Below are 288,358 nucleotides of genomic sequence, written 5' to 3'. Positions count from 1 at the left end.
CTTGGGGCATTTTCCCTTCAGTTTTGTATTCATCAAGTGAAATGCATGCTCAATCGGATTCAGGTCAGGGGATTGACTTGGCCATTGCATAACATTCCACTTTTTAGCCTTAAAAAACTCTTTGGTTGCTTTTCAAGTATGCTTCGGGTCATTGTCCATCTGCACTGTGAAGCGCCGTCCAATGAGTTCTGAAGCATTTGACTGAATAGGCGCATATAATATTGCCCGAAACACTTCAGAATTCATTCTGCTGCTTTTGTCAGCAGTCATATCATCAATAAATACAAGGGAACTAGTTCCATTGGCAGCCATACATGCCTGCGCCATGACACTACCACCACCATGCTTCACTGATGAGGTGGTATGTTTTGGATAATGAGCAGTTCCTTTCCTTCTCCATACTCTTCTCTTCCCATCACTCTGGTACAAGTTGATCTTTGTCTCATCTGTCCATAGGATGTTGTCCCAGAACTGTAATGGCTTTTTTAGATGTTGTTTGGCAAACTCTAATCTGGTCTTCCTGTTTTTGAGGCTCACCAATGGTTTACATCTTGTATTGAACCCTCTATATTCACTCTTGTGAAGTCTTCTCTTGATTGTTGACTTTGACACATATACACCTACCTCCTGGGGAGTGTTCTTGATTTGGCCAACTGTTGTGAAGGGGTTTTTCTTCACCAGGAAAATAATTCTTCTGTCATCCACCACAGTTGTTTTCCGTGGACTTCCAGATCTTTTGGTGTTGCTGAGCTCTCCGATGCATTCGTTCTTTTTAAGAAAGTTCCAAACAGTTGATTTGGCCACACCTAATGTTTTTGCTATCTCTCTGATGGGTTTGTTTTGATTTTTCAGCCTAATGATACTTGCTTCACTGATAGTGACAGCTCTTTGGATCTCATATTGAGAGTCGACAGCAACTGATTCCAAATGCAAATGTCACACCTAGAATCAACTCCAGACCTTTTACCTGCTTAATTGATAATGAAAATAATGAGGGAATAGCCCACACCTGTCCATGAAATAGCTTTTGAGTTGACAGTCCCATTACTTTTGGCCCCTTAAAAAGTGGGAGGCACATATAGAAACCGTTGTAATTCCTACACCGTTCACCTGATTTGGATGTAATTACCCTCAAATTAAATCTGAAAGTCTGCAGTTAAAGCACATTTTGTTTGTTTCATTTCAAAGCCATTGTGGTGGTGAATACAGGCCAAAATATGAAAATTCTGTCAATGTCCCAATATTTATGCACCTGACTGTATATTGTATAACACAGGCATGACTTTCTAATGTGTGGTTACGCATCTGGTATTGTTGTTATTCCTATATCCGCTGCTGACACTAACCTCTTTTTTTTTCAGGAGAACACTAATTATGCCTAGCTACTTGTTTGACATGATAGGCAGAGTGCTCTTAATGCTGTAGGCTAATAGTAATATTATTTGGATGTGCTATATATATTTATATATGTCGTTGTCTTTATTGTATAGTGCTTTACTTTAATTGCCCATTGTCTGAGCACACTTTATGTGTTAGGTAGTTGTTTTTTGGTCGCACCCGCCCCCTTGTCTGTGTGGGTGAAGTGTGCTGCAGTGGAGTAACTAGGGGGGGTCGAGCAGGGCTCGTGCCCTGGGTGCCATTAGACATGGTCCAGGTCACTGGTCAGTGTAGTGCGGATTACTTAGTAACAAACACCACAGCCAGGTAGTACACTCGTACTACCTGGTGGCAGTGTGTTTGTTTTGGCAGCCAATGAGAGCCAGACAAACTCATTGACTGCTGTGCCCACTGTCAGAGCCAGACTGGAGCTCACTCATGAGCTCGATATTCAGGTTCCCGCAGTGGGTGATGGGAAAAACATCATCATGCCATGATGTCTCTCCCATAGTGCAGAGCGAGCCGGCCCAGGAGGATGGAGGACCATCAGGAGTCAGGATTAAGGTAAGTGTTTTTTGTGTGTGTGTCTTTGTCTGGCCCTGCTGGGGGGAGGAGGGGGGCACTGCATAGGAGGGGCTACTACTAGGGTCACTATATAAGGGGCCCTACTGGGGGTCAATGCATAAGGGGGACTACTACTGGAGGAATTATATAAGGGGCACTGAATAGGGGGGACCACTTCTGGGGGCACTGCATATGGGTGACTACCTTGGGGGCATTATATAAGGGGCACTGCATAGGGGGAACCACTACTGGGGACACTGCATAGGGAGAACTACTACTGGAGTGGAGGCACTATATAAGGGGCACTACTGGGACACAGAATAGGGGGGACCACTACTGGGGACACTTCATAGGGGGGACTGGCAGTACTACATAAGGGGCACTGCATAGGGAGGACTACTACTGGGGGCACTATATAAGGGACACTGCATGGGGTGGGACTCCTACTGGGGCACTGTATATGGGGCACTACTGGGAGCACTGTATAGAGGGGACCACTGCTGGGGACACTGTATAAGGAGCAATACTGGGAGCACTGCATAGGGGGGACCATTACTGGGGGCACTGCATACAGGTGACTACTACTGGGGCACTGTATAAGGGGCACTGCATAGGGGGGACCCCTACTGGGAGCACTGCATAAGGGGGACCACTACTGGGGGCACTGTATAAGGGGCTCTGCATAGGGGGGACCACTACAGGGGGTACTGTATAAGGGCACTACTGGGAGCACTGTATAGGGGGGGGACCATTACTGGGGGCACTGCATAGGGGGACCACTACTAGCGGCACTGTATAAGTGGTACTACTGGGGGCACTGTATATAGGTGCATTACTGGGGGCACTGTATAGGGGCACAGCTGCTGGGGACATTGCATAAGGGGCACTACTACTTGGACATTAAGGTGCATATGGATGGAAAGGAATGTTCCCAGAGTGACGAAAAACATTGGTGTCAAGTTGCCAGCCCCCATTATCCAGTGGCCACGCCCCTTGTGGCATGTGACCACACCCACTTTCTCGACGAGGCTCCATTTTTTAGTTTGCCCTGGGCTCCAAATACCCTAGTTATGCAACTGGTATTGGTCATGTGATCGGGAGATGATGTGAGCAATGGGAGTGGTGGCAGTAGCTTGCCTGCAGTGGATTGGTGTACCCACAATGAGGCTTGAACAGCATGGATGTAGGGGGGCATGGCTTAAACAGCATGCACTCCACCAGGACATGTGTTTGTTATACTGTGGTGATTGATTGCACCTGGTAAGCCATGCCTGTGTTGCTATTTATTCTGGGGTTTGTTTCATGCCTATTGTACTACTAGAGTTGGCTTTAGCTTCGTGATATACTTGAGCCTTGACAAAGGTCTGTAATATGACCGAAACGTCGGACTCTGGGCCTGATTCAGACCCAGTCGCTACGCTGCGAACGCTCGCTAGGAGCGATAATCGTAGGACACAGACTGGACGCTACTTTGAGTGACAGATAGCGCCGTTTGTGGGTGGTGAACCAAAACCCTATTTATATATTATTGTGAGTGATTTAACAATGGTGAGTGCTGAGTTTTCTGTTTTTATTTATTTAAGCAATGTGGTCACAAGTCACTTGCACCCCATGCCTGGGAATGGCGACTGCAGGTCTGCACCCCAAATCTAGGAGTGGCGAGTACAGTGGATTTCTGACTTTATATATATATATATATATATATATATTACATATACACAAGGGTTTTTCAATAAGTAAGGTAACAAGACCTCTTAGGTATGCAATGTTCTCTATTTCCTTCTACTTTCCCACCTGGCCAGGGCAGGTAGACCACTGCTTCCCCTCATGTCCATAAGACTGCACCTCTTATCAGTCATACTGTCCCAACATCAGTTGTAAGATGTCAGGGCTGACGGAAACATGGTCAAACTTTGATATACGTAATGTGATCAGATTCCTGTTTCTAATGTGCACATCAGCAGCTGAAATTCATCGCCAGCTTGTTGAGGTGTACGGTGATAACGTCATGTCAGGGAAACAGATTTGGGTTTGGTGCACTGCCTTTAAAAACAGGACATTCAAGATGAGCAGCGATCTGGCCGCCCATGCATGTCCACGTGCTGGATTGAAGGTCTGATTCAGGAGGACAGACGGATTCGAGGTAGTTTGTTCCCAGGCACATTTTATCTTGTCCAGAAGGGGCTCTCGGGAATTTAGGAGTAAAAGCTAAAAGCTATTGAGCAAGTAAAGATTACGAAAAGGGGAGGTGATAGCCTTCTGGATATTTAGGCTCAATATTCTAGCTGCGAATAGCCTTAATGACACAGAGTTCAATAACATTTGAGTTATCTGCCCCCCCCCTCTTGTCATTCATTTCCTTTTTCTTCCCCTCCCCCATTAGATTAAATATGGGTAGGTAGTTGACGTTTAGGCTATTTAGGTGATTTTTCATCTAGGTTACATTTTTCAATTACATTTGAGATATACAATGTCTTAGGTGAATGAGAGGGATGTAGTCAGGAAGCCGACGGTCTAAATACCGTCCGCCGGCTTCCCGACTGTCAAATCCCGGCAAGGTACTAATGACAGGCATTGAAAACCCGACGCCTGTCATTAGACCTACACCGGGAGCACGACACCCGGCATACCGAATGAAGGCTAGCCGAGGCACCGACAGCCGCGGGGGGGAGGGTTAGGTTTTAGGGCTCCCGGGGGGACTTAGGGTTAGGCATCCTCCCCGGGAGAGTTAGGTTAGGCTAGGGGAAGGGGGGTTAGGCCCCCCCCTTGGAGACTTAGGTTTAGGCTGCGGGGAAGGGGGGGTTAGATTTAGACACTTAGAGGGGGGTTAGGGACTAGGGGGGGAGGTTAGGGTTAGGCACCCCTAAAGGAGGGTTAGGGTAGGGAGTAGGGTTAGCAGCACTTACCTTAATTAGCGATCGGGATCTTCACCCCTGCCGGGCTTCCGCTGTCAGGATTTGAACCGCCTAGCCCCTGGGCACACTCTAGTACCATAGGAATACATTGGGCTCCATTCCTCATCGGATATATGGTAATTGATATATACTGTGTGATTTTGGTCATCATTTGTTTTATGGGTGTGATACATGTAGATTGCTATATTATAGGAATCAAGTAGTTTATTTTGCTTACTTAACATGATCAATAATCTAGTCTCCACTCTATGATCCATCCTTCTTGTATCGCTATAGAATAATACTGATAATTGGTCATTTTACCAATTTTTTAAGTTTATATGGTTGTAACAATATATTTGTGTGTGTGTGTGTGTGTGTGTATATAAGCAAGAAAGTGTGTGTTTGTGTCGGTCTGTGTGTCTGTTCTTTATGCACGGCCAAAGTTTTGGACCTAGCTCCACCAAATTTGGCTTGTGGGTGTAGTTTGACCAGGATTAAGTTTTTGTCTAGGTTTGAACCTTGTCAGGGCCACATACTGTCAAACAATCCCATAAAACCGGGACATTCTTAAAATTACACAGGTTCTGGGGCTGAGGGACTGGCTTCATACACACACAGTCACACTCTCATCTCTTCCAAAGTGCTGTTATATCTCCTTTCCAACAGCCGCATACATGTAATATGGAGTTAAGCTGAGTGCACACTTAGCAATATGTACCCAACCCGATGTCATGTCCAGTGGGGGTGCAGACATCGGTAAGCGCATACACACTTGCAGATGCTGGCAGCGACAGCGAGGGCCATGCTGCATTCAGCAGTATGGTCCTCGCTGACGATATCGCCTGTCGCACCTGCATGCAGGTCCAAAGGGCAATGTCGCTGACGACGTGTGGGAGCGTGCATCATCAGCGACATAGCGGGTACAACCTGGCCAATGTGCATGATGTGTCGTCTGGTATGCTGGATCGGGCGACATATCGTCTAATGTGTACACGGCTTTAGTCAGCCCTCTGTGTTTACATGATAAACTTTGACATTAAACAGTGTGAATTATTAGTATTTCACTCACCATCTCATCTTACAGCAGCTGCCCTGGGGGGTCTTAGCAGAGCAGCTTAGCACTCGATACATTCAGACTGTGGCAGACAGCATAATCAATCCGCAATCTTGGACGTGGAGGGGCCGACGACTACCTCAGTTTCCCAAAATGGAGGCATGTCACCGCCATTTTTACTTGTCAATGGGTTTTACTTTTCTGCGGTGGCCGGCTTGTGTGACCCCATGGTCACTCAGCCGGCAGATGATCTGATGCTGCATCCTTGGATTACAGCTATCGCAGCTGCTAACATGTTAGCTGCTGTGATAGCATATCTGCCTGAAGTTGAATCACCCCCTGTGTTCTGCAGGGATTTCTGAAACTCAAGTGATTTTGGAAATGTGTATTTTATGTATTAATACGATTTTACTATGTTTTTTTCATATATAAAGTATGCTGTAGTGTTATCACTAATGGTGTCCCTATTGTTGTATTGCAATTAAATAGGTTGCCTTAATATTAAAAAAAATGTATATACAGCCATGGCCAAAAGTTGAGAATAACACGTATTGGTTTTTACAGTTTGCTGCTTCAGTGTTTTTAGACCTTTTTGTCAGATGTTACTATGGTATACTGAAGTAAAATTACAAGCATTTCATACGTGTCAAAGGCTTTTATTGACAATGAATATTAAGTTTATGCAAAGAGTCAATACTTGCAGTGTTGACCCTTCTTTTTCAAAACCTCTGCAATTCACCCTGGCATGCTGTCAATCAACTTCTGGACCACACGACTGATGGCCGCCCATTCTTGTCTAATCATTGCTTGGAGTTTGACAGAATTTGTGGGTTTTTGTCTGTCCACCCACCTCTTGAGGATTGACAACAAGTTCTCAATGGGATTAAGGTCTGTGGAGTTGCCTGGCTATGGACCCAAAATTTTGATGTTTTGTTCCCCAAGCCACTTAGTTAGCACTTTTGCCTTATGGCAAGGTGCTCCATCATGCTGGAAAAGGCATTGTTCATTACCAAACTGATCTTGGATGGTTGGGAGAAGTTGCTCTTGAGAGGATGTTTTGGTACCATTCTTTATTCATGGCTGTGTTCTTAGGAAAAAATTGTGAGTGATCCCACTGCCTTGGCTGACAAGCAACCCCACACATGCATGGTCTCAGTATGCTTTACTGTTGGCATGCCAATTAGGGCGCTGGGGTAAGGATACTCCATAACACTGATTCCTACCAAGGAAGATGGAGAGCCATCCCAAGAGCGCTACAGTCAAACAGTGTCCACAGTAGAGATAACGGCTGAAAGGCTCCCACACCGCTAAAATCGTCAAGAATTTCATTCACCTCTGAATGCCTGATCAGCATGTCCTGCTTGCAAACTAATTCTTGCTTTTGTCTGAACATATTGCTGATATACTACTGTGTTAAGAGTGATTTACTCTACATCACAACATTGCTGGACCGAAAGTTATTAACCATTTAAACATATCTCCATCATTTCTATAAGATTTTTTGTGTATGCTTGTGTAGTCCTTATGTTTAAAAATTATAATTTTTCTGTATGTCTACATTGACATGTTATTTAGACAGCACTCCACCCATCTACATCCTTAGGGGAGAATGTACAAAGCAGCGGCTTCTGTAAACCACTGCTTCCCGCCGGGTTGCGGGTATATATTAAAAACGGCACCCGCAGTCAGTGTAAAGCCCGGGGTGCTTAACACTGACTCCGGGTGACCTTTAAAATACTCACTTGCAACCCACCGAGAAGCAGCGGATTACAGAAGCTGCTGCTTCATACATTCTTCCCTTAGTCTCTTACTCAATTTTGAGGGTCAGCTTTCTGTGGTTGCAAATGTCATTAACAGGTGACAATTATACTATGAACGAGATTAATAGTAATTTGTACCTTTAAAGAGATTGTTTTGGTACTTGTTAGAGTTTGTTATAGAGATGTGCAGGCTCGGATAGGTTCGAGTTTACACGCCGAATTCGGATTTTTCCCTCCAAAAAATAGGACTCAGAAAGAGGCAAATGATAATGTTTGTCCATGCAAGATGACGTTTTGCCTCTTTGAGTCCCGTTTTTTGGAGGGAAAAATCCAAACTCGGCGTGCAAACTCGAACCTATCCGAGCCTGCACATCCCTAGTTTGTTATATTGCTGACTATTTGAATCTCAATGGGTAATGTGCACAACATCGTTCATGAGCAACTTTGGTACAGGAGAAAGTGTTCATGCTGTGTGCCAAAGCAACTCAGAGAAGTTCACAAAACCAATAGGATGGGAATGTCCCTCGTGCACTGGATGTTGTACCATGAGGGAAGGAGTGTAGTTCCTGCTGCGTATTGTTACAAGCAATGAAACGTGGGTGCATCATGTGACACTGGACATGAAGAAAGCACCCATGACATGGAAACACGCATCATCCCCACCTTCAAAGAAATTCAAAACTACCCAATCAGCAAAGATGATCATGGTGACCATGTTTTAGGACCAAGGAGGGGCTCTAGACTGCACACCCTAATAGTAATAAAAGGTGCCATCATGCTGAGATTTCAAAGTGACATATACAAAAAACACAGTTGCAGATGCACTATGCGATTATTACTGTATACATATAAATTTATAATATAGAATTTCAGAGGTAGTTTGCATATCAATGGCCACTGATACGGGCCTGCCCACCAGCGTCAAGGTCACCTCATTGAGCAGGTCCCTAACACTCTGGGGTTCACATCTGGGATGCAGAGCACCCCAAAAGTCTTTACCTGAGCTGATATATATGTATACAGTAATGTATACAGTAATGATCGCATAGTGCATCTGCAACTCTGTTTTTTGTATGTGTCACTTTGAAATCTCAGCATGATGGCACCTTTCATTACTATTAGGGTGTGCAGTCTAGAGCCCCTCCTTATACCCCATATTGTGTATTTATACACACATCTGAAGCCTGAGATAGCTCCAGTCTAGATTTGCACCCCTCCCCCTCATATGTTTTTAAGCAGGGACCTAGCATTTGACTGCACAAGGCAACAGGCATAATTACAAGTAAGTCCTATTTATATTGTTAGTATCAGTTTATTTTGGGTGAGCGTTTGGGTGTGGGGCCCCCTGCGCTGTTTTGGCTGGACCTCTCCAGGGCATCACCATTTAATACATATAGTAACTTTGTATATCACCTTCATGTTTGTTTATTATTTATGTATTTTTTCACACACATTCTACCCTTATCATTATTATAACACTTGTTAATTACTTTACACACCTGATACTTTAACACTTCACTGTCACCCTTTTTTTCGTGTGATGCCCTGGGGAGGTCTTTGGCTGAGCTGACTTTTGGGGTGCTCTGCGTCCCAGATGTGAACCCCAGAGTGTTAGGGACCTGCTCAATGAGGTGACCTTGACGCTGGTGGGCAGGCCCGTATCAGTGGCCATTGATATGCAAACTACCTCTGAAATTCTATATTATAAATTTATATGTATACAGTAATGATCGCATAGTGCATCTGCAACTCTGTTTTGTGTATATGTTTTAGGACCACAAGGGTGTGCTTCTTGTTTATTTCCTCACCAAGGGAGATACTGTGCTATTGTGATACACTGAGTCGGCTACAGAAGGCAATTTGTCGAAAACGACCTGGGTTGCTGCGAACAGGCATCGTATTGCTGCATGATAACGCCAGGCCACACTCAGCCAACCACACGCGTGAGTTGTTATGGTGCTAAAATTGGGAACTGGAACATCCTCTTTACAGCCCTGTTCTGGCACCAAGTGATCTACATCTCTTTGGATCATTGACAAAGAACTTGGGTGGAAGGCAATTCGCAATCAACAATGAAGTTTAGAAAGCCGTCATGTCTTGGCTTCAGGCACTTGGCACTGATTTCTTCTATGCTGGGATAGATGCCTCAGTGTACCATTGGAACAAATGCTTGGACAGGTATGGTGGACTGTGTAGAAAAATAATTTGTACCAAGACCATACTATTGATTATACAGTCAGGTGCTTAAATATTGGGACATTGACAGAATTTTCATATTTTGGCCTCTATTCACCACCACAATGGCTTTGAAATGAAACAAACAAGATGTGCTTTAACTGCAGACTTTCAGATTTAATTTGAGGGGTAATTACATCCAAATCAGGTGAACGGTGTAGGAATTACAACGGTTTCTATATGTGCCTGCCACTTTTTAAGGAGCCAAAAGTAATGGGACTATCAACTCAAAAGCTATTTCATAGACAGGTGTGGGCCATTCCCTCATTATTTCAATATGAGATCCAAAGATCTGTCACTATCAGTGAAGCAAGCCATCATTAGGTTGAAAAATCAAAACAAACCCATCAGAGAGATAGCAAAAACATTAGGTGTGGCCAAATCAATTTAAAAAGAAAGAATGCACCGAAGAGCTCAGCAACACCAAAAGACCCGTAAGACCATGGAAAAACCATGGTGAACAGAAGAATAATTTCCCTGGTGAAGAAAAACCCCTTCACAACAGTTGGCCAAATCAAGAACACTCTCCAGGAGGTAGGTGTATATGTGTCAAAGTCAACAATCAAGAGAAGACTTCACAAGAGTGAATATAGAGGGTTCAATACAAGATGTAAACCATTGGTGAGCCGCAAAAACAGGAAGACCAGATTAGAGTTTGCCAAACAACATCTAAAAAAGCCATTACAGTTCTGGAACAACATCCTATGGACAGATGAGACTAAGATCAACTTGTACCAGAGTGATGGGAAGAGAAGAGTATGGAGAAGGAAAGGAACTGCTCATTATCCAAAACATACCACCTCTTCAGTGAAGCATGGTGGTGGTAGTGTCATGGCGTGGGCATGTATGGCTGCCAATGCAACTTGTTCCCTTGTATTTATTGATGGTGTGACTGCTGACAAAAGCAGCAGAATGAATTCTGAAGTGTTTCGGGCAATATTATATGCTCATATTCAGTCAAATGCTTCAGAACTCATTGGATGGCGCTTCACAGTGCAGATGGACAATGACCCGAAGCATACTGCTAAAGCAACCAAAGAGTTTTTTAAGGCTAAAAAGTGGAATGTTATGCAATGGCCAAGTCAATCCCCTGACCTGAATCAGATTGAGAATGAATTTCACTTGATAAAGACAAAACTGAAGGGAAAATGCCCCAAGAACAAGCAGGAACTGAAGACATTTGCAGTAGAGGCCTGGCAGAGCATCACCAGGGATGAAACCCAGCATCTGGTGATGCCTATGCGTTCCAGACTTCAGGCTGTAATTGCCTGCAAAGGATTTGCAACAAAGTATTAAAAAGTGAAAGTTAGATTTAGGATTGTTTAGTTTGTCCCATTACTTTTGGCCCCTTATAAAGTGGGAGGCACATATAGAAACCGTTGTAATTCCTACACCGTTCACCTGATTTGGATGTAATTACCCTCAAATTAAATCTGAAAGTCTGCAGTTAAAGCACATCTTGTTTGTTTCATTTCAAAGCCATTGTGGTGGTGAATAGAGGCCAAAATATGAAAATTCTGTAAATGTCCCAATATTTATGCACCTGACTGTGTGAGTTGAATAAATTTACGAAATGAGAGGTCTTAATTTATTTATTGAACCACTTGTGTGTGTATGTACATATATATATATATATATATATATATATATATATATATATATATATATATGAGAGATATTATCCTTCATTTATATGGCGCCACACAAGTTCTGTAGCATCTTAAAGTACATAAACAAATGAACACACAAGAAAAACAGTTATTAACAGTACAAACAATGCAGGACATGGATATGGTTTATAAACATTGCTGCATTACACAGAAATAAGCAGCAGGGCGTCAACAACCAAGTGTTAGGTGCCGTTTGGCAAGTAAGAAGTAAATTATAGTATAATGGGGGGCATCCACTAGACGATTTTATCCCTGTCCAACCTCTTAACGATTTCCCCTTGAAGTTTCCCTTGAAATATGATCTTCCACTCTGAACAATTTGCAAAGGATTTGCAAAAGATTTGCAAAGGATTTGCAAAAGATTTGCAAAAGATCTAACAATAAACTATGTTGTTTTAATCTGTGATTGAGAGCTTTCAGCTATAGTGGGCAGACAGTGGTTCATCGTTTGATCGTTCAGCATGAACGATGTGTAAACGATGTGTAAACGATGTGTAAACGATTTGTAAGCAATCAAGTGAAATTGACCTGCATGTTCAGTCGATGGAGGAGACGATCAAACGACCAGCGGGAGCGCGCATCGTACATCGTTAGAAACAATTACTGCACGATTTGCAAACAATGTTCGAACAATGTTTGAACGATTATCGAACGATTTTATCATTATCGTTCAATCGTTCAACTTTATCGTCTAGTGGATACCCCCCTTAAGTAAGGGAAGGAGAAGCACGTGAGGGAAGAGGGCTCTGCTCGTGAGAGCTTACATTATAAAGGGGAGAGGCAGACACACAAGGGTGACACATATGGGGCAGATAGTGAGGAAGGAGCATGGAGCAGTGGTTTAGGATGAGAGCAGGAAAGATTTGATACTGTATAATAAATATATATATATATATATATATATATATATATATATATAGCAGATGTGTTTCAAATGTGTTTCAAAATTACCCAATATGTCAAAATTAAGTTCAATGTTCATCTACCTCTATAACAAAAATTGCATTATATTTATATGTTATGTACATGAAAAAATGTATAAAATAAAGTTGTTGCACTTTCACTTTTGTCTGTTTCATTATAACATCTAAGTACATCCAGCTAAGAATGCAGCTTTTATGGGACTGTCCTGCCATACTAATAGTTAATACTTTTGGCCCAGCTGCAAGGTGCTATGCCATTCTCCCGTGAGTGGGTGCTTCTCACATGCTAGACATCCCCACAAAGAGGTGCAGCCATACCCAACATGCCCCCAGGGGAAGGGGGGTGGGAAGTTGCTTTACTGGGGGAGGGAGACTGAGGAGGGGAGAAAGGGGGAAAAGTAAGTGGAGGAGACTAGAAGGGGCGGAGAGGGGTGGAAAAAGTAGGTAAAGGATTTGCAGTGGCTCAAAACACTGGGATAAATACTAACCTTCATTATCAGTAAACAAGCTGTTTTGAGTGCCGCCATTATTATCCTTCACTAACTCACACATATATATATATATATACACACATACACATACACAGTATATGGATGTATGTATATACACACACGCACACGGTTTCACCTGAGATATTTACTGTTTACATTTCCATCTCACCTCTCCAGTAACACATTAATCCTTCACCTCTATAGTAATGCATCAATGTTTTAGTTAGGCATTAACCTCCCTCACCTCTGTAGTAAAACATTATCCTCGCTCACCTCTGTAGTAACACATTTCCCTCCCTCGCCAGTGTTATAAACCCATTCGACATTCCTCTCCCTCACCTGTGTAGAAATACTACAGGTGTGAGGGAGGGGTTGTAACATTACCCTCATTCCCACCTGTAGTAACTTACTCCCCTCCCTCACCCAGGGACGGATTAAAGGCAGGGCGACAGGAGCAGTCATCCCAGGCCCCCCCACACATTGGGGGCCCACACACACTGTCCCCGACCCCTGGCCGCATGCCCCAGATCAGGCATGGCAAAACAGTTGATCGAGATCTACTGGAAGCTCGCGGAGCTCCCGCCAGTAGATTGCGACCAACTTACTTAAGGTAACTGGGAACGCTGGCCTCTGAATCCCCTTCAGAGGCCAGCGTTCCCAGTGATGCAGTGCGCGGGTGATGTCAAGACGTCACCCATGAAGAGAGGAGCCTGCACGCCTCTACTGGATGCAGTTAGTTCCAGCAGGAAGCGGCAGCAGCAGCGATGGCGGTACTCGGGAGCAGTGATGGCGTGGAGCGAAGACAGGTACATTGTTTCACTGGGGTGTGAGCGGGAGCTAGTACTGGGGGCACAACTACAGAGGGCATTGAAGTAGGGGCACAACTACAGGGGGCATTGGAGAAGAGGCACAACTACTGGGGGCATCGGAGAGGGGGCACAACTACGTGGGGCATTTGACATCAGACAGGTAGCCCGATGTGTGTGCATGAGTGTGTGGATGTGTGTGTAATATACATATACACACACCTTTTATTGATAGGGACCCCACAGACCTTAATCTGGCCCTGTCCCTCACCCGTGTTGTAACACATTCCTTTCCCGTAGTGACATTTGATATTCCCCTCCCTCACCTGTGAAGTTCCATTTCTTCTTCAGGGTCCATAGGGATCCACAAGGATACCATAAGGATATTATGGTTGGAGACCAGGCACCAAACAGTTAAAGCTTCAGCTCCCAGGATGCCTTAGGTCCTCCTCCATATATACCCAGCCCCTAGCCATAGGACTTCAGTTGTTCGTTTGGTGCGGCAGGATCAAGATGCACCTTTGTAACAGGGGACTGCTCTGGCAGTCCTAAGCTTTTATTTTAAGTTTTATTTTATTTATTATGTTTGTGTCAGCTGTACTCAGCGCCTGTATTAAGACGCAGATAATGCGACTGCATCTACCTCCGCCGGGCAGCAACACCAGTAACTAGGCTGGTGACTGGGGACTGCAACCGGATGCACGAAGATATCAAGTAAGGCGATTCCTCACTTATGGGGAAACGCATGCTGCAGTCTTTGCTTCTGGTGTCAAAGACGCACCAGAAGCCGCTGCAGTCAGGGCCCAGGATTGTCCACATCCTCACTACACCACCGGGGCCATATCGTCTGAACCCGGAGATTGGCAGCAGACGCTTCTGCTACCATGAGGCCCGTGTATACGACTGGTTAACACAGCTTAGGGAAGGTAGGCGCTCCCCCAGTAGCTCCTCCCCTAACCCTGACGCAGTCCCTACGAAGGGTTTCGCACATCTGGGTTGCTCCACCTACTTTTGGACTCAGGATGGTTTCGCTCAGTCTCTCTGTATACCTCTCCCTTGGTTAAGGTATATAGGCCCTCATTCAGAGCCGTACGCTCTGAGCAGAGCGCACGCTCTGCATGAGGGCCGGGCTCCATTTTCATGGAGCGTCCTCCTGGACGCTCGTATAGCTGTGGGTCACCACCCACAGGCTATACGAACGTGCATTTTGATGGCTCGCGATGGTCGTGACCATCGCGACCATCGAATTTGCGAGCCGGAGCCTGCGGTTGAGGTTTTCAACCGCAAGCTCCGGAATGATTTTGGCTCTATCAGAGCCAAAATCACTCCCACTGACATCACTAGTGATGTCAGTGGGCCGGCTTCTGACGGGAGGCGTTCCCGTGGGAACGCCCCCGTCAGGGAGGCACGCCCCCGGCACGCCCACCAAAGGGGGCGTGCTGTCAATCAACATTGACAGCACGCCCCCTTTGATCGGACACAACGAGCGAAGGAAAGTCCTTCGCTCGTCGTGTCTGGCGCATGCGCACGACGGAGCTCCCTCCGTCGAGCGCATGCTCAGTGCAGACCATCGACCCACTTGCGAGCGGACAGCCGCTCGCGAGTGGGTCTGAATCAGGCCCATAGTGCTCTATATCCTACCATTCCTTTGTGTTTGTGTAGTTGATTTAGAGTCGATTGTAATTGTATTACATATGCATTGTATGTGACTGCTTGCTAGCTGCTATATTGAGACAGTTATAATTTACAGACAGAAATAAAGGACAATCACTGTTTTTCTCTCCATCCTCTTGGGGTGGAGGTCTTTCTCTGAGTACTTCACATTCATTTAGATTTTGTGAAGGCTGTCACATAACATTACAATTATTGCCTTTATTTTTAACATGTCAAAAGATAAAGGGATACAGGAGGGGGAGCCCTCTGTGCTGGTTTCATGTACGGCTTATTTATCCCCTAAGGACATTAAGGATGGTTTGTGTGTTGTCTGTTATAAAGAGCCACCTAACCAGTCCAGTTTACTAGTTCCTGGACAAGAACCTTCTTGTGTAGCCTCTTTGTCCCAGGTAATGAAGACGTTTGTGGATCGTATGCCTGCTCCCACTATTCCTCCTTGGATGGGGTGTCCACAGGATGCTATGTTTGCAACTCCTATGCATTTTTCCTGGAAGGATGTTGATGGCCATTCTAGTCAGAGTATGGCACCATCTAATGTTGATAGCAGACTGGTAGTTACCAAGACGTTATACAATCGGGAAACCGGCTGCCTTAATACCGGCAGCCATCTCCCCGACTGTCATAGTGAAAACGCCGGGCATCTATATCTAGACGCCTGTCATTTCCCCGACGCCAGGAGACAGGCGCCCGGCACCCCGATCGAAGATATGCTGGGCGCTGCGAGCGGACAGCCGCAGGGGGGGAGGTTTAGGTTTAGGGCACCCGGGGGGGACTTAGGGTTAGGCGCCCCCCAGGGGACTTAGGTTTAGGCAGCAGGGAAGGGGGGGGTTAGGCACTTGGGGGGGAGGTTAGGGTTAGGCTAGTTTATACTTACCTTAGGGACGATCGGGATTTCCAGCACTGTTGGGCTTCCGCTGCCGTGCACTGCTGATCTGTCGGGCTGCCGCTGCCGGGAATCGAACTGCCGGCCATGCGGCAGCCTGGATTCCATACCGATTCCACCAAGACGCCTAAGCGCAAGTTAGCTTATTATCAGATGCATCATCAGAGGATTCAGATGATGCGCAAGGTTCCTCTCCAGGGTCTAGCTCAGGGGAGGAGGACCATCCGTCCACAGTGGGTGTTCCTTCTTTGGTGAAGGCAGTTAAATCCTAGACATTCAGGATGATGAACCAGCTCATAGTAAGATGGCTCCAGTGTTTAATCACCACCGGATAGTCAAAACGGAGTTCCCTGTATCTGAAAAGCTCACTGAGCTTATGGATGAGGCATGGGGTAACCCTGACAAATGTTTTTATGTGAATAAGAGAATAACATCGTTGTATCCTTTCCCGGCTTCTGTATGTACTAAGCGTAAGGTACCCCCTACTGTGGATGCTCATCTGACACATTTCATCAGAAATGCTACATTGCCTATTCCATCAGCATCTTCCCTGAAGGATTCCACGGATAAAAAGATTGAAGCAGGTCTTAAAACGATTTTATCATCTGGAGCTGTTAATCGTCCAGCTATGACTGGAGCCTGGGTAGCCAAAGCGGTTGAAGAATGGATGGGAGCATTGGAAAATTCTCTACCAAATGCTACCAGAGAACAGATTATGTATATCTCCCATATACGGGAAGCAGGCTTCCTATCTGGGAGGAGCTGCTGTAGATGCTGGAATTTTAGCTTCTAAAGCATCAGCAGCTTTAACAATGGCACGCAGGGTATATCATACTGCCACACGTCAGTTTTCCAATATATTCCTTGGGTACCTGTATGGTTTATCACCCACAGTGCAACTTTCGTAGTGCGCCCACCATGGCTGCCTCACCTGGTACACTCGTGGATGGGATGAAAAATACATGGACCTGACTTATTTTGGGACCCTACTCCTAGCATCAGGATTTTGCAACCACCCATTTTGTGTAATCTCTTCTAGGCGTAACCTATTCCACCCAGGGTAATCCTACGTAGTGCGCCCAAGAAGGCAGCCTCATTTGGTACCTTTGTGGGTGGAATATATAACCCATGGAAGTTATTTCCCAAAAAGTCTGCACCAACCATGCAATATGCTTATTGTGTGCTCTAGGTTTCGGTCGATTTTAATTATCTCGGTGTGGTTTTCTATTTTTTTTGCAACACCAAATCCTTGTACAATGTACCATATTTTCTGATGTCTGTAAAGCGACTGAGTCCTATGGGAGAAAAGCGCTATATAAATAAAATTATTATTAGTATTATAATAAGATCCTGGAAAGCTGATACAGGATCAAAGGCGGGCCTGGAAGTTTTACCTTTCTATGGAAAAGTAGTTTTTAGAGCAGTGTTTGATAAATAGCTACTCTGCCATCTACGGTGACTATAAAGTCTAGGCAGGTTTCTTTTCGATCCTTCGGTTCTTAGGGACGAGCAAGGGAACAGCTTTCCTCTAAGATGTCTAGTTTTCACAATATATCAAGGCGACAAACTAAGAGGTCTGGCCCAACCAGACGTCCAGCTGCTAAGCTGGACAACAAGCCCTCTGCCTGATGGGGCAGGCCTCCTCCTGGGGAATCCCAGGGTGGGAGGTAGACTTCTTCAATTTGCGGATTGTTGGCGTCAAACAACAACAGATGCCTGGATCTGAGAAGTGGTCTCTCAGGAGGCATCCTCCCCAGCAGTGTCTTTGCACAGATCCACCATCAGAGGGATCCCAAGTTTCATATGGAAACTCTCTGGTCAATTATTTTGGCAATGGAGTCGGGGGATTACATAGTTTCCCTGGACATTCAGGATGCATATCTGCATGTTCCTATTATACCATCCCACCAGCAATTTTTACGGTTTACTGGCCTTCACCAACAGTACCAATTTCAGGATCTACCCTTTGGCCTATCTACGGCTCCCCGGGTATTTACCAAAATAATGGTAGTCATGATGGCCTATCTCAGGCATCAGGGAGTCAGAATTCTGCCATATCTGGATGACCTTCTGATAATAGCACAGACTCCGGTTGTTTTACAAAACCATCTTCAACTAACCATAGCCTGCTTACAAAAGCACATCTGGATCATCAATTGGAAGAAATAATCACTTTCTCTGACACATCAGATGGTACATCTGGGAGTTCTTCTGGATTCTCAGGCATGGTGTTTCTGCCAGAGGACAAGATTGTGGCCCTATCATTGCGAATACGCAAACTGTTTCGAGAGTGAAGGGTATCCATTCTGCTAGCAATGCAGGTTCCTGGAATCAATGGTATCTACCTTCGACATGGTGGAGTATGCTCAGTTCCATTCCAGGCCTCTGCAAAGATTGATTCTCTCCAAGTGGAACAGACAGTATCATCGAATAAAGTCCAAGAGGATCCTTCTTACTCCAGAGGTTCGTCACTCCCTCCTGTGGTGGCTGAGAAAGGATCATCTGTACAAAGGGCGCCTACTCTGGATTCCAAATTGGGTGCTGCTCACCACAGACGCCTGTCTTCTCGGATAAGGAGCAGTGACAGGTCATCACACCTTTCAGGGAAAATTGACAAATCAGGAAAGTCATCTGCCAATAAACATTCTGGAACTGCAAGCAGTATATACAAAGCAATTGTCATGGCACAGGACCTGCTCCAGGGTAAGCCAGTCCAGATCCTGTCTGACAATGCGACAACAGTGTCCTACCTCAATCATCAGGGAGGCACAAGAAGTTACGCAGCCATGAAAGAGGTGACAAGGGTTCTGATTTGGGGCAGAATTTCATCTTCCGGCCATCTCGGCAATATTCATACCGGGAGTACTCAATTGGGAAGCAGACTTCCTAAGTCACCAGGACATGCACACTGGAGAGTGGTCTCTCCATCTGGGAGTGGTTCAGTTCCTGGTAAACAAATGGGGTCTACCAGAAATAGATCTCATGGAGTCACGTCACAACCACAAGGTCCCCAGGTACGGATCCAAGTCTAAAGACCCATCAGCAACCTTCATGGATGCTCTGGCAGTAAGATGGACTTCAAGCTGGCATATCTATTTCCTCCAATCTCCCTCCTCCCAAGAGTTCTCAGGAAATGCAAGCAGGATGGTGGAACAGTAATACTGGTGGCTCCAGGTTGGCCCAGACGTAATTGGTTCACCGACATACAGAATCTATTAATAGACAGTCCATATCCTCTTCCTCTATGGCAGGATCTGCTAACGCAGGGCCCCTGCCGGCATCCAGACTTACCTCATCTGGCTTTGACGGCGTGACTCTTGAATCTTCCATCCTAAGAGTAAAAGGTTTTTCCAATTCTGTAATTCAAACAATGCTTAGGGCATGGAAGCCTGCCTCTGCCCGCATCTATTACAGAGTTTGGCATTCTTTTGGTCAATGGTGTTCCCACAGAAAGTATGATCCTAAGGTGTTTAGGATTTCCAGGATATTGGCTTTTCTCCAGGCAGGTTTAAACCATGGTTTCCGTCTAGCTACTTTGAGAGTGCAGGTTTCTACACTGTCAGTCTGGTTTAGAGGAAGATTGCCTCATTACCAGATGTTCGAATTTTTCCAAGGAGTTCTGCGAGTTCAGACTCCTTTTATTCCACCGGTAGCACCGTGGGATTTGTCTTGGTTCTTAAGGGACTACAAGCTCACCCATTTGAACCTCTAGACTCTAGATTTGAAGTGGTTGACAGCGAAGACACTTTCTTCTTGCTATCTCTTCTGCTCGCAGAGTCTATGATTTGGCAGTGCTTTCTTGTCACTCTCCATTCTTGATTTTTCACCAAGATAAAGCTGTTCTTCATACAAAGGAGGGTTACTTTCCTAAGGTAATGTCCCGTTTTCATATGAATTAAGAAATTGTAGTTCCAGCTTTTCAGGCTCCAGATCTTTGTGTAGGTGAAACCTCCCTGGATGTAGTTTGTGCTCTCTGTATCTATGTGGAGCGCAACAATGGCAGGCAGTACCCTTTGGTTAAGATCCTGGAAAGTTGATACAGGATCAAAGGCGGGCCTGGAAGTTTTACCTTTCTATGGAAAAGTACTTTTTGGAGCAGTGTTGGATAAAAAAGCTACTCTGCCATCTATGGTGACTATAAAGTCTAGGCAGGTTTCTTTTCGATCCTTCGCTTTTCAAGGACGAGCAAGGGAACAGTTTTCCTCTAAGACATCTAGTTTTCGCAATATAACAAAGCGACAAACTTTCTTCTTGCCATCTCTTCTGCTCGCAGAGTCTCTGACATGGCAGCGCTTTCCTGTCACTCTCAATTTTTGATTTTTCACCACGATAAAGCTTCATACAAAGGAGGGTTACCTTCCTAAGGTAGTGTCCCGTTTTCATACGAAGGAAGAAATTGTAGTTCCAGCTTTTCAGGCTCCAGGTCTTTCTGTAGGTGAAGCCTCCCTGGATGTAGTTCGTGCTCTCTGTATCTATGTGGAGTGCACAAACTGTTAGAAAATCAGATGCTCTTTTTGTATTATATGGTTTTCACAAACGAGGATGGCCAGCTAATAAGCCGACTCTGGCGAGATGGCTACGGTTCACTCTCTCTCAGGTGTACACACAGTCTGATCTCCCTCTCCCAAGCACGGTGACAGCACATTCTACTCAGTCTGTAGGGCCATCATGGGCATTTAGTCGTCGAGCCTCTGCTGAACAATTGTGTTTGAATACTGAACTGTGCTTCAGCCACAATGAGACAGACAGGCAGGACACTGCACAGGGGGAGGGAACATTTTCGTTCTTTTCACCCCCATAGGAGTCAAATTTAGAAAAATCACTTCTTAATGGGCACCTACTGTATGTAATGGAAAGAATATACTCTTTCCATGTTTCTAGGTCGGGATGTCACCGGTCAGAAAACAGACAGCGGCATCCTGACAGTCACAAACCCGACACTAGAAGGTCAGCTCCCCAAAACTAACCCTAACCCTCCCTCTCCGGTGCATAAACCTAACCCTCCCCCCTTAGTGCCTATAACTCTAAACCTAACCCTCCCCTAACCCCCGATACTTACTTTCGTGATGCCAGTGGTTGAGATACTGGAGCCGCGATCCTGAAGCTGTCGGGATTCCGGTGCTATCCCGCACGCCGGGAAGCTGACTACATTATAATATTAATATATATATATATATATATATATATATATATATATATATAAAGTCACTGAGGCCGGCACTCCATAATGACCAAAAATACTTGCCCAGGTGCCATCTGAGGTAGAGAAGACCTGTTGAATAAAAATGCAAAACAGCGGCACTCACGGGGCTGGATAAAGAAGAGTCAGGTACACAATAGGTGTATGTGATTCGACGTTTCAGGCGGTGAGGACTTTTATCAAGAACACAGAAAGGATACAAAGTACAAACCTTTATAGGACTGTGTAGATGTGATGAAGTGCTGCACGCGCCCATCTTGCCAGTCGCCGGATGAATGACGTCATCAGCGTGCGGCCGAACAGTCACAGTGCACGTGGTGACGTTCGGCGTGTGACGCAATGTACGATGACACTCACTTCCAGGTGTCAGCTGCAAGTCAATGGGCGGGATTATGTAAATGAGATCCATGGACACAAAGTATACCATCAATATAAGCTGGACAGTACTGTGATGAATATTATAGTGCATAGCAGTGAAGTGGGAGCATCCAACTAGGTGAACAGGATGCTAGACAAGTGAAACAAACATAAATATGGCTATGTGCATGTTATATACTGAAAACAAAATAATAAATAAATACATAATAATAAATAATACACTGCAATCATCAGACTATACTGGTTAAACAAGTAGGTCATGTGGCATATTATAGGGTAAGGTAATGCAAAACGCTAGCATCGCATAGACTAATGAACACGTGGGGTAGGGCATATGTTAGCGTGAACATGTCTATACACTGTATATAAAGTGAATAGAACATGAAAAAAATAACATACATAAGTTGTGCCCTCTATTGAGGACAAACTGAAAACGAATAAATAAACGTAATAAATGTAGATGTGGGAGCATTCATTACTAGCTCAACAGGACCAATCCGGAGTGATAGCCTAAGATGTGCTGCAGGCAAGACCACGTAAAGGGTATATAAGATCATAATGACAAAACCAGGTCAGAGGCGGAGAGAAATGGTGAAAGTCCAATATTATATTAGATTTACAAAATCTGATATTCCAAGGGAGTCACCCACCCTAGTACTAACCAGGCCAAACACTGATTAGCTTCCAAGATCGGACGAGATCGGGCTTATCCAGTGTGAGTATGTTAGTAAATCAAGAAAAGGAAGAATGAACCATAACCTCTCCAGCAGGAATCACCTAATGAATAGGTCATTGATCACTACCTCTTGGTGGTAACTTAAGCCAGAGACACGAGAGGCATACACCAGAAAGGAATGTATACATATCTCGACTTAAAAAAGAATAGGCACAAAGCACAAGATTATTAGGTGCTAACTAACGTGAAAAAGCACCAGGTAGGGAGACAACAAAATCACCATTACATCAAACAAGAGATAGAGATAGAAAGTGTCCTTAAGGCTAGATGGATAAACCAACGAATGATAAAGAGGTCAAGATAAAAAGTCTATTTTAGAGAAAACAAGCAAATGATAATGTCTCATTGAGACCCAAAGGTGCAACAGTATTCATATCGTGGATCCACCGTGCCTCTAGTTGTAATAAACGTTTGTCTCTGTCACCACCTCTTCTCATTGCCGGTACGTGATCAATTATCTTGTGCCTCAATGTAGCCAAAGGATGCTTGAGTTCTTTGAAGTGTCGTGCTACAGGCTGGTCATTGTCTTTCCCTTCAAATGCTTGTCTTATGGCGGTACGATGCTGTGCCATCCTTATCCTCATGTTGCAAGAAGTTTAACCTATGTAGGCCAAGCCACACGGACACCAGATGATATAAACAACAAACTTACTCATGCAGTTGAGAATATGTCTTATGGGAATGCGTTTCCCTGAATGTGGATGAACAACATCAGGACCAGTTTCCATGTATCCACATGTGGTACACCCTATACATTTGTAACATCCGGGCTTGCGAGTAATAAAATTAGTTCCTTTTGGCTTTTCAACAGTGGAGATGTCATTATGCACCAGCCATTCTTTTAGATTTTTACCTCTCCTGTAACCCATCATAATCCTCGAAGAGTATAGTGGTTTCAAATTAATGTCTGTGTTGATCACTGGCCAGAGTCTTTTGACCGTAGAGTTGATGGAATTGCTTGAGGAGTTGTACTGGGTAATAAACATAGTCGGTGGTTTAGAGAGGCTATTGGAAAAGTTATTGCGGTTGCCAACCTTGTTTGATTTAAGAGCCCTGAATTTAGCTTTGAGGAGTTCATTTTCATCATAACCACGGTTTAAGAATTTAATCATCATACTGTCCATTGCATCTTCCGCCATCTTAATGTCACTGGTAATCCGCTTGATGCGAAGAAATTGGGAATAGGGTAGACTCTTCTTCAAAGGTAGAGGGTGATGACTATCAGCATGCAAAAAAGTATTGCAGTCAGTGGGTTTGGTATATAAAGACGTAACGAATGCAGAACCAGACCAACTGATGTTCACATCCAAGTAGTGTACATTCTGTTGGCTGCATTCATATGTGAACTTTATATGATCATGCATTTGATTGATGTGATGCATTGCTGTTGAAAATTGTGCAGATGTCCCAGACCAAATAACAAAAATGTCATCAATGTATCTAGTGAAGTATACGAGATGTTTGTTAAATTCGGGGTAAAGTAAAAATATCAACTGTTCAACCTTGAACATATAGACATTAGCGAATGAAGGTGCTACGTGTGACCCCATAGCACATCCTTTCTTCTGTAAATAATAAGTGTCAAAGAAAAACTAGTGAGGATTTTTTCTAGAAGTGAAATGAACAAATCAATCTTGGGTCCACTGTACTCCTGTTTAGACTCAAGAAAAGTTTTCATATAGTCCAATCCCTGCGAGTGAGGTATACTAGTGTACAACGACACTACATCAATCGTGCAAAGAAAAAATTGTGTTGGTAAATTGTGCAAGTGTTGTAATTTGTCTATAAGGGAATTTGTGTCCTTAAGAAATGTAGGTTCGCTGAACATAAAAATCCAAGAATTTGGATACTACACTGTATAGTGAACCCCTTGCGGAAATGATTGGACGTCCTGGAGGTGATATTAGGGACTTATGAATTTTGGGTAAGGTATATATCAGGGGCACAATGGGTTTAGTAGTTTTGAGGTTCTTGACCATGTTAAGGTCAAGCCAATTGTTGGCAGCGGCCTGATCAAGTAAATCATCGAGTTCGGATTTGTAGAGACTGGTAGGGTCACTTTCTAATTTGGTATACACATGTAGATCAGAACGTTGTCTGTAGATCTCTTTTTTATAGGAAACGGTGTCCTGAAGGACAACTGCTCCCCCCTTATCCGCAGAACAAATTACAATGCTTTTATCATTACTTAGTGAATGTAAAGCAATGTATTCATCCTTAGTGAGATTATGATGTAATTTAGGTCTGGTTTTTGTTTCCAACTCAACATGGTGATCTACCAATCTAATAAAGCTTTTGATGGAAGCATTGAAAGATTGGAGTTCAATAGTAGATTTGCTCTCTACCGGACCTTTAGAATAAGTGGAAATGTCAGACTCTTTGGTAGCATAGAATTCTTTAAGCTTGAGATTACGGTGAAATTTCCACAAATCCTGTTTCCAAAGGAAATTGTTGAAATTACACGTAGGCACAAATGATAATCCTTTGTTTAAAAGACTCTATATATATATTTGATAAGTGAGAATAGAGAATTGTGTGTGTCTGTATGTCCTTTATGCTTCGTACCTAGCTCCACCAAATTTGGCATGGTGGTGTAGTTTGACCAAGATTAGGTTTTTGATTATGTTTCAGGTTAGTCAGAGCCAAGGAGGTCTACATGGTGCCCACCAAGTAGGACGTGGAGTTTCTGATTTGAAATTATGGTTTAAGTAAGTTCACTCAGGATGTCTTCCAGTGCCTAAAATTGCACTGATATGAAGTCACAGGTTGATATGTAATCCAGCTTTTGAGGCCGGGACTACAAGTGTTGTCATCTCACTTCCTAGTCAGGAGCGTATCTATAATAGGTGCAGGGTGTGCGGTGCACACGGGCCCAGGGGGAGCCCACACCGCACAACCAGCACCCATACTATGTAAAACTTACCACGCTGAGGTCCCACTTATGACTCCCAGCGCTGCTCAAACGCCGGAAAATGGGCACCGTGGCCATTTTTCCGGTGTTTTGCACGAGGTGAGGAAATCGCCAAGAAAATGGCGGCCGCACCATTTCCCCAGCGATCTATGCATGCGCAATAGACTCCAGGCACACACTAGTGCCCAGAGCCTATTGATTCTGTGGTGGCCAGCCAGCCACATAAGTCAGCTGCCGGCCGCCGGAGTGAGAGGAGGGGGCCCATGACAGGGGATGCACATGGGACCTCTCCTCTCTAAAGACAACCTTGTCCCTGGCTGTTCTAGTTCCCATTGTTGGTACCTCCACTCACTTGGTTAGTTCTTCTTCCACCACTTGACACTTGCCAGCGGTCGCTCCCTGTGGACCCCTGCTCTGTTTCGGTGGCTTGGACCTCCAGTGCTCAGACTCCACCCTCCATCGGTATCTGTCGTCTTCCCTGGCACTCCTGGAGATGCCAGCTGTTCCCAGAGACTCTCCCTGCACTGCAACCTCCTCCTCACCGGGAGCCAGGTGCTGCTTGGTGATATTAGTGTGCAACACCCAGCTCTCTGTCAATGAGGAGCTGCTGGCTTTTTGGTGTCACCCCCTAGGAAGGTGACACCTGGTTCTACAAATTGTTCATGAAAATAGCCTTAATGCATCTGCCCCTTAATTGCTCATTGCTGACACCCACCTGTCCTGGATTTTTCGTATCTCTCACTGGTCATTCCCTGTTATCTGAACCCATCAGCTATCATGGCAATACACAGATATTTCACAGTGTATGGGCACAATATCTGCCTTCCTTCCCTGTGAAGGAAACCTTTCCCCATTCCTCCTCTGTGAAGGAACAGGGAAAATGTTGGGCGGACAGCAGCGGCCAGACCAATTATCGAATCTATTGGACATGATGGACGATTCAGCATGTCCGACAGATCAATAATTACTGATCGGTCTCGGGAATACACAAATTATCGGCGTGATCAGATAATTATCGCCTGATTGGGTCAAAATTTGAATAGTGTATGCCCAGTATTACTTGGTGTAGCTTAATCTACCTGCGTTCCCCCTACCCAGTACTCAGTGTCTGACTGGGGCATGTAAGGCCCTCCAAGGAAGTGCAGTGGCAGAGGCTCGCTAAAGGGGTGTGGCCAGTCACTGGGTTGGTGTGGTCATCCACAGGGGCATGGCCATCCCACAAAGGACATGGAATAATATTATGCGGCCTCAGATACACAGGCACAGTACCATGTAAAATGCTGGTGTTTGTGTGCTTGAGACACACTGCACCAAACAATACACAAAAACTGAGATAAACACACAGCTGGTGAAAAACTTTTACCACAGTGACACTAGTAAGAGGCTTTGGGTAGTGGGTTTTATCTGTGTGGAATTTGTACATATATAGAAATAAACAATTCTAGTATTATACAATTGTCTTACAACTGAGATAGAGCAGATTACAGTAAAGAATGTACAAGTTTATGCTGAGTTGTAACTAGACAATTTATTGCCCTGTGCAAGAAACAGCACCCCCGCCTAGTCCCATTACCCCTGACACTATACCCTCCCCACCGTACTTACCTTCATCAAATACATCATCCACCTTCTAATATACTTCTTTTCCACTTGTACACACAAATACCACCCCTTACCCACTAAAATGGCCTTCACAAAACATCCCTTTACTTTACCTCCCCCCACCACACTTACCCCTCACTAAATACATCACCTAGGGGCCTATTCATCATTACTAAAAATTCGATGGAGGTAATTTAGGTTTAGAACTCGCATGGAGTTCTACCTAATTACCTGGGGAATTCATAATTCCTCCTCTCCATAATTATCTATTCCGAAAAGCTGTAATTTTTGCGATGACAGCTTTTCGGAAAATAGATACTTTTCCCTATCTACTCTAACTTACCGCAGCAGTAATCCATGCTGCGCATACGCTGTTACATCCGTAAAAGCATCGCATGCGTAGCACTGCTTACAGCTGTGGTAATTGTGTATCGCCCAACCCCCCCCTCCCCTCACATCCCTGTCCCCCACTTACCTGGTCACTGCAGCCACTTCCGGCTCCGGAGGGACCAGGGAGCGACAGAGCAAGCCGAGGAGGACCTGCCCAGCTGACAGCAGGTAAGTGTAACCCGCTGTATGCCACCTTAGAGTGGTGCATAGCAGGGCCGGCTCCAATGCGGCCCAACACCGAAAATAACGTGACGTTATTTGGAGGCGTGCCCGCATGGCACGCCTCCAAATGACATCAGGCTGGGAGGAGCCTCACTAGCTGGTCTTCCCCCAGCCCCTCTCCAGTCACTGAATGGATGCCACGCGGGATGTTGGGGAGGGGTGTGCCCTGTATGGGTGGCGCCCCTGTTCGATCACCCATAGAGCCGGCCCTGGTGTATAGTAACACCAAATTCCGAAAATACATAGTTTTCGGGATTTGCTGAATAGCATAATTTCCAGTTCCCCATACTAATGTATGGGGAGTGTGGAAATTAACGCAGGGGGACTTAACCATGAGATAACAGTGATAGCTCCTGTGTTGTGTCTTCATGAATACTAAAGAACGGTAATTAAGGAAAATGTCCTTAAAAACATTTTAGGGTTGATGAATATGCCCCCAAATCACTAATCCACTGATCTACCTCTCACATCTATAGTGTGCCTCTTGCTACTACACACAGGACTGGATTCAGCTTAGAACGCAATTGCATCTGCAAATTCTGACTGAATACAGCTGCTAATATACGCAGATGCAGCCACAACCTTATCTGTGTATATAGCCGCCCACTGCTGCCTTCTCTTCTGCGAGCAAACGCAGACCAGTGTACACATCGGCCACCATCGACCACTTACGGCTAGTCTGACCTGTCTCCAATTCTGCAAGCCTCTGCACACGCAGAGAGCTCTTGTGCTGTGGCAGTGATCGCACTGGCTAAGTTATGGATACCCCCATTAAACGGCGTCGAAAACGCTAATACACACCTGCACTTTTAAGACCACCCCCCTCACCTGCCCCAAACGCTTGCTAGCTGTCAATACTTTCTGCATGTTCACTAGCTTGCGAGTGCCATCGCAGTGCGATCACATGCATGCGCTATGCTGCATATGCGCAAAGGATAAAAATCGCTCGGCTGCGTTGATGTTTGCAATTGCGATCCAAGCTGAATTAGGCCCATAGACACTATACCTGCCCCACTAATATCCTTTTCACCCATCACTATTCCCTTGCTATTCATCCTACGGGCCCCAATAGCACTCGGTAAAGGTGTTATGACATCCGTTCCGTATTTAGCAAACAGTTGTCAGCTTAGCTTACCGCTGGTTATGATTGTGCAAGCAGTACAATCTATAGATGGCATTAACAGTACAGTCCCCATTGCAGGCAATGGGGACCCACCAGCCTTCCAGGCTTTGCAGTCACTGCTAGGTTGAAGCACTATGCGCATGCACAGATGGTCATTACGCATGAGCATTAATTAGCAACCCATTGATGGCAGTGATAGGCTGCATATTTGTAAGTGATGCTAAATTAAATATGCTGCCGGTATTTGGTTTTCTTAAATGGAGCCCTGAGACAGAGGGGATGAAGACTTGGAAGCGAGACAGAGGGTCAGGAAAGTGATGAGGAAATGGCAAGACAGCAGGAGAAGCTAGAGAACAGTATATAGAGACAAGGTAGGGGGACAGAAAGATTACGAGAAAAATGGGAACTACTGCCAAAGAGAATCAGACAGAGGGGAAGCAGAGAAAAATGGGGAGAGAAGGTGAAAAAAAAAATGGATTGGGAGGGCTAAAAGACAGGAGACACAGGAAGTACAGAGGAAAAAACCCAACTACTAGTATGTGTGATTTATATATGGAAATAGTGAGTGGACAAGACCTTATAAAAGAGAAAACTTACTCACTTGCACCATGGGAGAATCGTTGTGCCATTGGGGTGCAAGCCGTCATCGCCAAGGAGGCCATTGCAACGTCCATCCTTAGCTTACACCTAGGGGCGTGTCTGGATAGGCAGACAAGGCTGTTTCTAAGATAACTGCTGCGCTGTCCATTGGACACTCTGAAAAAAATATAGTGTTCCATTTAAGCACTTGCTAAAGAGGTTATGTACTCCATTCTATATTGAGCAAACAACGATAAGCTTACCTTACTGCTGTTTGTCACTGCATCGCCTTCTGCCAGCTATTGGGACCCAGCAAAAGCCTTTCCAGGTGCAGCAAAGTTTTCTAGTCACAGAGTAAGTGCAATGCGCTAGCACAGACAGCTGTCGCGCATGTACGTTACAGTCTGGCCTGTTGCTGGTAACGGTAGGCTGCCAGCAACACAGCAGAGGACTCTGATGAGTAATGTTTAACCTCCAGCAAAAAGTATTGGTATGAATTCCTACACTCCTACTAAACCACAAAGCATTACTATAAGCCCAACAAAACTTCAATATACCTCCCTCTATAAAATTAATGCACCCCCTCAAACAATAACAATACTCCCCACAAAAACAGATAAATACACACTCCTTACCCCTCCCCATATACTTACCTCACTGTGAAGAAGGCTCTCTTTTCCCAGCACACAGACTGTGTAGCAGCAGAGGAGAGACTCACAGACATAGGGCCATATTCAATTAGCCTCAAAAAGTGCCGTTTGGAGAAAAGTTTACTCTGATTTTCACTTTTCGCCTGCTTTCAACATATCTCCATATTCAATTCCCCAGAGTTTCCGTCTACGCGAAAACTCCATAGGCAAAAACAGGTGAAAAGTATCTCCAGCAAAAGGCAGGAGAAACTAAGGGCAAAATCAATATTTTGGGGCGCAAACGTGGGGCCTTGGGGCTCGATTCAGACCCGCTCGTGTATGCAAATCCGGCCAAACCACAGCAAGGCAGGCGATCGCACAGCAAGGCATTAGCACGCCCACTGTCTTACGTGTGATCGCTTTCTGTATGCAGAAACCCACCAGCCTGTCTTAAGACACCCACTTGCGCACGTCATCCCCAGGAAGTGTATGCAACCATTGGTACATCGGGTACCATCGGATGTGATCTCAACGCTTGAGGTAGACTATATCCTACTGCAAGCAGTTCAGTGTAAAAACCAGCTATGATGCTGCCTCTTAATTATGCAGGCCTCTGAAACGGCGTTAAGACGTTCAGGCACGCCTGCGTTTGCACCTCCACTCCCTCGTTTATAATGTCCAGTCCCTGTCATCACCCACAAACTGCTTCTCCTGTCACTCACTCGTGGGCTGTCTATGCGCGCGAGCGAACACTTCCCGATCACTCGCACTGGTTCGTGCACTGTGATGCATTCGCACTGTCAAAGCTGGATAATTGGCTGAGACAAGATCAGCTTAAAATTAGATCAAAACGACATCATCTTGTGAATGGCCGCAAGATACCATCTTGAAAATGAGATTTGCAAGATGCCATTTTAGCTAAACTCACACTTAAGTACATATGGCGATGCTATTAGCATCATGCGATCGCATATTTTACCATACCCCATACACACATTAATACACACAGTTGCGCTGTTAACATGTCGCACATTAGCGAATGCATAATATCCTGCATGTGAATGCTATTTATTAGCAGCTTCATGCATACGCATCTGCCCCAAGTTAACTAGCGTCTTTTCCCAAACCCCTAATACTTACACAATACACACTCACATAAAAGGTTCCATAGCTTCAAAGTGTAAGATTCAAGTTTTATTCATTTATTATTAATGCTGTGAAATAAAGGCTATTTGGTATCTAAGGTTTAATATGTGATAAGTAAACCGTGTTTGGTGTTGTACTGATCTAAACTTTCTCAACAACTTTCCGGTATCATCGGTGAGAAGATCGCAACATGCATTCTCAACTTATGGATTGCAGAGAGTTAAAACACTAAAATGTACTTTGTAAAATTAACAACTTAGATTTGCATGAGGCGGGAACACGGAGACAAAAAGCTGCTAGAGGCTGGTCTTTGTCCATTTGAATCGACCTGTTAAATGTCCTGTAACAGAAGCACCGTGATGGAGAACCAATGGGATCGCAACAAACCTCTCTATTGTATAGTCTATTTCTGTAAGGGTGTATGTATATGTATATATATATATATATATATGTGTGTTCTGACCCCAATCTGGAGTCTTCATGCTAATACTGTTGATGGAGGTTTCTTGTTGATGCCGGTAACTGGTCCCAGAGCGCGTGCGTATGTATAACTGTACCTTGGGTCTGTATAATTTCTTTGTGCTAAATTGTATTAAGATCACAGCATGTAACTATCTGTACTTTGCTTGAATAATAACCTTTGTGTGTTGAAAACACATTATCTCAAAGTCTGAAGGCATTAATTTACTGTATGACTGCATACGCAAATAGCGTCAATTTTAGAAGGTATAGATAGGTTTTAGAAGGTATAGGCAGGAGCGTATAGAGGTTTAAATTCAGTATCCTTAGCACAATGCGAAAATCGGACAGCTACGAGAGAACCCATCCTAGCGAGCGGGTCTGAATCAGGCCCACGATTCAGAATCCTTTGGACCCCCCCTTAATGACTAACGGGGCAAAAAATTTGCTTAATTCACCCCAGAAAGACATTTTTGGGGCGAAAATTAAAAATTGTTGGAACATGGAAAAAAAAAAAAAAAAAAGTGGGGGGCCTGGTAGTTTGGGACAGGAGTTTTTGGGATTGCATGAGACTGCAGCATGTGTATTTGAATTTTTTTTAATATTCATTTTAGAGACCTCAAAATATACTAGTACCCATTTGCAGGTACCACCACTTTGACCTATTTTGCCCAAAAAACATGGCTTTCTATAATTTTTCCACACATATGCAAATATGCATATAAAAGCCCTTTGCAACAAAATAAGTTCGCTAAATACATTTATTAGGGCTACTACTACTATTCTATATTGATTCCCAGGGACACTGAAGCTTTTTATGGGGTACAGACTGATTTCCCCAAAAGCATATGTCCTTTTCGCTAGTTTCACTTTGTAAAACATTCGCCTATATGAGTTTGTGTGTTTTGCAATTGAATAGGGCGAAAAGCGGGGGATGCGCATGGAGAAAACAGTGCATCAAAATAGGCGAATTCAGTCCGCTTTTCGCCAGGCAGCACTTTTTGCAGCTGATTGAATTCAGCCCATAGACAGACATACAAACGTACCTACTCTCCAAGTATATTGATACAGATTATGACACTTAGGGTGGGATTCAATTAGCCCCGTTAATTGAACGAGTGCTAATTAATAGTAGGCCCATATTCGATTAGCCCTACTTATCGAGGCATTCTTTTCGGGTCTCCTGAGACCCGAAAACAATCCCCGTTAACTGTGCAGTTATCGAGTATTAACTGGCAGTTAACGCACAGGTCCATGAACTTATCACAGATCCTGTGCGTTACCGCCCGATAAACCGTGTGAACGAATGTGATTAACAATGTTATCGGGCAAATGTAGGAAGCCATCTCTTATTATTACCAGCTGTAATTTATGACGGGTTATTGAATTGCCCCTTAGGTGGAAGTGAATGCGATTCTGAGGAAAAAAAAAAAAAGAACAGACTGTAGCATCCAGTGGAATAAACAAAAATTCTATGAAAAAAAATCAGCAAGGCAGACTCATTGTTAGCTAGACAGCTCAAAGCCAAGAGGGCTTTGTTGGCCAACCCAGGTATCAGATCTTATAGAAACCATGATCTATGAACTTAGATCAATAAATGCTACCATTCGGGGATATTATAACACCGGATATAATATGCATCTGGTCATACTTCTGTTATCTCTGCTAGTCAGCATTTATTTTGATGAAATGGGTGCTGCCTAAATTGAGTTGCACTCACCAGGCCCCGATGGCTTTCCGATGTATTATTATAAGACATTTTCCCAGAACTGACCCTGTGGCTGACGGTCATTTAATTACATCCTACATGGTGGATTCAGAGTAGACCAGGCAGGATTTATTCTTGTGCGTTAGGCGCTGAAGTATTCCAGATGCACTGTGAAACTTATCTTTCACCACAATAAGTTTTAAACCTCAGTCATCCTAGCACTTAATGCTGATAAGGCTTTTGATGGGCTCTCTGGCCTTTTATGTTTCAAACATTAAAAAAAAAAGAGGGTTCCAGGACATTTTTTTTAAAGCCATCCATGCCTTGTATCATTTTCAATCAGCAGTCATGGGGGGATGTAGTTGGCATCCCGGCATGTGGGATCCTTTTAATATATGCTTTATGTATTGAAGTTCTAGCAGCTAAAATCTGCGGCTGATTGGATATGGAGGTGGTCCAGGTGGGTTTGAGCCTCTACAAGGTCTCACTTTTTGCAGACAATTATCAAACCATTACCAACTCTTTGGTAGTCCTCCCTAATTTGTTTAGAATTTTGCACTCTTAAGGTTGTTTTTGGTTATAAAATTAATCATTCAAAATTAGACGCAATTGCCCTTCATCTCTCCAAAGAACTATAAAAGTTTGATGCTAAACTTTCAGTTACGTTAATTGGGAGTCCAAAACACTATGACCAGATTTTTAAAGCTTACTTCTCCCCGCTCTTGGCCTAAACAGATTCTTGGTACCTGCTTTGTAATAATTTTATCTGAAATGGTAAGACTACTTAATTGGAGCTGACTTGCTAAATCTTCAACCTCAGGGGCCTGGGGCTTCCTCTTTTTACAAAGTACTACCATGCAGTACTACAATATAGCCACTTCCTTTCTTGGAATGTTGCCCAGGGTTTTATATATGGGTGCATAATTAGGATGTATGGCCTTTTCACTCATCCCTCTACTGTGTCTCCTATTTAGCAGCTCCCACTATTGCCTATTGCAGTGTTTCCCAACTTCATTGCTCGAAAACCCTTAACAGTGCATGTTCTAAAGATGTAATCAGTATCACAAGTGAATTAATTAGCTCCACCTCTGGATCTGTTAAAATGTGTCAGCCAGTAATGATTACACATGTGCACTAACTAGGAGATCTGCAAAACATGCACTGTTAGGGCTATTTCACACACGCTGGTTTTCAAAGTTGGCAAAAATCCAGGCATTTTTATTCCTGTGGTTATTTTCCTTTCACACAAACGGTTTTGCGCCATGTGTGTGCTTTTTTTCCCCCCAATCTTTAACATTTAAACTGGGTTACAGTAGCCGTATATTTCAGTGGATATTCCCGGCTGTAACACGGCGACCATGCCGTGTCCGTGCAGTCTGAAAGGACTCATCTACTCGGGGGTGTCTTGAGAGGAGGGGGCCGTGTGCACTCCCCGTGCAGGACTCCCACCTCTCTCCCTGGTGGCCGGCAGCCGACTGACATGGCTGGCCAGCCACCGGAGCCTTAATAGTGAGTGCCCGTAGTCTATTGCGCATCGGCCATTTTCTGGTGTTCTGAGCAGCGCTGACACCCGACGCGGGACCATGGACGAGTTTAAAATAATATGGGTGCAGGGTGTGCGGTGTGGGGCCCCCCTGGACCCGGGGGCCCATGTGCCCCGCACACACTGCACCCATTATAGATACTCCACTGCATCTACTTACATACTGTATTAAAATTACTACACAGCAAAAAAAAAAAAAAAAAAAGACAGGTTTTTTGCCGGCCAGTGAAAACCGGCATGTGTGATATAGGCCTTAGAGGTCCCCGAGGACTGGAATTGGGAAACACTGCCATATGGGGTTTAGGCTAAGTATTCCCTCTACATGGGTCCTTGCTGGCATAACATGGATTTGGCACATTACTGATTATTTCTGATGTCTGCAAAAAGTATAACCTCTCTCAGACTTTTCAATTCTTGCAATTGAGGGGGTTCATAGTCTATACTAGGTCCTCTAAGCTTCGGCATCTCTTTCTCCCTTTGAAGTAAAATAAGAGTTATGGTATAACATACCTTTGTTAACTCTTTTTCTTTGAGGTCCATGGGGTCCACAGACATTACGTTGGGGTATGAATCCTGGTCACCAAACAGTTAACACAAACGAGCTCTCTGCTCCCAGGATGCACCGGGTTTCCTCCTCATATACCCCACCTCCTGCCTCAGGTAGCCAGTTCGTTACCAAGCTTAAGCAGGCAGAGACAAACAAAGGGTAAGAAAGACGAAACCCATAACTCATGAGTCCAGACTCTCAAGAGGAGAAACTACGGAAACCTCCCCCAGAACTACAGGTGCGTCTGGGTGGGTGTCCTGTGGACCCCATGGACCTCGAAGAAAGTGTTAACAAAAGGTATGTTATACCATAACTTATTTTCTTCTTCGGGGTCCATGGGGTCCACAGCCATTACGCTGGGGATATCCCAAAGCACTAAACCTACGGGCGGGGATGCTCCTGACTCTCGGAAGAGAGGAGAACCCTACGCCCGAAGGAGGCATCCTGAGAGGCAAAAGTGTCAAAGGCATAACAATTGACAAAGGTGTGGACGGAAGACCATGTGGCTGCCCTGCAGAAGTATTCAGCAGAGGCACCCCAGCAGGCCGCCCACGAATGCCCCACTGACCGTGTGGATGTACCTTTACTGAGTCTGGCACCACCAGACTAGTCTGACCTGAGGAATCGTCATATGAATCCATCTGACCAGCGTCCGCTTATCGGCTGGCCAGTCTTATGACTGTCATACAGTACAAAAAGGAACCTACTTCCTCATGCTGTTGGCGCGATCCACATAATTATGTAGTGCACGGCCAACATCCAAGGAAAGTCTCACCTACCGAGGCTTGTAGTCTGAAAGCTGGGACCACAATCTCACAATCTCTACATTCATATAGAACCAGAATACCACTCTTGGAAGGTATTCCACCCTAGTATGAAGTACTGCTCTCTCCCGATGACTTAGTAAAACGGGAAAGCGGGAAGAAAGTGCTGCTAGATCAGAGACGCTCCAGTCTGACGAGAAGCACATACTCGAGAAATCTAACCCCCTAGGGCCACATTTTCTCAGTTCACCCCAGAGAACATACAAAGTTTTAATAACTGCAGCCAGAAGTAAGTTTCTTATCCTCTAAACTACAGAACATCCTTTCTTCAAGGCAGAGGTCTGAAGAACCATGCCGTCCAAGATGGACGAGTCAGGTCTAGATGCAGGAAGGGATCCTGTATCAACAGGTCCGACCTTAGCCGAAGAGGCCACAGAGTGTCCATGGAGTGACTCTGCAGGTTGGCGAACCAGCGTCTGGGTCAAGCAGGGGCCATCAGTATTACTGTTGCATATTCCCATTAACCCTTAGGGGGAGGGATAGCGGGTGAAGCAAATACGCTAGTTTGAAATTCTACTCTACTGCCAGAGCATCCACAAACACTGTGCCCGTACCTGGGGACCCTGTGCTTGTGACTCAAAGCATGAGGTCTACCCATCCATCCACAAGGCTCTGAAATACCTGTGTATGAAGAGCCCACACTCTGGCGCGTATATCCTTCTGGCCTAGGAAGTTCACTTCCAAATTAAGGACTCCTGGTATGAACACAACGGATCTCGCTGGAAAATGACATTCTGCCCCCTGATGGATGAGGCAGTCTACTGCAGTGGTGTTGATAGATTGCACCTAGACCGGCCTGCCCCTTAGTATTTCCTGAGCTTGAAAAGCGCTCCTGAATACTGCCCTTAGTTCCAGGACGTTTTCCCTGGCCAGGCAAATAACAGCTCCTGACAGAGAAAGACTGCCCTGAAACCGGCTTCCAATCTCCTATCAGTGGAACATTTAAAGGCGAATGCCAATGGTACTGGAAAGGGATATAAGGCCTCAACCTTTCTGGTAATATGGATTTTCCTGCCCGGAGAAAACTCCCTACTATGGTCTCCCATCCAAGTACTAACTGGCCTCAATGCTGCCTAGCCATCAAGAACAATCTTGGGCATGTCCAGTATGGTCTGGCTGTAGTCAGATTTGGGAGGCTTTCCCAACTTTCTGGCATTAGAACACTGGAGCCTCTCCTTATACCGGCTCCACAAGCATCGCTTTGATCCCTCTGATCAGGGAGGAGACGTACTGTTGTAAGACTGTCTTCCTTTCTTGAGAGTGACTCCTGGGAGGAGACCCGTGCCTAGACACCAGATGATGTACCAGAATCTGAGGGATGGACGGAGCGTGAGACCGACCGCCTTCTGATTCTTTTGGCTGCACTAGCCTAGCTGCTTGCCATAACTGCTGGAAGGCTGCTAAGGACGAAGTCACCTTTTGATCCGAGTGAGCACACAAGTCCCTCCAGGACAGATGCCCAGGAAGCCTAAACATGGTAGGTTGCAGCTGCTGAAGATACCTTAATATCAGGGTTAGCGCAGGAGTCGCCAACCTGTCCACAACCTCCGCTATGATCTGGTAGATTTGACTACTGTGGCGACTCTTTAGAACAGTGACCACCACAACCCATTTATATTAAGTCCGGTGAGGTCACCCCCATCGCCTCTCAATGTGGCCTGGCCCGCGTAAGGGGCCAACGCCATCTGGTCTTTGGCTGCAAAGACCTAGCAGCCTGTAGTAATTGTTGAACGGCTACTAAAGATGATGCCTGCCTCAACCACTGCCTACAGCACCTGGTATTCCCAGGTGGTCTCCCATCAAAGCACCAACCAGGACCAACACGGCATAGCCTCCAAAGTCAGATGAGACTGGGCATGTCCAGTGTGGTATGGCTGTAGGTGAAATGTCCATTCATGATGGAAATAGAGGGCATAACCATAGGGGCTGCTGCTGCAGGTCACACATGCCACCAACTCAGGGGCCCCAGCCATCTGTCTTACCTTTTCATTGGACATACAAGGTTTATCTAATGTCTAGTATTAATGTGGCCATCATTTTACATCCAATGTACTCACGTATCTTTGTAGCAGGTTACATGAGAAACAGCAGTGATAGACTTATGCTGACAAAGCAGCATAATACAGCCAATTCCATAAGTCACATGTAATGCACATGATACATAATTATATATATACACACACACACATATATACATATACACACATACTCACTGTTCATACACACTAAGCTCTCTGGCCAACTACCAAACACCAGGTAGGACCTAGAGCTCTGTATGACCTGATCACCGGAGTGGAGGCATATATACATACATGCAACACAATTTTTAGTTAACTACAAACAGCCGACAAGGCTAAGTAGGACATCAAGCTCTGTATAACCTGGCCATCCACAGAGAGGCACCCAGGCAGATGAACCAAATCTCCTGAGAACATTTGCAAGTAACCTACTACAAGCGTCGGCTTACAGAAAACATACATGTGAAGCACTCTCTAACCCCTAACCACAGTTTAGGGGTTTCTGGAAAATAAAATTAACAGTAGCACATTCATGGCTAACTGACCAGTTTTGCAAAATCTACCTGTAGATTTGCATCAATCGGTACTAAATCCAAGCAACAAAAGTTGGTAGGATTCCAATGTTATGCACTTTCCTGGGAACAAGGTATACTCAGGGATAGCCAACTTACCCCCCCCCCAATCAGTACTGAACTCAGCTTAGTCTTCCTAATTAGGAGAGAGGGGGGGATGGGCAACCCAGCTCTACCAGTATATGTGAATTACAATATAGCCCATATAGCCTACAGCTGGGGCCAATGTAATGTGTTCATCTTCACACATAGTCTTTCAGAAACAAAGGCAGCATAACTCAGCAAAACTTAATGCATTTAAGCAGTCCGTTTGCCATAGGCTCTTAATCAAAAAGCACAGCAGCTTAATAGGATATTTGAGCCTGTTCAACCTGCCCTAAGCAAGGTATATTGGTCCATAATCTGGGAAAAGGAAACCCAAGGGAGTTCCTATCCAGAAGCTGGGAGGTTTGTATACTTAACACAGTAACCACATAATTCAGATAGTATGAAATCCTGTGGGGAAAACCCCCCCAGCACAGGGACCTTAGACGCCTGTCCTTCAGACTCTGAGACATAATAATGACAAGTTGTGAGTACACACATGATTTTGTTTCACCCTAATTACCCACACACCCGTAGGAGAGGGTTAAGGGAAAAGACAGTGATAATTTACAGGGAGCCACAGTTCTTTTTACATAAGAAACAGTATCCATAAAACAAATCACATGTCATACATAAACACTCTGCGAGTAATAGGCATATAAGCTCTCACTACCACAATCAGCCTGAGCTTAGGTAGGATAGAGCCCTGTGAAAACCTGAACCAGCAGTAGGAAAGGTATACAGGGAGACTGCCCAGTGTACTGAAGGAGCAGCATTCAGAGAGCAACTGACATACACTCTGGCTGCCCTATGGAGGCTGGGAGTGGCAACTCACCATCACTGCGCCAGAGGACTGAACTAGTGTGTGGATTGGGGAAGGGGCCGCCAGGGAAGCACACCTCCCCTATGCTGCTTGGACCACTTATCCCAGCGGTCTAATGTAGGAAACAAGCTGTATGCCTCCCGACCACAGCTTAACCTGTAGGAAAAAGGTTAAGGGGAAAGACAGTGATAGTTTACAGGAGTCACAGTTCTTTTTACATAAGAAACAGTATCCACAAAAACAACAATCACATGTCATGCATAAACACTCTGCGAGTCATATGCATATAAGCTCTCACTACCACAATCAGCCTAGGCTTAGGTAGGATAGAGCCCTGTAAAAACCTAGACCAGCAGTAGGCAAGGTATATAGGGAGACTGCCCAACGTCCTCTCTTGTAGTTGCAGCATTCAGAGAGCAACTGACATACACTCTGGTTGCCCTATTTGGAGGCTGGGAAGAGCAATCCACAATCAACTGTGCCAGAGGACTGAACTAGCGTGTGGATTGGGGGAGGGGCAGCCAGGGAAACGTACCTCCCCTATGCTGCTTGGACCTGCCCAGTAAACTGACCTGGCCGCCGCCACCACAAGCCCCGGTTGGTCAGGAACATCAAATCCCGGCAGTCTAGGCTAGGAGAACAAGCCAAATGCCTCCTGACTGCAGCGCGCCTCCGGCCAGTTTCACCACCAGAGGCCGGACCGCCACGTGGTCCCGGTGTCAGCGGCCGCCGCGACCACCTGCTTACCTGCCATCCCCTTGATCCGGTTGCGGTCCAGAAAGCCCCTGCCAAGGCAGCGGTGTGGCGCCGGAGGAGGTAGTTGCAGCGCGTGGCCGGTGCGCCTCCAATCAGGCGCGAGGCTGCTTCCAGGACAGCTCAGACCACCCGCTGATAGCAGTCCCACTGTCTATGTGGTGAACACACCAAACAGGAAGAACTGGCTACCTGAGGCAGGAGGTGGGGTATATGAGGAAACCCAGTGCATCCTGGGAGCAGAGAGCTCGTTTGTGTTAACTGTTTGGTGACCAGGATTCATACCCCAACGTAATGGCTGTGGACCCCATAGAAATTAATTTTTTTCTGCGGGTTGTAGCCCCTCTATATCCCTCCTCTGTCACTAAGTTATAGCCCCTACAGACCGCACCCAGAGTAGTTTGAACTAGCCTGGGAAGACTTGCACATATCGATTAATCAGGAGTGGTCGCTCTTTAGATAGCTAGTTACTACATTTTCCAGAAATACTTTGGGGGAAATATTTTCTAAATTACTTGAGATGGTATTTCGTTCCTTCCAAACTGCTCTAGATGTACCCTGGCTCTTTCAACTTATGTTGGAGACAATGTGGGCATGTTGTCTCCTACTTTCAGATTTGGTGGGAATGCCCCAAGGAAAAAGTTTTCAGCCATAGAAGCTGGAATGGGGGAGACAAGGGTGCAGTTCGCCCCACTCAACATTTGAGAGGTGCCAATTAAAGGCAGAACCCACTGTGTTCCTTCCCAAGTCTGACTCTGAAGTTCTCTGAACCTGCATTGCAGATGCCCAAGTGATCCCTTCCCCCTCTAAGACCCAGATTCACCTCCTATCATCTACTCCGTCTGTCAATGCCTTGTTGGTGGCCAAGTCCCCACCCTCCTCTTCCCTGTCTGACTATTCCCTCTTGTCCCTGTCTAAGACCCAGCCCCCTCACCTGAGTCTCGACCCCTTCTCCAGTCTATCTCGTGTTTAGACACTTTTCCTGTGCCTTGGAGCTCTGCAGGCAGGAACGAGACAGATGCTCCCCTTGAACAGGTAAGTGCCAGTAGTGGTGTAAAATGATTTAATGTTATCAAGGGAGGTAGTATACTTATGCAACGGGGTAGGTTTTTTTTTTTTTTTTGGAGGGGGGGGGGGGGGGGGGGGAGAAGGGTGTTGTATTTTTTAATACTGCCTGTGCTGGAGGTGGTGTATTAATGTATTAACGTGTTTGTGTGGGGGGTATGTGTGTATGAGGGGTTCATTCAAATTGTGCATTATCTGTGCATCATTTATGGTCTCTGCATTATCTGGCATTCACTGAAACTGTGGTCACTGCAATGCTCTCTGTATTATATGGTGTTCACTGCAATGCTCTCTGTATTATATGGTAATCACAACAATGTTACCTGTATTAAATGGTGGTTATTGCGATGTTCACTGCAATATGGCTGAACGCTCAGCTCTCCCCCATGCTGCTGCCTGTATGGTATATATACAGTGCATCCGGAAAGTATTCACAGTGCTTCCCTTTTTTCCACATTTTGTTATGTTACAGCCTTATTCCAAAATGGAAAAAATAAATTTTTGTCCTCAAAATTCTACACATAATACTTTTGCAAATTTAATAAAAAAAAACCAAAAACATAAGAAATCACATGTACATAAGTATTCACAGCCTTTGCCATGAAGCTCAAAATTGAGCTCAGGTGCATCCTGTTTCCACTGATTATCCTTGAGATGTTCCTACAGCTTAATTGGAGTCCACCTGTGGTAAATTCAGTTGATTGTACATGATTTTGAAAGGCATACACCATCTATATAAGGTCCCACACTCCACAGTGCATGTCAGAGCACAAACCATGCATGAAGTCCAATGAATTGTCTGTAGACCTCTGAGACAGGATTGTCTCGAGGCACAAATCTGGGTACAGAAAAATATCTGCTGCTTTGAAGGTTCCAATGAGCACAGTGGCCTCCATCCTCCGTAAATGTAATAAGTTCGGAACCACCAGGACTTTTCCTAGAGTTGGCCGGCCGTCTAAACTGAGCAATCGGGGGAGAAGGGCCCTAGTCAGGGAGGTAACCAAGAACCCGATGGTCACTATCAGAGCTACAGCATTTTGTTGTGGAGAGAGGAGAACCTTCCAGAAGGACAACCATCTCTGCAGCAATCCAACATTTAGGCCTTTATGGTAGAGTGGCCAGATGGAAGCCGCCTGGAGTTTGCCAAAATGCACCTGAAGGACGCTCAGACCATGAGAAACAAAATTCTCTGGTCTGATGAGACAAAGATTGAACTCTTTGCCGTGAATGCCAGGTGTTATGTCTGGAGGAAACCAGGCACCGCTCATCCCAAGGCCATTACCATCCCTACAGTGAAGCATGGTGGTGGCAGAATCATGTTGTGGGGATGTTTTTCAGCGGCAGGAACTGGGAGACTAGTCAGGATAGAGAGAAAGATGAATGCAGCAATGTACAGAGACATCCTGGATGAAAACCTGCTCCAGAGCGCTCTTGACCTCAGACTGGGTAGAGATGGTTCATCTTTCAGGAGGACAATGACCCTAAGCACACAGCCAAGATATCAAAGGAGTGGCTTCAGGACAACTCTGCGAATGTCATTGAGTGGCCCAGCCAGAGCCCAGACTTGAATCCAATTGAACATCACTGAAGAGATCTGAAAATGGCTGTGTACCGACGCTTCCCATCCAACCTGATGAAGCTTGAGAGGTGCTGCAAAGAGGAATGGGCGAAACTGCCCAAAGATAGGTGTGCCAAGCTTGTGGCATCATATTCAAAAAGACTTGAGGCTGTAATTGCTGCCAAAAGGTGCATCAACAAAGTATTGGCCGAAGGCTGTGAATACTTATGTACATGTGATTAGTTTTTTTTTTTATTAAATTTGCAAAAATCTCAAAAACAACTTTTTACATGTTGTCATTATGGGGTATGGTGTGTAGCATTTTGAGGACAAAAAATAATTTATTCCATTTTGGAATAAGGCTGTAACATAAAATGTAGAAAAAGTGAAGCGCTGTGAATACTTTCTGGATGCACTGTATTTGCCATGTTGACCCTTCTTTTTCAAGACCTCTGCAATTCACCCTGGCAATTGACTTCTGGGCCATATACTGACGGATGGCCACACAGTCTTGCCTATTCAAAGCTTGGTATTTGTCATAATTTGTGGGTTTTTGTTTGTCCACCTGCCTCTTGAGGATTGAGCACAAGTTCTCAATGGATTTAAGGTCTGGGGAGTTTCCTTGCCATGGACCCAAAATTTCGATGTGTTGTTCCCTGAGCCATAAGGCAAAAGTGATAATCATGCTGGAAAAGGCATCACCAAACTGTTCTTGCATGGTTGGGAGAAGTTTAGGTACCCATTCTTTATTCATGGCTGTGTTCTTAGGAAAAATTGTGAGCGAGCCCACTCCCTTGGCTGAGAAGCGAACACACACATGAATGGTCTCAGGGTGCTTTACTATTGGCATGAAATAGGTGGTAGCGCTCACCTTTCCTTCTCCAGGACAAGCATTTTGCCAGATGCCTCAAACAATCTGAAATGGGATTCAGAGAAAATAACTTTACCCCAGTCCTCAGCAGACAAATCCCTGTACCTTTTGCAGAATATCAGTCTGTCCCTGATGTTTTTCCTGGAGAGAAGTGGCTTCTTTGCTGCCCTTCTTGACACCAGGCCATCCTCCAAAAGTCTTTGCTTCACTGTGCGTGAAGATGCACTCACACCTACATGCTGCCATTCCTGAACAAGCTCTGCATTGGTGGTGCCCCGATCCCGCAGCTGAATCAAGCTTTAGGAGACAGTCCTGGCGCTTGCTGGACGTTCTTGGACGCCCTGAAGCCTTCTTCACAACTATTGAACCTCTCTCCTTGAAGTTCTTGATGATCTCATAAAATGGTTGATTTAGGTGCAATCTTACTAGCAGCAATATCCTTGCCTATGAAGCCCTTTTTGTGCAAAGCAATGACAGCATGAATTTCCTTGCAAGTAACCACGGTTAACAGAGGAAGAACAATGATTTCAAGCTCCACCCTCCTTTTAAAGCTTCCAGTCTGTTATTCTAACTCAATCCACATGACAAAGTGATCTCCAGCCTTGTCCTCGTCAACTCTCACCTGTGTTAATTAGAGAATCACTGACATGATGTCAGCTGGTAATTTTGTGGCAGGGCCAAAATGCAGTGGAAATGTTTTTGGGATTAAGTTCATTGTCATGGCAAAGAGGGACTTTGCAATTATTTGCAATTCATCTGATCACTCTTCGTAACATTCTGGAGTATATGCAAATTGCCATCATAAAAACTGAAGCAGCAGACTTTCTGAAAACCAATACTTGTCATTCTCAAAACTTTTGGCCATGGCTGTAGAGTGCAACCAAACAGTATGTGTCAGCCTTCACATTTATAAGTAAAAGTGAAGTATAGTAGACCCTGAATACACAGGTATGATAGTGTTATAGTGAGAGGAAAGGGAAAGGCATAGGCTGACAGATTCGAAAATCATAGACAGAGCTAGCAAGTCACATACTATGCAGAAAAACACTAACTGCAAAAGGGCACTACATTCAACTACTGATGCAATGTCTGGTAGGCTATAGTGCTACATAATCTGACTCCTGGGAGAGGTATACAGGGGGATCGGACCCAGCGTTTTCCAGAGAGTTGTGACTGAGCCTGCAGAAAATGGCCGCCGAAGACCTCTGAGGGGGCTGGGTCCGAGGAGAGCAGCTCAGAGCGTCCAGACCGAGGTGGAATGGCGCCTTGAGCTGGGGGAGGGGCTGCTGTAATAGGGAAAGCTGACCTCCCCTGGCTGATTTATGACCATCGGTGAATTCCTGCACCATATGTACCCTGGTGGTCTAGTGGATTACGCGGTCGAGGCTGGTGTTCACTCTCAGCACCTCCGGTCTGTTCCGAGACCAGATGTAAGACTGCCCAGCCGGAGGCTACCGCAAGCGGTACACCGCCTTACCTGGTGTTGCGGTGCACAGAGGGGTGATGAGTGGCAGCACAGACAGTCTGATACTGCGCATTCAGTAATAAAGATAACTAAAATTAGAAATCATAAAAATAAAGCTTTGGGCAGCCCACTGTTATAAAAGGTGATCTGAGCTCCTGCCAGACACCAAGCAAACTGATTTGCCTCAGGATCAGGGGCAGAGTTTAGGTGGGAGGGACCGTTGCATCCTGGTAGTTAAAAGCTTAACTGTTTGGTGTCCGGTCCTTATCCACCACCTACACCCCCCCCCCCCCATGGTATCCCTGTAGATCCCTAAGGACCCAGAAGAAAACTAGGTTAAAATACCCCAACTCTAATATGCCAAGATTGTGGGCCTGTTGAATAGACATAGAAACAAATCACAGACTATACACACACCTATAACAGAAAAATATGATAGACGTCTTATCCATGACTGCTATGCGGTGATTTACAGTATTACTTAAATTTTACCACCACAACAGTTTTGGATTGTAATCTTGAAGGAATTACATGATTAACGGACGATTGTCAGACTCTTTACTTCACACATGTAGTCATACCTGTGTAAGGTCTGGGACAGATCCAATAAAATAACAGGGACTTATTAATACAGTAAGAACAGCGTGTTGGAAGACGGGGAACAAAAGTTTTGACTAAATTCAGAGCCCATGATCCCAGTCATATACACACTTTCAAAGAACCACTCCCCCCTCCTCCAGGAGACCTATCGTCTCCTAGGTCAATTCTTTCACAACTAACTTATCGGAATTCATAGATTTCCTCTTACAGCCTTCAGTGTTATGGAATAGAGCACATGTAAGGGATACTAAAGATCTTTCAAATTTCCTCACAGCCATCCAATGGGAGGAGGGTCTCTTGTCTGGAATGTCATAGGCCATCACGTGCTGATGTAACCTCTTATATTGGTTGAACGTCCAGACCGTTAAAGGTATGCATAAGGTGAGCACCTGTAGAACATTATAAAGGGTCTGAAGACTCACGCCCTTTCCAGTTACTTAAAAAAACAAAATATTTAACTGTTCAGTACCGGGAATCAAAAAAGTATTAGTGGTGTGAAACTGGTTACGTGTAATTGGAGACAAAGATCTAAATAGTCAGTTAGCAAAACCAGATATTAAGTGTATATCTATGGCTGGAACCTTCAAACCTGGAAGCCTAAAACCTCGACTTGAGTTCAAATGGTTTATAGCACATGTAATGATACAAATATCTTTATTTATGGTAATGCTGCAGTTCATCACTGGGCTTGGTGTGTGAAAGCCTCCTATGGTTCTTCAGTTATGACGAGTGGTTTCCATGACAACCATAATAACATGCCGAACAATCTATCATGTTTACCAAGATAAGGGTCTGTACACTGGATGCATAGTCATTCTATTCTCAAAGAATAATCTGGAAGCAGGTGGCGGCTTTCTTGGTTGCCAAGCAACCAAATTTATCATTAAACTAGGTTGTTACACATCCATTTGGACATATGGTTTCCCATACTCCACCATTGCAGTCTAGGTTTTAAGGATGTCCATGCTTGAGTCCAGAAGGTTAAATCAAATTGACTAAGATATTAAGTCACCTGTGCTCAAGCATGGATATCCTTAAAACCTGGACTATATTGGTGGAGTTTGTAAAACTCTGGTGTACGGGATAAGTGAGTGTTCCTATGTATGGTTAGAGCATGTGCATATATAGCTGTCTCTGACCAGGAGATTCTATTATATGTACTCGCTATACCAATAGTACCTGGCGGCAGAGTTCATTTCAACACATTTATTGGGCTTGTGTGGCATTTTCATGTTAGGATTTTAGTTGTGGGATTGAAGTTAGGTTGTTAGTCAGTTCGATGTATAGTCAAACATTTAATAGATTCTGACCAGGAAGGCCCTTATTAAATACCGGAACAAGTTGTATGCACACCGATCTTCATTTGCCTTGAAAAAAAGAACCCTGGGCGGATCAAAACGAGTCGGTGGGGTGTGTAAAGGATTCAGCAATCCAGCAGAGACCTAAGCAACCAGGCTGGTCCTCCCTGTTTCAGTTTAAGAGCCATCATATGCCTAATCTTCTCATGAGCCGGTAACTGTTGAGTCTTACCTTTGTTGGGAATATGTACAGTGTTTGCACACTTGTTAGATTTCCTACATGTGCATTTTTATAAAGATTTTCTACACTACAGGGGGAATTCAATTAGCCACGGTAATTTACCACTTTCTAATTGATCCCCTGGAGCTATTCAATTAGCCCCAAAGGCAGCCTTTGCCCGATACATTTCCCCCCCCAATAAATAGGCTATTAATGGCTGAAGAGATCACGTTAGGTCCATGAACTTATCACAGAACCAATGTGTTAAGACCCGATTACACGTTAATTTAACGGGGTGTTCACAATGAGGTCTCGGGCAAAAAAGAGGCTCTAACTGAATAGCCCAAGGTGTTAAAGCCGAGGCTACCACCCTTTTTCACAAACGTTAAATTACTTGGTCTAATTGAATTCCCTCCTTAGTATTATTCTCTTCTCCATTTATAAGGCTCATAAGCATTTTATTCTGGTAAGGAGATTCATGAGGATAGAAAGAAAAGAGAAAGATCTTTCTTGGAAAAGCCCATATCATTGCTGTGTAAGTTTAATACCATAAGGCTAGGTGTTGGAGTTTATCATACCAAGGTGGAATATTTCCTTCACATTCATTTCCTTTATTGGAAGAATAAGAGTCTATCCGTTAAGCATTGTGCAAATTACTACACTATATGTACTAATTTTTTTGAGGGACATACTGTACTAGAGGAGAAGATACGAAGCATTTGACACGTTATCCAGGGATTTGTATCTATTGCTTCTGTTGTAGGGTTAGCATGCATTAGCGCCAGTTGGAAACAACCCAATTTGTTTATGCAGTAGTATTTTTTCTACAACCTACGCCCTTTCCAGTCACTTAAAAAAACAAAATATATATAACTGTTCAGTACCGGGAATCAAAAAAGTATTAGTGGTGTGAAACTGGTTACGGGTAATTGGAGACAAAGTAACCTATGGTGTTTGATATTTTTCTAGTTTTTAGAGTTCGTTTACCTACATTTTTAACAAAATAATAATATAAGCGGTTTTACATTAATATCTGTGCACCATTATTAGCTACCCTTTTCTCTTTTTTATGGTTTGTTGCATTTTAGACAGACAAGGCGGTTTCGTTTTATTTAACCCTTTCACACTTTAAAGAACAAAAAAAACCCAGCAGTCTCAGACATCAGTTGTGAATGGGCAGCATAGTCTAGTTTTCAATTCACACATTTGGACAAGTCGTAGCAGTTAAACAACCAGATATATCAACATTACTACACTGCACATATCAAAACAGGCTTGGGACCTCTATTGTTCTTATATATAAAGTAGGTGGATTTAATAAACACAAATCAAAATAAAATTGTATTACAGTTTTTAAAACTTGTTTTTTTTTTATTGAATCTCCCAAACTATGTAGTCTTATATCCTGCGTTCGCAGTGCAAGGACTGGAAGGCACTTAATTTACATTTTTTTGGTAACAAGCTACGCCTCCCACTATATCTAAAAATTATATCAATGAGAAATACAGAAATGAAACAAGATTAAGGCCTGCTACACATCAGAACAATGTGTAGCCTGCTGAATAGACGGGACCCTACGCCGGCAAGTGCATACACACTTGCATGATGCAGGGGGCGACAGCGTGATGTAGGATGTTATGCTGCATTCAGCAGCATAGTATCATACACAATATCTTCTGATTGACCGTGCAGCACAGACTAAGATATTGCATGTGACCACGGGAGCGTGCAAATCCGGCATACACACTTAACGATATGCTCGATTTGTAGTTCAGATTTGCCCAGAAACTACAAATGGGGCTGATATTGTGTAAGTGTGTATCCAGAGTTACAAAGATGTAATAGTGATCCTATTTCTAAGCAGCAAAATTAAATTAACAGATGGCAACTGTAAAATGTTCAGTCCTCCCACACAGCTAATGGTGATTTCAGTGTTTGTGTCTTTGGTGCAACTCAGAAGGCAAACTGGAAATTTAAATCATGTTTTATTTATACACAATTTCAGAAATTGTTAAGAAAACCAGGCCAATATTTTTTCACAGGATTTCTATACAGCCTTCACTAGATAACAAATAAAAACAGTTTAAAAAAAAAAAAAAAAAAAAACAACGAAAAAACATCTGTGGTGAACTTTTTTTTTTACTACCACTTTTCAAAATGTCAAAAGCAGCAATCTACAAAAAAATGAAGGTAAAACAGCATTGACAGAGGATGGGAAACATCTTACAAGGCAAGTATCAAAATAATTACTAACCAAGAAGGAATTTAAAGTGTTTCTTACAAACATTTTTTTTTAATCTAACGTCCTCCTAATGCAAGACAAAAAATAGACCAAATTCAATTCTATTATACAAACTGCCAAGCACCCATATTTATATATTTATTTATAATATGTATATATTTATATTATTTAAACCACTCTCTCAGTCAAAGAACAGTTGTAAAATGTTGCTTTAAGCAAGTTAAGGCCAGTAAAATAGCGTATTATACTCCCTCACCAGAACCATATTTGGAATGCAAAAATCTGTATAGCCATTAGTTTATGAAGGCTCAGCCCATGTGCTATTTAGTATTGGTTCCAACCCCCCCCACCCCAAAAAACTTAAACGAAGCCCAGTTTAAGTCTTGGGCAGGAGCAGCACTTTATGTTTTAGTGAAAAATTTTACTAATAGTAACAGAGATGGAACACAGCTGGAAAATGAACTGATTAGTTATGATGTAACATATCGCTAATAAAAAAATAAATATTAAGAGGATTTTCATTAAAATTGCTAATTCGGAAATAGGTTTGGGACCATGGTAAAATAAAATGAGAAATACATTTGGCAGAGGTGGACATTTCGGATTACATAATTTATACCCATGTTTTGGTGGGTTTAACACGTATAGTAAATAATTGGGGATGTAGTGCCATGGCCCTGCTACAAGGAGACAAAATGTTACATTTACTCCAGCCGTGAATGCTAACCCCGTTAATCTACACAACAGTGTAAACAAAAGGTTCCAGATTATAGAAACAGTAATGAGTTTAATATATAACGTAACTTACTGCTATACTATTACAGTATGGGAACCCATAACCTGCCCCAACAGTAACCTTTATCGTATAAAGGGCTGAGCATTTAGCTGCATTCAAAGTGATTAGCATAATTTCCAACTGTATCTAATTTCCAGGCACCTCCCCAAGTTTAAAAGTGTTGACCATAGAAATATTTGTCCTTGCTAATGTCCCATTTTTTTTTAAAATTAACCAACTGCAAAATTTTAAAGAAAATTATCATGTTTGAAATTCTCCTGATTTTTTTATGTGGACTTTATAAATACAGTAAAAACTAGCTTAAAATGAGTATATAAAATGCACAAAAGTGTGTTGTAATTATATTCAGTAAACTTGTGTAGACTGGGATTGTAGTGCCCCTAGGTCTGCAGAGAAAGAATCGCACCTTAACTGTTTATAAACAGCTCAGCAGCAAAATAGACCCTGGAAAGTAACTTTCAAAAAGTTGGCAACTATGGGTTTTGTACATACTCACTGTCCTGTAATCCTAGCTTGTTATGACTTTAGATTTTATAATTTACACCACCGATTTCTAGAGAGAGACTGTCCATGTTTGGCCCCTATACATGTACTACTGTGAGACGTTTTAGATGCATAAACATATTTAGATATATGTAAGTCTATTCACATATATATGTACCTATACACAAATGTAAAATACACACATTTACAATATATGCACATGTATGCATTATAGCTTAAATTATATATTTTAGAGAAATCAAGTATATTTTGGAAAACGCAAACTTCCTTTAAGGTAACAATTTCTGGTCATAGGTCACCATTTTAAATCTACCAACACTTCTGGGCCTAACAATAACTGTGCCTTAACCTGAGGCAAAACAGTTCCTACTGTTACAATCACAAAATTAGCTGCCATTTCGTTTTCTGGGGGAAAATAAACCCACAAAAAAATAAAAAAAAATATTGAAAGAAAAAAAAGTGGAGGAGAGTACAATTTCGTGAGCAGACCAAGAAGTCAGTCATCCTACTAGAAACACAACAAAATGTACTTTGGTTATATAGGTACAGAAGTCATCAATAAATTAAGCACATATTTAACTGACACAATGGATCCAGAGTCCCAGTGTGTACTGTTCAAAGAGCACCTCAACTTACAGCACCAGTTTACTGAGGCACAAACGTTTGCTTAGCACCAACTGAATATGCACCAGGGATAACAGAAAAACTGCCACGTCCCTCACGTGAATCCAAAAGCCATGTGCCACTTTGCTTTTTTTTTTTTTTTTTTTTTTAGTTGCTCATATGTTGAACTTTGTCCTCCAAAAGGAAAACCCACAATAATAAAATTTCTACAAAGGAATAAAAAATAAAATAAAAAATATTTTTTTTTAATATATATAAATAAAAAGTACATTAGTTTTTATTTTTCCCGGATTTTACTTTTGAGTTCTCATTCACAGTGGAATAATGGTGTGTGTGTGTGTGTGTGTGTGTGTCCTGGCGCAGAGATCAGTAACAGATGAAGTGATTTTAAGGTTTAACCAGTGGTAGCTACAAAAGGAAGGATTGAGGGAGAACACTGCTGCCCTCAAAATGTGAGAAGCACCTTTTTATGGAAGGTGGACAAAACAACAAAAACACAAGGAAAGAAAAAAGCAGTTCTGTCTTTGCATAGGTGAGTTCAATTGAGGTAGACTTTTAGATACCTGCAGACAAGAGAAACAAAAGTCAATATAAAAATCCTTTTCTTCTTGCAAAACATTACATTCCAGATATTACTGCATTTCTTTGCAGTATGGGATTACCTAGAACTCTTAGGTTTTCAGGATAAGGTTAGGCTTCTGTAATTTGGATCCACATGCCTACAATATATTTTAAAATAACTATTCTTTATCCACATTGACCTGCCATTCCTCGCCTTAATAAATGCATTAGCAGATATCTTCACAGTGAAGCCTTTTCCATGTATGTGTAGAATACATAATGCCAAACCAACATTTACTTTCTTTCTTGCCTTAATGTTATCTGAATAACAGGTTTCCAAGTAATAGTTTGCAAAATTGTATTAAGTTCTTAATGCCTTTTATTGATTTATACAGAAGGTAATCATTGATAAAATAATTAAGTTTCCAGTGTACAGTGCCTTGCAAAAGTATTCGCCCCCTTTGCATTTTTCATGTTTTCTTGCCTCACAACCTGGAATTAAAATGGATTGTCTGAAGGTGTGCATCATTTCATTCACAGAACATGCCTACAACTGTGAAGTTGTGGTATTTTATTTAATATCGTGAATCAAACAACATTTAGGACAACAGAAAATGTCAGCGTGCATAACTATTCACCCCCCTAAAGGCAGTACTTTGTCGAGCCACCTTTTGCGACAATTACAGCTGCAAGTCGCTTTGGATAAGTCACTATGAGCTTGCCCCTGGAATTTTTGCCCATTCCTCAAAGCAAAACTGCTTCAGCTCCCTCCTTCATGTTGGATGGTTTCCGCTTGTGAACAGCAATCCTCAAGTCTGACCACAGATTCTCAATTGGATTGAGATCTGGGGTTTGACTAGGCCATTCCAACACATTTAAATGTTTCCCCTTAAACCACTCGAGTGTTGCTTTAGCAGCATGCTTCGGGTCATTGTCCTGCTGGAAGGTGAACCTCCGTCCCAGTTTCAAATCACAGGCATACTGAAACAGGTTTTGCTCAAGAATATCCCTATATTTAGCACCATCCAGCTTTCCCTCGACTCAAATCAGTTTCCCAGTCCCTGCTGCTGAAAAACATCCCCACAGCATGATGCTGCCACCACCATGTTTCACTGTGGGGATGGTGTTCTTGTGGTGATGGGATGCGTTTGGTTTGCGCCAGACAGAGTTTTCCTTGGTGGCCGAAAAGTTAAATTTTAGTCTCATCTGACCAGAGCACCTTCCTCCATACATTTGGGGAGTCACCCACATGCCTTTTGGCAAACTCAAATCGTGTCTTCTTATTTTTATCACTAAGTAATGTTTTTTTCTGGCCACTCTTCCATAAAGCCCGGGTGCAGTAGAAATTACCGCCGGGCGCAGGGCCGGCGGTTCAAATCCCGACAGCGGCAGCCCGGCAAGGGTGAAAATCCCATTCGTCCCTAAGGTAAGTATCGCTAACCTAATTCCACCCCTAACCCTCCCTTAGGGGTGCCTAACCTCCCCAAGTCCCTCATCCCCCCTCTAAGTGCCTAAACCTAACCACCCCTTCCCCGCAGCCTAAACCTAAGTCTCCCGGGGGGTGCCTAACCCTAACCCCCCCTTCCCCTAGCCTAGACTTAACCCTCCCGGGGGGTGCCTAACCCTAAGTCCCCCCGGGAGCCCTAAACCTTACCCGCCCCCGTCCCGCGGCTGCCCGCGCCCGGCTTACCTTCACTCGGTATGCCGGGCGTCGGTCTTGCGGCGTCTGATTAATGACAGGCGTCAAGTTTTCGACGCCTGTCATTAGTACCACGTCGGGATAAGAAAGTCTGTAAGCTGGCAGTCGGCATTTAGACCGTCGGCTTCCAAACTACATCCCATAAAGCCCAGCTCTATGGAGTAGATGGCTTATTGTGGTCAGATGCACAGATACACCAGTCTCTGCTGTGGAACTCTGCAGCTCCTTCAGGGTTACCTTTCGTCTCTGTGCTGCCTCTCTGATTAATGCCGTCCTTGCCCGGTCTGTGATTTTTGATGGGCGGCCCTCTCTTGGCAGGTTTGTTGTGGTACCATGTTCTTTCCATTTGATGATGATGGATTTGATGGTGCTTTTTATAACCCAACCCAGAATTGTACTTCTCAATTTTGTCCCTGACTTGTTTGGAGAGCTCCTTGGTCTTCATGGTGTGATGCATCTTGCTTAGTGGTGTTGCAGCCTCTGGGGCCTTTCAAAAAAGGAGTGTTTATACTGACAGATCATGTGACACTTAGATTTCACACAGGTGGACTTCATTTCACTAATTATGTGACTTGTGAATGCAATTGGTTGCACCAGAACTTTTGAGGGGCTTCATAGCAAAGGGGGCGATTACATATGCACATGCCAATTTGCAGAATTTTAATTATAAAGATTTTTTTTATATATATTTTTCTCATTTCACTTCATGAATTAGACTACTTTGTGCAGATCATCACATAAAATTCAGATTAAAAAAAATAAATTACAGGTTGTAATGTAACAAAGAAGGAAAAAAGCCAAGGGATGGTGGTGGTGTGTGTGAATACTTTTGCAAGGCACTGTGTGTTATGGGTGGCTCGAACCCTGCCATATTAGAACCAGTGAACAGACCATGCGCACTACAGATGGATAAATTGAAACAAATGAACACAGCATCTTGCAGTAAGGTGGCCCATACACAGATTTTTTTTACACGATGTGCACGATTTAGAGCGAACGCAACGATCAATAGTGCATATAGTGTGTGGTTTGGCATACCGTACGACGGCGATGCGCGTCCCCGCCATCGTACATCAGCATCGTAGATCTTATGGAAAACCCATATGATCTGCGATCCATCATGCTGTTAAATAGGTAATCTTGTAAGATGCATCGTTTACCATTCACAGCAGCATGCGATGCATCGGGCTGAATTTGAAAACGAACCAGGTATCGTACGTTTTCAAATCGCCCCATGTAAGGATGAGAAGTGAGAGACAAATTAATTCTATGAGATTGATCAAATTACTCTTAGTTATCTACTGCCCTAATAGGCATTGATATTAGTTTGGCAGTGCTACCTTCCGACCCAATTATACATATAAAACACAAAAAGAAAGAGAAAGAAGCCATTCCAGTTCGGTGCATTTACTCTCAGATGAATATCAAAATATTTTAAAAGCACTTATTGCAGTGGTTCTCAAACTTAGTCCTTAGGACCCCACACAGGTCACGTTTTGCAGGTCACCCAGCAGGAGTACAGGTGTAGTCATTACTTACTAACACATTTTAAAACATCCACAGATGAAGCTAATTATTTAACTTGCGATTCTGTATTGAGGCCTAGAAAACATGCATTGTTTGGGGTCCTGAGGACAGAGTTTGAGAATGTGTGCCTTATTGGAATAGAATAGTATCAGATTAAGGGGCCTATTCATTAAACCTAAAAATTCTCTAGAGATAATTAGGTTTAGAACTCGCATGGAGTTCTACCTAATTACTGGAGGAAATCATCATTCCACCTCTCCATAACTATCTATTCCGAAAAGCTGTCATTTTTGCGATGACAGCTTTTCGGGAAATAGATACTTTTCCCTGCCTACTCTACCTTATCGCATCTGGAAACAGTGCTGCGCATGCGCTGTTACATCTGTAAAACCAGCGCATGCGCAGCACTGCCTACAGATGCGTTAAGTTTGTGTACCCCCCACCCCACCCCCCTTGGCTCACCCCCCCCCCCCCGACTTACCTGTCCGCGCAGCAGCCTCTGGCCTGCTGGTCTGTCATGTGGTTTCCCAGCAGACCACATGACAGATTAGAGAAAAAAAAAAAAACTTTTCTTTTTTTTTTTCTCAAAACTTTCTTGTGCTCTGCTGGGGAGCACACATGTCCGACCAGCCTCCGAAGCCTGAGGACGGAGCAGAGCGCCGGAGGGACTCATCGGGGGACCTGCACACGCGGATACAGGTAAGTCGATTCGGCTATTCGCCACCTCATAGTAACTGCATCAAATTTAGAAAATTCATAATTTTCGGAATTTGATGAATACCACAATTTCCACATCCACAAGTCTGTTCATGAATACCAAAATAACGTTATTTAAGGAAAATGTCCTTAAAAACGTTATTTTAGTGTTGATGAATAGACCCCATAATCTTACAACAAATTGAAGAATTACAATTGAAAATATAAGATTTGCAATATTTTATCAAACAAGCAAAATATTAAAATAGATATTAGGAAGGGGTTGGGTACGGGAAGAGCAATGATATTAAACATCTTAAAAAATTTACTAAATTCTACAACTGTGATGACAGAACAGCCATTATAATACACTTATACTTAGTTTCTTTTCACTTCCTAAGATCTATATTTTAATATTTTGCTTCGGTTTGTAAAATAGATATTACAAATCTGATATATTTGCATTTGTAATTATTTTATTTGTTGTAAGGTTATATCTGATAATGTTGTATTTTAAAGCATATACTTAGGTGCACTTATTAATGTAGGAGTATGTGCACCTAATTGAAATGACTCCTTCCTTCTTTGTGTTTACAGATGGATAAATATTACCAAGATCACATATGTTCAACAATTTCAGTCTATAGCACTGCATTATAGATCTAATTAGTGTAGAGATAACTGAAGCAAACATAACAATTTAGGTAATTTTGGTGCATGTTCGACAATACGAAACATAAAAGAAAAACATTCCGCAACCTCCAATACCATTTAACGAGCATATTTGTGAAAATGTGAAAATGTAGGAGTGACATCCTAAATGGGGTATCAAACTGCTACAGGCAATCACTAATCTCCCATTAAAATGAAAATTAAAATGGGACAGCTGAAGAGACTCTAAAAAGAACAGCATTGACTTAAGCTAGCTACATACTGTCAGATTTTTTTGATCAGGACGAGGAACAGGACGATTTTTCGAAAGACATTGAAAGCTTAATATCTGTGCTACACATTATACAATTTTTTCATAGAAGCTAGTGATTTTTCACTAAACCACACGGATTTTGCAGATGTCCAGCCACAAGGATGATGACAGTGACGGGAGAATATAGGAAATAAGGGCAGTTTGAAAATGCGTGCACACTGCTCGATAAAGGGAATTTGAGGCAGAGATTTTCGTACTTGGCTGATCGCATAATCGAAGAAATGAGTTTGTGGACTTTAACAGTGTTATCGGTGAGACACTGAAAAGATCGGTCATACACACTACACAATCAGGCCAATCACCTGATTATTCGCAAATCGGCCCAATAACTGTATAGTGTGTAAGTAGTTTTAAAGTAAAGAGTATTATGCAGGCAGTTTAATTGTGCTGTCGGAAAGGCAAGGACATCACAACATCATTAATTTTGCCTCATAGGGAGAGAATTTACAGATTACTGAATCGCCCCCTATGACTGAAATAACACTTAAGGAAATTTCGGTAAAAAATGGAGAGCTAATTGTCATTGTATTCTTGCATAAGACATTAGAAATCATGACATGGGATTGTAAAATCTCCTCTACGTGCACAGGATCAATTATCCAAAATGTATTATTTTCCATAATATGAAACAATGAGATAGATGTATGAACAATGAAAAGAATGGAGAAGTGTGCCAGTGGAGAAGTTGCCCATGGCAACCAATTAGCTTCTACCTTTCATTTTATACTTTATTTTGCACTTTATCATTTATACTTTATAAATGCAACATCAAAACCGATTGGTTGCCATGAGCAACTTCTCCACTGGCACACTTCTCCATTGGTTTTCTTTGCTTCATACATCTACCCCAATGTGCCTAAATATATACTAATATACCTTTAAAGATAATCATTATATTTCACCAATTGCCCAAGGCATTTGCCTCCTCATTAAAGAGAACCAGTCAGGTTTGTAAAAAACAACAAGGTAGTGCCTTGTGCACTGTAAACTAAAAACATGCTCTCTTCTTCAGGGAGAGATCATAATCAGTATCCACTAAATGTAAAAGCTGTATAGCAGCTTCAAAGCCAGAGTCTAGCTTCCTCTTACACCACAGCTCCCAGCTTCTGTATTAGAAACTCACATTGGAACAAGCATGCTTTCAGCATTACCGATGGCATACAGTGTGCTTTGATCTGTTATCTCCTGGTTAGTGAGAGCATATACAAAGAACCTTTTAAGCAGCTCTCCTCACAGTGACCGTTAATTGGTGATCATGTATGCAAAAAGGAGCAGCAAATATTTTTTTTTTTTACATTTCTTAAATTTTCTGGGTGACTAGTTCCCAAATACACCTGTAATATCTTAATGATTGGTTCTCCCAATGGAAGCATCGACAATCATGTAAACAGATTATGAAAAATAGTAAAAAAAATAAAATAATGAAAAGTCACGTGCCTTTTTCCATTCTTCTGTACTGTTACATTTTGGCTGTGTATACTGTACTGTGGTTATTGGGATTCAGGGGAGTCTGTGTTTACACCTTTGGGTGTAATGTGATGAGATAGTATGGCAAATAGCAGTTGTTTGGAGACTGTAGATGCCCTGGGTTACGCTGGAACTCTCTGAAGTAACATCACTGGCACTACACTATCGGATAGTTCAAACAAACTATCATTACATTCCAATATGATGAATTTTTTATAACACTCTTCAGCTATATGTAGCTAGCAGCTCTGTGGGGAGTTAGAGTTTGGACATGTTCTTTTAAAGAGCACAGTTTGCTTAAAGAGAGCAGGTAAACATTTTATAGCATCAACCACTTTGGGAGACAAGTATCAAGCCTTGGACAGAGATAATATGAGATATGGTAAGAACTTACCGTTGCTATCTCTATTTCTACGAAGTCCATAGGGTTCCACAGGATACCTTGGGGTATAGGTGTGACGTCAGTCGCAGGGCACCAAAGAGTTAAGCTTTCAGCCTCCCAGGATGCACTAGGTTCCCCTCCTATACCCCGCCCCCGAGCCAAGGCACCTCAGTTAGTTACCAAGCCATAGGCCGGAGGAGGAGAAGGAAGAGAGAGAACAAAGATCTGGACACATACAAGAATCACATTCTCACCAGAGGGAGACGGAAAACCGGTGACCAGAGCAAAGCCCATCTGCAGCACAGGTGCGACAGGGCGGGAGTCCTGTGGAACCCTATGGACTTCGTAGAAATAGAGATAACAAGGGTAAGTTCTTACCATATCTCATATTTTCTACTTCAGGGTCCATAGGGTATCCACAGGATACCTTGGGGATGTCCCAAAGCAGTATCCTTTAAGGGTGGGGACGCTCCTGTGCAGAAAGGAGAATCCGCCGCCCGAAGGAAGCATCCTGAGAGGCGAAGGTATCAAACCTGTAATACCTCACAAAGGTATGGACAGAGGACCACGTAGCAGCCTTGCAGATCTGGACTGCAGAGGCACCACGTCGAGCTGCCCACGAAGGACCCACAGACGTAGTGGAATGAGCCTTCAGAGAAGGAGGGACCGGTAGGCCTTCATGAAGATAAGCTTCAGAAATAGCCATACGGATCCAGGCTGCCAAAGTTTGCTTTGAAGCAGGCCAACCCTTTTTACGGAAGCCATAGAGGACAAACAAAGCGTCCGACTTCCTAAACGAAAAAGTGCGGTCAACATAAGTCCTTAAGGCCCGCACAACATCCAAAGAGGCCTCACCCACGGAAAGACCCGGTGAGTTAAAGGCCGGAACAACTATTTCCTCGTTAATATGAAACTGGGAAACAACTTTGGGAAGAAACTCGGGCCGAGTGCGGAGCACTGCCCTGTTCCCATAAAAAACCAAGAAAGGGGGTCTACAAGAAAGAGCCCCTAACTCAGAAACACGTCTGGCCGAAGCAATGGCCAGAAGGAAAACAGTCTTAGCTGTTAGCCATTTAAGATCCACTGAGCCCAGTGGTTCAAACGGCGGTCCTTGGAGAGCCCTCAGGACCACAGCCAAATCCCAAGGCGCCACAGGTGGAACAAAGGGCGGCTGAATGCGGACAACACCTTGCATAAAGGTGCACACATCCGGGATTGTAGCAATCCTACGGTGAAACCAGACAGACAGGGCCGAAACCTGTACCTTCAAAGAAGCAAGGCGAAGCCCATGATCTAGTCCCGCTTGCAGGAAGGCGAGAATCCGAGACAGACGAAACTCCCGCAGTGCATAACCTCTCGGTCGACACCACTGGAAGAACGTATGCCACACGCGATGGTATATCCTCGCGGAAGACGGTTTCCGAGCTCGCAACATGGTACGCACCACAGAGCTGGAAAACCTCCGGGACCTCAGCATGGCCGTCTCAACAGCCACGCCGTCAAAGACAGCCGAGTCAGGTCCGGGTGACGACAAGGACCCTGAGACAGGAGGTCCGGTCGTAGCGGCAACCGCAGAGGACTGTCCACGGACAGACCCTGAAGGTCTGAGAACCAGTGCCGTCTGGGCCACGCGGGAGCTATCAACAGGAGCGTCCCTCCTTCCTGTTTGAATTTCCGGATTACCCGTGGAAGAAGGGAGACCGGAGGGAACAGGTATGCGAACCGGAACGTCCACCGGACGGACAGAGCATCCACCAGAGACGCCCCTTCGTCTCTTGTGCGAGACCCGTACACCGGCAACTTGTTGTTGTGCCGGGACGCCATGAGGTCGATCTCTGGAAGACCCCATCTGTCCACCAGTAGTTGAAAAACGTCCGGGTGCAGGGACCATTCCCCCGGATGAACGTCCTGGCGACTTAGAAAGTCCGCCTCCCAATTGAGCACTCCCGGGATGAAGACCGCTGATATGGCCGGAAGATTGCGCTCTGCCCAAACCAGGATCCGGGACAACTCTACGAGAGCAGCCCGGCTTTGGGTTCCTCCTTGCCTGTTTATGTAGGCCACGGTGGTAGCGTTGTCCGACTGGACCTGTACCGGGTGACCCTGGAGAAACCGATGTGCCTGCTGGAGAGCATTGAAGACCGCACGGAGTTCCAAGATATTGATTGGAAGCTCCGCTTCTGTCGGCGTCCACCTGCCCTGGAACAGATGTGGACCCGAAACTGCTCCCCAGCCCCGAAGACTGGCGTCCGTTGTCAACAGGACCCAATTTGGAACCCAGAACGGACGTCCCTCGCTGAGGTGGGTCGTCTGTAACCACCAAGCAAGGGACAGGCGAACCTCCGGGGGGAACACAATCGTCTGGGACTTCAGAGACTGAGGCAGCCCGTTCCACTTTGACAGGATCAGGCGCTGCAGAGGTCTGGAGTGAAACTGGGCATATTCCACCATGTCGAACACCGACACCATGGAGCCCAGTAACCTCATCGCCGAGTGTAGAGACACCCGGCGGCTGTGCTGACAACTGCGCACCCTTGACTGTAAAGCAGAGATCTTTTCCTCCGTCACGAAGATCTTTTGCTGTCCCGAGTCCATTAAGGCTCCAAGATGCAGAATCCTCCGAGACGGGATTAGAGTGGACTTCTGCCAGTTGATTAGCCAGCCGTGCCGTTGCAGCAGTGTAATGGTCAGGTCCAAGTGGCGTAACAGGAGCTCTGGAGATCCCGCCACCAATAACAGGTCGTCCAAGTACGGCAACATGCGGACTCCCTGCAGCCGCAGAGAAGCCGCCATGACCGCCATCACCTTGGTGAAAACACGTGGTGCTGTCGCCAGGCCAAAAGGTAACGCCCGAAACTGGAAGTGGTCGCTGCGGATTGCAAACCTGAGGAACTGTTGATGGCGCAAAAGAATAGGGACATGCAGGTAAGCGTCCTGTATGTCCAATGACACCATGTAGTCCCCAGGTTCCAGCCCCAGAGTGATGGACCGTAGGGTCTCCATCCGAAACTTCGGTACCCGCAAAGACTTGTTGAGTGCTTTGAGGTTGAGAATCGGACGATACGACCCATTGGGATTCTGTACCCAAAAAAACAAGAGATATGGTAAGAACTTACCTTTGTTATCTCTGTTTCTACGAAGTCCATAGGGCCCACAGGGTTGACCTTGGGGTATAGGTTGGGAACCAAATCCGGGCACCACGCAGTTAAAGCTTTTAGCTCCCAGGATGCACTTGGGTCCACTCTCCCTATAACCCCGCCCCCCAGCCAGAGGCACCACAGTTTGTAAGTAGCCAAAGGCCGGAGGAGGAGAGAAAAAGAGAGAGAAAACTGGAACACTCTAGAACCATACTCACAGAAAAGGAGACGGGAAACCGGTGACCAGTAACACAGCCCATATGAAGCCAGGTGCGTCAGGGCGGGCGCCCTGTGGACCCTATGGACTTCGTAGAAACAGAGATAACAAAGGTAAGTTCTTACCATATCTCTTGTTTTCTACTTCAGGGTCCATAGGGGGTCCACAGGGTTGACCTTGGGGATGTCCCAAAGCAGTTCAACCAAGGGTGGGGACGCTCCTGTGCTGAGAGGAGAATCCGTCGCCAAAAAGGAAGCATCCTGAGAGGCAAAGGAAACCAATGCCTAGAACCTTAAAAAGGTATGGACAGAAGACCACGTGGACACCTAGTAAGGCAAAACAGCCGAGGCGCCACGACGAGCCGCCCACGAGGGTTACACGGCCAGAGAAAAAAAAAAAAACAAGCCTCAACGACAGAAATGCCTACCCATGGGTAGGCCCCTGAGGAAGACATACGAGGCCATACAGCCAACATTTCATTATAGGCCGGCCATCGTTTCCTGTTAAAACCAGAAACCGCAGACCACCAATAAGGAGTCCGATTACCACAATGGAACTTGAACGGATCACATAAAGCCAAAGAGGCCGGACCACAGTCCATGAGGCCACACCAGCCGAGAGGACTGGGAACTGAATGGCCATACCATAAGTTCCAGAATAATATGGAACCTAAAAACCACTTTAAGAAGAAACACAGGGCGAGAGCAACTCACACCCTGACATGATGCCCTCCAGAAGAGGGAGCCACATGAGAACGCTCCCAATTCAGACACTCTCCTGGTTGATTTAAACACCCTGAGAGAGAGAGAGAGAGAGAGAGAGAGAGAGAGAGCTTAAACAATAGACCATGTAATGGCTATCACAACCAGCGGTTCCATTGACTGTCCCCGGAGGGAACAAATAACCACTACTAACTCCCCAGGAGTCCCTAGGGAGGACAAGTGGAGGCATAATCCAGAAAACTCTCCAAAGGATGAACTGGATACCAGAGCGGAGCAATTCCATATCTTAACCATACCGACAGTGTAGAGATCCGCACTGTCAGGAAGGCCAGGCCAAGGGTGAAACCCAAGCCAGCCGGAAGGAATGCCAGAATATCTGAAAATCCTGGACACCGGAGGATCGTATCGACAGGTAACGATACCATAAGAATTATGTATGCCACAGTCCGTGGCAGATCCCAGCAAAGTCTGGCCTATCTGCTCTAAACATCTCAATGAAAACAGAGCCAGGGAAGCCCGAGGACCACAGTAGGGGCGCAGTTAAAGACAAGCGATCCAGATCCAGGGAAAAACAAGGACCCTGAGACAACAGGTCCAGATAGTGAAGCAGTAGGAACGGAGCATCGATGAGGAGACTCCGAAAATCTTAGTACCAGTGATGTCTGGGACGACCTGGAGCCCCCAGAAGGAAAGCCCCTCCGTCTCGAATTAAACTTCCGAAGACCTCGAGGAAGAAGGGAGACCGGAGGACACAGGTACACAAAGTGGAAGGATCACTTCACTGACAAAGTCACTGAAGGTAGCTTCAGTACTCCTAGAGCTGGACTGTAACACCGGTAATGTGTGATCGAGTCAGAAGGCCATGGGGATCAATCCCCTCAGGGAGGCCCCCTCTGCTCACCAGGAGTTGAAACCTCTCTTGGAGAAGAGACTAGTCCCCGGGATGCACGCCGTGACGGCTGAGGAAGCCCGCTTCCCAATGGAGAGCTCCGGGAATAAACACCGCAGAGTTGGCCAGGAGAAGACCCTTGGACTATGTCAGAATGGGTGACATTCCTGACACTGCCACCCAACTACCAGTGTTGCCTAGATGGAAGCCACTGTTGTGACACTGTCGGACTGAACCTATTCAGGTTTACCGTGACATATGGGTTAGGCCAGAGTGAAAGTCCAAGACAGCCTAAAGTATCAACAAGTTAAGTGGCAGGGCAGAAGCGACAGACGTCCAACTGCCCCGAAACGAATGCGGACCAGACACTGTCTTTAGCAAAGAACACCCTGGACGAGATGGCCATAGCCACCCGGACAGAGACCAACTCGCCTCCGGAGAAAGTATCATCGTTCGAACAGCGATCCGATGGAAAAAACTCGATCCATCTGGAGGGGAGTCAATTATGGCAAGGCCTGGAATGGAATGGAACTGAGCACATTCCACCCTACCAAAAGGTAGACACTCTGGTAGACCGCGCATCACAAAGAGTAATGACATATGTCGACTGCGTAGATATCCGCACACTCCAAGTTGAAGAGTGGAGATCTTGTCTTACGCCAGAAAAATTCTCAGATTCTGAGAATCCAGCAGTGCTCCCAGATGAAGAAAACCCTGTGAGGGATGCAGGGAGGACTTTTTCTCCGTTGACTAATTATCTGTGCCGAGAAGAAGCCACGGTTATCCTGACCTGGCGGTAAAGTACCTTGGTGATCCTGCTAAAAGCAGGAGACCGTCCAGAGAAAGGAGCATTCAGATACACTGAACAGGTGAACCGTCAGAAAATCCATAAAGCTGGTAAACCCCGGTGGAGTTGAGGACAGCCCCAAAAGGCAGAGCCCGAAACTTACAAGTGTTGCTGTGGCACAGCAAACCTGAACCCATGCTGATGAGAGGGCTCTGTATGTACCCGTAGGTACGTATCCTGAATACTCGGATATACCATAAAATCCCCAGGTTCCAAACATCGGATGATGGAGCATGGACGATTCCACCTGAGTCAAGGCACCGTTGGAATCTGATTCAGGGATTTGAGACAGAGTATAGGCAAAGGAGGACCAGTCGGTCACCGCCCCAGAAAGAAAGTAGAACAACCAGTCCCTCACTGAGATAGTGAGGTTGGCCGAAATAGCTCTGCTTACCACAAAGACTGTATAGCTTTCTGGGATTGTAAGGCCCTGATCAGGTCTGAAGAAGGGCCCGTGTAACAATGCCTGTGAGTAGGCTGCCTGAGCAATGAGAGGCCGTTGAGAATCAGTACCTCACTCTGGAAATTCCCCAGATGTAGACCTGTCCCGTCAGGCTGAGGGTATATCCTCAGGTGTAGAAACAGGGTCATCCGGAAGTCCAGGACTGCTCGGTACTGGATATGGTGGCCCCCATGGAGGCAGACAGCCTAGGAAAAAACAGGCCTTTAGGCTGACCCTGAGGACAAAAAGACTTAACAGAGTTAGTCCGAATGTAGTGGAAGTAGCTAAAGACGGTATCTCCCCATTAGTGATACTGCCAATGATGCAACGATCTTGTCAAGGTCAGGACCAAACAAGAACTTCCCCATGGAAGGAGTGTGCACCTCTGCTTTCCCATAACGCAGCCATAGGGTACTGCGGCGGATACGACGCCGCCGAAACCCTGAAAGTTAGAAGACTGGCATCCCATGAGGTAATCCCACATATGACCACTGCATATTTTATGTGAGTGGCAAAAGATATTTGAACCTCAGACGTGTTGGAGGGGAAAAACGTCACAAAAAAATCACCATGCGATGGCCATGGTAGGACGGGCAACAGGCCCTGAAAACGAGTACATTGATTTCAGGCAAAGTTACCACCTACGGATCCGTAAAATCCGTCCAGGCCGGGATGGGAGGCGTATTAATGCCTGTAACCGGATGATTAACATACAAATCCATCCCAGAAGGGGATTTCCATTACTTGTGAGGACCCTCAGGGAATGGGAAACAGGAGGCCCTTGTGACTCCTCGTATCTGGCGACAGCCAGACTCCCGCTATGAGATCCACCCTTGGGCAGAAAACGGGAGATGTATGATACAGGTGCAGGATCGACATTTTCTATATCCAGAATGAACCTGGCTACCAGCCCCAAAGCAGGTATAATAATACTTGAAATCGGCTCCCCCCATGTGAGAGGGAAAGAGCCGAATATACCATCCAGTTCACGGCAGAGCCACTGGTCAGTAACCACAGGGCGTATATCACGCCAATTAGTATTTCGTATAAAACGACATCCACCAGGGTGGCCGTTGTGATAATCCCTGCAAGGGGAATGACAGACCGATGTGGTATCGGAGGTAATTCATGTACTGTGAAAAACCCCGGCGGGGAGCGACAGTCTGTTGCACAGGGGTAAATTGCAAGAAATTGCGAGATACCCCGAGTTCAAAAGGGCAGTATGGTGAAGTAACTCCAAGCGAGTGACGACAATAGGGCCCGCCCGGCGATCCTCAAAGGAGAGGATCCTGAGAAACAAACCGCCCTTTAAGGGGGTCCTGCAAGGGGCCCCGCACCAGATGGTGCCGCATACATAAACCTTTCTGAGTTAAAATCCTCCACACTAATTCCTGCAGGCTATGACTTGCAGGATAGCAATAATGGGTGCAGTATCGTGTGCAATCTTCTGGTCAGATATATCTGACTATCTTGACGGAAATATTAAGCAGCGCCATACCGGTCCTGACTGACGCTAAGATTAGCTGCAGGGACCCATTATCAGCGTATGCAACTCACAGTTCCATCTAAAATATGGCAACGTTCAGCACGCAACAGTATGTGACAAACCTGACAGATATTAACAAATATATATATGTGAGGTCTCAGAACCACCCCAGGTACACCTGTATTAGGGCAGATAAAGAAAAGGGATAGATATACACTGACAGGTGAGAGAAAAAGCAGACAGTCAGCACTAGCATAAGTCACATACAATGCAGAAAAATATATATACATACATAAGCATGACATATAATATACTGCACAATGTCGCTACATTCAACTGCCCAGATTCAGTGTCTGGGAAGGCTATAGCGCTGTGTACACTCACCCAAAATGGCCAGGTACGCAGGGGGACTGGGCTCACTGACATCCTAAGAGTTCTGCAGCACCACAGAGAGAAAATGGCCACTGGAGACCTCAGAAGAAGCGTGGCCCGCGGAGGAAGCAGCTCAGCGACGCCAGACTATTATTGAAAGGCGCGCTGAGCTGAGGGGAGGAGCCGCTAGACAGGGAAGGCTTCCTCCCCTGGCTAGCAATTAACCCCCCGGGATGCCGGCTCCCGCTGCCGCTATAATCCCTGGTGGGCTGTGGACACGCGGGGTATGCCTCCATGGAGGGGGAGCCCGCAGCCACCGCTAGCGCCTCCGGTCTGTCCCCAAAGACCGGAGGCATAAGGCTGCATATTCACACGTGGATCACCGCAAGCGGTGACCACGCGACTTACCTGTCCCCGTCGATCCGGCAGCAGCCCAGGGATTCCTCCAGAGCCCGGCTAGTACAGACTCTGGGGTCCCGCTGCGATCCCCAGATCTGTACTGGCGTCGCAGCGCCGGCGGGGTGTAGGAGCGGCAGCTCAGACGTCCATTGGACAGTCTGATGCTGCCGCTCTGAAGAGTAGTAAAAAAAAAAAAATAATAAAATAAAACTCTTTTAAGCTTAGGGGCTGCTAAGCAGCCCCCCTGCAGTAACGGTGACCCAACTCCGGCCGGGCACCAACTTAAACTGAGGTGCCTCTGGCTGGGGGGCGGGGTTATAGGGAGAGTGGACCCAAGTGCATCCTGGGAGCTAAAAGCTTTAACTGCGTGGTGCCCGGATTTGGTTCCCAACCTATACCCCAAGGTCAACCCTGTGGACCCCCTATGGACCCTGAAGTAGAAAGATTTGAATAGAAACCCTGGCCCCTCTGGGAGAATGGAACAGGCACTATAACTCCAGCCTGGAGCATAGTGTGCAATACCTTCCGCAGCTCCGTAGCCTTGTTCCGGTCTGGTGGTAGACCCGTGGTGAAGAATCGAGCCGGGGGTCTGTGCCGGAAGGAGAGGGCGTACCCGTGAGAGACCACCTCCAGAACCCAAGTGTCTGTCGTAGTGACCGACCAACACTGGGCGAACTGCAGCAGACGGCCTCCCACCCTGGGATCCCCCAAAGGGAGGCCCGGACCGTCAGGCCGCAGGCTTGTCATCTGGCTTGGGGGCCGGACGTCTGGTACTCCATGCCTGCTTCCGGGGCTTGACCGATTTCCTAGGGCCAGCCTGACGAGGAAACGGCTGTGGTTTGGGCCTGCCCTGGGCCCTAGATGACCGAAAGGACGATGGTCCAGAACCAGAAGGAGCAGCGGCCGACGGGAGACAAGCCGTGCCGCCAGCGTGGCCACAATCTTATCCAGATCCGGACCGAAGAGAACTTCTCCGGTAAACGGCAACGCTTCCAGACCCTTCTTGGAATCTGCGTCCGCCTTCCAGGATCGCAGCCACAAGGTGCGACGAGCAGCTACCGCTGCTGAAGAAATTCTGGACACCAGAGTACTAATGTCTAGAGCCGCCTCGTTGATGTAGGTGGCCGAATCACGGAGATTGCCAATCAACTCCGCCTGTTCGGCCGGACAGTCGGAATCAAAAGAAGCCTCTAATGAATCCGCCCAGCGCTCCATCGCTCTGGCAACCCAGCAAATGGCCATAGCCGGCCGTGCTGCCCCCCCCGCAAGGGAATAAGCGGACTTCAGGCAGATTTCCACCTTGCGGTCCGTAGCATCCTTAAGGGAGGACATGGATGGCATCGGCAATGTGGCACTATGGACAAGACGGGTCACGTGAGAATCCACCTGTGGAGGGGATTCCCACTTACCAAAATAATTATCCGCGAACGGATAAGCCACCGCCAGGCGTCGCTGCAGCTGGTATTTTTTGCCAGGCTGTTTCCACGCCTCCTCTAAATGGTCCACCAACTGACCCGAAAGAGGAAAGACTGTGGCATCGCCCTTCACATCCTTGAAAAAGGAATACTTAGACTTAGCCGCTGGGGGAACTTCATCCTCAATCACCAAGGCTGTGCGGACCGCCCGAATAAGTCCAGGAATATATACTTTGGACTTAGCATCAGCGTCCTTAGTATGGAGAGGTTCCTGATCGTAAGGATCCAGAATCTCCCCATCATCAGACGTCCCTTCGTCATCCTCATAAGGAGCGGACAGACACGCCACCGGCCGTTTATGAGGCCGCATCACAGACTCCCCTTGCAACACGTCCGACAAGTGCTGTACAGAACTAGTCAGGGAGTTAACCCACGCTGGCTCCTGAGAAACCGGGAGCGGGGAAATAGGGAGACTGTGGGGTACCACCAATTGTCGTGGGAAACCCTGCATGGGTGACGACACCACCAACTGCTGGGACAAACCCATCGGAGTAAACGCGGGCTGCGGAGCTAACTGGCCCACTAAAGCTGTTAGCGCCTGAGCGAAACAAGCCCAGGGCGGCTCCTGTACCGGTGCTGTAACCGTAAGAGGCCGCGCCATGGACAAACACTGCCGGCAAAGGCCCTCCGCGCTACCCTCCCCCTCCGCTAACGGTACTTTACACGTGGTACACTGTAGCCGGAGGGGAAAATCACTTTCAGACATGATGGCACCACGTATGTGACCCCTCTCACCAATTATATATTAAATAGGCTAGAGACCACCCTGCAGCACCGCAAGGGCTTAGCAGAAAAAACAGGGACAGTAATAAAGCTGACAGTCTTGAGAAGAAAAGTTACAGGCAGCAGCGCTAGCACAGTCACATACAATGCAAAGAAAAACAATTCCTGCACTAACAGCGCTGATCACTCAACTACACAGACACAGGGCCTGGTAGGACACAGCGCTGCATACACAGACCTGACCACAGCGGAGGAGAAGTATGCAGGGGGACCCAGACCACGATGCTTCCAATGCAGGCTTCCAGCAGCGTTCACCATGCTTCTGAAAAGATGGCCGCCGAGGAGCAGAGAGAAGGCTGGCCTGGGGGAGGAGCGCTGACACAGGGCCAGTCAGCACAGTGCAGAGAGGGCTGTGTGCAGCGGGGGAGGCGCCGGCTGTGAGACAGGGAAGGCGCGCTCCCCTGGCATGCATTTAACTCCTGGGACGCCGCAGCGCTACCGCTCTGCTGCGGTCCGCTGTCCCAGGGGGTAGTGGAAGCGGAGGTTGGTCGCCTGGCTCCACGCTGCAGCCAGTCCCCAGGGAGCCCCCTGCCTGGGGACTTAGGACCATGTGATCAGCGGGGACCCACCGCGGGACCCCGCTGCTTACCTCTGTCCCCCTTGAATCCGGCCATGGTCCGGAACATCTGGGGTCACCGCTAGCTGTGACCCCAGATGCCCACCAGCATCCCCGGATCAGTACCGGCGTTCTGGTACCAGCGGGGTGTAGGGAAGACAGCATGGACGTCAGGACTGACTGTCCATGCTGTTCATCCAGATGTGCAGCCACAGCTACATGAAGAAAAAGCTTCAGGGGCTCTTCTAGCCCCCACTCCAACAAGTGCACCCGACTCCGGCCAGGCACCAAACTAAACTGAGGTGCCTTGGCTCGGGGGCGGGGTATAGGAGGGGGACCTAGTGCATCCTGGGAGGCTGAAAGCTTAACTCTTTGGTGCCCTGCGACTGACATCACACCTATACCCCAAGGTATCCTGTGGATACCCTATGGACCCTGAAGTAGAAAATGGAGTAGTGCCTAAAGCAGAGGTGGCCAAACCGGTCCTCAATGATCTCTAATAGTTCTTGTTTTTCAGACCACCTGCGGATCTGTAGGATGTGTCAGTAGGAATGAAAGCACCGCATCTCTTAAAATGTGATAGTAACTACCACACCTATCGACCAACTAGATGGTCTGCAATATGAACTGTTAGGGGACCTCGAGGACCAGGTTGGCCATTCCTGGCCTAAAGCAACCAATCAGCTTTTGTCATTTCAAATACGGAGCTAAATAAGATACATTTAGAAGCTGATCGAGAAGTTGCCCAAAGTAACCTCTCTCTCTCTCCAAGGCTTCATGCATCTCCCCCTTTAAGAGAATGCAGTCTATCGGTTTAATAGAAACTTTCATATAAACCAATTAAGCAACTGTCTATTTCAGTTTTTTCTAGGGGCCACAAAACTACTATAGTACAAATAACCTTTTCCTGAAAACCAAAGTAAAAAGTCTAATGGTGCATACACACGATCAGATTTTTCCTTCAGATATGAACGATAACGATTTAAAAATCGTTCAGTCGTTCATATCTGAAGGAAAATCGTTCATGCCTGAACGATGGACGATCAACGATGCGCGTTCCCGTTTGTCAGATAACGATATCTGACGGGTTTGCAGTCAGACTTGGACGATTCCATTCATTTTAATGTAGTCAAAAATCGTTCAAATCGTTCAAAACTTTGGTAAAATCGTTCAAATCGTTTAATCGTTCATCTGACAAATCTGACAAGTCTGACAAATCTGACCGTGTGTACGCTCCATAACTCTCACTTCATGTATTGCACAGAATAATTGGCAGATAATATTTTGAGCTGGGCAAAATGAATACATAAATGGTGGCAACATTAAAGCGAAGATAAGCATAGGGTTAACACAAACTTAAAATGTTTAATAAATGTAAATTTTTGTTCCATAAGAAACACCTTGTATAATTTACATTTGGAATGTAAACACATTATTGCAATTTTCATCTTGCAAATTAGTGCAGATTTACATAAGCAATCAGAACTTCTTTGTATTAACATACATTATTGCACAGTTGGGAGGAGTGGGTCACTCACCTCCTACTGTACCACCGGTCACTCCAGGAGCTGTGAAGCTGGTCATGCCATGGGAGTTAGCTAGGCGGCCGGCTGGCCCACTTACATGTATAGGCATTGAACTGAAGAGAGACTGCAGTACTGAATTGTTGGCCACTGAAGTGAGGCCACCCTGCAACGTTAGCTGGGAGTTGGCTGTCAGACTGCTCAAGAATTGGTGGTGTGTGTGGAGGGGGGTCGGGCCAGGCCCCTTCCCATTCAGTAGGACCCCCTTTCCCTGTGTCATAAATAAATTCGTCCCTGCTCGTCCCTCCACTTCCCTTTCCCGACTGCGGGGAGCTCTGGAGCGATCAACTCTTGAAGCAGGAACCCTTTCCTCTCTTTTTCCACCATCGGATGCAAACTTTTTACTCAGGAACAAGTTGCCCTCAGGTGCCTTTCCCATTTCTGCTCTTGTGTGATCGCCAAGATTGCTAGCTGACCCTGGGCTTGTACCCCCAGAACCTCGACGGACCCCATCACCAGATGGATAATGGATACTGTAGCGTGGAGGTGAAGCAGGGCTGTCAGGGGTGCGACTGGGTGCTGCATCAGAGATTGGGGAGAAGGTGGATTTCCATTTGCCTATACTCTCGCAAGAGGATTTTCTGCTGGGGTATGGTAGACCTAAAGTGGTGGAGGGGAAAGGAATTATCAATAATAGGGAGGATAAGGAAAATGATGTTCAGTAGTAGTTTGAAGGAGAAAGATAACCATTTATGAAAATGTTTGATAGAAGAATCCTTTGGGTACTTACCTCTCTCCCCTTCACTCCTCTGTGGGGAATCTTTGCTTTCGAAGCATAAGTTGGAACTTTTTCTTTCGGTCCTGTTTGAAGGAAGCAGAGGGGTAAAGAGTTTGTCTTGCCAAAAAGGACAAAATCCACAGATGAAATTTCTTTACTACAGAAAAATGAATATATCTATTTTGAGATAAACTGGTTTTTTTTTTTCTTAAACATGTATAAAAGCCTTATTCAAGTAACAGACCAAAAAAAGGTGAAGAGGATCTTAAAGAAGATTGAGGCTTTCCACACATTTAACGCATAGTGCCACATTCCAATACATACACCGGAACTTGCCCTGGTTGCCAATAATTAATGACTTATAAGGAAGTTTTGTCACCATTGGGGGAAATGTATAAAACCTTCTAAACAGTGGAGAAGAGGACAAGCGTTGACTATAAGAACGAAATCAGCTTCCACCTGTAATTTTAAAGCCAGATAGAAGCAGATTGGTTGATATTGTCAACTACTCCACTCCAAGTTGCTCAAGGTGATGTTAAAGTGAGCTGAAGTGCAAAGCAGAGCAGAAGTGCAACTGCAGATCGTATTGCAAATTTCAACCTGTGGTGTGCATAAACCACTCAATGCCTGCCAAGGCACATTATCGAGTTCATTGGTGTAATGAGCAGTCAAAGCAGCGGTGAAAACTGATACAGCCAGGCGAATCATCCCTCACCATGTTCTCGGCATACAGACAAGTACAAGACCAAAGAGAGAAGGTAAGAATAAAAACAAACTCACTCTACAGTAAGTAGAGTGCATGATGATGTGGGGTGCATTTTTCTGGCATGGTTACGGTACAGCCAACTCTTAGAAGGCAAGATAAATATTGACCACTGCACTAATGTTTACCTTCACCGCATTTTGCATAATTTCTTTCTAAATGGCAGAAATTCAGACATTTGTATGGTGATCTTTTTTAACAGTCTCAAAACTGGTTTGGGTGGAATATCATTGTAATCCAATAAAAAAAAAAACAAAGAGATATGGTAAGAACTTACCTTTGTTATCTCTGTTTCTACGAAGTCCATAGGGTCCACTGGGTTGACCTTGGGGTATAGCTGGATCTGGATCCAAGCAGTTAAAGCTTTAGCTGCTCCCAGGATGCACTTGGGTCCATCCTCCTCTATACCCTGCCCCCGAGCCACAGGCACCTCAGTTGGTAAGCAGCCCAGGCCGGTGGAGGAGACTAAACAGAGAGAAGGAAGACTGGAACACCATACTCACAGAAAAGGGAGACGGAAAACCGGTGACCAGCAACACAGCCCTTACGATGCCAGGTGCGTCAGGGCGGGCGCCCTGTGGACCCTATGGACTTCGTAGAAACAGAGAAGTTGACCTTGGGGATGCCCCAAAGCAGTTCAACTAAGGGCAGGGACGCTCCTGTGCAGAAAGGAGAATCCTGCGCCCAAAGGATGCATCCTGAGAGGCAAAAGGTGTCAAACGCATAAAACCTCAAAAACGTCTGAATGGAAGACCAAGTGGCTGCCTTGCACAGCAGAATAGCGGAGGCACCACGTCTAGAAGCCAAAGAAGGACCCACAGACCGAGTGGAATGAGCCTTAACAGAGGCTGGAACAGGTAAACGTTCCTGTACATAAGCCTCCCTAATAACAGAACAAAGCCAACGGGCTAAGGTTTGTTTGTTGGCAGGCCAACCCCTCTTATGAAAACCAAAGAGGACAAACAACGAATCAGACCGTCTAACAGAAGAGGTCCGATCAACAAATTCTTAGAGCACGGACAGCTTCCAACGAAGCCTCGCCAGCTGTAAGATCAGGGGACTGAAAAGCTGGCACCACCAGTTCCTGATTGATGTGGAACTTAGACACAACTTTAGGCAAGAACTCAGGACGAGTGCGAAGCACTGCTCTGTCCTGGTGAAAAATTAAGAAGGGGGGGACTACAGGAAAGTGCCCTCAACTCGGATACTCTCCTGGCCGAAGCAGTTGCCAGGAGAAACACAGTTTTCAGTGTTAACCACTAGAGGTCAACCGACTCAAGAGGTTCAAAAGGAGGTCCCTGCAGGACCCGAAGAAGCACCGCCAAGTCCCACGGAGCCACTGGAGGCACAAATGGAGGCTGGATTGTAAGAACACCCTGAAAAAAGGTATGAACGTCAGGCAGTGTAGCGATTCTACGTTGGAACCACACAGACAGCCGATACATGAACCTTCAGGGAAGCAAGATGTAAGCCCACGTCAAGACCTGACTGCAGAAATGCCAAAATCCTAGAAACCCTGAACACCTGAGGATCAAAGATTCTGGACTCACACCACTGAAAATAAGTGTGCCCCACACTATGGTAAATCCGTTCAGAGGCCGGTTTACGCGCCCTCAGCATGGTACCGATGACAGAGCTTGAAAAGCCCCGGGACCTTAAGACAGCTGTCTCAAGAGCCACGCCGTCAAAGACAGCCGACCGAGATCTTAGTAAAGGCAAGGCCCCTGAGACAGCAGATCCCGACGCTGAGGTAGAAGGAACGGAGCGTCGATGGACAAGCTCCTGAGATCGGAGTACCAAGGACATCTGGGCCACGCTGGAGCCACCAGCAGAAACGTGCCCCCGTCCTGTTTGATTTTTCTTAGTACCCGAGGGAGCAGGGAGATCGGAGGGAATAGATACGCTAGGTGAAATGTCCATTTCACAGACAGCGCGACCACCTGGCTTGCGCCTGCGTCCATTGTCCTTGAGCCGTACACGGGTAACTTGTAATTGTGACGAGAGGCCATCAGGTCCAACTCCGGCAGTCCGCCTCTGTCCACGAGAAGTTGAAACACCTCTGGGTGAAGCGACCATTCCCCGGGATGCACGTCGTGACAGCTGAGGAAGTCTGCCTCCCAATTGAGGACTCCCGGGATGAAGACTGCTGAGATCGCTGGAAGGTGGTGCTCCGCCCAAGCCAAAATCTGAGACACCTCTGACATCGCAGCTTGGCTGCGAGTTCCTCCCTGGTGATTGATGTACGCCACCGTGGTGGCGTTGTCGGATTGCACCTGCACTGCCCTTCCGTGAAGAGCGGTGCCTGACAGCAGAGCCCTGTACACGGCCCGCAGCTCCAGCATGTTTATGGGAAGAACTGCTTCCTCCGCAGACCAACGGCCCTGAAGAGACAACGAGCCGGTCACTGCCCCCCAACCCCGGAGACTGGCATCTGTTGTGAGCAGAACCCAGTCCGGGATCCAAAAGGGGCGACCCTCGATGAGATGAGCTGGCTGAAGCCACCAAGCTAGAGACTGGCGCACTTCCGAGGACAAGACCAGTGTCTGGGATCGGATCCAGTGAGGCAACCCGTTCCACTCCGATAGAATCTGCCCCTGCAGGGGCCTAGAATGGAACTGGGCAAATTCCACCATGTCGAATGCTGACACCATGGACCCTAGGACTCTCATGGCCGAGTGTACAGACAGCCTGGCACTGCTCAGGCAACTGTGTATCCGCAGTTGTAGGGAAGACACCTTGCCCGGAGTGAGGAAAATCCTTTGCTGACGAGAATCCAGCAGGGCTCCCAAATGAATCATCTGTTGTGATGGGATCAGAGAAGACTTCTTCCAATTTATCAAACACCCGTGTGCCTGAAGACAAGCAATGGTCAGGTGGAGATGTCAAAGAAGTACCTCCGGGGAGCCCGCCAGCAGAAGATCGTCCAGATACGGTAGCAGCCGTATGCCCTGGCCCCGAAGGTGGGCAGCCATAATTGCCATCACCTTGGTGAACACCCTCGGAGCCGTGGAAAGGCCAAAAGGCAACGCCCAAAACTGGTAGTGATGTTGCAGGATAGCAAACCTCAGATACCTCTGGTGTGCCGGTGCTATGGGCACATGAAGATAGGCGTCCTGGATATCCAGGGAGACCATGTAATCCCCGGGTTCCATCGCCAGAATGATAGAACGTAATGTTTCCATCCTGAACTTGGGAACCCTGAGGTATTTGGTTCAGAGACTTCAAATTCAGGATAGGGCGATGAGAACCATTGGGCTTCTGTACCAGAAACAGAGTAGAATAGTACCCCGTCACGCGTTGAGACTGCGGAACGGGAACAACGACCCCTGCTTGTAGCAAGGATTGTATAGCCACCTGAATCTGGGAAGCTTTGGTCTTGTCCAGAGAAGGACTCGTGCAAAAAAACTGGCGGGTCGACCTGACCCGAAAAGACAGGGCGTACCCCTGAGACTACTTCTCGAACCCAGGCATCCGTGGTGGTATTGTGCCAACACTGGGTGAATTGGAGAAGTCGGCCTCCCACTCTGAGGTCCCCCAGAGGGAGGCCCGTTCCATCAGGCCGCAGGTTTATCCTCCTGCTTGGAAGAAGGGCGCCGAGCACTCCAGGCTTGCTTCTTGGGTTTAGAGGCGGTCTTAGCCGCTGACTGTCTCGGGAAGGACTGACCTTTTGCCTTACCCTGAACCCGAAAGGAACGAAAAGCCGAGCTCCGAACCTTGGCAGGCGTTGCCGCTGAAGGGAGGAAAGCTGACTTGGATTTAGCCAGGGTATCCACTATTTTGTCCAAGTCCGGACCAAATAGTAATTCTCCATTGAAAGGTAAGGCCTCCAGGCCCTTCTTTGAATCGGAGTCCGCTCTCCAGGACCTCAGCCATAAGGATCGGCGGGCAGACACTGCTGCAGCTGATACTCGAGAAGTCAGCAAACTAGCATCCAAAGAGGCTTCTTCAATGTAGGAAGCAGCGCCCCTCATCTGTCCCAACAACGCCCTCTGGACATCCGGAGCGTCGTCCGGAAAGGTATCCTCCAATGCGTTGGCCCATCTCTCAATGGCCTTGGCCACCCAGGAGATGGCCATGTACGGTTGGCCCACTGCCCCTGAGAGGGAGTAAATGGACTTTAAGCAAGTCTCAACTTTCCTGTCCGTGGGATCCTTCAGCGAGGATATAGACGGTAATGGCAAAGTAGCGCTCCGTATTAAACGGGTGACGTGAGAATCCACCGCCGGTGGAGTTTCCCATTTTTTACAATGTGCCTCAGGAAAGGGGTAATTAGAAGCCAACCGCTTCTGAGGTAGGAATCTCTTACTGGGCGCCTGCCAAGCCACCGCCATATGATCTGTCAACTGATCAGACAGGGGAAACACCGCAGAAGCCAACTTTATTTTTCTTTAAACTAGGATACTTCGACTTAGGAGCTGGTGCTCGCACCGCCCTAACCAGTGCTCGCACATTAATGGACGACTTGGCATCCACTTCCTGGACCGATGTGTCCGAGTCAGTGTCATCAGGAACCTCCCCATCATCTGAGGACCCCTCTGAGTCCGATACATGTGCCGCCTGCGCCATTAGTGTGCGTTTTGACACCCTAGAAGGCATGTCAGTCTGCAACATTGACTGAAAAGCCGAAGACGCGGCCGCCAAATTTTGTACGGAGTTGGAAAGCACATCCACCCAGGGTGGAGGAGCCGTCACAGGGGCCTGGAAGGGCACCACAAACTGCTGCGTCACAGGGGAAGCCTGTATATACATAGGCAACCCCGCATAAGGACCAACAGACTGAGACCCGGGGGGGCTGCGCAATAATTGACGGACACCGGGGGAATGGGAGACGGCCGGCTAGGGCAACGCCTTAGTAGGAACCGCAGTCGGGACTGACAGACGGTCCACAATAGACACCAGCACCTGAGAAAACATTGCCCATGGTGGTTCCTGCGTTATAGGAGGTTTTGATTGGCCAGGAACCACCTGGCACCGTCTACACAGGCCATCCTGTGACAAATCCTCCCTATCCACTTCTGCAGAACAGCGTCCGCAGGAGACCAACACCGGAGCCACGGAGTGCTCAATCTTCTCGTCCGACATGACAAAATATATTATATAAATAAATATATCTGGCAACAGAGCTGAATCAAGCGCACTCACCAGTATGCTGAACAACAGCCCACAATATGGTACTGTGTAGCACACAACTGTATGTGACGGACCTCACAAACACGTGGTTTATATAGGTGAGGTCTGTAGAAACGCCCCTCCCCCACACACCTGCAGGGCTTGTAGGAGAAGTAAAGGGATAGGTATAAGCTGACAGTAAGTAGAAATAAGCACAGACAGGCAGCACTAACAAAAGTCACATACCATGCAGAGAAGATATACTCACTGCACCTTTCCACTACAATCAACCTCCCAGATTCAGTGTCTGGGAGGGCTATAGCGCTGTGTACACTGTCCTTGATAGGGGGAGAGGTACACAGGGGGACCGGTCCGCGTGCTCCCTGAGAGTATCTGAGCTGCCACAAGAAAAAGGCCCCCAGAGACCTCAGAGGAGGAGTGGCCGAGTAACGGCAGCTGAGCGACTATGTGCTGCCATGTGAAATCCCTGGTGGTCTAGTGGTCTCACGGGGTATACCTCCGCAGAGGGGGAGCCCACCACCACTGCTAGCAGCCCCCGGTCTGTCCCCTAGAACCGGGGGGGCAAAGGACTGCATTCCTATTAAGACCCGCGAGCCGCCGCTAAACGGCAACTCCGGCAGCAGTCCAGGGAGGTCCCCAGAGTCCGGCTAGTACGGACTCTGGCCTCCCGCCGCGATCCCCAGTGCAATACTGGCATCGCGGCGCCAGCAGGGAGTAAGAGCGGCAGCGTGGGCGTCTGTACAGACACTGAAGAGCTGCCTCTGAAGAGCCTCTGTTAAAAATAAAAACCCTAACAGGCTCTTTTTTTTTTTTTTTTTAAATAAAAAGCTTTTGGGGGCTGCTTCTGCAGCCTCCCAGCGCAGGGTAACCCGACTCAGCACCTACATTTTGTCCATTTAAATGCAGTCTGATTAACTATTATATTCTAAGAACTCATCAATACCTCAAGCTTATGGTATAAAGGTGGAGTTTTCTTTTTAACTTATGCCACAATTATTTGTTATGGTAATTTATTGAATCACATTCCACATCTAGTTAAGTAGGCATTACAGAGACAGGCTATAACCAGGCCACATAGCTGAATGGGTATGAAGTCCCGGCGGCTGAAGTCTCGATGCAGACAGCCTGAAGGGAGAAGATCCCGACAGGGCAGGAAAGTATCCTATCCCTACCGCTCTCTAACCCCCCCCCCCCCCCCCCCCACAACCCTCCCTTAGGGGTGCCTAACCCTAAACTCCCCCTAGTGCCTAACCCTAAACACCCCCCCCCATTACAACACCCTAACCCTATATTCCCTAAATCTAACCTAATAGCTCAGGACAAATAAGCTGGCCACATTTATGTTAATTTTTTAGCTAGTTTTTGTTAAACAAAGCATGTTCACATGTTCGACGGGTCATGATGGAAGTCACCCTCGTTCATGTCCAGGCAATAGTCATGTTTGTGGTCTTTGCCTCTTACTTGTTTGGTAGCACAGTGGTAAATACACAGAGTCAGGAATTTGCTTCTTAGTAAATTACACAGGTAGCTCATGGCCATTAATTTATCTAAAAATTATAACAGACTGGCTCCCTCAAATATAGCAATAGCTAAAAGTTAATTTTACATTTTCAGATGTGATACAGCTGTAAATGTGCACTGTGTTTTGTTACATGCATTGTTGTCACAGGATCTTATCATCATTGAGAAAGCTCTAAATGCTATGTGGTGGGACCTGGCGGCAAGAAACAATGATAGTACTGTAAAACAACTATGCAACATCTTGCAGCCAATGTGCTAGTATAGCATGCAGTGGGAAACAGGAGAGGTGTATACCCAAAGCTGAATAATTGTTAAAAAAACAAAACAGAAAATGAGCACCTCTCTGCAGGCTGTTATCCAATATTCACCTTGCATTGTGGATTTCGTCTTCAGATTCCATCTCGTCCTCTGTTGTAAGGGGCGAGTAATGAACTCCATTAGTTGAGGGAATGGGTTTCTCCTTTTTTAACACTGGGGGCAATTCATGATCTTGGTACGGAGCAGGGGAGCTTTTCATAGAGTTTTCTGGAGATGAGATAGCAGTGATTTCCAAAGGCTGGTTAATGTTATTAACCTGGAAAAGATAGAACAGTGCTTATTGATGTATGAATGATAGACCCTACATTACCACATCCATATTTTAACATGGCTTTAACTACATAGTTGATTTACATTTCTCTAGAATAATTCAGTGACACACACATTGTAAGGGGCACATTTAATAAGTGATGAGGCACGTGGCCTGTTCCAACAGGAAAGTAATTGGAACAATTCAATTACACACCTGATTTGAACCCACAGGAAGCCAAGAGGCAACAATTCATGCTTATTTCTGCTTACACTCCCCCTTAGGAGGTGCGAGCATTAGCATTAACTACAGCCTCAGGGCTGCTTGTGGGTCTTTTGATTGAATCCCACAACTCAACCCACAGCAAAATAATTAGGCCATTATAAGTATGTATAAGTCCAAATGACAAGGTATTACTGCCCTACATACATCTAAAATTGTTTAAGCCACAACATATCGAAAACAAAACTATAAAGCTTCCATAATTTTTCTTAATAGCAATGTACAGTAGACTTAAGTATCTAGTCCTTCCTAGTGAATTCAGCACATGAAGAAAGGTCTTTGCAACCAACACAATATATTTAATGTGTTTTCTCCATTATCAATTCACAGAAGCAAAAAACAGCAGTATGCCTGTAAATTATGACTGGAAAGTACAAGCACATTTTGAATATTCAAACACTCTAAAAATGTACTTGAATGAATAAACCAATAAATATGTAGTGGCACAGTAATCTAGGACAGGTGATTAGTTTCAATTTTAAAACATGTTTCATCACTGGATATATTATGGAAATATAACTTCCACAAACTGTTTACTTTATAACCCCCTCCCCCCCGCCACACACACCCCAAATATGAATATTTAACTGTGTATAATGAATGTATTCTAATATCATTTAGCCTTAGGGTTTTCCCTACCTTAACTAAAAAAAACACTAAACAAGGCTGTTCTAGTGCAGTGTATTTATCATGGGAGTGTGATTAGAAAGTCAGATATTCAAAATTAAAAACAAGAAAAAAAAAAAGTCAATTGACAGTTCTAGCTATATGTAAAGTTCCTGCATCAGAGCTGTAAACATAAAATCAACATTCTATATTCAAAGCAGAATTCAGTGTGTACATGCATATGCCCTAGAAATAGAAGGGGATACAAAGGAGAAAAACCTGTTCTACAAAGCTTTGCTCTGAAATGGTACATACACTATGGGGGGACTGACGAAAAGATGGGAGCAAATAAAAATCTCAAAAAAAGGCACTACTTTGCATAGGAACGATCCATGTTGTAATGTAAGGGGTACAAATGCATTTATTATGTTTGCATGCATGGAAAATATTGGGGGGTTTTGCATGTAGCAGTGTTTTATCTTACAGAGGTTCCCAAACAGTCCTCAAGGCTCCCCAACAGTTCAGGTCTAGAGATATCCATGGCTGAGCACACAGGTGACTTAATTAGTAGCTCAATTTGATTTAACCACTTGTGCTCAACCATGGATCTCTCTAGAATCTGAACCTGTTGGGGTTCCCGAGGGCCGCGTTTGGGAACCTCTGCCTTAAGCTGGCCACATACTAGACCAACTTACATCCAACCAGTTGATTGGTTGGAATTCAAATCTGGTAAGGTATGAAAGCAAATGACAATCAGCAATTTGCTCCAAACTCCGGAAAATGGACAAAAACTGTTGTTTGAACAAATTGTTTCGAACAAATATTTAACAAACTTGTCTGAACATCAATTTTCATCTGTTATCTGGTATTTACTCCCATACATTACCAGATTTTCATTCCAACCAGCCAACTAGTTGGATGGTTGGATGAAAGCTGGTGTAGTGTGTGGCCAGCTTTACACTGTAAATAAAAACTGAGCTATGACACATCCCTCTTAACTCTAAGGGGCATATGTATCAAAGCTTGATGTGAGAAAATTGTGAGATATATATCACCAATCAGCTCCTATCATTTTTTTTTTTTAAATGCAGCCTGCAAAATGTAAGAAGCTGATTGATTGGTCTTATAAATCTCACAAATTGATCTCACATCAAGCTTTGCTACAAATGCTCCTAAATATTTCTGCACATTTTAAATCTGACCCACATGGTTTTGCTGAACTGCTATTTTTGTCTTTGTATCAAACCCCGCATAAGCCCTTAATAGCATACTTACTTTGGGTTTTCAACATAATTTACTGAATAAAATAGTATTTCCTGGTGAAAAATCAAAAATGGGGAGCGACAAGAAAGCGTTTCCAAATTAGAGACTCTGTGTGCAGAAGAAATAGCAAGAAGAAAAAGGTAGAAGAAAAAGTGGCAACCATTTCAAATCTACAGGTTCAAATGGGGGAGCTTGTAGCCCTTTGAAGACAAATCTCATGGTGCTACCAGTGGGATACAAAGGAGGCTGAACTCAGAACCCCCCTAAAAAAAAAAAAAAAAAGATCTGGTAAAGAAGCAATCTTTCTCTGGAACCAGACTGACAGTGCAGAAACCTGCACTCTCAAAGTGGCCTGGTGGAAAAGGTCCAATCCAGCCTGGAGAAAAACTAGAACCCGGGAAACCCTAAACACCTTAGAGTCATATTTTCTGTGGGAAAACCATTGACTAAAAGAATCCCAAACTCTGTAATAGATGCTGGCAGAGGAAGGCTTTCGTGCCCTAAGCATCGTTTTAATCACAGAGCTGGAGAAACCTTTGGCTCTTAAAATGGAAGACTCAAGAGCCACACCGTCAAAGATAGGCGAGGTAATTACGGATGCAGGCAGGGACCCTGCGCTAACCGATCTGGCCATAGAGGAAGAGGATACGGACGGTCTATGGATAGATTCCGTATGTCGAACAAATGACGTCTGGGCCAAGCAGGAGCCACTAGTATTACTGTTCTGCATTCCTGCTTGAAAGAACCTTTGGGAGGAGGGAAATCGGAGGAAAGAGATACGCCAGCTTGAAGTCCCATCTTACTGCTAGTGCATCCATGAAGGCTGCTGAGGGATCCCTGGTCTTGGACCCGTAACTGGGAACCTTGTGGTTGTGATGCGATGCCATGAGGTCTATGTCTGGTAGACCCCATTTGTTCACCAAGAGTTTAAAAACCCCCGGGTGGAAAGACCACCCTCTGGCATGTATGTCCTGACAACTTAGGAAGTCCGCTTCCCAATTGAGGACTCACGGGATGAATATTGCCGAGATCGCTGTAAGATGACATTCTGCCAAAATCTGGTGGTTTATCGCTTCCCTCATGGCTGCATTACTTCACGTGCCTCCCTGAAGATTGAGATAGGCTACTGTGGTCGCGTTGTCGGACTGGCCTGCTCTGGAGCAGGTCCTGTGCCATGATGAGTGCTTTGTATACTGCTCAAAGCTCCAGAATGTTTATGGGCAGATGACTAACCCGATTTGTCCATCTTCCTTGAAAGGCGTGATGACCTGTTACTGCCAACCATCCGCGAAGACTGGCATCCATGGTGAGAACCACCCAATTTGGAATCCAGAATGGTCGACCCTTGTCCAGATGTCCTATTGTAGCCACAAGAGAAAGAGACGAACCTCTGGAGTGAGAATGTTTATTGGCAGATGACTTTCCTGATTTGTCAATTTTCCCTGAAAGGTGTGATGACCTGTCACTGCTCCCTATCCGAGAAGACAGCCGTCTGTGGTGAGCAGCAGAGTGGGCGCCCTTTGTACAGATGATCCTTTCTCAGCAACCACAGGAGGGAGTGACGAACCTCTGGATTAAGAAGGATCCTCTTGGACTTTAATGGATGATTCTGTCAGTTCCACTTTTAGAGAATCAATCTTTGCAGAGGCCTGGAATGGAACAGAGCATATCCCACCACGTCGAAGGTGGATACCATTGACCCCAAGACCTGCATCACTGACAGAATGGATACACTTCGCTTGTGTATTCGCAATGATAGGGCCACAATTTTGTCCTCTGGCAGAAATACCATTGTGCCAGAGAATCCAGAAGTGCCCCCAGATGTGCCATCTGCTGTGTTGGAGAAAGGATTTCTTCCAATTGATGATCCAGCCGTGCTACTGTAGGCAGGCAATGGTCAGTTGGAGATGGTGTTATAAACAGCTGGAGACTGTGCCAATATCAGAATCTCGTCCAGATATGGTAGTAATCTGATTTCCCGACGCCAGAGGTAGGCCGTCATAACCACCATTATTTTGGTAAAGACCCGTGGGGCCATTGATAGACCAAAGAGTAGTGCCTGAAATTGGTAATGTTGCAGGACAGCATACAGTAGAAATTGTTGGTGGGATGATGTAATAGGCACATGCATATACGCATCCAGAATGTCCAGGGAAACCATAAAATCCCCAGGCTCCATTGCCAAAATAATTGACCGAAGAGTTTCCATACAAAACTTGGGTACATGGATAAATTTGTTGAGGGTTTTCAGATTTAGAATAGGGCGAGGAGACCCATTCGGTTTCTGAACCAAAAATAGATTGGAAAAATAACCTCTTCCTTGTTCCAACACAGGAACAGAGTTTATTACCCCTGCCTGCAGCAGGAAGTAAATGGCTTCCTGAAGGGCCAAGGCCTTGACCGCATCTGATGGAGGATTTCTGCAAAAAAACTTCTGAGGATGCCTCTTGAAAATGAGGGCATACCCCTGAGAGACCATTTCTCAGACCCAGGCATCTTTTGTTGTTTGATGCCAGTACTCCACAAAATTAAGAAGTCGGCCCCCCACCCTGGGATCCCCCAGGAGGAAGCCCATCCCATCAGGCAGAGGGTTTGTCATCCAGCTTAGAAGCTGGACATCTGGCCGGCCCAGACCGCTAGTTTGTCGCCTTGTTGTCCTGCGAAAACTAGATGGCCTGGAAGACTGTTTCTTTGCTCGTCCCTGAGGACCGAAAAAAGAAACTGCCTAGACTTTAATGTAGCCGTAAATGGCAGACCTGCAGATTTTGAAGCTGCAGGTAGCTATTTATCTTATGTAACTCTGCTCCAAACAGTATATTCCCATAAAAAAGTAAGCATTCCAGAGCCAACTTTGACCCTGTATCTGCTTTCCAGGACATTCACCAAAAGGACCCTATGAGCCACCACTGAGGCTGCTGATGCTTTAGAAGCCAAGCGTCGCGCATCTATAGCAGCACCCCTCAAATAGGAGGCTGCTTCCTGTATGTGGGAGATATATGTGAGCGGTTTTCTGGTAGCATCTGGTAGAGAAATTTCCAATGCCCCCGTCCATTCTTCAACTGCTTTGGCTACCCAAGCCTCAGCCATAGCTAGACGAGTAAGCTCAAGATGATGAAAATATTGCCTAAAAACAGGTTTCAATTTTCCTATCTGTAGGATCTTTTAAAGAAGATGCTGACAGACTAGGCAACGTAGCATTCCTGACTAAGTGTGTCACATGAACATCCACAGTAGGAGGGATATCCCACTGAGTACATTCAGAAGCTGGAAAAGGATACAATGATTATCTTTTAGTAATATAAAAGAGTTTATCCGTGTTAGCCCATGCCACTTCCGTAAGTTCAGTGAGCTGCTCAGATTTAGGAAACTCAGCTTTTACCACCCCGAAGAAGCACCCTGCGCATCATCTGATGCATCTGAATTCATATGCTGAACAAACCGACCAAAAGATTACTTCCGTTTAGGCGCATTAGTGACTACCGGTCTACTCACAACAGCTGACTGACTTGAATGGGCATAAGCATCCATCCACGAAGGATGTATAGGAGGTGCAAACATAGCATGCTGTGGGTACCCCAATACAAGTAGGCAGCGTGGGAGTAGCCATACAATCCTCAAACAGCTTCATTACCTGAGACAAGGAGGAGATGGCTCCTGTACAGGGAATGGTATACTGGACTGGTGAGGTGGTTCTTTATAACAGACAGCACACAAACCATCCTTTATAAAGTCCTGAGGACAAGCCCGCCAAACAGGATTTACATGAAACCAGCACAGGAGCCTCCCCCACCTGAATCCCTTTACTTTTTGACATATCAATTATAAAAGGTAGTAATGCAATGTAATGTGACAGCCTTTGCAAATGACAATTAAATGTGAAGTATAAAGAAAAAAACCCCATACACCTGAACCATAGGGATGAGGAGAAAAACAGTGATAGTTATAACTGACAGTCAGAAATAAAAGGCAGAATCAACACAGCAGCTAGCACAAGTCACATACAATGCATATGCAATTTAGTTGCAATGGGCTCCAAATCAACTACTCACAACACAATGCTTGGTAGGATATGGAGAACTATATACCGTACCCATGGGAAAGGAATACAGGGAGACTGACCCAAAACCCTCTGAGACCAACAGCTACAGCAGCGCACAGACAGTGGACCGTGAGCGTCTTATTTACACGAGGCAGGTAGGAGGAGCGATCCAGTTGCGGGAAAACCTTTGAAAGAACTGCATCTGGGTTGGGGAAGGAGCTGCCAGGGGACAGCCTACCTCCCCCTAAGCTGCATCAATCAGCCAGGTATGCTGGCCTCATGGCAGCAGAAGCGTTTGCTACTGACCCACAGCGTCAGATAAGGCCCCGGTGGTCTAGTGAGGACGCAGACGCTCTGGGTCCTCACTGCAGTGGCTTCCGATGCGGCGCCAGAAGCAAACACTGCCGCTCGCGATTCCCTGTAAGCAAAGAATCGCCTTAACTGACATTTCCGTGCGTCCGGACCCAAGCATCACTGCTAGCAAGCTCTGCCGTGACCCGCCGGAGGTGTTCCGGCCCGTCAGAGGTAGACTGAGTCGCAGTGCACGCATCTTAATTCAGACGCTCAGCACTGCTAACTCAAAAACATACAAAATAAAATAAAACCTAAAATAAAAGCTCAGTGCGTCTGAATCCTGCAGCACCAAATGAACAACTGAATGCCTGTGGCCATAGGTGGGGTATATGTGGAGGACGACCAGAAGCTTCCGGGGAGCTGAAAGCTTTAATTGTTTGGTGCCTGGATCACTCCAACTACATTATCACCATGGTATCCCTGTGAAGAAGAAAAGTATAGGTAATTTGGGGAAATCTGTCTGTACCCCTTAAAGTAGGTAACGGACATAGGTAATCATTTTAGAAGTGTATTAGTGGTCCTAATAAAAGTATTTGGGGTTCGTAAAATTTAGTGAAATGGCTGTTTCAGGTATATTTGCATAAGTGTGGAAAATATAAAAATAAATTTTTTTGGACAAAACAAATGCTGCAGTTAAATTGGGACTACCTTAAAATGGATGCAAATACCCCAAATTTGAGGACTGACCCCAGTCCTCAAATTTTTAAACAAAAATATCGATTTTGGACAACTTTTCACCTACTCTGAGATGGTGAAAACAGTTTGCCAGTTTTTGTCTAGAGTTTTCGCATGTTCGGCAATAGGATTGCATGATAGGCATTTATGTGTTTGCACCAGCGATCAGTTTTCACGGTTAATTGAATCCGGCCCTAGGAGTACCTATGCAAACACTTTATACACAGAATTTCTAAATAATACGGCAGTGGTTCTCAAACTCGGTCCTCAGGACCCCACACAGGTCACGTTTTCCAGGTCACCCAGCAGCTGCACAGGTGTACTCATTACTCACTGACACATTTTAAAAGATCAACAGGCGGAACTAAATTATTCAACTTGTGATTCTGTGAGACCTGGAAAACATGCACTGTGAGGTCCTGGGGACCGACTTTGAGAACCTGTGTAATAAGGGATACAAAAAAAACAGTTAACACTTATTTTTACCTGTAGGAATCCTTGTAAGATTAGTATGGCACTCCTGGCCCGGAATGATCACAGACTCATCAGCGTGATTGACAACGTTTCAGTGCCATTTTAATAAAAAAGGCACTGAAACGTTGTCAATCACGCTGAGGAGTCTGATCATTCCGGGCCAGGAGCGCCGCATCAACTGGCGTCGTATATTATTTGTATTTATGCGGGCACCCGGTATATTGTTACCTTAAAGGGAGAGCCGGACCTCTGCTATATATACTGTACAATAAATATATATATATATATAGGTTTTAGTATAACCATGCATCTGGACCCTTATTTTGTATTAGAATTACATGGATACCTGGACATTTAGCAAATAATGCGCATGCTCCCTGCTTAAAAAAAAAAAAATAAATCCTAACCTGACTACAGTGTCACTGGCCAATTAACTTTATTGCAGACAATAGACATGAAAATAAGGAGATATTTTATTTAAGTTTTTAGAAGAGAACAGGATGTACCATGGAGCTGATGTTCAGTGGAGACCCTGAGGTATACCCGCTCAACCCAAGAGAAGATGAAAGGGATCTACGTTTGGGTGAAATCCCCAATGTGTGGCAGCCTGCAGAGGATCTTTTCCTGCGGTTTCCTCTTCTTCTACCATCTTGTCCTGGTCCACACTCCATACGAATAGTGGCAGTAAGTGGGCTATGTTTATTTGATGGTGACCTCCCCGAAGAGTTTCCACCTCCACTGGTTATAGTGAATATTATTCGCCTCTTGGCTTCTATTTCTGCATCGCTGGTGTCTATTTCCCCTTCTCCAGAAACTTTACTTGGATCTGCTAGTGCACGGGGACTGTTAGAATTGGGATAGTGAGCAGGCGAACGCTGCGATGATTGCTGGTGATGGGAAGGGGTGGAGCTCCGAGAGCCTCCAGAGTTGGAGAGAGTGCCTGAATTCGAAGAGTCGTCCATGCAGTCAGTCTCCGATCCATGGCTGTTCAAAACTGGTCCATTCAGAGAGGATGACCAGGTTGGATAAAAGAAACCTAAAATGAAACAAGGGGACACGAGTTGTTATTTTTAAACATATGAGATAACATCTACTAGAAAGTTTTCTAAGTGTGCAAGCACTTTTAGCAAGAAACTTTCAAAAATGTATACTGTAGGGCTTCTGCTCCTTCAATATGTACCCCATGAATTAGAAGACGTACTGTGTTGCCTACCGAAGGCAACAGCACGCGTTTACTAGATGGTCATTGGGTTTGAAATTGCCAATGCACAGTTTCCCATTAGTAATGAGACATGGCTGGCCCACTGCAAATCATTCCAGGAAATTTCAATGGGAACGCTTGAAAATAAAGAGCAACCAACTCCATAATAGACAGCCATTACCCATACACCCGGAAAGCATCCTAAAAAAGAAGAAAGCCATGAAGTATGTCCACAAAATTATCCTTTTTATGTAACCATTGGAGTTATGTGGTGTATCTGTGGAGTGCTAGATTCTAGGTCTGATACATGGACCATTTGGCAATTTCTTGACCGTTGAATATTTCTATTATGTATCTCTTTATATATGCGTGTCCATATACACCAATTCGCAAATAAAATTGGGCTATTTGGCACGCCACAGATTTTGCGTTTTGTACCAAATATAAGTCTTAGGGGCATATTTAATTTGCAGCGAAGAGTCCGTGCTGGACTTTTCGCTCCACATCGGAGGTTTTGACGGGGATAAAGTATCAGGTGCGTGCCCGCTTATTCCCGTATTCAATTAGGTATCAGCGCAAACGGGACTTGGCGGAAAGGCAAGTATCGAAAAAAATAGGGAATTTTCGGGAAATGCTCCTGGGATCCCCCTAAAGATGTCCAGACATGGGGGATCACTATGGGTACCCCCGATTTTGCCTGGAGAAGGTAATTCGTGTTTTTAAATAGCTGTGGCAGGTGCATAAACACGCCTGGAAGTAGGTGGTGAAAAATAGCACTTAGTTATCCCCCCCCCCCTAAAAAGCTATGCTCATCAAATTTGGGGTACATGACAATGGGTGCAAGCATATTTTTAATTCCCTAAAATGATTTTTAATAATTAAAAAATGCACCTGCCGCTACTACCCACATTCTATAAAACACCTGCCACATACATGGGGACCACTCAGGAATCAATTTAGTTTAAAGTTTGTCCCCCAATATTAACACAGAACGCTTTTAGGGCACTCTCCCAGGGGTGCAGGCTATTTTTTTTAAACCTGCTCCCCTAAACCCCAATTCTGCAATTTTTTTCGCCATGTAAAACATGGTGAAAAATTATCCCCGTTGTAATTGAATACGGGGATAATTGAAACATGCGAAAATGACATCGGCGATAAATCATCGCCGATCATGGCTCTTCGCAGCCAAATTGAAAACCCCCCTTGGTCGCATTACTAAGGTGACAAAAGTACAACATGAGTTGTGCAGCTGTGCAGTGTGAGGTCTAGGATGTAGACTACTTTGTTTTTTTTCACACAGACAATCCTACTGGTGTATTGTAAGATGTACTGGGTTATACACATGTAGTGTCTCACACTTTTACAAAAAAAACCCCAAAAAACAAAAGAAACTTTCAAACTTGATTGTGGATGGCACCTAAAGATGAGTCTAGCACCTTTCAAAACCCGCTGAGAGGTGTGTACACTACAATCATTTAGGAAGTACTATAAACTACAGGACTCACTAGTGCAATTTTATATGGCTACCCTTGTTTGTCCATTTGCCTTTAGTTTTATTTAGCAGCATATTTGGATGCATATTTTCATTTTATAGAATATACTTGATAAATGCTAGCTATAAGATATTTAGTTGCTATAGGCAAATGCTCCATTTTAGAAGGTTTGAAATATTTCCCCCAGTACTACTTTATACTTTTATATTTTGATTGGGATGCCCTTTTTTTATTTTTTATTTTTTTAATGGTTTGTAAGAGCAAAATAAGCCAATATTACATAAAAATTTCACTACGGAAAGTAACCAGAAATGACTGGGGGAAGGTGACGACAGTGACATGGTAAGGAGGAGTCTTACCTGAGGTAGCCAGCGGTTTTGAGACAGCAGCATAATTGAAGTTGTTAAAAGTAGCACCATATTGATTATCTGTGTTAGAGCTGTCCCTGCTATGACACCCGGGACTTGGGCTGTTTCTCTAGAAAGAGAATGGCAATAATACATAATGAGATGTACCAATGGAATACACAGACGTAAGATTAAAAACATATTACAGCACTTTCACTTGAGCAATAAAGTGTACACATTCAGTGGGCGCTTTATTAAGTTCACCTGTAAACCTGCTTTTTAATGACAACATATAATCATTCAATCATGTAGCAGCAATTCCATGCATAAAAGCCTGTAGACATGGTTAAAATGTTTATTTACTGTTCAGTCCAAACATCACAGTGGGGATGAAATGTGAGGTGTAATTGTTAAATAACCATGAATTGCATCAGTGGTATGAAAAACTGAAAACTCTGAATATACAGCATGTCAAACTGTGAAGTGGATGCACTATCTAAGCCAGTGTTGGCTAACCTTGACACTCCAGCTGTTATGGAACTACATAACCCAGCATGCACTGCTACAGTTTTGCTATTAGGGCATGCTAAAACTGTGGCAGGGCATGCTGGGATATATAGTTCCACAACAGCTGGAGTGTCAAGGTTAGCCAACACTGATCTAAGCAGACACCGGATTCTATTCGTGACAGCTAAGAAACTGGATACTGAAGCAACAGTGCCTCATTTTAGTCTAAAGCTGGGTACACATTTAATGTGTGTACCCAGCAATGTGACAACCGACCGCACCGCCAACATATCACGCGGCCGATACACATTACACGGTCCAGTGCCCAACACGTCGGCAACAGCCGTATCCCGCTGCAAGGGGTCGCCAGTCACATTGCCAGATTGACATGCACGTAGGGGCTCACCGGATGATGCGACTGACGGCCAAACGGGAGCGTGCTTGGTTGTTAGTAGTGTGTACACACTGGCCGATACGGACAATGTGTCGGCCCGGTCTGCTGGATTGGACGACATTTCGTCTACACATAGTCTAATATGTACCCAGCTTTAAGCTTAAGTGTAAATTGTTATATCAATTTACATGGGGAAGTGTTGTACATCCAAAACCTTATAATGCTAAAAATTTGCATTCAACTAAAAAGAAGGTACGAGGAATACCTGAACACTTCTATTTACCATCTCTGGAGGGTATGGGATTGAAATAGCGGAGGCTTCAGCAGCAATCCCAACTGTGGAAGCCAGACAGGAGGAGATCCCAACGTCAGCTGGTAAGTATCTTAACCCTCCCCTCCCGCCCCCCCTAACTCTAACCACCCCCCCTGGGTTGCCTAAACCTAACCCTCCCTTTAAGCACCCTAAACCTAACCCTCCCGGGGGAGTGCCTATTCCTGACCCCCCCCCCCCCATGCCCTAGCCTAACCCTCACCGGAGGGATGCCTATCCCCAAGTCCCCTGGGGGTGCCTAAACATAGCCACGGGGGGGAGGGCGGGGGGTTAACTCCTAAAACACCCTGGATTTACCTCATTCGGGAAGGCATCTGTCAGGATTCGGGCGTCGGGTTGTAGAAAGGCATCTGTATTTTGACGCCTATCTTATGTCCCATGTCAGGCTTGAACAGTCGGCATTTAGACCGGTGGCATCTCGTCCGGCAGTCTAATAACTACATCCCCTCTGGAGAACCTGAATACACATCTGCTTGTCCTGTACAGCCTGTTAAAAATGTTGGTGTAGGATGTCAACCAGGTAGGGCAAGAAGGGATGGGTATGAAATAACAGCAGTCGGGATGCCTGCTGTCAAAATGCCGACAGCGGCATCCAGATGCTCGGTATACTAACCATCCCCCCTTCTCCCCCTAACCCTCCCCACCACGCACCCTAACCCTCCCTGTTAGAGCCTAAACCTAACCGTCCTCCCATAGTGCCTAACCCCCCAGGGGTGCCTAACACTAACCTCCCCAAAAGCATAACACTAAACCCCCCCGTGTTGCCTAAACCTACCCCCCCCCCTTCCCTGCGCGCCGCTAACTAATGCGCACCGCTATACTTCCGATCGGGTCGGGGGCTGTCGGATTCAGTCGTCGGGATCTAAAATGGTCCCGGGTCGGGCTTCCGACACCGGGATCCTGTCGGTCAGCAACCTGACCATATCCCGGGCAAGAGGTATATAGTAAACAAGACATCTGTTCTATTCACTGCCCAAACATGAAAATGGGAAAACACTGTTTCCATTGACGATGCCGTGTACCTGGTGTATCTTATTGTAAATTTTGAAAATTTAATGACTTTCCAAATATAATACAGAGTTTGTGTATGCTGAAATCTGCTAGATCCAGTGGCTAACCCATTGTTCAGCGTAGTTTGCTTTGTTTAAAGAACATTCAAAAACCACAGGTGATCAACCACTGTAGTCTAGTATTTCAAATTATCCCAAATCTGTGTAGGTCTATTAAAGTACTGGGGGATTACAGACTACTATAAATCCTTGGCGATTGGTCGAGCTGAATCTAGTCCTGATTGGCCACCTTGCTTACATAAGCTTCTAAAGGTGCGTATCCACTACCCGAACTACTGGTGAATAACTCCACTAATCTAAATAATCTGCTCTATTACTGTAATATGCCTATACTTACACAATTCCAATGACCGAATGGTGGGGGCCAACACAAACAGCAATACAATTCCACTCCCCAGCCTCACTTGAAGTTAGTCACGTGGAACCCGCCACAAGCAAAGAATTGATGCGGCAGCTACAAGCAATGCTAATGCAAGCAGTCTTTTGCTCCGGCAGTGACTTCTCTACAAACTTGGGGTAACACTGACACTGCGCAGGTGACACTGTATGGTCGGCCTAGTACACCAGAAAGCAAGGCTAGTAACAGGTTGCAGACAGTAAGAGGAACTCTTAGACAAATCTGTAAAACTAACCCACTGATAGGCTGACAGATTAAACCATTTATTCCGTAGACTTTTGGTACAGCGGAGAATAAAGGTGGAAAGGGCTTGAAACTGAAAAAGTTAATATTTTGGAATAAGGCTGTAACATGACTAAATGTGGAAAAAGTGAAGCGCTGTGGATACTTTCCGGATGCACTGTATGTAACCAACATGAGAAACACATGATTTGGATTTAGAAAAAAAGATTTACCATAAACCTAAAATCCTTCTTGTTGACATTGAATGACACCATCTCTCAATAAGGTTTTCGAAAATGATGCCAAGTTGAGGAACCAGGTACAGATGTGTCCACATACATCTTACTTCCTTGGGCGTTAAACAGCCCTTCTAGTTGCGCCATACCGAGGCGTAACTCTGTAGCATGGAGCGTCTTTTCATGCAACTTTTTACCTCCAAATGCTTCTTATTCACACAGTGATGTGAATATGACACACAAGCAGCTTCTGTTGAATAAAATTATATGTGGCATGCCTATATTCTGTGTGCAACTGCGGGTTTATCTGCATGCGAAACGTTAGGTCACAGTCACTGACATTGTAATGTAGTATTTCACATGCAGATACACCCGCAGTTGCACACAGAACATAGGCATGCCACATATTTTAATCAGCAGAAGCTGCTTGTGTGTCATATTCACATCGCTGTGTGAATAAGATGCAATTGCACAGAGATACTCGGCGCTCGAGTCACCCGGCGCTCACACAATATGTTAAACGTGACTTGTAGTGCACGGAGGTAAGTTGTATGTGGACGCACATGTAGTACCTGCTGATGTAATGGTCAGAACAGTTGGGCTACGAACATAGATAATGGTGGAACATTTTGTTCTGCCAAGATCCTGATCTTTCCTTCTGGTTTCCTCCTTCGCAAAGAAGCTTCTATTGCAATCCTGACTGTTATTATATGCCACTGTGGCAATTTGTAGGACTAAATTCTTATGGGGTTTCTCCCGACAGAGAAGGGGATCCTGAACTAGAGCGTTTAGAACCTCTCAAATTCAACTACATAAAATCAGAAGCTTGGCTACCAAATTGAGAGTACTGAACTTGAAGCCAGCAGTGAGGGATGACAGTGCTAAGTCCTGGAAGCTGGCATCTGTTGCACCATTTGGCCAATCCAATATGTCAAAGCGAAGGACCTCTGTTGAGGTTTTGTGTTTTCAGCCAGAAACAGAGCAAATAACACATTTTTGGACATAAACACTGTTTTTTGGTCAAGCATATGTACTACTTGCCCAATTTTGAGAAGAGTTTGTTTTGAAACACTTGAATAGTGTAAACTACAGCTTCAAATGTGGAAATTATCTTTTTCTAAGAAATTAACAGACATCCAACAGAGACAAGCAGCAGCTAGTTCAAATAAAACTAGCAGCAAATTCAAAAGAAAGGTCCCTGCAGGATGGTAAGGGGGAGGAGCATACATGAAATTACTGACAGTGTCAAAATCCTAAAGGAAGCCAGGATCTCCAAAGGAGTAAAGTGAAAACTAACTAGCGAAAACCTAACAATAAACATTTGACAGAACAAACTAAAGTAAAAAAGTCACTTCCTGTGGTAGTCGCGTCCGCAGAAAGAATAGAACTTAATGAACGTATGGGCCAAGGACCACGTGGCTGCTTTACAGAGTTGTACCGCAGAGGCGTCAAGCCTAGCTACCCAAGAAGTGCCCAATACCCTGGTGGAATGTGCCCACGCGAAGCAGGGGCCTGGAGGGTCCACCATTGAATAGGCATGGCGGATAGTCAGTCAAAGTCACCTTGACCTAAGTCTGTTTAGTGGCCGGACAGCTCCATTTGCTGAAGTCATACAAGATGAAAAGCAAATCGGATTTCCGTAAGTCCCGGGTTCTGGCTACATAAATCTGGAGGGCCCGCACAATATCCAAGAAGGCCTGCTCTGGAAAAGCATTGGATACCTGGAAGGATGAAACTACAATTCCTGGTTGAGGTGCAACTGTGACACCACCATTGGAAGGCAACCTAGACGCGTCCGAAGGACGGCTTGGTCAGGATGGAAAAGAAAAGGAGTGTGCCAGGACTAAAAAGCTCAAATCTCCGGGCCGAAGCAATCGCAAGGAGGAAGAAAATCTTCCATGTAAGCCAGCAAAGGTCAACCTTATCCAAGAGTTCGTAAGGGGCAGACTGCAGAGTCCAAAAGTTCCACGGAGCCAACGGTGGAATAAAAAATGGCTGCATGTGGATAACCTCATGGTCTGCACATCAAGCAAAAGCGCCACCTTACACTAGAAATGGACAGAAAGAGCAGAAATAAGTACTTTAAGAAATGAAAGGCGAAAATACAAATCCAAAACAGTCTGAAGAAAGGACAGAACTCTAGATTGATGAAAGGACCTGTGGTTGAAGCCCCAAGCCCAATACCAATTGTAGTAAGTTTTCCAAACTCTGTGGTAGATCTTAGCTGAGGAAGGCTTCCTAGCATTAAGCATGTACCATGGATCACTGATGTGGAGAAACTCTTAGCTCGTTGGATGGAAGTCTAAATAACCACCCCGTCAAAGCTAGATGGGCCAGATTCGGATACAAGCACAGGCCTTGAGACAGAAGGTCCGGCCAGAGTGGGAGAGGCCACGGGGCTTCGATAGAGACTCAGGAGCTCGGTGTATCAAGCTTTGCGAAGCCAATCTGGAGCAATGAGGATCACGGTGCCACCTGATCCGTGGAATCATCGAAATTGGAGAAAAAATGTTGAGGAGCAGGAATGTCCACCAAACCCCAGATAGAGAAACCACTCACCGGCATGTACATCCTGTCTGCTGAGAAAGTCTGCCTCCTAATTCTGGACCACGGGAATGTGCACCGCCGAAAGAGCTCGGAGATAAGGCTCTGCCCAATGGAGGATAGGACTCCCCTTCTCTCATGGCATCTAGACTGCGGGTGCCGCCTTGGTGATTGATGTAGGCGCGTTGTCCGATTGAACCTTTTTTACAGGACTGTGACGGAGAAGCTCCTTTGCTTGACAAAGCTCTGTAGACCGCTGAGCTCCAGTATGTTGATTGGGACCAGCCATTGGCCCTGACGCGACCCTTTGCCTCACAGGGGGTTATTTCTGAAGGTAAATACTTCTCGTTTTTCTGCTACCAGCTAAACACTTTGGCTTTTGAAATGTCTGATGACCAGTTTCTGCCCCCCACACAAAGACTTGCATCGGTGGTGAGCAGTACCCAGTCCTGGATCTAAAAGGGGCGGCCTTTGTTCAGGTGGGACTGGTGGAGCCACCACAAGAAACAGTGACAGACATCTCGAGGGAGAACCATCTGTGTGTAGAGATGCAGGTTGGAATGGGTCCACCTGGCCAATACATCCATCCGCAGAAGAGTGAAACTTGGCATACACCACCATCTTGAAGGTGGAAACCATTATTCCCAGGACCTGCATGCATGAATGGTGAGACCCAATGCTGCCCAAGGGAGGCGCGAATCTTGGCCTGTATGGACTATCTTTTCTTTTGGCAGGAACAGCCGCTGAATACTGAAGTCTACTAACTCTCGTGGTGGATTTACTCCAATTGGTTATCCACCCATGGGACTGTAGAAGATAAACTGTGAGGCGGAGATGGACCTGACTAATCTCCAGTGATTTGGCCAAGAAGAGTAAACTGCCCAGATAAGGCAGTATCCGGACCCCCCCCCCCTGCATCTTAGATGTCCTGCCATTACTCTCGTGAAAACACGAGTCATTGTAGAAAGGCCAAAAGACATAGCGCGAAACTGGCAGTGTTCCTCCCTTACTGCAAACCTGATGTAACGCTTCTGATTGTCCAAGATAGGAGTAGCAAGCAGGCATCCGGGATATCCAAGGAGGCCACGAAATTCCCAGGTTCCAGAGCCAGTATTATGGAGTAAAGAGACTGCATAAGGAACACATTTGTGCAGAGACTTTAGGTTCAGTACAGGATGGAACGATCCGCCAAGCTTTTGTAACCAGAATAAGGTTAGTGTAAAAGTGAGACGGGGGAACCGAGGCTATAACCCAGGAAGCCAGAAGCAAGCAAATTAACTCAGAGATCCTGCCTTTCTTGTATCCACCAAAGGCCTGTGTAAAAAACAAACAAAAAAAAACAAACGTGCTGGAGGATGTTACCTGAAGGTAAGAGCTTAACCCTGGGATACCACTACTCTTACCCAGGCGTCCAAAGTTGTTGACATCCAGACCTCGGAGAAAAGCAGAAACCTGCCTCCCACGCTTGTCGGACAGCTTGTACTTTGGGTAGATCAGGCCTGTTTTCATCTGGACTTTGATCTTTTAGTGGAAGAGCCCTGGAACCTGGTGAAAGAATGACCCTTGACCTTTACTTTAGGATGAAAGGAGCGAAAATTAGAAGTGCGCAACCTAGGTGCTGCCACAGAAGGAAAAAAGGCTGTTTTAGATGACTCTACCATAGCCACTATCTAGTCCGATTCTAGACCGAACAGCACTTCGTCCGATAAGGGAAGAACTTCAAGAGCCTTCTTGGAATTCGCACGCCAGGTACAAAGCCAACGAGCTCTCCTGGCAGAGACTGCTGATGCGGAAACATTAGAAACAGTGAGGATGCCAGCGTAAATGGCTGCCTCACCAAGGTGCTTGTTTCCCCGACATGCTCAACCAGAGACAATAACAGACATATGATCACTGGTGTGGAGACAGTCCTCCACGGAGTTCGCACAGCATCACATGGCTTTAGCCACCCAACCGGACATAAAATGTGGAAATGTACTACAAAACGCTTGTAAGAATGAGCCCACGCCTCCGACTGCAGGTCTTCCAGCTGAGCAAAGGAAGGAAACTAGGCTGCAGTCTTCCTATTCGACTTAGAAGTCTGGTATTGTTGGGAATTCTCCGCAATAGGAGGAGGAGGTTTCCACGTCAGAAGATATGGAGACGTTGTCCATCAGAGTTGGGGATCACTTGCAGAAGGGGGCATAGAGCTGTCCTGTCGGGTGGTTCTGCACTTGGACGACTGTCCTTAGCCAGCATCTGTTGGAGAGAAGGAGACACCTGCGCTAGACCATGTACTGACTGAGAAGGACTGTACCCACGGTAGTTCTACGGCAGCTGACAGTGCGTCTCCCTGAGCAGGCAAAATATTTACCAACTGACCCACAACTATAGCAGAGGGAGGTGGCTTGGGGGTTGAAAGTTGGTTAGCCATCTGCAACATTAACTGCGAGAGGGTGGAAGTGTATGCCAGTTCCTAAGAGGAAGCAGTGGACTAAAAGGGACCTCCCGCTGCATACCTGTGAAACAACCGACTCATAAGCCATCATGACCCGGAGCTTGAGGAGAAAAAGCTTCAGTATAGTTGTTGCAGTTTGGCAGCGCAGCAGCACCCCCTTCCCTGGGTGCATTGTTCTTGGAATAAATCTTGAAGTGTTCCAGATACATCCCAACACACAGAAGTTGTTAATAAAACAGTGGTGTACAATTTTAAGGGGAGAGCACTGAATGTAAGAGCGCCACAAATAAATAATGTATATAGTAGTAATTGATTGTGAACACTAATAAACAAATGAGTATTCCCACTAACAGGCTAAACACAAATTACAGTAGAATAAATAAATATAAAGTATATTAGCCCACCACAGTAAACTTATACACTATTAAACAAAACGGGCACACAGAAGCATTCAATGCAATTATAGAAATAAATGGGCAATATAATGCAATATATACGGTATAATATAATGCAATATAATGCTCAACAAACGAGCCCCAATGGGGAGGAAGGAGCTAAATGTACAATCTGACTGAGGAATACAGGGAGACAGGAGACAGTCTCTCTCAGCTTCACCAAGGCAGGCACTGTGGAAAAACAAGAGATATGGTAAGAACTTACCTTTGTTATCTCTGTTTCTACGAAGTCCATAGGGTCCATAGGGTTGACCTTGGGGGTATAGCTGGATCTGGATCCACGCAGTTAAAGCTTTCACTGCTCCCAGGATGCACTTGGGTCTGTCCTCCTCTATATCCCGCCCCCAAGCCACAGGCACCTCAACTGGTAAGCAGCCAAGGCCGGAGGAGGAGACTAAACAGAGAGAAGGAAGACTGGAACACACAAGAAACCATACTCACAGAAATGGGAGACGGAAAACCGTGGTGACCAGCCACACAGCCCATTAGAAGCCAGGTGCGTCAGGGCGGGCGCCCTGTGGACCCTATGGACTTAGTAGAAACAAAGATAACAAAGGTAAGTTCTTACCATATCTCTTATCATCTACTTCAGGGTCCATAGGGGGTCCACAGGGTTGACCTTGGGGATGTCCCAAAGCAGTTCAACTAAGGGCAGGGACACTCCTGAGCAGAAAGGAGAATCCTGCGCCCGAAGGATGCATCCTGAGGGGCAAAGGTGTCAAACGCATAAAACCTCAAAAATCTCTGAATTGAAGACCAAGTGGCTGCCTTGCACAGCTTAACAGCGGAGGCACCACGTCTAGCAGCCCAAGAAGGACCAACAGACCGAGTGGAATGAGCCTTAACAGAGGCCGGAACAGGTAAACGTTCCTGTATATAAGCCTCCTTAATAACAGAACAAAGCCAACGGGCTAACTTTTGTTGGCAGGTCAACCCCTCTTATGAAAACCAAAGAGGACAAACAAGGAATCGGACTTCCTTACAGAAACAGTCCAATCAACAAACTCAGAGCACGGACAACGTCCAACGAAGCCTCACCAGCCGTAAGATCAGGAGATTGAAAAGCTGGTACCACAAGTTCCTGATTGATGTGGAACTTAGAGACTACTTTAGGCAAAAACTCAGGACGAGTACGCAGCACTGCCCTGTCCTGGTGAAAAATTATGAAGGGGGGACTACAGGAAAGTGCCCCCAACTCTGATACCCTCCTGGCTGAAGCAATAGCCAGGAGAAACACAGTTTTCAGTGTTAACCACTTGAGGTCAACGGACTCAAGAGGCTCAAAGGGAGGTCCCTGCAGGACCCGAAGAACCACCGCCAAGTCCCATAGAGCCACTGGAGGCACAAAGGGAGGCTGAATCCTAAGCACACCTTGGAAAAAGGTGTGAACATCAGGCAGGGTAGCGATCCGTCGTTGGAACCAAACAGAGAGCCGATACATGAACCTTCAGGGAAGCAAGATGTAAGCCCAGGTCAAGACCTGACTGTAGAAATGCCAAAATCCTAGAAACCCTGAACACCTGAGGATCAAAGTTTCTGGACTCACACCACTGAAAGTAAGTGTGCCACACTCTGTGGTAAATCCGTGCAGAGGCAGGCTTGCGTGCCCTCAGCATGGTACCGATGACAGAGGTTGAAAAACCCCGGGACCTTAAGACGGCTGTCTCAAGAGCCACGGCGTCAAAGACAGCCGACCCAGATCCGGGTAAAGGTAGGGCCCCTGAGACAGCAGGTCCCGACGCTGAGGCAGAAGGAATGGAACGTCTACAGACAAGCTTCTGAGATCGGAGTACCAAGGACGTCTGGGCCACGCTGGAGCCACCAGCAGAAACGAGCCCCCGTCCTGTTTGATTTTTCTGAGTACCCGAGGTAGCAGGGAGATCGGAGGGAACAGGTACGCTAGGTGAAACGTCCATTTCACCGACAGTGCGTCCACTAGGCTTGCGCCTGCATCTCTTGTCCTTGAGCTGTACACGGGCAACTTGCAGTTGTGACGGGAGGCCATCAGGTCCAACTCCGGCAGTCCCCATTTGTCCATGAGACGTTGAAACACCTCTGGGTGAAGCGACCATTCCCCGGGATGCACGTCGTGACAGCTGAGGAAGTCTGCCTCCCAGTTGAGGACTCCCGGAATGAAGACTGCAGAGATCGCCGGAAGGTGGCAATCCGCCCAAGCCAGGATCTGAGACACCTCTGACATCGCAGCTCGACTGCGAGTCCCTCCCTGGTGATTTATGTACGCTACCGTGGTAGCATTGTCCGATTGCACCTGAACTGCTCTTCCGTGAAGAACGGTGCCTGACGACAGTAGAGCACGGAACACCGCCCGCAGCTCTAGAACGTTTATGGGAAGGGCCCGCCGACCAACGGCCCTGAAGAGACAACGAGCCGGTCACTGCCCCCCAACCCCGGAGACTGGCATCTGTCGTAAGCAGAACCCAGTCCGGGATCCAAAAGGGGCGACCCAGGACGAGATGAGCTGACTGAAGCCACCACGCCAGCAACCAGCGCACTTCCGGGGACAAAACAAGCATATGGGATCGGATCCGGTGAGGTAACCCGTTCCACTCCGATAGAATCTGCCCCTGCAGGGGCCTGGAATGGAACTGGGCAAATTCCACCATGTCGAATGTCGACACCATGGACCCCAGGACTCTCATTGCTGAATGGACCGACACTCTGCCACTGCTCAGGCAACTGTGTATCCTCAGTTGTAGGGAGGACACCTTTTCCGGAGTAAAGAAAATCCTTTGTTGACAAGAAACCAGAAGTGCTCCCAGATGGACCATCCGTTGTGATGGGATCAGAGAGGACTTCTTCCAATTTATCAACCACCCGTGCGCCTGAAGACAAGCAATGGTCAGGTGGAGATGTCGAAGAAGCACCTCCGGGGAGCTTGCCAGCAGCAGAAGATCGTCCAGGTACGGCAACAGCCGTATACCCTGACCCCGAAGGTGGGCAGCCATAACTGCCATCACCTTGGTGAACACCCTCGGAGCCGTGGAAAGGCCGAAAGGCAACGCCCGAAACTGGTAGTGATGGTTCAGGATAGCAAACCTCAGATACCGCTGATGTGCCAGTGCTATGGGCACATGGAGATTGGCGTCCTGGATATCGAGGGAGACCATGTAATCCCCGGGTTCCAAATGATGGAACGTAACGTTTCCATCCTGAACTTGGGAACTCTGAGGTATTTGTTCATAGACTTCAAATTCAGGATAGGGCGATGAGAACCATTGGGTTTCTGCACCAGAAACAGAGTAGAATAGTACCCCCTCCCGCGCTGACTGCGGAACGGGAACAATGACCCCTGCTTGTAGCAAGGATTCTATAGCTACATGAATCTGGACCAGCTTTGGTCTTGTCCAGAGAAGGACTCGTACAGAAAAACTGGCGGGGCGGCCTGAACCGAAAAGACAGGGCGTACCCCTGAGAGACTACATCTCGAACCCAGGCATCCGTGGTGGTATTGTGCCAACACTGGGCGAATTGGAGAAGCCGGCCTCCCACTCTGGGGTCCCCCAGAGAGAGGCCCGTCCCATCAGGCAGCAGGTTTATCCTCCTGCTTGGAAGAAAGGCGCCGAGCACTCCATGCCTGCTTCTTGGGCTTGGGTGCGGCCTTGGACGCCGAATGTCTCGGGAAGGACTGACCCTTGGCCTTACCCTGAACCCGAAAGGACCGAAAGGCAGAGCTCCTCACTTTAGCCGGCGCAGAGGCCGAAGGGAGGAAAGCAGACTTAGACTTAGCCAAAGTATCCACTATTTTGTCCAAATCCGGACCAAATAGTAACTCTCCATTAAAAGTCAAGGCCTCCAGACCCTTTTTAGAGTCTGCATCAGCCCTCCAGGACCTCAGCCCACAGGGATCGCCGAGCAGACACCGCTGCTGCCGACACCCTAGAAGTGAGCAGGCTGGCATCCAAAGACGCTTCCCCGATATAGGAAGCTGCATCCCGCATCTGTCCCACTAACGCTCTCTGGATAACCAGAGCATCGTCAGCAAAGGTATCCTCCAAGGCATTGGCCCAGGCCTCAATGGCTTTAGCCACCCAGGAGATAGCCATGGAAGGGCGAGCCACCGCCCCGGAAAGAGAGTAAACAGACTTTAAACAAGTCTCCACCTTCCTGTCCGTGGGATCCTTCAAAGAGGAGATAGAAGGTAAAGGTAGCGTTGCGCTTTTGATCAAGCGGGTGACGTGGGAATCCACCGCTGGCGGAGTCTCCCATTTCCTGCAATGAGCTTCAGGAAAAGGATAATTGGACGCCAACCTCTTCTGTGGATGGAACCTCTTACTGGGTAATTGCCAGGCCGCCGCCATATGATCCGTTAATTGATCAGACAGGGGAAACACATTCGAAGTTACCTTGGCTTTTTTAAAATTAGGAAACTTCGACCTAGGAGCCGGGGCATCATCCTCTACATGTAGGATGGCCCGCACCGCCCTAACTAAGGCTGGAACATTAATGGAGGACTTAGCTTCCACCTCCTGCCCCATGGCATCAGAGTCCGAGTCCTCATGGATTTCTCCATCATCTGAGGACACTTCCGAGTCCGACAACTGCGCAGCTAGTGAACCCACAACAGGACGTTTGGACGCCCTTGGTGGCACATCACTTTGCAACATCGACTGAAACGCCAAAGATGAAGCCGCCAGACTCTGTACAGAGCTGGAGAGAACATCCACCCAAGGTGGATGAGCCGTCGGAGCAAAACTCTGCAAAGGCACCACAGACAGTCGCGTCACTGGAGGAGACTGCACATACACAGGCAGTCCCGAATAAGGACCCACAGTCTGGGCCCCGGGGGGAGACTGCAATATTTGCGGAATACCCGGGGAATGGGGGATGGTGGGCTGGGGTAATGCCCTAGAAGGGACCGCTGATGGGACCGATAACCGGTCCGCAGTAGACGCCAGCACCTGTGAAAACATCGCCCAAGGAGGGTCCGCTGACACAGGGGGGTTGGAGGGGCCCGGTACCAGCTGGCACCGCCCGCACAGACCATCCTGAGATAAGTCCTCCCCATCAACTCCAGCAGCACAGCGTCTGCAGGAAAATAGCACAGGAGCCACAGAGCGCTCAGTCTCCTCATCAGACATGATGCAGTAAATACACAAAAAATACGTATCACCAGAGGAATTACAGTCTTAACACCCTCGCACTCACCAGTATGTGACACAACAGCCCAGATATGGTACTGTGTAGCACACAACAGTATGTGACTGACCCCACAAATACGTGATTTATATAAGTGAGGGTATCAGAAAACGCCCTTCCCCCACACACCTGCCGGGCTGTAGGAGAAGGAAAGGGATAGGTATAAGCTTACAGTAATGGAGAATAAGTCACAGACAGGCAGCACTAGCAATAGTCACATACAATGCAGAAAAGTTAGTACTCACTGCACCTTCCGCTACAATCAACCGCCAAGATTCAGTGTCTGGGAGGGCTATAGCGCTGTGTACACTGTCCTTTAGCAGGGGAGGGGTACACAGGGGGACCGGTCCACTTGATACCGCCTGGGAGTCTGCGTTGCCTGCCAGAGAAGATGGCCGCCGGAGACCTCAGAGGAAGAGTGGCCGAGAGATAAGAGCAGCTCAGCGACGCCAGACTACTAGTTGAAAGGCGCGTTGAGCTGAGGGGAGGAGCCGCTAGACAGGGAAGGCTGCCTCCCCTGGCTAGCAATTAACCCCCGGGTTGCCAGTCCCGCTTCCAGCCTGTTACCCTGGTGGTCTAGCGGACACGCGGGGTATTCTTCTACTTAGAGGGGGAGCCCGCCGCCACTGCTAGCGCCTCCGGTCTGTCCCCAGAGACCGGAGGCTCCTGACTGCATTGAAGTATCCGCGGGCCGCCGCACATGGCGACCCGCGGCTTACCTGATCCCAGTCGCGTCCGGCAGCAGTCACAGGGAGTCCCCAGAGCCCGGCTAGTACAGACTCTGGGGTCCCGCCGCGATCCCCAGATGTGTACTGGCGTCGCGGCGCCAGCGGGGAGAAGGAGCGGCAGCGTGGACGTCCTAAAGGACAGTCTGATGCTGCCGCTCTAACAGTGTAAAAAAAGAAGAAAAATATTAAAAATTCTCTCTTTAAAATAAAGCTTAGGGGCTGCTCCAGCAGCCCCACTGCGACAGGGTGACCCGACTCCGGCCGGGCACCAACTACAACTGAGGTGCCTTTGGCTCGGGGGCGGGGTATAGAGGAGGACGGACCCAAGTGCATCCTGGGAGCAGTGAAAGCTTTAACTGCGTGGTGCCCGTGGATCCAGATCCAGCTATACCCCCAAGGTCAACCCTGTGGATCCCCTATGGACCCTAAAGTAGAAATGTCTGCCCAGCCTTGGTCCGTGGGAGGAGAAAGAGGAGAAGCCATGTTGGCTGGTAGCCTCAGATAGGGACGTGCCAAGGGGTGGGAGAGGAGCTAATGGGATAAGCTGTCCTCCCCCTTCTGGCAAACCCCAGGGAAATGTCCACTATTAATGCCGGCAGTCTGGATGCCTACTGTCACAGTACAGACAGCGGGGTGTTTAACGCTAACCCCGCTAACTGACCTAAACCCCTCCCCCCCCACCCGGGGCTAACACTATGGGCGCCCTGGCTTAACTTCGTTCAGGCACGCAGCCTCCTGGATTCCAGCGTCGGGATTAGGATAGGCTTCGGTATGTCGATACCTAACTTAACTCCCTTGTCGGGATTCCAGCGTCGGCATAGAGACCGGTGGCCACTCTTAACTACATCTCATTAATAGTGCCCCATTGCCAAGACCTGGGGTCTAGTAGGGGTGTGGAGACAACCTAGCCCGCACAGCCTGCGGAAACAGCCGTCATGAGTGCGGGGAGCAGGGAGCTGCCTTTCCTGATCCCCGGTGCGCCTTCTGCAGCTCCCTGGTGCGCTGAGGAGCAGGGCCAAGGACACTGACTCAGTTGCCAGCTCTTTGGTCACCGGCAGGGGAAATTTTTGAGTGGCGGTGGGAGCATCCAGGATGCTGTCCCGCCGCCCACTCTGTAAACAGTTAAAGAAAACAGGGGGACTTTAAAATTAAATCTATAGGTATTCTCTATGGAAAGTAAAAAGGGCTTCATCATGTGCACCACGACACAAGCACAGTTTTTTTGTGTGCTACTCACCCCATGCAATAGATGAAGCAAACTTATCAAGGAAACAAAATTATATTTTTTGTTAACAATTATAATGTTTTGCCCTGCCTTCAAGCAGTGGAGAAATATACACCCCAGTAATCAACACTAACATAAGGCAGTTCCAAGAAACAAAAATAAAATGCTGTCTAATTTATTAACCTCCTAGTTTCCTTAATGCATATTTATTACATTAAATTGGAAGTAGTAACTACATTTCTTGTAACAGGTTTGTCTATTATGAGCGTCCCACATCAAATTTACAGGAGCAGCATCTCAGTACTCCAGGCCAGCCCCCAGGCAGTTGCAAAAAACATCAAACGCTATGATGAAACTGGCTCTCATGAGCACCGCCCCAGGAAAGGAAGACCAAGAGTTACCTCTGCTGCAGAGGATAAGTTCATTAGAGTTACCAGCCTCAGAAACCGCTACTTAACAGAACCTCAGATTAGCAGCCACTCCTGAGGATGAACAACAAGAATAAGAGCATTGTTTGGGCCAAGAAACACAAGGAATGGACATTGTACTTTGGTCTGATTAGTCCAAATTTGAGATTTTTGGTTCCAACCACCGTGTCTTTGTGAGACGCATAGAAGGTGAGCAGATGGTTTCTGCATGAGTGGTTCCCACTGTGAAGCATGGAGGAGGTGGTGTGGGGGTGCTTTGCTGGTGACACTGTTGGCGATTTATTCAAAATTCAAGGCACACTTAACCAGCATGGCTACCACAGCATTCTGCAGCGCCATGCCATCCCATCTGGTTTGCGCTTACTGGTACCATCATTTGTTTTTCAACAAGACAATGACCCCAAACACACCTCCAGGCTATGTAAGGGCTACTTGACCAAGAAGGAAAGTGATGGAGTGCTGCGTCAGATGACATGGCCTCCACAATCACCCGACCTAAACCCAATTGAGCTGGTTTGGGTTGAGTTGGACAGCAGACTGAAGGAAAAGCAGCCAACAAGTGCTCAGCACCTCTGGGAACTCCTTGAAGACTATTGGAAAACCATATCGGGAGACTACCTCATGAAGCTGATTGAGAGAATGCCAAGAGTGTGCAAAGCTGTCATCCAAGCAAAAGGGGGCTACTCTGAGGAATCTAAAATATAAAACATTTTGATTTGTTTAACATGAGTTATGGTATAACATACCTTTGTTAACTCTTTCTTCGAGGTCCATAGGGTTCACAGAAAATATCTTGGGGTATGTGGTTGGAGTTATCCAGGCACCAAACAGTTAACAAGCTTCAGCTCCCAGGATACACTGGGTCCTCCTCCATATACACCCCGCCCCTGGCTACATGCAGTTTGTTATCAAGGCCAAGCAGGAGAAGGAAAAACAAGATGAGAAGGAAGGACCCTTGTACTCCAGAAACACACTCTCTAAGAGGAGGGAATCATAGAAAATACAACAGAAAAGATGACCCAATAACACCAGGTGTGTTAGGGTGGGTGCTCTGTGGACCCTATGGACCTACCTCGAAGCAAAAGTTAAGAGTTATGGTATAACATACTGTACCTTTGTTATTTTCTTCTTCAGTGTCCATAGGGTCCACAGGAAATACCCTGGGGATGTCCCAAAGCAGTTCCCTTTAAGGGTGGGGATGCTCCTGTGCTTCAGTTGAAAGGAGAATCATCTGCCCAAAGGCAGCATCCTGAGAAGCAAAGGTGTCAAATTTGACAAAAGGTGTGGATGGAAGACCACGTGGCTGCCTTGCATATTTGTTCAGCAGAGTCACCACGACGAACCGCCCAAGTTGGTACCACAGATATCGTAGAATGTGTGGTTACCGTGTTCGGAACAAGACCAGCTTGTGTGTGCGCTTGAGAAATCATACGTAACCATATGGCCAAAGACTGTTAGCAGGCCAGCCTCACTTATGACAGCCATACAACACAAATAAAGAATCTGACTTTCTAATGGAGTTGGTGTGATCTACATAGATACGTAGTGCACGGACAACATCCAGTGATGCTTCACCAGCCAAAAGGCCTGAAGCTTGTAACGCCGGAACCACAATTTTTTTATTCATATGACACCGGGATGCCACCTTAGGAAGGTAACCCGCCCTAGTACGAAGAACTGCTCTATCCTGATGAAATATTAAAAAAGGAGAGCAAAAAAAATCAGAGACCCTACAGGCAGAGGCGATAGCCAAAAGAAAAACGGTATACCACTTTAGGTCTACTAATTTCAGGGGTTCGAATGGAGTAGCCTGCAAAGCCCTGAGAACCAATGTCAAGTCCCACGGGGCTACCGAGGGCACAAAGGGAGGCTGAACCCTCAGAACACCCTGAAAAAATAATCTAACATCAGGCAATGGGGTAATCCTTCGCTGAAACCAAACTGAAGATGCAGAAGCCTGAACCCTCAGGGTGGCCAGACGGAGACCCCGCTCTAAACCAGCCTGAAGAAAATGCACCCTAACCATCTTAGGGTTACATTTCCTCAGTTCACACCACTGAAAATACGAGTGCCAAATTCTGCAATAAATGCGGGCAGAGGAAGGTTTCCGTGCCCTCAACATTGTCTGAATTACAGAATTGGGAAAACCTTTTGCCTTTAACACGGAGGACTCAAGAGCCATGCCGTCAAAGACAGACGAGGAAGATCTGGATACAGGCAAGACCCTGTATTAACAGGTCCGGCCTTAGAGGAAGAGGCCACGGAGTGTCTATGGAGAGACTCTGAAGGTCAGTGAATCAATGGCGTCTGGGCCAGGCAGGAGCTATCAGTATTACTGTGCTGCCTTCCTGCTTGACCTTCCTGATGACCCTTGAAAGAAGGGAAAACGGAGGAAACATATGCCAATCTGAAGTTCCACTTCACTGCCACATTGTCCACAAACTCGGCTTCAGAATCCCTGGTTCTGGAGCCGTACCTGGGAACCCTGTGGTTGTGAATTGAGGCCATGAGGTCTACCTCTGAAAGACCCCATTTGTCCATCAGGCTCTGAAATCCCTGTGGATGAAGAGTCCACTCTCCGGCGTGTATATCCTGCTGACTTAGGAAGTCCACTTCCAATTGAGGACTCCTGGTATGAACACCGCCGATATTGCCAGAAGGTGACATTCTGCCCAGACCAGAATGTATGACATTTCCATTATAGCAGCCTGGCTCCGCGTGCCTCCCTGATGGTTGAGGTAGGCTACTGCGGTGGCGTTGTCGGATTGTACCTGGACAGGCCTGCCCTTTAGTATTTCCTGAGCCTGAACCAGCGCTCTAAACACTGCCCTTAGTTCCAGTACATTTATGGACAGAAGGCTTTCCCATTTTCCTTGAAACGTTTGTCGACCTGTCACTGCGCCCCATCCCCGGAGGCTTGCATCGGTCATGAGGAGTACCCAATCTGGAATCCAGAATGGGCGACCCTTGTTGAGAAGGTACGTCTGCTACCATTATGACAGGAACAGTTGCGCTTCTGGCGAGAGACTGATCGTTTCTGCCTTTATTGAGTGGTACTCCCCGTTCACATGCGAGAAGATTAACCACTGCAATGGTCTGGAGTGGAACTGGGCATACTTCACCATGTCGAAGGTCGACACCATGGATCCCAGAACCCGCTTTGCTGCATGAACAAATACTGATCGACTGTGAATTAGCCTGCGTATCTGCAGCTGAAGGGCCGCAATCTGGTTTTCTGGCAGATATATCCTTTGTGCCAGAGAATCCAAGCGTGCCCCTAAATGCACCATCTGCTGAACTGGAAGAACCTGTCAGTCTGAGATGATGCTGCAACTCTTGTGACAACTGAGCCATTATCAGGAGATCGTCCAGGTATGGCAGGAACCTGACTCCCTGGCACCTGAGGCAGGCAGTCATTACTGCCATGATTTTGGTAAACACCCGAGTGGCCGTTGATAAACCAAAAGGCAGTGCCTGAAAGAGGAAATGCTCCTGCAGCACTGCAAATCGCAGGAACCTTTGGTGGGATGGTGTAATTGGTACATGCAGATATGCATTCTGAGTATCCAAGGATACCATGAAATCCCCTGGTTCAATTGCCAACACAAATGACCGCAGGGTTTCCATACGAAAACTGGGCACCCAGATAAATGTGTTGAGTCCCTTTAGGCTTAGAACAGGCCGGTGAGACCCATTTGGTTTTTGAATCAAGAAGAGGTTGGAATACTATCCCTTTCCTAGTTGATTCACTGGAACCGGGATTATTACCCCTGACACCAGCAGGGAGTGTATAGCCTGCTGGAGCGCCAAGGCTTTCGCAGAAGCCGCTGCCAGAGTTGTGCAAAAAAACCTTTGCGGGGGACGTAACCAGAAAGTATCTGTTGTCGCGAGATGCCAGGTGTCCGAAAACTGAAGAAGTCGGTCTCCTACCCTGGGATTCCCCATCAGGCCGTGGGTTTATCGTCTGACCTGGAAGCCAGATGTCTGTTTGGCCATGGTCTCTGGCAGTCTCATATACAAGGAGGCTGGGAGGGGCAACCCATACGCGGGAAACCTCGACTCTGGACCACCTTCTGGGTTGGGGGAGGGGCCGCCGGGGAGAGCGTACCTCCCCTCTGCTGTATTGATTCACCGGGCACACTGACATATACATGGCCGCCGCCATTAATCACCCCCGGCTGTCAAGATCCCTAATGTCCCGGTGGTCTAGTGAAGGAAGCAGTTCACCTGGCACCTTACTACAGCGTCCTCCAGCTGGTCTCCACAGCCAGAGACACGGACTGCCACGTGGTTCCCTGCCATCAGCGGCCGCGGGGAGCCACCTTACCTGCATCCCCAATGTCTCTGGCTGCGGTCCTGGGCTCAGCATTCCTCTGCTGACACCCACCGAAATCACCAGTTCCCTCACTGATGTTGCGGCGCCGGCGGGGGTAGACTGAGCAGCAGCACAGGCGTCCATCCGGATGCCTAGTGCTGCTTATTCATACAACAAACCAAAGAAAAATAAAAAAAAACTTGTTTGGGACTGCTGAAGCAGTCCACCTGTTCAGTAAGGTGCACTCCTGCGCACCAAACAAAAACTAAATGCCTGTAGCCAAGGGCGGGGTATATATGGAGGAGAAGGACCCAGTGCATCTTGGGAGCTGAAAGCTTGTAACTCCAACCACATATCCCAAGGTAATTCCCGTGGACCTATGAACCCCAAAGAAGAAAGTGTCAGCTCCACTCACTCAGTCTAATATATACCCAGTGTCTTGATCTCCAGTGTCCCCTGGTGGATGAAGGAGAAATATTTACAGTGTGTCGCTTTGGACATTCTAATGCCTCGATTGACTGCAGATTGTTTTAAACGAGATGTAGTTTGCTTGGTGACAATCAGTATGTGGACTATAGAATGCTGGCGCCAAGTTGTGACAGTCTGATTGTCGACAAGCCATATGTATAGCTTTTAAACGGATACCTATGAAATATGTTCATTCAATGGCTGTAACAATGACCTAGGTAGGTCAAATTGAATGCCTCCCATAACTTATTCAGTCCATTTTCTAAAGGCCTTAGTGACCCAAGCAATCTAAAATGGGTATGGTGGTCACTTTTTCAACACTGGACTGCTCCTCCTCTAAGAAACAAGAAATAACCCCTTAGCCAGCAAGTCATTGGGAAAGGTCTTTTTGAAGTTAATACAGGAGAGGAGCTTAAGCAGTGACTACCCTCGAGAAACCCCTGGCCATGTTACATGCATGTGTTGGGCCACTAATACTTTTCCCTCCATAGCCACATAGAGAGGAGGAATTTCTGCCACACTTCTCCGTAGAAGAGTCACCATTTTGAAAACAGACATTATAGAGGCCCTCCTTCACCATTTTATAGTTAGTGAGGAGATTTCATTCTGCTTCCCCAACTTCCCACAAAAAAGCCTGCCCCTGGAAGTGGCTCCTTTTCTCCTAATAGAGTTAATCTGAGCTGCAAAAGCAGTATAAAAATAGAAAAAGTAAAATAAAATACAACCTGGGTGCCCATTAAATTTTAGCCAAAACTCCTTGGGCACTTTGTTAAAACTGGATATCTGGTGAGAAGGGGTTGTAGAGAGGCAGAGCTTCACACTGTACACTTGGTACTCCCTAACTGCCCAGCTCCAGTGTGCCAGCTCAGTGAGGTAGCATAGTAGGGAGCAGTATGAACATCTTGCTAATTTAAAATGCCAAACTCCTCGTCTCATCTCTCCATACCCAAGATTATGTAGTGTCCACTGATATAGAAATGATTTACTTGGTTTCCACCGTTAAACTACTCACACAGCACCCCATTTTCTTTTTCCTCCACAGACTGTTTTAGGGCACCATGCATGAGCTTTTTATACAATTGAATGGGAAGTTCATGGGAAGTACTAAAGACAAAAGCTCACCTACAAAGTATGAGTTGAGTGAATAGATGAACGTATAATGGTCTCTGCAGTGTGTCTTGTGACCAGAGAGGGAAAGTAAATAATTGCTTTTTTATTTTCTATCAAACATCACCTAAAAGTAAAAATGTACTCTTAAAGCTAGGTGAAAGGCAGATAACTATATCCATTACTTGATCATAACTATACCTTCTCAACGCGGCTTGGCAGGACAACACTGGCCAAAGGGATACTGACTGGCAGCTTGTTAGGTTGGACTGTGCTCAGTGGGATACTAATAGGCAAACTGGTGATTGTTTCAGGATTAGCAGGAGAGCTTCGGTCTCTTAGCTGCAAAAGAAAATATATGCAGTAAAGATATAGAACAAAGTTGAATATGTCAAAATAATACATTAAACTACAGATCATCATAATTTTCATGACATATTGTAATAAGAGGCAGCACCCCACCTTGTCAGCTACTCTTTCAGTTGAAATCTGCCCAGCCTCAGGAGATGAAGGGTGTGAATCCCGAGGACTGAGCTGGATGCCATTCAAGATCCCAGGGCTCGTGGACATAAAGCTGTTCTCTTTAACCACCTCACTCCTAGAAAAAAAGCAATCCACCACACAGCCAAGTTATTCCCTGCAAATATAAGAACAATCTACAAAGATGCAGTTAGGACAACAGTAAAAACAATACACATTGAATTCACTTGTTCGCACCTATGATTGACTTCAGAGCTTCTGCAATTAGGTGCAGGATCTTGATTGAGGTGACGCCTCATCGCGATTTTGGCAGGTGAGTATCTGGTATAGTCTGGTTGAGAATGACAATTTCTCTCTCCCTTGTGTCGTGATGAATGCATTGTGGTATTTTGAAGACAGTCGGCATGCTCCAAATGGGAAGGTGTGCCCTCTTTAGAGCATGGTCTGCTTCCCCCAATGCGGCATGAGTTGTACAGTTCGTAGTGAGAAGCATGACCATTAATTGAGAGCTCTGGATTCAAGCCATTGCCGTTGGAAGATTGAGGGGGAGGCAAACGTGTATGTGATGCATCTGATGGGTAGCGAACACCAAAGCCACCCTTAGAGCGGCTGTTGCTTGGAGGTGGATCTTCTGACAAAGTTGAAGACTTCAGTTGAAGCAGCTCATGTTGCCTCTGGAACTTCTCCAGCTCTACAATGCTGATCTGGAAACAAAATTAACAAATGAGACCAAGAAGAGCTATTTAGATAACTACAGTACCATTGTGTATAGGGCAAAACTGTTTTTGAAATAAACATTTCCACCAGCTGTAAAATCAAGTGAGGGAGTTTTATTTAATGTATCAATTCCAGCTACACCATGGTATTCTATTTACATGACAGTACTATGTACAAGTATGCTAAATGATGGGGATAAGGGTGGCGTCCCTTAGTTACTCAAACTACAAAATGTTATACATAGTGGTTTGTCACCATGAAACACAGTGTGCGTGTCGATGCCCTGTATGTACATTTCTGTAGTGATGTGGCAGAAGAGCAGGGGTTTGTATGGTTGCTGTTAAGGATGAGAGCAGGTGTCGTGGCGAGGCATGAGAAAAAACAATTGGGAAGACAACAAAAAAAGTATAAAAAATTATTCTCATGTCCAGCTCTCCACACGACTAACAACTAAGTACCCTTTGCTCCACAGGGCATAACAGCGGTTTATAAATTGAAGCACTGCGTTAGGATCAGCAGGTAACTGCATTGTAGCTCAGACGCATCAAGCTCTATGCAGTTGCATTTAACCACTAGCAGCTCGATTCTGTATATTTGTGCACCTTATACGATTGCAGCCACATGCCCTTTTAAACACTCCACTCATCTGGTCTCATTCTGTGTGCTGACTGGCTCTAGATACTTTAAATAGCAGTCAAAACAGTTCAGCAATTCAGGCTTTTATTTCCATGCTCATTGTGCCTTCTGCTGTGCTTCTATTGTTACCTTTGCTTTTAACAACAACTCTCCAACTAAATGCCACATGGAGCAATATCTGCTTGTGATCCCAACTCTGCTTTTCCCGTTGCTTAGATTATCTACTTGTTGCATTCACCATGTTTTTCTTACAATGTTTCAGCTGTGACCATCATAGTGCTCTCCACTGCTGAACTGAGTTGCTGAATACCTTTGGTACCACACCCTGAATTCATCACATGGTGTCTCAGATGTGGCTCTATCATTACTGCACTATTGCTGAACTGAACCAGATAGTTACCTTTGGTGCAACATCCAACATTCGTTATTTAGTATAATGGAATGGTACTTGCAAGTTGCTACTCGCATTAGTGATTAAGTATTGGAGAAAACGTAGCGTTCCATGAGAGAATTGCTTAAGGTGAAAGCCCCACAAAGATCAGAAAGGAGTAGGAAACATTGCAGTAACCACACTACAGCTAACGACAAAATAAAATGTAAAAAGGAGAGTTATGGTAAAACTTACCCTAGTTAAAGGTCTTTCTTCGAAGTCCATAGGGTCCACAGGGAGATCTTGGGGTGTAGGTGGGACCTGGAGGACCGGACACCAACAGCAGAGCTTTTCAATCCCAGGATGCTCCAGTCCTTCCCCTATACCCCACCCACAGCCTGGGGCACTTCAGTTTTGTTAACAAGCCCAAGGCAGGAGTAGGACAGGAGAGAAGGAAGACTGGTACACTGAGGAATCACATTCTCACGCAGAGAAGGAAACAAGTGACCAAGAGGAGAAGCCCATAGAAGCCAGATGAGTCAGGGTGGGTGCCCTGTGGACCCTATGGACTTAGAGAGAGTTAACGAAGGTAAGTTTTACCATAACTGTCCTTTTCTTCTTCAGGGTCCATAGGGCTCCACAGGGAGACATTGGAGATGTCCCAAAGCAGTTCAAGGGCGGGAACGCTCCTGAGCTGATAGGAGAACCCTACGTCCGAAGGAGGCATCCTGAGAGTCAAATGTATCAAAGGCATAAAACCTAAGAAAGGTGTGGACAGAAGACCAGGTGGCCGCCATGCATAGCTGTTCAGCTGAGGCGTCATGCTGGGCTGCCCATGAGGGACCCACAGAGCAAGTAGAATGAGCAGAGACTGTAGTCGGCACAGGAAGCCCAGTCTGCGGGTAATCCTGTGAGATAGTCATGCAAAACCGTCTATCCAGAGTGTTTGTTAGCTGGCCATCCCTTCTTATGGAATCCATTAAGGACAAAGCGGGAGTCAGATTTCCTGATGGAAGTAGTACGGTCAAACAGAGATCTTTAGAGCACAGACCACATCGAAAGAGACCTCACCTGCCGAGAGGTCTGGTGAATTAAAGGCCGGAACCACAATTTCCTCATTCAGGTGGAAGGAAGCCTGGGCATGTTTGAAAAACAGTCCTGTCGAAATATTAAAGGGGGGGGGGGGGGGCGACTGGAAAGCACCCCTAAATCAGATACCCTACGGGCAGACGCTATGGCCACAAGAAAGTCTTCGCAGTGAGCCATTTGACATCCACGGATTCCAGGCGTTCGAATGGAGGCTCCTGAAGTGCTTTGAGCACCACTGACAAATCCCTTGGAGTCACAGGAGGGACAAAGGGAGGTTGTATACGTAGAACACCTTGCATGAAGGGGTGAACATACGGTATAGGAGCAATTATGTGCTGAAACCAGATAGACAAAAGCAGAGACCTGCACTTTGAGAGATGCTAGACGGATGCCTAGGTCTAGTCCAGCCTGAAGAAAGGCCCAAGAAACTTTAAAGACTTGAGGGACAGTTTCTTGGAGCACACCATTGGAAATATGTATGTCATTCTGCGGTAAATCCTGAGCATGGTCTGGACCACAGAGCTGGAGAAACCAAAAGCCATTAGAATGGATTTCTCAAGAGCCATGCCGTTAAAGACAGACAGACCCAGGTCCAGATGTAGACATGGACCCCAAGACAACAGGTCTATTGGTAGAGAAAGTTGAAGAGGAGCGTCTATGGAGAGCCTTTGAAGATCGGAGTACAAAGGACGTCTGGGCCAAGCCGCAGCCACTTACAGGACTGTGCCCCCCTCCTGTCTGAACTTCCGAAGCACTCGAGGAAGCAGGGATACTGGAGGGAAGACATATGCCAACTGGAAGTTCCATTTTACCGATAAGGTGTCTATGAAGGCTGCGTCTGGGTCCTTTGTACAGGTTCCATAAACTGGAAGTTTGTGGTTGTGTCTTGAGGCCATTATATCCACTCCTGGAAGAACCCAATTGTCCACCAGAAGCTGAAACACTTCTGGATGTAGAGAACATTCTCCTGCGTGCACTTCGTGACGGCCGAGGAAATCCGCTTCCCAATTGAGAATCCCCGGAATGAACACTGTGGAGATGGCTGGGAGATTGTGTTCGGCCCATGTGAGAATGCGGGAACACATCTGTCGTTGCTGATTGACTTCGGGTGCCCCCTTGATCGAGGTAGGCCACAGCCGTGGCGTCGGACTAATTGGACTGGCCTGTTTTTCAGAATGTTCTGAGCCAGAGTGAGAGCTCTGTAGATGGCTCGAAGTTCAAGGATATTGATTGGTAACACTGCCTCGACTGAGAACCATCGGCCCTGGAAAGAGAGCTGGCCGGTTACTGCACCCCACCATCGGAGGCTTACGTCCATGGTGAGGAGAGCCCAGTCCGGGATACAAAAGGGACAACCCTTGTTCAAATGGGAAGTCTGAAGCTACCAGGCTAAGGACAGGTGAACCTCTGGGGTAAGGCTTATCATCTGGGATCTGAGCAGATGGGGTAGCCCGTTCCATCTGGAGAGGATCAGGTGTTGAAGGTGGACACCTTTGATCCTGAAGCCTGCATTGCAGAGTTAAATTGACACTCTGCGATTGTGGAGATGTCTGTGTAGCCTGTGCTGCAGTGCCAAAATCTTGTCAGATGTTAGGAAAATTCTCTGAACTTGAGAGTCCAGGGGGGCTCCCAAATATACCATCCTTTGAGAGGATATCAGGGAAGACTTTTTCCAGTTGATGTGGTTTAATGCCAAACTTGGGTGAAATGAAGTAGTCGGCCTCCCACCCTGGCAGCCCCCAGGGAGAGGCCTGCCCCATCAGGCTGTAGGCTTGTCCTCAGACTTGGCAGGTGGACGTCTAGTAGCCCAGGTTTGTTTGGCCCTAGGCTTGCAGGCCTTGGCCGAGGTCTGTTGCTGTGGAAAGGACTAGCCCTTGACTTTGTCTTGAGGACAAAAGGACTGAAAGGATGACGTCCGCGACTTTGTATTATATGCAGAGGGCAGGAACGTTGTCTTGTTAGCCGCCAAAGTAATCACAATTTTATTTAATTCTGGACCAAATAGGATATCTCCTGCATAAGGCAAAGACATAAGAGACAGTTTTGATTCCGAACCTGCTTTCCAGGAACGTAGCCAAAGGAGATACGTTGGGCCACTACCGAAGTGACAGATATCCTGGAGGCCAGGAGAACTGTATCCACAGCAGCTTCACCTAAGTAGGAGGCTGCACCTCTAATGTGAGATATGCAGGACAGCTGTTCCTTCGAAGCATCAGGGGGAGAAGTCTCTTCTAGGACCCGTGCCCAACTATCAATGGCTTTTGCCACCAAGGCCACGCAGGCCATAGCCCTAGCAGGACGAGTAATAGCTCCTGTAAGAGTATATAGATTTATGACAAGCTTGTATACGTCTATCTGTAGTCTCCTTCAAGGTAGTTGCAGTATGAATGGGCAAGGTGGCATTTTTAACCAGAGTTGTTACATGAGAATCCACTGCTGGGGGAACTTCCCATTTCGTACAATCAGTAGCTAGAAGAGGGTAAAAGGAACTGAACAGTTTTGGAATTTGAAACCTTTTACCGGGCATATTCCAAGCTTCACTCATGTGATCAGCTAGCTGGTCAGAGTGAGAAGCCTATGGTAAAACCACCGTTTGTCGCTTAAAAATTGCATTTTTCCTTAGGAGGGGGTTCATTCTTTTCTATTTGTAGAATAGTTTTACAAGCTCTCACAAGAGCAGGTATATTTAGTTTAGAGGGTGGAGAGTGAGAGATCTGCGTCTTCTTCCTCCCCACATGAGATCTCACAATCAGATAACTGTGAGATTTGGAAAGATATAGTACGTTTAGTAGGTAAAGGTTTATCTTTTTGCAGCATTTGCTGAAAAACCGTAAAGGTATTAGCCAAACTCTGTACTGAAGTAGACAGTACATTACCCATGGGGGGGGGGCAAGGATTTTCGGGGAGTACCTGCTGTGGCCATCCCATAGGGGGGAGCTACCACGAGGACAGCTATTTGGTCCACAATCTTTCTCAGCACCTGAGAAAAGGCTGCTCAGGGTGGGTCCTGAGGAGGAGACACCGGGGCTGATGGGCCTGGGGCTGTGTTACAATACAGAGACCATCCTGAATGAGGTACTCTGTAGCTAAGCCTGCAGAACAGGACTTACAAGACACCAGAGTAGGAGGTTCAGCATCAGGCTGCTTGTTCTTTCCTCTGCCAGTCATAGCCACAAGAATAATAGAATACACAGTATGATACAGTGCAATGAACACCTTGCAGTATGTTTAATATGGCACAATTTAGTGTGCCACCGCGCTATATATGGCACAGTGTAGTGTGCAACCGCGCTTTATAGTATGCGATAGTCCTCACAGTTATATAGCAGATGTGCGGTACAAGGAACCCCCAAATACCTTAGTATGTCAGGGTATAGTAGAAAAATAAGGGACAGGTATAACTGACCGTATAGAAAGTAGAGATTAGCGCTAGTACAAGTCACATACAAACGCAGAAAAAAACATTACATGTCTGCAATGGGCACTAAAATAAACTACACAGACCACAGTGGCTGGTAGAATATAGCGCTGTATAACTTGGCCCGTGGGAGAGGTATACAGGGAGACTGAACCCACCGTTTCCCGGAGATCTGCTAGCCTAAAATGGCTGCCATGCATCTGAGGGGGCGGAGGTTGAGTGAGGAGCAGCTCAGGGAACACCAAGACCGCAGTAGAAAGGCGTCCTGAGCTGGGGGAGGGGCTGCAGGGAAAGCGCCTTATCCCCTGGCTGACGTTAACCACCGGGTTCCCCGGCCTTTAAAATATGCCTTTGCGCCAGTAACGTTATGCCCCAGTGGTCTAGTGGCGTTGTGGTGTCCGGGAAGCCTGCTAGCTCCCCTCGGAGCCCCGCCGGGAGTACCTAGCACAGGCTTAGTGTCACGGCGCCGCAGAGGGGTGATGGGACAATAGCAGACGTCCGGATGACAGTCTGGTGCTGCTCGCCAGTTTGTACAAAAAAAAAAAAGAAAAAGAAAGTAAATAAAAGCATAAAAGCAAAGCTTGGGCTGCTTAATACAGCTCACTGTTATAATGGTGGTCCAGCCCCTGCCAGACACCAACGTAACTGAAGTGCCCTCAGGCTGTGGGCGGGGTATAGGGGGAAGGACCGGAGCACACTGCTGGTGTCCAGTCTTCCAGGTCCCTCCTACAACCAATGTCTCCCTGTGAAGCCCTATGGACCCTGAAGAAAAAAAGATAATAAACGTTACAAAAATTTACTAATTACTTTCAATCCTATGTCTGTCTTTGTAAATAAGTTACAGAAAGGGGGTTGATTCACACCTGCAACTCCAAGCAGTGCTTCTGCTTCTCTGATATCTGGTTCTTCAATGCCAATTTTTCCTTTATCAGATTCTCCAGGGACAGTGTATTCCAGTCTAATTTCAATTCTTCGCAACGGGCCTTCAACTTACAGAGGACAAAGAAAGACAACCTTTACTGAACGTTTTAAATGGTCATGTGTTTCTCAGATATATTGTTCCAGTTTGGATTCTACTTATATAATTAGCTTATAACAGATCAGTTATTTTACTTACCAACTGCAAACTGCGGTTCCTCAGTTCACCATTTTCCTGCTCCAGTTGCCGGCTCTGTTCTTTCAGCTGTAGATTGTGAGCAGATATCTCCTTCTGGGCCTGGATGAGATCACTGTAAGTCAAGGCCTTGACACCCAACTGTGAGGTAAAAAAAAAAAAAAAAAGTATATCCAGTACAAAATAGATTAGTTATTTGAATTTAACAGTAAAAATGCATGCATAATTAAACTGCATAGGTTGCTGTTAAAGTTGAAAAAACAAACTTAAATATAGTATTGCCCAATAGGTGAATTTATTGATTTTTACTAATGCGCTCCTCCACGCTAGCTGGCCTAGGGGCTGCTATATGCAGATGTTGTACCAGGACTCTAGGCAATTCTGCAATAGACACTGAATCAATTGAACTAAGAAATGGGGAAAGTCTCATCACAAGCAGCTATCTCGTGATTGCAGCTTATGATTGCTCTTCTGTTCATATCCTCCAACTAAAAACTCTATTTCTAGCAAATGTAACAACTAATTTTTTCTTTATTGAACTGCCACTTTCAGGAAGACGTCCTATTTTAAGTATCAGTAGTAATGTTTTTAAATCATATAATTAATTTTTTTTTTAACTATCCAATACAAATAAAGTTCACCAAGACAAAATATTATCCTGCATTCTGCCGATATTCCATATTTCAAATGCAAAAAGATACCCTACTGCGCTTTATGTTATCAGTCACCAATTTGTAATTTCATACAAAATGTCCACAACATTTTTGACCCAGATAAAAATAACAGGTATGTATTTCAGTAAGCCACTTAATTCCTGTGTAGTGTATTTAATCATTATTGGTTCTTAATCAGATTCAAGTTGTGCGACTGCAAGTATTTGGAACCAGGTAGCACTTTATGGAACACTCAGGCCTGACATTTAAGTGATAACTGTAATGAGTCCGGTGACCTTACAGTAAGCGGAGACAGGATTGGCACATACCTCATCAAGCTTCTGCTGAAACAGTTTCTTGATCTCCTCCCTTTGAGCCTGGCAGTGAGTGAGAAGCTGCTGAGCAGCACCAAGAAGATGAGAATTTTTCTTCTAAACAAAATAAAAAACAGACTTGAATGAAAAAGGAGGTATACAAAGAATGTAGACAATTAACAAAAATTAATTGTATGAATATGGATTTTATACAGCTGGTCTTGTGGAATACAACAAAAGGCCTCATTATCCAACTTCTGCTGTAGAAGGTACAGTTTGGTATTACAAAGATAATTTGGCCACCAATAGGTGCTTTTCCAGTAACATTTAATGTCTTACACACGCACACAATAATGTGAGTGTGTATACATAATTAATGCAATAATTAATCCTCCTAGAAAGTACTACTGCATCATTAACGTGGCATCACTGACAGCACTGCATGATACAGTCACTAAACATTAGGCGGTTATATGAACAGAGGGATGAATGCAGTTACCTTTTCCTTCTCTAACAGATGCTGCAGTCCAGCTTTGTACCGAGGAGTCTTCATGTAAGACATAAGTTGAAGGTACTGCATTCTGAAGGAGTCTGTGACAGAAGAGTCAGTAAGGGGTAAGGGGTAGCATGTCACTTAACACCCTAGAGTTAAAGAGTGAATTGAACCAGTAACAACCTGCTCACAGTTTGAATACTCTTTACTTCCACAATAGCACCTTCCTACAAACAAGCTAATGCTGGAAATGTGACAGTATTGGATTTTATATTTTTACTTAAGTAATAGAACCAACAGTGGCTAATGCAGGGTACACACTGGCCGACATATATATAATATTCAATTTAACAGCCAATATATTATGCCCCCGTCAGCCAGTGTGTACAGACGTCGTTCACAGACATATTGCGTTGTCTGTGCAGCACAGCCGATGGCAGATATATCTGCTCATCGTGCTGCGTGTGTATGGGCAGTCAGCCATCCACCCATATACTTGCTGCACAGAACGCTGGGGAGGGGGTTGTGACGCGACCCCTGGCCAGCGGTACCACAGATGATGGTTGTTCAGTGTGTATGAACAACCATCATTTGCAGATATATCTGCAGATCAGGCAATATGCAGATATGTCAGGTGTGTTCCCACCTTAAGAGTTCACTGCAAAGATGAAAAGATTTGTTGGCAGCAAACAAAGGCCTAGGCAGAGCCCAAAATACACATTGAAATGGAGAACAAAGTGACAAGAAAAGAGCAAAAGATTCATTTGAAAAACTGGCAATTGTTATAATGGCTGCAAGATGTTAACATAACAGAAGAGATGGATATTTATGGGTTAGAACGGAAAGCTACACGCATATTACCGATAATTTTGAAGCAACGAGAGAGGGCTACTATGATTTGTTACTAGAAATGTTTGTCCTGGGACAAGACATTTCATCATTCAATTAGACAACTGACTTCTGTGGAATAACATAATATCCTATATACAGAATATGCAATGCAAAAATCACATGGCAAGCTACAGCTATGCTTTTATCTAATATGGTTTGTTCTCACCATTAATTGCCATTACAGCAGTGAAAACACAGACGCATGCCTACCACTCGAGCAACAGATGAGCAGGTGTATAAAAGTACCATTTACATCTGTTGCACACTGACACGTCTGTGGACACTGTACAAACAGTGGTCATTTTCTTTTCAGTAAAGTTTCCATTGCTTTGACCATTGCCAGAATACTGGCATTTGAACAGAATTTTACCTGAATTTCATCCGAGGGGGAAGGAAAATCAGAGAGGAAAGAAAGGGAATGAAATAGCAAGTGAGGAAAAGGAACAGAAAAGCAAAAGGAAGGAGAGGCAAAAGAAGAAATAAAACAGCAAGGGATGTTTAAAGAGGGGAACTAGCAACAATACAAATCAAAAGTGAGCGCTATAAATGCATGGACCAACCAAGAAGAAAAAGGAAAACAATGAAATGAAAAAGGTAGAAAGGAGAGTTAAAAGGACAAAAGCTTGCGAGTAAGAAATGTAATCATACAGACTAAGTAAAATGACTGGAGTGAAAAACATTCAAGAGATGAAAACTTGTAAAAGCAACTGTTCAAAGCAAAGAACAGCATGAAAAAACACTGTGGGTGTAATCAAAAAAGGAGAGTTATGGTAAAACTTACCTTTGTTAACTCTCTTTCTTTGAAGTCCATAGGGTCCACAGGGAGACAATAGGGTGTAGGTGGGACCTGGGGGAGCGGACACCAACAGTAAAGCTATTCAATTCCAGGATGCTCCAGTCCTTCCCCCTATACTCTGCCCACAACCTGAGAGCAACCCAGTTTTTTTTTTTTTTTTTTAACAAGTCCAAGGCAGGAGCAGGATAGGAGAGAAGGAAGACTGGTAAGCTGAAGAATCACACTCTCACACAGAGAAGGAAACAAGTGACCAAGAGAAGACACCCAAAGAAGCCAGGAGTGTTAGGGTGGGTGACCTGTGGACCATATGGACTTAGAGAGTTAATGAAGGTAAGTTTTACCATAACTTTTCTTCTTCAGGGTCCATAGGGCTCCACAGGAAGACAATGGGGATGTACCAAAGCAGTTGTTCAAGGGCAGGAACGCTCCTGAGCTGATAGGAGAACCCTACACCCGAAGGAAGTATCCTGAAAGGTAAATGAATCAAAGGAATAAAACCTAAGAAAGGTGTGGACAGAAGACCAGGTGGACGCCCTGCATAGCTGTTCAGCTGAGGCGCCATGCTGGGCTGCCCACGAGGGACCCACAGAGCGAGTAGAATTAATAGATAGCCAGCACAGGAAGGCCAGACTGCATGCAAGCCTGTTTGTTAGCTGGCCATCCCTTCTTGTGGAATCCAGAAAGGACGAAGAGGGAGTCCGATTTCTTGATGGAAGTAGTACGGTCCACGTAGATCTTCAGAGCACGGACCACATCCAAAGAGGCCTCACCTGCTGAGAGGTCTGGTGATTGAAAGGCCGGCACCACAATATCCTAATTTAGGTGGAAACGAGAGACCACCTTGGGAAGGAAAGCTCGGTTGTGTTCTAAGAACCGCCCTGTACCGATTATAGATTAAAAAGGGGGAGCGACATGAAAGCGCCCCCGCTAGAAGAAACAGTCTTCGCAGTGAGCCACTTGACATTCACTGATTCCAGGGGTACGAATGGAGGTTTCTGAAGTGTTTGGACAACCACTGTCAAATCACATGGAGCCACCAGAGGGACATAGGGAGGTTGTATACGTAGAACACCTTGCTGGAAGGTGTGAACATCTGGCATAGGTGCAAGTCTGCGCTGGAACCAGATGGACAAAGCAGAGATCTGCACTTTCAGAGATGCTAGGCGGAGGCCTAGATCCAAACAAGCTTGAAGAAAGTCAAGAATCCGAGACACCTTAAAAACTTGAGGGTCATTGTTTCTCGGAGCACACCACTGCAAATATGTATGCCATATTCTGTGATAAATCCTGGCTGAGGCTGGTTTATGTGCCCTGCGCATGGTCTGGACCAGAGAGCTGGAAAATCCTTTAGCCATTAGGAGGGATGTTTCAAGAGCCAAGCCGTTAAAGACAGACTGGCTAGGTCCGAATGTAGACATGGACCCTGAGACAACAGGTCTACTCATAGAGGAAGTTGAAGAGGAACGTCTATTGAGAGACTCTGAAGTTCGGAGTACCAATGGTGTCTGGCCAAGCCGAAGCCATCAACAGGACTGCGCCCCCTTCCTGCTTGAACTTCCAAATAGCTCGAGGAAGCAGGGATATTGGGGGAAAGAGGCAAGCCAAATGGAAGGTCCATTTCACTGACCATGCATCCACGAAGGCTGCGTTCGGGTCCCTTGTCCTGGTTCCATATACTGGAAGATTATTGTTGTGTCTTGAGGCCACATCCGGCAGACCCCATTTTTCCACCAGGAGTTGAAAGACTTCTGGATGTAGAGACCACTTTCCTGCATGCATGGTCTGAGGAAATCTGCTTCCCAATTGTGAACTCCCAGGATCAATACTGCGGTCCATGTGAGTATGTGGGACACTTGTGCCATTGCTGCCCGAATCAGAGTGCCTCCTTGGTGATTGAGGTAGGCCACTGCCATGGCGTTGTTGGACTGTACTTGTACTGGCCTGCCCTGAAGAATATCCTGTGCCAGAGTGAGAACTCTGCAGATGGCTCAAAGTTCCAAGACATTGATTGGTAACTCTGCCTCAACTGAGGTCCAGCGGCCCTGGAAAGAGTGCTGGCCGGTCACTGTGCCCCACCCTCGGAGGCTTGCGTCTGGGGTGGGGAGAGCCCAGTGCAGGAAACAGAAGGGGCGACCCTTGTCTAAATGGAATGTATGTGGCCACCAGGCTAGGGACAGGCGAACCTCCAGGGGGAGGCCCATCGTCTGGAATCGAAGTAGATGAGGTATCCCATGCCACCTGGATAGGATCAGGTGTTGTAATGGCCTGGAGTGAAACTGAGCAAACTTCACCATGTCGAAGGTGAGCACCATTGATCCCAATTTCTGCATTTGCAGCGTGAATTAACTCGGCGACTGCGGAGCAGTCTGGGCACTCAGTGTTGTATTAAGGAGATCTTGTTTGTTGTATCTAAACCAGAGTCTCCAAGAGGGCTCCTAAATGTACCATTCTTTGAGAAGGTGTCAGGGAACACTTTTTCCAGTTGATCAGCCACCCGTGCGTTTGTAGGAAGGTAATTGTTAGCAGATGGCGGTGAAGAATCTCTGGGGAGCTGGCCAAAAGCAAGAGGTTGTCTAAGTACGGGAGTAGTCTGATCCCTTAACGATGAAGGGAAGGCACCATAACTGCCATGATTTTGGTAAAGACCCGTGGGGCCGTTGAGAGGCCAAACAGTAGAGCCTGAAATTGGTAATGCTGCTGTAGGGTAGCAAACCGGTGGTATTGTTGATCAAAAGGTGCTATAAGTACATGTAGGTAGGCGTCCTGAATGTCGATAAAGACGTACGACCTGCGGGAACGCGCATCGTTCATCATTTAGGTAAAAAAAATGGACGATAAAGTGAACGACTGAACGATAAGGATATCGTTCAGTCGTCCACTTTAATCGCTCAGTGTGTACGCACCTAAAAAGGAACTTAAACGTTTTGGAATTTGAAACATTTTACCAGGCATATTCCATGCTTCGCTAATGTGATCAGATAGCTGGTCAGAGTGAGGGAACTCTAGTAAAACTACCTTTTGTTGTTTAAAAAGTGGTTATTTTTTTCTTCGGAGCGGGACCTTCCTCTTCTATTTGTAAAATGGATTGCACAGCTCTCACAAGAGGGTATATTTAATTTAGAGGGTGGGTCCTTATCTCCTGAGACGGAGTCAGAGTGAGAGAGATCTGCGTCTTCTGCCTCCCCAGATGATATATTGGAAATCAGATAACTGGGTAGACTGGGAAGATAACACAGCACGTTTAGTAGGTTTAGGTAAAGGATTTTCCTTTTGCAGCATTTGCTGAAAAACTGTAGAGGTATTAGTCAAACTCTGTACTGAGGTAGACAGCACGTCTACCCATGGGGGAGGCAAAGGATTTGTAGGGAGTACCTGTTGTGGCCATCCAAAAGGGGTGGTTACCACGGGGACTGCTAAGTGGTCTGCAATTTTTCTCAGCACCTGCAAAAAGGCAGCCCAGGGTGGGTCCTGAGGAGGAGACACCGGGACTGATGGGCCTGAGGCTGTGTAACAATTAAAACAAAGACCATCCTCAATTAGGTGCTGTGGGGGTAAGCCCGCTGAGCATGACTTACAAGATACCAGAGTAGGAGCAGCAGCATCAGTCTGCTGGTTTTTCTTTCCTCTGCCAGACATCACCACAAGAATAATAAAATACACAGTATGACACAGTGCAGTGAACACCCTGCAGTATGTGTAATATGGCACAGTGAAGTGTGCAACTGCGCTATATAGTGTTAGACAGCCCTCACAAATATATAAATGTGAGGTACAATGAACCCCCTATACTTTAGAATGTCAGGGTAAATTAGAATAAAGGGAAAGGTATAAGCTGACAGTATAGAAAGTAGAAATCAGCGTAAGCACAAGTCACACACGAAAAGCAGGGGGAAAAAAAAACCACTATGGAAGGTATTCAATTCGTTTTGCACCCGCAATGCTTTTTCGCATGCTGTACTTTTCGCCGCCATCGCGTATTTTAGCCGCGGAAACTTGTTGTGTGCGCCCCAGCTATTCGCCGTATTCAATTCCAAAAGACACAAAGACGCAAGCTGGAGGATGCAAACGAGGCGAAAAGTGCTGACAGAATTGGGGAAATTAGCCCGACACCCCCTAAAAGATGCACTAACATTGGGGATCAATGTACATGCCCCCGAATAGCCCTAATAAAGCTATTTGGTGTACTTAAGGTGTGTAAATTTCTTCTAATTAGCGTCTTTGCACAAGTGGTGAAGAATAGCATTAAGCAGTTTATTTTGGTGAAAGTAGTCCTGTCAAATTTGGGGTACTTGAAAATGGGTGCAAGCATAGTTTAAAGTCGCTAAAGTAAAATTTCTTAAAACGTAAAACACACCTGATATCCAAAAAACACCTCACCCATACTTGCAGACCCCCAAAAGTCTATTTCGCTAGTTTTTAAGTTTGTACTCCCACTTTGCAGTTTTTCACCCCATTTTTCAAAGTGATTTTTTGGGGTGTTCCTCTAATTTTTGAAGTTTTTTTTATGCAGTTATCCTTTGGGGGGCTCACCCAAGGGTGCAGAGTGGTTTTCTCACCTTTGCACCCCAAAAAAGCTATTCTACACTTCTTTTCTCCACCTAGAGGCAAATCTTTTTCGCCTATTACATTGCACTTTTGCATACGCGAAAAGCGGACAGAATTAAATACGGCGATACTTATCAGACAGACGAAGAGTCGCAATTGGCGAAACTTTTTCGCGGATCTCGGCTTTTCACTTCTAATTGAATACGGGCCTATATCTGCAAATGGCACTACAATCAACTACACAGCACACAGTGGCTTTTAGGATATAGCGCTGTATAACCTGGCCAGTGGGAGAGGTATACAGGGAGACTGGAACCAGCGTTCCCGGAGACCTGTAAAGCAGAAAATGTCTGCTGCTCGTCTGAGTGGGAGGAGGGTGATGGAGGAGCAGCTCAGGGAACACCAAGACCGCAGGGGAATGGCGCCCTGAGCTGGGGGAGGGGCTGCAAGGAGAGCACCTTCTCCCGTGCTGACGTTAACAGTCAGGTTCCCTGGCCTCTAAATATGCCTCTGCTCCAGTATATTAATTCCACGGTGGTCTAGTGGAGTCGTGGGCGCACCAGTCTCCATATCAGTGCCTCTGGTCCGTTTCCTGAGACCGGAGGCTAGACTGCGGGCCCCCTGGATTCCGGGCTGCAGTCTGCTAGCTAGTCCCCCTCAGAGCCCCGCCAGGGTGACCCAGCTCCTGCTGGACACAAACGAAACTCAGTTGCCCTCAGGCTGTGGGCGGGGTATAGGGGGAAGGACCGGAGCATCCTAGGATTGAAAAGCTTTGCTGTTAGTGTCCGGTCCTCCAGGTCCCACCTACACCCAATTGTCTCCCTGTGGACCCTGAAGAAGAAAGTAGAGGTTGACAAATATTCAAACACAGAAAGCATGCAACAACATAGAGACAAAAAAAGTAAGACAGAAAAGCAAAACAAACAAAAAAAAAATGAAGACGACATAATGGGCAGAGAGCCTTTGCTCCAGCCTGGGAAAAGGTGGCTAACTGCGTACACCCAAGAGGCCTGGCAACCGAAAGCAGCTGCAAAACAGTGAGGTGACTTAAGACTGAGGCCAGAACCTTCAGCGACGAGAACTGAAGCTAGAGAAAGGGCATTTAACAAATAGGTCAGACGTTATGCCCGTTTCTCAGATATACAAGTCTACTTCAGTAGTACAAATGTTGGTCACTCACTGATATCTCCCTATATTATGGAACTAGTTACCCTGATCATTTGAACATTTGTAAAAATGTGATTAGGTCACTGTATGATTACTGGAATCATCTCTATGGGTCAAACTCAAGTGTCTCTCCTGCAATAGATAACAGTCTTGTCACAAAACGTTACCCTTTTGTCAAGTAATCTTTCCAATAACGGTTTTTACATAGCTCATGATGTGCCATGGTTCTCTCCATTCATGGCAATTTTAGAGTATTTAAAAGGTAGAATAGAATAATTGCGCACTAGACAGTGTAAATGGACGGGATGGACTGCACTTATAGAGAAGAGTGTCTGGCCTTCTACAAGTAATCAAAGTAGACAGATAAATGCACTCTGTAACCCCTTTCTGTTTGTGCAAAATGGCGGTATGTATAACAAAGAAAATGATGATTTACGATAGTTACTTCAATGTCACACAGGTTGCATAAAAAGTGAAACAGGTGCAATGGTAATAAACAATGCTGTTTACTGGAAGCAGGTGTAATAATAATAAATGTTGTTGCTGACTAGGTAGATCCGTCAGAAACGGTTAGGTTTGATACTTATGGTGCATAAGGTGCAGGCTACACATGCAAGATTATGTGGAACCAGTTATGCCTGGTTGTAATTATTACGTCCAAAATAAGGATACGAAAAGTTGTGCTCAAGAGGTTTTTTTTCATTTTCTTTGTTATACATAATGCCATTCCGCACAAACAGAAGGGGTTACAGAGAGCATTTATCTGTCTACTCAATTTTAGAGTATGATCTAAATCCCACCCAACACAAGGACATCAGTTTCCATCTCAACTGCTCCTTAAACATGTAATCACTCTCCTCTCTGGAGCACAAAGCAGGAGATTTCCACTCTGACTCTCCCATGTAGGGTTCTTACCAAGCAGCTTCTGTAGGGCTGGGGGTGTGGGAGTAGACAAGAGCTGATTGGAAGGTTGACGCTGCACTTTCGGAGGTAGTTGAAAATAGGGGCTTTGAGGTGACTTGTATGTACCTATAAAAAAAGAAAATACATAAATGAAGATTTTATTCCCTCCTCTTAGATCCCTTTTATATTATTTCACAACAAGAAATTAGAATCTTTGTTACAGATACACCTATGAAGAGAATCAGTTAGCCAAGATCTGTATTAACCATATCTGAACCTTCACAAAATTGACAAAATCAGAAAAAATGTTTTATGAGTTAACACTTATGATGATCTAATTAAAAGATCTTTAAAATCTGGATATATAACAGTACTACCAAATTCGAGAGGCATCACAATGACATCAGTAAATGTGATAGAAGTAATTTGCTAGTATTAATTCTCATATGTATTAATAATGAGAGCTCTTTCATGGGGTTAAAAACGGAAAGGTTTTCAGTTTTACTATAAAATAAAAAACCTTGTTAAATTTATGCAAACAAGTTCTGAAATACCCTTCCTTGAGGCCTGCAATATCATCTAGTTGTCATTATTAAAGACATGAAAAGAGCCATTAGCAAAGGATTAGTGTACTATATATTGATGGTGCACTAATAAAGCAAGGTGTCATATGTTAGGAACCATATGAATGTGAATCATCAACATTTAAGTTCTCTCATGGAAAACGAAGCAAGGCCAGTCACTGTAACCCACGGGTATATTTAGGCATCTTGAAAATACTAAATAAATGGTATATGAAGATGCTAATGATGCTGCAGGAGTTCCTATCCGATCAACCCAGTATGTCAGTATTTCAGTACATAAACTAATGATCCAAGAATGGATCTAGAATGTGGAACGGGAATTAAGGTATTTACCATCAAGGATTAAGTTAGAGTTTGTCTTGAATTGGATGAGTAACAGAATCATAAAATAAAGTGGTGTTCTAGCACCATGTATGGTTGCTGTATGATATTTATAAAATGCATGATCTGTAGTTATATTAAAGCTGCAGTACTGTTTACTTCACAGGATTATCATGCAATCCTCTTGCAGAGACGCTATAATATTATGGATGAGATATTAGTAACTAGATGTTTCCAATGGATTAAGATAAGACTAATTAATTTGGCCTCTTGCATTTAGAGAGTATTTATCCTTTAACACTTCAACAACTTTAAATCACATTAAAAAAACACAATTACTAATTTTTAACATTAAAATCTTTTCTGATTCCACGGGGGACACTGAGAACTCTGGGGTATAGTGGTGAGTGTGCCTGGAACTTTAAATCGTCAATGATTTTTGATGGGCACCACCCCCTTCAATCCAAAACACAAGTGTCCAACAGACACAACAGAAAGTGTTATGGTGCATACACACGGTCAGACATGTCAGAAAAACGATCAATTGAACGATTTAAAGATTTTAGCAACTATTTTACAAACGATTTGAACGATTTCAGACTATTAAAATGAATGAAATCTACCAAATCTGACTGCAAACACATCAGATGTCATATCGTTATCTGACAATTGGGAACACGCATCGATCGTTACAGGCTCACATGTCAGATTTTCTGCCAGATATGAACTATTGAATGCACATTGCATCCAAAACTCACATCTAAAGAAGCAAAGGTGTCAAACCAACAGAATTTGGTAAAGGTATGCACGGAAGACTAGGTGGCCACCCTGAACAGCAGAAGCCCCATGGCGCAGCCCACGAGGCACCCACCAACTGAGTGGAAAGAGCAGAAACACTGCAAGAAACATGCTGGACTCCAGCTACATAAGCATATTGAATAACATCACAAACCCAACGAGAAACCGTACATCTTGAAAAGGACTAACCTCGCTTACGAGAATAAAAGGACAAACAAGTTGTCTGTCTTATGAAGTGCAAAAGTACGCTTAACGTAGGTCCGAAGTGCATGGACCACTTCCAACGACAGACGAGCCTCATCCTCAAGGAAAGAACACTTACAATTGCCGGACTTATATGGAACAGAGAAACCCTTTGGTAAGAAGGAAGGTCGTGACAAAGAACTGCCCTGTCATCGTGAAAAACAAGAAAAGGAGAACAAGACAAAGCAATAACTGCCAAGACCCTCCTAGCTGAGGCTCAGAATTTGGCCAAACTCCCTGGAATTGAAGAACCACAGACCGCAGTCCCAGAGACTGGCATCCATGGTCATCAGAATCCAGTCCCAAATGACAAGGGGGCAAACCACACTGAGATGTCTGGAATCCAGCCACAAGACGATGGACAAATGAGTGAGGGGAATTGATTGATGATCCAAGTCAGGTGGAGATGCGAGTCCTCCCATTTGGACAACAGACCCAACTGGAGCTCCCGGGATTGGAACCATCCAAACTGACCTGCTTCAAAGGAGGGCAGAAGTTTCACCAAGAGATGCAAGGAGATGTATGGAAATTACCATCTTCTGCAAACATCAGAGGAGTCCGTGTTTGTAAAGTCACAGTCATGCCCTGGGGCAGAAAGGAAAATCTGCTGTGATGGTAGAAGGTTGGATTTTTAAAATTGGTAATCCATCCATGCGAGATCAAGACCCGATGTGTCAGCCATTCATGGCACTGAAGAATCTCCAAAGAAAGGGGCCTTGATAAGAAGGTCTACAGAATACAGAACAATAGCGACACCCAGCGATTGGAGGTGTGCCACCATGACCACAATAATCTACATGAAGAACCAAAAAACTGTCAAGATGCTGAAGGGTAGAGCCTTGAACTAGTAATGAGCATCTCGAATTGCAAACTGCAGGAGGGACTGGTGAAACTCCAAAATGGAATGTGGAGTTAAGCATCCCCCTGATGGCCATGGACACCAGATACTCCCCTTCCTCCATCACGAGCTGAGAGACTATCTGGAACTTCTGAATATGTAAATGACCATTCAGGGACTTCAGATTGAGAATTGGTTTCACAGAGCCATCTGGCTTTGGGACCACAAAGATTTGAATAAAAACACCATTGCTGTTGGTCTGCTGGTACCGGGATTACTACAACTGCCGAGAGAAGAAACTGTAAAAGCAAGACGCTTTTGACGAGATGCCGGCAACCCTGTGGTGTAGAACATCTGAGGAGGAAGACCCAAAAAGTGTATCCTGTAACCCACAGAGTGGACATCTCTCTCCCAGGTATTGGAGGATGTCTGAAACCAGGCGTTTCAAGAACAAAGGAGAAAGGCACCCACCATAAAATCTCCTATGTGTGGGGACAAACAGTCATGTGGAAAGTTTTTCTGAAGGATGTGCCGCAGGTATGCGTGCAAAATAAAATTGATGGTCCAGAGATCTGCCACCCCTGGAAGTGGAGTACTGTCCTCTGGAACCACAAAAATGCGACTTACAGATGTGGTGAAAGGACCATAAGGAAGCCGTGGGTCATGAAAAAGGGACAAAAGGAGCTCTTCTGTAGCCAGGTGCGATGATCTTGTTCAATAATCAGTGGCAAACGCAGGAATCTGAAAGGGGGGTTTCCATACCAAAAAAGAATCTAGCCATAATAAATATATATATTTATATATATATATTTGGATGATGGACAGTCAATTCGGCATTACACACACACTGACACGACACACTAACAGACACTTGGACAGACACTCACAAGCACTACACACAGACACACGCACCAACACAGACACACTGACATACACACACCTCTTTCACACAAAAACATAAGCGCAGGCAAACAAGTACAATATCAGTTGTTAATGTACACCCCCACTGGCAGTAATCCCCCGCACTGGCAGAAACCCCCTGCCGGCAGCCCCTCCCCCACTGGGCACTCCCCACATAAGTTCACCTGCGGCTGAAGGTACAGGAGAAAGCGCCGGGAATAGTCACCCGGCGGCAACGCAGCTCAGCCTGGCCCTCTTGCAATGCCCCATCAGAACTTCCTGGGAGGAGCTGCGCGCTGCCGCAGCAGCTCCCCATACAGTCAGCCAGCTGAGCCAGCCCAGCTCCAGCCAGACTAAGAGCAGGCACAGTTGCCTGAAATCCGGCTGCTCCTTTTCATAAAAAAAATAAAAATGTGTAGCTGCTCGGCGATGGAGCGGCGGCTAGGGGGGGTTTCTAGGTACTCAGAAACCCCCCCGTGCGTGCGCGTATGATAATGGTCTGAAAAGGTCATCCCTCAGCACATGGCAAAGGCTCCAAGGATAGTTTAGATTCCACATAGGCCTGCCAAGACATTAACCAGAGTGCAGGGTGAGCCGCAGCTGCCGAAGCAGACACACAGGACCTGACCAAACCTGCATTTATCACACTCTCATGCAAATAAAAGGCAAATTCCTGGATATGCTCGACAAACGGAAGAAAGCCAGAATGCGGTGTACTAGATCAGAGTGCCTCTCCGAGTAGTTCCTCCCATTTTTCTACCACCTTGTTTACCCAAGTGGAAACCAAGAGGGCGAAAAGGCCCAGCTGCCATACGGAGGTTTTTCAAAGTGGACTCCAGCTTATGATCAGAAATATCCCAAAGAGAGGATGGCCTCTGTAACCGGAATTGGTCGCCTTTTTAGACATTCTAACAATGGAAGGGTCATCCAAGGCAGGCATTCCCATTTTGATATTTCTTCAACCAGGAACAGATGAGAGATACAGTGCATCTGGAAACTATTCACAGTGCTTCACTTTTTACACATTTTGTTATGTTAGAGCCTTATTCCAAAATGGAATAAATACATTTTTGTCCTTAACATTATGGGGTATTGTGTGTAGAATTTTAACGTGTAAAAAGGTTTTTTTTTTTATTTTTTTTTTAACTTTTGCATAAATGTACATAAGTATTCACAACCTTTGCCATGAACCTCAAAATTGAGCTCAGGTGCATCCTATTTCCACTGATCATCCTTGAGATATTCCTACAGCTTAATTGGAGACTACCTGTGGTAAATTCAGTTGTTTGGACATGAGTTTGAAAGGCATACACCTGTCTATATAAAGGTCCCACACTTGACCATGCTTGCTTTGTGCTCTGACATGCACTAAGTCCAAGGAATTGTCTTTAGACCTCCGAGACAGGATTGTCTCGAGGCACAAATCTGGGGAAGGGTGCAGAATAATATCTGCTGCTTTGAAGGTCCCAATGAGCAGTGGCCTCCATCATCCGTAAATGGAAGAAGTTCAAAACCACCAGGACTCTTCCTAGAGTTGGCCGGCCGTCTAAACTGCATGATCGTGGGAGAAGGGCCCTAATCAGAGAGGTGACCAAGAACCTGATGGTCACTCTGTCAGACCTACAGCATTCCTCTGTGGAGAGATGAGAACCTTCCAGAACAATCTCTGCAGTAATCAACCTAATAGGTTGTTGTGTATGGTAGAGTGGCCAGACGGAAGCCACTCCTTAGCAAAAAGCACATGGCAGCCCGCCTGGAGTTTGCCAAAATGCACCTGAAGAACTCTCAGACCGTGAGAAACAAAATTCTCTGGTCTGATGAGACAAAGATTGACCTCTTTGGCGTCAATGCCAGGCGTTATGTTTGGAGGAAACCAGGTACCGCTCATCACTAGGCCAATACCATCCCTACAGTGAAGCATGGTGGTGGCAACAGCATGCTGTGGGTATGTTTTCTCAGCGGCAGTAACTGGGAGACTAGTCAGGATAGAGGGAAAGATGAATGCAGCAATGTACAGAGACATCCTGGATGGAACCCTGCTCCAATCCGATTGAACATCTCTGGAGAGATCTGAAAATGGCTGTCCACCGCCGATTCCCATCCAACCTGATTGAGCTTGAGAGGTGCTGCAAAGAGGAATGGGCGAAACTGCCCAAAGATAGGTGTGCCAAGCTTGTGGCATCATATTCAAAAATACTTGAGGCTGTAATTGCTGCCAAAGGTGCATCAACAAAGTATTGAGCAAAGGCTGTGAAGTCTTATGTACATGTGATTTCTTATGCTGGCCACAGACATAGCGATGTGTTCACGATCCGACATTGTGCACGATTTCCCTTGAAAACTCTCCTTGGCAGCTCTACACACGATTTGACGTTTGCAGTGTCCAATCTTCAGACGATCTATCGTGCAGCCAGACACTTATCCAGTGCATTTGTATACCAGATTGGCAGATCTGCTCACGCGATGTGTGACCAGCGGGGGGGGACGCGCATCGCATCGTTATCATGAGTGGGGACTCACGATTTTCTCAAGATTTGGCCATATATTTTACACGATCTGTCGTTTCAATGTGTCGGAATCGGCCAGATCAGGTAACATATCACTGTGTGTGGTTTTTTTATTAAATTTGCAAAAATCTCTCACACTTTTTACACGTCGTCATTACGGATTATTGTGTGTAGAATTTTGAGGACAAAAATTAATTTATTCCATTTTGGACTAAGGCTGTAACATAAAATGTGGAAAAAGTGAAGTACTGTGAATACTTTCCGGATGCACTGTAGATACACAAGCCTAGATATCTGGAACTTGCGATCCAGATGGGACCATGCAGTGGATAGGATCTCTTCTAAATGTGGAGAGACAGGAAAGGTAACCAGTGGCTTAACTTCCTCTTGAAGAGAGATACCATTTGAGACACTCGAGTCTCCTGGTTCAGTGACCTGCAAAATTTCTCACAAGGCCTTACCCAAAGCCTCCACACCCTGGATGTCCAAAGAATCATCCTCTGTCACAGAGGAAAGACCCCCCCATTAGACGACTCTAATGCAGGGCTTGACAAATTTTTCTAAAACTTAGGAGCCAGGATGAAAGTGTAGGAGCCAGACCGCCCCCTTCCCCCCGGGAAGCATTACTGAGCACCTACGCCCCTGACAACCAACCCCCATGGCCACACCACTAACAGGGTTCCCCAGTAGTAACCCCCCCTCTGCAGCGCCCCCAGTAACAATTCCCCCCTCTGAAGTACCCCCAGTAGTAATTCCCCCCTCTGAAGTGCCCCCAGTAGTAATTCCCCCTCTGCAGTGCCCCCAGTAGTAATTCCCCCTCTGCAGTGCCCCCAGTAGTAATTCCCCCTCTGCAGTGCCCCCAGTAGTAATTCCCCCTCTGCAGTGCCCCCAGTAGTAATCCCCCCCTCTGCAGTGCCCCCAGTAGTAATTCCCCCTCTGCAGTGCCCCCAGTAGTAATTCCCCCTCTGCAGTGCCCCCAGTAGTAATTCCCCCTCTGCAGTGCCCCCAGTAGTAATTCCCCCTCTGCAGTGCCCCCAGTAGTAATTCCCCCTCTGCAGTGCCCCCAGTAGTAATTCCCCCTCTGCAGTGCCCCCAGTAGTAATTCCCCCTCTGCAGTGCCCCCAGTAGTAATTCCCCCTCTGCAGTGCCCCCAGTAGTAATTCCCCCTCTGCAGTGCCCCCAGTAGTAATTCCCCCTCTGCAGTGCCCCCAGTAGTAATTCCCCCTCTGCAGTGCCCCCAGTAGTAATTCCCCCTCTGCAGTGCCCCCAGTAGTAATTCCCCCTCTGCAGTGCCCCCAGTAGTAATTCCCCCTCTGCAGTGCCCCCAGTAGTAATTCCCCCTCTGCAGTGCCCCCAGTAGTAATTCCCCCTCTGCAGTGCCCCCAGTAGTAATTCCCCCTCTGCAGTGCCCCCAGTAGTAATTCCCCCTCTGCAGTGCCCCCAGTAGTAATTCCCCCTCTGCAGTGCCCCCAGTAGTAATTCCCCCTCTGCAGTGCCCCCAGTAGTAATTCCCCCTCTGCAGTGCCCCCAGTAGTAATTCCCCCTCTGCAGTGCCCCCAGTAGTAATTCCCCCTCTGCAGTGCCCCCAGTAGTAATTCCCCCTCTGCAGTGCCCCCAGTAGTAATTCCCCCTCTGCAGTGCCCCCAGTAGTAATTCCCCCTCTGCAGTGCCCCCAGTAGTGGTTCCCCCTCTGCAGTGCCCCCAGTAGTAATTCCCCCTCTGCAGTGCCCCCAGTAGTGGTTCCCTTATTTAGTGCCTCTTTAATCAGTGCCCCCAGAAGTGCCCCCCCATGCATTGCCCCCAGTGGTAGCCCGCCCTATGCAGTATCCTCAGTAGTAGACCCCACTATGCATTTCCCCTAGTAGTAGCCCCCTCATAGTGTCCCCAGTAGCGGCCACCCCCACCTATGCAGTGCCCCCACAGTAGCGGCCACCCCCTCCTATGCAGTGTCCCTACAGTTGCGGCCACCAACACCTATGCAGTGTCCCTACAGTAGCGGCCACCCCCACCTAGGTAGTGTCCCCTACAGTAGCGGCACCCCCACCTATGCAGTGTCCCTACAGTAGCGGCCATCCCCCCTATGCAGTGCCCCTTAAAACAAAATAAACGCATTTTACCTGATCCCCGCTCCTACCGACGACAGCCGCTGTCCTCTCCTCCTGGCCACTCTGCACTATGGGAGAGACGTCATGACGTGACGTCTCTCCCAACCTGCTGTGGGGTGAGTCGAAGGTGGAGCTCATGAGTGAGCTCCAGCCAGCTCACTCTGTGAACGACGCAGCAGCCAATGAGAGTCTGACAGACTCTCATCGGCTGCTATATCAAACATACTGCCGCCGCTGACGGCTGTATGTTTGTTACTCTGTAGTGTGAACCGCGCTCACGGTCTGCATTCAGGGCCCGGAGGATGCTGAAAACCTGGTCGCCAGGCAGCCAAATCTGGTCTACCTGGCCCCCGGATTTTGTTGAGCCTTGCTTTAAAGAAACATTGTCCACCTATAAGGAAGCCTCTGAATCGAAACCCTTCTAGGACTGAAATATACCTGTGAGCCTACACTTCTGTGAGCGGGGTGCCCCCTTATAGTACCTGGAAGAAGGGGCCAGAAGCTTTTCTAAGTATGAAGAAAATTTAATCAAACCTTGGAATGAATGAGCTAGACCCTGGGATCAAGGTAGTTCCTCAGAGTAAGCATCTGCAGAGACGGGAAGAGTACCATCTCCTGAAGCCTGTAAGGAGGAGGCACTCCCAGAATAACCGCAACAGACCCAGAAATGGTTAAATTCTGATGTCTGCTAGCAGCGATCAGTTGCGACAAATTAGATGTGTCAGCCAGAACTGCCACTCAGGATGACACATCAACTGGTGGAGATACTGTTGAAGGAGCCACAATGCCCTGAGACTCCATTTCGCATGAGGCGCAGATGACACCCCCCTTCAGAAACCGTATGATGAAATTTTGCTTTGCACTTAGCATAACCAAAAACCTTTTTTACAGCCCCACTCTTGTCCTGTAATTGTCCAGCAGAATCCCCCTCCCAAACATATTAATGAAAGGGAATGGTAAATGGACACAGCCAGCAAAATAGGCGCAGCCGCAGAGTCAGAGGACGCTGTGCTGAAGGTACTCAGTCACAGACCTGTCAAGTTGTGGGCAGACTCTTGTAGTTCATAGTTTGCATGCAGCAGCAGAAAGAAAGAAAAAAAAAAAGAAAAACAGGCAGCATCCTGAAAATAAAACAAAAACTGCTCCAGCGGGCACTTAAAAGCAAGGTCAGGTGGGGTAGAGAGGGGGAAGAGTCCAGCCAATCAGTGAAGATTTTAAGTGCCAGGCTCCACTTAACTTAATCTATACCCCAGAGATCCCAGTGTGCCCCAAATTGTGGGTGAAATCAGCCATGGAGGAATGTCCCTAATGGTTTTAAAACTGCACAAAGGATTTCATCCAACTTTAAACACTACAGTTTGCTTACCCTGAGGGCTTGACTGTGTTGGTGACTGAGGTGGAGGGCAATTCTGTGAATGTAGGATTTCCAGTGCAGTTGGGGATTTAGAGGGCTTGCGTTCACTAGCAGGTGGGATAAGTTTCTTGGGACGTCCCCGTTTCCGACCAGCCATTTTCCTGCCCTTCTTTCCGAGTTTTCTGCGCGCTTTGGCTGGTGAAGCCTTTTTCACAGAAGCTGGCTTCTCCTCCTCAGCACCAGAATCCTGAAACCGGTTACAAAATTTGTTTTAATAGAGCAGATGCTATGGTCCGATGAAGACCGGCTTGGCACTTCCATACAAATTTTCACACTTATTGTCCATCTCTCTTGAAAACGTACTTTTCACATTGAGAAGCACAATATATCTCATGCTTTTATCAATAGGCTCTTGATGTCCTCTATATAGAATTAAATTATACTTCTCTTTCAGAAAAGCTGGGTAACACTGGACCATGGAGATTGCAGGTTGCGGCTGGCGTAGGCACTTTAACAATACTGTAGCTTTAACACTAAGCTCTTTCTTCCTACAACCCCACAATGCCAATTGTCTTTAGGTGCCTAATGGAGTATTGCACATTTTGGATGGGCTGCTATGAAGCCTTTGTTGTAGGCAACTATTTGTTTTCTTTTGTAATTTTTCTGTGTTTTTTTTCCCCCCTAATTTAGGGTCTCTGCGCTGATGGCTGCGGGAGCAGTCAGCTCGCTGCTATGCAGTCGCGAGAGGGGGAGTGCGCTCAGCGGGATACCCCACATAGAGCACCGGTCTCAGTGAGAGACTACCTGGACCCGAGGGACAGAGTGCACCTTCACCCTTTTAGAGGGTGCAGAGTGGCATTATTGTCCTGGATGGCAATGCCATCTTGCTGGGTTTCCAGAGGGCAGCTACCTTGCTTGGAGTGCACACCTCACAGGCAGCTCCTGCATACCAAGTGCTTTCCCCTAATGAGCGAGGAGTAGCACTTATGACACAGAGTGAAGCACCAAAGCAGGGGAGGCAGAGCCTGGGATGCTAGCCTACCTTGGACTGTAGCAGCAGGAGTGCAGTACTGGCTGATGCGTAGGCTGCGATGACAAGACAGCTGCTGGACTCCTGTTCTCTCCTAGACCTGCAGGCTGGGATCCTTTGTAAGTGCAGTCCTCTTCCAAAGTCCTCTCCTTTGCAGCTGTGGGCCTCGCAGGAAGGCTAAGTATATTTTCTTTTTTATTGCTATATTGCCTTTACTGTGGAGAATGTGCAGTTGCCAGTGACCTGCGTTATTTACCGATGTAAGGGAATTTTTTTTATGCCTCCGACCACTATATCTCACGCGGCAAGTGGGCCTAAGACGGACTAAGCTAAACATTTCAAGGCGAAGACCTTTGCCATGATTGTTTTGCAGTTGTGCTACGTGTAATGTTAAATTGCTGTGTAGACAAATGGACTCTGGGGCGTCGTGCGTATAAAGTCAAACGAGGTCTAGTGTTGCGCAGGTGTCTGGGGCCACCACCTCTGCCTCTGGAGAGCTGGAGTGGGCGCAAGCTCTGGGTCGTCAACTTCTGACTTAGTGAACCTTGTGCCGTTCGTTGAAAGGATCAAGCTAGGGCAGCTGCGCATGTTTCCTTGTTGTGTGGTTCTGAGTCATCTGCTCTTGGCAGTACGACTCACCAATTGCAGTAGCCGTTGTGGGTTAGTGGTTGAGATGAATGCTCAACTCAGCTGTAACTTGGCGTTTGATTCCCATTACGGCCGGGGGGGCATTGACAATGCGAGTGTCTGATCCACCCTGGCTACATACCTTAGAGCGTACGGCGTTGGGGTTTAACAGGGTTTCCACTTATTTGGACCACTCTTTCTAGGATTCTACACTGCGGGAGGCACATGCAAGTTTTCCTCCTTCCAGAGCTCCATTAGGCATTTCAGATTAGGATGGTTGGCGGACTAGCAGTGACTGACTTTATCCCAGAGGGTAAGGCCTTTGAGTCTTCCTCACGTCATGGCTGCGGTGAGCCACTCTCTGGACTATTTAAATGCTGACTGCCAAGCAGAGGTTGTGGGTCCATTCAAGCATCGGTGCAAGAGGATTGCTACTTTTCCTTCTTCTACAGATCTATCCACTCTCATCGAGGAGGCAGATAAGCCGCTCTCCAATCCTCCCAATTTTGCTTGCCTTCATCCTCGGCCAGTGGTTCCAGTTTAAATTTGGGAATTGCCTCTCACCGTTGACACGCCAATGATGTATCTGGCTAAGCACATGGCTCTTCCTGTTCATTTTCATGGTCTCCGTGGACATTATCCGACTTTACTGGTATTGAGCCGGGGTGGCTCAAGCTTTGGAGACTTGGGCTGCTGAACTTGCCACGCAGCTTCACAGTGATTTGTCCAGGGATTCCCTATTGGACTTTGCAGAACACCTTCATGGTGCATCTGAAAATGTGTTTGAGGCCTTGCAACATGTTGGGTCTGCTCTTGGAGTGTGTATTAAAAAAAAAAAAAAATTGTACAGTTCCTTGGAATCTCTTACGTTTGGTGGTGGTGGCAGCGTTCAGTTTCGGCAGAACTGGATGCTATTATAGCCTGGGCTAGTGGTGGTCATTGTACCAGTGACTGCCCCAATATAGCGGGGACCATGCTCCACGCTTTTCGATCCTTCTTTCAATGGGGAGCATCCACTACAGGTCGGTCTGCCAGAGGCCGCTTCTTCCCCAGTAGGGGTTTCGGCACCTAGAGGCCACTTTTCTAGCGCCAACCAGCGCCCGGGCTCCGCAGAAGCCTAGTGCCTGATGGGGTCCGGTCTCAGGGCAGTTGCTCTAGTTCAGAGACCGTTGGATGGGGTTGTCTTTAGACACCTGGGTCCTGGGCATCATTTCCAGGGGTTACATCATTGACCCTCAGAGGTCCACCACCATAGCGGTTTCTCGCCACCGCTCCTCCTTGGGATGCAGAGAAGCTGGTGGTGTTGGACCAGGCTATATCATTTCTCTCCTCTTGGAGGCAGTCATTGCAACAGTTACACCTTGGGAATTGGGATTTTACTCCAAGTAGTTCCCAGTATGGAAGCAGACTGACTCCTTCCAGCCGTTCTTAAATCTTCCCGCTTTGACCACCAGGTTGTGGGAGGCTCATTTTCATCTGGAATCTCTCAGATCAGTGCCCCGCAGCATGTAGGCCAAATAATTATTCCCTATAGAAACTGGTCCCTGGATGTCAGTTCCAGGTCTTTCGGTTTATCGCCTCAGCTCTGCGTGTTTTCGCCAAGCTCATTGCGCACGGAAGGTATCCCGATCATACCTTAGACGATCTTTTCATGAAGCACTTAGATCGCATGGTTCAAGTGCTTCAGGATCACGGCTGGATCCTCAATTTCGAGAAGACTCGTCTACTACTCTCGTCAGCGCCTTCAGTTTCTAGGGGTGGTCTTCTACACATCTCTTTAGCAAGTTTTCTAGCCGGAGTCCAAGGCATGGACCTACGGTCCTTGGTCACAACAGTGCCGTGCCGTCAAATTGTTGTGCATGACGTTGTTGGGCACAATTGTCTCCACCTCCGAGAGCATTCAGTACACCATATTCCACTCGTGAGAATTCCAGTGGGAAATTCTCCAATCTTGGACAGGATACTCAGCGTCCGTATCCTCTCGGTTTCTCGTTCTGCTCTTCCAATAACCATGCATGAGCTCTGAGCAATCTTTCTGCCTTACTTGGGAGCTTAGTCTGCCCTGGTCGGCCAGCCAGTTTAGATTCAGTTGGACAATGCCATGGAGGTGGCATCTGTCACTCATGGGGAAACACAAAGCGCACCGCAGCACTGGCAGAGGCAGTCCGAATCCCTTCCAGGGCAGAGACTTGTTCCAACGCTCTTAACTGTGTTCATACTGGGAGGGGAAAATTGGACAGCGGACATCCTCAGCAGCACAGTTTCTGCCGGGAAAGTGGTCTCAATCCAGAGGTCTTCAGTTAGTTAGGAAGTGGGGCCTTGTACAGGTGGCTCTCATGGCCTCACGGCAAAACTGCAAAGTTCCCCCAGTTTGTGCAAGATCCAGGGACCCACTAGCTATCGCAGTGTATGCCGTGACTGTTCTGTGGGATGTTCATCTAGTAGCTCTCTTACCACAACTCCAATGTTGCCTCAACTACTCCAGCACATCAGAGATAAACGGATGTCGGTGATCCTGGTGGCTGTGGACTGACCTCGCATGTTATGGTACGTCGACAATCTCAAAATATTGGTAGGTCCCAGGTGGGGTCTTCCACTTCGACCAGACCTGCTGCAACGAGGTCTATTTCTACTTTGGCCTTCCTTCAAGGGGGTTTGGTGGCTGGGATAAATCTTCGTTCTTTGAAAATTCAAATTTCAGCCCTGGCTATTTTTTTTTTTAAGCAGCGGTGGTTAGCCATTTTTCTGGAAGTTGGAACCTTTTTGCAGGGCATGATGCGTATTCAACCACTGTTTCATCTGCTGGTAGCAGCGTGGGATCTTAATCTGGTCCTATCAGCTATCAAACGGCCTACACTTAAGCCGTTTGCTTCAGCAGAGCTTCACTTCGTAACAGGGAAGATGGTTTTCCTTATGGCTATTGCCGCAGCTCGGGGAGATTTGTCTTGCAAGCCGCCTTTTCTCATTTTCCATGACAATAGAGCTGACCTCCACATGGTTCCTACATTCCAGCCAAAAGTTATTTTGGCTTTCCACTTAAACCAGGAAATGTTTATTCCTTCTTCAGCAACTTCCTGGGACTGGGATGATTTTGCTCTGCTTGGTGTCGTCCGCGCTCTGCGGATTTACTTGGATAATACTTAATCTGTCTGCTGCTCAGACTCTCTTCTTGTTCTTTATGATACACACATACATGGCTGGCTTGCTACAAACCAAACCATCGAGCAGATCTAATGCACAGTCATCACTCAAGCTTATTCTAGTACAGGACGACCGGCACCGGACCGGTTGCCAGTGCATTCTACAGCGTGACACAAGAAATCGCGACACAAGGCTTCGGCTGAACAAGCCTGTTGTGTAGCTACCGGTTTCAGCTCCGGCAATGCCCACTTTTGGCGTACAGTTCTCCGGTCAGGAAGCCTGAGCATTCCCTCTCCTGGGGGCAGCTGTTGAACGTTTTATGGTCCAGTGTTCTCCAGCCTCGCTGAAAGAGAAGAGAGGATTTTAGGTCACTTACCATTAAATCCTTTTCTCTGAAGCAGGTTGTGGGACACTTCATTATCTCCCTCACGCCCAAGTCGTGTGGAGTTTATGTTCTTGATCATCTTTTCCCTACTGGTTCGTTTGTTTGTTCTTAAAGTTACTGTTACTCCTGTCCGGTCTCTTTTAAAGGCGTACTGGCATTGTGGGGTTCCAGGGGGGAGGAACTTGATGCTAAAGCTACAGCAGTGATATGCAGTCAGGTGAGGCTGTGCCTTTCCTGTCATACTTAAGTATACACCAGAGTTTTGACAATAAAAATGATAAGAAAAATTCTAAGGAAAATATTTTCAAACTTGTGTTATTCTAATCATTTTTATAGTCAACAATCTGGAGTAAAGAGCTTATGGTTGGTGAGAGACTGCCTCCCCCGTCTACCTTTTCCGCACATCCCTGATCAACACACCAAATTTTCAGCACTATATACAGCTGCACCTTTGTATGATGCCCACATAAACCCTCGGGTTCATATGTATCTGTCAATCTGGCTCTGGTAGTAGCCAGTGCCTTCCCAGCCATTTACATCACAGAGCTACAGTATAGTTTAAGTGACAACTCTAGCCCCAACCTGCGATCCCCATGGTCCAGTGTTCCCCAGTCTGCTTCAGAGAAAAGTATTCAATTGTAAGTGACCAAAAATCCTCTTTTATGCTTATAATTTGGAGTAAAGGATCTGGTTCAAATATATACAGGGTTGTCCTGGCAAATACTGTCGGCCATACCTTGGTCTCCTGAAGTTTTGTAGGGGTGGTGGTATTGCTCTTTACGTCCCGTTGTTGCTTCCTTCGTGTTGCTTCCTGCTCCTCCTAACAAATAGTTTTGCACTGTATTAAGCTTATTTTTATAATAAACTTAAATTTCATTACTGTTTAGAAATATATATTATTGGTTAAAAAGTATAAAACTTTTTATATAAAACTATAGGACTCCAGGGTATTTACAATATAAACACATTAAAACAAGTCATAATGAAGTTGGCAGTGCACTAGTTTGTAAATTATTATTATGGAATGACCCTAAGAGCCAGATTCAATTAGCAGCAAAAATTATTGCGTTAGGATAAGTGCTAGTGGCCTTGGCCTTATACTTCCGGAGCAATTCAATTAGGAGTATCAGCCATTTTTCCTTGCACAGTAAATCCACGACTAACGTGCATTAATCCATAAATTCCGGGATAAGTGGCCAGAGCTTCGGCGTTAAGTGCAGCCTGAGAGCTACAACAGAACAGCCCTGATCACTGCATTATCCCACCGTTAATTACAGAGGCTAAACCGGCCCTAACTGTTGCAAAGCGATAATACATCTTTAGGGTCCCAAACCATTAGTTAACCTCCAAAGTTGTACAATACTAAATTGTCTATATAACCAATAAGAAAATGAATGTAAACTAATGACAAACATGTTTTTGTTTTGTTTTTTCTCAGCTTTAAAACTTACCCTGAGTTTTGGATTTTTCAGACTGGAAAAATAATTTTCAAGCTGTAACAAAAAAGAACAAACACGTAACAAAGTTACAATGCATTCCCAATTAAAATGTTTTAACCCCTTCACTGCGGATGACGAGTGGGACTTGTCAAATGAAGAATGCATATACATATAAACTGTAGATGATGAGTTGCATATGGGCAAGAGGTCACTGCATATCCTGTTTTGTCCGAAATTTAACCTGTCCACACGGGCCACCCATATGTGAATAAAGAGGATGTGGTCCCTTAGTAACGTCTGGCGATAACCGGACTGTGAAGATCTACCAAGTCTTGGAGAGTGAAAGTGGATGGATGTAAAGTACCAACCAATCAGCTCCTGCAAAGCTTTTTCCTGTTCCAGGATGCTCCGGTCCTTCCCCCTATAGCCCGCCCAAAGCCTGAGGGCAATTTCCTTTTGTTAACAAGCCCAAGGCAGGAGCAGGATAGGAGAGAAGGAAGACTGGTACACTGAAGAATCACACACTCACACAGAAAAGGAAACAAGTGACCAAGAGAAGAAACCCATAGAAGCCAGGTGTGTCAGGGCGGGTGCCCTGTGGACTTCACAGAAAGAGTTAAGAGGAAAGTTATAACTCTCTTTTTCTTCTTCAGGGTCCATAGGGCTCCACAGGGAGACAATTGGGATGCCCCAAAGCAGTTGTTCAAGGGTGGGGACGCACCTGAGCGGAAAGGAGAACAGAGCACCCGAAAGAAGCATCCTGAGAGGCAAATGTATCAAAGCCATATAACCTAAGATGTTGACAGAAGACCACGTGGGCACCTTGCATAGTTCGGTAGACGCACCACAGCAGGCTGCCCACGAGGTACCCAAAGAGCGAGTAGAATGAGCAGATATTGTACCTCGCATAGGAAGGCCAGTCTGTGTGTAAGCCTGTGAAATAGTCATTCAAAGCCACCTGGCCATCGCTTCTTGTGGAATCCATATACGATGAAGAGGGAGTCCGATTTCCTGATGGAACTAGTACGGTCCACGTAGATCTTCAGAGCATGGACCACATCCAAAGAGGCCTCACCTGCCGAGAGGTCTGGTGATTGAAAGGCTGGAACAACAATTTCCTCATTGAGGTGGAAACTAGAAACCACCTTAGGAAGGAAGCCAGGGAGCATTCGAACAGCAGCCCTGTCCGGATGAAAGATTAGAAATGGGGAGTGCCCCTAAATCAGGCAGATGCTATAGCCAGAAGAAACAGTCTTCGCAGTGAGCCATTTGATATCTACTAAATCCAGGGGTTCGACTGGAGGTTCCTGAAGTGCGTGGAGAACCACTGACAAATCCCAAGGAGCCAAAAGGAAGGACAAAGGGAGGTTGTATACGTAGAACACCTTGCAGGAAGGTGTGAACATCCGGTAGAGGAGCAATTCTGCGCTGGAACCAGATGGACAGAGCAGAGATGTGCACTTTCAGAGAGGCTAGGCAGAGTCCGAGATCTATTCCAACTTGAAGAAAGGAAAGGATTCTAGAAACCCTATAAACCTTATGGTCATAGTTTCTAGCAGCACAACACTGGAAATATGTATGCCACACTCTGTGATAAATCCAGGCTGAGGCTGGATTACGTGCTTTGAGCATGGTCTGGACCACAGAGCTGGAAAACCCTTTAGAACTTAGGAGGAATGTCTCAAAAGCCAAGCCGTTAAAGACAGACGGCCCAGGTCCGGATGTAGACAGGGAGTCTGAGACAACAGGTCTGGTGGTAGAGGACGTTGGAGAGGAATGTCTATGGAGAGACTTTGAAGATCGGAGTACCATTGGCGCCTGGGCCAAGCTGAAGCTACCAACAGGACGGTGCCTCCTTTCTGCTTGAACTTCCAAAGAACTTGAGGCAGAAGGGAGACCGGAGGAAAAAAAAAAAAAAAAAAGGTATACCAAATGGAAGGTCCAACTTCACAGATAATGCGTCCACGAAGGCTGCGCCTGAGTCCCTTGTCCTGGCCCTGTACACTGGAAGCTTGTGGTTGTGTCGTGAGGCCATGAGGTCCACGTCTGGTAGACCCCATTTGGCCACCAGGAACTGAAAGACTTCTGGATTGAGAGACCACTCCCCTGCATGCACTTCGCGACAGCTGCGGAAATTCATCTCCCAATTGAGAATCCCCGGGATGAACACTACGGAGATGGCGTTCAGCCCATGTGATAATGCGAAACACTTATGCTAGTCCTTGGTGATTGAGGTAGGCCACTGACTAGGTGTTGTCAGACTGTACTTGTACAGGCTTACCCTGAAGAAAATCCTGAGCCAGAGTGAGGGCTTTGTAAATGGTTCGGAGTTCCATGACATTGACGTCTCGGCTGGAGTCTAGCGTCCTTGGAAAGAGTGCTGGCCGGTCACCGTGCCCCACCCGCGGAGGTTTGCGTCCATTGTGAGGCGTGCCCAGTCCGGGATTGAAAAAAGGGACGACCCTTGTTTAGGTGGGAAGTCTTTAGCCACGAGGATAGGGACAGGCAAACCTCCAGAGAGAGCCCATCATCTGGGTTCTGAGGAGATCAGATAGCCCGTTCCACCTGGAGAGGATCAGGTGTTGTAGGGGGCCAGGAGTAAAATTGAGCAAATTCCGCTACGTCGAAGGTGGACACCATGGTTCCCAAGGTCTGCAGTGCAGAGTGAATTGACAGTCGGCGACTGGAGTAATTTGCGCACTCTGTGCTTTAATACAGAGATTTTGTCTGCTGTCAGGATAATTCTCTGAGCCTGAGAGTCCAGGAAGGCTCTCAGAGGTACCATTCTTTGAGAAGGGGTCAGGGAAGACTTTTTTCAGTTAATCAGCCAACCGTGCGTTTGTAGAAAGCCAATAGTTACTTGTAGATGGCGTTGAAGAATTTCTGGGGAGCTTGCTAAGAGCAAGAGTTCGTCCAAGTATGGGAGCAGTCTGATGCCCTGAAGATGAATATAGGCTGCTATAACTGCCATGATCTTGGTAAAGACCAGAGGAGCAGTAGAAAGCCCAAAAGGCAGTGCTTGAAAATGTTGCTGTAGAACAGCAAACCGGACATACTGCTGATGACAAGGTGCTATAGGTACATGTAGGAAAGCGTCCTGAATGTCCAGAGACACCATAAAGTCCCCATGTTCCATAGCCAGAACAATAGAGCGTATGGTCTCCATACAAAACGTGGGCACCCTGATAAACTTGTTCAGAGATTTGAGGTTGAGGATAGGCTGATGAGACCCACTGGGCTTTTGAACTAAGAAAAGGGTATAATAAAAACCCTTCCCTCTCTATGATGAGGGGACCGGAATTATTACCCCCGAGAGCAGCAAGGACGGAATGGCCTTCTGGAAGAGCAGGGATTTACTTGGATCTGATGGAGGTCCTGTGAGAAAGAACAGCAGGGGGGGGCGGTCTCAGGAATGAGAGGGCGTATCCATGGGAGAGCACTTCTTTTTCCCAAGCGTCTGAGGTGGTCTGACGCCAAAACTGAGCGAACTGAAGAAGTCGGCCTCCGACCATGGGAGAGGCCCGCCCCGTCAGGCTGAAGGCTTGTCCTCAGATGTGGTAGGTGGATGTCTAGTAGTCCAGGCCTGTTTGGTCCTAGCCTTGGAGGCCTTAGTGCGGTATGCGTTTATAATGCTGGCGGTCACTATGCCAACCGCCGGCATCTCCACTAGAGAATCCCAGCGAGGGTTAATTAACCTACGCCGGGTGACCAGCGCCCGGCATCCCGATTGAAGGGTTAGGCACCTAGCCCCCAGCCCCCCCCCCCCCCCCCGGAGGTTAGGTTTAGGCTAGGGGGAGGGAGGGTTAGGCACCCCCCCGGAAGACTTAGGTTTAGATGGCGGTGAAAGGGGGGGTGTTAGGTTTAGGCACCCTAAAGGAGGGTTAGGGGTAGATTAGGTTAGATAATACTTACCTTAAGCACGATCGGGATTTCCTTCCACGTCGGGCTGACGCTGTAACATATGTATTCCCTTAGTGCAGTGGTTCTCAAACTCGGTCCTCAGGAGCCCACACAAGTCACGTTTTCCAGGTCGAGCAGCAGGTACAAAAGGTGCATTCATTTCTCACTGACATTTCTAATAGATCCACAGGAGCTAATTATCTCACTTGTAACTCTGGGATCCTGAGAACCTGTGCCTTAGTGGATGCCGACTGCCTTGGAAAGGACTGATCTTTAGATTTTCCTTGGGAACGAAAGACCGAAAGGATGACATTCGAGGCTTCATAGTAGATGCAGAGGGCAAGAACGCCTTCTTGGAAGCTGCCAAAGTAGTCACGTTTTTGTCCAATTCTGTGCCAAACAGGATCTCCCTAGAATAAGGCAGAGACTCCAAAGCTTTTTTAGAGTGCGAATCGGCTTTCCATGACTGAAGCCAAACAATACCGCGGGCTAACACAGAAGTAGCAGATGCCTTGGAAGCTAGGAGGAAAGTATCCAATGCCACCTCCCCTAAATAGGAGGCTGCATCTCTAATGTGATACATATAGGACAGCTGTTCCCTGGAAGTATGAGAGGGAAAAGTATCGTCTAGGACCTCTGCCCAACTCTCAATGGCTTTTGCCACCCAGGCCGTAGCCCTGGCAGGACGAGCAATAGCTCCTGTAAGAGTATATAGGCCCTCATTCAGAGCCACTCGATAGCGGCAGTACGCTCGTTCCGAGCGATGTTCGCACATCTGCGCATGCGTACGGATCGTTATACGCATGCGCGAACCAGTCAGTGCGGCCGAAATTCATGTGCTCGCAAAATAGCGAATGCCTGCTATTTTGAGTGACAGAATGAGGCGTATGTGGGTGGTAACAGGGGAAGGTGCTTGAAAATGGGGAGTGGAGATCCGAACGCAGGCGTGCTTAAAGGTCAAAACGGGCGTTTTATGGGTGTGCATAATTAATACAGCAGCATCATTGACCACGTCACTGGGTTATTTTCTAGCCAGAACTGCTCGCAAAATTGTGGTAGCAAAAACCAACCACAAGAATAGCGAGCAGTTCATACGCTGGTCGATGTACTCGATTAATCTAATAAATAGCGGACATGACGTATGGTGCGTGCGGCCAGGGGGCGTTTTTAACAAATAAACGAGCGTATGTTTTGCTCGCTCATTCAAACTTAGAGGTGGGAACAGACTGCAATTTGCGAACTGATCATTTGAATAGCCACCCCTTGTTTTTGAACGAACGACGGCAAATAGCGAACGGCTCTGAATCAGGCCCATAGACTTCAGTCAAGCTTCCACCCTTCTATCCGTAGTCTCCTTTGAGCCGATATGAATGCAGAGCACCACCTATACCAACACCCAGCAAGAATAAACCCGCAAAACCCCAGGATTGGGGAAATGTGCCTCATCACACCGTGCCAGCAACGTACCTGGATGTAACACAGAAGAAGGTTCGATACACCACGGTCAGTCTACATTTGAACTGCCAGAGGAAGCATCTCTTGAAGGTCACCCTTGTGCAACATCAACGTCACACGGTTAACCACTCCAGGCCATCCGTGTCCACGTCTCTGCTACACATCCACAAGTACCCAGGCACCAACCACGCATAACCAGGAAGACCACACAGGTAAGTGGGACGCCGACCCTAGCTCTGAAAAGTCCACAACACTAGGTGGAAATCAGACTCAGCTTAACCACGTATTGGACTCTCTGAATACCGGAATAGGACCATCCCGGGTACTGATAATACCCACTACCACCTTTGACTTTACGGCAAACGCTTGCCACACTAACATTGTTACTGGACATTGCCACATTGACTTGTTTTGCATTTCTTTTGTTTTGCTGTCCAAGATTGCCCCACTCATGTAATTTTGCACATTACAATATTTGTTCATACCAACCAACCCACATCTATGATTGCAGCAGTAAAACAAGAGATATGGTAAGAACTTACCTTTGTTATCTCTGTTTCTACGAAGTCCATAGGGTCCACAGGGTTGACCTTGGGGTATAGCTGGATCTGGATCCACGGGCACCACGCAGTTAAAGCTTTGCTGCTCCCAGGATGCACTTGGGTCCTTCCTCCTCTATACCCCGCCCCGGCCACAGGCACCTCAGTTGGTAAGCAGCTAAGGCCGGAGGAGGAGACTAAACAGAGAGAAGGAAGACTGGAACACACAAGAAACCATACTCACAGAAATGGGAGACGGAAAACCGGTGACCAGCCACACAGCCCATTTGAAGCCAGGTGCGTCAGGGCGGGCGCCCTGTGGACCCTATGGACTTCGTAGAAACAGAGATAACAAAGGTAAGTTCTTACCATATCTCTTGTTTTCTACTTCAGGGTCCATAGGGGGTCCACAGGGTTGACCTTGGGGATGTCCCAAAGCAGTTCAACTAAGGGCGGGGACGCTCCTGTGCTGAAAGGAGTACCCGGCGCCCAAAGGATGCATCCTGAGAGGCGAAGGTGTCAAACGCATAAAACCTCAAAAACGTCTGAATTGAAGACCAAGTAGCCGCCTTACACAGCTGAACAGCGGAGGCGCCACGTCTAGCAGCCCAAGAGGGACCCACAGAACGAGTGGAATGAGCCTTAACAGAGGCTGGCACAGGTAAACCCTCCTGCGCATAAGCCTCACAAATAACTGAACGAAGCCAACGGGCTAACGTTTGCTTGTTGGCAGGCCAACCCCTCTTGTGAAAACCGAAGAGGACAAACAAAGAATCCGACTTCCTAACCGAAGCAGTCCGGTCCACATAGATTCTAAGTGCCCGGACCACATCCAAGGAAGCCTCACCAGCAGAAAGATCAGGTGACTGAAAAGCTGGCACAACAAGTTCCTGATTAATGTGGAACTTTGAAACCACTTTGGGCAAAAACTCAGGACGCGTGCGGAGCACTGCCCTGTCCTGGTGAAAAATCAGAAAAGGAGGGCGACAGGAAAGCGCCCCCAATTCTGAAACCCTCCTGGCCGAAGCAACTGCCAGAAGAAAAATGGTCTTAAACGTCAGCCACTTGAGCTCCACCGACTCAAGTGGCTCAAAAGGAGGACCCTGCAAGACCCTCAGTACCACCGACAAGTCCCACGGAGCCACCGGAGGCACGAAGGGAGGCTGGATCCTGAGAACACCTTGGAAAAAGGTGTAAACATCTGGCAGTGTAGCAATCCGTCGCTGAAACCACACGGACAAAGCAGACACATGAACCTTCAGAGAGGCCAGGCGTAAGCCGAGGTCCAAACCCGATTGAAGAAATTCCAAGATTCTGGAAACCCGGAACACCTGCGGATCATAGTTTCTGGATTCACACCACTGAAAATAAGTGCGCCACACCCTGTGGTAAATCCGCGCGGAAGCAGGCTTGCGTGCCCTAAGCATGGTACCAATCACTGAACTGGAGAAACCCCTAGACCTCAAGACGGCTGTCTCAAGAGCCACGCCGTCAAAGACAGCCGACTCAGATCCGGGTAAAGGCAGGGCCCCTGAGACAACAGGTCCCGACGCTGAGGAAGAAGGTACGGAGCGTCGATGGAGAGGCACCTCAGATCGGAGTACCAAGGACGTCTGGGCCACGCCGGAGCCACCAGCACGAGCGTGCCGCCGTCCTGCTTGAATTTCCGCAGAACCCGAGGAAGTAAGGATATCGGAGGAAACAGATACGCCAGGTGAAACGTCCATTTCACCGACAGAGCGTCTACCAGACAGGCGCCTGCGTCTCTTGTCCTTGACCCGTAAACGGGCAACTTGTGATTGTGACGGGAGGCCATCAAGTCCAGCTCCGGCAGCCCCCACCTGTCCACGAGTAGCTGAAACACCTCTGGGTGAAGCGACCATTCCCCGGAATGCACATCGTGACGGCTGAGGAAGTCCGCCTCCCAATTGAGGACTCCGGGAATGAAGACTGCCGAGATCGCTGGAACGTGACACTCCGCCCAAGCAAGAATGCGAGACACCTCCGACATTGCTGCCCGACTGCGAGTTCCCCCTTGGTGGTTGATGTACGCCACCGTGGTGGCGTTGTCGGACTGCACCTGAACCGCCCTTCCGTGAAGAGCGGGGCCGGCCGACTGCAGGGCCCTGTACACAGCCCGCAGTTCCTGGATGTTGATGGGGAGAAGTGCTTCTTCCGCGGACCAACGACCCTGAAGCGATAATGAGCCGGTCACTGCCCCCCAACCCCGAAGACTGGCATCCGTCGTGAGCAGGACCCAGTCCGGGATCCAAAAGGGGCGCCCCTCGACCAGATGCACCGTCTGAAGCCACCAAGCCAAAGGCTGCCGAACCTCCGCGGACAACACCAGCATCTGAGAGCGGATCCGGTGAGGTAACCCGTTCCATTCCGATAGAATCAGTCCCTGCAGGGGCCGGGAATGGAACTGGGCAAATTCCACCATGTCGAATGTCGACACCATGGACCCCAGAACTCTCATAGCTGAATGGACCGACAGGCGGCAACTGCTCAGGCAACTGTGTATCCGCAGCTGCAGGGAGGAGACCTTCTCTGGAGTCAGGAAAATCCGCTGCTGACGAGAATCCAGCAGGGCTCCCAAATGAACCATCCGCTGTGATGGAATCAGGGAGGACTTCTTCCAGTTTATCAACCACCCGTGTGCTTGAAGACAAGCAATGGTCAGGTGGAGATGTCGAAGAAGCACCTCCGGGGAGCTCGCCAGCAGCAGAAGATCGTCCAGGTACGGCAACAGACGTAGACCCTGACCCCGAAGGTGGGCAGCCATAACCGCCATCACCTTGGTGAACACCCTCGGAGCCGTGGAAAGGCCAAAAGGCAACGCCCGAAATTGGTAGTGATGGTTCAGGATAGCAAACCTCAGATACCGCTGATGTGCCGGTGCTATGGGCACATGGAGATAGGCGTCCTGGATATCGAGGGAGACCATATAATCCCCGGGTTCCATCGCCAGAATGATGGAACGTAACGTTTCCATCCTGAACCTGGGAACTCTGAGGTATCTGTTCAGAGACTTCAAATTCAGGATAGGGCGATGAGAACCATTGGGTTTCTGTACCAGAAACAGAGTAGAATAGTACCCCGTCCCGCGCTGAGACTGCGGAACGGGAACAATGACCCCTGCTTGTAGCAAGGATTCTATAGCTACCTGAATCTGACCAGCTTTGATCTTGTCCAGAGAAGGGCTCGTACAGAAAAACTGGTGGGGCGGCCTGAACCGAAAAGACAGGGCGTACCCCTGAGAGACTACTTCTCGAACCCAGGCATCCGTGGTGGTATTGTGCCAACACTGGGTGAATTGGAGAAGTCGGCCTCCCACTCTGGGGTCCCCCAGAGAGAGGCCCGTCCCATCAGGCAGCAGGCTTATCCTCCTGCTTGGAAGAAGGGCGCCGAGCACTCCATGCCTGCTTCTTGGGCTTGGGTGCGGCCTTGGTCGCCGAATGTCTCGGGAAGGACTGGCCCTTGGCCTTACCCTGAACCCGAAAGGACCGAAAGGCAGAGCTCCTCACTTTAGCCGGCGCAGAGGCCGAAGGGAGAAAAGCCGACTTGGACTTAGCCAAAGTATCCACTATTCTGTCCAAATCCGGACCAAATAGTAAATCACCATTAAAAGGCAAGGCCTCCAGACCCTTTTTTGAATCTGCATCAGCCCTCCAGGACCTCAGCCACAGGGAGCGCCGAGCAGACACCGCTGCAGCCGACACCCTAGAAGTGAGCAGGCTGGCATCCAAAGACGCTTCCCCAATATAGGAAGCTGCATCCCGCATCTGTCCCACTAACGCTCTCTGGATATCCGGAGCCTCATCAGGAAAGGTATCCTCCAAGGCATTGGCCCATGCCTCAATGGCTTTAGCCACCCAGGAGATAGCCATGGACGGGCGAGCCACCGCCCCGGAAAGAGAATAAATGGACTTTAAACAAGTCTCCACCTTCCTGTCCGTGGGATCCTTCAAAGAGGAGATAGACGGCAATGGCAGCGTCGCGCTTTTGATCAAGCGGGTAACGTGGGAATCCACCGCCGGCGGAGTTTCCCATTTCCTGCAATGAGCTTCAGGAAAAGGATAGTTCGCCGCCAACCTCTTCTGTGGATGGAACCTCTTACTAGGTAATTGCCAGGCCGCCGCCATATGATCCGATAATTGATCAGACAGGGGGAACACAGTTGAGGTCACCTTGGCCTTTTTAAAATTAGGAAACTTCGACCTAGGAGCCGGCGCATCATCCTCAACATGTAGGATAGCCCGCACCGCCCTAACTAAGGCTGGAACATTAATGGAGGACTTAGCTTCCACCTCCTGCCCCATGACATCAGAGTCAGAGTCCTCATGGATTTCTCCATCATCTGAGGACACTTCCGAGTCCGACAACTGCGCAGCTAGTGAACTCACAACCGGACGTTTAGACACCCTTGGTGGCACATCACCTTGCAACATGGACTGAAACGCCGAGGATGAAGCCGCCAGACTCTGTACGGAGCTGGATAGAACATCCACCCAAGGCGGAGGAGTCGTCGGAGCAAAACTCTGCAAAGGCACTACAGACTGACGCGTCCCTGGGGAAGACTGCACATACACAGGCAGTCCCGAGTAAGGACCCACAGTCTGGGCCCCGGGGGAAGACCGCAACATTTGTGGAACCCTCGGGGAATGGGGGATGGTGGGCTGCGGTAACGCCCTAGAAGGGACCGCTGATGGGACCGATAACCGGTCCGCAATAGACGCCAGCACCTGTGAAAACATCGCCCAAGGAGGGTCCTGTGATACAGGGGGGTTGGAGGGGCCCGGTACCAGCTGGCACCGCCCGCACAGACCATCCGGAGATAAGTCCTCCCCATCAACTCCAGCAGCACAGCGTCTGCAGGAAAATAGCACAGGAGCCACAGAGCGCTCAGTCTCCTCATCAGACATGATACCGTAAATCACAAGAAACAGGTATCACCAGAGGAATTACGGTTTTAACACCCGCGCACTCACCAGTATGCGACACAACAGCCCAGATATGGTACTGTGTAGCACACAACCGTATGTGACTGACCCCACAAATACGTGTTTTATATAAGTGAGGGTCTCAGAAAAACGCCCTTCCCCCACACACCTGCCGGGCCGTAGGAGAAGGAAAGGGATAGTTATAAGCTGACAGCAAGGAGAATAAGTCACAGACAGGCAGCACTAGCAATAGTCACATACAATGCAGAAAAGTTAGTACTCACTGCACCTTCCGCTACAATCAACCGCCCAGATTCAGTGTCTGGGAGGGCTATAGCGCTGTGTACACTGTCCTTTAGCAGGGGAGAGGTACACAGGGGGACCGGTCCACTTGATACCGCCTGGGAGTCTGCGATGTGCCAGTAAAGATGGCCGCCGGAGACCTCAGAGGAGGAGTGGCCGAGAGATAAGAGCAGCTCAGCGACGCCAGACTCCTAGTTGAAAGGCGCGCTGAGCTGAGGGGAGGAGCCGCTAGACAGGGAAGGCTGCCTCCCCTGGCTAGCAATTAACCCCCGGGTTGCCGGTCCCGCTACCAGCCTGATACCCTGGTGGTCTAGCGGACACGCGGGGTATTCCTCAAGTGAGGGGGAGCCCGCCGCCGCTAGCGCCTCCGGTCTGTCCCCAGAGACCGGAGGCTCCTGACTGCATTGAAGTATCCGCGGGCCGCCGCACGCGGCGACCCGCGGCTTACCTGATCCCCGTCGCGTCCGGCAGCAGTCAAGGGAGTCCCCAGAGCCCGGCTAGTACAGGCTCTGGGGTCCCGCCGCGATCCCCAGAGCTGTACTGGCGTCACGGCGCCAGCGGGGAGAAGGAGCGGCAGCGTGGACGTCCTAAAGGACAGTCTGATGCTGCCGCTCTAACAGTGTAAAAAAAGTAGAAAAAAAATAAAAAATTTCTCTTTTAAAATAAAGCTTAGGGGCTGCTCCTGCAGCCCCACTGCGACAGGGTGACCCGACTCCGGCCGGGCACCAACTAAAACTGAGGTGCCTGTGGCCGGGGCGGGGTATAGAGGAGGACGGACCCAAGTGCATCCTGGGAGCAGCAAAGCTTTAACTGCGTGGTGCCCGTGGATCCAGATCCAGCTATACCCCAAGGTCAACCCTGTGGACCCCCTATGGACCCTGAAGTAGAAACAGAATATTGGTGCTTGTACAGAGAAATGTACCAGTCTATTGAGACCAGTAAACTATTATCTTGCAACATTTTTTGTGTCCATTCTTCTTTACACATCACCCAATCATTTGAAACACCACCACTTATGCTGGGCATACACGGTCAAATAAAATGTCTGTCAGACCGACAGACATTTTATCTGGCAGCCTGCCAGTCGCAGATGTCGCCGGCATACACTGAGATTTCTCAGTGTATCAGCCAGACATCCGCGCTCCGCCCCCGGGGGAGGAGACATTTCCCTGTTCCTGTTTAACCTGGCCTTTAGCAGAGGTATACAGGGAGACCGGACCCAGCATTCCTGGAGACCTGAAAGCAAAATTGGCTGCTGCGAGTCTCAGAGGGGAGGGTGAGGGCAAGATCGCAGTGGAATGGCGCCCTGTGCCAGGGGAGGGGCTGGAGGGAGATGGCCTTCTCCCCTGTGCGGACATCAAACACCGGTCCCTGGCCTTAATCTGTGCCCTGCGCCAGTATTTGTAATGCCCTGGTGGTCTAGTGGAGTTCTGGACGAACCGCTGTCCACATCAGTGCCTCCGGTCTGTCTCCTGAGACAAGACCCTGCTTGCGGGTCCCCGCAAGCGGGGATAGGCCTTACCTGTCCCTTTGAGCGAAAGACCCCCCCTTGTAGTCCCGCCGAGAGCTGGTGTGGAGGGGTGATGGAGCAGCAATGTAGATATCCAGAGAGCTGTCGGTAAAAATTTAGTAAATCATAAAAATAAAGCTTGGCCTGCTTAATAGCAGACCCACTGTTCTAACGGTGATCCAGCTCCTGCCAGACACCAACGAAACGGAGTTGCCCTCAGGTTGTGGGCAGGGTATAGGGGTAAGTACCAGAGCATCCTGGGACAGGAAAAAGCTTTGCTGTTGGTGTCCGGTCCTCCAAGTACTACCTACACCCCCATTGTCTCCCTGTGGAGCCCTATGGACCCTGAAGAAAAAAAAAAAAATTACAATAGTAATGAGTTTGTGTTTGAACTCATTACACTCCTCCTTAGCAGCAAAAAGGTTAAACAAAAAAAATATAATTCTACAGACTGTGTCTGGACTATCTTTCTTCCAGGAATTATGCTTTCCTTTGACATGGGAACATAGTGCAAGGAAACGCATTAAGTAAAGAATGGGAGTTAAGGTGAACACTTATTGGGGGAGGTGCTGCATGTGTGAGGTATGATAGAAGAAAATGTGGTGGATGAGAAGGCTACTCACTAAAGTCCGGTCTATTGTGTGCAGGTAATAAGAAACTGGCTTCCCAGTCCAGGAGACAGAGCCTTTGAGTGGTGACAGTTCAACAACTCTCATTATAGTGCCAATGTCTGTAAGAGAAAAACAACTAATTATAGATCAACAAGTTGGTCGCTTGAGAACAGTGTATGATCTACAATTTGTTACAAGTGACTAATAGTCAAGCACAACAGCAACCATGACCTCGTTGAGCAGGAATATTGCATATTTACACATAACACCAGTGAGGTGTACTCATTTTATTATGTGCATACTAATGCCAAATAGGTGTACTTTACTGCAGGTGTCAATAACGTCAGACATTTTACCTCCACTTTAGAACTACCGATAATAATAAAAAAAAATATCCACTACAATAAGAATAATATGAACAATAAGTTCATTTTGTGACAGGCTAAATGGACCACTTCCTCACTGAATCATGAAAATGGTCCACAGACAGATCATAAATAACACTGAAGGTGGGTACCCACTTGACAGACATCTGCAGATGGTCGTTCATACACACTTGTGCCCTCTGTACACTGACAGATACATTGGCCGATCAATTGATCGGCCAATGTATCTGCTGCCCGTCGGCCAGTGTGTACCCACGATATGTCGGTGAACGTCGGCGTTCACCGACATATCGCATTGGCTGTGCTGCACAGCCGATGGACAGATATCTCTGCAGACAAATCTGTCCATCGCCAGGTGTGTACGGGTGACCGCCCATACACACAGCAGCAGACCGCCTGTACACACACAGCGGCAGCAGAGAGGAGGGTGGTGGGACACGCCCCCAACCCGCCAGGTCCAGCCCCCCGGAACAGAGGGCACAAGCAGATGATGGCCGTTCAGTGTGTATGAACGACCATCATCTGCAGATCACTCGATCTGCAGATATATCTGTCAGGTGCGTACCCACCTTTAGACAGCCTAAAAGATTACCGTCCCCAAATCAATAATCACATGGGAATCATAGGTTAAGCCTGAATTCAAGATAAAAAGAATAGAAACTGGTCTAAAGTCCTGAAATAAAGTACACCTATTTAGCATTATGTTACTCCTATTGAATTGATGGAGGATCCTATTGTTTATAAGAACATGTAATTTCATATTATCTCTATTTGTGAGACCCCCTTGATACCTCACCTCTCCTGCCTTCTACTTATACCTGTAAACTATATTTCTAATTTCACAGTATTACTTTTAAGTGGATGAAAAATATATAATTATTGGTGCACAGAAAAACAAAAAATATTAACATTACTCACCACTCAGGTTTCTGCTGTTAATTCGGAAGTTAAGAGGTGCAAATGGTTTGGAGGATACAATTCTGCCACCTGAAGAAATGGTATGGAGTAGAAGAAAAATGAATAAGCTGGCACAGAAATGTGTTAAAGGAAGAGCTGTTAAGGGGCAAAATTACTATGCTGTTATAGCCAAAACTAAAAATATTCTAAAAATACTTATTTTAAAATTTCTAACCTCTCGGATGTTAACCCAACAGAAATACACTAACTGAAGATACAAATAAATTTAGAAATTCACAATCCATGGCTATTTAATTATAGTCTGCATAGAGTGGAGGGAACCAGACCAGTAGGAAAACAAAATGTTTTCTTTACTGGTGTGGGATAAGCCATGTTTTACTAATTAATGGGACATTTAAACTCTTATGTGGTCCCTTCTGCTCCCTCCCCCTCCCTTCAAAACAAATGTCTAATAAAAAAGTAAAGTACTTCTATCTGCAGTATAGAAGGGGAGTAGTGCAGATATGGACTTTTTTCGCACACAATATTAGATGATCTTATCTGGAAAAAAAAAACATGTAATGCTTGAGATGGACTGCTTGTTGCAGGCATTGTCAAACTATTTTCTTTCTGGACAATGTTCTTTCATACTGTTCGATTTATCTTTAGCTCTATTAGATACATCATATGGTAAATGCTCAGTGTGTTACTTTAGTATGATCCCATCGCTGTGGGACATAAAGCCATTTACAATAACAGCATTAAAAAACTTTGTAAAACAAGTGTGAAAAACAATTTTAAAATCTGTTAAACAGGTAAACCAAAACCATCAAAATAATGAGAACAAGAAACTGCAGTAATAAAAATTATTAGAACAGTGACAAGAACCATCAAGCCGATAACCGTCTCTGACAAATAAGTCTGTTCAAAGTTCTCGGCTTAATTATAAAGCAAAGACCATATCATGAAAACAAATGCAGTGTTCTATTGGATTGTCTCTATTAACTTATTTAAATGTTGATATAGCATGCATTGCTGCATAAGCTACACCCATATTCAGTGGATACTTGTGGTTATCAAGGTACACTAAATTGGAATATAAACATTTCTCAAAATGGGTTACTTGTCTGATGTATTTAACATTTTTTGCACTGTTGCATAACTCTACCACCTTCCAGTTATTCACACTTATCTGAATGTCCTGAGGTCTAAATTAGGCTGCTGAATGTGGAAGGAATTACTACTTTGTTTGAGTTAGGTACAGGATGCAGACTGTCGGGATCCCGGCGCCGGCATCCCAACAGGGTTAGGATACAGACACCTGTCTGTCGGTATCCTAACCCTCCTCCTCTCCCTACCTTAACCTTCCCCGAACTTTACCTCCCCCCTAGTGCCTAAACCGAACCTCCTCCTCCTCCTCCCTGCCCACTAAACCTAGCCAACCCCCATTAGTGCTTAACCCAGCTACATACCTTCGGGATTCCGGCAGTCGGGATGATGGCGCCGGAATTCTGACAGGTGTCGAGATTCCGGTGGAGTCATTCTGAATGCCGGTATCCCCACGGGCGGGATTATGACCACATCCCCTTTGTTTAGCATGTACACAAAGTTAAAGTTCAATCTGTTTGAAGTCTGACCTAGCAAAATAGTGGTTTCAGCAAATCATGCCACAAAAGCAGTAATATAGACACTGAACTAGGGTTCCAAACAAAAAATAAAGATATTTTAGAGACATAACCCATACAGGTAATGATTAACATATTTATCAATTAATGATTTCTAAACCATAAAAAAGGGGAAAAAAAATTGGTTGCATACAACATGATGAACATCTAAAACAGCTGCCCCACCCACGCTTGTTGACAAACACCAGAAATTAGAAAACAGAACTCCCAACTGCGAATTATGGTGGGTCAATACATTACCTTCCTTCATGTTGGCAAATCTCTCCTTTAGCTGGTGGTCGACCTCAGGACCAAAGGCAAAATTATTCACAAATATAACACTGCAAGATAATAGTAATGTTAATCCCGGAACTGCCACAATGTTTTTGCCACCCTTTTCCAACCTACAGCCCCCAGTCCCATTTTTAGGCTAGCAGAAAATAAATTAAAGCAATCACTTGGTACCAAGCTGTGGATTTTAAATCACACTGGCCCACTTGCCATGTTACCACAGAAAGTTAATCTAAAGACACTGTCATACTATAGAAGGGAGCATCAAGATTTAAATTCTGGTATAGATGTAGAATCTTTGTTTCATACTTCTATTCAATTATAGTGAAGTCTCCATAGCATAAAAACTACAATGATAACAGTTGATATTAATGTGTTTTCGGGATTGGAGTACAGTATATTCCAAGTTAAATGACAAAAGTTAATATAAACCTTGGTCTACTTTAACAGGTAACCTGAAAACGTTCCATATCTAAAGTGTCAAATGAACCAGAATTGCAAATCCCTAGTGTTGAGTAGAAGTTCTACTCCCTCCTCCTCAAACAGATACATTAATTTATCCATGAATACACAAAAAATAAAGCACATAAGAGCAGGTTCAGATGAGTAACTCCAAACCCTACAACACTTAGGGTTATGCATGGAAGGTAAAAGGGCAGAGGGGAAACACTAAATGGAGAACAGATGACGCACCTGGTGTTGGCAATTCTCTCCCTCCATTCCTCTGAGAGGAAGTCTCCGCGTTCCAGCTAAATTAAAAATAAAGAATAGTTTTTTTGGGAAAGAAAAATATATATTTTGACTAACAAAAACAAAAAGTTAGAAATAAAAGAAGCAGCAACCAGAGGTTATTTTTATAGAAGCTTTCTGCCCCAACAAGAACAGCAAGGCAACTCCTCTTCCACGCATAGCGACCCTGACTCTGCTGCTTACTATAACAAGTGGGCGCAGCATTCCTTCGCCAGGGTATGATAATGTGATGCTGGTTTCCCATGACACCAACAGCTGGCGCACGATGTAGGGGTGCGGCAGGAACAATAAAAAAAAAAAAAAAAATGGATGAGGCCTAAGTTTCTTTCTTGATTTTTGGGTACAGGTATGGGATTGCAGTACAGATACACAGACAGAACTGCCCACCTTGCATCCTAAGATCTGTTTATACAGCATCTGCATTGAAGCCTTTTATAAAATGGTGTAGAAATAGTTTTTGTATTTGATGACATTTAACTATAACACATTGGTTTATGCAAAATCTTTTTTCACAGTATTCAATTATGCGTTTCACATTCCTGCTAATATTGGGATGATTGATTGTACTGTTAATTTTATGTAAATGGCTCTCACTCGTCATGCAATTATGTTGAGGTATTGCTGTCACTTGGTGAGTTTGGTTTTTCTATTCTGTGTTTATGCAAAAATTTCTAAATACAATATAAAAGTAAATAAAAGAAACACATTGATGAGTGACATTATGTCGCTCATTCAGTGTTTTAGACATCCACTAACCACTGGCACTCTAGACAACAGCCTACGCTCACCAATGGCCCTGTTCAGACCCAGACAATTGGGTAGATACATAGACCTGTAACATTGCTGTCAATTCTTAGCTTTTCTACCATCAGCTTCAATTTATATTCAGCTGCTTAATCAACTGCTATGAAAAGTGTATGACTTCCTGAGTTTCTGCTGTTGGCGGCTGAAGGAGAAATGACCGCTAACAATGTCCCAGATGGTACTTAAAGCAGGTTCTGCTATTTCAGGGTAGGTTGGTTTAGTATAATATATGTAAGTGGATTTCTTTCAATTCAAATCTTTATTAAAAATCCACATTCAATAAAACGCTTTATAAATTACAAATTAAATTAAGACTTCACAAACTATAAAGCTGGGTACACACAGACAGACATTGGCCGATCAATTGATCGGCCAATGTATCTGCTGCCCGTCAGGCAGTGTGCACCCGTTATATGTCGGTGAACGTCGGCGTTCACAGACATATCTGTCCATCGGCAGGTGTGTATGGGCTGCCTGCAGACCGCCCGTACACACACACAGCTACAGCCGTCAGGAGGGGGGACGGGACACGCCCCCTGGTCGCCAGGACCTGCGGGCAGGCACAGATAATGGTTGTTCAATGTGTACAAACAACCATCATCTGCAGATATATCTGTATAGTGTGTACCCAACTTAAGATTTAAAAAAAATGGTAAAGGCCCCAGAGATTTGAATACAATGACTGAAAATTCCAATACCTTGAGCGCAGCAAGTCTAGTTTGCATAAAGCTTTGCCAAGTATTTTCTAATGCTCGATCATCAATTAACTCACAAAATGGCATTACATTATCACATGCTGTTTTATTGTGCTTTTAATAAAACAAAATTCATGACATGACACTTACTGTGTACTCTGCATGCTTCTTTCCATACCATTTTATCCATTTTCTGAACTCTGTATCCATGGTCTGCAAAGAAGAAAGCCAGCAAATGCCTCAGTGGAAAACAGCACCACAGTATTTCATTATTTTTGTAAAACTCAAAACCATAAAAAAATATTAATTCATTCTAAAACCAAACGTAGTTATATGCTGGCATTACTGGATACAAAGGGTTTGATGAATACAGATTCAATTTCACAATGGTGGTTTACCAGGGGCAGAGATGCCTTCAGGCAGTGTTATAGCATGAACAAGAAAGGGATTGCTGTGATGCTGGTGGAAGGTGTGCCCTCATCCCAGGTAATCCACTGGGGAAGGCAGAAGCAGCCCATAAGCAAAGCAGAAAGCGTCTGATGGCACCTCCTCGAGTAAAATTCACCCAATAGAAAACTGCATTCTGGGAGTACTAGGCGGCAAAGCACCAAACTGGAGCCGATCTCCAGCAGTGTCATATAAAGGAGGATAAAAAAAATAACACAAGAAGCAGTGATCTACCCTAGTTCCTTTACTAGCTACCACAAAGTAACAATACTCTTCATAAAGGATCCAGCACAAAGCCCATCATCAGCTCACTCCTGTGACCTCTAAATGGCATGCGTTCGGCATCCCGGTGGGCTGGATGCCAACGCTCCTATTACCGGTGTTGAAATCCCGATGACTGGTCAGAAGCCCGATGCAGTCACCCCAACCGCCGGGATACCAAAGGGAAGTATTGGGTTGTTAGGTTTTGGGTGCGGAATAAGGGTTAGGGGTCAGACACTAGGGAAGGCGATTAGGGTTAGGCACCAAAGAGGGGGGGTTAGGATAGGTAGAGGGTTAGCATGCCAACCAACAAGTGTCAGCATGTTGACCCTTTCAAGATGCCGGCGTCAAGATTCTAACAGCCTGGATCCCGAGAGCCGGTATCAACAACCATAGTCCCGATCTTAGAAGTGCTGCAGCAGTTACACTAAACACCAAGGAGAAAGATGTAGAGAGCTGCATATTGAAAACCCCTGGTTTAGGGGCACTGGCAGGGAGAAAGGAACTCTTTACCTCAGTGGCCTGGAAGATCATTTTACCCAGTTTCTGACTGAATAGGACCTCCCCAGAGTATGGAAGAGACAACCGGGATCAAACCAATTAAGTCACCCCTGCAGGTGGTGAGTTGCCATTGCAACAGCATGTACATGCAGGCATTGGAACGTTCCCTCGCCCTGGATTTGTGAATATTTGTTTGCAGCCCTATGGGGCTGATATAAAACAAAAAACAAAACAAAACAAAAAAAACTCTGAATCAGGCACTACCATAAGTGCAGCATAGAGCTGCACTTACACAAATGGGGTGGGGGGGGGTGTGACTCAAAGATATGCCCATCCTGCATAGAAACTCCAATTCTGGGTAGCCAGAGTGATACAAGTTATTTAAAAAAAAAAAAAAAAAACTGACAAAAAGCAATTGGCATATTTCAGAAAACAATTTAATAAGTAGTATACTTCAGTGTTTCTCAAAAGTACTCTTCAAGGTACCCTAACAGTCTAGTATTTAAAGGTTATCCATGCTTGAGCACAGCTGTTCGGTAAAAAAAAAAAAAAAAAAATAGTAATTATGTCAACTTGTTCTTGTTCATCAAATATGGGTGTTTCCATCATTATTCAAACTATTTCTATATAACTACACAACATACTATGTAAAAAAATATATATATAGGTTTTTCTCCGATTCTATAGGGAACACTGGAGTTACACTGTGGTATAGCCGAGTGATGAGTGGAGCCTGGCACTTTAAGAGTTCTTTAGAATAGAAGTTGGCACCTCCCCCTCAGTTAAGATTAACCAAGCCCCAGCTGAGACGGGGATCAGAGACAACAGGGGAAGAAAGACAGGGAGAAGGAGGAACAAACAGTAAAAACGGTCCAAGGACCAAACAGAAAACAAAAACAGCAAACACACAGCAGACAACCAACATGCAGCCGCAACATATTAAGGAACAAGGCAGGAAAGAACAGCGCTGGGTGGGCATCCATTGTCCCCTATGGAATCAGAGAAAGGGATTTATCAGTAAGTACCAAAATCCTGTTTTCTCCTTCATCCATTAGGAGATACTGGAGTCACACTGGTGACAAACCAAAGCTACATTCTCGGGTGGGGGAGTGCTGAGAAACCTGCAATACCCTGCGACCAAACCCTGCACCAGAGAGACTCAAATTAGTAAAACTGTACAAACTTAATGTACCATGACCCAAGTTGTTGCATGACAAAGAGTAGAATCCTCCCTGCGAGCAGCCCAAGAAGTACCAACAGAACTTGTGGAATGAGAAGACATAGGCTTACGTGGCCAGTCACAGCCAGCAATTAGTTCTGACGAATAGCCAAATGGATCCACTCGGCCAGGGACTGCTTGGAAGCAGGCCAACCCCATTTGGAGGTATCAGAGCACAAACCGGGAATCTGTCTTGCGCAGGGCCATCGTACGAGCCACATAGTTCCGGAGAGCCCGAACCACATCAAGAAATGGTTAAGAAGCATCGTCCACAGACAAAGGAACCACAATAGGCCACCGCCACCTTGAATGATGTGTAAGGCCAAGACCACTTTTGGCAAGAAGGACGGCTTTGTGAGAAGCTCAGCCCGATCATCGTGACAAATGAGGTATGGGGGGGGAGCAACAGGACAGTGCCCCAGGCTCCGACACCCTGTGCTGAAGCCAGCAGAACAGTCTTCCAGGACAAATATTTTAGGTCTACCTCTTCCGGGGGCTTATACACAGCTGCTTGGAGGAAGGTCAGCACTAGGTTGAGATCCCAAGGAAGAAGAGGACGCACAAAGGGTGTCTGAACCCAAAGTACGCCCTGAAGGAAAGTCTATAGATCTGGAAGCATAGCCAACTGATGCTTTAAAAAGATGGACCAAGCAGACACCTGCACTTTCAGTGATCCCAGATGGAGACCAGCATCCATACCCTTCAGAAAGAACAGAAAAAGGTAGGATAGCCGGAAAGTAGCATTCACACCAAGCAACATGAGGACTTCCAAATGCAATGATAGTGTGCCACTGACACGGGAACAAAAATAACAGGGATACCCTTGCGCCTCATGATCACAGCCTCAAAGACCACTCCGCTAAACGCAGACGCGGCAAGTCGTGGTACTAGAACGGATTCTGCTGAAGATCCTGCTTGAAACAGCAACTGGTCGTCCATGAGAAGCTGCAGAAGATCAGAGTACCACACCCGGCTAGGCCAATCTGGAGCCACCAGAATGACCGTGGTGGACTCGCGCTTGATGCATTTGAGCAGCTGCGGCAGAAGAGGAAAGCTAAGAAACCAGTAGACCAGATAATACTTGCATGGTACAGCCCGAGCGTCCACCACTTCCAGCTCAGGATCCAGTGTCCTTGAGCAATACCTCGGAAGCTGTTGATATCGCTGAGAGGCCATAAGGTCTGAGTCCTGACCCATAGCCGGACCAGCTGCTAGAACATCTCTGGATGTAGAGCCCATTCCGCCAGGGGAAGTCCTGGCGACTGAGATAGTCTGCCTATCAGAGTATGAACACGGAGGAGATGGCCAGGAATGTCTTTCCACCCAATGCAGGATGCAAAAGGACTCCCGCATGGCTACAAGACTGAGTTCCCCCTTGACAATTTATGTACGCCACGGCCGTACCCCTGGGGTAACAGTTGTCGGTCTCCTCCACCAACGTGTTTTGGACTTGGTCCTTTGTCAAGGTGTGTGTTATTTTGGAGGCATCATCTATTTGGTGGATCTTGTTTATTCAAGCAGTATACCGTACAGTGACCAGAGGATAAAAATACCTTTTCAAGGCTTTATTTTACCTGTTTAAGGCGAGCTCAGGTACAGAAGATCGGACTCTCTCACTGTGGGTATTGATTCACCTGTTACAATTTGGAGGGCTTTCAAACTGAATGTTTCCAATGCATGGCAATCCCCAAGTCTATATTATTTTCTCATGTTACTTAAGGTGTGGTGACCCTAGGTGGGAAACTTGTTGTTGGACTTAGAAACACAGGGTATATAACCATTGTAGAACAGCACTAGACTGGACTTTTTGAAGTTGACGATGCTGCCATGCTGGATGAAAACTTGATGCGTCAAGTTGACATGACTTAAAAGCGTCTCTGCCAATGGAGCCTTGAAGTCAAGGTAGTTCATATATAGCACAATGGATACCCCTAGAGACAGTACATAGACAACCATCACCGCCATCACCTTGTTAAACACTAGGGGCATCGGAATACAGGCAGAAGGGTACAGCCTGAAACTGGTAATGAGAGTCTTGGATGGCAAAATGGAGAAATGCCTGCTGTGGTTCCCAAATCGGAATGTGGAGGTAAGAATCCCTGATGTCCAAGGGCACTAAAAATTCCTCCAGACTAGCTATCACCAAATGCAGGGACTCCATCTTGAAGCAGTGAATCATCAAACAAACATTTAAGGATTTAAGATTCAAAATAGGCCGGACTAAACCGTTCGGCTTGGGAACCACAAACAGGTTGTAATAAAAGACCAGGGTGCTGATGCGCCAGTACCGGAACCTTGGTGACAAGAAGCTTGTCTATTGCCTGTAGCAACACCCTTTGCTTCTATATGGAAACCGAACTGGGGGAGAATGAAAAAAACACTTATTTCTTGGATACAAGATTGCTAAATCAAAAGTTAGAACAAGTCTGGAACCGGGGGCCAGCAGGTGGGACGGGAGCCAGTCATGATACTTTCTTTGCAGGCTTGGAGTCTGGATGACAGGTAGGGCTGACTACCTCTGGCCTGAACTCCTCTAACCACAGATGAGGCACCTCTGGAGGTGGCACGAGATCGGGATCAGGCATGAAAGGAACAAAAAGGACGGTCGCGAGAAGGACTGATGCGTCCTCACAGAGGAAGGAGGAAAGGGGATACTGTTGCCTCCCATGGCCAGCACAATAATTTTGTCCAGTTCCTGACCGAACAAGACATCACCAGAAAAGGGAGGTCTTCCAAGGCCCGTGTTGACTCAGCATCTGCCTGCCATGCACGAAGCCAGAGGGCATGGCGAGCGGCCACCGTTGAAGCAGAGATCGTCAAACATACTTATCCAGCATCTCCCAGGTAAATAGCTGACACTCTAATGTGCTCGGCTAGGGGGGGGGGGAGGCTTGGAGGGGGTGGGGGGTTATTAGGGTGGATCAGGTCAACTCGCAGATCATTAGACCAAGGGCCTTAGACTAATTTTTCCGCCTCTCAGTCTACCGCTTTGTTCACCCAAGTGCAGACTAAAGCTGCCCTCTGTGAAGTATCCCCCGGAACTGGAATCATCTTCTTGGAAAGATGGGATAAGACTGATCCACCAAAGGTGGTGTTTCCTACTTGTTTCTGTCTAAGAATGAAAACGTGTTAAGTGCAAGAAAACACCTGGACATCCAGAGATCCGGATGTTTTCAAGCCACCAATTGCTCCTCCAACTGAGGGTGAAGAGAAAAATTAACAGCAAGTTTCTTTTTCTTCCTAAACAGCGAGTACTTTTGAGATTCTACTGCATCAGACTCTGAGATCTTAGGCACCTGATGGACAGCCCTGATAGGGGACTCTATATCAGGTCCCCTACCTTGGGTGTCCCCTGTATCTAGCCCTGGGAAGAATAGACTTCTCCACATTCGAATTCTCCAGAACCTCACGTTTCTCCCCTTGCAAGGAGTTGTCTGCATTCAACTTGTCCTCAGACTAAAGAACTGCAGGGAGCAGTCACTTCTGGGACGGACATTTAGCAGAGCTATCTGAACTCCTGGAGGATGACTCCAAAATCCTCCCGAAGGATGAAAAGCCCTGCACCAAACCTTGGGCTGAGCATACTAACCCTTGGGCCCAAGCTGCCTCTGACATCTGGGAAGTAAGGGAACTTGCATTGGGGCTCAGATTCCCAGCAGCAGAAACCTGACGGGAAGTCGCTAATTGACAAGATAACTCTGACATGACTCCTGCTATGGTAGCCACCCAGGAAGGAGTAATTATTGGTGGAGGAGCCACAGCAGAGGGTGGACCCTCTGACTCAAAGAATCAAATATACCCCCCCATTCTGAGCAGGCATGGGAAAACTTCTTGCACCTAGAGCAGGAAAAACTGTGCGTGTGTAGCATTTCCCTTACCTGAAGTGGCTGCATTACCCTTTCCTGGCATTTTGAGTACACGGCTGAGGAGCAGCAGAACACACCAGAGCAGAACACCGCACTCCGAAAAAAAAGCACACAGAAGCTGCCTAATAGGGATACAGACAAACAAGGGGGGGGAAGAGAGGAGGGGGGGGGGGAAGAGAGGAGGGGGGGGGAGGAAGAGAGGAGGGGGGGGAGGAAGAGAGGAGGGGGGGGAGGAGGAAGAGAGGAGGGGGGGGAGGAAGAGAGGAGGGGGGGGGAGGAAGAGAGGAGGGGGGGGGAGGAGGAAGAGAGGAGGGGGGGGGAGGAGGAAGAGAGGAGGGGGGGGGGGAGGAGGAAGAGAGGAGGGGGGGGGAGGAAGAGAGGAGGGGGGGAGGAAGAGAGGAGGGGGGGGGGGAGAGAGAGGGGGAGACCCAGGGAACGACTCCCACACAATTAGAAGTGGCTCTGCAACTCGGGCACCCACACAATCCCCAGAGCAACTCATGGACCACTGGGAAGAGAATGATAGTTAACTGCAATACTGGCTTCAGAAGAGCTAGGAGCTGCAATGTGCCACACTGTGTGCTGCATAAGATGGCGGCAAGAGGCACGCCAAACAGGGGAGTAGACCTACCCAATGGGGAACTTCAAATCATTTGCAGCCATCTGAGCAGGGATGAGAGTTTGGCCGCGCTTACCGCCAAGCCCTGTCCCCAGCCTGATATCCACTGTCAATTAAAATGTATTGCACTAATCTAGGGACAGTGAGCCCCTGCACATTACTCTCGGACATGCTGTGTCCTTATTTGCCGCTCAGCGCTGACCTACAGGCTTGGGGGACCCAAGACTAATATCCACCCTCCTCTTGCTAATCAAGGGCGGTAGGTATACTCACCACTGCCTCCCCCTCCGGTGTGTGGGGGGCACCCAGGGTCAGTTGACCCTGTGGCCTGGGACCCAGACACTGGCTACAGTAAACCGTAGCGGGTCCCTCCGGCGGCTCTCACGTTGCAGGTAGACTGCATCAGCTTGCATTCTACCTGTGGACATCAGTTAAAGAGTAAAAAAAAATTAAAAATAAAAATGTAAGTACAACAGGCTGGAGACAGCCTGAAGAGCACCCAACACCCTTGGGCACTTAAACTAAACTGGGGCCAGTGGGGTGTAGAGGGGGACGAGCCAACTTCAATTCTAAAGAATTCTTAAAGTGCCAGGCTCCACTCATCTCCCGTCTACACACCTGTGTAACTCCAGTGTCCAGTAATGGATGAAGGAGAAACTAAAAATGTGAACACAAAGCTAGCAAACAAATGTCCAGTGAATAAACAATGTCAATTACCTTTAATAAAACAAAGGCAACAAATCTAAACTAACATTTAATTACGGATTTTAGTTTCTTTCTATGGCAAAACTGCATAATGCGTTTGAGCCCGTCACTTTATTTGTTAATGCAATTTCATATAACGCATAAATAAATCTAAATATTTTTTTTTTTTTCTTTTAATTATAGTCCTCAAATCATCTCATCTAAACTACAGGATTTCTCAGAAAACTCGTCACTTACTTCTGCATACTTGGCTGGGATATCTGCCTTCTCCACTCCATAATGATGTTTACACCCAGTAGCTGCAGCTACCTGCAGAACAACTTGCCCAACACCTGAGTGGAAACGGGAAAAAAAAAAATTAGACGACTAAAAACTCTAAGGCGGTTCTAAGATACTTCTCCCCTCAAGTAATATAGAAAGTTCATATTGTCAGTATATGGGCAAGAGGTATTTCGATATATCCACACCATTACCAGTTAGCAACATAAAACTACTAATAACCATTGTTATCTGCATCCCACCTTCAACTTTGACCCAATACAATCACAGTCTATTATATATTAAACATACAATATGGACTGGCTAACTCCTGCAGTAATAATTAAGGTACAATATTTATGAGGATAATGATAGTAAACAATATATAGCAGTACACTGTGCTGATTCCAACACATGAGTATATGCAAGTGTATAATAGTGAGTTCTTTTTATTATATCTATATACACAATACTTTCTATATTTTTACCTTATTTCGCTTATCTTATTTGTTGTGTTCAATTGACCTACTTAATACATAGTAAAAGTTATGTATTAATGATGAGAAACTAGGGATTCCGTATACAACACAGTGATCAATAGATGATCTATATAAGGCTCTTCTCCTTGTTTGTGATGTCTGTCTTTACAAAGGTGTGAGTTAGCACTCCCTTATCTCCATTACAGCTACAATTCCGTAAATATTTTAGACATTAAAGAGTAGAAATACCACATAACTGAAATAATAGTGTACAATATTCTGTCTACATAGCTAGAGAGAATTTATGTGCAGGACAAACCATACTACTTCTTTACTGTTTAGCTTGCTACATGTTTGATATAGAACACCAAGGTAATACATATGGCTGGTCATCTGTGTTATCTGCATATATAGGAGTGGGCATATCTAGTGTTACCATTAATGGTAAAGGATTTCAGATTTAGTATAAATAACCAGTTTTTGGTCAACTGGCTGATATTTATTATGGATTATTTTTTCAAATGACTGGATCTTTATGAGCAGTACAATAATCTCCATTTACAGACCGTTTAGTGGTTTCATGTGGGCTGTTCAAAAGTATGTATTAAATTTTGTTAGAGGTGTGTAAAGGTTATTTAACTAATTTGTCTATCAAAAATGTGTAAATTGTAAGGACAACACTACATTACAAGTTATGGTGTATACACAGTCAGATTTTACTTCAGATATAAACGATAACGATTTTAAAATTCGTTCATATCTGAAGGATAATCTGATATGTGTGCAATGATAAACGATGCGCGTTCCTGTTTGTCATAACGATATATGACATCTGATGTGTTTGCAGTCAGTTTTGGACGATTCCATTCATATTAATACAGTCAAAAATCGTTCAATCGTTTAATTGACATATCTGACCGTGTGTATGCACCATTACACATACTTGCTGATGCTTTCTGAATGAATCACTCACCACTTCCAAGGTCAACAAAAAAATCATCCTCTGTCATTTTGATTTCATCTATCATTTGGGCCACCAGATCAAAAGATGTCTCGCCATACACCTCAGGAGAAAAGGGCTCATAGTTATTAAGCTTTTCTGGATCAGTCACAGAGTGGTTGTAGACTTGCTGTAATATGTGGCGGAGGAGACCTGTGGATGGACGCGTGTTCAACTTCATGGGCTGAGTGGTGCCCTTCCACTGCCAAAACAAATTGATGACAAATGATGTGGCATGTCATCTTTATATGTATACATCTGAATGTCTGCAAGAAAATCATCTGGACTAAAACAGATACAAATAAACTATCGCCCTTGCTACTTTACCAAATGTACTTTCACTCTGTTCATAGCGATAAACATGATGTGTATGAGTAAAAAATAAAGCAGGTTCCTATATCTGCCCTGGATTGCACTACACTGGCTTATAGAAGTTGAACACATAAATTAATGCATTTAAAGTAGAATTCTCTAATTTATTCATACTTCAGTTGCGTACACATTAAACAATGTGTACCCAGAGATGTGACCGGTAAACTCCTCCTCCACCCCAGACCCCCCCCCCCCGCCCCATCGATGGGTCATCATTTCTGGTGGATCGTACATACAAGAAGTTACGGGGCCCGACATGTCAGCCCCTGGTACATCCCACTGCATGGGTTAGTCAGCTGCATAGTCAGGCTGAGCTGCATGTTGCGGCTGATGACCAAACGGGAGTGCAAAACCGCAGACATAGTGGGTACACACTATACTATTTGTCACTCCGATCTGTCGTAATCGGTCATATCGTCCGAGAAATCGTCTAATGTGTACCCAGCTTTAGGCCAGGAATAAACTACTGTGTTTCTATCTTTTAGAAAAGAGAAAAACTTCTGCTCAGAGATTACTAAACTGGGTTTGTAATTATCTGAAGACAACTAAAATTAGATGCCTTGCACTGGCAGACATTAGAAACACACCCAGGTGTAAACAGACACTGCTGGTAGGCACTAGCCTGTAAGGACATGTAAAGTACTAATCAATTTCTTGTTATTTTCATTGTCAGCACAAGATCAATGAAAACAAGCTAGATGTATGAAAACCACAGTAAAGTTAGCAGCAATACAATTACAACTAGTATTAGTTTTTTCAGTCTTATATTCCCCAAGAAAAGATGCAGCATGAAAAGGTAAGACATGGCTTGGAAAGAAAGTTTGTTTTCCTTTGCCTTTTCTTGCCATGCAATGATGCCTGAACCTGATCATGGCTCATTCCCCTTTTTCTCTGAGTAATAACATTTCCTGCAACCGTATTTTAAATAGCAACACAAATATTAACAAACGCGCTTCATAAATATAGCCTAATGTTGTGTTTTGGAATGTTAAGTATGGTAGTACTATAAAGTTCAAGATTATACAAAGAAAATAAGCAGCCTTAAAAATATTCTGATCAAGAAAAAGGGATTGTTGGTTACTTACCATTGAATCCTTTTCTCTGAATCAGGCTGGGGGACACTGGACCATGGGAATTGTCAGTTGGGGCTGGAGCAGGCACTTAATGACACTGTAGCTCTAATCCTAGCTCCTACCCCCTACAATCCCAGAAACGGTTTAGAACCACCAAACAGCCCAGTAGGGAAAAGACCGGTCAAGAAGCAAACACCTCGCACGACTGAGCGTGAGGGAGGAAAAGCAGTGTCCCCAAGCCTGATTCAGATTAAAGGATTCAACAGAGTAACCAAAAACCCCTTTTTCTCTTTCATCAAGGCTGGGGGACACTGGACCATGGTACGTTCAGAAGTCGCCCCCAGGGGAGGGCACGCTCAGGTTGCCTGACCGGAGAACTGTACGCCCAAAGTGAGTGCCGCCACAGGCAAAATAACCTGAAACGTAAATATGGGCAAACGTGCGGACTGGACCAGATTTCCACACAGCGGAACTGTGCTTCTGAAATCCCACGTCATGTTGCCCAAGAGTCCCCAGCCACCTTAGTTCCAGTTTGGTGACGGTCACCCAGTCCTGTAATTGGCTGAAAACTTACCAAGCTGATCCAACGTGTAAAAGCTTGCCGAGTAGCTGGCCAACCATGTTCCAACGCACCATAAGACCCCGCTGAGAACCAAAGAAAACACGTCCAAGGAAAACAGCAAAGCTTCGCCAACCAGCAGAGCCAGATGATCAGAGTCCACCAAAAGGAGGAAGTACCGGAAGGATAACGTCCAAAACCAGTGTTGGCTGGACTCGTAAATGTGTATGCAGAACCGCCCCTGGAAGAAAAGCAAATACTCAACTATTCCGAGGCAAGGCCATAGCCATAAGGTAAACCAGCTTCCAAGGAACGGACTGAAGCTTCCTTGAATGCAACAACTCCAACTGGAGCCTGTGTGAGAGTCCCAGGAGACTAGATTAAGAATCCACCACTTCACCTGCGGATGAAACGATGGCAAACCCGGTTTGGACCTTTGGAAGAAGGGTCAAATGCTGCTGGAAGGAAAATGACAGGGCTAAAACTGTAATGTCCTGAGACAAAGTGGTTAGTTGGCCTCCCAACCCTTCAGATGGAAGGCCCCAAAACGTGAGAGGCGAAACCTTGTAAACCTTGTTACACCACAAGAGGTAGAGTTTCCAAATCCCGGAAGTAAGCGTAGAACGGACCACCGGAGAGAAACACCTGCAGCGTCATCAGTCCCAGGTGTCCAGGAGCGAAAATCAACCGAGGAAGTCCCCCGGTAGAAAAGAGCCTAGGGTGGGCATTCAATTTGGAGCGTAAAGTCCGTGCTGGACTTATCGCTCCACATCGGAGGTTTTCCGGGGATAAAGTATCGGGTGCGTGCCCGCTTTATCCACGTATTCAATTAGGAATGTGCTAAAACGGGAGCCGACGGAAAAGTAAGTTTCGCAAAAAAAATAGATTTTTCGGGAAATGTCCCTAGGACCTGCCCTAAAGATGTCCAGACATGGGGGATCACTATGGGTACTCCTGTTTTAGCTGCCGAAGGGAAGTCTGGTTTTTAAATAGCCTGTGAAGAAGTGGTGAAGAACAGCACTTAGGTTTTTGTTTTTTTTTTTTTGCAAAAATATGCCCATCAAATTTAAGTCCCTGAAGTGCATTTTGAAAATTCAAAAAATGCATCTGCCATTACCACCCGCATTCTTTAAAACACCTGCCGCATACTTGGGAACCCTCCCCTGAATTTGGCTATTTAAAAACTTGTTCCCCATTATTTTTTTTACCCCAAAATTTTAATAATTTTGGGGTGTCCCTATTTTTTTTACTTATTTTGGCAGTTAGTTTTTAGGGGCTATTCCCAGGGGTGCAGGCTATTTTTTTTATAAAGCCTGGAACCCTAAACCCCATTTCTGCACTTTTTTTCGCCATGTAAAACATGGTGAAAACTTATCCCAGTTTCTTTTCAAAGACTGTTCACACTGGCAAAAAGTCTTTGACATTGAATACGGGGATAATTGAATTAGGCGAAACCAACTTTTCAAGGCCTAATTGAATATGGCCTTAGGTGTAGCGAGTCTGGACAAAATGAAAGACACTGCCCTGGGCCCCCTGATCTCGGGAGAAAATCATTGTATCATGACTAGCGCCACCAGCTTGGAGCCAGCAGGATTAACCTAACTCGGAAAACCTTAATGCCCCTGGAGACCTGGAGGAACAGTGTGGACAGCGGAAACAGATGCGCTGGATAAAAATTCCACAGAACAGTCAAGACAGTCACTTGCGGAAGCCAGCGTATACCTAGATCCCATCCAAACCTGTGGAGCTTTACAAATGTGCCAAGAGGCACAGTAGGGGGAGACAGAGAAACCACTGCCCTGGGAGAAACGTGGTTGTGCTTAGGAAGTTCACCATCCAAAGTCCCACTTCTGGCATGACCACTACTGAGAGACGGAACAAGAGGTTTCAGTCCCAGAAAAACTACAGTACCGCTGTTGGGTACGTTTGCCAGCAGGCTACAGTGCACATGTCCTTACCTGTCCGTTATTCGACTAACTGCGACCAGCCAGTGAGAACGGACAGGGCCCTTTAGAACGATGGCTTGGAGCTTGAGCCCATTGAACAGCAGAATCATTATGGACGGCGCCCCAAGGTCCCATAGCCGAAAATTAACATCACGGCACCTCAGCCGAGGAGACTCGTCGCAGTGGCCACAGTGAGTCCGTCCAGAAAAGCCAAGGAGCAGACCTGGAGAAGAATGGAAAACCCTCCACCAATGGAGAGTGACGGGTGCTGCTGTACCGAATGGGAACTGAGACGAGAGGGATGCCCTGCAACCCTGTCAAGATGGGAGAATTACACACTGGGACTCCCGTAAGTAGAACCTGGTGTACTGAAAGGTCTCTAGTTGGAAAGCAACTAGGTCAACAACCAAATGTTCAACATGGTCCGTAGACGAGGCATCGACCGCCCCATTGAGCCCAAGATCGGTAGGGTCCCAGCATTGTCTGTCGCAAGACACCACTGTAGAGAGGTGTCAAAGGTCGCCCCCAGAACTGAAGGTGCAGACACGGAAGCCAGGAAGGCTCACTAAGTCAGGATACAGCCCTTATCTGAAAGCACTTGAAACAAGCGACCGGAGAAGGTCCTTAACTCTGAAGTAGAAGTATTATACATTAGCAGAACTTCCGAAGAGGGCCAAACAGTGATATCTGCTGTGCACCTTTTGCACGGCAGCACCGACTGTTGTGTTGCAACCAGAGCCAGGGCTCCACCGAACAGTAGGGTCCAGAATAGACAAGGTACAGAGTCAAGTACCCACTGAGGAAGTAGGACGACCTGCCTCAAACAGACAACCGAAAACACACGTTCCCGACCTCTAGCGAGGAGGTCTTGGCCTGTATGCTGTGGATCTCGGATCGTAGAGAGTTAATGTAAACTGAACCACCCATCCTTTAATGCTCAAAGGCACGAAGAGAAAACAGTGGCTAGAATTAGCCAGTCGGCCTAAGAACCTGGATCACCAATCTGTTGCTGACCGGAAGCAACCGCCCTATCATGTGTAAGTGTAATGGTTAGAGAGCGAGAGACACTCCGTAAGGCTCTAGGCTTGTATGGAGCTTGTCCCTATAATGGAGAGTGTTACTAGAATTGTGCCTTCATAATTGAGTGTGCTACTAGACATTAACCCCTGCTGGGGAAGAAGCGTCTTGAGCCAGCCTGACTGTCCAAGGACTTCCAGGAGCGAAAATTTGGCACTGCGGACCCCACCCTTGGGGATGGCCACTGACAGAAATCCCTTACCAAACCATATATAGTGTAAGGAACAACCCGGCAAAGAACGCTAAGAGTAGAGCCAAAGGGCCCTTTAAGCCAAAGCAGCCGTAGCTGACATTTCGGAAGCTGCCTCTGTGCCATCTTGCTTGACTTTCCACACGCAGCTTGCATGTCCTGCTAATGTAGAAGGGAATCCCCATAACGAGATCGATAGTAGTGACCATAGCTCATGCCATCCCTGCAGGGCTCGCCAAGGCTAGATAACAACCTTAAAGCCTATCAAACCAGACCGGAGACCACTCTGCAAGGTCTAGCTAGCAGACCCCCACTGGATGCTGCGCCGCAGCCAGGAAGGAGTGTGTGTGTGTGTGTGTGTCGGTCTAAACGGCTACTACAGCAACCACTGTTGGAGGTTCTCTCTCTTGGGTACTCAATCCGCTGGAAGCAACTGGATAAGGGATGGAGCTTACTGAAACAGCTTTTCCTAAGCCTCCCTGATGAGACTGGAGACAGACCCAGAGCAACAGCATGGGAATCCATAAATAAAATCGCCAACAGAGTGGTGCGCAGCAGCAATGAGAAAGTGCAAGTCAGAGCATGGTCTTTCCTTGAGGAAACTGCCAATGGGTCCCCCCCACCTGCGCCTCGCACAGCAGAGGCTTCCCTCCAAATAGAGGAATGACACAAGTTGTTATGCTGCACACTGCAAACCCCAGAATCCTGCTGGGACATACCTTGACTGGGAACTTAACTATGAGGGAAACCCCAAACCTGACCTTGGTCTTCCAGTGAAGCACCACCAGCAGCACTAGGGCATACACTAACCTGCTGAGAGCCCCTGCCCATGCAGGTACCAACGTGGTGGACACAGCACCGCAGCTGCCTACGCCCGGTCCTATACATGCAAAGCCCCCCTGAGGGCGACTGCTCGTTCCCTCACATTACCTCATGCATGGGAGTAAACAACTGCAAAATATAGCAAAAGGCGAGGCCACAACGCCAACCATTACCCATACGATTCGTGAGGGTAGCGAAAAGATTCTCTTTAGTAGACATACTTAATCAGTTACTGACCAACGCTCTCAGTCACCATCTATGAGAACATAGAGGGGGTATCTAAACCTGTGGCGATACAGAGAAGGGGCGTTTTTGATATTAAACTGATAAGAACCAATACTACACTCCCAATTAACAGGTAGTAATTAAAACATGTTATACAGGCAGCTTAATACAGACAAAAGGGTACTTAACCATCCAGGGTACCCACATCGCTGCAGCAAGGGAGAGGAGTTGTGCAGAGCAGGCGAATGCAGCAGTCCCGGCAGATGCATGACTCTTCCAGGCCTCCCCTGCTGTCTCTGCTGACTATCGTTGCCGGAGGGGGAGGTTATCGCTGGAAGCTCCACCCCCTCCAATCTCCACTCTCCCGTTGCACTGAGTAGTTCCCCGTGTGAGGGGAAAACTCTGGTTAAGCTGATGGTTAGGACTAGACTATACAGCGCAGATGGACCTGTGACGTCACACCCACGTGACCCGGCCTGAAAGGAGGAGGGGCGGGGATGCTAACGGGAGACCAAAAGTGCCCTGCGCTTGCCACGCTTCGGGCACGGTGGCTCGCCACAATATTTATTCCCCCCTATGCCCTAGTGGATGGTAACGCAGGAGCGGTCCAGCCTCCTGCAGCGATCACGTGGTGGATACGTCACAGAGGTCCTTTCTCCAGCTAGGAAATAGCAGCAACCTTAAGCTGATCCGGGGAGTCTGTGGCATGTGCACTCCTCCTGCATATGTGTGAGGGGAGCCGCTGCCAACAGAAGCCCGGCAACGTGTAATGCGTAGAGGAGGCCGGCAGCTATAGGCTCCGCCCCCCTATACCCTGGCTGTACTGACAAGTGGTACTCCCCTGCCTGGGGAAAGCACTTGTACCACTCAAACTGAGCTGCCTGTGAGGTGCTCGCTTCCGTAATGGGGCCGCCCTCATCAGACCCGGCAAGATGGCGCCAACATCTGGGACAGCACTGCCGCCCTGCGCCCTCTAAAAGAGTGCGAGTGAACACTGTCCCCGAGACCGGAGTGCTCCACAGCTGCCGCAGCCGGTCGCACTCACTGTGCAAGCAGCGCACAGTACCTCAATTAGAAAGACAACAAAAAAAATATTACAAAATAAAATGATAAGCTACTTACAAGAGCTGCGTAGCAGCCCATCCAAACGTGCCCTACTCCTCAGGCACTTAAAGACGACTGGAATTGTGGGATTGCAGGGGGGAGGAGTTAGGATTAAAGCTACAGTGTCATTAAGTGCCTGCTCCAGCCCCGACCGACAATCCCCATGGTCCAGTGTCCCCCAGCCTTGATGACAGAGAAATCATACTTTAAAGCTTTAATGTAAATCATATGCTTAAGCAACAAACATTTTAGAAATCACCTGCAATAAACTTTAATCACTGCAGAGACACTGTCGCACATACAAATTAGGTGATTGCTATTGTCATCAAAACACACGCCACATTTTTATTGGAGGGTTTTACAAATGGGGCATTTTCTAATGATTCTGGAGCCCCCAACTTTATGTTCTGCCACACTTTTAAATAACCTGGTCCTTGACTTCACTTCCAAAACTATGCGACACTGCACCAATTTATTAAAAAAAAATTTAAAAAAAGACTGGATTACTCCAAACATTAATAGGTTAAGTAACTTCTGACAAAAAAAAAAAACCTAATGTGTGTGTTTATGTGGTAGGTAATATAGGGGGTGTTTCAATTGTTTAGCTCCCGTCTATGCTGCATGGGAGCTATTCAATTGTTAGCGTGACGAGCACTACTTAATATAAAAGGAAGAAAAAAGAAAAACATAAAAATTTACCAGGGTACACTCCTTAATATTCAGTTCTTGATTATATATGCAAATCATACTTGCCTATTCTCCTGGAACAGTTTACAAACAAAGCAAAAAGGTGAACTGCTTTACCAAGCTCATTTTATGAATGTAGTTGTATATTTTATTATAGTATAATAACATAGTACATGCTCTGTGTACACTGGGAAGGACAATACAAAACAGTGAAATGTCTTTGTTTGAAAACAGGCAGAGGTAAGCAGATGCTCTTTCCTTTCTTCCTGCCCGAGAAAAATCCACGAGGCCAAAAGGTCGAAGCAATATGGACAAAGGAGAATAATCTTACCAGCTGATGTATGCTGTCAATGGCTCGGTTATACTTCTCGCACAGCCGTTGCATGCTCTCAAAACTGAAATGAAGGCAGAGGAGGAGTGAGGAATAAACATACAGAAAGGGGTGGGGAAAACCGAACAGACAAAGGAGGGGAGAATAAATAACAATGCTCAGTAACACAGTGAAGCGTGTACGCTAAGTCATAATATACTGGTGCTGGAAATAAAAGGACAAAAGAAGATTAAAAATTAAAGTGTGAAAAAAAAAAAAAGAGGAAACAAAATAAAAAACGCAACAAACTACATGCAGGTGAAAGGCAATCAAATGTATGACTGAATTCTAAAAACACAGGTAAACATATGTATACTCCATAGATAAAACATATAGAGGGTGATTCAATTAACTATAAAGTTATATTGGATTATTACAGAAGAAACATTTTTCTCCCACTTCTATGGGACTCAAGCAAAAATAAGCAACGTTTTCTTGCCACAATAATAGCCATTTTTGGCGGAAACTTTTCGCTGATTACGTCATTTTCGCCTGTTTTGATTTTACTCCATATTCAGTTTGGAAGACTTTTCGCCTAGGCCTTCAGACAGTTCCCCAAAGGTAAACTGCATCAAATTTTTTTTAAAAACACACTTACCCCAAAAAATGACTGAATTTGGGGGCGTAAAAAAAAAAAATATATGTTGGGGTACAAAGTTAAAAACTAGCAAACTTGACTCTAGGGGGGGTCCCCAAGTATGCCCCAAGTGTTTTTTTTTTTTAATTGCAGGTGCTTGCGGCAGGTGGATGTTTCACGATTTTTTTCAACTTTACTTTAGCAACTTTTAAATATGCTGGCCCCCATTTTCAAGTACCCCAAATTTGCTGGGATAAGTTATTTTCAACAAAAAACACCCCTTCTAAATACTATTCTACACCACCGTAGGGAACCCCCATGTTAGGGTATCATTTGGGGGGTGTCAGGCTGATTTCCCCAAATCTGACAGTACTTTCCGCCTATTCAAGTTTCACCGGTCCCGTTTTCGGCTACTTTCAAATTGAATACGGCGATACGCGGGCAATACTTTTTCGCCTGCAAAACAGGCGAAGTAGGGGGAAAGTCCGGGGAGGCGAAAAATTATCGCGGGTCCGCTGTAAATGAATACGGGCCAAAGTATTAGTGCGAGAAGTTCCTACAGAACTTCACGGCTAACAGAATCTGCCCCAGAATGTGGGGTGTAGGGATGAGGGTTCCAATTAGTCACAGCAATAGCAGTTCAGAGTATAAAATAAATAGGATTTTACCATTTTGTATCATAGTCAATAAGTACATAATTTTCCATGGCCAGTTTCAGATCCGGAATTTCCTCACAAACCCACCTGGAAAAGTAAAGCAAAAAACAAATAAGATGACAGACTGAAATATAATTTGTAAATAAACTAATGGCAGCAAAAATTGACGACCAATGATTGGCACATATGCATTTTGTAGGCGCTTATTAACAAAAAGAATCTCTGCAGTAGAAATAACCACATGCTTATGTATTTAGCAAACTCATTTTAGATTATTATCAGTTACTTATATTGTGCAGCACATTCCGTTGCATTTTACCATTGAAACAAATAGTAATAAAACAAGATTGGGAACAATAGACAGAGGTAAAAGGCCCCTTCTCGAAAGTTTACAATGTATAGGGAAATAGGCATTTATACACAAGGATCCAGCCAGATTGCAGAGGTTCTAGGTGGGTTGTATGACCCAGTCATACAGAGGTTGTGAAAGTGAAGAAAAAATATGTAGGAGTTGTGTGTGGACTGTGTAGAGGGGATGTAATTGGATAGGACAGCTTATGCAGGTTATGAGGGTGGTTCTGGCAAGCTTGTCTGAAGAGGTGATTTTTCAGGGAACGCTTGAAGGTTTGGAGACTAGAGGAAAATCTTATTGTGCATTGGAAGACATTCTACAGAGTGGATGCAGCCCAAAAAGGTTGTGCAAGTGTGAATGGAAGTAAGTAATGACTGTGTATGCGACACTTAAATCTTGTGCAGAGCGGAAAGGTCGGGAGATATTTTGAGATAAGTGAAGAGATTTATGTTGATGTAGTTTGGTTAATAGCCTTGTTTGTAAGTAAAAGTATTGTATGTTGAATACGATAGAAGAAAGGTAACCAATAGAGGGACTGAGAGCGGTGCAGCGGGTGTGGTATAAGAGATAGACAACGTCTGGATAGACTCCAGATGTTAGACAGTCAATAGTTAGATAGGGATTGACACAGACAAAAGTCAGACACACTAAAGTTAGACACGTAAAAAGTTCGACAGGGTCAAAAGCTAGGACATGAAAATGATTGACACAAAAATGGACAATTTTTTTTTCTTCCTCCAGTTTTTTTTAGCCCTAATCTTCACCCTAACCCTCCCCTCAGTGCCTAACCCTAACCGTGGGGGTAAGTGCCTATCCCCAAGAAAAAAAAAAAAGGGTCAACCATTTTCATGTCGAACTTTTGACCCTGTCGACTTTTTGTACCTGTCAAATTTCTTACATGTCTAACTTTAGTATGTCTGACGTTTTTCCGTGTCGAACTTTTATCTTCGTCTAACTATTGACCGTCTAACGTCTGGTGTCTATCTACAGTCGGTGTCGCGAACGCGATGCAGCAGAAGATGAATGTTTAGCAAGGAAGAAAAGCCTCACAGCTGCATTATAAATGGATTGTACTGGTGAGTGTTTTGGGGAAGACCAGCAAGGAGACTATTGCAATAATCAATGCAGGATATAATTAGTGCATGAAAGAGTTTTTGCAGTGTCTTGTATAAGATATGGTTGTATTCTGGATAGGTTTTTCAGATGTAGGTAACATGACTTGGAGACCTATTGAAAGTGGGGTAAAAATGACTGCTCAGAGTCAAGAATTACACCTAGGCAGCGAGCTTGCGGGGTGGGTTTAGTGATAGAGATATCAGGTTGGTAACTACTATTTTCCGGTGGAAATAATTCTGTTTTGGAAATGTTATGTTTGAGGTGGCGAGATGACATCCAAGATGAAATGGCAGAGAGACATTCAGTAATGCAGACCAATACAGATGGTGACTAATCTGGGGAGGATCTGTAGATTTGAGCCTCATCCGCACACAGATGATACTGAAATCTGAAGGAGCTGATAAATTTGCCAAGTGATTGAGAAAAGCAGAGGACTTAAGACAGCCTTGCGGTACTCCAATTGATAGAGGAGGTGGATTCAGCGAAAGTTTAGATACTTCATCTTTATTTGTGGATCAAATGAAGTTAAAAGGAGCCAGAGTGTTCAGGGAAGCAATTCAGCAGGTTGCTGACTGAGGAAGTGCATACAATTTAATAAAAATAGCCAATTTAGAACATATACAATTAACAAAAACCATCTATAAATCAAGACCATCACTCAACTGCATTTAAAAAGGTAATGGATACCAAAAGGTATAGAAATATGGGGGAGGATATGGGGGCACAAGAGGACACCCCCCAAAACATTTCAAAGGCTCCAGGGAGCCTGGTGCAGTTGGCAGCACGGGACTGGGGCTCTGACAGCTGCTCCTCCTGCTCCTTTGTGCGTTCTGCAGCATCCATGTTCCAACGCCTGGGGAAGCCCCGAGCTCCCACACACTCAGAGCGGGAACAGAGCAGCAGCCTAGGCCCAATCAGAGGACAGCGTCAGCAATAATGACGGCTGGCTGCGCCAAAACAGATTGAGTGTCATTGTAGGCTGCTGTAACTGGAGGTGGCTTTGCGGGTGGATGTGGGACTGCATCACTACACTGACACAGCACAAAAGGTAAGTGTGGGGAGGAAGGGGGCATCGGAACAATTTTACTGCCCCCGCGACAAAACAAAATCGCTCCGGCACCCCTGATGGATACATAATTTTTTTTTAAATAAAGTCAATGGATTTTCACAAGGATAAAAATATATGAAAGATGTACACCATAAATACTACACTATGTGTTGATTATTATCAGCATTAAATATCTACTTTACAGTAGAAATACAGAACAAAATTATTAAAGTGAAAAATCAGTTGCAAATGGCGCACTGAAATGAATTAAAGAAAGCAGACTAAATGAATTGTTTATGTCTATAAAATCTGTTCATGTGAAAATGAACCTGGTACTGGTAGTTATTCTAATGATAGATGTGTTAAGCGGCCCATACACTGTGCGATTTGCATACAATGTGATACCGTATGCAATCGCCCTTGAAATCTCTCCGGCAGCTGAAGTGAACGGTGTTCAGCAAAAGCTGCACAATTTTCACCAATCGTACACAATCTAATGATTTGCATAATCATTAGATCGTGTACGATCTGACACAGATGCACACACGGACCAGAAGATCCGTGTTACTTGCATCTGTGTCAATGACACACAGCACGTACCGGTCCATGAGACCAGTCTGTTCTGTTGCAGTGAACAGAAAAAAAAAACCTGTTTGAAAGAAAAAAAAATAGGTGTGCATACATTCAGGGGACAAACGACGTAGGGGTACCCTGTACTTAAGCACAACCAGCACCGGGCTAGCCAGAACCAGCCCTGGTTGCCAAAACACGGGGAACAAACAACGTATTCTGCGCAACCAGCACTGGGCTCTAATCCGGTCCTGGTTCTGGAAATAGTGGAAAATAATTAGTAGTGTTCCCCTGTATTTACCAGGTCCGGACTTTTTCTAGCGGGGGGCTGAAGCCACAGCCAGGGTAGCCCTTTCACCGCCCAGTCACAGCATCAGCCCAGGCCGGGGGGTCCCTGGAAAGCTGGGGACCCCCCCCTCCAGGGCACACCAGGCCGATAGCCCGGGGCTACCACCAGCACCCCCTGGGCGGTGGGTGCCAGGTTGATTAGGTGGTGTAATGTAAATAAAGTATAGCAAACATTGTCTTTTGAAGTAGAACTGCAGGTCCCACCAAGCCTCCCCCGCATTATGGTACTTGGAGAACCACAAGTACCAGCATGCGGGGCATTAAGGGCCCGCTGGTACCTGTAAAGAAATGTTTAAAAAAAACACAATACTCACACACCGTGAAAATAAAGTTTTATTACATACATACTCACCTACATTATCTGGAGTGGTCCCCTTGTACCAATGGTCTTGGTAAAACAAGAAAACAAAATTACACGATCCACGCACTAGGTAACAACCAGGATGGTTGTTACCTCCCGAATGAAACGCTCAGATGTGGCTCTAGCCTTTGTAGAGCCATATCTGAGAGTTTTCTGGCTGAGAGAGGTTAGCCCTGGTCTCTCAGACAATGAATGGCACCCGTACGTGCTCTGTGTCATTGACACAGATGCAAGTAGCACGGATCTCCTGAAATACACAGCAGCACAGACGGGTCTCACTGACCCATCCGTGCTTTGTCAATCACACAGATGCATGTAGCACGGATCTCCCTGGTCCGTGCTAGATGCATCTCTATCGCGTAAGATGTGACAAATCGCATACGATGTGCGTCACAACGTAGACTATAGATAGTAATCTTACGGTTTTCCCGTAAGATCTACAATCCAACTAGACGACTGCGGTGACGCGCATCGGCATCGTAATGGTGCAGAAAACACATGATGTGCACGGTTAATCGTTACGATCGATATAAATCATCCACATCGTAAATAAAAAAGTAAATTTGCACCGTGTATGGCCGACTTTAGTCAGAGTTCATCCTAATCTAGCTTGGTTTCAGGGAATTTACCATATTTGCATATCAATGACAGCATTTACTTCCAGAATGTCAACCATTACATTGAAAATAACTAATACTGTAGACTTACTAGACATTGAACATGACCAAAACATTTTTCACCGTTATGCAGGCCAGGCACTGTGCAATTTTTTGCACGATATAGTCGATTCAGATCAATTGTATCGAATAATTCGTGTTTATACTGTGTGGTATTTGTACGATTACGATGCGCGTCCCCCTGGCACACCATTGTTTATACCACTGTGCCACCAATGTTTATCCCCCTGGCACACCATTGTTTAGATAGAACAGTCCCTCATTGGTCGAGATTAATGTACTCTGTTAAACTTTTTTTTTCAAATTAAAAACTGTGAAACATTAAAACTTGCAAACATTCCAACATTTAACATATATATTAAAGCAGTTTATGTTTTGTAATTCCACAGATATGATAAGCGCTAGGGAGCAGCAATATATTACAGGTTTTCTGGAATCGTATTGCTCCGATGAATGTCTATGGCGAGTGAAAAGTAAAGGCTATAGCAATAAATAAAAAAAAGAAGCAGCCATTGATGACATGGTGAATTTTAGCCTCAAATACCACGATGAGGAATGTCCCAAGTGGGTAAAGAATCGCATTCAAAACCTGTGGACGGTTTAGGTTAAGGAACAAGAATCACAGGCATCTTTTGCGGGTGCAGATGCTCTTTACACAAGTACTCTGTGGTATTCTGACCTTCTGAAGTTCATTAATGAACAAGAGCAGCGTACATCATCAACTACCCTCTTAGTAGACAGTGTCCGCTAGGAGCAGTGTGTGGAGAACCCCGGGAGAGAGCCACGGTCCTCTTTGGATGTTGTAAGTACATACATTGGTAATGGTTCATAAATCCACATTCTTTTGAAGGTCTTTAGCGAATACGGTCCTCCTGCCATGATACTGTCCCCAATCCATCAAAGTAGTCCAGGTATTGCTCCCTGACCTGTTTAGCCCACGCACTCGCTGTTGTCTCCCTTACTGTGGGTGTGGCAACAGAGGTTATTTCTACACCCGCGTGTGGTTGCTCCTGGTCGGCGATGGTCATCCCTATTGTCCGCTGTTGAATCAAACTTTTTACCTTAAGAAATTGTGCAGAACACAATAGGCCAAGACGACAAAATCTATTATGTCCGCACAAAGGTTAATAGCCGTTTGGAATATGTGGAACCGGCTACTCATAATCCCAAATGCATTTTCAACTATTCGCCGTGCCCTCGATAGGCGATAATTGAAAACGCGTTTCTCTTTTGTCAGTCCCCTCTGTCAATACAACTTCAATAAATGTACATGTAGAGCAAATGTCTAGTCTGCCACTACATAGATCAAGCCGTACTTCAAAACCGCTGTTGGCAAATTCAGATAGTTTGTGAAGAGTGTCATAAAATTCAGTTAGCTTAAAGGATCCGCCATCAGAAGCATGGCCATTTTTTCCCATATCGACAAAAATAAATTCATAATTGGCATTTACCACCATCAGCACTATAGTGTGAAACCCATATTTCCATTACCCTGCTGTGGGTAGGCGGGGTAATGGAAATATGTTTACCATCAATGGCTGCTTCGCAATTGGAGAAATTCCACCGGCGATCAAATTCCTCAGCAAATGTCTGCCAGTCCTCCACCGTTGTTGGAAACTAGAATAAAGGGAAAAAAAGATTTACACTTTACAGTATATAAACATTAATATTTTCTCGCTCTCTTTCTACAGTCTTACGCCTGACTTGGAGCGGACTATTAGCCCGCAATTAACTCAGCAAATTGAAAGCGGAGCTGAAGTTTGAGAGTCACCAAGAACAAGTAGAAGACAGCCACGCAGAAGCCAGCCAACCCGATCCACTGTTGCTGCACCTTGCAAAACCACCTGACCAGTTTGCCAACTTTGGAACCCATGTTGCTAGCTGTATAAGGGTTATGGATGAGGAACAGCAACTCCATGCCAAACGTATAATTTACGATGTGATTGTGCGTGGCAAATAAAAAAAAATTTGGCAGCACAACGAGGTTGACCAGTGAGCCTCTGCCCCCATCAACGGCCCATACATCCCATGAGTATACCGCATCCCATTCCTACCCACCACCAAGCTACCAGGCCACTGCGGTCAATCCCATCCCACCCCACTTACCTTACTCCCGAAACCATCAACCCCTCCACATCCTCCTCTTCTCAGGTTATGTACAGAGCCATGTCGGTGGAGGATGATGAGACGCCTCAATTTGTAAATTTTTTTAATTATATTAAAATTACAGTATCAACAAGTTCCCTCTCCCAATAGATACTGCATAGTATACGGTGCGGATGATGCAGATTGGACAGGGTCACTAAACACATGGCGCAAGGACAGATTGGGGAATGCTGGGGCCTCAATCTGCACTTGCTCCATGTGCTTCTTGGCCTGTTCAGTCAGTCATCTGATACACCGTATACCATGCAACTGGCTATTGGGCGACAAAAAACTGGTTGATATACTAGTTCTTTTAATACCATGTTGGTTATGGTAAAAAATAAAAAGCAGCCATGTTGGTATTGCTTAGAAGTTTAAACATTTTCCTTGTTATTTACAGCCATGTTGGTAGTTTCATTTAGCGAATGTGAAAAAAAAAAAAAATTTAGTGTTTTTACTCACCTTGAAATAGTCCCACTTCAGGACATGCACTATAGCTTTGCAGGTGTCCGGAATGATGAGTCCTAAAGCCTGGGCGGAAATGAGGGTCCCAAACTTCAGGTCTTCAAACGACCTCCCTGTAGCCAGGTACCTAACCATTGCAATGAGCATCTCTGCAGCCGGGATGGCCCTCCTCATACTGGTGTCCCGACTCTGGATATAGGGGGCTAAGATGCAACAAATCCTGGAAGGTGTAGTAACCCATACGCAGGTAGTTGCGATAATCTTCTGGGCTGTACTCCCTAATCTATATCAGCAGGGGCATATGCGAGCGAGTGTCCCTCCTCGTCAGCCATGACCTCATCCTTCTTCTCCTCTCCTCAGTTCCTTCACCTTTCAGCTTCAAATAGCCATAGTCACGGAGCAGAGTATGCACAGACAAAAGGGGGGCTGCCTTTTATACCCCCTAGATAATCCCTCCCCTATTGAGATTCCAGCAGATTCATCGTGAGGTTGTTTCCTGCAAACGATCCATCCTTAACGATTAGCAATCAGAAACGACGCATTTGTATCGTATGTACAACCTTACACCATGACAAATCGTATAGAGAATTTCAAGGGAAATCAAACACATCTGAACGTTGGGATATCGCACATGTATGGCCTGCTTTACTCTAGAATTTGTAGAATTTACAATCTTTGAGAAAAAAGGTTCTAAAGTGCTTTAATAAAACCCCCTAACTTCATCCAGTAATGCAGCTGTGCTATCAATTGGGTTGGGCCTCATGTAACATCCACCAATACACAAAATGCATTTTCAAAGCAGACCTGCTCGGGCTTGTGATCGTGCTGTCGTTTTAGCTTGAAAAGCAACTCATTCGAAACTTAGGATTTGGTTTATAGAGAGAAATACTTCAAATTCCTTCATGCAAATAACGTGGCAAAAAACTTTTGGTATATACCAACATCAAATTACTTAACATTTGATTTTTATAGCACTAACATATATACTATGAACTAAGGGCCTTATTCAGAAGCGATCGCAAATGCAACACAGATCGAGCGATTGTTTGCCATTGCGCATAAGCTGCACTGCGATCACGCACGCACAAAGGAATCCATCGCAGAGTGAGTGACAGGCCATGAACATTTGGGGGTGGTAACGGGGGAGTGGTCGGAGAAAAGCATGTGTGCCTGTATGTTTGAATGCATGAGCGTGCATAAATTACCTACTGCATAGCATACACAGCTTGAGTACTGATTGCGTGCGAGGAGACTTGCAGTTTCTACGGCTGTAGCAAAAGGAGGGGGATTTAACCCCCTATTGTACCTCAGCACACTGAATAATACCTGCAACAATATATGAAAACTATATGGTCATAGAAATTCAGAGATATTAGTTGCATGCATTTGCAAATACATGGGAGGCTGGTGACTCCCAGGTAAGCTGGCTCTCAATTTGGATGCATTTATGTATGTGCCTTTATCATGAGGCCTTATAATTGGTAAATTTAACATTTGGGGTGAGCGTTTGGGCGTAGGGCCCCCGGGACTGGTCTGGCTGGGCCTCCTCGGGGCATCACCACTTAATACACATAGTTGCTTTTCACATCACCTTTTGTTTGTTTATTATTCATGTATTTTTTCACATATATTTTAACCTCTCATTCCACACTTAATGATTACTCACACACAGCTATACTTTACACTGCACTGTCACTCTTTTTCCATTTTCGTGTGATGCCCTGGGCTGGACTTTTTTGGGGTGCACTGTGCCCCGGACGTGAACCCCTTAGTGTTAGGGACTGCTGGTAACAGAGAAGCCGTGACGTGGCCCAGCAGCCTCCCATGTATTTGCAATTGCATGCAACTAATATCTCTGAATTTCTATGACCATATAGTCTTCATATATTGTTGCAGGAATTATTCAGTGTGCTGAGGTACAATAGGGGGTTAAATCCCCCTCCTTTTGCTACTCAGTATGACCCCTCCCTTTCATGCACCTGATTAGTACTGCTAGATTGATTGAGCAGCTGCCATTTTTGTTAGTTTCTACGGCTGGTCAGACCCACTGTAAATGTGCGTGACAGGCTATTGCAAGTCTATGGTACCGATGTTTACGCAAAAGTGCGAGGTTGGACGGATGTGAGAAAGCAGCAGTGGGAGTCTATGCTGGCTGAGCTGTGGCAAGCATAAGCATATTGTCGCAGCTGCATTGCGTGCGATTTCGCAGCTGCGATCCGTACTGAATCAGGCCCTTAGAACTTTAGCCCTCCCTGTTGAGGGACATTTCCTTAAAAGGCCTGGAGTGCAAGTTTAAACTTATTGTTGAATGTACTGTGAAAGTTTGCCTCACCCAGCTATGACATATTGGAATTTGTGGTAGGTTGGAGGAGTAAGTGTAGGCTATTATACAAATCAGTGGTACCTACAATAAAAGGCATATATTGTAGGAGAAAGGAGATTTAATAAATGGTCAGATGGCTGGGAGAAAATGGACCATTCCTGACTGAAGTTTTACTGTTCAAATGTGGTTTAGAATCAGTTGGTGGTAAATAGTATTTTAGCTGCATGGCGCAAACTGAATCTTACCAACGCTCATTAGCAGTTATTCCCTCCTGTAAGCAACCATGGCAACCTATGCCTGTTGGCCATTTTGGATGTTTTTTGTTAATTTTTACAAAAAGTAATCTGCTTTGAAATTGTATACAGGTACAGAGATCTATTCGCAGGAGAGTACATACTACACTATATATTTTTTATATTTGGCGTTACATCATTTGGGGGATATCAATGATACCTAGAACTTTGTTTTATGATGTGTATATTTAATACTCCATTCTAGTCTGCAGATTTATATATTTAATATAAAATTACATTTGTTTATGTTTGATGCACGTGTAATTATTCTAGAATCATGTACACTGAACAGGCACAACTTCAGAGGTGACCGCTATATTGTATGATCTCTTATATGTAATATGTTGCAAACACTAAGGCCAGGTACACATCAGTACAAAAGATGCGATGGTTGTTCCAAATTCCCTTCATCCCAGAACGCACAATATAGTATACACACGCAATGCAATCTTCCGAACAACGGCACAATATATCATGTTGGAGCATTGTAATCCAATTACTCTTATCATGTACACACTATGTAATCATCGTGTAGATCAGTGGGAGTTCAAGTGAGGTCTTCAGAGGAAAGATTGGACCAATATATCTTGTGGACTACCGGTTGAGCTTACACACTTCATGATGTGCACCACCTCATTCGTGACCTCATTCCATATAAAGTGCAGCACATCCGATGTGAAGATGTGATGAACAACGCAAGTGACCTTGTAAATGAGCGTACACGCAATGTGAAAAATATGTTCCAATTTGCATCAAAACAACATTTCTTCCAATATATCGCCTAAAGTGTACCCAGCATAGGGGGGTATTTATCAAAGCATGGCGGTAGAGGGAGAGAGAAAAGAGCACTAACCAAAACGCTCCCGTCATTTTTCAAAACAGCCTGTAAAATGAGAGTTACAAGCGGCTTGGTTAGTGCTTTATCTCGCTCAATGCTTTGATAAAAACCCCTAAAGGGGGGAATTCAATTAGCCACGATAAGCTGCTTTTCCGAGAAAAAAAAGCTTATAGTGCAAATAATAAGAGTTATGGTAGACTTACCTTTGTGAACTCTCGAGGTTTATAGGGTCCACAGGGATACAATGGGCTATGTAGTTGGAGTAATCCATTGCACCAAATAGCTACAACTTTCAAGCTCCCAGCATGCACAGGATCTCCTCCCTATATACCCCGCCCCAGCCACAGGCATTCAGTTTGTAAACAAGACTAACAGCAAGAGACGGAAAGTGGTGAAGTAAAATGTACACAAGAAACACAAATCGAAGAGGGTATCAGTGACAAAAAAAGAAAGGGACAGATCCCAACTGAGGCCAGGCGCGTCAGGGTGGGTGCCCTGTGGATCCTATGAACCTCAAAGAAAAAAAAAGTTAACAAAAAAGTAAGGCTACCATAACTCTTATTTTCTTCTTCTGGTTTCATAGGGTCCACAGGGACACCATGGCGGTGTCCTAAAGCAGTTCCTTTATGGGTGGGGACGCTTCTGAGCAGGGAGGAGAATCCACCACCCAAAGGAAGCATCCTGGTAGGCAAAAGTATCAAATACATAGAATTTGATAAAAGTGTGGACCATAGACCAAGTCGCCGCCTTGCACAACTGTTCTGCTGAGGCACAATGTTTAAACACCTACGATGGTCCCATAGACTGAGTAGAATGTGCTGTCACAGTGTTCGGAACAGAGAGATCAGCCTGAGTATACACATGAGAAATAGTCATATGCAGCCACTGAGCCAGACTCTGCTTGTTAGCTGGCCAGCCTCGCTTATGAAAGCTAAATAAAAAATCTGATTTCCTGATGGAGTTAGTACTATCCACGTATATACGAAGAGCTTGAACCACATCCAGTGAAGGCCAGTAGACTGAAAGCCTGGGACTACAATTTCTTAATTCACATGAAAATAGGATACCACTTTTGGAAGATAATCGGAGGACAGCTCTATATTGCTCTATATTGGTGAAAAATCAAAAATGGAGAGCGACATGAAAGTGCTGCCAAATCAGAAACTCTGCGAGCTGAGGAGATAGAGTACAATAAGCATATTCGCTGACAACCATTTGAGGTTGAGGTCCAGTGTGTCCGAGGGTTCAAAGGGGGGAGCCTGCAGCGCCCTGAGAACCAAGGATAAATCCCACGGTTTATAAATGAATAGACAAGAAAAAATACACAGTGAAATCCTTCAGATAATGCACTTGTAGCTAATTAAATTGATATTCCTAAAAGAGCTCAGGGTAAACCAGAATAGACAGGATGATCAAGTTTGTCCTATCGACCTGGAAGAATACTCAAATTTAGCATATATGGAAAAACTGTTCCAAGGAGTTATATTGGTAAAAATGACAAAATGTTGTCTTCTCTTAGAAAAATAAAACAAAGTATCCAAAATTAGTCAAAACTAGCCTTGGCTAGTATTCCAATTTGTTTGGGTATAGATGGCAATGTATATAATGTTACAGCGGTCTCTGGACTTTTGTCCACCTTGAAAATATAGAAGTATACTCACAGATGGAAACTAGGTGAGTGTCCAAAAGTTCTATTAATCCAAGGCTGCCAGGAATAAAGTGTGGATAAGTCAGCTGCTTGCGGGAACCGATCCAAATAACTCACACTGTAAGCTGATCTCACTGGGGAGCTGCAAATTCGCAACCAGTGTTAGGAGCCGGTCAGCGTGCTGTAATGGTAGCTGCCTGTGCAAGTAAGAGCCGGGACCGGCAATGCCGCTGACGGCAGAAGTAGATGCCAGCTAATCGTCCCGCTGTGTGTAGACACCTCACTCTCAGTTAACCAGCACGGCATCCACATATGTATTTGAGCCGGGCTGAGTAAATAGGCAGCATCCACAGATGTATCCACGCTGGCAGGCTCCCGGATATAGATATTCAATCCAATATGCAGGCAAAGTAGTCAGAGCAAGTGTAGCACAGAGCAGCAGGATAACACCTGTGCCTTCAACGAGTTTCTCCGTATGACTACGGCTTTTTCAAGAAGCTGGTGCATCCAGATAATTGGTGGGACCTGGTGTTAAGGATAATTGTGATTCCTATTCCACGCTCAAAGAAAGTACTTTTGGATTTTTCAAATCAGTAAGAGGAAGTCAGATAGTGACAGCTAAATTCATGTTTAAAAGTTTTTAAGACATGTCCATCAAAAGCGGATCTATTCTACCATAAGTGCTTATCTGATTTGCAATATAACTTAATACATAGTGTGTATATAAAGGTTATTTTAAATACAAATATTACAGAAATATACTAATATTGAATTAAATGAAACCAAAAAAGAATTTAAAAAATAAAAATGTATATAAAAATAATAATAAATAGTAAATGGTAAGAAATACAAATTATATACAATACTAATAAATATATATATATATATATATATATATATACATATACACACAACCATATAATCAAATATGAAAAATATATTAAATGTAAAAACAAAAACATAATAAAAAAAAAAAAATATATATATATATATATATATATATATATTATATATATATATACATATATACACACACACACACATATATACATACACAGTATATACAGTCGGGTGCATAAATATTGGGACATTGACAGATTTTTCATATTTTGGCCTCTATTCACCACCACAATGGCTTTGAAATGAAACAAACAAGATGTGATTTAACTGCAGACTTTCAGATTTAATTTGAGGGTAATTACATCCAAATCAGGTGAACGGTGTAGGAATTACAACGGTTTCTATATGTGCCTCCCACTTTTTAAGGAGCCAAAAGTAATGGGACAAACTAAACAATCCTAAATCTAACTTTCACTTTTTAATACTTTGTTGCAAATCCTTTGCAGGCAATTACAGCCTGAAGTCTGAACGCATAGACATCACCAGACGCTGGGTTTCATCCCTGGTGATGCTCTGCCAGGCCTCTACTGCAAATGTCTTCAGTTCCTGCTTGTTCTTGGGGCATTTTCCCTTCAGTTTTGTCTTCATCAAGTGAAATGCATGCTCAATCGGATTCAGGTCAGGGGATTGACTTGGCCATTGCATAACATTCCACTTTTTAGCCTAAAAAAACTCTTTGGTTGCTTTTGCATTATGCTTCGGGTCATTGTCCATCTGCACTGTGAAGCGCCGTCCAATGAGTTCTGAAGCATTTGACTGAATATGAGCATATAATATTGCCCAAAACACTTCAGAATTCATTCTGCTGCTTTTGTCAGCAGTCACATCATCAATAAATACAAGGGAACCAGTTCCATTGACAGCCATACATGCCTACGCCATGACACTACCACCACCATGCTTCACTGATGAGGTGGTATGTTTTGGATCATGAGCAGTTCCTTTCCTTCTCCATACTATTCTCTTCCCATCACTCTGGTACAAGTTGATCTTTGTCTCATCTGTCCATAGGATGTTGTTCCAGAACTGTAATGGCTTTTTTAGATGTTGTTTGGCAAACTCTAATCTGGTCTTCCTGTTTTTGTGGCTCACCATTGGTTTACATCTTGTGGTGAACCCTCTATATTCACTCTTGTGACGTCTTCTCTTGATTGTTGACTTTGACATATACACACTTACCTCCTGGAGAGTGTTCTTGATTTGGCCAACTGTTGTGAAGGGGTTTTTCTTCACCAGGGAAATAATTCTTCTGTCATCCACCACAGTTGTTTTCCGTGGTCTTTCGGGTCTATTGGTGTTGCTGAGCTCTCCGATGCATTCTTTCTTTTTAAGAATGTTCCAAACAGTTGATTTGGCCACACCTATTGTTTTTGCTATCTCTCTGATGGGTTTGTTTTGATTTTTCAGCCTAATGATGGCTTGCTTCACTGATCGTGACAGCTCTTTGGATCTCATATTGAGAGTCGACAGCAACTGATTCCAAATGCAAATGTCACACCTAGAATCAACTCCAGACCTTTTACCTGCTTAATTGATAATGAAATAACGAGGGAATAGCCCACACCTGTCCATGAAATAGCTTTTGAGTTCATAGTCCCATTACTTTTGGCCCCTTAAAAAGTGGGAGGCACATATAAAAACCATTGCAATTCCTACACCGTTCACCTGATTTGGATGTAATTACCCTAAAATTAAATCTGAAAGTCTGCAGTTAAAGCACATCTTGTTTGTTAAATTTCAGACCCATTGTGGTGGTGAATAGAGGCCAAAATATGAAAATTCTGTCAATATCCCAATATTTATGCACCTGACTATGTGTATACAAATATACATAGATGTAAAAAATATATATACACAAATATAAATGGAAATATGTGAAACATACGCACACTATAACATTCTTACTCTCAATTGTAACACTTCTATCAATTCAAATACAGAAAATCTAAAATGCAGATTCACTGTTTATCGCTTGCTTTAAATAGATGGGGTGGAGACAGAAGGTTATTTTCTATGGGGTGAGTAATTCCAAAAGACGTTAATTAAACGTATTTCCCATTTGAGTAAAAAACATAATAATAATAATAATAATAATAATAATAATAATAATAATTAAATAATGATTAATAAAAACTTAAAGATATAAAAGATAGTATATAGAAAGTATATAAAAAGAGAAACAGAAACTTATCCTAAAGATAAAATGGCTGCAGTCTTAGTGGCAGTGATGTTCATGCATATATTAACAAACATATATAGTCATACATGTACAAATGTATATACATACTGTACATATACCCATATAAACATATCCAAATATGTAGGAGAGGCAAATACACACATGTATATGTAAACCCACACACGTTCCCACCATATGTACACAAAAGTGTATACAGGATCACATCAAATAAATTCCAGATCAATAGTTTCATTAAGACCCTGGAGTTTAAGGGTTTGTAGCTTCAGGATCCAAGCTGCCTCTTGTCTGCACAGGGCATTAAACCGATCTACATGTCGTTTCAATCTGTTCTACTGCAACCACTTTTAGATCTTTAGGATCCTTATTATGACACTCCAAAAAGTGGCGAGACACTATGATTAGTAACTCCTTTTAATAAATTTCTACTATGTTCTAAAAACCTAACTTTTAGGGGGCGCGTGGCTTTCCCTATATAGTGAAGTTTACAGGGACAGTATAAAAGATAGATAACATAGTTGGAATTACAGTTCATGTAAGAGGTAATCGTAAATTCCTTAGTGGTTTCAGTTGAATTTACAAGCCATTTTATTTGCTACATGAGTGCACGTAATGCATCTAGTTCTATTGCAACGATGGAACCCGCATACAATTATTTGTTAGTGTTTGTGTGTACATTTTACTTTTAGTTTGGTTCTTGAGAAAGCTAGGGGCAAGGACATTTTTTAGATTATTTGCCTTTTTAAAAATAATGTTAGGATTCGGTTCTAAATTACTTTTTAAAATTGGATCTGTGAAAAGCAGACCATAGTTCTTTTTCATAATGGCTTTGATCTTGGAAGCATTATATTTAGAAATAAAACAAACCAGGATCCCCATTTTTCTTTACCTGTTTGTTAGTTGTAGATATTGATGTTTCTTCCTTATGTTCTAATAGTTTAGATCTATCTAGTAGCCGTGTTTCCTCCAATGCTTGAGATAGAATTTCTATAGGATAATCCCCTTCGGTAAATGCATCTAATAATTCAGATGCCTGTTTCTCAAACACAACCTGTGAGGAGCAGTTCCTCCGTACACGGTATAGTTGGCTCTTGGGAACATTTTTTAGCCAACTTTTTTTAGGATTACTAGAAAAAGGTATAAATCCAAGAGTGTGTACAGGCTTTAAGTGGAAGAACATACAACTCCCTCTATCACGTCTAAAGAAATGTCTAAATAATCAATGTGTGGGGTTGTGTGTGCTCGTGAAGGACAATCGAAAATATTTGTGATTCAAAAATTCAATAAAGTTTGTCAAAGCCGGATGATTGGCTGAGACCAGATTTTAAAATTAATATCGAGCGACGCCATTTTAGGTTGCCTCTGACGACACCATTTACCGTCGTCAGCATGAAACCATGATGTGTGATGCTAACATGCTATTAGAATCGTGCGATCGCATTACCACTGCATACTGTTTAAAATCCTATCATACCCCATACGCACGGATACACAAATATATATATTTAAAGACTTCATATATTCAGTGAAAAGACTTGTCTTGTAGACATGTCTGTGACAAATAATCAAGAATACACAAAAATACTGTGAGTGTTTACTACAAATATATACACAGTATGTCTGTGGCAATTGAAATGTTGGATTTGTAAACAATTGCCAGACGTGTAGCTATTGTTAACAAACGTAGGCCTTGTATCCAATGCTGATGTATTTAAGTAGTTGTATTAGGAAAGCCTTTTGTTAAAATTATCAGAATGTTTGCCAAAGCTTGCTCCATCCATGAACAGGACAAAACCCCATTCTCTGTCATTCTTTTAGTTCAGACAGAAGTAAAATAAATAACCAGTTTGAGGATATGTATGTGAATATATACATATACGCACACTTAACCGATCACATGGGTATCCACAATGCATGCACACACATTATATATATTTGCATAGTTGCAATTAGAAATAGAAACACTGCGCACCTTTTCAGCTGCATGAAGACACACAACGCATACTTACATATATTCATAAAAATACATGCACTCATAAAAGGTTCCTGCACATTATGGATATATTAAAGTTATTAATGATGTAAAATGCATGTATTTAATATTTATGGTATACAACATGATAGATATGGCATGTTTGGTACTAAACTGACATACTGTTTATTTCCAGATATCTGAACCTATCAGAGAGGGACCCGCATCTTGCGTTCGATGGTTATGGAATATAGGAAATTATTGGTTAGAATGTATACACTGTAATGTAGTGTATCTATCCAATTTAAAACAATTAAAGAACGACAATGTAATCTGGAGAATTGGGACATACCCCCAGTGAACTGTCCTATGAACTACAGCATACTACAGACAGCAAGAACCAATGGAATTAGGTTTGTCTGTCTACACTGTTGTTATCATGATCTGTTAGGGTATAAAGCCTGTGTCCTGGTCCCAGTTAGTAGCCATTCTCTTGGATGACCACAGGCCCCTGGATTGATGTGTAACCGGGACCGGTGTGCTTGCGTAATGTAATTGACTATACCTTGTTTATGTATAACCTTTTGCGCTAATTGTATTTAGATCACAGCGTGTAACTAAATGCTTTTTATGTGAATATCATCTTTTTGTGCTTTGGAACCACACAAAGTCTGGAAAGCAATTATTTCTTGGGCGACTTAAAACGCTAAATAGCGACATTTAGGTATACAGATCATTAGGAATTCATAAGTTAGTAACTGAAGTGCTATCCCCATCCCAAATAAAGAACAGGGCGTCGATATAGCGTCCATAGAGGACCAGGTTCGCAGCAAAAGGGCCATTCCAAATAAGCTCCTCCTCCAAACAGCCCATGTAGATACCTTTATGTACACACTATGTATTAAGTTATATAGCAAATCAGATAAGCACTTATGGTAGAATACATCCGCTTCTGATGGACATGTCAAAAACTTTTAAACATGAATTTAGCAGACACCATCTGACTTCCTCTTACTGACTGATAAATCCAAAAAGACTTTCTTTGAACGTGGAATAGGAATCCCAATTATCCTTAACACCTGGTCCCACCAATTAAGAGTGAATTAATAGTGACCATTAGCCCTCTATCTGGATGCACCCGGCTTCTTGAAAAAGCCGTAGTCATACGGAGAAACGCATTGAAGGCACAGGTGTTATCCTGCTGCTCTGTGCTACACTTGCTCTGACTACTTTGCCTGCATATTGGATTGAATATCTATATCCGGGAGCCTGCCAGCGTGGAACCCCCTGCCTCCTTGGTTAGCAGGAGTATTAGCTGGCATCTACTTCTGCCATCAGCGGCATTATCGGTCCCGGCTCCTACTTGCACAGTCAGCTACCATAACAGCACGCTGACCGGCTCCTACACTGGTTGCGAGTCTGCAGCTCCCCAGTGAGATCAGCTTACAGCGTGAGTTATTTGGATCGGCTCCCGCAAGTCGCTGACTTATCCACACTTTATTCCTGGCAGCCTTGGATTAATTTGACTTTTGGACACTCACCTAGTTTCCATCTGTGAGTATACTTCTATATTTTCAAGGTGGACAAGAGTCCAGAGACCGCTATAACATTATATACATTGCCATCTATATCCAAACAAATTGGAATACTAGCCAAGGCTAGTCTGACTATTTTGTGATACTCTGTTTTATATTTATAAGAGAAGACAACATTTTTTTCATTTTTACCAGTATAACTCCTTGGAACAGTTTTTCCATATATGCTAATTTTGAGTATGCTTCCAGAACGATAGGACAAACTTGATCATCCTGTCTATTCTAGTTTACCCTGAGCACTTTTAGGAATATCAATTTAATTAGCTACAAGTGCATTATCTGAAGGATTTCACTGTGTATTTTATCTTGTCTATTAATTTGTATGTGTTTTCTATATTCATTTTTTATATCAATTATTCTCAAATCCCGGGAGCTATATACTATGTGAATGATATTTTATATGTAATAAAATAGATAAAAATACAAGATATTATAATTGTATTATGAGCGCCACTAAGCACTGCACATATTTTTTGTATCTTTTAATTGTGTGGAGATTGGCATTCTCCACGTGGTTTGTGCTGGTGGCAGCTAAAGATACCTGATTAACACCATCATCAGACATGTGTCACTTCTAGCGCGAGGTGATTTGCTCATAAATCCCACTGTGCCACCGGAGGGACATCAGGTGGTTGAAAATGGAGAACACCCTGCAAAAAAGTTTTAACATCTGGCAGGAGAGCGTTTCTGTGCTGGAACCAAACTGACAATGCAGAAACCTGAACTATCAAAGTAGCCAGGCAAAGGCCGAGGTCTAGTCCAGCCTGCAGAAAAGCTAGAACTCGGGAGACCCTAAAAACGTTAGGGTCATATTTTCTGTGGTAACACCAACGAAAAAATGAATGCCAAATCCTGTGATAGATGTGGGCCGAAGCAGACTTCCTTGCCCTAAGCATCCTCTGGATCAAGGAAGTAGAAAAACCTTTAGCCTTTAAGACTGAAGACTCACGAGCCATGCTGTCAAAGCCAGTCAAGGCAGATCCACATATACTTGCAAATCCAGCTGTAGAGGAAGTGGATTGTATGGATAGACATGTCAGATCGGTGAACCAATTTTTCCTGGGCCAGGCCGGAGCCATTACTATCATCCTGACGAATTTTCTGATGACCCTTAGGAGGAGGGAGTTTGGAGGAAACCGGTATGCCGACCTGAAGTCCCACCTCACTGCCCGAGCGTCCACGAAGGCGGCTGAGGAGTCCCTTGTTCTGGACCCATACCTGGGGACCTTGTGCTTGTGACGTGATGCCATGAGGTCTACGTCCGGTAGCCCCCACTTGTCCACCAGGAGCTGAAAGCCATCCGGATGAAGAGCCCATTCTCCGGCGTGTATATCCCGATGACTTAGAAAGTCCGCTTCCCAGTTGAGAATTCCAGGGATGAATAGTGCCACGATTGCTGGAAGATGGCATTCTGCCCATACCAGAATGTTCGCCACTTCTCTCATGGCTGCCGGATGTCATGTGTTTCATCAGACAATCTGGACAGGCCTGCCATGAAGGAGGTCCTGCGCCAGAATGACCCCCTGTGCACTGCACGAAGCTCCAAAATATATCTGGGCAGGTGACTTTCCTCAGCTGTCCTTCTCCTGGAAAGGTGTGATGTTACCACGCCCCATCCATGCATCCGTGGTGAGGAGTACCCAATCTGGTATCCATAAAAGGATAAAGGTTTAAAGGTGTGGTCTGCAGTCACCATGCAAGGGAGAGCCAAACCTCTGGCGATATGCGGATTGTTCGAGACTATCAGATGGAATCTGTCTCATTGGGATGTTCAGTATCATCGTTGCAGGGACCTGGAATGGAACTGGCGATGTACCGCACTACCTGCACTGCTAAGTGAACTGACACACTGATTGCGGAGCAGTTTGCGCACCCGTAATTGTAGAACAGCAATCTTGTCCACTGGTAGAAAAATTCTTTGCCCCATGCAATCCAGCAGCACCCTCAAATGTACTATCTGCTGAGTTGGAGAAAGACTACTTTCCAATTGATTATCCAGCCGTGCTCTTGTAGACAGGCAATGGTCATTTGGAGATGGTGTTGTAAAACCTCTGGAGATTGCGCCAATATCAGGATGTCGTGTCCAAGTATGGTAGTATCCTGACTACTTGTCATCTGAGATGAGCCGCCATGACTGCCATTATCTTGGTGAACACCCGAAAGGCTGTGGACAGACTCACAGCAAACCTCAGAAACCTTTGACAAGTTCGTGCAATAGGTACATGCAGATACACATCCCGTATGTCCAAGGAAAACATTAAATCTCCAGGCTCCATTGCCAGCATAATTGACCATAAGGTTTCCATACGGAACTTGTGCACATGGATGAATTTTAGAAACTTCAGATTCAGAATAGGGCGATGAGACCCATTTGGTTTCAGAATCAAAAAGAAATTTGAATAACCATCCCTTCCTTGTTGCATCACAGGAACGGGGATTATAACCCCTGACCTCAGGAGGGCACAAATAGCCTCTTGGAGGGCCAAGTTCTTGAATGAGTCTGAAGGTAGAGTTGTACAAAAAAAAATTCTGAGTGGGATGCCTCAGAAATGAGGGAGCATACTCATGAGATCACTTTCTCAAGCATCCGTAGTTGACTGATGCTTGAGAAGTCAGCCTTCTACCCTGAGATCCCCCAGGGAGAGGCCCGCCCCATCAGGCAGCGAGTTTATCGTCAGGCTTGGAGGCTGGACGCCTGACTGACCAAGTTTTCTTGGTCTGCAGTTTCTTGCGAGAACTATCCTGTCTGGAGAAAGACTTTCCCTTTGCCCTTCCTTGCGGGCGAAAGGACAGAAATGACGACTGCCTATACCTAGGGGTAGTCATAGCTGGCAAGCCAGCAGATTTAGATGCTGCGAGAGTAGTCAGTATGTTATCCAATTCCAGTCCAAATGGTACCTTCACAGCAAAAGGCAAGGATTCAAGAGCTTTCCTGGACACTGTATCCGCCATCCAGGTTCTCAGCCAAAGCAGCAACCGAAGTTGCAGACACCCTAGAAGCAAAAATACCTGCAACAATAACAGCTTCTTCAACATACGCAGCTGCTTCTCGCATTTGGCAGAGATAAGACAGCTGGTTCTCTGATTGCATCTGGCATACTATCTTCCAGAGATGTCGTCCATTCTTCCATAGCCTTGGCCACCCAGGCTACAGCCATAGCTGGCATAGTAATGTTTCCAGATAATGCAGAAAACTATTTTGAAATCAGTTTTTATCTGTAACCTCCTTGAGTGAGAATGCGGAAGGAATAGGTAATGTAGAGTTCCTGATCAATCTTGTCACATGAGCATCTACTGTTTGAGAAACTTCCCATTTGTTACATTCACCAGGTCAAAATGGGTACAGAGAAGTTGAATTCTTAGTAACATGGAAACGCCTATCTGGAGTATTCCATGCTTCAGACAGGAGCTCCGTCAGTTGTTCAGACTGAGGGAAATAATCTTTTGCCACCTTCTGACGCCTAAAGACCATAGTCTTAGACTTAGATCAGTCCTGAATATAGAGGAGGAGGTACCACCTAACTGCTCTCACCAGAGATGGGACATCCATAGAGGATTGTTGGTCCTCCTCAACTAAGTACCGGAACTCTGAGTATCAGAGTGTGATGATGATGCAGTATCGGGACCCTTAGGCAACCCCTGAAGGGATAACTCTTATGCCCTTGCTTTACCGCAACTGATCTATTCGCTTGCATTACTTGCTGACCGGCTATAGACGGCAGCATACTCTGAATAGAGTGAGCATAAGCATCAAACAAAAAAGGATTCATGGGAGACATACACAAAAGCATGTAAATGCTGCGGATACCCCATAGTGGGAGGCAGTACCATTGCCGGAGCCTGTGAAGCTGCTGCACAGTCCACTAAAAGCTATATAACCTGAGGCCACCCAAGGTGGTTCTTGAGCAGGTGCTGGTGTACTGGATTGGAGAAAAGACTTAAAAACAGGCAACACACAAACCATCTTGCACAAAATCCTGCTGACAGGCCTGCCAAACAGGATTTACATGATACAAGCACAGGAGACTCAACCTCCTTCTTCCCCTTGCCTTTAAACATAACAATGTGTAACGGGTATAAGTTATAAATGCAATGTGACAGACTTCACAAGTAAATGTGAAAAGACAATGAAAAACCCCACACACCTGTACAGAGGGATGAGGAGAAACACAGTGATCAATATATCTGACAGTTTAGAAAGAAACGGCAGTAGGAATACAGCAGCTAGCATTAAAGTCACATCCAACGCATAGAGGGCCTTGCAAAAGTATTCGCCCCCCCCCCTCCCCCTTGCATTTTTCATGTTTTGTTGCCTCACAACCTGGAATTGAGTAGATTGTTTGAATGTGTGCATCATTTCATTCACACAACATGCCTACAACTGAAGTTATGTTTTTTATATTGTGAATCAGACATCATTTAGGACAACATAACAGAAAACTTCAGCGTGCATAACTATTCACCCCCCTAAAGTCAGTACTTTATAATTTTATTTATTTTTTTTCAAATGGGCTCTGAATCAACTGACCACACCCCCGGGGGCTCTGTAGGATATAGAGCACTATATACCTGACCCAAGGGAGAGGAATACAGGGAGACTGACCCAAACTTGTGAGAACAAACTGCTTTCAGCAGAGCACCAAAAGTGGACTGTGAGCTTCTCAATACACGAAGTGGGCAGAAATAACAAACCAGATGCGGGAACTCACACAGGAAGTTGCATCTTTTTTTTTTGAGGGAGGAAGGGAGGGGGGGGGGACGCCTACCTACCCTGAGCTGCGTTAACGGCACGGGTACGCTGGCCTCACAGTAGTAGACACTACTACTGCGTCTACTGCCTGTCCCCAGCGTCAGACGATAAGACCCCGGCGGTCTTAGTGAGGAGGCGGCTCGTGTGCCATCACTAGCAGCAGCCTCTGGCTAGTCTCCTACACTGAAAGCCAGGACTGCAGCGCACGATTCCTTGAAAACGAGGGATCGCCCTACCTTGCCATCTCCTTGGATCAGATTGCAGTCCGGGCACCAGCGTCGCTGTTATAACAGGTGCGTCTAGATACTTGCTGAGCACGAATCAAAAAAACTGATGCCTGTGGCTGGGTATATAGGGAGGAAGTAGTCTGCATTCTTGGAGCTTGAAAGCTGTAACTGTTTGGTGCAATGGATTACTCCAACTACATACCCCATGGTATCCCTGTGGATCCTATGAAACCTGAAGAATTCTGCATAGGATTTTGCACGGATTTCTTTTCACCACCTCCTGAGCGGGTGAAAAATTGTGGAAAATCCTTATTTAAAGTTAGAAAGGTCAGCACTTGGGGCACCCTCCTTAATGACTAATTAGAAATCGGCCAATAATGACATGTCATTTTGGGGTGATAAAGTGCAGGATTTCTGCTCTCACCCTTTTGAGGTGAGACTAGAAATCCAACTTAAGTGCCAGCCACGATTCTGTTTTCCAGCTTAGCGCCGCGCTTACAGCATCACGGTCGTCACTTTAGCCAGAAAATGCCGTTAGCTCGACTAAACACCCAGCTTAACGCGCTGTAACCGCCATTCTTAAGTGGTTCTAGTCGGACTTAACAAGCGCGGTCAACTGAAAAGTTTGGAGTATCTATGCCATTTGTCCTGGTGTCCTTCTAACATAGAAAGGAATTTAGTATTTTAGGAAGTTACCATCAAATCTATTTGAGGGAGTCCATACTAGGAGGTGAAAACCTTGATATAAAGTCCACCCAGAAGAAAGGGCCTTACATCAACTGAGATAAGCTGTTATCTTGCTGTCTTTGCCTACTATATGCAGTGCAGAATGGGATCGCTCTTTTTCAGCCCATGACATAAATGTTGAAAGTTTTATATTTCATCACCTTTGTCCTTTTGGGCCACCTTTGAAGTGAAAGGAATCACTGGCCGGTAATTAGAAAAAATCCTGAGAGATTTGCTTCTTAAAAGAGGTTGGAAATGTTGAGCTGCATGCCATACAGTCCTCATTTCCAGAGTGTTGGCACGCAGACGCTTTTCATTCTGTTACCATACTCCAGGCATGACTTGTGAAAGTAGAAAATAATTCACACTTCATAGTTGGAGTCTATGGGGAGCATAAACCATTCTGGTTCGAAAAGGATAGTCTAATATTTCGGTTCTTGACCTTACTGTACCACCATCTGAAGGATTTCTTTGCGACATTAGTAAGCCTGATGACTTGATTTAGAGATCTTCGATTGTGATCTAATGGATTGAGTAGGCCCAGTTGAAGCTCTCAGGCATCCTTTCCTTGGGTAAATTGCCAATAATCTGTGATTACTCCTCCTCCTAGGGGACAGTTTCTTATTGGAATCTTTCATTCACAATATAAGGCAGTTGCTTGACTTGACAAGGCTTTCTTCTGACAAAGGGCACGATTCTATTCAACGCTATGTAAATAACGCCGGAAGATAGCTCCCGGAGCTATTCAATTCATCGCGATGTTAGGTCGGGGAAGGCTCGTTCTCGCACCTTAAACAGGGTGTTTAGGCGCGATAATGGGCATTCCCCGACCTAGCTTCCCGGCGCGAGGCTGTTTTCCAGACGCGAAGGGCAGAAAACAGCCTCGCGCCGGGACTTTTGTCGGATTTCTTCTCTCATCCCCGCAGGGATGAGAGAAGAAATCATTAGTCGGACTTGGCAGCGCGGTGTATTGAATAGCTCCGTGAGCTCACTGCCGGCGCTATTTACATCGGGTTGAATAGAATCGTGCCCAAAGATATTATGGCAGCGATTCAGTTGTTTTTAATGCAGCACTAATTAATGGGTGTCCGATGTAGCTATTCAATAGTTTTTGGGTGCCCATTACTTATCGTGCCTGTTGCACCCAATTAGACAGGGTTCAGAGATGTAACATGGCTAAACCCTTCTAAAGGCCTAATTAGCAAGCCCAAACCATGAACTTATAACACATTTCGGCTAGCCACCTCAAGAGGTTGCAAACAGAAATGTGTGCTCCAGCGGCTATTTGCGCCTGAATGGAGCAACAATTGAATTGCTTCGTCGGGCACTCATTAGAAGCAGCCATGGGCGCCAACAATTGAATTCCTCCTTCGTCTGTTGATGTGTCCATTTGTACCATCGAGAATTGTTGTTGAGAAGGTACTATATGGGTTTTTCCTGTATTAATTATTCAACCATGTCCCAATAAAGAGTTCATGACCTGAACGGTTATGTGCCCTTAAACATAGTATGCTTGTTATTTCTGTTAAAATAAGATCTCCCAGATAAGGCCATAGCATTAGTCCTTGTAGCCAGAGATCAGTCATAAGAGCCACCAGCACTTTGTTGAATGTCATTGGAGTGGACATTCAGACACGTGAAATGGACAGGTATAAAAGCAAAAAAAGATCTAAAAAGATGATTGATATTCTTTAAATCGCCTGCAAGATTGAGAGATGATTAAAAACAAACAAAAGAAAACCCTCATTTTTTCATGGGATTGCTGCTTTATTGAGAAAACCTGTGGCTCAAGCTATTGTGGGACTACAACAAGTGCCAGCATACTGGAAATGTGTTGACAGCAGATGAAAATGTTTCATAACCAATGCATAAACTGTTGTGGAACTACAAATCCAAGCTTGCCGAAACTTCTAGTTTTCCAATCACTGGAAAGACACTGGTCAAGTGTTTCTCATAAAACTGTTTAGTCAACCTGCGACTCATCAGCAATTGTGGAAGTGCAAGTTGCAGCATATTAACGGCAAACATCTTAATGGCAACATGCCTACTTGACACTAATTGTATTATTTTTTTCTTTATGTAATTGAGGAAGATTCAGCTACAGAACAAGTTAATTTTTAAGTTAGTAGCAAGTAAATGCAATATAAAATTACTACATCATTATCCTATCACAGTGATTTCGCCATTGTGCAGCACCAGTTACTATGGGCTAGTTTTTAGAGGTCATTTACTTGTGCACCAGCTGTAACTTCTACAGGGGAAAATTGTAATAGAAGTGAGGGGATGTAAATCCTGGGATGACTACCCAGAGCTAGTCAATTTACTGCTTCGTGCCCGACATTTAAATTGGGAGATCACTTTAGAGCGACTAATGCATTTTCTGACTTAAGTGCCGGGCGTGATGCTGTCACTGCGTGCTCACATCTCAGGAGGGTGCAAGAAATTTTTCTACCCACGCGATTACAGCACAGGCAATTGAATAGCTCCTGGCACTCATCCGGGTAGCTACAACTCCTCTCTAAATGAATTACCCCCCCCATAGAATACAATTTAAACATAGCCTGGACACATTCCATAATACACTGGCTGGCCTACATTGGAAAGTAGCAGAGAACCAAAATATTTATGAAAACGTCCGAGTGACAGTTCAGTAGAAAAACTTCATATTGGAGATTCAGTTCTACTCAATTCGGAGCTTGCTAAGGTCACCCCAAAAGACAGCTAGTGAGGGGCTAAAATATCAGGGATAAGAATCAGACGTGTAACCACCATGTAGTGCTAAATATAACTGCCTTTATAGCAACATAACACACAGTCACAATACCTACTCATGGTACCTACATTCTGGATCACTTTAAAGTTAGAAACTTGCACATTTCCATTTTCTAGCAGAGAAAAAGAGCGAGTACATTAGCAACCTTAATAGTAATACTGACAGCTGCGTGTATTAGTTAAGCACTTACCTAATTGTCTCAATAATTTCATGTGCAGCATCATGGTGCTTATCCTGCAACAAAAAACATTTCATTAGACACTTTACAATCTAAAAACAAAAACATTAACTGGTCAGTTTATTCAAAACAGAACAATGCAGAGAATGAAAACAATCCCATTTTCACAACCCTTGCCCGTATTCAATTAGAGGCGAATAGTGGCAATCAGTGAAAAGTTGTCGCTTGTTTCCGAGGTATCGCCCTACTCAATTCCCGGACGGATTTCACCTAGGCGATACTCCATAGACAAAAGAGTTTCTCCACCAAAAGTCAGGACAAAAAGTACAAAATCCCAATTTTCAGTAAAAAAGTGGAGACTTGGATCAGAAGCATTTGGGTACCACCAAAATGTATAAATACCCCCTAAAAAAGCTGTGTCAAATTTTGGGTTGAGAATGCAGAAACTGTTTCAAAATTGGGCTAAAGTACTGGGAAAACCACTGTTTAATTAGCTTTATGCGCACGCATCTGCCCCAAGTTAACTAGCGTCCTTATATCAAACCCTGAATACCCACACATTACATATTCACACATAAGGTTCAATAAGCTTTAAAGTGTATGATTTAAGTTGGTTCAGTTAGTTTAAATGCTGAGAAATAAAGGTATTTGATCACTAAGGTATTATACATGCTAAACAAGTAGTGTTTGGTTTTGTACTGATGCGTACTCTTATTCCGGTGTTATCGGTGGGGAGGTCGCATCGTGCTAACTGAAGTTATGGATCGCAGAGCCTACAAGCAACAAAATGTATATTTCATGAACAACTGTTAGAATGTTGCAGGGGGTGTGAAGAGGAAGATCCCCAGCTGTTAGAGGCAGGGAGTGTCTATTTGAACCAGCCTGTTAAATGTACTGTAATAGATGCTTCTCCCTTGGGAACCAATGACATCAGCAACAAACTTCCCTATTGTCCTGTTTATTCTGGGGGGGGGTATAAATATGTGTGCTCGAACGCTGGTTCTTAGTCTTCGTGCTGAACGCTATATGACTAGGGGTCTCTTGCTGATGCCTATCTCCGGGTCCGGAAGCGCTGCGTATGTATACTGTACTTGGGTCTGTATAATTTCCTTTTGCGCCTAAATTGTGTATGGATCAATTGCGTGTAACTGTCTGAACTTTTACCTGAATAACACTTGTGCTTTGGAACCACAGATTCCACGTCTAAGTCTTTATTTACGGTATGACTGCGTACGCAAATTAGCGTCATCCTTAGAAGGTATAGGCAGGATATTAGAAGGTATAGGCAGGACATTAGAAGGTATAGAGAGGTGTGTATAGAGGTTCTGATCCAGTATCGTTAGATGGGGGCTCGTAGTGAAGTCACTTACCTACTCACACGGTACATACGGCCATCGATATTTCAGCAAAGGGTGGAGTGGCCACATGCAGGGTTTGCCTGCAACCGCTTTGTGCTGAAAGATCGCTATCCGTCTCCGTGTGAATCAAGGAAGCTGACTAGAATCCAGGGACAAGAGGAAAAAGTTTGTTTTCCTCTGTTGATAGAACCTTACGTTTAAAAGGGGTGTCGCAGTACTGAGTACGCGGCTAAGTCGCAGGTTTGCGCATAAAAAAAGACGCACTTTTGTGTACGCAGTTAAAAAGCCATTATACGGTTGTGTGGTAGTCGCATTATTGTGTATGCGACTGGTCGCACAATAGCGTATACGTACTTCCGGTTGTGCTGCCACGTGTCTTTCACCGGTTTAAATTTTATTGAAAAGCGTAGGAGTTGTCTCAGAATGGGAGCCATGCAAACAGTAGAGATGTTAGGCAATGATGTGCTGCTAATGGATGCGCCGATCGGATCGGCCAGTCGTATCATGCATACCAAATACGGTACTTATGCAATAAGGTATTGTGATTTATGATTTAATATGACGAGGAAGAGTGTTAGACCGTTTCCCAGAATTGGTAGTTTTGATAAAAATGTGTTAGACAATGTCCGGGATCACATCAGTTTGATGCGCTCCCGAGAGAAAAAGGTTAAATATTTTGAATGTTTAAAACTGTGGCAGCATGAAGGGGATGCGTGGCTTAAAAATGTGCAAACGACGCAAACTAGCGTCGTGAGCGCATTGCCAGAAAATACATCCGCGACGCTAAATTGCAATACAGGCGAGCCGCAAAATGGCGCACACGTGCGGCAAGGTAGCGTCGCGGGGAGTATTGCCAGCAGTTGAAGCTCACCTCCCCCACCTTATGTGGATGGAGGTGCAAGTACAGTTACCAAAAATACCCATAAAAATGTAACAAGCAACTTGTACCCTCTCTTAAGCAACCATAAAGAAAATGTTCATGATGCGGAAGATGAGCCTATTGTAATGTCTGCCACTTCCCATGCTGTGCAGATGATAGATGCTGCATCACCACAATCACGAGTGGTGCCGCCATCTCCATCGGTTAACAGCAAGGGAAGTGTTAGTGTCCTCTGCACCCGTAGAGGAAGTTGTTCATACCATACGTAGCAGCAGCAGACTAAACCCCCAGCCAGGTAACCAGGTCAAAAGGTAGCATCGCTACCGGTCTGCATCCCATTCGGACAATAACTGTTCCAAATGGAAATGCAGATGCGAACGGTATAGTGCCCACAAGGGAAATAGTAATGCATTGTCCTTGGACAAGAGCAGAACTAAATTCAATCATAAATGATTTCCCCGATCCCAAAAAGGAATTAGCCAAATGTCAAAGATTTATGAGAAATTTGGGTAGTTCACATGAACCCACTAATAAAGATTGGCGTGTGGTGTTAAGGGCCTGTCTGCCACGCAATACCGACGTGACAAAATTTATCACGGATTGTGTATTGGATGGTGACGTTCCCTTAACAGACCAAGTAAACCAAGGTAATATTTCCCGCATTGTAACTCAATTGGGTATACATTTTCAAGTAGTAGTTAACTGGAACAAAATTTTCACCATTAAGCAGAAAGAGAATGAGACTGCAGAAGATTATTGTGATCGGGCTCTGCAAGCTATCACCCAGTACACTGGGATAGAGGATATTAAAGATAGCACTCACCACCGGGGGATGATAGTCACAGTACTTGTGGACGGTCTGAAAGAGAGTTTGAAAAACTCGGGTTCAGACCTCACAATAGTTAGCCTTATAGAAACCGCCATTGAACATGATAAAAACCATCTCCAAAAAGAGAGAAGCCCAGAGCGAAAAACTAATGGCTGTCAGTATACAAGCTCTGGAGGGAACGACAGTAACATCACAGCCAACAGACACACTTGCACACACTCACGTCTGAACAAGTATGTGCTCTCACTAACCCCACTCAACAACAAACACAACTCTATCCCACTAAACCAATGCAACCACAGGTCCCAGGCTATTCACCAACTTCTTATCCCCCACAAGACCCTTACCCTCCCTATCCTTACCCATATCCACCACCTTTACCCTCTGTGCAAACCTCACAACACCACGTCTTCACCCGAAACACGAACATGTTTTAACTGTAAACAAACAGGACACTTAAGTAGAAACTGTACAGTAAAAGGAGTAGGGATCCCACATCAGGGAAGACCTAGATATTCCCATAAGGGATATGCACAGAGGCCAGCAAATGTTCAGCAGGCACCAGCTCCAATTGTATCCGTAAATGCTTTATTGGAGAATGGTAGCCAACGCTAGTGGTCAGGTCATACCTGTATCCTACATATGGTCAGGTTAACGGGAAGTACTAGGGAAGAACCGGTCATGATGGTTGATGTAGCTGGTACTGAATATCCTTTTCTTGTAGACACAGGGGCGTCCAGGTCGGTGATAAAATCTCCTGTTAATTTGCAGGTGACCAACGAGACCGTACCAACAATGGGTGTAACAGGTAAAGTGGAACATTATCCTTTAACAAAGTCCACAGAGGTTACTATTGGGCCGTTGCATACCAGGCATTCTTTTCTCCTGGCTGCTGCGGCTCCTACTAACCTACTGGGCAGAGACTTATGTAAGATGGGATGTGTTATATATTGCACCCCTGATGGTGTATTTTTAGATATCCCAGAGAGAATGGTATACGAGGTGCGGGATATGTTATACCCCTTTTACACCAACTGAATAACCCAGGTTATTGCCGGGTCGACCCGGGTCGATGCTCTGTGTGAACGGCTCCCAGAAAAAATTCCCGGGTTGATTTACCCGGGAATCTTACTCGGGTTGAGAGCAGGGTTGAACACGGGTTGTTCCCGGGTCATGAGGCAGTGTGAACGGGTGCTACCCTGCTTATTTGACCCGGCTAGCTCTGAAAGATGCTGATTGAAGCTTCTGGGGCACAGGCAGGTGATGTAATTTGTCAGTGCCATGCAGAAAGAGACACACATGAAGCCATCGCTTGCCTGCCTATCCTTCTACACCACAGCAGCCTGACCAGCAGCCACAAAAGCAGGCAGGCACACAGCCTGCCACAGCCAGAAATGCAGGCTGCACCACAGCCTGACCAGCAGCCACAAACACAGGCTAATACACAGCCTGCCACAGCCAGAACAGCAACCTGTAGCAATGCTGTCCATTTTTAATGACATCTATAGGGAAAAGCAGGGATTACCCGGGTTCAGTGTGAACGGGGCAAACCCGGGAATAACCCGGGTCTAACCCGGGTCGAATTGCAGTGTGAACGGGGTCTGAAGCAGAGTTCGACCCGGGATTGACCAGTGTTCAAATTCCAGGGTCAGACCCTAGATTTTGGTGTAAAAGGGGTATTAGACACTCCTCAAAGGATAATGTATCACTCTACAGTTTTAAAAGAAACTCCATCAGAGGTAGATGAAATGTTGTCCCTAATTCCAGATTCCCCTTGGGACTAAAGATGGACAGTACACTGGATTAATGGCAAACGTTAGCCCATTAATGGTAAATTTAAAAAACGGAAGGCAAGCTCCAAAAATTCCCCAGTATTCACTAAAACAGGAGGTAGAATTAGGGGTTTTTCCAATAATTGAGCGATTATTACAACAAGATATTTTAATCCGTACAGCTAGTGTAGCCAACAGTCCCATCTTTCCAGTGAAGAAGAGTGGTGGGAGGGGTTATAGGCTGGTACAAGACCTTAGAGGTGTTAATAAGGTAGTAAAGACACAATTCCCTGTAGTGCCAAATCCAGCTGTCATTTTTATGCAGATCCCACCAAATGCAACCCATTTCACTGTCATTGACCTCTGTTCTGCTTTCTTCTCTGTGCCTCTCCATCCTGACTATCAGTATCTATTCGCATTTACATACAGAGGTTTACAATACACATGGACATGATTACCCCAAGGTTTCATAGACAGCCCCAGTATCTTCTCCAAGGCATTGCACGACTGTTTACAATCTTTTCAACCAGCCAATGGATCTGTTCTAATTCAATATGTGGACGATTTATTGCTATGTTCTGACTCGTTTATGTCATGTTTGAATGATACTACACTTTTGTTACTTCATATCTCACAAACAGGACACAAGGTGGCTAAGGACAAACTACAGCCGTGCCAATCAAGAGTAAAATATTAGGGACACTGCCTAACACAGGGGTTACGACACCTTACAACAGATAGAATCCAGGCCATACAAAACATGACACTGCCGCAGAATCAACAGCAAATTCGTACCTTCTTGGGAATGTGTGGATACTGTAGAATGTGGATACCAGGTTTTTCTATTTTGGCCTTACCTTTACAGGAATTAGTCTCTTCCTCAAAGCCCGATCGTGTCATACACACAGAGGAATCAGAACAGGCTTTCCTTAATCTTAAGGATAGTCTGACAAAAGCTCCTGCATTGGGAATACCTGATTATGAAAAACCTTTTGATTTGTATTGTACGGAAGCCGATGGTTGTGCTGCAGGTGTCCTTACACAAAAACATGGTGATGCCAGTAGGCCCATAGCATACTACAGTGCCCAATTGGACACTGTAACAAGATCACTCCCCACTTGTCTGAGAAGTGTAGCAGCTACCGCTCTATTGGTGAGTAAAAGTGAGGACGTAGTACCGGGTCATGATATGATTGTCTACACTCCCCATGCTGTATCTGCTCTGTTGAACTCAGCTTAAACCAGACACGTCTCTTCGGCTAGGTTTACCAAATGGGACTAGCTCTAATCGCACCCAAAAACATCACTATTAAACGTTGCAGCATGCTGAATCCAGCAACGTATTTACCATATGTACAACATGATGTACAAAGCATGGAAGGAGGCGAGTTGCTGGCGGGAGGTGAGTTCAGCGGACATAATGATACGCACGATTGTATGAAATATCTGAATCAGACCTTTACTGCTAGACCTGACATACATGACACACCTTTAGAGAATCTGGATGTAACTTTTTATATGAATGGGAGTTGTCATAGACAGACACGTGAATTATGTACAGGTTATGCTGTTGTAAATGACACAGACATCATAGAAGCTAAACCTCTCGGTCCTCCTCACTCAGCCCAGGTGGCAGAGTTAGTAGCACTGACTAGAGCATGTGAACTGGCAGCAGGCAAATCTGCTAACATTTATACTGACACAAGTTACGCGTTCGGGGTGGTACACAATTTTGGGGCTCTATGGCGTCTGAGAAATTTTATGACAGCAGCAGGTACACCAGTTGCACATTCCCGACACGTAAAACATCTTTTAGAAGCAATCCAACTGCCCAAAGCAGTGGCAGTAATTAAATGCAAAGCCCACACATGAGGATGACCCGGTGTCACTGGGCAACAACAGAGCTGATGAAGCTGCAAAATGGGCAGCAGGGTTAAAAATGTTTTCTCCAACTGAAACAATTAGGTCATTCCAAACTATTGATATGCTGAAATTAATTGAGATGCAAAATTTGTGATCAATTCAGGAAAAAACCATTTGGAAGTCCAAGGGATGTGGGCAAGAGTCCTCTGGGCTCTGGAGGGACGGACATGGTAAGCCAGTAGCCCCCAAGGCATATCACCCAAGCCTGGCTGAGGCAGCACACTGCCTGACTCATCTGGGTAAATAGGGTATGTGTAAGTTGGTGAGGGCATACTGGTGCGCACCAGGTTTTTCTTCACAAGCAGAGAAGATAGCAATGTCCTATCTGACCTGCTTGAGAAAGAACATAGGGAAAGCGATCCCTACCGAACCGTCCCACATTCCACCGACTGATGGACCTTTCCAGATGATACAAATTGATTTCATCCAATTACCACCCTGCAGGAACCTTAAGTATGTATTAGTGTGCACAGACGTATTTTCTAGCTGGGTTGAGGCCTACCCAGCGGCCACTAATACTGCTGCGTTTACTGCCAAGAAAATAGTTCAGGAATTTGTATGCAGGACGGTATCCCAAAAATCATCGGGAGTGATAGGGGTACCCATTTCACAGGTGATGTTTTTCAAAATATGTGTAAGCTGATGGGTATTAATAGCCGACTTCACACCCCCTACCGACCGCAAGCCAGTGCCAAGGTAGAGAGGATGAACGGGACTATTAAAAATAAGCTAAGTAAAATCATGGCAGAGACTGGACTAGGATGGCCAGAAGCGTTACCTTTGGTCCTACATAGCATAAGGACCACTCCTCTGAATCTGTTCCCATTTAAAATATTGTTCGGTAGACAACCTCATTTGATTATAAGTCCACAGGAAGATCTAAAGGGTAACGACGAGGTAACTGTGAAGTATCTTATATCAATGAGTAAGCAGTTAAAGCAACAGCAGCAGAAACTGAAATTGTTGTCCCATGATATGCCTGAAACTAACTGTCATGATGTTGAACCAGGAGAATATGTTATGATCAGAAATTTTTTGCGTTCAGGTTGTTTGACTGATCGGTGGGAAGGTCCGTACCAGGTGCTGCTGACAAGTACTACATCTTTGAAGGTGGCCGAGAGAGATACCTGGGTCCATTCCACTCACTGCAAAAAAGTCAATCAGCCGGTGGAGAAACAAGTCGGAGACAAAGCTGATAGCGTGGACCTGTCGATCGCGAGCTTGTTCCGGGAGGATTGAACAGGTTGTAGTGAGATACCTGAACTGAGAGAAATTTGCAGGTCTTGTTGTGACAATGGACGGGCCTGCTGTGTTCATTTTCATATTCTCTTTTAGAGTGTTTACCATCCTGGTCAGTCTGGGGATATCCAGTGTCTGTGATGGGAAACAGATTGAGGAAACGGGAGCTGATGGCAGTGCTGATGGAGTGGAATCAGGAGGAGTGCAATGCCAATCAGGGGAGTGTCTGACCAATCTTAGTACTGTTATTGTTAAAAGAGCTGTCATTCCGGATACTCGGGGAAGGTGTGGAGGTTTATCGTCTGAAGATTCCTGTATTTGTGAGCTTTGTGGGTCCCTAGTTGATGAGAACTGTATCCAACGGTGGCAACCTGAATATAATCCGTATTGGGGTGGGTATCCTTTAGAGGATCATAGCATGGTAGGCAAAGTGTTAAATCAAACTGATTGCTGGGTGTGTTCACATGTGCCACAGGGACAGCATAATGTAGGGTTGGTGCCATTTCCGCTGAATATCACGGAAATTTTAGAATTGCAAAAAGGGAAAACATTGGATGGAAAATTCCTCTCATCCAAACCACCTCATTTCAAACTCCATCAATTCCAAGTAAATAGATCACTTTTGTGTTTAAACATAACCAACCCCAATAAACCCGGGAGTTGGGAAGTGATGGGGAATAATCAGACGATGACCTTCTCACAAAGAGCTGATAATGAGTCCATAAACCATGACCTGCTGTACTCCATTAAGTCTGGTGGGAAACATTTTAGGTATCGGTATATATTGAGTTCCACCAAAGAAATTATTGGTAAGGTGCCAAATGGTTATTGTGCTGAAATAATACAGCCAGAAACTTGCATGTACCAGATGGAAGAACCAGAAATAGGATTGTTTGCAAGGGAAATGTGCTTAATGATAATGATGCATACCATTCCTTCGGTTCTCCCTGATAATGTATATTTCATCTGTGGAAGAAAAGCGTATAAATGGCTCTCCCTGAGTTCCGAAGGCTTGTGTTACCTGGGAAGAGTAGTCCAAGAAGTTATGACCCTCACACATGTTGAAATGCTGGGTATACATAAAAACACACCATCACCATATCTTCACACACAATATGAACACAGAGGCAAAAGAAATATGGTACCTGGTGATATACATAAAGCCACTCAATCAGTGAGACAACTGGCTTTCAAGTTCTGGTCACTTTGGACCCCACCAGGATCGCTCAGGGTACATTAAATTTTAGATATATCCAGGAACTTGCTAAATTAATAGATAATATCACCGAGATGTACGATGACACATTCAGGTATACAGGGAGAGAATTGCAAGCGTACAAGAAAGAACTGGTGCAACACAGGCTAGTGTTGAATTATTTAACTGCTGTTACTGGAGGGTATTGCGTAAGAGTGGCCACCCAATTTGGAGTGAAATGTTGCACCTATGTCACCAATGATACCAGCGACCCCAAGGAGGTGATAGACCGGAAGATATATGAAATTCTGCAGCTAAAGTGGGAATTTCGCAAGAACCAACAACGCTTCAGTGGCTGAAGTAGGGAAGAAGATAGTAGGATGGGTGTCATGGCTGAACCCAGTGAAATGGTTCTCAGGTTTAGGGGAATGGGTCCAGGAAGTGATCGCCAGCATAGGCAAATTCTTAATCCTTATACTGATTGTCATCATAATAATTGGCATATGCGTCCGGTGTGTTCCTATTGTGTTGAAGTGTGGAAAATGTAAAAACAGAGTGAAACGAAAGAATGAAACTATGATGTATACCGAGGTAAATATAGAACTGCATTACAACCCTGAACTAGGAAATACAATCATTTGATGTATTATATTTAGACATGCATAGAATGTATTATTGAAATGTTATTTATAGAACACCTCAGATGATGTAAAGTCTCAATTCCCCTTCAAGACTGCTTTTATAAGACTGGTGAATTCCCACACCTTTCACATGATCTTCCAAGATCCGCGGTGTGCGTATAATGGTAGTTTTATGTCCCCACCCAGAGATACATTATTGATGGATTAAGAACCACCTTGTGCCATCCCATAATAGAACCAAATAATATGTAAAAGTAAGCCTAAATTAAATTTTAATAGCAGATTGTGATAGCATGTTTGCTATCAAAGGGTGGACTGTCGAAGCTGAATAATTGGCTGAGACAAGTTCAGTTTAAAATTTAATCGCGGCGACGCCATCTTGCGACTGGCCGCAAGACGCCATCTTGGAAATGAGATCGTAAGACGCCATTTTAGATAAACTCACATTTTAGTACATGTGGCGATGATACTATTAGCACCATGCGATTGCATTTTTCATAATTTCTCATACATACATTAATACGCACAATTGCGCTGTTAACTAGTGGCATATTAGCGAACGCATAGGACTTTGTATGAAACCACTGTTTTATTAGCTTTATGCGCACGCATTTGCCCCAAGTTAACTAGCATCCTTATATCAAACCCTGAATACCCACACATTACATATTCACACATAAGGTTCAATAAGCTTTAAAATGTATGATTTAAGTTGGTTCAGTTAGTTTAAATGCAGTAATAAAGGTATTTGATAACTAAGATATTATACATGCTAAACAAGTAGTGTTTGGTTTTGTACTGATGCGTACTCTTATTCCGGTGTTATCGGTGGGGAGGTCGCATCATGCAAACTGAAGTTATGGATCGCAGAGCCTACAAGCAACAAAATGTATATTTCATGAACTGTTAGAATGTTGCAGGGGGTGTGAAGAGGAAGATCCCCAGCTGTTAGAGGCAGGGAGAGTCTATTTGAACCAGCCTGTTAAATGTACTGTAACAGATGCTTCTGCCCTGGGAACCAATGACATCAGCAACAAACTTCCCTATTGTCCTGTTTATTCTGAGGGGGGGGGTATAAATATGTGTGCTCGAACGCTGGTTCTTAGTCTTCGTGCTGAATGCTATATGACTAGGGGTCTCTTGCTGATGCCTATCTCCGGGTCCGGAAGCGCTGCGTATGTATACTGTACTTGGGTCTGTATAATTTCCTTTTGCGCCTAAATTGTGTATGGATCAATTGCGTGTAACTGTCTGAACTTTTACCTGAATAACACTTGTGCTTTGGAACCACAGATTCCACGTCTAAGTCTTTATTTACGGTATGACTGCGTACGCAAATTAGCGTCATCCTTGGAATGTATAGGCAGGATATTAGAAGGTATAGGAAGGTGTGTATAGAGGTTCTGATCCAGTATCATTAAGGGGGTGGAGGACACACACACTAACGGACAATGGGGAGGGAGGGCCGAATAACAGACACCGATGGGGAGGAGGGAGCAGAACGGACACCAATGGGGAGAAGGGGGGAAGCAGAACAGACACCGATAGGGGGGGGGGGGAGAGCAGAACAGACACAGATGAGGAGGGGGATGAGCACAAGAACACAGATGAGGTGGTGGGGGAGCACAATAAAACAGATGGGGGGTGTGCCCATTAACAGATGAGAAGGAGGAGGAGGGGGGAGCACAACAACACAGATTGGGAGTAGGGGGGACACAATAACATGAGGAAGTGATAAGCACGGTAACAGATGTAAACCCTTCAGAGTGTAATTATTCTGAAAAAATGGGGGGCGCCAGTCTCTGTTTGCAAGGGGCGCTCGAACCCCTAGATAGACCCCTGGGGCCAGTGTGTGTGTGTGTGTGTGTGTGTGTGTGTGTGTGTGTGTGTGTGTGTTTGTTTTACTTCTCTGGGGCCAATGCAGTGCGTTTTATTCCTGTGGAGGCCAATGCAGTGCATTTTATTCCTGTGGAGGCCAATATGCATGTTTTTTTAATAGGTCACACACGCCATATCGCCGGATGGTGTACATTGGCAATTTTAAAATCTTGTGTAGTGTGCATCCAGCTGAAAATCACTGGTCTACAGCAAAAGACGCTAAGTCAGTCATGCCAGCGTGCGAATATATACATAGATAGATAGATATCAATCTCCATTTTGTTATGTGCAGTGGATAATATTCCCTGGCATGTAAAATAGTGTGAGTTGTAGTCAGTGTTATGGAGTAAAGTCTATTGTTATCTATGCTAATACAGTTTCATCTGGGTAGACCTTGGATATTTACTGTTTCCATTTCCTTCTCACCACTCCAAAAATACATTAATCCATCACCTCTATTGTAATGCATCACAGCTCTAATAAGACATTACCTTCATTCACACCTGTAGTAACTTATTTCCCTCCCTCACCTCTGGAGTAACACATTATCCCCACTCACCCCTGTAACAGTCCCCTCTCTCGCCAGTGTTGTAACACATTCCCTTCTTTCACCCCGTAGTAACAAATTTGACATCCCCCCCCCCCCCCTTCGTGTAGTAAACACATTTTCCTGGTACCTCTGTAGTAACAGTGTCCCTAATACACTTCATACTATACACTTACCCTCTAACCCTGAACCCACTACTATATGCTTGCCCCACTAACCCTGCACCCAATACTGTGTCCTTATCCCTCAACCCAATACTGTACCCTTAACCCCAACCCTTCACTCACTATTCTAGTGTTCACTCTAGCTCCGGTGGCAGGCATGGCGTGCCCGAAAAGGGGGCATGGCCATTGAAAAGGGGGCGTGTCTATAAGACGTGTCCCCTTTTCGTCACTCTTGGGGGCGTGCCCGGCACTTACGGACACGCCGGTCAGGCCTCAAGCGCTGCAGACAGGGAGAATAGATGCCGGGTGAATGCACCCGGCGTCTATTCTCTGGCGGTGACCGGGTCACCGCATATTTCTCCACCCGCAGGACACTGCGACCTGCAGGTGAAGACGGCACCCGCAGGCTGTGAGAGCAGGGCGCTTTTTGCCCTCCTTCTGGAAAGCAGGGTGCTTTTTGCCCTCCAGAAGGAGGGCAGGGCGCTTCGCCCCGCTAAAACAGCCTAGCGGGAACGCTACTATTCAAATAGAGGAGCCTTACCAACTGCCAGTGATGTTTAGCAGCAGTTGGGATGACAGTTGGTGTTTGAATGTTGAACTGTGCTGCAGCCACAAGGACACAGACAGGCAGAACATAGCACAGGGGGAGGGAACATTCTGGCCCTTTTCACCCCCTTAGGAGTCGAATTTAGAAAAATCCTCTCTTAGAGGGAGACAGACATCCCGTTTGTTCCAAGTTGGTGAAAAAACTACATTTATTACTCCTATTTATTTAGCAATCATAGCAATAAGATACTATACCAAAACATGGAATATAACAAGAGGCAAATACAACATTTTAAAGTGACCCAATCAGCAGCTGCATTAATTGAGCTGCTGGAATGTCTTCCCCAGCAGGTTCCTAAATATTAGTGATTTCATGAGGTGCATGGAGAGCCAGCAGTTAAAGCCAGATATCGGTTACACTGAATCATTGCAGAACTCCAGCAGGGATATCACGCAGTCTGTTGTACCACAGAGTAGGTGATTCAATGGGTGCCTGACAGAGCATTCAATTGTTTTTGGGTACACAGTATCATGCTTGTTGTGCCTAATTAGTCAGGGTTTAGCCACGTAAAATGGCAAAACCTGTCTCAAGTCCTGGGTAACTTGCTTAAACATCAGTTTGAGCACCCAGCAAGTACTTAGCGCACATTTCTGCTCGCCACGTCAGGAGGGTGCTAGAAGAAATGTGTGCTCCGGTGGCTATTCGTGCCCCAAATGGAGCAACAATTTAAGTGCTCCGTTGGGCGCCCACTAGGAAAGTGCCCAAATAAAAACAATCCCCTCCATAGGGCGGTAATTATTTTAGCGCACCCGATTTCCCGTCTAAAGTGACATGAGATCACGGGGCGCTATTCAATTGATGTCCATTTTCGCGCTAATCGAGATCATAGAGGTCGGGTTTAGCCACGTAAAACGGCTACCCCCGACCAAAGTGCTGGGCGCGTTCGCGAAAAGTGCTGTTTGAGCATGCAAACAGGTCACTTTTCGCCTATTTCAGCTTGCACCCCCCCGAGTGCTGCGAGCTGAAATGGTGCGCCGGCAGCTGATCGCACCCGACAGGAAGGAAAACCTAGTCCTACAATTTCAGGCACCTGGGAAGTGGTCGTGGCATGGGATTCAATAGAACACTTACATCTGTCCACTTCAACATTCACCTTTATCCAGTAGCAACAATGTTATAAACTTGAGTGAGCGCACAGTTAAAGGTGAGTGCACGTTAACAGTGTATGGACACAGATGCATTGTTTAAAGCAAGGGTATTCAACGTGCGGCCATCCAGCTGATGCACCGTGTGTGGGAACCGCCCGATATGTCAGACATCGAATCCCCCCGGTGCCATCGCATTGTGTATGCCCCACTTAAGAAGGAAATCCCTATACTCTAGGATTGACAGAGTAAGCCTGCTCAGGCTTCAGAAGGAAGAGTGTCCTCTATTTAAGTCTGAACTGTCTGGCCGGAGTAAGGTCATCACAAGGATATTTGAGGTGTGAGATAGAAACCAGATACTTCTACATAGGGAAGCAAACAAAATAATCATTAGTGTTTCCGCTAGACTGTGGGAAGGGCAAGGTGCTGAGTGTGGGGTCAGGGAGTCTTTTGCTGAATACACAGAACAGATATATATGCAGAAAATAAGAGTTATGGTATAACATACCTTTGTTAACTCTTTTTCTTTGAGGTCCATGGGGTCCACAGCCATTACGTTGGGGTATGAATCCTGGTCACCAAACAGTTAACACAAACGAGCTCTCTGCTCCCAGGATGCACCGGGTTTCCTCCTCATATACTCCACCTCCTGCCTCAGGTAGCCAGTTCGTTACCAAGCTTAAGCAGGCAGAGACAAACAAAGGGTAAGAAAGAAGAAACCCATAACTCATGAGTCCAGACTCTCAAGAGGAGAAACTATGGAAACCTCCCCCAGAACTACAGGTGCGTCTGGGTGGGTGTCCTGTGGACCCCATGGACCTCGAAGAAAGAGTTAACAAAAGGTATGTTATACCATAACTTATTTTCTTCTTCGGAGTCCATAGCCATTAAGTTGGGGATATCCCAAAGCACTAAACCTACGGGCGGGAATGCTCCTGACTCTCGGAAGAGAGGAGAACCCTACGCCCGAAGGAGGCATCCTGAGAGGCAAAAGTGTCAAAGGCATAACAATTGACAAAGGTGTGGACGGAAGACCATGTGGCTGCCCTGCAGAAGTATTCAGCAGAGGCACCCCAGCAGGCCGCCCACGAATGCCCCACTGACCGTGTGGATGTACCTTTACTGAGTCTGGCACCACCAGACTAGTCTGACCTGAGGAATCGTCATATGAATCCATCTGACCAGCGTCCGCTTATCGGCTGGCCAGTCTTATGACTGTCATACAGTACAAAAAGGAACCTACTTCCTCATGCTGTTGGCGCGATCCACATAAATATATAGCGCACGGCCAACATCCAAGGAAAGCCTCACCTACCGAGAGGCTTGTAGTCTGAAAGCTGGGACCACAATCTCTACATTCATATAGAACCAGAATACCACTCTTGGAAGGTATTCCACCCTAGTATGAAGTACCGCTCTCTCCCGATGACTTAGTAAAACGGGAAAGCGGGAAGAAAGTGCTGCTAGATCAGAGACGCTCCAGTCTGACGAGAAGCACATACTCGAGAAATCTAACCCCCTAGGGCCACATTTTCTCAGTTCACCCCAGAGAACATACAAAGTTTTAATAACTGCAGCCAGAAGTAAGTTTCTTATCCTCTAAACTACAGAACATCCTTTCTTCAAGGCAGAGGTCTGAAGAACCATGCCGTCCAAGATGGACGAGTCAGGTCTAGATGCAGGAAGGGATCCTGTATTAACAGGTCCGACCTTAGCCGAAGAGGCCACAGAGTGTCCATGGAGTGACTCTGCAGGTTGACGAACCAGCAGCGTCTGGGTCAAGCAGGGGCCATCAGTATTACTGTCGCATATTCCCATTAACCCATAGAGGGAGGGATAGCGGGTGAAGCAAATACGCTAGTTTGAAGTTCTACTCTACTGCCAGAGCATCCACAAACACTGTGCCCGTACCTGGGGACCCTGTGCTTGTGACTCAAAGCATGAGGTCTACCTCTAGAAGACCCATCCATCCACAAGGCTCTGAAATACCTGTGGATGAAGAGCCCACACTCTCTGGCGCGTATATCCTGCTGGCCTAGGAAGTCCACTTCCAAATTAAGGACTCCTGGTATGAACACAACCGATCTCGCTGGAAAATGACATTCTGTCCCCTGATGGATGAGGCAGTCTACTGCGGTGGTGTTGATAGGTTGCACCTAGACCGGCCTGCACCTTTAGTATTTCCTGAGCTTGAAAAGCGCTCCTGAATACTGCCCTTCGTTCCAGGACGTTTTCCCTGGCCAGGCAAATAACAGCTCCTGACAGAGAAAGACTGCCCTGAAACCGGCTTCCAATCTCCTATCAGTGGAACATTTAAAGGCGAATGCCAATGGTACTGGAAAGGGATATAAGGCCTCAACCTTTCTGGTAATATGGATTTTCCTGCCCGGAGAAAACTCCCTACTATGGTCTCCCATCCAAGTACTAACTGGCCTCAATGCTGCCTAGCCATCAAGATCAAACAATCTTGGGCATGTCCAGTATGGTCTGGCTGTAGTCAGATTTGGGAGGCTTTCCCAACTTTCTGGCATTAGAACACTGGAGCCTCTCCTTATACCAGCTCCACAAGCATCGCTTTGACCCCTCTGATCAGGGAGGAGACATACTGTTGGAAGACGGTCTCCCTCTCTTGAGAGTGACTCCTGGGAGGAGACCCGTGCCTAGACACCAGAAGATGTACCAGAATCTGAGGGCTGGACGGAGCGTGAGACCGACCGCCTTCTGATTCTTTTGGCTGTACTAGCCTAGCTGCTTGCCATAACTGCTGGAAGGCTGCTAAGGACGAAGTCACCTTTGATCCGAGTGAGCACACAAGTCCCTCCAGGACAGATGCCCAGGAAGCCTAAACATGGTAGGTTGCAGCTGTTGAAGATACCTTAATATCAGGGTTAGCGCAGGAGTCGCCAACCTGCGCTATGATCTGGTAGATTTGACTACTGTGGTGACTCTTTAGAACAGTGACCACCACAACCCATTTATATTAAGTCCAGTGAGGTCACCCCCATCGCCCCTCAATGTGGCCTGGCCCGCGTAAGGGGCAAACGCCATCTGGTCTTTGGCTGCAAAGACCTAGCAGCCTGTAGTAATTGTTGAACGGCTACTAAAGATGATGCCTGCCTCAACCCACTGCCTACAGCACATGATATTCCCAGGTGTTCTCCAATCAAAGCACCAACCAGGACCAACACGGCATAGCCTCCAAAGTCAGATGAGACTGGGCATGTCCAGTGTGGTATGGCTGTAGGTGAAATGTCCATTCATGATGGAAATAGAGGGCATAACCATAGGGGCTGCTTCTACAGGTCACACATGCCACCAACTCAGGGGCCCCAGCCATCTGTCTCACCTTTTCATAGGACATACAAGGTTTATCTAATGTAGTATTAATGTGGCCATCATTTTACATCCAATGTACCCACGTATCTTTGTAGCGGGTTACATGAGGAGAAACAGCAGTGATAGACTTATGCTGACAAAGCAGCATAATACAGCCAATTCCATAAGGTACATGTAATGCACATGATACATATACATATATATATACACACACACACATACATATATATATATACACACACACACACATACACACATACATATACACACACACACACACACACATATATATACACACACACACGCATATTCACTGTTCATACACACTAAGCTCTCTGGCCAACTACCAAACACCAGGTAGGACCTAGTGCTCTGTATGACCTTTTCACCTGAGTGGAGGCATATATACATGCAACAAAATTTTTAGTCAACTGCAAACAGCCAACAAGGCTAAGTAGGACATCAAGCTCTGTATAACCTGGCCATCCACAGAGAGGCACCCAGGAAGATGAACCAAATCTCCTGAGAACATTTGCAAGTAACCTACTACAAGTGTCGGCTTACAGAAAACATACGTGTGAAGTACTCTCTAACCCCTAACCACAGTTAAGGGGTTTCAGGAAAATAAAATTTTTAACAGTAGCACATTCATGGCTAACGGACCAGTTTTGCAAAATCTACCTGTAGATTTGCATCAATCAGTACTAAATCCAAGCAACAAAAGTTGGTAGGATTCCAATGTCATGCACTTTCCTGGGAACAAGGCATACTCGGGGATAGCCAACTTCCCTCCCCCCCCCCCCCCCAATCAGTACTGAACTCAGCTGAGTCTTCCTAATTAGGAGAGAGGGGGGGGATGGGCAACCCAGCTCTACCAGTATATGTGAATTACAATATAGCCCATATAGCCTACAGCTGGGGCCAATGTAATGTGTTCATCTTCACACATAGTCTTTCAGAAACAAAGGCAGCATAACTCAGCAAAACTTAATGCATTTAAGCAGTACGTTTGCCATAGGCTCTTAATCAAAAAGCACAGCAGCTTAATAGGATATTTGAGCCTGTTCAACCTGCCCTAAGCAAGGTATATTGGTCCATAATCTGGGAAAAGGAAACCCAAGGGAGTTCCTATCCAGAAGCTGGGAGGTTTGTATACTTAACACAGTAACCACATAATTCAGATAGTATGAAATCCTGTGGGGAAAACCCCCCCAGCACAGGGACCTTAGACGCCTGTCCTTCAGACTCTGAGACATAATAATGACAAGTTGTGAGTACACACATGATTTTGTTTCACCCTAATTACCCACACACCCGTAGGAGAGGGTTAAGGGAAAAGACAGTGATAATTTACAGGAGTCACAGTTCTTTTTACATAAGAAAGCTCTCACTACAACAATCAGCCTGAGCTTAGGTAGGATAGAGCCCTGTGAAAACCTGAACCAGCAGTAGGAAAGGTATACAGGGAGACTGCCCAGTGTACTGAAGGAGCAGCATTCAGAGAGCAACTGACATACACTCTGGCTGCCCTATGGAGGCTGGGAGTGGCAACTCACCATCACTGCACCAGAGGACTGAACTAGTGTGTGGATTGGGGAAGGGGCCGCCGGGGAAGCGCACCTCCCCTATGCTGCTTGGACCCATTATCCCGGCGGTCTAATGTAGGAAACAAGCTGTATGCCTCCCAACTGCAGCTTAACCTGTAGGAAAAAGGTTAAGGGGAAAGACAGTGATAGTTTACAGGAGTCACAGTTCTTTTTACATAAGAAACAGTATCCACAAAAACAACGATCACATGTCATGCATAAACACTCTGCGAGTCATATGCATATAAGCTCTCACTACCACAATCAGCCTAGGCTTAGGTAGGATAGAGCCCTGTAAAAACCTAGACCAGCAGTAGGCAAGGTATATAGGGAGACTGCCCAACGTCCTCTCTTGTAGTTGCAGCATTCAGAGAGCAACTGACATACACTCTGGTTGCCCTATTTGGAGGCTGGGAAGAGCAATCCACAATCAACTGTGCCAGAGGACTGAACTAGCGTGTGGATTGGGGGGAGGGGCCGCCGGGGAAGCGTACCTCCCCTATGCTGCTCGGACCTGCCAGGTAAACTGACCTGGATGCCACCACAAGCCCCAGCTGGTCTAGAACATCAAATCCAGACGGTCTAGGCTAGGAGAACAAGTCGTATGCCTCCTGACTGCAGCACGCTTCCGGCCAGTCTCACCGCCGGAGGCCAGACCGCTACATGGTCCCGGCGTCAGCGGCCGCCGCGTCCACCTGCTTACCTGCCATCCCCTTGATCCGGTTGCGGTCCAGGGCCAGAAAGCCCCTGCCGAATCCCCTGCCAAGGCAGCGGTGCGGCGCCGGAGGAGGTAGATGCAGCGTGTGGCCGGTGCGCCTCCAATCAGGCACGAGGCTGCTTCCAGGACAGCTCAGACCACCCGCTGAGATAGAGAGTAAAACTCTATTTTATTTATTTTTTGTTACTCGTCTGCAGGACTGCTCCAGCAGTCCCACTGTCTATGTGGTGAACATACCAAACAGGAATAACTGGCTACCTGAGGCAGGGGGTGGGGAATATTAGGAGGAACCCCGGTGCATCCTGGGAGCAGAGAGCTCGTTTGTGTTAACTGTTTGGTGACCAGGATTCATACCCCAACGTGGACCCCGAAGAAGAAATATCTGTAGGTGATGGTCACTCATACACACTGTATGCCCATCATCTTCCAAGCAGCATCGGTTCCACCACTACCACCAGTTGGAGCAGTAACAATTGTAGTTTCTGGCATAGGATAGAGGGTTCAACACCCACCAAGTAAGGAACCCAGGCCTGCTGACCAGGAGGAAAACACTAATCCTTTGAATTTTTTTCAAACACCACAAAGACAATCTGGTCCTAGTGCATTGTACAAATGTTCCAGGGCTGCAACTAGATTTATTTATATTAACATTGACTGCTTGTTTGCAGCAGGTTTCTACCAACCACTCTGAGTGTCACTACTGTGTATTCTTGCAACATTTACAAAGGGAGGAATTGAATTGTACGCAATGTTGAATAGCATCGGGAATGGTGCCCAAAGCTATTCAATTGTCTGCATCGCACTTGGCACTTAAGCCGGGAGATGCAGTTTACCACACCTAATGCCAGGTGTTTAGCAGCAGTAAACTGCATTTTACCGATTTAAGTGCCTTAAGATGCACGTTGTAAGACTGTAGCTAGCATTGTTGCAATAGCTGAGCCAGATTTCTGCTCGCACCTCAGGAGGGTGCGAGCAGAAATCCTCTAGTCTCGGGTTTACAGTGCAGCCGATTGAATAGAACCAGGAACTCATTCCTGGCGCTATTCTACCTTGCATTACCCCAAGGTTAATTGCAGCACCAGAGCTATTCAATCATCGGGGATTACCCCGCACGCTAGTCGCTGCAGTCAGACTGACCCTCGCAGCTCATGGAGGACTAGTTTGCGGAAAAAAACACCAAAATAGGGCTCGCTGGGAGGAAAAACCATTGATTCTGCAGTTTACACAGAATAAAGTGTGCTTCCGCGGATCAATCCCGATTTTTCAGAGTGGGAAAAAGTGTAATTGAATAGCCTTTCCCCGCGCCGTGGAGATTTTGGTCAGCAATTAGTCCCCGGGTTAACTCCGTGGCTAATGGAATACCCTCCCATTGTCTGGATTTTTTATAAAGTACCAGAGCTTTGCATCAACGAGTGGACTGTCTTTTCAGTGATAGAGTGGAAAGATTGCAATTTGCATTTTAGGTGACTCCAGGTGGTTGTTTTCAGGAAACAGTAGGTGCATCCTCAGAAAAAAAATCTGCAGCTGAAAACAAACTCCATGACTACCTGGCTCCAGTTAATTGTCCAGTTACATCAGCTCTGAGGATCAGATGTACAACACATGCAAATACTGCTATTGTAGGTCAGCAAAAACATGGTTTTCTAGATAAATAACTAGTAATAAATAGAGAGAAAGTTATTGATGTTAGACAAAAAAACCTCGTAAAGGTTTCCTTGATCCCTTATAAGGCGTGAAGCAGAGGGTTTATTTTAAGAGCACAATATTCTCCGAAAGGAAATGAAAAGAGGCTGCCAGCCAATGAGATCCTATGTTTGCAGTGGTGATACACCATCTCTCCCTTGAGAGACAAGAATGTATAAACAGCTTCGTGAGCGTCACACATTGCTGGAATAGCAGATCTATGAGGTTCACCATTGGGCAGGGAGAGAAGTTCACATTAGGGCACAAAACACAGAAAATGAATCATGAGGCATACAGTAAGTAGTGTGATTTCTGCATGTGTAGACTGCGCATTATATACATACACACAAAAAATATATATATATATATATATATATATATATATATATATATATATATATATATATATAATATACACACACAGTCAGGTCCATAAATATTGGGACATTGACAGAATTTTCAGATTTTTGCCTCTATTCACCACCACAATGGTTTTGAAATGAAACAAACAAGAGGTGCTTTAACTGCAGACTTTCAGATTTAATTTGAGGGTAATTACATCCAAATCGGGTGAACGGTGTAGGAATTACAACAGTTTCAATATGTGCCTCCCACTTTTTAAGGGACCAAAAGTAATGGGACTATCAACTCAAAAGCTATTTCATGGACAGGTGTGGGCTATTCCCTCATTATTTCATTATCAATTAAGGAGGTAAAAGGTCTGGAGTTGATTGTAAGTGTGACATTTGCATTTGGAATCAGTTGCTGTCAACTCTCAATATGAGATCCAAAGAGCTGTCACTATCAGTGAAGCAAGCCATCATTAGGCTGAAAAATCAAAACAAACCCATCAGAGAGATAGCAAAAACATTAGGTGTGGCCAAATCAACTGTTTGGAACATTCTTAAAAAGAAAGAACGCACCGAAGAGCTCAGCAACACCGAAACACCCGGAAGACCACGGAAAACAACTGTGGTGGATGACAGAAGAATTATTTCCCTGGTGAAGAAAAACCCCTTCACAACAGTTGGCCAAATCAAGAACACTCTCCAGGAGGTAGATGTATATGTGTCAAAGTCAACAATCAAGAGAAGACTTCACAAGAGTGAATATAGAGGGTTCACCACAAGATGCAAACCATTGGTGAGCCACAAAAACAGGAAGACCAGATTAGAGTTTGCCAAACAACATCTAAAAAAAGCCATTACAGTTCTGGAACAACATCCTATGGACAGATGAGACAAAGATCAACTTGTACCAGAGTGATGGGAAGAGAAGAGAAGGAAAGGAACTGCTCATGATCCAAAACATACCACCTCATCAGTGAAGCATGGTGGTGGTAGTGTCATGGCGTGGGCATGTATGGCTGCCAATGGAACTGGTTCCCTTGTATTTATTGATGATGTGACTGCTGACAAAAGCAGCAGAATGAATTCTGAAGTGTTTCGGGCAATATTATATGCTCATATTCAGTCAAATACTTCAGAATTCATTGGACGGCGCTTCACAGTGCAGATGGACAATGACCCGAAGCATACTGCAAAAGCAACCAAGTAGTTTTTTAAGGCTAAAAAGTGGAATGTTATGCAATCGCCAAGTCAATCCCCTGACCTGAATCAGGTTGAGCATGCATTTCACTTGATGAAGACAAAACTGAAGGGAAAATGCCCCAAGAACAAGCAGGAACTGAAGACATTTGCAGTAGAGGCCTGGCAGAGCATCACCAGGGATGAAACCCAGCGTCTGGTGATGTCTATGCGTTCCAGACTTCAGGCTGTAATTGTCTGCAAAGGATTTGCAACAAAGTATTAAAAAGTGAAAGTTAGATTTAGGATTGTTTAGTTTGTCCCATTACTTTTGGCCCCTTAAAAAGTGGGAGGCACATATAGAAACCGTTGTAATTCCTACACCGTTCACCTGATTTGGATGTAATTACCCTCAAATTAAATCTGAAAGTCTGCAGTTAAATCACATCTTGTTTGTTTCATTTCAAAGCCATTGTGGTGGTGAATAGAGGCCAAAATATGAAAATTCTGTCAATGTCCCAATATTTATGGACCTGACTGTGTGTATGTGTATAATATATATATATATATATATATATATATATATATATATATATATATATACACACACACACACACACCCAATAAAAGGGCCTATAATCAAATCTGTGCATCAATAAATAAAAGGAAAGAAAAAATAAATAAAATAAAAAAATCAGACATGGCCTACAGCAGCGGTTTTCAAAATGTGCCCGGGGCTGTCAGAGCCACCGGGCACATTTTACTGTACTTCAGCATCCCGGGCCGCTGAGCTCCTCTGGGAGACTCAGGCGCGACCGGATAGTGACCTGCAAAGATGCGGCGGCGTGACATCACAGGTCACGCACGCCGCGTTGTCCACTGCCCCCCAGCCCGCGCTCTGTCCAGGCAGGCTCTGCAGCCTGCCTGGAAGCCCGCACGCACGCGATCCTGCTGCAGTGTGAGTGACAAGGGGGGAAGAAATGTGGGTTTTGTGGGGACCAGACATTTTTTTCTTCTTCGTGGGTACCAGCCATAGTTTATTTTTTCGTGGGAACCAGTCATGTCATTTTTTTTTAGTGAGAACCAGCCATATGTTATCCAGCCATATATTTGCCTATTTAGTGGGGAACAATGTGTTTTGTTTTGTTTTTTGTTTCTGTGGGGCCAGCCATAGGTTTCTTTTTCTGTGGGGAGCAATTCTGTGGGGCGCAATGTGGTATGGTTGTTTTTTTTTGTGGGGAGCAATGTGGTTTTTTTTTTCTGTTAGGCCAGCCAATGGGATTGTTTTATTCTTGTGGGGGCCAATGTAGTGTGTTTTGTACCTGTGGGAACTAATGTAGTGTGTTTTTTCATAGTCCGCGCACACTGCATCGCCGGATAGTGTGCCTTGGCAATTTTAAAATCTTGTGTAGTGTGCTGCGAGTTAAAAAAGGTTGAAAATCACTGGCCTACAGGAAGTAAAGAATGAAACTAGAAAGAGCTGTAATAAAACAACTTGTCCGTAATTAACAAGGTTTATTTTGATTTAGTTATATGGCATAGTTCCCAATACAGGTATTCCTTCCACATAGCCCATAAAACTACCTTGGATTAGCTTCAAAGGAGACCAGAAATTGCACTCTTTTGTACCTCCCAGACTGTATGCAATCCCTCGTGATTTTATACGATATTTGATTTTTAGGTCATTCATTGATAAGAGCACTGCTTCCACAAACGGAGACCCTATTCACACTTAGGGGGTGGTTCAATTACGGAGCTATTCAATTGGGTGCGAGTGTAGCAGGCGCCCATTATTTCTGCTCGCACTCTTCTGAGGTGGCCTTTAGGCAGCATGCCTAGTAGTTTAAGACTGGTTTTAGCTACTTTACGTAGCTAAAACTGGTACATTTGGACACGGCAATAGCGATAATTGGAGACCACGGCACTCGCGCCCGCTGGAAAAATTGAATAGCTCAGTCGGGCGCCCATTACTTTTGGACACGCAAAACACAATTGAATTCCCACCTTAACGGTGTGTTTTAAATCATCCATGCAGGCCAACATTCAGGAGGCCGTTTAGCGCAATTAAATTACCACACACACACACGGCCACATCCTCAGTCATCTTCTAAACACATTAACAGAGAAACTGATGACAATTCTATAAATATTAGCAGTATCATTATCAGGTATTGGAGTAATGATAGGAACCATCTTCTGAGCACATATTAATGTGCGTAAACATCCCATATAGTGGCAATAGACAGCATTTTACATAGCAAATTTGATGTGCAGATGAAAATTATACCAACCAACTCACTTCTTAAGCTGGGTACACATTATACAATCCACTGTCCAATATATTGTTTCAATGCGGAACGGAACGCTATATCGTACACTTTGGCCTCGATTCAATTCAACGCAAATTTAATAACGGCGGGAAGGAGCTCCCGGAGCTATTCAATTCTGCGTGCTGTTAGGTCGGGGAATGCCTGTTCTCCCTCCCCTCGCAACTTAACAGCATGCTTAAGTGAATAGCTCCAGGAGCTCCTTCCCGGCACTATTCAATTCGAGTTAAAATTGAATCGAGCCCACTGAATAGTGTGTGTATGCCCGTCCATCGCATTGTCTCATCTACTGTACTTCACGACAAATGGGGCAATACAATGAAAGATGTGGTGCAGAGTCTGTAGAGTGTAAAGCCAACAGCACATTGGGCGTGGGTAGCCGTTTTACGTGGCCAAACCAAGCCTCTATGGGCGTGAAAGTCTGCAACATTTGAATAGCGCCCCACGATCTCCCTTCACTTTAGAAGTGAGTTCGGGCGAGCTATACAATTGAATACCACCCATAGTGTTCAGGTGAAAATATATTGGATACAATCCCCCCAACACAACATATTGTGCGTCATTCAGAATATGGCATATATCTACTCTATATTGTGTATTCTGGGATTTATTGAAATTGGGATGACAGCAGCATCATTTGATATAGCTTAAATTAACCCAGCTTTAGGGGGGTATCCAATTACCTGCGGTAAATTACCTCACCCGGGGCTATCCAATGAGCCCCGAAGTCAGCCTGACGCTGGCACTTATCAGGTTTTTTCCCGATAAGACCTTATGTGTCCCGAAAAAGAATCCACAATATTTGCAGTTTTTTCACCTGAAAAAAGGCGAACACATAGGTGCCGTGAGCTTAACGCAGCACCTATGTGTTTTCAGGAGAACTATCATATCTACCAAAATCGGGGATAAATGGCGAAAAATCCCTGTTTTTCAACGATCACTGGGGTAAATTAGCACCCGAACAATGTTCGGGACTAATTAGATACCGCTCATGGTCAGAGAGAATGCCCTGTGCTACCAAGCTGTCAGCAGTAATCTACTTACACTCTACCTTCAATTTTAACAAAACACCTAGAGGACCAGCACACTAACATGTGGATTGCATACAAGGAACTTATCTGCAAAAATATTTATTTTCTAACCAAGACGTCAGTACAAGAATAGAAAATGTGATGGTGGAGTGTGTAAAAGCTTATGCAGAAGCCAAACAATGAATATATGAGGCTGCAGCAGGTGACAGGGGAGAGCCTGCATCAGGGACAGATGACTCATTGGGCGTGCCTGACTGTCTGGTCAGCCTCCTACAAACGTTGTAATTGACAGTGAGAAACTTAACTCTTTCTATGTGTTACAGGATGTAGCTGCATCAGAACTTGGCACTTTTACCTAAAGCATTCACATTTTCTTTTTCGCGACAGAGCGCGCGATCAACAGAGACATGGAAACACTTACCTTTGTTAGCGCTTTTTATTTTAAGTCTATAGGGTTACCTTGGGGGTTTAGGTGGAGGTTAGGACCAGACAGTTAAAGCGGTTGACTCCCAGGGAGCACTGGTCCTTCCCCCTATACCCCACCCCTAAGCCAGAGGTCCTTCAGTTAGTTAGCAAGCCAATGGCAGGAGGAGAACAGGAGAAGGAAGACTGGTACACAGAAGAAACACACACAAGGGAGACTGAGACCAGTGATCAGGAAAACCAACCTAGAGATGCCAGGGGCGTCAGGGTGAGTGCCCTGTGGAACCTATGGACTTTGAAGAAAGTTAACAAAAGGTAAGTTTTACCATAACTCATTTTCTTCTTCAGGGTCCATAGGAATCTACAGGGATACCTTGGGGATGTCCCAAAGCAGTATTCAAGGGCTGGGACACTCCTGAGCTGACAGATTCCGGTGCCCAAATGAAGCATCCCAAGAGGCAAATGTGTCAAACGCGTAGAAATACAGAAACGTGTGGACAGAGTACCGAGTGGCTGCATTACAAAGCTGTTCAGCCGAGGATCCATGACGAACTGCCCACGAAGGTCCCACAGAGCGAGTGGAATGAGCAGTGATGGTAGCTGGCACAGGAAGACAAGTGCAAGTAGGCCTGAGAGATAGCCATACAAGTCCATCTAGCCAGGGTCTATTTGTTAGCTGGCCAGCCTTTCTTATAGAATCCATAGAGGACAAATAGAGAATCTGTTTTCCTAAAGGAACTGGTACGGTCCACATAGATCCTGAGGGCATCCACCACATCCAAGGAAGTCTCCCCAGCCGAAACACCGGGTAAACAGAAGGCCGGAACTACAATTTCCTCATTGATATGTAATTTAGAGACCACCTTGGGAAGAAAACCAGGGCAAATACGAAGAACCGCCCTATCTGGATGCAGAATCAGAAAGGAGGGCGACATGGCAGTGCCCCCAAGTCTTACACCATTCGAGCAGAGGCAATAGCCAGAAGATGGTCTTTGCTGTTAACCATTTGAGATCCACTGATTTCAGGGGTTCAAATGGAGGGGCCTGCAGAGCCTGAAGAACCACAGACAAATCCCAAGGAGCCACCACAGGGACAAAGTGAGGTTGAATGCGGAGAAGACCCTGTACAAATGTGTGAACATTCGATAGTGTAGCAATCTTGCATTGGAACCAGATAGACAAAGCAGAGACATGAACCTTAAGTGAGGCCATGCGAAGTCCAAGTTCCAGTCCAGCCTGAAGGAAGGCAGAGAGACCTGAAAAATCTGCGGGTCATAACGTCTGGCGCTACACCACTGGAAGTATGGGGGTCCCGGACCCTGCATTCCCGTAGAGAGCTGTGGCTGAGCTGGAAAAGATGGCCGCCGTAGAGGAAATGCAGCTCAGAGTGGTTTAGACCTCTGCGGAATCACGCCCTGAGCTGGGGGAGGGGCCGCTTAAACAGGGAAAGCTGATCTCCCCTGGCTGATCATCGACCCCAGGTACACTGGTTCCCCACACCATATGAACCCTGGTGGTCTTAGTGGAGCACGCGGACTTCCGCGATGTACACACTCAGTGTCCTCCGGTCTGTCCCCCGAGACCGAAGAAAAGACTGCCCCGCAAGCGGTAACTCGCCTTACCTGTCCCCTGTGTCAGAGTTGCAGTCAATGGTCATCCCATGGGGCCAGCTAGCAAGGTCCCCGGGCAGCCCGTCGAGAGTACCAGACATGCCAGACAGCTTGTAGAATCAATAAACTAATAAATCAAAGAAATAAAATGCCTAACGCAGCCCATAAAACGGTGGTCTGACTCCTGCAGACACCAGAACTAACTGAAGAACCTCTGGCTTAGGAGTGGTGTATAAGGGGGGGGGGGGGGGGGTTGAAGGACCAGTGCACCCTGGGAGTCAACAGCTTTAATTGTCTGGTCCTAACCTCCACCTAAACCCCCAATGTATCCCTATGGAACCTGAAGAAAAAAAATATATTATACAGCTGTTAAAATAAGTATTGAACACATCAACAATTTTCTCAGTAAATATATTTATAATGGCGCTATTGTAATGAAATTTTCACCAAATCATACAATCCACACATGCAAAGAAATCAAACCATAGATGTCTATAAATTAAGTTATGTTTACTAATGTGAAATTACCCTGGGAAGTATTGAACGCGCTTACTGAAACTTATTTAATACTTCGTACAAAAGCCTTTGTTGGTAATGAACGCTTCAAGAAGCCTTCTGTATAGAGAAACTAGTCATAAGCATTGCTCAGGTGTGATTTTGGCCCATTCTTCCACACAGTCTTCAAATTTTGAATGTTCCGTGAGCCTCTTCTATGAACTCTGAACTTTAGTTCTTACCATAGGCTTTCAATTGCTTTCAAGTCAGGTGATTGGCTGGGCCATTCTAGCAGCTTTATTTTCTCTCTCTGAAAGCAATTGAGAGTGTCCTTGGCTGTGTGTTTGGGATCATTTTCTTGCTGAAATGTCCACCCTCGTTTCATCTTCAGAATCCTGGTAGATGGCAGCAGAGTTCTATCAAGCATGTCTCGGTACATATTTCCATTTATCCTTCCATCATTATCATGAAGTATGCCAGTACTGTATACTGAAAAACAGCCCCACACCATGATGTTCCCACCTGCAAACTTCACAGTTTGTATGGTGTTTTTGGGGTAATGTGCAGTGCCATTTCTCCTCTAAACATGGTGTGTATTATGGAATCCAGAGTTCAATTTTGGTCTCATTTGACCAGACGATATTGTACAGTATTTGACAGGCTTGTCCAAATGTTGTGCAGCAAACTTTAAACAAGCTTCAACTTGCTTTTTCTTCAGCAATGGAGTCTTGCGTTGTGATTGTGCATACAGGCCATGGCGGTTGAGTGCATTACTTATTGTTTTCTTTGAAACAATTGTACCTGCTAATTTCAGGTCTTTCTGAAGCTCTCCACAAGTGGTCCTTAGCTCTTTGACAACTTTATGGTGAAATTATGTTGTTTCCACTTCCAGATTATGGCCCCAACAGTGCTCACTGGAATATTCAGAAGTTTAGAAATCCTTCTGTAACCAAAGCCATCAGTATGTTTTGCAACAATAAGGTTGTGAAGGTCTTGAGAGAGCTCTTTGTTTTAACCCATCATGAAATGTTTCTTGCGACACCTTGGTAATGAGACAACTTTTATAGGCCATCAGTTGGGACTGAACTAGTTTATATTAATTTGCACTGACAAGGGGCAGGATTGCTTTCTAATTATTGATAGATTTCAGATGGTGTCTTGGCTTTCCAATCCTTTTTGCACCTCCCTTTCTTCACGTGTTTAATCCATTTTTCCCTGTGTCATTTCACATTGGGGGTAATTCAATTCAACGCGATGTTGAATAGCCGCTGGAGGCAGCTCCAGCAGCTATTCAATACAACGCGCTGTTTGGGAGCACTAAGGATTTCTTCCCGGACCCCCCTGGGGATGCGAGGAGAAATCAGACCAAAGTGCCGGGCGCGTAGCGGTTTTTCTGCATAGCGCAGCACTAGCACTTTGGTCAGATTGCCGGTTAACGCGCCTTAACACCCTTGATAAGGTGCGATAACCGGCATTCTCCGACCACACAGCGCAGTGTATTGAATATTTGCAGAGGCTCCCTCCAGCGGCTATTCAACATCGCGTTGAATTGAATCCCCCCCACTATTACGCATAACTTAATTTATGGACATCTATGGTTTAATTTCTTAGCATGTGTCGATTGCACGGGTTGTTGCTGACATTTGGTGAAAATTTCATTACAATAGCCCCATTACAAATATATACTGAGAAAAAATTTTGGTGTGCTCAATAGAAATATATATATATATATATATATATATATATATATATATATATATTCTATTTAAAAAATGATCAGTGGCATTCGGAGTCTTTACCAAAAGGTGAATTGTATTCACATAGCAAAGAACCAACGTTGCTGAGCCCACACACCTGTCAAGGTGAGTATATATGTATATGCATGCATGCCTGCCTGCCTGGACCATACAATGATGGTTCGAGTCTACTTCTCACAGTAAAACAAATTGACATGTTAGTTAGTAACATTTAGGAGACACTCAGCCATATTACAGACAATGCATATACCTAGAAAGAAATCTGTTTCAGAGCCCTAAGAAAACCAGGAAACGTCAGACAGAAAGGCATGATCACTAATAGGACAAACCAATTAGGCGCGAATCCCCTTGCAGTGCAAGTAAGTACGGCTGTATGCTGCACATGCAGTACTTCAAGACTTGCAGATTTTTGTTCGCAGCACCATATGCGTGTGTGCAAAGAACTGTGAATCCGAGGTGAAATCTGGCTGCGAGGGAGTGAGTTGCAGTGCTGTTGCTACGCCGTTGCAATGGAATCTGGCCCCCTTTGCAGCTAATTGGATTTACCCATATCGTCATTAAAGAGGTCAATTCAGCTAAATGTACTGTTGGGCATCGACGCAATGCCAGCTGCGCACATACTGGACAATTAGTAGCCCCATTATCACAAACAAAGAACACCATACCATAGCATGGTTAGGGGTTTGTATGAAACTGCTGGATTGTCCTGTTTTCTAGAATTATGTCTAACATGGCTGGTAAAGGAAACACTGAAAGACAACTGTATGAGTGCATTATTTTATTTTTTATTATTTTTTTTACAAGCAATGATCTAGGATTCTTAAACACTCCAGAGGTCCGCAGGACTCATTTCTTTCCATACTCATTTAAGTTAATGGGCTGGATTGGACTACATTTTAGTATCAGCATTTACTGCACTTCTAATCTCCCTCTAAAGGCTCGATTCAATTGAACACGAATTAAATAGCGCCGAAGCTATTCAATTCAGCGCGCTGTTAAGGATTTCTTCTCATATTTCTCCGGAGGAGCGAGCAAAAATCCAACAAAAGTACAGTCGTGATGCAGTTTTCTGCCCGTATAGCCGTGGAAACAGCATCGTGCCAGGCAGTTTAGTCGGAGAATGCCCGTTATTGCAACTAAATACCATGTTTAAAGCGAGAGGATGGCCATTCTCCGACCCAACAGCACAATGAATTGAATAGCTCCGAGAGCTCCTTCCCGGGACTATTTAATTTGCGTTCAATTGAATAGAGTCCTAAAATGTTCTCAACTTTGCTGGGAAGATGACTTAATACTCTTCCTTTAAGTGAGCACAATGGAAAGTTATCCTTGTAATTTTGAATAAGTTCTCGAATGTTTAAATCATTCAGAAATGCAGTTTAAATTGCTGTACAGACTAACTTCTGAGAAACTGTATAAAATGAGGCCACAGATCAGATTCCCCTGCACTTACACCCCAGTTACTTACAGCCTCTTTACCATCGATGTAATCAGCAGGTGTACTTGTCCTGCAGCACAGAAATGGCAGCAGAGGAATCCAGCCTTCTGTGTCCATTATACTGCAATCCCCTTTATAGAGATGCAGGATGAGCTGCTGTGTATGAAATAACGGCAGCCATGCTGTTATACAGCCGCTTGCCGTGTAGGGGAGAGAGACCCGCGCTGCCTTTAAGCTCTGCCCCCTTCTTTATGCCCTAAAGGGCTTGTGGCCATTAACGTCCCCCGCACAGCGTGTACTGCGGACCACTTGCCGCCTCTCTACCCTCGGGGGGGGGGGGGGAGAGAGAGAGAGAGAGAGAAGGTGACCGCGCTTGTAGCGCACTTAATCATCTGCCCCGTGCTACTGTAATAGCGGGGAGAGGGTGAGCCCGGCGGGAGGAGGGAGAGCAGGAAGGGGCTCTGCATTAGCTGCCCAGCACACTAAGTATGTAAAAACGCTGGGCAGCGGCGGGGTTGGGAGCCGGGGGATGCGTGGTCCCCGATAGAAGTCTCTCTGCAGCAGTCAGCACTTCTCTTCTTGTTGAATGTGCTGTGCAGGTAAGGAGCTGTCAGTGCTTTTCAGATAAGCACTGTGCACTCCTTCCTGCCTCCTATAAGGACAGGTCGCCAGGTACCCGGACCCCACCTTTAGAGAGGTGGCGAAGGGTACCTAAAAGTGTCAAAAGATGTATAAATAAAGAAAACCTAAATAAATGAAATAGATGTGTTGCTGGAGCACAGCAAATTGTGACCAGCTCCTAGTAGGCACATTTTCAAAACTGAGGGCTGATGGGGCATAGAGGGGGAGGAGCTTCACACTTCTAAATTATTTAAAGTGCCGGCTCCAGTTATCCACGCCTCTATACCCCAGCGTAAGCACCTCCAGTGTCCCCTAGTGGATGAAAGAGAAAAAGCCATTACAGTTCTGGAACAACATCCTATGGACAGATGAGACAAAGATCAACTTGTACCAGAGTGATGGGAAGAGAAGAGTATGGAGAAGGAAAGGAACTGCTCATGATCCAAAACATACCACCTCATCAGTGAAGCATGGTGGTGGTAGTGTCATGGCGCGGGCATGTATGGCTGCCAATGGAACTGGCTCCCTTGTATTTATTCATGTGACTTCTGACAAAAGCAGCAGAATGAATTCTGAAGTGTTTCGGGCAATATTATATGCTCATATTCAGTCAAATGCTTCAGAACTCATTGGACGGCGCTTCACAGTGCAGATGGACAATGACCCGAAGCATACTGCAAAAGCAACCAAAGAGTTTTTTAAGGCTAAAAAGTGGAATGTTATGCAATGGCCAAGTCAATCCCCTGACCTGAATCCGATTGAGAATGAATTTCACTTGATGAAGACAAAACTGAAGGGAAAATGCCACAAGAACAAGCAGGAACTGAAGACATTTGCAGTAGAGGCCTGGCAGAGCATCACCAGGGATGAAACCCAGCGTCTGGTGATGTCTATGCGTTCCAGACTTCAGGCTGTAATTGCCTGCAAAGGATTTGCAACAAAGTATTAAAAAGTGAAAGTTAGATTTAGGATTGTTTAGTTTGTCCCATTACTTTTGGCCCCTTAAAAAGTGGGAGGCACATATAGAAACCGTTGTAATTCCTACACCGTTCACCTGATTTGGAAGTAATTACCCTCAAATTAAATCTGAAAGTCTGCAGTTAAAGCACATCTTGTTTGTTTCATTTCAAAGCCATTTTGGTGGTGAATAGAGGCCAAAATATGAAAATTCTGTCAATGTCCCAATATTTATGCACCTGACTGTAGATCCACCTCCTTAATCCCATCACCCGCATGTAATTTTGTAAACAAATTAATCCCATACAGTATGGTCAAAGTGGCCAAAAAATTAAATACCTATGCACATTAACTAACCCTTACCCACCATTGAAACAAGTGCTTCCACTCTGTAAGCTTGGAAACTAATACCCCTTTTACACCGAAGCTAAAACCCGGGTTATTGCAGGGTTAACCTGGGCAGCTCCCTGGTGTAAAAGGGGAGAGAGTTGGATCGCCGGGTCGAGTGACCCGGCAAACCAACCCAGGAAAATAGCAGGGTTTAACACGGATATAGCCCATGAAGCCCTGCTGTGAGAACAGCGCACTCAGGGTCACGATAACCTGGAGTGCACTGCAAGCCGGCCGATTGGTCTGGCTTCAGTGACGCTTGGAGATGACGTCATCTCCAAGCGTCTACTTTCACGCCGGGAAAGCCGAGTCTATGCAGGCCCGACTCCGGTGTGAGCGGCGCCGACTCGGAAATATCCCAAGTCGCCTAAATTCCAGGTCTGATCCGGATAGGAACTCTGTTCCAACTCTGGGTCAGACCCAGAATTTCGGTGGAAAAGGGGTATAAGTGGTTTACACTTATCAGGAGATGTATTCACATTATACCACAGCTGTGCCTCATAACCACAAATGAAACCGCCCTCATTTCCCATGCTCTGTACCTGTTTATAGGCAGTTAGTTGTTTTTTTTCCTTCTATTAATGGCATTCAGGTGAACATAGGTGAATTTTAGTGTATGTGCCCTTAGGCCAGCGGGATAACCACCAAGCTACTTACTGCTATCATACTGTGATTTACAACATCAGTACACTGTTAAGACTTTATAACCTGCTTTTATTTTTTTTTATCAAGGCTGTAAGCGAGTCACCAAATGTGAGATTAATGCAAATGGCCCTCTGTTGTGGTGACCGGAAGTTGTCATGCACTGTAAAGGCGGGTATCCACTAACCAATTAAATTGAGCGATTGAATGATAACATTTATTAATCGTTCACAAATCGGCAATGAAAATGTCAAAAAAGACCAGCGATGCGAGCTCCCACTGGTCGTTTTCGACATCCATCATCGCCTGCACATGCTGGTCAATCTGCCGATAACAGTTTGCCCATGTTCAGGGATGAGGGAGGGTGCAACAAATAATCGTTCAGTGTAGGCACAGCGCAGACTGTGAAACAACTGCATGATTACAATGTCGTAATCGTGCAGTCTTTTCACAGTCTGCTAGCGGATGTTCCCCTTTATCATCAGTATTTGGGTGCGCTTTTCTTGTATTTACCTGGCAGTAGAGTGAAAGATGTACTTATCGATAGAATCTGCACTCTGCGCAAATGGCCTTGTTGCTTTAAAGTAAAAAACAGTGTTCATGACTAGTTAAAAAAGGGGGAAATTCAATTACTTTCCGAGACTTATCGGATATTTCTGCTTGTACAGTTCAGAGGTTCGAGTAGAAATCCACATTAAGTAGGGCTTCGGGACTAATCGTGGCCTGAGAACTAAATTCCCGCATAAGAATTAAATTGCCCCCAAAGACCATAGTATTTGAAACCGATTGCACTGTAGTATTGCAGTTGTTCACAGCAGAGGTGCTGCCACTATAACAGACCGCTGCAACCTTCACAAAAAGGAGCCTAAACAAGTTACTTACATACACATATTTCACATACTACAAGCTGTATAATTACTCGTTAACAAGCGAAGGATATATCTTAAAAATCATGACTACTGCTCTGAAAATTAGTTTATCTAAAATAGTTTTCGAAGCATTTACTAGCCTTAATATAGACACTTACAGAAAATAGATAGGCTAGTCCATCACACATCTAGTTTCTAGTTAGGTCCTTTGATTGTGAAATAGTTCGTCAATCACATATCAAAGTTCCTAGTTAGGTTCTTCCATTCTAAAAAAGGATGTGAGTTACCATACAATTGAATTGCTCTATTGGTGTCCATTACTGACGGGCGTGCAAAAAACAAAATTCCCCCTTATTATTGTTACACTCTTTAATAGAACAATGATTTATTATATACACTGTAATAGAACAACGTTTTATACTACTATAATAATATGTCCAGGTCAATTTGACATTTAAATTTTTGTGTATTTTGAATGGAGAAGAGTGGCTGGAAATAACATGATCCAGTTTAGCGCGATTGAAAATCTGGTGTTTGTCACTGTATTCATGTATTCTTTAGCAAACACAATAACAGTTTACACTGATAAGTTTTCTAAAGTGTACAGTACTGACTACTTCTAATTAAAGCATCTTTCTGGCTGTTCAAAAGAAGAAAAAGTTACCAGAGTAAGTTGTTACGCATTCTAAATTAACAGACACCTCAACAATGGTAGACAAGTCCCTAGGCACTTCCCAATTGGAAACCAGTAGACTGGCTGCAAGCCAAAGTCTTTCTATGTTAATCATCCACATTAATTAGAATTACACTGGGAGCTACACACAATGGCAGCTATAAGCCTGAGTACACACCAAGCCTGTTTGAGAGATTTATAGACTTGTCCTAATACATCTATCTTCAATACGCCACACAACGCGACTAGGCTGGCGTAAACGAGCCGCCAAGCCCTGTGCTACTCTGCTAGCGTCGGGCATCTTTTTTACCGAAAATGTGTCTAAGTCGCAATGTGTTGCAACGAGGACGCACCAGCAGACTGTGCCGAATAATTTGAAACGCGACACAATGCGTGTGCGCGCACCAGTGTCTGTATATCAGACCTTGCCAATACGTCGATCACTATCTACCGGTTGCTTGCGGAGCTCCCGCTGGTAGATCGCGACCAACTTGCCTACAGAAATCTGTATTTAGCCTCTGCTAGCTTCAGAGGCCAGTGTTCCTCCAGTGATGCAGTGTGCGGGTGACGACATCCGTGATGCAAGGAGCCTGCTGGAACCAGTTTGACAGAGTCAGCCCCGACACCATGGAGCATTGAAGCAGCCTGCCCAGCATGAAACCAGGTAAGTTCTGCACAGGGAAGTGGGGGGTCGGGGACTACTACAGGGGGCACTGCATAAGGGACAATACTACTGTAGACATTATGGGCCGCATTCAATTAGCCGCAAAAAGTCAGAATCCGCAAAAAAGTATGCCGATTGCCGCTTTTCACCAGGCGGAAACTTATCTCCGTATTCAATTGCAATCACTTTTCGCGTAGGCGAAAACGCAATGCAACGGGTGAAAATATTTGCCTCTGAATAAGAGAAGAAAAAAAAAATTCAAAATTGCTATGTTGGGGTGCAAAGGTGGGGAAACCACTCAGCACCCTTGGGATAGCCCCCCAAAGGATAACTGCACAAAAACACAAAACAAAAAAAAGGGAACACCCCAAAAAAAAGCACTTTGAAAATGGGAGGTGGGGGGGGCTGCAAGTATAGGTGAGGTTTTTTTTGATTGCAGGTGAGTTTTATTAAACTTTACTTTAGTGACTTTAAACCATGCTTGCACACATTTTCAAGTACCCCAAATATGACAGAACTACTTATTTTCACCAAAAAAAACTGCTTAATGCGATTCTTCACCACTTGTGTCAAGATGCTAATTAGAAGAAATTGACACACCTTAAGTACCCCAAATAGCTTTATTAGGGCTATTCGGGGGCATGTACATTGATCCCCAATGTTAGTGCATCTTTTAGGGGGTGTTATGTTGATTTTCCCAATTCTGTCAGCACATTTTGCCTGTTTTGCATTCGCTGGGTTGCGTTATCGCATCTTTTGGAATTGAATAGGGCGAATCGCGGGTACATGCGCGATAAGTTTCCACGGCTAAAATACGCGATGTAGGTGAAAAGTATGGCAGGCGTACACAAATCTAATTGAATACGGGCCAGTGCGTATAAGGGGCTCTACTATTGTGGCCATTGTGTATAAGGGGCTATACTGTGTCTCATAACGTGAATAAGTGGCACTACTATGTGGCGTAATGTGAATAAGATTGTGCTACTGTGCGGCGTAACCTGGTTGGGGATACTGGGCCGGATTCATCATGGATCGCAACTGAAACAGCGGACACAGATCGGCTGATGGTGCGTAATGCGCATGCATCGCAGTGCGTGTGCATGAGTTACCATTGCGACAGCACTGCGATCACTTACATAGATACAAAGCTATCGCAGAGTGAGTGACAGGAGGTCAGCATTTGAGGGTGGTGACGGGAGTGGTCGGAAAAACGCAGGCGTACCTGCCCGTTTGAACGCAGTTATTTGGGCGTGCATAGATTAGCCACTGCGACGGCATACGCAACTTGAGTACTCACTGTGTGCGACGAGGTTTGCAATTTCTGATTGAGACCTGCTGCAATTCTGCGTGAGGGGTCGATGTTACTCGATGTTCCAAATGTATACGCAGGACTGCAAGGTATTATGGATGTGAGCTAGCAGCAGAGGCGTCTGAACGATTTTTGTTGGGGGGGGCAACAAAATCGTTCCAGCACCCAGCGCCCCCCCCCCTCACTCTCCCTTCCTCCCCCAACTGAGCAGCGGGCAGGCAGCACGGGCTGTGCTCTATAGCTATAGGCTGCACAGCCCCTTGCACCATACGGAGATGTAATGTGCAGTGTTTTAACTCAAAGACCGCACACTACACCTCCTCCATGCGGTTCAGGTGCTATGCATCCTATTGCTATAAAGCACAGCTCGACCATCTACGGCTGCCCGCCGCTACGTTCACATATGGGGGGGTGCATGGAAAGCCCTCGCTTCCCACATTCAGATGTCCATGGATAGTGGTAGTCAGCGTTTCTATAATGGCTGTGTGACAGCATTGCGATTACATTCATTAGTATATTTTCACAGCAGACCTACGTGCATAATCGCAATAGTGACCCGTAGTTAATCAAGCAGACTGATTTCAGCAGGACAGACCCCATGCCCCGTGCTGTAAGGTCATGCTCTTTTGCATACCACGTCCCCTTTTTTCGGCAACGGTATAAAAAGGTTTATAAGTAGATTTCAGAGTCCAAAAAGTCTGGCCACCTCTGCTGTATATGAACCACAATGGAACTTGGAATGAAAAACGCTATACAAGTGTCACATATCAAATTGATCAGCACAGTCTGTAGGTACATCCTAGTTGCATCGCATTATGAATTAAGACGCACATTCAGCAAAAAAGACACCCGGAGCCAGCACAGTCGAACGTGTCATGCGCGCCATGGGGGGCTTTTTAGCACGACTGCAGCAAAGATGTTTAAGTACACATCTGTACGTTAATGCAATTGCAACTGCGATCTTTCACTGATCGTAATTGCTAAGATATGCTAATAACTTCCTAAGCCACTCCAAGCATAGGGACGCCCACTGCTGCCTTCTCAAATCCGTCCGACGACATGCAACAGCAGTAACATTGACGTACATCAAGCAGCCTCGCAGCTTCTGAGTGAAGTGTAACCTGTCTCAAACACTGCGTCTCTCCTGACATGCTATGAAGGAGGTCATAATGGCTAATTTATGCACGCCCATGAAATGGCGTTTAAACGTTCCCGATATGCCTGCGTTTACCCAGTCACCTCCATTACCTTCCCCAATCTCTGACTACCTGTCACTTACTTTGCGAATGAATCCCCTTTGCTAGCGTAATTGCAAACCAATCGCTGCGCCTATGCAATGGCTAATTGCTGGATCTGCGTAAATATCGGCACTGCGTAAATCTCTGAATCAGGCCCACTATGCAATAAATTGTTCAATCAGCTGAACGACAGTGCATCGGCAGGTGTGTACAGACTATATGTCTGTGAACTACGTCATTCACAGATATATAGTATCTGTCCTGTTGCATAGCCGATATAGATATATCAGAATGTCTGGCCGTGTGTACAGGCTACCCACCGAACGTCCGTACACTTGCTCCCGCTGGTGAATGACATCTGAACTGGGTGGGCAAATTTAAATGCAATCCTACTTGCGATGTCAGCGCAGACACATTAAGCGGTAGATTATCAAGTGTGTATTTGATTACAAATCTGCTGCTCGGTCTGCATATCCCTGGGTTGACCGGTATGTCACCCAGGAGTGTACCGACCTTAAGCCACTTTTAATGATGCAGTTACTCATTTATACTGTTAATTGTGTTGATCCCTAAATTTGACTCAATGTTAGAAGATATCAAAATACCATTTTATGGCAAGAAAATAATTTATCAATGCGTATAGCAATTGCCATGTCAGTACAGGGATAAACACCATTTTAAAAAACATTAAACACTTGTTGAACACAGGGTGAACACAGCTATAAAATAGAGTAAGAACATGGGTAGTCTCTACTGTGTACAAGCATAGTACAGTCTACTCAATAAAACATTGAGGACATTCAATTAAATGAAGCTGCTACATAAAACTTTTGATCACCATAGAAACAAATCTGCTTCTTTTTGCAAACACATGCAAAAGCCTGGAGACTCTTACAGTGTCAAGGCACATTGCCACCTAACACACCCACTTACTTACCACACCCTGCCACAATATCTTCAGAGATGAATATCCACAAACCAAACCTCACAAAACATAGCAACTGCATCTGTCCTAAAACGTCAAACAATGCTTATACACTGAAGAGCCAAAAGTCATGGGATAGATGGCTAGTATCATGTAGGACCCCTCTAGCCCGGCATAGTGCAGCAACTCGATATGGCATCAGTTCCACAAGTGGACGGAAGACTTCTGGAGAGATGTTGACCCATGAAGTCTGGATTAGCTTCCCACAGCTCCCTGATATTTGTAGGTGCAGGATCTTGGGTGCAAATGGACATCTCCACCAACTCCCATAAATGCTCGATTGAGTTCATGTCAGCGAACGTGGTGGCCACACCATTCGTCTTAACTTTCCAGAATGCTCCTTCAGCCAATTCTGGAAAACTTGGGACCAATAACATGGTGCATTATCCTACTGGAATATTCCATTGTTGTTGGGGTACATGATCAAGCAATATGAAGTAGTGGTTACCAGTCAATGACGTGTACAGACGGATCATCGGATCCAAACCATAACACGTAAACACGCTACACAGTTATGGAACCACCACCAGCCTGCACAGAGCGTTAACAACTGGGGTCTAAGGACTCATGGGGTCTGCACCACACTCAAACCCTACCATAAGTCCGAAACAACTGGCTCATCGGACCACGCCACATGTTGTCAGGGTCCAAGCAACATCACAAGCCCAGGAGAGGCACTGTGTCCGGTGTCGTAGTGTTAACAGGGACACTCTGGTGGGCCTTCTGCTCCCAAATCCCATGGAAGATAAAGAACGCTGCACTGACCTGCTAGATATGCTTTTGGTACCTCCTGCATTGAATGTGGATGTAATTTGAGCCACAGACAATTCTGGCTAGACGCCACTGGTCACGATCATTAAACACTCGTGGTCAGCCACTGCATTGTACACAGTGGGTGGTAATGCCTTCCATGAGGTATTTATGGAAGACATGTGACATCATAGATCGAGAAACATTGAATGTCTGCACAACTTCGAAAATGGAATGTCCCATCCGTCAGGCACCTACTATCATGCCCTGTTAAAACTCTGATAATGAGCAGCCTAGCTTGTGTTCAAACTGACTAACAAAATGTCAGTTAAGACTGATGAAGGTTTGGGCATTTCCAAGACTTTACAGTACAGCGACGCCACCTATCATTACCTTTACATACTTCTATACCATGTACTTTGGCACTTCAGTGTACATCCTAGACTGACTAAACCCAACTTAATGAAAATAAAAATTTATACACACACACACACACTCTCTAAAAGGACACTGCTTATGCGAGTCATGTCAGTATTTGGCCACTTCTCCCAAGGCACTGTCCCCACGACAGACAGGAACGGAGACAGACACTGAAGGGGGAATTCAATCGTTTTTTGGGGGCATTTATCTGAGCAACTCAATTGTGGCTCTGATCAGAAGCCAATTAGCTGTGGGAGACACATTGTTTATCGCAGCCTCCAGAAGTGTTGGGAAAAAAAAAAGTGGGAAAAGTTCTATGTTTGGACACCCAAGCCAGGATTTTAGACAGAGTTAGCCACTTTTCATGTCTAAACCCTGTCCTACTGGGCGTGTAATATACTAATGGGCGCCTGATCGGAGCAGCAATTGGTTTGCTCCAATAGTTGCCCATTAGACGCCCACTGCTAACAATTGAATCTCCCCCCCCCCCCCCCAAGAGACAGAGAAATACCGCTATATCTACACATACAAATGTTGTAGGCTGAGCTGCGAGGCACGAAAGCACCACTCTTCATCAGACGTGAATCTTCGTCCTCTGAGAACTTCTTTCAGGGGACCAAACAGGTGATAGTCTGATGGTGCAAGATCATGGCTATAGAAAGGATGCTTTAACACCTCAAAACGAAGTTTATGGAGAGTGTTGACAGTATGAACAGTGGTGGGCGGACGTGCATGATCATGCAACTATATAACACCCTTGGATAGCAATCCTCTGCGTTTTGTTTGAATTGTAGGCTTCAGCTCTTCAGTGAGCATCTCACTGTAACGAGCACTGTTGATTGTTAAACCTTTTTCCTGATAATGTTCCAATACTGACCCTTGAGAATCCCAGAAAACTAAGCATCAATTTTCTAGCTGATCGTTGACTTTTGAATTTTGTCTTGGTCGGCGATTGAGGATGTGTCCTTTCCATACTCTGCCATTTACTCTAAGGCTCGTAGTGATGAATCCATGTCTTGTCCTTAGAGCATCCGTCCAAATTTTGTTTGCAGATATCCAAACACTTCTGTTTGTGCTCTTCCGTGAGTTGTTTAGGTACCCATCTCGCACAAACCTTTCGAAACCCAAGTCTGTCATGGATTATTGCATAGGCAGAGCCATGGCTGATTTGCAACATAATCCACTGTCACTCGTCTACCCAACAGAATCAATTCACATGCACGCTCAATGTTCCCATCAGTCGTGGACAGGTGTTCGGCTCCTTCTTCATGGCTGCCACTTGTGCGACCTTCTTTGAACTTCTCTATCTAGTCATACACACTACTTTGCGACAAAATACTTTCTCCATACTGTGCACAAAGTCTTCGATAAATATCGGCACCAGACACACCCTACGTCCACAAAAAACTAATCACTGTACGTTGCTCTTCTTTCGTGCAAACCACAAGTGGGGCAGCCATTTTTTTTTACACTGCAACCACAAATGAACTTAGTGACTGGGGAGACAGCAACCTAGTACAGAAAGCGTTGTTAAGAGTGTGGCCAACAGAAGTTTTAATTATAACTGGAATGCAGATAATTTATGATTCACCCTCGTACATACACACAAATTACTGGGCAAAAGTTTTAGAACGCCCTTTTTCAGTTTTTTATTGAAATGTAAGCAATTCAAGTCCAGTGAATAACCTGAAATGGTACAAATGTAAGCAGTGAGTGTTTCCTCTAGGCTGTCTGTGTGCCGAAAACGGGGGCGTGACCAGTCAGGGAGGGGCGTGTACTTGAGGCACGCCTCCAGTTTGTCACACTTGGGGGCGTGCCCAGCACTTATAACTGCGTGTGCGCAAGGAGTCTATTCACCCGGCAGTCACTGCAACTTTACCCACCCGCAGGACACTGCGGCCCGCAGGTGGAGAAGGATGAGGGCATGCTATTTTAGCAATGCACAGCTAAAAGGGCAGGGCACAATTTGCCCTTTTAAAATCTGGCAGGGCATGGTGCCCAGCTAAAACAAACTAGTGGGAGCACTAAGTAAGCTGCTAGAGGTTATTAAAAAAAAAAAAAAAGGAAGTTTAGGTTAGCAAAAGAAATTGCAAAGATAGCCAAAGTGTCAGTGAGTAGTTTCCTACACCATCAAAAGGTACTTGGAAACTGACAGGAAGATGTCTGGCATACTCTAAGCCACAACAGAATCAGAAGAAACGTTTCTAAGAGTTAACATCTTGTGTGATAGGACAACAGCTTCTAGTACATCTTTACACTGGTCAAAATTAGAAAGTCTCAGTTTCACCTGTGAAGAGAAGACTTCGAGCTGTAGGTTTGCCATGTCAAGTGGCAGTAAGAAAGCTAATGCCAAGATGGACTACTGTAGACTGGAAGAACATCTTGTGGACCCATGAATAAAAATGTGATCTCTTAGTTTAATCACACAGGGTTTTTGTAAGCTATTGAGTAAGTTTAAAGGATATTTCCTCAGTGTGTGACAGACTGTCAAACATGGAGAAGGAGGAAGTGTGATGATCTGGAGATCTTTTACTGGATCCAGAGTTTATGATTTTCACAGGGTGACTGGCACCCTGAGCCAAAAGGAGCTATCAAAGCATTTTTTAGCACCAAGCAATACCCACTGTTCTATGCCTAGTTGGTCAAGGGTTCATCCTACAGCAATGTAATGATCCAAAAGATACATCCAGGCTATGTCAATATGTCAGCATTTTAACAATATTTAATTTCTACTGTAGAAAGAATGCAATAAAGTCGCTACTTTGAGGAGTCAAACATTTAGATAAAATTTAATCAAACAAAATGATTCTATGCGGGGAATTAAATTCCCCAATATTGAGACTATATGCTATTCTGGACCGGCATATCGCATCTGCCAGCATTGCAAATTTACACTTGCACCCCATAGAGGTGTAACACTTACGATGTCAGTACTCCCATAATTGGTAATGTGTGTGCAACTGGGCAGCACATTGTTAAAAATAGTTTTTTGTTAATGTAATACTACAAAGTTGACATCCAAGGTTAACATTTTATGCTATATTGCCTTCAGGCTCACAGGATTTGACAAGCCCTCCCCTAACAGGATGTTGATAATCTCAATAATCAGGATTAGCCAAACAGATGAATACAAAAATGCGGCGAGTAAACCATACCAAAAAACAGTACATAAACACCTCAGCCTTTGCAAGTAGGTGTAAAAACTTATTTTTCTAGACACATTATTTTTCAATAGAAAATCTGAACAATTCATATTTTAACATCAAACTATTTTAGGAAGCAATCTAATCCACCTAGGTTGAAGGCTACACAATATACTAACGATTGTTCGATCCCAAGCTAAAAGGTGGCATGAGGCCAGAACCATTGCCAGTACAATAACTGTTCCCTCAAAATAATTGCTATATGGAATTCAAGGTTTTAGCCCATACACTGTACTGCGCAGTTTTTATCTAATCCATTATGCAAAACATTACAGGTGATAAACACTGCAGCATACCAACTAACAGAGCATGGTTACATTTCACTATATATATGCCAGTGTTTGCAGCAGTTCCCCCCTGGCCCTTTAAAACATTACCAACATTACCGCTCACAGGACCTGTGGGACGGAAGGGGAAGAGAAGGGGGAGCAACAGTTGCTATCGAGCGGTAAACGATGTGTTTTTCCCCCCCAGCCAATAACAAGCCAGTGCCTTATTAACCCTTCAAGAGCAGGTGGCGGGAATAGATAAAAATAGCAGCTTCTTACAAACTGTTAACACACACTGACAGAAGAGATATAACTGGTGGCAGAGCTGTAATAAGAATGCACTGGATAAAGCAAATATTTAAAGACAGACTTTTTACACATTTATTGAGTAAAGTCTGAAGATAATAGGTACTACAAATGTATTCCCATGCAAAACACATAGAACATATTATAAACTAGCAACAGACTTTCTTTTTATACCTTTAGCATGTGTCCACTAAACACACATGCAAATAATAAAAGGGCTGGGCACACAATTGTTAAACCAGAACAAATATTAGGTTACTATGCTTTGAGCTAGATAGTAAAACTGTGGTTTGAGGAAGGTTAAAATGTCATAAGGCCTGAAAAGGTGTGGAAGGAGGAGTTTCATATAGAACTTCAGGTGTGCTTTAAAAAAAAAAAAAAAAAAACGATTGATTTTACAGCTTACATATAAGTACAGGTGAAAAAAAGTTGCAAGTGGGAGTTGTCTGCATATTTCTTTTCCTTTCCACTGTACACGTGACCCTTTAGGGTCAGTGTAGTGACATAGGGCAAAGGTCAAAAGACACTGGGAAGCCACAATTAACACAAATACAATACTGTATTTCTGTTGTATGTTAAAAAATATCACAAAAGGAATCATTCACGTGTTTTCAAAATATACTAACGAGCGTTAAAATAAAAAATCATCTAATAGGTAAGCATTAGAAAGATTTGTCCAAATACACACTACTCAAACAGCTTAATCATTGTTGCATTCATATATTCATAAAAAAACTATTTTAAAATGATGCAGTGGAGTGCGGTAAGACAAACTAAACAGATATAGGTGTGTGTGTGTATAGGATAGACATGCATGTATACACGTACACAGACAGACCATGAGAAAGAGATGAACCTCTCCCCCCTTGCGGCCTTCCCCATTCCACTAATCCCCGCACTCACGTAGACAGGCAGCGGCCAAGGATAGACGGCAGGCTCGGCTCCCACCGGCGACTTGAGCCTGAGTTCCAGCTTCTCGCCCATGTCCTGAGAGCATACTACTAATCCCGATGCAGCGGGCGGTGCGGAGAAGTACGGATGTGTGTGACGGTCAGTGCTGGTGCCTCTCCCCCGCCGGTCCCCGGGTCTCACTGCTGCCTGCACTCGGCGGCGTTACATTACAGCGCCATATTGGACCCGGCGCCAAGCAACAATGAGCTGAGGGCCGGCTCAGAGCTCCGTGTGGGGGAGGGGTGTGTGGGGCGTCCGCCTTCCGAGGTAAATAATGAAATAATCCAGCGGGGTGTCCTCATATGGCCCCTTAGCCTCACATGTAGGGGTTACGGCAGCGGCAGCGGGCGGGGAAGGGCGAGTAGTACAGGCAGCGCTCTCCGTGAGGACGGGCGGATGTACGGAGGGGCCGCTGCTGCCAAGACAAAGCGAGGATGGGGGAGGAGGCGGCACGCTACCGTATAGTGCTGCGCACACTTATGTCTGTTGTATACATGGTAGGCGCCGGGACAGCTGGCGGCCCGTGTCACAAGGTAGCAGCGTGTGTGACGTCTTGTTACCACGGAAATGATGCGCTGTCAGTAGCTGAGCTCGTCATCATGGCCTCTCAGAGCGACGTCCGCCTTACACACCTTATTATGGTGACATTACTCGGAGTATTGTGGCGCGCAAGTAGGGTAACGTGTGGTGCTCAGTCAGCGTCACTGCTAGGGTGATTCACATGGTAGACTGAGGGCGTTTGAAAAACAATGAGGACGTGGAGGGTAAGGGATGGGTTCCCCTGTATGACAGTGGGGTGATATTAACCAGTTACGTGCTGCACCTTTATTTTGCACAGGACAATATCATCATTTGATGTAAAGCAGGAATTCGTTAAACAATAAACATTAATAATAACGGCACCAAGTTTATCACGGTTGATGGGTTTTCACTATCTTCAGTTAAGCTATAGGGTGAGGTTATCAAAGGGTAAAAAAGTGCAAACTAGATGGGCCAAGTGGTTCTTCCAGTCGACTTCTATGTTTCTAAACTGGGTACACACTAGGCCAGAGGTTCCTAAACCCGGTCCTCAAGGTAACACTTAAGGTTTTATAGGGTTCTTAAAATGTCATCAGCCACTCCCATTGTTCCCTCACATCCAAGTATAGAAACACTTGTACGCAAAGCAATAAAGCTGTGTACAGTGTTCAGCAGCTATAAACCAGGCCTTACTAGACACAAAGCATAAAATGGCGTTTTCTTTTTATACCCTTATAGAAAGTACTTCCCATTATTTACCTACAATTCGTCCTATTCAATATCAAGATACGCGATGTCAGCACAGGCGAAAAGTGATGTCAGACTCGGGGAAATCAGCCTCCACCCCCCCCAAAAAGATGCGGCAACATTGGGGATCAATGTAGCAGTGCCCGATTAGCCCTAATGAAACAATTTGGGGTACTTAAGTTCGCACAATTGCCACTATTTAGCGTCTTTGAACAAGTGGTGAAGAATGGCATGAAGCAGTATTTTTAGGAGAAAATAAGTATTCCTGTCAAATTTTGGGTACTTGAAAATGGGTGCAAGCATCTTTAAAAGTTGCTAAAGTGAAGTTAAAAGAAACGTAAAAAACGCACCTTCAGCAAACACCTGCAATGAAAAAAACACCTCACCCATACTTGCAAACACCCCAGAAGTCTATTTCGCTACTTTTTAAGTTTGTACCCCCACTTTGCACTTTTTCGCCCATTTTTCAAAGTGCTTTTTTGGGGTGTTTCTCACTTTTTAGGTTTTTTTTTACGCAGTTATCCTTCCGGGGGCTGTACCAAGGGTGCTGAGTGGGTTCACCTCCTTTGCACCGCTAAATAGCGATTTTGCACTTTTTTTCATCACCTATTCGTAGGCGAATCTATTTCGCCTATTGCATTGTGTTTTCGCGTGCGCGAAAACCATATGGAATTGAATACGGAGATAAGTTTTCCGCCTGGCGAAAAGTCGCAATCGGCGATACTTTTTCGCGGATCTCTGCTTTTTCGCTTCTAATTGAATACAGGCCTATGTCGTTTGTTCTGAGGATGAAGGGAAATCGTCTAGTATGTACCCAGCTTTACAGAAGTACAACTGCAATTGTCCCCATTTGCTGCTGATATTCCATAACCATTTTTGTCTTTGGAAAGGTCATGAGTTTAAAGAGCTCACCAACGTATGCTAGTATATGGTTATTATATATGTAACAGTGTAAGGGGAACAGGTACCATCTCCTGGGGTAGACAGTAGTATACAGCAGCCGAGAGATTACACAAGTCCAAGGTTTATGGTGCAACTGGCCTTAACCAGTTTTATTAAGCAGAAAAATAAAACATCAAAATAAATATCTTGCCTGTCCGGCACTAACTAAACATAAGTTGTTCCTGAGTAACACTACAAAAACATCAGAAGTTCACTTGTATCATGTAACAGGTTTTCTCTCACGGGGCGATTCAATTCAATGCAAACTGAATAGCGCCGGGAGAAAGCTCCCGGAGCTATTCAATTCAGTGCACTGTGTGGTCGGAGAATTGCCGGTTAACGCACCTATCGCGCCTTAAGGTGTTAAGGCGCGTTAACTGGCATTCTCTGACCAAAGTGCCGGGCGCACAGCTGTTAGCGCCGCACTAAGCAGAAAAAGAACTCCGTGCCCGGCACTTTGGTTGGATTTCTCTTCGCATCACCAGGGGAGTGCGAGAAGAAATCCTTGGCGTGCCCAAACAGCGCAGTGTATTGAATAGCTTCGGGAGTAGCGCGTTGAATTGAATTCCACCCACAGAGACTCCGCAGTCCCTTTCCCCAGGCAGTGAGAAACATAATGACCAGGCTGACAGCCTTTTAACACCCTCATGCAGGTGAAGTCACTAAGCCTACACGAACTGTGCCTAAAGGCTCATACACAGCAGACGATGTGTGTATGAGCAGATATCGGAAGCAGGGATGCCGGCATCGGTAAGTGCATACACACTTGCCGAAGCCGGTAACGGCGGGGGGCATGTTGCATTCGGCAGCATGGCATCATTAACAATATTCCCAGATTTGGCTGCATGTACAGTCGACTGGGGTTAACGACCCGCGGGAGCACACATCGTTCGTCGGTGAGGGCATACACACTGATTGATATGAACGATATAGTTATCGTTCATAAATATCGTCCAGTGTGTAAGCACCGTAATGGATGGAGCCCGCCCTCACTCACAATCCAGGAATCCTTAACCAGCTTTTATCAAAGCCCAAAAGCTCTCAGCAGAGCAAACACAAAGAATATGCTGGGGTTTTAAAACATGTAGGTCAGAAACCTAGGACAAATATACCTGCCCTCCAACACAAGTCCAGTGTTCTACAATATATATACAGTGTGAGTGACTAACACACTGGGAGTGGTAACGTCAACTTCAAATAAATTCAATAGTATAGAGACCTGAACCCAAAGCCATTGACAAATATACTGCACAAACCTACATTATAATTATTTTTACATAAGAAAACTAAATATATTTGCCTACTCTCCCAAAACCTCTGGGAGACTCTGTAATTTGGCCGGGTACTCCGAGATTCCACCCACAGTTTACAAAAGGGGGGGGGGGGGGCGGGGGGTGGTGATGCAATTGGATCATCATGACCCTGCCCCCTCCACAACATTAGCGTTATGTCACGGGGTGGGGCTGTGATGATGCAATCTGTGGCTTCACAATTCCCCTACTTACTTGGACCTCCTTCTCCCAGGACCTATCAGAGCTCAACCTTTCATAGGCAATAGGTAAGTATGCAATATCTCAAATATATTCCTTAGTGTTATTTATTCAAGAACGTAGGGTGAATCAGCCAGTGGATGAACACTATTAGTGAATGAACATTTTCAGGTTTAATGCAGTAATTTTAAATGTAATGCATACAATCTTAGCTTAGATATGTTGACTATGTTTTATTGACGTAAGTCATATTATTCATTTAGTGTACTTGTCTGTTCATTTGCTAGCATTGTGCGTTCATTCACTGGTAATTTGTACACCTCTCTTGTTTTTTGGTTGTAAAATTCAAACTATTCCTTCAGTCTTTAAACCAAAAATGTATTTTAAAAGTATACATAATAATAATGATGGCACATATCTCACGATAGTTATTATGTTTTATCTTTTACAAACACCATCCCCTTAAATATGGTAATTCCCTTAACTGTTTATTCACTGGATGATTCATCCTAAATAAATTACCCATTGTTGTTGATGATCTGATTTCCCTAGCAAAGACAGAGATAGGGCCATACCAAGGGCGGTACAGCTAGTGCTGATGTCCAAGTTGAAAGGGCGAGGGGGCTGCAAAATAACTTCCTGCTCCCAGTCTCCCCCACTTTGCAGCACAGGTGACACCACGTGCGCAATTGGGAAAGCTGGCCAGGCTGCTAAAATACAGTGGTTCAGCATTGCACATAGACACATATCAAGGCTGGTTTGACTGAAAACAATTAGACTACCAGGTACGTATCTGGATGATGGGACAAACCCTACCCTACTGGAGAATATACAAGTAGAGTCCCAGAGCTAGGAGTATATCCAGCCAGAAGGTGCACTTTGCAAAATCCATGTTGCAGGGGAGAGGAATGTACTTGGAAAGTTGACCCTGTTAACACTCCTGGCTGTCCCATAGCAGCCAGCACAAATTCAATGACTTCAAATTTGTCACACTGCTTAGATTATCACCTTTAAGGGTCTATTCATGATCCAATTTCTACAAAAGTGGGTGAAAATTAAAATTTTTCCTTTTGTAAAAATTAAGGGTCAGGGCTATTCATTAAGCATGCAATGCAGGAGATATCACATTCACAGTGATCTCCTGCTTACAATTCTGTCCGATAATTTCCACAGTCTCCATACTTTAGTATGGGGACGTAGAAATTCTGCAATTCATCAAGTTCCGAAAAAGCATTTTTTTCGGAACTTGTGAGTGATACTGTACGCCACCCTGAGATGGCGTACAGTACCCGATACCATACACAAGCTGCCGTTTACACAGCAGCTTGTGCAGCAGAGGGATCTATTTCAGATATAACATAATACAATTAATATTCTACCACTGCCCATTATACCATGCACCTCTTGTTTTCCACCACCTGTGCAAATAAAAAACACAGGTCCTCAAATATTCTATCACAATTGTGAAGTGTCTGTGACACAAACCACCATGCACTTAATTGGTCTCCCCTTTCGTCTAGCAATAAATAGTTATAGCATAATCTCAGCAATCTAATAGCTTCTTCAAAGACTGGTTTCTGGAGCATATATATATGACAGAATAATAAAGGAACACTATTTACAAAAAGACGTACAATCCTTAGTTACAAAAATTCTATAAATAAAAAATGTTGCAGAATACATAGATAGACAAATGTGTGTTGCACTTTAAAAAAAAAAAAGGAAAAACAGAATTACACTCTGCTTATACTGTTCCGGGGTGTTGTGGGGGAGGGGTGCCATTCAATAAATACATTTTGCAGGGGATGTCACATGTGGCACTCAGCTTTTACTTACTTGGTCTGTTGGCAGCTGTCGTTTGCTCATTTTCCTTATTCACATCTGTTCTGATCTTACCGACATCATCCTCGTTCTATAGGAATTGGCATGAGACACAGTGGGTTATACTTGCTGAAGGCTGACATCATTGAGATCCAATGGAGCTACAGCTATTTAAAGGTCACTCTGGCTGTTAACAAGCTGCCAGAGTAGTAGGCTTAAAGTTTAAATGCAAAGGTACATGTATTTTATTATATTTATTTTGATTTAAGGGTACTTTTTACCAGCAAAAAATGGGCACTGTGATGGGAACCCACTTTACCATTCTATATGCCAATATGTACAATACTTTTGGAATGGGAAAACAAGTGGAAACAAATTCATGTGATGCAATTACCACGAATGGTTATGCAACACATGGACATTATGCAACCACTCCTTGCTTCCGCAGGACTATTTCAAGTAGCTGTTCCGGCATCTGCAGTGGTAGGTCCAGCCTCTCAACTCAAGATACCTTTGCATTCTAAATATGATAGAGACCCCAAGAATTGTAGATTATTTTTGAACCAATGCTCTATTCAGTTTGAGTTCCAACCTCCCATTTTTTCTCCAGAGAAGACCAAGGTGGCATATAGCTCTTTGCTAATGGGAGAAGTCTTAACATGGGCGTCTCCACTTTGGGAAAGGAACAACCCACTGTTGCAGAACTGTAATGCATTTGTCAAAGCTTTCAGGAAAGTTTTTAACAAACCCAGATGACTTATTTCTGATGCTTCTAAATACTGTGCTTAAGACAGGGTTTATAAACCGTGGAGCAATATGCTATTCAGTTTAGAACTTATGCCTTTTAACTCTGTTGATATAACAAAGCATTGTTCAAGTGTATTAGGGATAAATGGGCCTTCTGGGATGTCGCTTTGTAATAAGATTCAAGGAGAGATCCAAGGACAAGAACTCATTTTAAATTCGTACATTTTTTGTTCAAATTTCTCAGCCTGATTAGCCCATGTAGGACAGCAGAGCTTAAAATTTATCTGAAGAGCGTGAGAGACATATCAGAATCTTATTTCTTCTTGCTCCAAACTGGAAACCTAAATTGGTTCTGAGGAGGGCATATTAGGTACTAGCTGGGATACCCGGCTCTGACCAGTTTGAAGACTGGACCCCGAAGTGCACCTGCAGCCATTATTTGTTTATATTTTCACCTATAACCCCATTCCATTGATCCTGAAAAGGACGCCACTGTTTGCTAACCTGCATGCAAATAGTGGTGTAACTACTGTGGGTGCAAGGGGTGTGGCTGCTATGGTGCCCAAGCTGCCTCTGTGCCCCGTCACTCCACCTGCACCTAGTCAAGCACACAAGGCAGGCTGGTCCAGTCAGGGCCGCCAAATGGGGCCCGGGTGTCAGCAGTGTTGATTTGGTGCCAGCCCGCCAGCTGATTACAGCAGGTGCATCGGCAGGCAGACATGGAGAGACAATGCCACCAGTCGTGAGGCAATCAGCTCGCCAACCGGCAGCCAATCAGCAGTGGCGGCTCCTGATTGGCTGCTGGTCCACAAGCTCCAATTGGCTATATGGGCACTTCCTGTCCATGTCTGCCTGCTTGCATGCCAGCTGTAATTAGCTGGCGGCATGGCTCCAAATCCACACCTGCTGGTTGCTAATGGCACACGGGAAGGCGAGAGACCGATGGAGGGAGGTGAATTGCTGGGGGGGCCTAATGTGTAAGGTGCATTACTGTGTGCCATAATGTGTAAGGGACACTGCTATTGTTTGGAATAATGTATTATATGGGGCACTACTATTATGTGGCATAATCTGTAAAGGGTATAATGTGTGGTATAATGTGTAAGGGGCACTACTGCGTGGCGTAATGTGTATAAGGAGTACTACTGTGTGGCATAACCTGAATGGGCTCTGTGTGGCATAACATGAATTGGCTCTGTGTGGGGGCAAATCTAAGTTATATTTACCTCTAGGGGGGCCCTTTTAAGATCTTGCTATGTGGCCCACAAATTTCTAGTTACGCCCTTGCATGCAACCACAGAGGGCTGACTAATATATATGGTCATTTGAAAAATGGCCAACTCTGGATTTAATATGAAGTTGCATGAGTCATAAAGTTTGACACTTGCACAGACAGTGGGGTTATTTTTGTAGCTTTCACACGGGTTTTTGGCAGACTGCCAATTTCCACTGGAACCAACCCCAGAACCTGTGTAATTTAAGAGTGTCCCCATTTTTAGGGATTGTGTGACAGTGTGTGGCCCTGGTTCAAACCTAGTGTCAGGTTGCGGCCTAAGATCGGCCGTTACTCACCTCAGCGCCAGCTTCCACTGACCTCCCAAGCGGTCAGACATCAGATGCGGAGGCGAGTGGCGCGCTGAGGATTATTCCTGGGGTCTGCTAGGTGTTGCTCTATGATTTGGTTCCTGCGGTTACTATCACAAATGCAGCCATGACAGTCTACATCACCTGATTTACCTTCACCCTATGGTAGCATGGTTTGCTGTCAGCTGACACCATCCTCCAGTGGATCGCTACCTAAGGGTATTTAGTCAGGCTCTAGGCAACAGGAAGTTGCCTGAACAACTTTGTTACTTCCAGTGACTGCTTGCTGTTGTAGCGACATTCACCAGTGTGTGTGTTTGTGCAGTGTATCATCCAAGCACTGTTTCTCAGTGTCCTCCAGTCCTGCATCTGGATCACCGGCGTGTGTACTCAGTATGTCACCCGAGTACTGACTCCTAGTGTCATTCTCCTGTACCAGTCCTGCATCTGGATCACCAGCGTGCATACTCAGTACGTCACCCGATGACTGACTCCTAGTGTCATTCTCCTGTACCAGTCCTGCGTCTGGCTCACCAGCGTGTGTACTCAGTATGTCATCCGAGTACTGACTACTAGTGTCATTCTCCTCTACCTGTCCTGCGTCACCAGTGTGTGTACTCAGTATGTCATTCGAGTACTGACTCGTGCCATTCTGTGTCTGGATTCTAGCGCATATATTACATCATCCCGCATCCGGATCTTCAGTGCACCTTGTACAGGACTGTTCTACTTTTCTCTCAGGATTCGTCCTGTGCTTTCCATGTGTGTTCTTTTGTTTCCCACTTGTAGCGGATACCTGACTAAAAGGCCACAACCTGCTTGCTGGGTGCAGCTTAAACCCAAATCCCAATTGGAGGGGTCACTAGTGAACTGTCCCGAGCCCAAATGGGACAGTTTGTTCAGGCCCAATGAAAGCCGTGGCAACTCAGGGTGCAGGGGTGTTACAAGATCTCGCATGGAGAATCAGGAGGCAACACAACACCAGGTGGTTCAATATCTTCAGGAACTCTCTGGTCAATTACTTTCTATACAGTCGACTCTGCCCACTTTACTTCCTACTCCCCCAGTATCTCTTCCTGTAAATCCTCCAGTGGCAGTTATTCAAAAATCTCATCTGCAGTTAGCCTCTCCTGAGTGTTTTGATGGAAACCCCAGGTACTGCTGGGGCTTCATCAATCAGTGCGAGATACAGTTTGAGTGTCTGCCCCAGAAATTCCCCACATCAAGATCAAAGGTGGCGTACATCATCTCTTTACTTTCAGGAGCCGCCTTGGATTGGGTTTCTCCATTATGGGAGTGGGATGTTCCTCTAGTCTCTAATTCTGAGGATTTTATCAGTTTTTTCAAGAGAAATTCGATGAACCCGGGCTGGTCTGCTTCGGCCTCAGATCTCCTTCGAGTTCGACAAGGGACACATACTGTGGGCCAGTACGTGGTTCAATTTCAAACAATCGCTTCCTAATTAAAGTGGAATGATGAGGCTCTTAGGACAGCATTCCTTCACAGATTGTCCGAGAGACTGAAGGATGAATTAGCCTCTCGAGATGTTCCTGAGTCCCTATCTGAAGTAATTATTTTGTGTATCAAGATTGACCTGTGCCATAGAGAACGACAGGCTAGCAAAGGGCGTGAAGATCGTTTCAAGGATCGGTTTATGCCATTGGCGCCTTCCCGTGCACCATCTAAAGAGGAGCCTATGCAGGTAAACAGATCCTGTTTAACCTTGGTTGAGCGGACTCGCCGATTCCAGAAAAAGCTTTGTCTCTAGACACATTCTTAAAAATTGTCCTCTTCTTTCGGGAAACGAGAGACCCTAACTGGTTTCGGGAGCATCCAATTGGGGGTGTTAATTAAGCTTTCCTATTTATTGGATAGTTTACTATAAGTGGTCATTCGTTTCAATACTCGAGTCAGAAGCCTTGGTGGACTCTGGAGCCGCAGGAAATTTTATTTCTGAGTCTTTGACACATGAACTGGGAATTCCGGTACAACCACTTCCAAGCAAACTGACTCTTTCTGGGGTAGATGGTAGTATTATTCTCAGAGATGTAATTTCTTCAGTAATCCTACCAGTTTCACTTCAGGTAGGATGTTTACTTCAAGAGGAGGTTGAATTCTTAGTTTTACCTAAAACTTCCCATGCTCTGTTGTTAGGTCTGCCTTGGTTTCAAACCCACAACCATACTCTGGACTGGTCCAACATGCACGTACTTGCATGGGGATTTAATTGTTTTCACCAGTGTCTTCCTCAAGTAGTCCCAGTACAAACCCAACAAGTCTCTACTGAACCTTACTGTCACAAGCCGCCGCTGTGTCTTGTTTGACAACAGTTCTCCGGGCAGCTCTCTCAGGACCGTTGCTAGGAGACTTGGACAACACGCTGCTACTCCGTGAAGTCCTACCTGGCTGTTCCGTCATCTCTGCCTTGACCAGATTGGTTCCTTCTCCTTTTGCTTTCCTGGTTGCTCAGATGCCAGTGATAGCATTCAGTACAGTTCGTGAGTGAGTGAACAATCTACAGCAAACATCTCAGCAGTCTCAGCCGCATTTCAGCGTCCAAGTGGACAATCTGCGGCAAACAACTAAGCAGTCACAGCCGCATTTCAGCGTCTGAGTGGACAATCTGCGGCAAACATCTCAGCAGTGTCAGCCGCATTCCAGCATCTGAGTGGACAATCTGCGGCAAACATCTCAGCACTCTCAGCCGCATTTCAGTGTCTGAGTGGACAATCTGCATCAAACATTACAACAGTTTCAGTTGCACTGCAATGTCTGAGTCGACTCTTGTTATTAGACATTGCTGTTGTCTCTATCGCACCTATGTGTCTGTGTGGACATTCTGTAACTATCTTTAGTGCCCCCAAGGCTGCAACTTGGCCCCAAGGCCGCACCTCAGCCAAGTTCACAACAGCCCCCAAGGCTGCAACTCAGCCCCAGGCCACACCTCAGCCATGTTCACAGCAGCCACGAGGCTGCGACATGGTCACCAGACCATCACCTCGCCAAGTATTAATCTGCCCTCAAGGCTGCAACTTGGTTGTCAGACCACAACCTTGAAAAACATTAATCAGCCCTCAAGGCTGCAACTGGACTACCAGCCTCACTCCTGACAAGGACTATCTTCTCCATTGTCCCCATCGCTTCATATAATCCTCAGCACTATTGCTTCAACTTTGGGCTACCAAGCCTTACTCTTGACAAGGACTTCCTTTTCAGTTGTTGCCATCGCTACATATAATCCTCAGCACTATTGCCTTAAGTCTAAGGTGAATCTTCCCCATAGATTCATAACACTTCCACAGTGTTTCCAGTGTAACCAGTCGACTCTTAAACAGGAGTCTCGTCTGCCAGAACCTTATCAAGATTTTTCTGACGTCTTTTGTGAACAGGCTGCAGATAAGTTGCCTCCCCATCGCCCCTGGGACTGTGGCATCGATCTAGTCCCTGGAAAGATTCCAACCCAAGGCCATATATATCCTCTGTTGGTTACGGAAACAGCTGCTATGTCCAACTATCAAGGAGAATCTTGCCAAGGGATTTATAAAACCATCGTCCTCTCCTGCTGGAGCCAGATTCTTCTATATGGAGAAGAAAAACAGGGGTCTCAGACCTTGTATAGATTACCGTGGGCTGAATCAAATAACAGTGAAAAATAGATATCCTTTGCCACTCATCGTAAAACTCTTTGATAAGGTTCATGGAGCATACATCTTCACGAAATTAGACTATCGTGGAGCCTATAATTTAATCCACATTAGATCAGGGGATGAGTGGAAAATAACTTTTGATACTCGTGATGGCCAGTATTAAACATTCCTTTTCTAGGAAAGGTCATTGAGAAAGTGGTGGCAATGCAACTGGAAACCCACCTGTCTACCCATGATATTTATGATCCAGTCCAGTCAGGATTCAGGAGAAGACATAGCACTGAAACAGCCATGGTATGTGTGCTTAATGATCTTCTGATGGAAAGAGACAGAGGTGATTGTTCAATCTTAATCCTTCTGGATCTCTCAGCAGCATTTGATACTGTGGACCACGGGATTCTAATTGAGCGCTTGATAAATTTCTGTGGACTCGATGGCACAGTTCTTAGCTGGTTCAAATAATTTCTGATAGGCAGGTCACAGAGAGTTTCTTCTGGAGTAAACTCTTCATCACCAGTGCCACTACCATGCAGTGTCCCACAGGGTTCTATACTATCTCCTATGCTTTTTGCAGTATATATGCTACCATTGGGTGAAGTAATCAGACCTCATGGCCTGGTCTACCACTGCTATGCAGATGATACACAACTGTACCTGTCCTTTGCTCCAGGTACAAATGACCCCATAACAAACCTAAATGGCTGCCTAGCTGAGCTTCAGGAGTGGATGAGTGCCAGTTGGCTGCGACTGAACTCTGATAAAACAGGTCCTTATGATAGGTCACAGGACAGGGCTACAGCATAGCATAGCAAACTAACAGGACTTACGCTTGGGGGATCAGAATTACAAAACACTGAACATGTGCGGAATCTTGGTGTTGTCCTGGATAGTGGCTTGACACTTAAACATCATGTATCAGCCACAATCAAATCCTCATTCTTTCATCTGAGGAACATAGCCAGAATCAACCACTTAATTCCTTCAGAAGATCTGCCTAAAGTCATACATGCATTTATATCATCACACCTAGACTACTACAATGCCCCCAGCAAAAGAATTGCACTGCTTGCAGATGGTACAAAACGCAGCTACCAGGCTGTTAACCAACCGACCCCGTTCCAGCCACATAACACCCATTCTCTACTCCCTTCACTGGCTTCCTGTTAGATGGTGATTTGTTTTCAAGATCGACTTACTAACTTACAAAGCCCTACATGACCAGGGCCCAAGGTATCTGAAGCAGCTTCTGATTCCTTACCGTCCCATTCGATTACTGCGATCCGTTGACGAAGGACTTTTAACAGTACCTAGAATCTCCCGGAATTCGTCTGGGGGTTGAGCTTTCAGTTTTGGGGCTCCAAACTTATGGAACTCACTTCCCCACACAGTTCGAGAGGCCTCCACTCTAGAATCCTTCAAAAATAGACTCAAGACTTACCTCTTCACCCAAGCATTTCACTAATGTCCCATGTTTAAGCTTATTTTGTAATGTAAATTCAAAGCACTTTGAGTCCTTCAGGAGAAAAGTGCTATATAAATAAAATTATTATTAATTATTATTATGAGTATTTGGTGATACCTTTTGGTCTGTGTAATGCGCCAGCAGTGTTTCAGAGTTACGTCAATAAACTTTTTGAGATGTCCTTTATAAATTTATTGTGGTCTATCTGGACGACATTTTACTTTTTCTGAGAATGTACGGTCCCATCGCCTACATTTTAGAGAGGTTCTTACCTGCCTTCAAGTCCATCATCTGTTTGGGAAAATTTCCAAATGTCTTTTTGAAATGTCTTCTGTTCCATTTCTGGGCCGCATCATATCGGGAGATTCTCTTCAAATGGATCCAAACAAGCTAAGTGCCATTCGAGACTGGCCCCAGCCAAATTCCTTGAAAGGCATCCAATGGTTTCCTCAATTATTATCTGAGGTTCATTTTTAATTTCTCTACCATTATTGCCCCCATCACGGTTCTTATAGAAAAGGGAGCTAACCCGTCTCGTTGGCCTCCGGCGGCGGTGACTGTCTTCCAAACACTTAAAACAGCTTTTTCCATGGCTCCCATTGTTCATCAACCACAACCAGAGTAACCTTTTATTTTAGAAGTGGATGCCTCCTCGGTAGGAATGGGAGCAGTGCTATCCCAGGAGGCAGAAGATAGTAAGAAACATCCTTGTGGTTTTTTATCTTGCAAATTGTCCCCGGCTGAGAGAAATTATGCCATAGGAGACCAAGAATTATTAGCCATGAGGTTGGCACTAGAATGGAGACACCTTTTGGAAGGCGCTAAATTTTCTATTACGATTGTCACTGATCATAAAAATCTTCTATATTTCAAGACAGCCTATCGTTTAAATGCCAGACAAGCTCGCTGGTCTCTTTTTTTTTTTTTTTCCAGATTTGATTTCAAGGTCCAATTTCATCCTGGTATTCAAAATAAAAAAGCTGATTCTCTTTGCCGGTCCTTTTTATCTCTGCAGGAAGAAGATGACCAACCTCAAATTAGTCCAATCCTGGACCCGCTGGTCTTTGCTCATACCAAACTTTTGACTCCACCTCCTGGCAAGATGTTTGTGGCCCAGGTTAGTAAGAACTTACTAACCTGGGCTCATGCCTCCTCGTTTGCTAGCCACCTGGGCATCCTTACCTATACGTTTTTACAGCGCTCTTACTAGTGGTCAACAATAAAGGAAGATGTCAGGAATTTTATTATTTCTTGTGCTAAGTGTGCTCAAAACAAATCCAGTCAAAGCAAAATCTTAGGTCCTTTACGTCCTCTTACAAACAAAAAATTTACAAACCCTATGGCAATGCACTCCAGTGCTGCAGAAGTTAATAATAAGTCACCACCTTATATCTAATAGCACATGACAAAACAAATGAACCTCACTTTTTTCTCTGGATTGTTCCAACAAGTCCATCAAAGGAATTGTCCCACGTCCTCCGGTATATGGTAATTCTCCAGTATAAAAAATAAATGGGAAACACAATATAGTGTAATAACGTCACCTCATGATGTAGCCACCCGGGGTGTGAACATGAGGAGAATATGGTGGTCTATGAAGATCTTCGGCTTAGTATGGTCCCAACTCCAGTAAGAATCACCAAGATGTGAATGAGGATAAGGCTCGTGTGGAGTTTCTTACATGTATGCTTACTTGTAAGGGCATAGTGTAGGCACATAAAGGTATCTTTATCTTCAGAAACCTTGATCTATGGTCCTTAACGAAATGTGGGGACTTACAAGTTGTGATAGGACAAGGTAAAAGAAAAGACGTTATCCAGTACCATATAAAACAGCTATTTATTATAAATAAAAACAAAAAATGCAGCACTTAGCCCATACCATCAGGTGGTAATATTATGCAGATTCCTATTGCCCTGCAGAACATGGACCCGGGGACAATAAGGGCAAATGGGTTGAATATAGAATGGATAGAAACTGCATACAATAGGTAAAGCGTCACTCTTCAACGCGTTTTGGCGCGCTGTGGCACCTTTTTCAAGATGAGTGTCCTTTCACTCTCTGATGCAAGTTCCGTTTTTAGCAGCAAGAGTGCAAGTGATGTTGATTTGTTTTGTTATGTGCCTTTACATCCTCTACACATTCCAGATACTCCTTGGACCCATCTATCAATGGATTTTATTTCTGAGTTACCATCTTCTAAAGGACATAACACCATCTGGGTGGTAGTAGACCGATTTTTGAAGATGGCCCATTTTATTCCTTTAGTTGGACTTGTCACGATTCCTGGAGGGAATCACCAAGGTTATGTAGAGTTACTGATGACAGACTTGAGGGCTGGAATGTATTGTACTAGTTGCAGCCATTGGGCTGTCGATGCTGCCTTGGGGCTGGTTTGCTTTGACTAGTTGTGCCGAAGGCCAGATGTGTGATGCAGCCTGTGGGCTGTAGGAGCAGCCTAAAGGGCTGGTTGTGGCCTTTATAGTCATGGCCAAGGGACTGGTGATGTGAAGCAGCCTTGAGGCTGTTTGAGCGGGCTTGGAGGCTGATGGTGGCCTTTATAGTCGTGGCCAAGGGACTGATGGTGTGAAGCAGCCTTTGGGCTATTGGAGCAGCCTTGAGGGCTGATAGTGACCTTTGGCCCCAGGACCATTGCAGCCTTTGGGCTGATGAGACTCAGGTGAGGTATGCAACAAGAACATGGGGCTGCTACCAGTGCCGCCGGGATGACACTGGCGACGGTGTGCTTAATAGCGTACCTCTAATACAGAGTTGCTACCAGTGCCGCCAGGATGACACTGGTAACGGTGTGCTAAGTTGTGCACCTGAAACGCAGAGCTGCTACAAGCGCCGCCGGGATGACACTGGCGATGGTGTGCGAAGTTGCGCACCTGGAATGCAGAGCTGCTACCAGCGCTGCTGGGATGACACTGGCGATGGTGTGCTAGGTTGCGCACCTGGAACGCAGAGTAGCTACCAGTGCCGCCGGGATGACACTGGCGATGGTGTGCCAGATTGCGCACCTGGAACTCTAAACTGCGACTGGTGCCGCCGGGTTGAAACAAGCCACCGGATGGTGACAAATGCTTCTGGGGTAGGAAGCGCTTCGTGCTGCCCAGATGGTACAAGCAGCACGTGTGGACGAGATGCAGGTGGAGCCGCCTGGATGGAATAAATGGCACACACGAAACACAGCTAGACTGACTCAGGAACTCGACTGACATGCAGAAGACAGGAACCGGAAGTACGAAAAAACTTCTATCACTGGCATGGAGTGAAGGGCTGGCTGGGTTTTAACAGGAAGAGGCCCCAATCAGAGCAAGCCTCCCTTAACTATGCAGCTGTGCTGTGCATAAACAGGAGAATAAATTAGCAAGCACCTGACATTGCACACAGACAGGCACTAATTAATACAATGTCTCAGGCTGGAAGCTGCAAACACTAAGATCTTCTTAACCACAGATCCTGACAGGACTTCCTTCTGTGCCACAGTTGGCCAAAATTTTTAATCCGTGACATCTTTCATCTCCATAGACTCCTTAAAGAAATAGTATCTGATCGGGGTGTGCAATTTGTGGCCAAACTCTGGAGGACTTTATGTTCTTCTTGTGGGATTAAATTGAAGTTTTCATCCGCCTATCACCCGTAAACAAATGACCAAACTGGAAGGGTGAATCAAGAATTGTAGACGTTTATTAGGCTCTTTGTATCTTCATCTCAAGATGACTTGGTCGATTTGTTACCTTGGGCAGAGTTTGCTCATGACTTTAGTTATCATACTTCCTCAAGTTCTACCCCATTTTTTGCTGTATATGGTAAACATTCACGCGTTCCGGACTTTCAAGATCTACCTCCAAAGGAAATACCTGCCGTCACAAATTTTGTAGAGTCATTTTCAGGAATATGAAAGAAAATTCACTCTTTGTTAAAAAAAACTTCTAGTAGTTACAAAGTTTGCGGATCGAAAACATCTTGCCGTTCCTCTTCTGAGAACTGAAGACAGAGTTTGGCTGTCTACCAACAACTTTCAGTTGAAGGTGCCTAGCATGAAATTTGCTCCACACTTCATCGGACCATATCGAATTCTAGAGGTTATCAATCCAGTGGTGTATAAATTGGAGCTATCTCCTCAGTTGAAAATATCTAACACATTTAATGTTTCTTTACTTTGACCATTAATTCTTAATTTCCAGCATTCTCCAGGACACCACAAAGTCATACTCAACTAGGAGATGTATTTGAAGTAGAGAAAATTCTTGACTCTCGACTTCGGTTGAATCATCTTCAGTACCTGATTAATTGGAAAGGTTATGGACCTGAAGAACGGTCATGGATCAAGGCATCTGATGTTCATGCTCTACACCACCCACAGCTTTTGCGAGCGGCCAGGTGATGTTCGCGACCATCGGGGCTTGCGATGAGACATTTGTGGTAGGGTCTCGTCTGTCACAAGCCCCAGAGAGCTTCCTGCTCTAAAAGAGCAGGAAGCTCTCCACAGATATCACTGGTGATGTCAGTGGTGCCTCCCACAAAAGGCAGGCGTTCCTTCGTGAACGCATCTGTGTAGCCACGCCCCCTCCCCACCTACAAAATGGGGTGAGCTGTCGATCAACATTGACAGCCGCCCCTTTTGTAGTGAGTCCTGGAGTGAGAGAATTTCTCGCTCCGGGGCATGCATGCGTGTGCAGTACCCCACCATCGATCTGCTTGCGAGCGCTATGCGCTCGTGAGCGGGTCTGAATCAGGCCCTGAGTACACATGCTGTGGATGAACAATAGAAATAACTCTTGAAAAGAGAGGGGCAAGTAACCTGGAACGTAGTAACAACGTACAGGCAACTTCCTGTTGTTCAGAGCCCAGCTAAATACTCTTAGGTAGCGTTCCATTGGAGGACAGTGTCAGCTGACAACAACCAAGCTTCAGTTGATGAAGACTGTCTTGGCTGTGCCCATGACAGCACCCACAGGAACTAATTCACGGAGCAATGCATGGATGTCCACACAGTCCCTAGGCATAATTCTCAGCGCGTCACTCGCCGCCGCACCTGGCGTCTGACTGCTCGAGAAGTCAGGGGAAGCCGGCGCTGGGGTGTGTAACGGCTGATCCTAGGCCACAATCTGACAGTACCTCCCCCTTTCAGGGTGGACTCCGAACACCCACAAGGCTTTTCAGGAAATTTCTTGTGAAATGCTCGAACAAGTTGAGGAGCATGGACATCAATGGCCTTGATCCATGCCCGCTCTTCAGGTCCGTAGCCCTTCTAATCAATAAGATATTGAAGATGCTTCCACCGGTGCCATAAGTCAAGGATTTTCTCAATCTCAAATTCGACCCCTAGTTGAGTTTGAACTTGAGGCGTCTTGGGTGGAGAACACTGAAATTGATTAAGAATTAATGGTCGTAACAAAGAAAACTGAAATGTGTTGGGAGATTTTCACCTGAGGAGGGAGTTCCAATTTATGTACCAGTGGATTTATAACTTTAAGAATGCAGTAAGGTCCAATGAAGCATGGAACAAATTTCATGCTTGGAACCTTCAAATGAATGTTCTTAGATGACAGCCACATCCTGTCTCCAACTCTCAGAAGGGGAACGGCGAGACGATTCCAATCTTCAAACTTTTTGTAGTTACTGGAAACTTTTCAGAGAGCAGTGAATATTTTGTGATGCAGCTTTGAGAGCCGAAGGTGTGGTCTGGGAGACAGGGGCAGCACAGAAGCTGCTGGTGTGGCTGGGAAGCAGATGCAGTGGCTGGTGAGCCCGTGGCAGCACAGAAGCTGCTGGTGCGGCTTGGAAGCTGGTGTGATGTAGTGGCTGGTGAGCCAGTGGCAGCACGGAAGCTGCTGGTGCAGCTGGGAATCTGATAACCGGTGGCTAGGCAATACCGCTGGAGAACCAGGACACAACGTAGCGAGCAAGCACAGAATGCTGACCTTGCAGCAGAGCCGAGAGAACCAAAAGGAACACTATAGTTGGCGAGGTGGCAAAAGGCCAGTGAGCACAAATAAAGGAGGAAAACACATGACCTCCTGTGACGTGCATACTGCCTAGTAACTGACGGAACAGGAACAACAGCGTCAGGAGAAGATAAACCCTGTGATGCGATGAGAGTCCGGGACAGGGTTGAGCCCAGCAACGTGGCTAGAGTACGGAGCGGGGTTGAGCCCCGTGATACGGAGAAGATTGTAGCAAGGTTGAGCCCTGTGGTGTGGCTAGGGTTCGGAGTGGGGTTGAGCCCCGTGATGCGGAGAAGATTGTAGCAGGGTTGAGCCTTGTAGTGTAGCTAGGGTTTGGAGCGGGGTTGAGCCCCATGATGCAGAGATGACACTGTGCAGTTGACAACTGTAGCAAGGATAAGTTCAATATCCACAGGAACGGAAAGACAACAGGCAAAAGTAAATAGTGCAGCAAAATGGTGAAACCACAGTGATATAGCAGTAAGCAATACTTAAGCAATAGGAATGCTGGGCTCTGTAGTGCAGCGGATAACTGGCAGAAGTTCATCTGGAATATAACAAAGTCCACAGCAATCCACAGGCACAGCGGGAATCTGGCAGGAGTCCAAGAAAAGACCTGAAATCAACGTTGCACAGACACTGAGATACAGTCAGTAACAGGTTTTATACTAGAGGTCTGTGATCCATAGGAAGTTTCAGAACATGTGACCCAAATGGAATCAGGTTTGAAATAATGAGCCATTTAGAAATCCCACAACCTGACGACACCTGGGAAACAGATGATCACTTTAACACTCTGGCCCTGATTCAGAGCCGGACATTGACAGAGCGCTCGCTCTGAATCAGGGCCGGCTATTTTTTTTTTTGAACGGCCTTCTGGCTGCTCGGAAAGCTGTGGGTGACCACCCACAGCTATAGCGAGTGGTCAGGAAGATGGTCACAATGGTCAAGACTTTCGCTACCATTGGGCTTGCGATGAGACCCTTGTGGTAGGGTCTCGTTGCCGCAAGCCCCAGAGAGATTTCGGCTCTAACAGCCGAAATCTCTCCCACTGACATCACTCGTGATGTCAGTGGGGCCGCCCCCAAACGGAGGCGTTCACATAAGAATGCCTCAGTTTGGGCAGCCACTCCCCCGGCCTGCCCACCAAAGGGGGCGTGCTGTCACTCAACATCGACAGCACACCCCTTTGGTACGAGACCCGGAGCGACGGATTGCCCATCACTATCCGGATCTCGCGCATGCGCACGACGGAGCCGGCTCTGTCATGCGCTCTGGGCCACCATCGACCCGGTTGCGAGCGTTCAGCGCTTGTGACCAGGTCTGAATCAGGCCCTCTATCCCCTGAATGACAAGCATGCCAGCAAGCAGGATAGCTCCTCCAATGACCACAATGGAACTTTGGCAAAAGTAGTCTCTCTTTATGTACTGAAACAGTCACAGCCCTGACAGGTTTTAAAGGGAATTTAGCGTGAAAATTACGTATCAATTTAGGAGCATGGACATCAGAGTCTTTAATCCAAGATCTCTCCTCCGGGCCATAACCCTTCCAGTCTACAAGATATTGCAATTGATTTTGATGCTTACGTGAATCCAGAATCTTATCGATCTCAAACTCCACACCTCGAGCAGTTGTTATGGGAGGTACTTTAGGCAAGCTGTCATGAAATCGATTAAGAATCAATGGTCTAAGCAAGGAGACATGAAAGGATTTAGGTACACGCATGGTTGGTGGTAACTGTAACTCACATGCCACTGGGTTGATAATTTTTATAATACGAAAAGGACCAATATACCGGGGAGCAAACTTCATGGTAGATACTTTAAGTCGAATATTTCTAGTAGACAACCAGACACGATCCCCAACAGAATATTTAGGAACAGCCGAACGTTTTCTATAAGCAAAGGTTTTATAATTATGAGAGGCTATCCTAAGACACTTATGTACCTGGGTCCAAATTCCAGGAAAAATGTTGGAGGGTAGCTTTAGCTGCTGTGACGTCCACAGTAGGAATTGACTGAAGCTCAGGAACTCGAGGATGTCAACCAGTATTGGCAATAAAAAGGACTTACACCTGTAGGAGACGAATAATGAAAGTTATGAGCAAACTCAGCCCAAGGCAAAAAATGCATCAAATCATCTTGGGAGGAAGAAATATACATTGTTAAGAAGGTCTCCAACTCCTGGTTCACTCTTTCAGTTTGTCCATTTGACTGAGGATGATATGCAGAAGAAAACTAATTTGCAATGATGAACATAAAACCCTCCAAAACCGAGCAACAAACTGGACACTCCAAAACCGAGCAACAAACTGGACACCCCGATCAGACACTATCTCAGAAGAAATTCCATGAAGACGAAATATCTCTTTGATAAATATTTGTGCTAATTTGGGGGCTGATGGAATTCGAGCCAAAGGACAAAAATGAGCCATCTTGGTAAAACAATCCACCACTACCCAAATAACTGTACACCCCTAGACTCAGGAACATCTATAATAAAATCCATGGAAAGATGGGTCCATGGTTGGGTGGGAATGGGTAGTAGATGGAGAGGACCAACTGGAGACTGCCGGGAGGACTTATGTTGTACACACTTAGAACAAGAACGTATAAACTCTTGGACATCTTTTTTCATGGAAGACCACCAATAGGAATGTTGCAAAAAAGAGTACATTTTACAAACCCCTGGATGTCCAGAGAAATGAGAATTATGAGCCAAGAAAAGAAGTTTACATCGTAACTCAGGTGCCACAAATATCTTTCCAGGAGGAAACCTGGACAATACCTGAGGACAAAATCAAAACTAGAAAAAAAGAGTGCCCAACGAGCTTGTCGTGGGTTCAGACATTGGGCAGTCTTCAAATACAACAAATTTTTATGGTCTGTAAAAATACTAACAGGATGTTTTGCACCTTCTAATAAATATCTCCACTCCTCCAAAGCTAACTTAATAGCTAACAGTTCTTGGTCCCCGATGGAGTAATTACTCTCAGCACTAGAAAACTTTCGTGAAAAGAATCCACAAGACACTGTTCTCCCATCTGCAGCCACTTGAGACAAAATAGCCCCAACTCCATAAGTGGAAGCATCCACTTCTAGCATAAATGGTTTCTCAACATCAGGTTGAACTAGAATGGGGGCCGCAGAAAATGCATCTTTAAGAGTCTGAAAGGCATTCAATGCTCTGGGGACCATACTTTGGGATTAGCCCCTTTTTTTGTCATAGCAGTAATTGGGGCTACAATCGTTGAAAACACTTTGATAAACTTTCTGTAATAATTGACAAAGCCTAAAAATCTCTGAATAGACTTTAACGAAGTGGGCAAAACCCAATCTTGAATAGCCTTTAACTTTTCAGGGTCCATCTGAAGCTCAGAACCGGAGATGATATACCCCAAAAAGGGTATAACTGGAACTTCAAAAACACACTTGGGGATCTTACCATAAAGCTTATTAGCTCTAAGACGACTTAATACCTCTTTAACTTGGGTACGATGATCAGAAAGATTCCTGGAAAAAAATCTAAATATCATCAAGATAAACAATAACAAACTGGTAAAGTATATCTCAGAAAATTTCATTCACAAACTCCTGGAACACCGCAGGAGCATTACATAAACCAAAAGGCATGACGAGGTTCTCATAATGGCCATCTCGCGTATTAAACACGGTTTTCCACTCATCACCCTCTTTAACTCTGATCAAATTATAAGCGCCTTTTAGATCAAGTTTAGTAAATAGTCGAGAACCCTTAACTCTATCAAACAATTCCGTAATGAGAGGTAAAGGATATTTATTTTTTACCGTAATCTCATTTAGACCTCTAAAGTCGATACATGGACAAAGACCACCATCTTTTTTCTTTACAAAAAAGAAGCCCGCTCCAGTGGGAGATGAAGAAGGCCTGATAAACCCCTTTCGTAGGTTATCTTGCACATACTCTGACATGGTTTGAGTCTCAGGAACAGAGAGAGGGTATACTCAACCTTTAGGTGGCATTTTATCAGGGATAAGTTCAATAGGACAATCCCAGGTACGATGCGGTGGGAGTTCATCTGCCGCCTGTTCAGAAAAGACATCAGCAAATTCATAATAAGGCTGTGGGAGAGAAGGTGGAACATCTACTTTCACTTCAGCCAATCGTACCACAGGAATAAAACAATTAAATTTGCATTTGGGACTCCAAGAAAGAATTTGAGAACAAGTCCAATCAATATGAGGGTTATGAAGAGTTAACCATGGTAAACCAAGAACTATTATCATACATAGAAATAGGTAATACCAAAAACTCTAAACTTTCTTCATGCAAAGCTCCTACCCTCAACTTCATAGACTTTGTTTGATGTGTAACATATCCATTAGAAATTCTAGTCCCATTTACTGCAGAAAGGGAAAAAGAACAGGTTCATTTGACAACAGGAAGTTTCAACTTTTGAACCAAAGACAGTGAAATAAAATTGCCAGCTGCTCCAGAATCTAGCAATGCAGAAAACTTGACATGAAAACCAAAGTCAGGAATGCTCACAGAAATTAAACAATCCCTTTTGGGGGAAACTTTAGAAAGTACCCCTAGTTTGACTTCCCCTCCATCAACTAGGGATGACCGTTTCCCGGCCTTATTGGACATTTAGCCAAAAAATGTTCTGAGAATGCACAATACAAGCACATATTAGAACGCCTTCTACGTTGCTTCTCCACTTCAGACAATTTGGCTTTATTAATTTGCATAGGCTCATCACATGTACCATGAACAGAGCGAGACTGGGGAAGAGAATTTTAAGAACACTCAGTGCGATTCCTCTGAACCCCTCCTTTGCATACGCAGATCAATTTTAATAGTCAATGAAATTAACTCATTCAAACTCAGGAAGATCCCGAGTTACCAACTCATCTTTAAGTCTCTCAGAGAGACCATTCCAGTATGCTGCTCTTAATACCTCATTGTTCCACTTAAGTTCTGCAGCTATAGTTTGAAAATGAACCACATACTGACCAACTGGAGCTGCTCCCTGCTTTACTCATAAAATGTCCACAGATGCAGCCACTGATCTTCCAGGTTCATCAAATATCCTTTTAAAAGTAGAAACAAAAGCTTGGTAATTAGACATTAAGGCATCATTTCTCTCCCATAAAGGAGAGGCCCACTCAAGAGCAGTACCAGACAATAATGACATAATATAAGCCACTTAGACACGAGGGGTGGTAAAACTCTGAGATAACAATTCAAAATGAATCTTACATTGGTTGAGAAATCCTCTACATGTTTTTCTATTACCATCATAAGAGGTGGGAGTCGGTAGGCGTAAATGAGAAGCAGAAACCTCTAGTGTACTTGTAACAGGAATTTTATGTTTATCAAGACATGTGGAAAGATCCTGTAGACATTGCAAAATTTGAACTTGAGTATTTTCCTGTACTTCCAAGAGGGCAGTCAAACCCTGAAGCACCTGTACCCCAGTAACCTGTTCCAGATCCGGATTCATTTTTAGGTCTGTGCAAACTGTCAGGGCTGCCGACACTTGAGACTCCTGGAGGGAGGCAGGCCTACTAGGCACAATAAACTGGGGTGGTCTTAGGAACGACCTTTCCATGAAATTCAGTAGCACAGGATAAAAGTAAAATAGAATTTATTCACAAAAGAATTATAATCAGCAAGATCTCATATAAAGTCTCAAACAGCACAGAGATTCATAAATGCAATAATGAGATTAGGAGAGAATCCCCAAATATATATATATATAGTCTTTAACATATCGGAACTAACGTGGTAGGGAACCCCGGGTCCAGTATGAGGTTAACACCTCAGGATGGCATTGAGGACCTTTGCCAGGGTAGAACCCTGTAGTAATGGAAACTCGGAGCAGAGCGAGCCCTGCAGCATAATATAGTTCCGGGACAGAGCCGAGCCCTGCGGTGCAGTGAAAGATGAAGCAAACTTGAGCCTTGTATAGTTAAGATGGAGCAGGGTTAAGCCCTGTAAGGCGATGAGATTCCAGAACAGGGTTGAGCCCTGCGGCGTGGCTAGAGTTCGGAGCGGTGTTGAGCCCCGTGGTGCAGAGAAGATTGAAGCAGGGTTGAACCCTGTGATGCGATGAGATTCCGAGACAGGGTTGAGCCCTGCAACGTGGCTAGGGTAATCTCCGTGATGCGGAGAAGATTGTAGCAGGGTTGAGCCCTGTGGTGTGGCTAGGGTTCGAAGCGGGGTTGAGCCCCATGATGCGGAGAAGGTTGTAGCAGGGTTGAGCCCTGTGGTGTAGCTAGGGTTCGGATCGGGGTTGAACCCCGTGATGCAGAGAAGATTGTAGCAGGGTTGAGCCTTGTAGTGTAGCTAGGGTTCAGAGCGGGGTTGAGCCCTGTGATGCAGAGATGACACTGTAACGGTGCAGGAATGGAAAGACAACAGGCAAAAGTAAATAGTGCAGCAAAATGGTGAAACCACAGTGATGGAGCAATAAGCAATACTTAGGCAATAGGAATGCTGGGCTCTGTATTGCAGTAGATAACTTGCATCAGAAGTTTATCTTGAATTTAACAAAGTCCATAGCAATCCACAGGCACAGCGGATATCTGGCAGGAGTCCAAGAAAAGACCTGAAAGCAATGTTGCACAGACACTGAGACACGGCCTGATTCAGACACGCTCGCAAGCGGGTCAATGGTGGCGCAGTGTGCACACGCGAGCCCCGGAGCGAGTGCAAAAAGCACTCGCTCCGGCGCACGCATCAAAAAGGGACAGCTGCCCCGTTTGGAAGGTGGGGAAGGGGGGTGGCTGAACAAACGAAGGCGTTCCTGCAGGAACACCTGCTGTTTGTGGGCGGCCCTACTGACATCACTAGTGATGTCAGTAGGTGGACTTCCTGCTCTAAAAGTCCAGGAAGTCCACTGGGGCTTTCGGCAATGAGACCCTACCGCAAGAGTCTCGTCGCAAGCCCGATGGTCGCAATGGTCTTGACCATCGCAACCATCATCTTGGCTGCTCGCATAAGCTGTGGGTGGTAACCCACAGCTATGCGAGCGACCAACAGCCCGCAACAAATAAAAGAAAACATGCCCTGATTCATAGCGAGCGCAAGCTTTTTGCGAGCGGCTCTGAATCAGGCCCACAGTTAGTAACAGGCTTTATACTAGAGGTCTGTGATCCATAGGAAGTTTCAGAACATGCGACCCAAATGGAATCAGGTTTGAAATAATGAGCAATCTAGAAATCCCACAACCTGACGACACCTGGGAAACAGATGATCACTTTAACACTCTGGGCATGATTCAGAGCCGCTCGTAAGCGGCCGCTCGTTCGTTCCGAGCGATGTTTGCACAACTGCGCATGCGTACGGATCGTAATACGCATGCGCGAACCAGTCAGTGTGGCCGAAAATTGTTTGTTCGCTAAATAGCGAATGCCTGCTATTTTGAGTGACAGGAGGAGGCGTATGTGGGTGGTAACAGGGGAAGGTGCTTGAAAACGGGGAGTGGAGTTCAGAACGCAGGCGTGCTTAAAGATCAAAACGGGCGTTTTATGGGTGTGCATAATTAATACAGCAGCGTCATTGACCACTTCACTGGGTTATTTTATAGTCAGAACTGCTCGCAAGATTGTGGTAGGAAAAACCAACCACAAGAATAGCGAGCAGTTCATACGCTGGTCGATGTACTCGATTAATCTAATAAATAGCGGACATGACGTAGGATGCGAGCGGCCAGGGGGCGTAGTTTTCAAAAAAACGAGCGCATGTTTTGTTCGCTTGTTCAGACCTAGAGGCGTGAACAGACCGCAAAGAACGAACGATTCATTTGAATAGCCACCCCTTTTTTCTGAACGAGCGAGCGCAAATAGCATCCGGCTCTGAATCAGGCCCTCTATCCCCTGAATGAGAAGCATGCCAGCAAGCAGGATAGCTCCTCCAATGACCACAATGGAACTTTGGCAAAAGTAGTCCCTCTTTATATACTGAAACAGTAGCAGTCCTGACAAGAATCAGGCTTCTTCCCTCCCCTGCAACAGCGGCAACACGCCCCCGCCCACAAACAGCAGCAGACGGGAATCTGCGTTCAGCAGTGCACTGCTGAATCAGGCCTTGAGTACACACGCTGTGGCTTTAGATGCAGCACTGTCACAGAAGAATGGTATCATGAGATGTTACTTCATGGTTGTACTGAGGGCCTGATTCAGAGCCGGACGCTATTTGCGCTCGCTCGTCCAGAAAAAGGGGCTGGCTATTTAAATTGACCGTTCGCTCTTTGCGGTCTGTTGACGCCTCTAAGTCTGAACGAGCGAACTTAACATGCGGACGTTTTTTTGTAAAAAACACCCCCTGGCCGCTCGCATCATACGTCATCTCCGCTATTTATTAGATTAATCGAGTACATCGAAAGGCGAATGAACTGCTCGCTATTCATGTGGTTGCATTTTCCTACCGCAATCATGCGAGCAGTTCTGTCTAAAAGACACCCAACTGACGTGGTTGATGACGCTGCTTTGTTAAAAATGCACACCCTTAAAACGCCCGTTTTGGCACGCCTGCATTCGGATCTCCACTTCCCGTTTTCAAGCACCTTCCCCTGTTACCACCCACAACCGCCTCATCCTGTCACTCAAATTAGCAGGCATTCGCTATTTTGCGAGCACACGATTTTCGGCCGCACTGACTGGTTCACGCATGCGTACTAAAACCCATACGCATGCGCAGATGTGCGAACATTGCTCAGAGGAAAACGAGCGGCCGCTTACGAGCGGCTCTGAATCAGGCCCTGAGTACACACGCTGTGGATGAACACTAGAAATAACTCTTGAAAAGAGAGGAGCAAGGAACCTGGAACGTAGTAACGGCAAGTATACACTGGAAGTAACAACGTTGTACAGGCGAATTGCTGTTGTCCAGAGCCCAGCTAAATACTCTAAGGTAGCGGTCCATTGGAGGACAGTGGGCATGATTCAGAGCCTCTCGTAAGCGGCCGCTCATTCGCTCTGACCGTTCGCACAACTGCGCATGCGTATGGGTCATAATGCGCATGCGCAAACCAGATATTGCGGTCGGAAATTATGCGCTCGCAAAACAGCGAGGTGCTGCTAATGTGATTGACAGAATGTACCGTTTGTGGGTGGTAACAGGGGAAGGTGCTTGAAAACGGGGGAGTGGAGATCCGAACGCAGGCGTGCCAAACGGTCAAAAGGGCGTTTAATGAGAGTGCATAATTAGTAAAGGAGCGTCATCGACCACGTCACTTGGTTGTCTTTTAGCCTGAACTGCTCACAGTGATAGCGGTAAGAAAAACCTACCACAAGCACTGCGAGCAGTTCAGATGCCTTTCGATGTACCCGATTAATCTAATAAATACCGGAGATGACGTGTGATGCGAACGGCAAAGGGGCATCTTTACAAAATAGCGAGCGCATTTTTCGTTCGCTTGCTCAGATATAGAGGCGTCAACAAACCACAAAGAGCGCTCAATTTAAATAGCCGGACCCTTTTTTTTAACGACCGTCCGCAAATAGCATCCGGCTCTGAATCAGGCCCAGTGTCAGCTGTCAACAACCAAGCTACTATTGTGTAAAGGACCAGTCAGGTGATGAAGACTGTCATGGATGCGCCCATGACGGCATCCGCAGGAATCAAGTCACGGAGCAACGCATGGATGTCCAACACAGTCCCTAGGCATAATCCTCAGCGCGTCACTCGCCTCACCTGGTGTCTGACCGCTCAAGAAGTCAGGGGAAGCCAGTGCTAGGGTTAGCAATTGCTGATCCTAGTCCGCAGTCTGACACTAGGTGTCCGGAGTCTACCCTGAAAGGGGGGGTACTGTCAGGTTGCGGCCTAGAATAGGCCAATAGTCACCTCAGCAGCCATGACAGTCTACATCACCTGATTAACCTTCACCCAATGGTAGCATGGTTTGCTATCAGCTGACACCATCCTCCAGCAGATCACTAAGGGTATTTAGCCGGGCTCTGGGCAACAGGAAGTTGCCTGAACAATTTTGCTACTTCCAGTGACTACTTGCTGTTGCAGCGTTCCAGGCTCCACGTTTCACTGTTCTAGTGAAGTTCTCCAGTGACATTCACCAGTGTGTGTGTTTGTGCAGTGCATCATCCAAGCACTGTTTCTCAGTGTCCTACTCCAGTCCTGCATCTGGATCACCATTGTGTGTACGCAGGAGCTCATTCAGACCCTCTCGCTATGATGCGAATGCTCGTAGCTGACCAATAGTTGTGATCTGCGCATGCTTAGCATTGCGTGTGCGCGAACCACAGCGAGAGATCGGGAAGTGTATGCTCGCCCAGCATAGACAGCCCAGCTGAATGAGTGACAGGTCAAGCCGTTTGTGGGTGGTGACAGGTGCAGGCCACTAGAAACGGGGGAGTGGAGGTGCGAACACAGGCGTGCCTGAGTGTCCCAATGCCATTACAGAGACGTGCAGAATTAACAGGCAGCGTCATTGTACACGTCATCTGGTTGAAAAACACACTGAAGTGATCGCAGTGCTTCCGGCAGGGTATGGTCAACCTTAAGCGCTGCGTACGCATC

The 288,358-nt window shown here is 45.5% G+C and overlaps 1 protein-coding gene and 2 pseudogenes across 2 annotated transcripts; all 3 read right to left on the bottom strand.

Annotated features, from left to right (window-relative positions):
- Positions 1 to 22,525: 22,525 nt before the first annotated feature.
- Positions 22,526 to 22,645, bottom strand: LOC148473290 (5S ribosomal RNA; annotated as a pseudogene).
- Positions 22,646 to 38,094: 15,449 nt separating this feature from the next.
- On the bottom strand, positions 38,095 to 38,213 carry LOC148473289 (5S ribosomal RNA; annotated as a pseudogene).
- Positions 38,214 to 52,048: 13,835 nt separating this feature from the next.
- DOT1L (DOT1 like histone lysine methyltransferase) lies at positions 52,049 to 259,540 on the bottom strand. 2 transcript variants are annotated; one of them, XM_088459839.1, is made up of 28 exons: positions 258,873 to 259,540; positions 212,638 to 212,681; positions 185,136 to 185,210; positions 183,852 to 183,915; positions 175,439 to 175,667; positions 173,966 to 174,060; positions 166,261 to 166,323; positions 164,555 to 164,610; positions 163,832 to 163,911; positions 161,928 to 161,996; positions 160,636 to 160,742; positions 147,375 to 147,416; positions 146,660 to 146,743; positions 140,753 to 140,987; positions 131,103 to 131,216; positions 122,795 to 122,886; positions 122,311 to 122,412; positions 121,332 to 121,469; positions 121,078 to 121,203; positions 114,222 to 114,688; positions 113,967 to 114,102; positions 113,706 to 113,846; positions 91,496 to 91,613; positions 88,949 to 89,478; positions 80,550 to 80,755; positions 72,780 to 72,850; positions 72,005 to 72,649; positions 52,049 to 52,387 (listed from the first exon to the last, which is right to left on the bottom strand). In XM_088459839.1, exons 1-28 carry the CDS (start codon positions 258,951 to 258,953, stop codon positions 52,380 to 52,382), a joined length of 4,218 nt encoding a protein of 1,405 aa, XP_088315965.1. In that variant the 5' UTR covers positions 258,954 to 259,540; the 3' UTR covers positions 52,049 to 52,379. The 2 variants fall into 2 exon arrangements, with proteins under 2 accessions (XP_088315965.1, XP_088315966.1); XM_088459840.1 differs by lacking the exons at positions 163,832 to 163,911; positions 164,555 to 164,610; positions 166,261 to 166,323; ... (4 more) ...; positions 212,638 to 212,681; positions 258,873 to 259,540 and adding an exon at positions 163,379 to 163,680.
- Between the last annotated feature and the right edge of the window lie 28,818 nt (positions 259,541 to 288,358).

The sequence above is a fragment of the Taudactylus pleione genome, unplaced genomic scaffold (genome assembly GCF_031769625.1).
Source record: "Taudactylus pleione unplaced genomic scaffold, aTauple2 ptg000938l, whole genome shotgun sequence".
NCBI classification, from domain to species: domain Eukaryota; kingdom Metazoa; phylum Chordata; class Amphibia; order Anura; family Myobatrachidae; genus Taudactylus; species Taudactylus pleione.
This window is presented reverse-complemented; position numbering and strand designations above follow the sequence as displayed.

Bases quoted from the DNA above. Each gene is read 5' to 3' on its own strand.
- DOT1L (XM_088459839.1), bottom strand. From the start codon at position 258,953: ATGGGCGAGAAGCTGGAACTCAGGCTCAAGTCGCCGGTGGGAGCCGAG. The intron at 174,061-175,438 runs GTGAGTGATTCA...GTTTCCACTCAG, and splicing joins TTTTGTTGACCTTGGAAGTG to GTGTTGGGCAAGTTGTTCTG. The intron at 131,217-140,752 runs GTAAGCAAACTG...CTTTTTTTATAG, and splicing joins AACACAGTCAAGCCCTCAGG to GTACATACAAGTCACCTCAA.